This window comes from Mytilus trossulus, chromosome 2, assembly GCF_036588685.1.
Source record: "Mytilus trossulus isolate FHL-02 chromosome 2, PNRI_Mtr1.1.1.hap1, whole genome shotgun sequence".
Lineage (NCBI taxonomy): Eukaryota > Metazoa > Mollusca > Bivalvia > Mytilida > Mytilidae > Mytilus > Mytilus trossulus.
Genome location: NC_086374.1, coordinates 52,870,916 through 53,090,535, shown reverse-complemented (window position 1 = coordinate 53,090,535; position 219,620 = coordinate 52,870,916). Strand labels below are relative to the sequence as shown.

General features: G+C 31.9%; 7 protein-coding genes and 1 long non-coding RNA gene across 17 annotated transcripts; 4 read left to right on the top strand and 4 right to left on the bottom strand.

Annotated features, from left to right (window-relative positions):
- Positions 1–8,270: 8,270 nt before the first annotated feature.
- LOC134707552 (syntaxin-6-like) lies at positions 8,271–22,614 on the top strand. The gene is made up of 8 exons (XM_063567406.1): positions 8,271–8,444; positions 11,248–11,417; positions 11,988–12,082; positions 12,673–12,735; positions 16,471–16,581; positions 17,284–17,390; positions 18,770–18,864; positions 19,354–22,614. Exons 1-8 carry the CDS (start codon positions 8,410–8,412, stop codon positions 19,428–19,430), a joined length of 753 nt encoding a protein of 250 aa, XP_063423476.1. The 5' UTR covers positions 8,271–8,409; the 3' UTR covers positions 19,431–22,614.
- An 855-nt stretch (positions 22,615–23,469) lies between these two features.
- On the bottom strand, positions 23,470–41,749 carry LOC134707551 (protein FAM98A-like). 3 transcript variants are annotated; one of them, XM_063567405.1, is made up of 8 exons: positions 41,587–41,749; positions 32,085–32,260; positions 31,074–31,159; positions 30,068–30,171; positions 29,532–29,600; positions 25,211–25,372; positions 24,414–24,535; positions 23,470–23,694 (listed from the first exon to the last, which is right to left on the bottom strand). In XM_063567405.1, exons 1-8 carry the CDS (start codon positions 41,598–41,600, stop codon positions 23,681–23,683), a joined length of 747 nt encoding a protein of 248 aa, XP_063423475.1. In that variant the 5' UTR covers positions 41,601–41,749; the 3' UTR covers positions 23,470–23,680. The 3 variants fall into 3 exon arrangements, with proteins under 3 accessions (XP_063423475.1, XP_063423472.1, XP_063423474.1); XM_063567402.1 differs by lacking the exons at positions 23,470–23,694; positions 24,414–24,535; positions 25,211–25,372; ... (2 more) ...; positions 31,074–31,159; positions 32,085–32,260 and adding an exon at positions 35,760–38,693 and having other exon boundaries at positions 41,587–41,701; XM_063567404.1 differs by lacking the exons at positions 23,470–23,694; positions 24,414–24,535; positions 25,211–25,372; ... (3 more) ...; positions 32,085–32,260; positions 41,587–41,749 and adding exons at positions 35,760–38,693; positions 39,500–40,492.
- A 643-nt stretch (positions 41,750–42,392) lies between these two features.
- Positions 42,393–73,870, top strand: LOC134707550 (uncharacterized protein C05D11.1-like). The gene is made up of 23 exons (XM_063567401.1): positions 42,393–42,631; positions 49,960–50,042; positions 50,337–50,495; positions 50,893–51,102; positions 51,867–51,989; positions 52,998–53,138; positions 53,697–53,807; positions 56,535–56,626; positions 58,417–58,513; positions 60,472–60,546; positions 61,275–61,385; positions 62,696–62,839; positions 63,818–63,994; positions 64,833–64,935; positions 66,247–66,377; positions 66,780–66,960; positions 67,692–67,777; positions 68,123–68,283; positions 68,534–68,764; positions 69,489–69,582; positions 70,140–70,300; positions 70,981–71,133; positions 73,754–73,870. Exons 1-23 carry the CDS (start codon positions 42,484–42,486, stop codon positions 73,812–73,814), a joined length of 3,033 nt encoding a protein of 1,010 aa, XP_063423471.1. The 5' UTR covers positions 42,393–42,483; the 3' UTR covers positions 73,815–73,870.
- Positions 73,871–81,263: 7,393 nt separating this feature from the next.
- On the bottom strand, positions 81,264–116,909 carry LOC134707549 (uncharacterized). Of its 2 annotated transcripts, none has more exons than XM_063567400.1 (2): positions 116,738–116,909; positions 81,264–84,858 (listed from the first exon to the last, which is right to left on the bottom strand). In XM_063567400.1, the coding sequence occupies exon 2, from the start codon at positions 84,840–84,842 to the stop codon at positions 83,766–83,768; it is 1,077 nt and encodes a 358-aa protein (XP_063423470.1). In that variant the 5' UTR covers positions 84,843–84,858; positions 116,738–116,909; the 3' UTR covers positions 81,264–83,765. The 2 variants fall into 2 exon arrangements, with proteins under 2 accessions (XP_063423470.1, XP_063423469.1); XM_063567399.1 differs by lacking the exon at positions 116,738–116,909 and adding an exon at positions 101,200–101,468.
- Positions 89,036–91,338, top strand: LOC134707547 (uncharacterized). Its single transcript, XR_010105727.1, has 2 exons — positions 89,036–90,760; positions 90,792–91,338. It is a non-coding gene; the product is annotated as an uncharacterized LOC134707547 (long non-coding RNA).
- A 31,824-nt stretch (positions 116,910–148,733) lies between the features above and the next one.
- Positions 148,734–152,337, bottom strand: LOC134707546 (oocyte zinc finger protein XlCOF7.1-like). Its single transcript, XM_063567397.1, has 2 exons — positions 152,205–152,337; positions 148,734–150,065 (listed from the first exon to the last, which is right to left on the bottom strand). Exon 2 carries the CDS (start codon positions 149,989–149,991, stop codon positions 149,050–149,052), a length of 942 nt encoding a protein of 313 aa, XP_063423467.1. The 5' UTR covers positions 149,992–150,065; positions 152,205–152,337; the 3' UTR covers positions 148,734–149,049.
- LOC134707545 (TRAF3-interacting protein 1-like) lies at positions 152,289–174,253 on the top strand. Of its 7 annotated transcripts, XM_063567390.1 has the most exons (17): positions 152,289–152,591; positions 155,309–155,377; positions 155,938–155,986; positions 156,704–156,816; positions 157,087–157,185; positions 157,841–158,104; positions 158,824–159,477; positions 160,844–160,906; positions 162,076–162,139; positions 163,450–163,476; positions 166,257–166,338; positions 166,752–166,838; positions 167,268–167,385; positions 167,901–167,921; positions 170,443–170,559; positions 171,236–171,459; positions 172,256–174,253. In XM_063567390.1, exons 1-17 carry the CDS (start codon positions 152,463–152,465, stop codon positions 172,410–172,412), a joined length of 2,337 nt encoding a protein of 778 aa, XP_063423460.1. In that variant the 5' UTR covers positions 152,289–152,462; the 3' UTR covers positions 172,413–174,253. The 7 variants fall into 7 exon arrangements, with proteins under 7 accessions (XP_063423460.1, XP_063423462.1, XP_063423461.1 ...); XM_063567392.1 differs by lacking the exon at positions 163,450–163,476; XM_063567391.1 differs by lacking the exon at positions 167,901–167,921.
- A 5,574-nt stretch (positions 174,254–179,827) lies between these two features.
- On the bottom strand, positions 179,828–194,706 carry LOC134705235 (hemicentin-2-like). Its single transcript, XM_063563996.1, has 8 exons — positions 194,630–194,706; positions 193,615–193,756; positions 192,320–192,540; positions 190,405–190,713; positions 189,396–189,698; positions 188,153–188,449; positions 185,913–186,203; positions 179,828–180,317 (listed from the first exon to the last, which is right to left on the bottom strand). Exons 1-8 carry the CDS (start codon positions 194,682–194,684, stop codon positions 179,980–179,982), a joined length of 1,956 nt encoding a protein of 651 aa, XP_063420066.1. The 5' UTR covers positions 194,685–194,706; the 3' UTR covers positions 179,828–179,979.
- Between the last annotated feature and the right edge of the window lie 24,914 nt (positions 194,707–219,620).

Sequence of the window (219,620 nt, the reverse complement as noted above, 5' to 3'; positions counted from 1 at the left end):
AGGCTCGTTCATTGTGATGAGTGTTGTTTCTGTACGTTGTAATTGCAAGGAGATTTGAGCACGAGATAATAGAAAATTAACAAGTAAATTAAAGAAAGAAAGAAAGATATTCATTCCTTTGTCGGTATTATTTTTTAAGATAAAATTAAGGTTATTAGTCAAATTTTATTATCAATGGTTTAATAATTTAATTACTCAAAGAAGATGTCTTTTTATTAAAGAATTTCATTAAAAAGTCACAAGAATTACATAATATAATACACAACTTTAAGTTTAACATGAGAATGTTCACTCCTCTGTTTCAAAATAACATGTTTTAAAAAAATCTGTTCAGGATAAAAAATAAAATATTCGTCAGTTACTTTTGGGAATAAAGAATTTTTGTCCATTTTTTGTTTTTTTGTTGGCTTTTACGAAAGGAAATGATTTTATCTTTGTTTTAGCTCTTCATTTTGCTACTTGACGTCTTGTTGCTTGTAAGTAATTTTAAAAACCTATGATTGTGTTGGATAAAAATCGCATTTTCTATACGTGAATATGCAAAATAAAATTCTTAGTAGAGGTGTCTTTTAAAGACATCCCAAACAACATTTTCCAAAAGACCGAATAGCGATAAGGTATATTTTAACAAAACGCATTTGCCTAACAGGTCGAACATTTGATATGCTTTTAAACCCTACTGACTTCCATTGGCGACTACCAAAATAAACGGGCAACCGGATGAGTTTATCCAATTGTAACTAAGTTGTATAGTTTGTTCATTTGTTGTGCTATACCATCTCTGTCCAAGATTAGAGGTGTTGGATGCTCCAAAACATCATTAAAATTTAATATCTAACAGACAGCATAAACTTGCAGACAACATGGTATATCGCAAACAAAAGGTGGAAACAAGTACACCATAATTCCTGTTTTCGACAATTAATGTCTCTTTATGTGTTCATGCAGAACAAATGTCTTTGAAAAGGGGTGTGCATTCAGCACAATATATATAATTTTTAATGCATTTAATTATAAGATTTTTACCTAATTTTATAGTATTTCATATTTCATAGTTAATACATATCTTTTTTAAACTAAGAATTATTTATATTTTAAGCTACTTGTTCCATTTTGATATAACTTTTATGAGATAATCTACAAGTTTAAATAGTTTGGTTTTAAGGATCAGTGTCTCATAAGTCATTTTGTTTTATAGTTGTTTGTATGTACATCATACGAATATTGTGTGAATGCCTTGTTTCAATCAATATGTGACACTATAATAAACAATTTTTATTCTTTATTCTATAAATATCCTTTACGATTAGATTCTTTTTATTTATTCTTGCATACCTTCATTATATACAACGTACATCTTATTTAGATTAAATACTTCAAAGTAAAAGACCCCAAGCTAGCTTTATTTTCTGCATTTTGAGAAAAACCATAATTGGTGTCAAAGCTTGTGTTTTCATAATTATATTAAAACAATGATTTACTCATTGATTAGCGATTTTCCTATAAAAGGCATTTCATTGGTAGTAGGTGTTAAATTAAAAAAAAGAATGGCAAGCGCAACTATTGACTATGAGAGGGAGATGCACCGTATGCAAAGGAAGATGATGCAAATTGACCATGAGTTTAAGAGACTCAACAGAAAGATAGACGACACAATAAACCATCAGGAACGTTCACATCTGTTGGTGGAATTGACGAGAATTGCGTCTGAATCATATGACTTATCGTGTAAGTTCAAAGATTGCAAGGAGGCTCACGAGAAACAAGAATACACGGACTTAGACAACTTACAGGGAGATGGGTCACCAGAGAGAAATTCTTAAAGTATATATTTTTATACTCAACGGCCCTTTTCAGGGCCAACTTAAATATTTCAAAAAGATGTTTGAATGTTGTTAAATCAAAATGAGTTTATTTTTGTCCAACTGATGAACCTTTTTCAACTGAATTTATAATTCGTTCTTATGTTGTACTGTTATACCACTGTCCCATGTTAGGGGGTGTCCCGTTAACATGTTTAACCCCGCCACATTAATTATACGTGCATGTCCCAAGTCAGGAGCCTGTAACTCAGTGGTTGTCGTTTGTTAATGTATTACATATTTGTTTTTCGTTCATTTTTTTTTTTATATTAATAAGACCGTTAGTTTTCTCGTTTGAATTCATATTGGGGCTTTTTATAGCTGACTATGCGATATGGGCTTTGCTCATTGTTGAAGGCCGTACGATGTAAAATGAAAAGTGATTTAAATTTAATCCTGCAAAGGACATAATATGCCTGGCACTATGAAGCAATTTAAGTACCTCAACATTTTGTTTTCGTAGCATTTTTTTGTGTTCATTATTGAAATCAATTTCCATATATGTTATAAAAATCCCTTTGAAATATCATTACTATTATTATTTTCAAAAAGAGGAAAAACAATTCTTGGGAACTTTACGTTTCCTTTATAATGTTTTACCCAGTCTGTGTAAGAGTTTATTCTTCCTTAATTATATTGTTTCGATATGGTTTCATTTTCCAAAAATTTCGTATTTCTATTTGATAGGAAACAGTGTGATCCCCTATATTTTAACCAGTCCAAGTCTCGCCCACCCCTTTCCGGATAGACAAAAAGGTTAAGAAGTTTTTTTTGTTATAGATAGATAAATTTATTTTATTAAAGTGTCACGTATTGATCTTACACAATAGTAAAACATTTACACAAGTACAATCACATAAAAAAAAAGATATCAACACCCAGCCTAAAAAGACTTATGAGACACTGTTATATACATATAAAACAGCTCAATCACACAATGTAAAAAATAAATAAATAATATATAAAATACTTTAAAAAAAAAGGAAATGATAAGAAATCTCATGTATTTATCTTGCAAACCTGATAAATTAAACGGACTAATAAAAAATAGATTTTACAAAATGTAAGAATGTTTTAAAATACACCTAGTTTAAAAATTGCGTCTAACGACTTAAACAAAAATTATATGTAAAACTGCGATAAGAATAAACTAAAACTTTATATTATACTTTAAAATTAATATAAAAGTGATAGAAAAAAAAGAAAAGACAAAATAAATTGAATCAACAGTACATTTAAACCACTTTCAACAAATTTCAAAAGAAATAATATATTTAAAAAAAAAAAGTTCTATCGACATATTACATAAACTATACGATGCATATACTTTCATTTTTCTTTTTTTCTATGTACAAAAACTTATTTCCCTTAATTAATATATATTTTCTTTAAATTATCTTTTTATCCTGATAAAAAAGGCTTTATGTAAAATTATATGTTACAAAAAAAAAAACGTTTTCTTCTGACATAAAATTTGGGAATATAGTAGGACAGTGTTACTTGAATGTCATTACAAGTCATTAAAGCATTGAACTTGAGCTCTGTACTCATGTTTTCAAAATTTTCAATACATTGATGTGCTTTTTGAAACAATTCATATCTAATGTCTTCATACAGAGTGCAAACCATTAAAAAGTGAGTTTCGTGTTCAATATCATTCAATTTACAAAATTTACATAGTCTATTGTTCAATGGAATCTGCGGTCTGGTGTATCTCCCTGTCTCAACAGCTAGAGGTAGCGATCCACTGCGGAATAATGCCATAGTTCGCGTTATGTTTCTTGGTAAAAGCGAGAGAATATACTGTTCTGTTTTAACACTTTGCTTGTATATACGGTAAGTCCATAGCTTATTGCCGTTAGCATTGTTTCTGTCGTCATATAAATCTTTCTCGAAATCAGCCTGGTCAAAGTTCGTTAGTGTTTCATTTATGAGGCGCATCGCCGTTTTAACTGCGATAGTGGCGTTATGGACAATATCAGCAACATGTAAATCGTTTGCTAGTTTGTCTATTTGATAATGCCATCCTTTTCGTCGCCGCGAGGCCCACGCTGCTACTTTTGATATAAGTCTATCGTCGTTAACTCGTATGATTTTACATTTTAGGCGTAGGCATGATAGTTTTTGCTTCGTATAACATGAGGTTAGTCCAAGATCTCCGCGCACTGCTGTGTTGGAGGTTCGCTTCCCAACTGCAAGAAAGTATTTTGCAGCTTTGTTCTGTACATTGTTAATAACTCTGTGGGATTTGTATCCCCAAACAGTACTACCATAGAATAAAACTGGTTCTACCATCGTCGTATAAAGTTTGTGATAGACGTTCCAGGTCATACCACCTGTCGCTATGAATTTTCCAAAAAGGGCTCCCAAAGCTCTACTGGCTGATTTAGAAAGTTCTGTAACTGCCTTTTCTAGTGTTAAGAACTCATCGAACCAAAGTCCCAAATATTTGTATGAGTCAATATATTCTAAGTTGTGAGTTCCACATTCAAAATCAAAGTCTGACCGAGGTATCGAAGGATTGCTAAAATGCACTACTTTGGTTTTCGACCGATTGACTTCAAGTTTCCAGTCATCACACCAAGACGCAACTTCATTAAGCATTCTCTGTAGTTTGTGTTCATCCGGCGCAATAACAGCTATGTCATCGGCATACATAGTAGTATACGTAGTATGCTTAACTCAATATCGTCAATCTTAATACCACAATTTAAGTTGTTTACTCGTTCAGCCAGGTCGTTTATATGCACCGCAAAAAGACTAGGCGACATCAAACATCCTTGTTTAACCCCTGAATCGACGTTGAACCATGGTGTAAGACGGTCGTTAACTTTCACGGAGCATTTAACGTCATCGTACAGAGATTGTATTGCGGTAAGGAACTTTCCACGTATTCCAGCTTTAAACATCTTATACCAAAGAAGATATCTAGGGACGGATTCGAACGCCTTTCGCATATCTATGAAGCACACAAAAGTTGAAAGTTTCGATATCTTTCTATCATTGATGACAGTATGTAGCGTATGAATATGCTCTTCACAGCTTCTCTTCTCACGAAAACCGTTCTGTTCGTCGCATAGAGTTTTATTAGCTTCCATCCACTCATTCAGTCGTGAATTTAATACATGACAGTATATTTTGCTAGGAACGGACACTAATGTAATACCACGATAGTTCATAGGATTCTTCCTATCGTCGGATCCTGTCTTAAAGATCGGATTGATAATCCCTGTTGTCCACTGTTCCGGTACTTTCCCCAACTCAAAGCATCCATTACATATAACGAATAACAGCTGTCGGGTTTTTTTAAAACTTCTGCGGGGATTTCATCGAATCCGGTAGCTTTACGCAGTTTAGCACTTTCGACTGCTTTGATGATTTCTTCTCGTGATATAGGATCATTTAATTTCGTCACATCATACTGAATGTCATTTCTGTATTGTTTGCATTACATTCTATATATTTTGATCTTATTATAAGTGTGGACACAAATGATAAAATCAGTGTGGATAGTATGATGGAGGCCTGATAGTTTTTCTGACATAAAGAGGTCTCTGGTTTTCTCCTTAGTATAGGGTTCCATGTTGAACTGTACATGTGGTGCACAGTGACAGAAAACTGGACCAAACACTTATATAGTTTGATTTTATCATAATGTCTTGCTGGTAATATGCAACTGACTATCACCTGAAAATAATTAGTAGCCTGAAGACAAACAGTTATTTTTGTATAATGGGATGTTGAACAGTCCCATTTTACATTACTTATATATATATATATATATGCTAGCACATAATCAGGTATTCTTGTCTTTGATTAAGAGAAGTTCTGTCTCTGCAACCAAGCCACCAACGTGTTTTAGCATCTCAAGATCGTTTTTGGTCAAATGATTTCCACTTGAAAGAAGTAAAATAACAAAAATACCGAACTTCAAGGAAATTTTCAAACGGAAAGTCCGTTATCAAATGGCACAATCAAATACTCAAACACATCAAACGTATGAAAAAGGCCTATATGAAAAACAGACATTTCTTAGTATTGGAAATGGTTGATTGAACCCTGTTTTATAGCTAGCTAAATCTCACAGCAGCATGGCTTTAGTTTAACAACTCGAAATCTACAAATTTTAACGGTCCCTTGTTTTTCGAATATTTCACAGTTTATACAAGTTCTAATTTATACTTTGACAAACAATGACAATTAAGTAACGTGTTTTTATTAGAACAAGTCGTGTAAATTGTTTATAAGGTGAACGAACTCTTAAACATGTTACTGAAAGGAAGCAACTATTTTCCTGTAATAAGATTATTATACTGGACATAAACATTTTACCGTACTTTCTGTTTAACAAGACGTATACACTGGATATCATCGAATGTTGAACGAGTCCATTATTAAAAGTCTGAGTTAGATATCTGGAAATACAGAAATACCCAGACCTGTCATATATGAATAGAATACAAAATTCATAATGTTGAAACTTTCTTTACATGAATAATATCACTCAATTATATTTTTTTCTCAGGGTAGAATTATTGTTAATCAGGGGGCGCATTGCATTGGCGCCAATTTTTTAAATTTTCAATCTTTCATTTGCGCCACTAGGTTATATTTCATTTGCGCCAAAAAAATAAAAATTTCATTCGCTTCAAAGTCGAAAACGCGAAGTCGAAAAGTCGAAAATGCGAAGCTTACACACGTTTTCGACTTCTCGTTTTCGCGAATTCGCGATTTCTCGTTTTCGAGATTTCGCGTTTTTTGCGATTTCGCCTTTTCGTCTTTTTGCGTTTTCGCCCTTTAAAAAAAAAAGAAAAAAAGGCGAAAACGCGAAATGGCCTTAACCGGCCACCATATATATGAACATTTTCATCAAACTGTAAATACGGAATCAAAACTGTTAAAGGGAAGGTAATGACGTTGCTAACGTAATTTGTTATTTTCGCGACGTCAAACTGTGACATATCGGTCAAAGATGCATTTTTCGACTGATTTTCATCATTCAAACTGATTTAATTTGAAAACGAGTTCATGGACCCCTATTTTTCAAAACGGCATTTTGTTTCATTTTGCAGGCAGAAGTTATGTGACCCAAATTTTATAAAACTGTCAATAGAGGATTTTTTTAATTTTGATAAACATGCAGTAAAAAATGACGTTTTTTCCTCAATTCATGAACATTTGATAAATATGAGTTATTTCTGAATAAAAAATTGCATATTTTTTTAGGATATTTATAAAATACAGAAATTACCGATTATTTAACAAAAAACGATTTGTGTATATCTTTTATAACAAAAAAGTTATGTCTTTCTTTCGAAAAAGAAATTACGGCCACAAATCTGAATTTTGAGCAAATATACAAAATTTCGACCTCATTTTACTCAAAAAGTAGCACATGAAGATATATTTTTTATTACATATGTGATTGAATCAGGTAAAAACTAGCCTACATGCAAATTTTCATGAACTTGTAAATACAGGATCAAAACTGTATCGTATGCCCTTAAACCTCTTTAAAATTTTTAGCAAAGTCGGGCCTTATAGAGTCATTGTGAAACTACTGAAAGGGTGGCGTGAATCGAACGTGAATTACATAAATTCCTCTAATTCCTCTTTCAATATTCTCCACTCCAAGCTTAAAGACAAGTTGGATAATTTGGTCCTACTTTGTTTCATAAAAAAAAATGGCTAACGAAGATAAAGGTATTCTGTCTTTGGGGTCTTGGAGGGACAAATCAAATTTGTAAAAAAGAAATGACTATGATTCAAACAGAAATGTAATCTCTGTATCTGATTTTATCAAGAATTAATTAAGCTTGACTTTACAACAAATTTGTTAATTACGTTTGCTGAACTTATTTTTTAACCAGCAATTGGGATTCCCATGGGACCCAAAAGTGCGCAACTCGTTTCTAATTTTATATGAGGCTGACTCAATACAGGAGCTTCTCAGAAAGCATGCACAGAAGCTAAATGGTCCAGTAAATATTCTTGCTGTCATATAAAAAGTGTGGTTACAATTTACAGTTATCTAACTTCACAAATTAGCAAACATTATATCAAGTTATGAGAGTATTTATGCTAGTTGCAGATACCATATGCAACTTGAAGTGTCCCTAAATGCATAAAAAAAATGATAAAATATCGACTGATATCCCTCCACTGAAATTATTATTCATTAAAATGAATTTATGAATCAGTCTTGGAGATAAAGGGAATTTCTGTTTACAATAAAAATCATAGAAATTAAATTTTGCAAAATGAGTCTTCCGTGTAGTTTTATAATTTCGATTCTGATAATAGAGAAATACAATGGTTTTCGGCACCTGTAAAGATCTCTTTGATACTTAAAAAAAAATCCGTGTTCATGAAACCTGCCATTCCCATACTTGGTTTAATTTTATACACTGGAAGTTTGGTCCAAACAATAACCGAAAATGATCGATACATATTTTCACACATTTCAAAGAAATTGTTAAAGATGATTCCATATTCTTGGTCTCTGTAATCTTTTTTAAAACAAGAGTTATATAAACATTTCACAATTATGTCGCTCGAGGATCCATTCTTTGTTGTCAGAGAGTAAGTAATCTTAGCAGATAAAGACGACTGAAAGTTAAACGAAACAAAAACTCTCAGGCTTGTAGAACTTTGTAAACGACTGTTTCAACCTTACTCTAAAGGTGTTATTAAACTGTCAGAAAGTCTGCGAGATTTTCTCTTACATAATCTTCATTACACATGTAGTGATCATCTTTACCACAAAATTAAAGATTACATTATTAGTTTACTTTTTATCATGTTTATTCTAGATTATTCTTACTATTATTTCCTAATCTTATCTTCTTTCTTTGCCTTGAGTTTAAGTCTTTGGTATTGTCTATTGGGTCCATTTGCTCCCTTAACAGTTTCCAACCTACAGGTTCACACCCTATTTTTATTTTCTCCAGCAGGACACAAAAGTATGGTGTTCTACCATCTGTCTGAGCTCTAGTCTGAGCCTACATGTACATCGGATACATGTCAACTCGTACTTTCGGCAACTCGTACTCAGCCAACTCGTACTTTCGGCAACTCGTACTTCTACCAACTCGTATTTCTACTAAGTCGTTCCCAATATTTTTTTAGCATTATAATATAAGTCATTTTTGTAAGTTGTCAACGTTTATATCCGTAGAAACCCACTAGTTTTGGTTACCCCAAATGTTGCCCTAGCAGAATCCAAAAATAAATCACACATGTTATTAACAATCAGGTTCATTTCATTTTTGTCCATATTTGATTCAACTTTATTAATATCTTCAATTAGAGTGTGAATCTCTTCTACATCTATCCCATTTTGAAAATCCACAATTTTATCATTATCCCATTTTTTAATATTTTCTGGACGATTACATGTATCTGTTCCAGTATTTAAACACTGATTGTTTACAACATCTTGTTTAGTGCTTGCCAAAGTTATCTGTAATGGCGAATGAACATCAGAATATTATAAGGTGCAAAAATCAAGTACATGAAAATTAGTAAAATATTTTAACAACTCAACACTACTAATACAATAATCTACAATACTGCTATTTCTACATGTTAATTTACCATACTGTCTATCATCACCAATTCGACCATTTACAATAAATAAATTGTTTCCTTTACATAAATCTAACAATCGTTTCCCGTATCCATTTTTTACCCTGTCCAAAGATTTTCTTTTCTTTGGAATATTTAATTCGTCAAGCATATACACTTTATTTTCTATAAAATCTGTAATATTATCGATATGTTTATCATCATGTATAATAACAAAATCGTCGTCGTCTGCTGTTTGTCCGTTGAAATCACCAAGTAATGACACATATTTATAATTATCAGAAAAAATAATGTATTCATTTTCTAACTGACTGTAAGCATCTTGAGATGAGTAATTTGTGTATTCCGGAGGAATATATACTATGCCAAAAACTATGTCATCATCAATATCAAGTAAATCTGACGATACTTTGAACCAAAGAACAAACTGACTGTCAGTTGTTAAAATTTTAATTTTATTTGCATGTTCTAATTTGTACCCTAAAGTTATACCACCTGACCTATTTCTTGACACTTTCTTTCTATTTTTCATTCTAAATTCATAACCTGGTAAATCAATAATATCTACATCGTCAGTTTTTGTTTCTACTAAACAAATTATATCATTATTACTCAACAATGATTGAAATTCAGGATAGTTCAATCTTTTTTTAACACCACAACAATTTAAACATAAACTATTTATATCACTTCTTATGTGTACATTTTTAGTAGTATTTAAAGTATTGTTACAGTTAAAAGTTACATCTGATAAATGTTGGTTATGCTCTCCTTGGCATTCCTATAGGTGAGTTGATTCACTACTTGGGCTTGATCCAGATCTTTGTCGTTTATAAGGGCGACCGTTAGTATTAGCTGGGGTCATCATTATGTCTCTGAACCCTCCGTTCGGATGTCCTCTGTGCTGATCATCTATATCAATGTGTTCTGTAATTTCGAATTGTTCGAAAAGTGCACGAGTGAATAATATACAAAATTTATAAAATTCGTGTTTTCATGATCATAGCTAAAAAAAATGTAATTATAAGTATTGAATGCTTCTTTTTGTAACTTTATAGGGTTGTAAAAGCGTTGACAGTGCTTCATACGAAATGTACTTCGGTCAACACTTTTACACCCCAATAAATTTACAAAACGACAAAAAGAAGCATTCAATTCTTAAATAAAACATGGTTACGAGTTGGTAAAAATAGGGAACGAGTTGGTTGAGTACGAGTTGCAGAAAGTACGAGTTGTCGTGTACCCATGTACATCATGTTTAGTATATAGCATTCTCAGATGTATATGTATAAGGATAGGAATGTGCTTTACCATGAGGCGTTTTCTATAACAGTAATTTTTGACTGCAATTAGCATTGAATTCGTCAAAATATCCGTATAATGATTTGCAGTGGTCTCAAATAAATATAGTAACTGTCAATTTTGGAAAATAATTAACGTGATTTGTCAAATCAATCTATGTTTTTATTGTCTTAAAGAAAGTGTACATTTTATCCTCATGCACTAAATATTACTGTTAACATCAATATGGCAAGATTTTTTACTGTTATTCGCCCTTGAATTCGAAAGTGTTACCATTATGACCCTCATGTACAGTTCTTGCCAAATTTTAATGAAACTTATATTATATGCTTATTTCAGCAATGTAGTGGACAAGTTTTGAAAATCAGTGCTAATCAATTATTTGTAATGGAGTTATGCCCCTTGGAAATATTAATTATTTGGAAAATTGCCTGATAAAAGCTCTAATGTGAATAATTCCTGTTAGATTTTTATGAAATCTATCTTGAATTTTCAGTGAAGTACAGAAGGCCTTGCAATCTGCCACAAGTCTATATGAAAGATGGAGTGAGTTAATTAATAACCCTAAGAGTGTATCTAAGGAAGAATATGATTGGACAACTAATGAATTGAGGAACAGTTTGCGGAGTATAGATTGGGACCTGGAAGATCTAGAAGAAACCATTGGTATCCTTACACATTGAATAACTATATTAAAACTGAAGCATATGATCGTATTTACAACTATTCAACGCATTATAATAGAGTCAAAATAATTAGGCTAGATTTAGGAAATATTGTACTCAGCACATTATTGATTTAGGAATTTGTTAAAGTTACTTTTTATTGTTAGAAGAATATGGATTCTTGGAAGTTTTCTTTACTATTGTAAGATGTGTTTTTAACTAATCCTTTTCATTAATCATGTTAATAATCTGTAAGTTCTTTATTTCAGAATTTTTTAATGGTAGTAATATTCAAGTAATGTTAATGAGTTGATGATACTTTATTTTAGTATTATTTTATACAGTACTGATCAGTTTTGTCATTCTAAATGTCCAGGGTTTTTAGCAGGCTGAGAGGAAAAATAATCAAAGTCTTTAAAATTGGAATCATTATTCAATAATTTTGCTTTTAAAAAAACTTGAAAAATGGAGATGTGATGGTTTTACAGCTCAAACGATATAAGGAGACTGGTGGTATTATTTAACATTTAAGTTTGACATTTTCACCAAATGCATTCTTTAACTATCTCAGATATTGTTGAGAAAAATTTGAAAAAGTTTAAAATAGATGAATCAGAACTTGAAGACAGAAGATCGTTTATCAGAAGGACAAGAGTCTCTGTAAAGGTAAGCATAGAGAAGCTAGATATAAATACAATGAGATTTTGAGTATATGTCATTGAGACAGCAATCTAACAAAACTAAAATGCAAAAAACATCTCCACGTCTTCAATATTAGACCGGTGTGTATAAAATAATTGTATATCAAACTCTTAGTTGCTGGGGTAGAAAGAAATGACATTTAACAGGTTTATAATGCAACAGTTATCTAAAGCCCATAATTATAAACAGTCTCTAACAACAGCCAAGTGACCACAGAATTAATAAAAAGACCTAGAGTATCTGTCATAATTTTACATGTTTTAGCCTTTATATGAAAACCAACTTATTGCTTACTATGTGGTATGGGCTTTGCTCATTGTTGAAGGCTTTACGGAGACCTATAGTTATTCCCTTCTACCTAATTTGGTTTCTGGTGGAGAGTTGTACCATTGGCAATCATACTTCTTATTTTTACTATGAAATTCTGCAAAATGATATTACAATGTATTTAAATCAAACTGACATCTGATCTACAAAAAACACTGCATTGATTTTATGTTTTACAAATAAGGATTTATGTTATTTCATTTTATTAATTTAAAATTGTATTGTAGTCAATGAAGGATAATTTATCAAGTAAACAGACCAAGGGGAAAGATGAAACTAATGTGAGACAGGTAATTTATATATATCTGATTAGAGATATTCAATTTGTTTATGCAGCCACACACTCAATACATCAAATTCATGAATTATAGTTTTGTGTAATTTGAACATTTTTATTTCAAGTATAATAAGCTTTTCTTTAGTTGTTAAAGAATTAAAGTTTTATCTTGATAGTTTTATTTGGGCTTAAAAGTGTAGGGTGACGCAAATTTCGTTACTGATTTCTTTGGATTTTATATAATTTAATAAAATGAAATAACTGTAAACATGATTTTTAGGCAGTTAAGCTGCCTTATGCGAGCACCTTGGATTTGTGTGCTACCCAATCAATGCTGAAATACATGTCATTGTTATCATCTAGCTGGCTGCTATATTATTTATAACTTATTGGACAGTTTTTTCATACTTTTCATTCTGGATTACAAAAAATATGACCATAAAAACCTTAAATGATCGTCGATTTTCTCAAAAGTTTTGAAGTTGCACATAGGAAGTAGAGCACATTAGGAATCCTTATGTAGTTTATTATCCCCTGAGCTTTTGGCTAAGATGTCAAAGAACAAATGTATGAAATATTTAATCGCCGAAAATCTCTTAAGACAAGTAGTTAAGATCTCAAATTGCAAAACTCTTAGGAATATTGTTTGTCGTCAATACGTAGTCAACTACGTATATACATGTATACGTCATGATCAGTCGTCTATTAATATAAGTTCAACTGATCATGCTGTTGGCGGCAATTTTGAATTAGAAGACGAATTTTTGTATCTTTTTAATTTGGACGCAGGGGTTCAAATTAGCGGTGGTTCAAGGTCTGTGACCTTCCACTTTTGCAGTCAGACTTTCTACTTAATAACTAGCCACACCCAACGGACATTGAAAGAAAATTAAAAAAAACTTTGCAAACATTTTTACCAAAGTTTCCTAAAAAACGATCTCAAACTTATTTTCATCATTACTATTCATGACAGCGATGTTCAATTTGTTCAACCGCTAGCTTTATACAGAAAATCGCTGTTAATTAATGTGTAAATCCGAGTAAAATCGTTTCTCAATTTCTGTCATAAACAACATTGTAACCAAAATGGCTGCCGCGAGATTACAATATCGGATCCGATTCGGGAAGCGGATAAAGGTAATCCCAGGTTTTGGGGATATCAACTAAAAAAATCCAGACAGGTGACAAAATACATCTATGCATGGTAAATAAATATAAACACAAGAATTGAAAACCAAAATTGTGTAAAAGAAAGAAAAAGCAGAAAATATTTTGTACATCAATTTTAATGTCAAAGGCCAATATTGCAGTGCATTACAACAATGAATACAGCATACAGTTACTAGTAGTTAAATATGTTAAAATAAAGAAGCTAAAATCTCTTTTCTATACACAAGACATTTATATATATAAGAACTAGTCACTCTCAGGACTTTTAAAGAATTACTATTAATACAACTATTAATATTTAGCTGATTTTCACTACAACATGTAGGAAGATGATAGGTCAGTTAAAATAGCTGGAAGTTTCTTATATAAAAAAAAGATGTGGTATGATTGCCAATGAGACAACTATCCACAAGAAACCAAAGTGACCAAAACTTGGTAATGGTCAAGATCCCCACCCCTAAACCATATATATATTCATGAGTCAATTACTCTTTACTACAGAGTTCGACTACGGGAAGAAGAAGATGGGACAATATAACAAATCATATGAAATATAGGTGGAGTTCGTGGAGCCACTCTACCCCTTTCTGTTTGAGAATTTATAACAGTCAAGATCCACAATCTTAAACAATATATATTTATGTATGGGACAATATTACAAATCAAATAAATTATAAGGGGGTCCCTATGGTCACTGTACACCTTCATGTTTGAGAACTTGGAAAAATTTGAGATCATCACCCCTTAACCATATATACTCATGTATAAGACTATATAACAAATCAAATGAAATATAGGGGAAGTCCCTGTGGTCACCCTACCCCTCATGTTTAAGAACTTTGAAACAGTTGGGATCCCCATCTCTAAATTAAATGAAATATAGGGGGAGTCCCTGCAGTCACCTGATTGAGAAATTGGAAACAGTCGAAATCCCCACCTTTGAATTAAACCATATATATTCATGTATGAGGACTAATCAAATGAAATATAGGGACAGTCCTTAGGGTCACCCTACCCACTCCTGTTTGATAACTTAGAAACAGATGAGATCCCCACCCCTCAACCATATATATTCATGTATTGGACAATATAATAAATCAAATGAAATATAGGGGAAGTCACTGAGGTCCCCTACCCTCCTGTTTGAAAACTTGATAATGGTCGAGATCCCCACCCATAAAAAAGGATACAAAAAGAAACCAAAGGCCGAATACCAAATTATGGTCCATATACAAATGTACATGTGTATCATAACATTTAAGAAATCAACTGTTTATCTATTCTAAGCTTTAATTTCAACTCTGATTGAAAATGATGTTTTCAGGAAATATAATACAAATACGCTTACTACTTATAAAAATGTAGTACAGAACTTAACCAAAGACAGACACATTTCTTATTTAAGATCTATTTTATTATTTCAAATCTATTTTCTTATTTAAATATTAAAGCTCTTGAATTATTGACAAGCACATACATCCATTTGTTTCAAACACTAGATATAAAAGTAAATTTAGGTAGGGGATCTGGTTACTCATAATGCAGCTTGAGACAATAGATAGAAATAAGGCAGTTGCTTAACTCTCAAGTATTGTTGATGCATAATTTTTTATCTGTACTACAAAGTGATAACATGCATATTTTCCTCTGAAAAAGGTTAATTTTCATTTAACTATTTTACTAAAGTAATCGAAATGTAATCAAAAAGTAATCGATGATTACATCCAATTTTTTGCTGTAATCGATTAAATTACAATTACATGTAATCCAAAATGTCTTTGATTACAGATTACTGTCGATTACTTGAAAAAATGTAATCAATTACAATCGATTACGATTACAGATTACGATTACCCCATCCCTGGATACCAACGCCTAAACCATATTCATTCCTGTTTTTCATTTCAAAAAGATTGAATGACATACAAGGTCAATCTCATAGGCGACACATATGCATATCACTTTGCTAGACCCTAACACCTGTCATTTTATTTCAAACTAATTAGATATCATGGACTTGGGGTGAAGGTGGGAGTCATTTACATTTACTATGGACAGGTCAGTCAGACCTCACCACTGATCCCTGTAGTAGTAAACATTTGTCTGATTTGTGTCCCATAACTTTTGTACTGTAAAACACAAACTCAGTTTTCTTTCCAGGGAAGCAAGTTTGTTCATACTTTTACAAGCTCGCACTAAAGTCAACTTGAACTACTAACAGTCAACTAATACAAACAATTACTCTCAACTAGAACTGCAATCATTGCAAATTTATACCACTGCTGACTCATGAAAGACTCATGACCATTTGTGGTCATGTGCCTTGCTATTGAAAACCTTGATAAAATATGAATTATTTGTCTTAATGTTTAATTCATTAAATGAACATAAATGCACAATTATACATGAATGTTTAATGTTTGTTCTTTAAATCTTTTAAAAAAAAGTTGAAGCAACATTGCCACAGTTTTCATAATTATGTTTGCCTTGGTTTTTGGTTAACTGCCTACAGTGCTTGCAGCGCTTTGATTTAATTTAAAGCTGTTGAATCAATGTTTTTGTATGTTTTTTCTTGTAGGCATTGCTTAGTAATGGACCAAATAGACCTCATGACAAATACACACGGTTAGACCAGGAAATGGAGAGGTCCAATCAGCGATATATAGAGGACACATCTCAACAACAACAGGTTAGGTGTATAAATGTTTCAGTAACAATTATAAAGACATCTTTACACTTTAAAAGTTAGAATTCACATCAATAAATTATGGAGCCAAGTTGGTAAAATCTAATTCATGACTGGTCCCATTCAGAAATATTGTTAAGAACTATTAAAATTTGGAGCAACCTGAACTGAATCTTTTTAAAATATTAACACAATTTTAGGATCTATTTGAAAAGGTAAAAATAAATAAATTCAAGTTAATGGTTTATCTACACCCACAAAATCCTCATTGACATTCATATGCATGATATAGTGGATGAAAGAAATTGACGATCCTTTTGAGATTAATTTAACTTTTTAAATTTTACTTTTTGAAGCAAATATGAAAATATTTTTATGGAATATCAAAAAACATATGAACTGGTTTATATTCTCTTTATGAGCTCTGTTAGAAGATTTTTTTTGGTGTTTTTATTAAAAAGAAGATGTGGTATGATTGCCAATGAGGAAACTATCCACAAAAGACTAAAATGACACAGACATTAACAACTGTAGGTCACCGTACGGCCTTCAACAATGAGCAAAGCCCATACCACATAGTCAGCTATAAAGGCCCCCCGATAAGACAATGTAAAACAATTCAAACGAGAAAACTAACAACCTTATTAATGTAAAAAAATGAATGAAAAAAAATATGTTAATCTTTATTTAATTGATTTGTTGCAGTTGATCATGAGAACACAAGATGACAACATGGATCTTATCAGCAAAAGTGTTGGATCTTTGAAGAACATGAGTCAACAAATAGGCAGCGAATTAGAGGAGCAAAATGTGTAAGAAATTACATACTTTGCCAAACATTCCCAAATCAAAACTGATTTTCCTTTGATAATCCAGTTTAAATACTCGATAAAGGCTTGAATTAGACAGGTCTAAACATATTACAAAAAACAAGGACAAATAACAAAACATAAGAAATTTTAACCTTAATAAATTTATTGATTTTTTGTATTTAGCACCGCTTACAGCACTTACCATAAATAGAACATGTAGTAATTGGTCAAGAAAGCCAGAGTAAGGAGAGATAACCACCAATATTGGCAGGGATACTGGTAATCCTGGTCAATTAAGATCAGAACCAAACACCCTGTCACAAACAGGATTTTGACTCAGGGCCTCAGTGTTAACAGACCTGTGTTCACTGACTCAGGGCCTCAGTGTTAACAGACCTGTGTTCACTGACTCAGGGCCTCAGTGTTAACAGACCTGTGTTCACTGACCCAGGGCCTCAGTGTTAACAGACCTGTGTTCACTGACTCAGGGCCTCAGTGTTAACAGACCTGTGTTCACTGACCCAGGGCCTCAATGTTAACAGACATGTGTTCACTGACTCAGTCCTCAGTGTTAACAGACCTGTGTTGACTGACTCAGGGCCTCAGTGTTAACAGACCTGTGTTGACTGACTCAGGGCCTCAGTGTTAACAGACCTGTGTTCAATGACTCAGGGCCTCAGTGTTAACAGACATGTGTTCACCGACTCAGTCCTCAGTGTTAACAGACCTGTGTTCACTGACTCAGGGCCTCAGTGTTAACAGACTTGTGTTCACTGACTCAGGGCCTCAGTGTTAACAGACCTGTGTTCACTGACTCAGGGCCTCAGTGTTAACAGACTTGAGTTCACTGACTCAGGGCCTCAGTGTTAACAGACCTGTGTTCACTGACTCAGGGCCTCAGTGTTAACAGACTTGAGTTCACTGACTCAGGGCCTCAGTGTTAACAGACTTGAGTTCACTGACTCAGGGCCTCAGTGTTAACAGACCTGTGTTCACTGACTCAGGGCCTCAGTGTTAACAGACCTTTGTTCACAGACTCAGGGCCTCAGTGTTAACAGACTTGTGTTCACTGACTCAGGGCCTCAGTGTTAACAGACTTGAGTTCACTGACTCAGGGCCTCAGTGTTAACAGACATGTGTTCACTGACTCAGGGCCTCAGTGTTAACAGACCTGTGTTCACAGACTCAGGGCCTCAGTGTTAACAGACTTGTGTTCACTGACTCAGGGCCTCAGTGTTAACAGACCTGTGTTCGCTGAAGATGAACTACAGTACTTATACCACTCAGCCCACCAAGGCATGAGTTATAATATTTTTTGTCACAGTTGCTATATGTTTATGAATGATATGTAAATGATGATTGATTACTTTATGTTGTAGTATGTTAGACGAGTTCCATACAGAAATGGATCATACAGAAAGTAGAATGGACGTCACAATGAAGAAATTGGCTAAAGTTATGCATATGTCAAATGGTAGGTCATATATAAATATCTTTGATTTATAGAGACATGTTAAAAAGATTAAATTGCTCTATCTGGATAAACATGTAAACTAGACCCAAAAGAATCCCCTGGTGTTTCAATCTTTTAAAATTAAGATAGTTGGTGATTTAAAAATGAAATGTTCATTAACTCTAATTTTAATAATCATAAGTTTAAGGTAGTACCCAACACTTTGACTAAAATTAATATGGCTCGTTTAATTTTTGTAAAATTTTGACAAAACATGTACTTTAACCCTTTAAAAAATATATAAAAATTTCCAAAATAATTGAACCAATCACTTTCTAAGAAAAAATGGTTGGATATATAGCAGTTTGACAAACACTGATTTTGATCATAGAGAAGCTTAATATTTCCTTAACAATACAACATAATTAAAACTTTTAGCTGATTTTACAGAGTTATCTCCCTGTAGTGTTAGGTACCACCTTAATGTGACGTTATATTTTTATTTTTCAGATAAAAGACAGTGGTGTGGAATATTTGTGTTGATTGGCATTCTGATTGTGATTATTATATTTTTCTTTGTTTTATGATATCTTAAAGTTGTAATTTTTACAGATATTTATATGTATGAGAAGTCTATTTTAAGATGCAAAAAGGAAACATTGGCTAGAGTAGCTTTAGTTAGAATGTACACTATTAAGCCTTATAATGAATGTTGAGATTACTGACTGATTGATTGCTGGCTTTAGTTAGCCCTGTCAACATACAATGGCTATGTCGTTGTAGTGTAGATACATAGTATATTGTGTGGAAGGGACCATTCACATACAGAAGTGCAATAGCTGTGTTATTTTTATCAAGACCACTTATTCTTGTATATGGTTGTAAAGTTTTATCAGATGCATTGAGTTAAAAAATTGTCATTTGTTAAATAGTGTGTTTTGCTATGATATAGTGAAACTAACAGTAGCATTCAAACTAAATTTTTAAGCAGCCAAAAGAAAGGTTGCTTTTATTATTTTTATTTTATTTGCAAGGGAAAAAATCTAGTCAAAAAGATTTCCTAAACTTGTATTTGGTTTTTCTTGATTATATGAATATAGAAAACCTACAGATGGTGTCGTGTTACACCAGCTCTCTGATGGACCACAATGAGATGGTGTCTTCCTCGAATGCCAACATTTTATATGTTACCTATTCCTTGAATGCCAACAAAAATATTTCAATAAATGTTTATATAATAACAATAGGTGTTTTTATAAGTATTTAACTGTAAAAATAATTAGTGAACTTGATGAAATTAGTACATTTTAAGTAAAAATAACAATTAATAACCAATGAGATTTGGCAGACAAGTCTGGTAAATACAATCATTTTGAAACCCATAGCCAAATGGTTGAAGTAGTTCTCTTGAACCTTTAACTGGTGTCTAACAAAAGTTATTTTTCTCATGAATTCAAAAGTTAAGATTTTGACAGCATTGATAGATATATAATGTAAAATTATGTGAATGAAAAAATACCTTGCCAGCCTTATATAGTACATGTTATTTATAGATTTATACACATAGATTAAGCATTGTCACAAACAACTTTTAGTCAAAGCTATCTGTAAGATACCATTTATATTTCTGTATGTTGTGTTCATTGTTGATTATGATAAGAAGTATATTTTTAGTTTAAGGTTTGATCATGTTATAATTTTCAATACTTCATGATGTTTGTACTGTCAATTAAAAAATCCTAGCAAAGAAGGGTTGGAGTGATGAGAATTATCAAAGAGGCAAAAATTACATATATAAATAATCATAGTAAGTAAATCCATAGTATATCATCAAAATTGAGATAAGTACATATAGATTTTTTTTTTATCCTTTGACAAACTTATAAGTAAATAATAATAATGGTAAATCAAAAACTAACATAGGCAGCATTGATTGGGAAGATATTTTATACCATAAAAGTTTATAACATATTATTAAGCATGAGGAATATTCAATTATTAGCATGTGGATGTATGATTTAAATTTTTCTATTAAAAAGTTAAATTTTAAACAAAATTGTCATTTAATTTTTAAACAAATTTAACCTTCCTCAAGCCTGCTAGATTTGAAATTTTATATATTTTTTTTATTCGCATTAGTGATGTTGTACACTCCAATTTGTATTTTAAATTTAAGTAGTGTTCCCAAATTAAAATTTCTCTGACCAATATAACATTTGCTTTGTTATAATAACTTTTAAGCAATCCATAGAGATCTACACCAACACAACAGGTATGAGTTTTTTAGGTTGGTACATAACACTACAGGGAGATAACTCTAAAAAATTAGCTAACCCTTTTAATTTTTATAATTTTGAAATATGTTGTAGGCTTTGAAGAGTTATAAAATAAAACACCAAAATAAAACATAGGTCACCGTGCTTGTTTTCCAGAAAATTGAGGCTGAAAATTGGGGATTTGTGCAATTTTGTAAAAAAGTTGGGCAATGTAATAAATTTTTTGGAGCAAATATTCTTCGTCGTAAATTATTAAGATCGGGTTCAATCTGAAGCTGTGATAAATGACAATAAGTGAAAAAAACAATCCCAACATGAATGACTATACAATTGTTCAAGCCTTGCTTGACATTGCGGACCAGGTGCTCAAAATGGTATTTTTCTAAACCTAAAAATATGGAAATAAACTGGTTTTGAAAATGAAATTTTTATCATTTTTAACCGGATTTTTGTGACAAAAATGTCAGTTATTGATTTGGGGATGTACAGCAGGCGGGCGGCAATCAAATTTTGTCCGTGCATTAACTCATGAACCGTTCAACCAAAGCTTTTAAAATTTTAATAATGTTGTTACTGATGACAAAATGGAGGTTAAGTTCAATAATGACGATTTTGACTTTTACCGTTCAGGAGTTATGGTTCTTGAAAGATTAAAAAATGGAGTTTCCAGTCGTGTCCGTGCATTTTCTCATGAACCATTCAACCAAAGCTTTTGAAATTTTTATGTTGTTACTGATGACAAAATAGAGGTCAAGTTCAATAATGATGATTTTGACTTTTACCGTTCAGGAGTTTTGGTTCTTGAAAGTTTGTAAAATGGCATTTCCATTCACATTGTTGCATTTACTCATGAACCATTCAATCTAAGCTTTTCAAATTTTAATATGTTGATACTGATGACAAAATAGAGGTCAAATTTGATATTGACAATTTTCACTTTCACCATTCATCATTAATGGTTCTTGTGATATTGCCAGGACACAAATAAATGTTAATAAATCCTGTTTGCTGTCGTTGTGACAGCCTCTTGTTGTTTCCTTGACATGGCATGCATTTTTGTTTCGTCATCTCTCAATCTTTTACTCTTTTCATGACCTGATTTTCATCAAAATTATGAAATGCTCTGTATTTGTTTATTTTAAAATAATGCCTTATTAGCCGTCTGTTAAAATACAACGATTTTACTTCCAATTGTAAAAGTTATTACCCTTTTTAGATGAATTTGAGTATTTAGACTTGGATCACAGGTATACTAGACAATTTTGTTTTTTACTGACTTTTTATTTGTCTCAGCACAAATTATGGTCTTTGTATGATTGTTGCAAAGAAGAGCACAAACCATTAAAGTTTACACTTTCATGTTGTCCGTATGAGGAGAGGAGTGATACAACAAAATGCATTGTATATATTTATTGTACTTCAACATTTTTGATAGTGCTTTTGTTTCATTCAGATATGTTGTGCATAATTTATTACAATAAAATTTAGAATATTTTGTTATTGTTTTTGTTTGTATACCTACTGACAATAGACAAGTTTCCTATTTTAGAACTGAACTTTTCCTTTTGACTTTGGCATAGTTGGATTAAAACGTGTCATAGGAGATTGTGACAAAAAAATAATCCTGATTTTTTTTTCTAGGAGAATGTGGTCACAGTTATTTATTAATAGCATTGCTACCTTCTGAAATCAATTAGGAAGTACCTCAGTTCAAAGTATTTGACTAAATAAATCTTCATACGAAAAAACTTGCAGAAAGTTACAGGTTACAATGGGGCAATAAAATACCACAAGTCTGAAACTGGACAACATGACCAAAGGAAAGTAAACCCATTAATAAAAAAGGACAAAATCAAGTGCCCCCAAATATAAGCTGCTTCTAATCTGTTCATTTCAAGAAAAAGATGCCTTTGATGTCAAAGTTTAGCTATTACAATAATAGCAAAATAGAGAATAGAAATGGGGAATGTGTCAAAGAGACAACAACTTGATCAAGGAGCAGAAAACAACCAATCGCCACAAATGGGTCTTCAATACAGTGAGACAATGCCACATGATGTCATCTGGAGGCAGGCATCAGTCGTTCACTGAATGTTTATTTGTTCAGCAAGATGGATACATCACTAAACAAAAGTGTGACACATTCAAATTAACCAAAATTAAATAAAACACTCAAGACTTAACAAAAGCTAGAGATTCTCAACTTTGCACAGTCTCAAAAATGCATTATAGTGCAGTAACTCCCACACATAGAAGCTGGCTTCAAAAGTATATTTGGAACTTTGAATATGAGAAATTTAAGATGTGAAAGTATTTATGATTCCCATGACAAGACAGGGAAATAACAATGTAAGAAAAAAATCATTTATTCAATGTAAAGATCTCTATATCACAGTTAATAACGCTGATGTACAAATATTTACAAGCTGTCATTTTGTACATATTTAACAAGTAGGTACTTGTAGTTGCTTTGTACATTGTAGTTCCTTCAAAGTCACTTGGGAGTTGATTCATTCAAAATTCTCTGCCTAAACATATATAGTTTAATACATATCTACTTCTCAACCATTTGTCCCTGAAAAAAAACAATAATTTGCATAAATATGTTTTATCCCAATTTTATTACTGAATTACAGAAGACAAATGATACAGTCACATGTCTTAAGGTTATCTAGATGCCTATATGTACCTCATAATAGTTTAGAAAATCATCAATATCAAAACAATTTAAGTACAAATGTTATTTGTCATGTTTCATGTTTCATCAACGGTAATCAGGTTGGTTTTTTTTTAATTTGAAAACATCATTAATGAAATACTATCATATAATCACTATTCAATTTTAGTCTTCAATTTTTCTGATTCAAGTTTTATAAACATATAAACAATAATCATGTGTTTTTTTTGCAAAACAGATAAACGTTCTTTTTTTATTATTACACCTTACAAGGCATTAGTCAAGGACTATTCCAGGAAATTTAAAGTTGCCTTCAACGATGTTAATTTTTTTTTTTATTAGGATACCTATCTGGCTAAATAATTCCATGCAAAACATTGTCTTTAACATTGGAAATACACAGTTCTCTACGTTCTTATCAGTCACATTATTTCTCATAAATCAAGGGGACATAAGTCCATCATTTAAAAAAAAAATGGATAGATGTCATCAGCTATTTCTGTGGTTATAAATCTTGTCTCATTAACATATACCTTACATTTCTTATAATTTCTAAATGTTCCCAACATTGGTATGGTCTTTAGGTAAAAAAGTTTGAAATAAACATAAAATCATACCTTTTTCCATAAGTGTGTACTGGGAACAATCACCAAATTCAACATAAATAATTGGATATTCTACAACAGTGATTCCTTCTAGGTTATCCAAAATTGACTTGTCTTTGTCTAACATGTAGTATCTACAAAATTTACGCATAAAATTAGTCAAATTGTTTTAATCCCAATACTCAAAACTGAAGTGCCTAATTTTGGGAAATTCATCATTTTAATACTTGTGTACTTCCAAGTTTTAGATTTCTTTCCAGTTACTTAAACAAGAGGGGTTCTTTATATTAAATGGGTTAAGGTGGTACCCAACACCTTGACTACAATTAATTTGGCTTGTTTAAATTTCTTAGAATTTTGAAAAAATATTTACTTTGATCCTTTGAAAAAGATATCAAAAAAGTTGATGCAATCACTTTCTGGGGGAAAAAAATCATTGGATATATCATATATAGCAGTTTGACTTACACCTATTTTTATCATTGAGAAGCTTAATATTTCCTTAACAATACAATGTGATTAAAACGTTTGGCTACTTTACAGGGTTATCTCCCTGTAGTGTAAGGTACCACCTTAACTCAATATAATTTTGTTAAAATACATTTCCTACTTTAGAAAATTTTTTATTTACGCAAAATTAATAAGTAGATATGCTGAACAAACAAAAATGCTGAAAAAAAATTCTGAATAAATTTTAAGTTTACAGTAATTGTGATCAGTTAAATTGGTTAAAAAAAAAGATACAATCATTAGTGTTTTTGATTTTCTTAGTTGCAAAGAAGTAACATTTTTCATGATAGTACAATCACCTGAGATCATTTGCTGGATGGCCTTCCACTTTCATATATAGGTTACATTCATCAAGTCCTTTCTTTGTGTATTCTTTTAACTTCTGTCGATAAACTGGATCAGACTCCGTTGGATCAATGTATTTCTTTAATAAAAATCTAAATATTGACTTTTCTGTAACTCTAAAATAAAAAAAATGATGTCATAAGCCAAATCATTAATTGTTAGAACAAGAAAGTATGCATCTATCAATTCAGACATATTTTTCAATATTTTCTCCAGGTTTTGTATCATATCATTATTTCCATGTTTTTCAAGTTAAGATTGAGAACTATCTTCGAAATTAGCATCATCTGTATGTTTCACCTGTCTATTAATGGCACTACCTTATAATAAACAAATTCTCTCATGGTATTCAGATTCATGGGATACTTCAGTCCGGAGGAATATCATGTCCAATGGAAGAAAGTTGCAGCTTTTGTTTCTTACAGAATAAAGAGAATAGATTACATTATCATAGCATTTTTAATAACAAAGTGGAAAGAGAAACTTCTGTATTCAGTTACAGAAATATGTTGACAAGAGCTTTTTCTTCTTTGACCTTAGGAATTATGGAAAAACTTGTAACATTATTGTACAATGGCAGAATTATCTAAATAAGTAATTATAGTCTTTATTACCTTGTAATTATTGTACAATGGCAGAAATATCTAAATAAGTAATTATAGTCTTTATTACTTTGTAATATTGTACAATGGCAGAAATATCTAAATAAGTAATTATAGTCTTTATTACCTTGTAATATTGTACAATGGCAGAAATATCTAAATAAGTAATTATAGTCTTTATTACCTTGTAATATTTTACAATGGCAGAAATATCTAAATAAGTAATTATAGTCTTTATTACCTTGTAATATTTTACAATGGCAGAAATATCTAAATAAGTAATTATAGTCTTTATTACCTTGTAATATTGTACAATGGCAGAAATATCTAAATAAGTAATTATAGTCTTTATTACCTTGTAATATTGTACAATGGCAGAAATATCTAAATAAGTAATTATAGTCTTTATTACCTTGTAATATTGTACAATGGCAGAAATATCTAAATAAGTAATTATAGTCTTTATTACCTTGTAATTATTGTACAATGGCAGAAATATCTAAATAAGTAATTATAGTCTTTATTACTTTGTAATATTGTACAATGGCAGAAATATCTAAATAAGTAATTATAGTCTTTATTACCTTGTAATATTGTACAATGGCAGAAATATCTAAATAAGTAATTATAGTCTTTATTACCTTTTATCATATATTTATTACAAAATACAGCTATTTTGTATATCTAATAAAGGTTCTTTTTTCCAGTCTGTATCACCTACCCTGTATCGCATACCCCGTATCGCATGGCTAAACCTGTATCGCATACCCCGTATCGCATGGCTAAACCCGTATCGCATACCCCGTATCGCATGGTAAAACCCGTATCGCATACCTTTTTTTTTTTTTTTTTTTTTTTTTTTTAACTAAAGTCAGTTTTTTTTAGGATTTTTTGCTTAAGATTTTTTTTTCTAAAAATAGATAATTTTTTGGAATGACGTCATTGTTTGGTATGTAACGTCACGTACATCAAATTTTCATATTGTATGTGACGTCACGAACATCAAGTTTTTACAACATATTTTTTGGCACACTCAATGCAACTATAAAAAATACAAAACACTTAAATATATACAATAATAAACAAAATATTTTCAAAACAACAGATTGTAAGGTAACCTAGGTGCTTCGTATAAATAATTGAGCAGTTATTTTAAAGCTTTGAAACAAGACAAAAGCAGAACTGAAGGTAACCCAGTGCTATGAATCAGAAAACAGTTCATATACTATCATACTCTTCTGTTCAAATATATGATAAAGCGTATAATACATGTCAAAATCCGTATCACATGCCGTATCACCCTCGACCAATATCATCCCTCGGGCCTAAAGGCCCTCGGGCTGATATTGATGTCTCGGGATGATACGACATATGATACGGATTTTGCCATGTATTATTCTCTATGTAATATTTTACAATGGCAGAAATATCTAAATAAGTAATTATAGTCTTTATTACCTTGTAATATTTTACAATGGCAGAAATATCTAAATAAGTAATTATAGTCTTTATTACCTTGTAATATTGTACAATGGCAGAAATATCTAAATAAGTAATTATAGTCTTTATTACCTTGTAATATTGTACAATGGCAGAAATATCTAAATAAGTAATTATAGTCTTTATTACCTTGTAATATTGTACAATGGCAGAAATATCTAAATAAGTAATTATAGTCTTTATTACCTTGTAATATTGTACAATGGCAGAAATATCTAAATAAGTAATTATAGTCTTTATTACCTTGTAATATTGTACAATGGCAGAAATATCTAAATAAGTAATTATAGTCTTTATTACCTTGTAATATTGTACAATGGCAGAAATATCTAAATAAGTAATTATAGTCTTTATTGATACTGTTTATAATGCTTTTTTGTTATTTTTTATTTATATGGATCTTGTCTGTACACCAGCTTTGATTATTTGTAATATCTTCAATTTTTCACTTATTCTTACTCCATTTGTATAAACTTCAAGATTATAATTATTTTTCTAAAATCAGTTTTTTTCTAAAGTGAATTTTGTTTAGTTAAATATTTCTCAGTGATGTCCTGCCATGGTTTTGTTTGAATTTGTTTGTTAGCTTAAATTGTTGGTCATGAATGTTTGTCTCTAATATTTAATTAACTGTGCATTTGTATTCAGATATCGCAGATCAAATTTATTCGTTCATTGTGTAATCATACGTTTTTTGATTGAGTTAAGTCTGCCAATTGATATTTTATCGTGTGTTTTTCTATGTTGTGATGTTATGCTATTGTTTCAGAAAAAGGGAGAAGGTTTGGATCCATTAAAACGTTTAATCTCGCTGCAAATGTTTGCACCTGTCCTAAGTCAGGAATCTGATGTACAGTAGTTGTCGTTTGTTTATGTAATATATACATGTTTCTTGTTTTGTTTATATAGATTAGACCAAGGGTCCGGAAACGGTCATATTTGCCAGTCATGTCCTAAACTGAAACTATATTGTCCTAAACTTTTAATTGGGATTTAGGTCAAATTTTATTTTTCAACAGTAATAATTTCGGTCATTTCGTTGAGATAGACTTTCAAAATCGCCATTTTGAACATATTTTTGTTTTGTTATCTAATGACTTCCTGTAATTAAACTGCCACTCCAATAAAGTGTTATAATCCTGAGGGCCCTCCTAATAACTATATTAATGCCTCTGGGAGCTATTGGCTAATGATTGCTAATCTCTTTACCTGTGTTTTTAATTCACACCTGGCAATTAATCACAAGCTCCAAACTATTATTATAAAGAAATAAAAATTCCATACCAACTGGCTTCATTATTTAATTACCCAACAGGTCAGACAATTGTCAATTATGATTTAAAATTAAATTAAAACTTGGTTTAATTTACGTAGAATTTTTTTTTTTACTTCTAACACACGTGCTTTGTTTACTATGTAATATGCATGCTTGAAATTCTCTTCCACAGATTTAGACAATTAATTGTAAATTTAAAATAATTTCATCCTAAATAAAGCTAGTGCAACTATTTTAATTAATATTCTTGCACTATTAAAGGTAAAATATTAAAAAGCCGATGATTTCCTGTGATTTGGGTAAACAAAACTAATCCCGGAAATGAGTCCGGAATTGTTCGTTTTAGTGTTGTCGCTTTACATCCGGTTTGAATTTTGACTTCAGAATCGAAAGAAACATAACTGATAACTGAGAATATTATCGTTTTGAGTCATTAAAATCATTTTATTTTTAAACTGTTGCCTTCCCTTAATTGCTCTTGATCGATTTTTGGAAAATGGTAGGACATATCATGAAGCAAATGCGATGCAACAGTGAAACAAGTTTGTTGATGCTACGAACACGACGATAGAGTATGAGCATACTCATAATGAGTCTCATGCAGTAATGTGATTTTGACAATCATTTTTTGAAAAGGGGCATCAACTTTTAAGTTGTATGAAAATGACCGAAATTAGATGAAAAAATTTCCGGATCCTTGGATTAGACCGTTGGTTTTCCCGTTTGAATGGTTTTACACTAGTAATTTTGGGGCCCTTTATAGCTTGTTGTTCGGTGTGAGCCAAGGCTCCGTGTTGAAGGCCGTATCTTAACCTATAATGGTTTACTTTTTAAATTGTTACTTGGATGGAGAGTTGTCTCATTGGCACACCACATCTTCCTATATCTATTTATTACCTTGTATCAGTGTAACAACCATCAGACTTGGGAAATATCCATTTTATCTGCCATAAAATAGTTTGAGATCTATAAAACAAAAGTTTAAATATTAATGTATACATCTGCAATTATATGTATCAATAATCGACCATTCTTTTTATTGATTCTATTATTTCCATACAATATACAATCATTTAAACCTGAGACTACTATAACATATGTGTTATACTTATACATGTAGTAATCTCAGGTTTAGACAAATAAGAAAATAAACTAAACTGACCTCTAAAATGTTAAATTATAGTACATCTATCCTTTATTTACTTCCTAATAACCTTTTTATGCAGGTAAAAGATATGCTTTTCACAGCATTATGGTGGAATCCTTTTTGTACTGATCACATTTAAACTTTTTTAACAATGTCCCTGTGTTTTCCAAAGAATAAACACAAGAGTTATAAATTTTAAAGAAGTTTTAAAATATCACTGACCATGCATAACATACAATGAGGACAAGCAAGCTTGCAATCATTCAAATTAAATTCCAATTCTAACCTGAAATTGTATGTGGTTGCATTATTTTTTCTTTTATCCATTGGATATGGCATAATCTGTAGGTCTATTTTTCTTCTCTTTGCTTGTTTGTGAAGTTCCCTTAGCTGTAAAAACAACAACAACAAATAAAATAACCATGTGATACAATGCATGTGTCTGCCAGATCGAAAACAAAAATAGCAGGTGCATATATTCATGTCATGTAGAAGTGCAAGTCTGTTAAAAACAGTTCAAAATATCATTTTATATTCTTATTATTCCATCTCAGCACTATTTAAAACTGCTATTAAACAAGTTAAAAGTATATCAATTGAAAAAAAATACAATTTTCATGTACCGTTAAGTAAAATTAGCAGGGGCAGATCTAGTCATTTTTAAAAAGGGGTTTTTCCAACCCAGGATAAAGGGGGGTCCCATTCATATGTCCCTATTCAAAAGCATTGAAAAGAAAAGGGGTTGCAAACAGCAGAACCATCCCTTGGATTAGTGTTTAAGTTTATGTTACAAAATTCTTGTATTCAGCAGTATTTGAAATGCGTTAGTACAATACAAATATCTGCAGAGTTTAACAAAGGAGGAAAAAAATACAATAAATTTCTAAACTTATTTTCTATTTTAACAAAAAGTAGAATTAACTTTATTTGAATTCTTATATTTCTAGTTTTTATACAACTTAAGTATGACTTTTAAGACAGTAGGGGGTACAAGCCTCACATCTTAAAATTATCAATTCAGTGGATCCTCATAGTCAACAGTTGTTTAATGAAAGGTTTTTATTATCAAGGTGTGTCAGTCTGGCACTAATTATTGGATAAAAGTTTCTAATTGGTTAAACATTTTCAGATATTCAAAATGATGTATGGAATTTAAAAAAATTGATATTTCTTTTGTTATTCTCATATTTCTAGGTATAAAGTGTTTTTTTTGGTCTCCTCAACATCTGCTCATGTCCTTTAATTTGTTTTCAATTTTCTAAATCGTCCAGATACTTTAATACTATACTTACAAAATTTGGTTTCTCTCGCTTCCTCTTTAATTCATCTCTTGTTGTGTTATCTTTCTTCCTTCCAGCATCTTCTAAAAATCTGTAATCTGTTCATCAAATATATCATTTTAGTCAAGATTTACATTTCAAGTTGTCTTCAAACAAAATACATTTTTGTACATATATGTGAGAAATTTTAATTTCATGTAAAAAGGATGAAGTACCTATATTAAAAATATTATGGCCATTTTAACAACAAATAGAAGTGGTGCAATCATGCATTCGTTATTAAATAGAAATTTGACATCACCACAAAATGGCATGCCAATTCAGAGACTAAAAAACCTGAAATTTGAAGAAAACAATCTTATTTACTTTCTATAGTGAAATTATCTCCCCTACATGATGTTAGATCACTATTATTTGCCTTCATATATATATATATTCATCTAGTGTATGACCTTTGTTTTTTTTTAAATCAACTTTCCTGAGATAACTGTGTCATTTGACTGCCTTTTCTAGGACTTGCTGAGGATGTGAGACCACAGCCCCAGCAAGACAACCAAAAATTTGTCTCAAATGTTAGAGCAAGATTAGACTAGAAGTCATCAAACTATTTAGGATTTGCCCATATCAGATACACCTTATCGCTATTTGTCCGTCATTATTGGCCAAATAACGAAGGTTCCCGTAAAATTTTGACATCATAATACAAAACATCTGACGCCAAAAAGGAAAAGTGATTGTTGTTTGACGTCAATAGTTCAAGCCGGACAGATGCTCAGGTCAGCCAGGAATAGCGATAAGGTGTATTCATGGATAGACCGAAAGATAAATTAGTTAATTCAGATGTGCACCCAATCTTTGTTTGCACAGTTTGATAAAACCATTTGAGAGAAAATAATTTCTAAATTATTTCTATGCTTTACAGTTGAATATTCTACCGGACATATAAAGACGATAAGCTTTGTTTTCTTGTTTATTCATCAATAATTTTACTTGTCTTTGTGATCATAACAAATGTGCACTTACCATTCAGCAGATTTCTATCATCAAATTGTTTTATCTCCACAAATGCTGTCTTGTCCCTTAATCCACTGCATTCATTGTCAGTTTTATGTTGTTTAACACATTTTAATGAACAACTTCCCACCAAGCACCTAGGACACTTATACTTTGCAACACACTCCGAGCATACCTCACACTTTCTGCAAAAAAATAATAAAATATATGTAACTTTTGCGATATTTAAGATGACAAAACATTCAATACTTTTTTATTGTCATTAGCTATTTTTAGATCTTTTTTAAAATGTAGGAGCACAAACTGCATCAAGTTTTGGGGTTTTATTTTAAATTTTGCCTGTGACTTGTAATATCTTTTCAACGGTTCTCTTTTTCAATGTTTCTATGCCATTTTGTAAAAAGATAAAATTAAGTTTCCATGTTATTAGTACTAATGAAATCTTACTACAGGTATCATGAATATGCATCATGTATGTTTGACATGATTTTTTTGTAATTCAAGTGAGTGATAAGCAGGTAGAGATAATAAGCATTGTTCATATGTTTCATAACATTTGTTTAAGGCAAACTGTAATTAGAGAACAGAAACCAAAAAAATATCAGCATTTTTTTCCATTTGTCAAGGGGCATAACTCTAGAACATTAAAAGTGATGCCACCAAAATTCAAACTTGATCTATGTTTTGTGGTAATAAGCATTCTGTATTAGTTCCACAGGGGCGGATTTAGGCGGGGGCATGGTGGGCATGCGCCCACCCAGAAATTTACAAAGCATGGGTTGCTTTTAATTTATTTAACTATCAGAAGAGCCCATTTCATTTTTTTTAACATTCAAAGTAAAGAAAACAGTCTGCTAGTGGTTTGTGGCGAACACAGAATGTAAAGTCTAGCACAACCTCCGAAAATCAAAAAAAGTTAAAAAAAATATTACTGATAAGAGGACAATTAAAAATCGATGGGAAAAGTAATTTACTTAGATATTTTCATTTGCAAAATCAAATACTAGTACTGGTAAGGTGCGCTATTGTGATCTGTCTGGTCTCACTTTGCGTCTGTCCGTCAGTCCGCCTGTTCATCTGTCAACTCTATACATCTCTTTATACCATCATCTTAACCAAGTTTGGCAGGGCTGGTGTTATGGAGTGTTAAAGTAGTTCAAATTAACCGGTTTGATTTCACATTATTGAAACCATGCATGTACAATTGGCTTAGACACATTGACGATGTACAAAACAAGGGTTATTTTTTATGTGGTATTCCTGTATTTCTTTATGACACATTTACCAGCACCATGTCTTTTTAAAAGGTTTCGTTAAGATATTACCTGATATTGCTATACAGATAATTTTACAACAAGTGCTGGTGTCTTGATATGATTGTATATTGGTTTGCATAGGAACACTAAATCAAAATAAAATGGTCGCATGATCTTCAGCTTTTTTAGGGGGCTGCATCTTTATAACTGTAGCTTTATAAACTAAAATATGCAATATCATAACTCGAAGGTTCTTTACGGAACAGGGACATATTGTTTTACCTCTGTCCAGCCATCTGTCAGTCAATCACTTGATATTTGGTTCGGAGGATTCAAGTTACGACGCATACAAATCTATTATGTCATTATTGCAATTTTCCCCAGAATATATATTCGATTGACTTTATGAATGCAACCCCAGTTTCCCTGTAATCATTTACATATCATTCCCTAGATCTTTTTATATGAAGGGTCAGCTTGTTTACTCCGGATTGAAGTCAGTTTCTATCCTCATTGTCTTCAGTCGTTTTTTCTGGGAAATAAATGGGGTAGTCTCAATGAGTAGAAGCTGACAGATTGTTGTCAGGGGTCAGGTGTTAGGCGATTTCAGCTAGAAACTTCAATATCTTGCTCGCTATTTTACCACACAAGGTTCAAGATATCTGCATAACACCCCCTTTATAAGAATATTTCAATAATTTTACCTCAAAAAGATTTTCGACTCGCTCTGCTCTGCGATTATAAAAATTTGCGCCCCCCTAAGCTGAAATCCTGGTTCCGCCTCTGCTCCATAACATTTAATTGAGGCAAACTAAAGTTAGAAAAGGGAAACCAGTTTTTGGATGTATGTACAGACAAGGATAAAACATTAATGCCCCCTCCACTACAACGGGACATAATAAAAACATTAATGCCCCTCCACTACAGCAGGACATAATAAAAAAACCACCCAGAAATATGGATACAAAAGGTAATTTTACAATAACGAAATCTATGAGGAATAGACTAACAGTTCGTAGATCTAGTCTAGTCTAGGCTGGTCACTTCTGTGGCTTATCCGTTATAGTTAAGAAAATAGCCACAACTTACTATGGATCTACAATCTGTTCATTCCTGTAACTTCGCATTGCACATATTACAAGGTCATGTTTTTTCTCCGACTGTTTATGGAGTCTTTGATACTAAATCCATTGGATGTGTATTGATTGATAATGTAGTCTTAGATGCATGAATCTTTTAATTAATTATCAACTTTGACCTAGCTGTCAGTAACTGAGTCTTCTCAAATCTGTATTTTTTGTTTTTTCTTGTAGTTGGGATGTACAAGTAACTGGTCACCCTGGGTTTTTGTTGTATGTACAAATGTATTTCTATTTGTATTCATCTGATGAGTTAAGCCTTGATCATGTTGATCAACTGATTTTTATAGTGCAATCTTATGTTATATTGTTACACCACTGTCCCAGGTAAGGGGGGGGGGTTAAGATCCTTCTAACATGTTAACCTCCGCCACATTCTGTCACCTGCATGTTTGTGACTGTCTAAAGTCAGGAGCTTGTTATTCAGTGATTGTCGTTTGTTGCTGTGTTATATTGTTTTACAACATTAATTCAGCTTTTAGTTTTCACGTTTGAATTGTTTTAAATTTGTGATTTTGGGGACTTTTATAGCTGACTGTGCGGTATGGGCTTTGCTCAGTGTTGAAGGCCATTAATTACTGACTATTTGTTCTCTTGTGGGGAATTGTCTCATTCGCAACCATACCACATATGCACCTTTTTAATTTAACTGTTTCTCAAAACAAGAAGAAGTTATTTCCTTTTTGTAATTGTTAAAAAAAAGATTATAATTGTCTTTTGTGGTTTTGTTTTATTATTCTTAAGATGATCTATAGCTTTGCAGATGTCCATTTTCACTGAACTGTTATGTAAAGATGCCAGCTGAAGCCCGCCTCATGATACAGGATTTTCTCAATGTGTTGAAGACCAATTGATAGCTGTTATCTGCTCTTTGGTCGGTTAGTTGTCTCTGACACATTCCCCATTTCAATTCCAATTTCATTGTAAATTTTCACTTTAACATCCTTGAGTGTTTGGTATAGGGATAGTACGAGGGTAGTAATGCCCTTTACCCTCGGCATCACCTTTCCTTTATTTTGTATCATGGTGTCTTCCTCAGATGCTCTCTGTTTAAAACCATTTTATGACCCTATGGTATCTTATTTTTCACACACATATCAAATCTTTTTCTTCTTTTGTTTTCCCTTTACTGTGAAATCATTATTATTCATGGGATATCAATATCTGTGTATTTTGTGGGTATGGGTACATTGTAAACCATGTATTCAAATGTTCAACATAGTTCCCTTTCTCTATAAGCTTGGTTGGTATTGACAAACTCTATATCTAAAATGATTTCACAGCCCATACTAATTCAAATACTTTATTAACAATCAATGATACACTTAATACATGCATCAACAGCATTACACAGGACAAACAATTACATAAATTATTCTATCATGTCTATGGGTAAAATTTCATTAAGAGTTCCCTATTTGTGCCTTTCTAGTTTCAGGATTTCCATATTTAACATATCCCTATTTGTGCTGTTTTAATTTCAGGATTTCCATATCTGTTTTCCAAAAATACTCTTTAATGTATTTCATGTACTTTTTGAATATAAGATGTTAAATTTTTGTTGCTGAGCCATCATATACTGAACACCATGAAATTAGTGACAAAAAAACCCTGCTTCGATACAAAACACAAAAATTCTAATAATCAAAGATTCAATAAACTACAGTTTACATTGTTTACATAACATGATTCATAACAAGTCTAGTCATGCTAGTGGTGATCTTTCAGAATTAAAATCTCCATTTAAGAAACAGGACAAAAAAATCATTTTTTATCAATTACATTTTTAACATAAAAAAATATGTTGTTCTGGACAATATAAAACAACTTTAAAATTTAAATATCAAATAACTTTGGTTTTCTTGTGTTGTTTTCAATTTTAAAAGCCTTTTTGTATTTCTCCTTTCTGCTACATGTATTTACGGCAATCATTCTAATATATAACTTGAAATAACAACTTCTACACTATATCAAAATACTTTGTATTGAACATTTGTAAGTATATTTAAAACAAAGAAAAATTTAAAAATATTTGATTTCTACAATGCATTGTTGCCTCCACATTTGTTGTAGTTGAAAATATAGGACAAATAGTTCAAGGCTGAAAAATCACCATGCAAAATGAACTTCATTACTTGTATCATCCCCACATAATATAGCACAGCTAGAATACAATATAGCACTTTAGAGTTTAAACAGAACACATGTTAAGAAAATACCTTCCATTTAGGCAATCTTATCTAACAATCAATGTTTGGTTCATAATAGATATGGTAGAATTCATTTTCCATATTTTATTATAAAATTGCTACATTCTTATTGTTTTAACCCTTACTGGTAGCAAATACTAGATGCCAGTATTTCTTGTACTATACATAGTAAGATAATATGGCTCCAAAAATCTAATTGTAAACAGAAATGAAACCAGATACAAATGTGAATTAATTATCCTGCCACCAAGATAAATATTAACAGGTTAAATAATAGTGATAAGTTTTTAAATCCAATACCAAAAATTATTTCTTGAATGATTATAGTACATGTAGTACTAAGGTTCATGAATATTCCATTTTGGAATTTCTTGAAGAAAAAAAATTGTAAGCCAAATGGTATGTGGGTAAGCAAAAAAACCCTACTTATATCTTATCATGCTTATCAAATAGCTCTGTAAAAAGTTTGAAAAAAAAATATATAAACATAAAGTTTCATAAAATTCAACAGCTAGGCAATAACATAATTTATCTAGTTCCCCCCTCTTCCTCCTCGTCCACCACCCCTCCCACCTCTGCCTCTTGCACTTCCACTACGTCCTTCTTGATCATAACCACCTCCCCCTCCTCTGTGTCCTCCTCCACCTCTACCTTGATAACCTCCACCACCGCCACCACCTTGATAGCCACCACCTCCACTGCCTTGATAGCCACCACCTCCTTGATATCCTCCTCCTCCTCCTCCTTGACCACCACCTCCTCCCTGATTCCACTGACCACCAAACTGTTGACTTTGATTATCTCCCCAACCACCTTGAACTTTGCCTCCACGCCCACCGCCTCCTCGGTCACCACCACGTCCTCGGTCACCACCACGTCCTCGATCACCACGCCCACTATTGTAACCACTTTGTGGCCTTTGCTGTTGTGGCTGATCTACTCTCTTCACAAATGATGGCATTTCAGGAGGTGGAGGCTCTTGCTCCCATACTCTTCCTCCTCTATCTGGGACCTTTGCAATACGAACTTTATTTATTGCACATCTAGTTTTATCTCTTGCTTCACCACTGCTTGTTTTCTCTAATCGAGTCAAATCATCCCTTGCTGCCAGTATTTGTGCAACACTAATAGAAGTTTTCCCCGTTAGCAACTTTCTGATCGGCTGATACACTGCAGCTATATCATTCTGCTTTTTCTTCGCATTATCAGCCCACATGAATGATTGGATAGTAACGTCTAGTCTTTTAAGTAACATTTCTCGTCTTGTTTGATATTCTAGCGATAAGGAATTGTTTATTTTAAAAATTTGCTCCCACTGCATATCAGAAAGGCGGGCCTTTAATAAAGGTTTACCCACCTGCATAGGATGTTTTGTTAATATTTCTTTAATCTTATTTTCAACCTTGCTAAATAACTGAAAAGATGTTACATTTACAGGTGGTTTAGGAAAGCTTAATCCCATCAACATAAATTTTAAATGCTTAGCGACATCACTTTCTTTCAAATCTTCTGGTTTATTCTGATCTGCTGCTTTGAGAAGACCAGGTTTTTTAACAGCTAATACTCGGATGGTAGCTAGTTCAGAGGTTAAATAATCCAACAGCTGTAGTTTGTTTTCCTTAGAATTCACTCTTTCAGTAACTGGGCCTCCTTCATACAAATGATTGTAAGGACAAATCAATTCTCGGAGAAAGCCACTTAGCTCCATGACAAACTCTGCTGAGTCGTCTGAACTCGTTATTGGATTAACATGTTCTTCTAATCCAGTGAAGGATTTAATTTGATCAGTTAGCCAAGTTACTAATTCAGAAAATTGTTGTTGACACGGCCCATTCTCTACAAAACTGTTAAAAACTCCATCATCTAGGGCTGGTCCACTATACCCTAAATCTTCAAGTGAATCTAAAATGTCGTTTTCCATTGTATCAGCAATAGTAATTGAGTGTGATGATATTTGCTAGTGTCCTGATAAGTTGTCTATCTTTGATACTAGATGCAGTGTGCATTCATACACTGAAAATAAAATTATGCTCATGTTGATCATTTTATTTTTATTGAATATCTTATATGCATTTAGCAAACTAATAACATCTTAAAGAAAAAAATGTGTTTTTTGGAGATATGTAACCATTTTTTTTTTAATAATTTCTATCAAAAGAGTCATAATGTCAACTCCTTTTTTCTCCCTACCTTTTAAATAGATATGGTTATAGGATTAAGGCAGTTTTGTTTATTTTAACTTGATATTTAAAGTCAAATATCCAGGTACAAAACTGTACAGTACATCTGTGTATCATGTGGGAAAAAAATAGGAAAATTTTACTTGTATGTACCATGATAATCTTTCACCAAGTTCATAGAAAACTTTTTACAATTTTAATTTACATTCCATATTCTAATTTCGAATGTATTCTTGTTGCTTTCATATTTCATGTTTTACTTCAGAAAGCAAGATACAATTATAAATCATGATTTATTTCAGATAGTTATGTTTGAACTTAAAGCTTAAATATTTGCTGAATCTACTCTTATGTGAACTGATTCTTGCCTATATATCTAGAAACACATGTATCAAATAATTTGAAAATTTTACTTTAAATTTTGGCATTTGGGTTAGGCACAAGTTTCCATATTTGGTTTTTGAACTTGTCAGATTGCATTCTAAATCATTTCACTTGTTTTAACTTACAAAAAATTTAATTGTATGACAACAGTTTCAAGTTATATATTCTGAAACAACCTGACACACTTTCTGGTAAAACATTTTGTACCCTATTCATTCATACTCCGACATCAATTAATTGAAGGAAAAAGCTTACCTTTGACCTTTTGTTTGTGTTTATCTGCAATTCTGTGTTGCTTCATTATCCATCAGGTCCATTTCCCAATAGTAGTAATAAATATAGACGAAATGTAAAGTCAAATGCTGTACCCATCAGGGAACTTCAAAAGCTCTACCAATATTGTTCATGGTTAAATAGGTTGAAGTATTTCCATTCTTCACTTTATAGGTTATGAGTAGTTTTTTTTTTAAATCGGATTACCCCAGTCTAATATGAAGGTTAATTTTGTTCAAACTTCTTGTTTCGCTGTTGTCATACAATTAAACTAGTGTAAGTTAAAATCATGTAAAATACTATTATAAAAGATGATCATCATAATGTTAAACAACCCTTAAAGTCAACTGTGTCCTTGACAGGGTAACATATTGGGACCAACATCATGAACATGACCAATCCTTGATCCAGACAAATCATGATGAAACATTCCCAGAAATATCCAAAAGAAATGATAAAATAAGATTCCAATTGAGGTGGGCAAATATTTATTTTTTATTAAAAAATGAATGCTTGCTTTAGTAACTTAATTGGGGGTGTAAAAGCATTGACTGAAGTACATTTTGTATGAAGCAAGGTCAATTAATGCTTTTACATCGGACATTCAACCTTTTTAGCTAAGATCATGAAAACATGATTTTATCAACTTTTTATTTTAATTTACCTGTGCACTTTATTGTGGGACCTTGTGTCATCATGAATAATAAATTTTATTGTTTAATGAAGTTGGTTAAGGAATATCACGAGATTGCAGTGTAGCCAATCAGAATAACATATTATAATGAAACATACATCTAATGTAAATATTTCAAAATATTTTCCCAGAATTTCTGAATTATGTCAGTTCAAGATACATGTAGTATGAAATATCCCTTATTTCTGGATAATATAAATCAGGTCCACCAAATGGTTTCTTTTGGTTATTTCTGGAAATATAGTGCATCAATAATCACTAAAAAGGCAAGACTTTGAAACTATGCAATTTTTTTTAGCTAGCAATGAAGATTTAATGCCAAAATTTGGTCTCAAAGTTCTCACCAAAATTCTATCTCAGAGTCCATACGGAAAAATGCCTTCAGCATTTTGAGCTCCTTATGAAGGCATAGCAGAAAAAAAATCAAGATAACCTTTCAAGATATCAATTATTTGGACTCGTGTTGTAGTCAAAAATATAATTTATTATTTAAGACCAGCAAACAGCTATGTTCCATGTACTGTCTCTTGCCCCAAATAAATCATTTGATACTCAGAAATATATTTCTTATGTTTATTCAGAGACATTAAAAGTATCAGGTTCATTCATGATTTGTTTTGTTTGTATGCATGTACATGTATGTGTGTTTTTCTATGTTGTGATGTTATGCTATTGTTTCAGAAAAAGGGAGAAGGTTTGGTACCATTAAAACGTTTAATCAAGCTGAGAATGTTTCCACCTGTCCTAAGTCAGAAATCTGATGTACAGTAGTTGTTGTTTGTTTATGTAATTTATATGTGTTTCTGGGTTTTCGTTTTTTTATATAGATTAGACCGTTGGTTTTCCCATTTGAACTTTGAATGGTTTTACACTAGTTATTTTGGGGCCCTTTTAAAGCTTGCTGTTTGGTGTGAGCCAAGGCTCCGTGTTGAAGGCCCTACATTGACCTATAATGGTTTACTTATTTAAATTGTTATTTGGATGGAGAGTTTTCTCATTGGCAATCACACCACATCTTCCTATATCTATGTGTGTACTAATCTGTACTGGTAAATTCCTCCGATATCTGAAGAACCCCTCGAGAGCTGCGAGGGTACAGTGGAATCCAGGTTCACTCCCTATTGGGGTTAATGGATGTGTCATTAACGTAATTTACAATTTTTATTATTTACAATTTACGATGTTTGTTTGTTTGTGATACATAATTTATATTTTTTAGGCTGAGTTGCTTGGAAACAAAGTAATGAACATTATAATTTCTTGAGGGAAAATAAACGAAAACCATGATGGCATGAATAAAATGCACTCATGATGTCTTTCATTGCAATTTGGAAGAATGACATGTTCAAATTAAACGCTAAATTGATAAAATTACCCCATTTTAGACATGCCACATGCACGTTTTCACAGACAATGAATGGAAAATGCTGGAGATATTCCGAACCTAAGAGTACGAGTTTGCTAAAATATGGCAGTGTTCCTTACTTGACCAAATTACAAATTGACAAATAGCGATAAGGTGTATTTGCTGTTTTTGGTGTTTTATTTCTAAAAACATTATAAATTGTTTTGGTTGGATTTTAAATGGTTATAAAAAGAAACATTGTGGCAGTATTTTTGTCGATAAAAAAGGTCGTTGTGGTGCGGTATTTCTAAAACATAAAAAAAAATGTTTTAGTTGAATGTTTTAGTTGAATTTTTAAATGGTTCTTAAAAGACACAATCTGGCGATTGTTTTGTTTATAAAAACAGTCGTTGTGGTGCGGTATTTCTGAAACATAAAAAATGGTTATAGTTGAATTTTTAAATGGTTCTTTAAAGACACAATCCGGCGAAGGAAGATCGATAAAAAAGGACGTTGTGATGCGTTATTTTTAAAACATTAAAAATGGTTTTTGTTTAATTTTTAAATGGTTTCTGAAAGAAACAATCTGGCGAAAGTTTGTCGATATAAAGGTCGCTGTGGTGCGTCATTTTTAAAACATTCAATAAACGGTTTTAGTTGAATTTTTAAATGATTCTTAAATGAATCAATCTAGCGAAAGTTTTGTCGAATTAAAGATCGTTGTGGTGCTTTATTTTTGAAACATTTAAAATGGTTTTAGTAGGATTTTTAAATGGTTATAAAAGAAACAATCTTGCGAAAGTGTAGTCGATAAAAAAGGTAGTTGTGCGTTATTTCTCAAACATTTTAAATGGTTATATTTGGACTTTCTTTTCGGAATGTCTTTGGTATTTTCTTTGAACATAGCTGCTAACACAATTTCAAAAAATGCCGGAAAAGTCAAGTTTTGATCTGGTATATTCAGTCGAAGCAGACGGAAATATACCAGTGTCAAAATATAGATCTGGTAACACTGGCCTCACCATCTTCATAGCTGATGTTGGAGGTCCTCTTGTCAATGGATACTTTTGCCTTGGTAAGCTACTAAAATTATGCTTACACGTCTAACAGCTGTAGTTTGATACATAATTTATTGATTATATGAGGAAGCTGATGATGAGAATGATATACCTATGAAAACATAAAGGTTGGCAAGAAGATGAAACCTTTCACAAATGACAAAATTTTTCATGCCAAAGTCCAAGTTGTCATCATAGACATAATTTTTTCCTAGTTATCTTATTAGTAGGTCTGATTTATCTACGGGCAGTAGGGGCATAGTTGTCCCTGATTCATGTATTGGTTTACATTTTAAAAGTTTTTATGACCAATTTCTATAAATCTATAATTTTACATGGGGACATATTTATGACAAATTTTTAACGCTGCGCTAATCCATGTAATCAATGGTCACAATAGGTGGCATAATTTTGTTTTTACATGTAATCTGCTTATCTGATTGGTCACAACTGAGACTACTATAACACATGTGTCACAGGTCACAACAATCCTCAAAACTAATTAATTTGTAAACAGAATCAATCATACAGCATTTCAATTTTAATCAATTTATCATACGATCAAAATTTGCAACGTTTATCTTAGTTTCATGACCAAATCGTAATCAACTAAAAGACAAAAATCGTAATGAATTTATTAGCAAAAAGCGGTAATCTTGAAATCCATTAAAATTTATGAAATCAGACGTGTGAGAACTTTTTGTCTACATGGTCTAGTTTGAATCCTTTTTATACAACCTCAAAAATAAAAAAAGTTTTTGGTCGTATGTTGGTATATATCACGACGTCAGCGTCATCCAAAGACGGATAGTTTCTGAATAATAAATTTTGAATAAGTCAAAGTGAAAAGAAATCAATTAAATTTTAACACAATGTATATACATGTAACCACAAAAGGAAGCTAGGGATATTGGGGGTTATGGTCCCAAAGGTTTAGGAATAAGGGGCCCAAAGGGGCCAAAAACAGCATTTATCTAGTTTCAGAACAAAAAGTTGTGTATTAGTATTTCAATTGTTCTGAAATTGTACCACTATGTTTAATACCATAAGTTGAAGGTTGGGATTATTTTAAGGGGCAAATAGTCCAGGAATAAAGGGCCAAAACAAACATTTTTCTAGTTTCAAGACAATAACTTGTGTGTAACTGTATGGATCTCTCTGACATTGTACCACAAGTTTCCATATAACACAGGGAAGGCTGGAATTCATTTTGGGGTTAATTTTCCTGAATATGTAGGAATAAGGGACCTAAAAAAAAGTCAAAAAGAAGCATTTATCTAGTTTACAGTCAAAAACTTGTGTTTAAGTGCATGGATCTCTATAAATTTTAACAAGAAGAAGGTTCAATACCACTAAAGAGAGGTTGTGATTGATTTTGGGGGTTATTGTCCCAACAGTTTAGGAATTAGGGACCAAAAAGGAAGCCCAATATAGTCATATTTGTAGTTTTCAAACAATAACTTTAAAATGTTTAAGTGTATGAATCTCTCTTAAATTAAACCACAAGTTTCCATACCATGAATGGATGGTTAGTATTGACTCTGGGGGGTTATGGCTCAAAATATTTCAGAATTAGGGGGGCAAAAAAGGGGAAAAACTAGGTATTTCTGGTCAATGGACAATTAAGACAATTTAAAAGCAGGATAAGGGAGGTAATTCTAAAACAGTTAACATACAATGTTGGGTATGTTCGGATTTACCTCCCTTTCACTACTTGTATATTATGTATAAAGATATGTCAGGTTTTGGACTAATTGCAACAAAAGGGGGGTGGTAGTTGTTTCCATTTTTTCTTCTTCTAATTTCTCAAATTCCAAATTTTTTAAAAGTTAAGAAGAAATATTTAATTGCACATTATATGGCAATACATTTGTAAGATCTTGACATTTGTTTTGTGACAGAAACTCATATTATGTCAAAAACTTTATCGAAATTCAAATTCAGAGCTATATCAAGCTTGAATGTTGTGTCCATTACTCCATACTTGCCCCAACTGTTCAGGGTTCAACTTCTGTGGTTTTACAAAGTTGTGCTCTGCGGAGCACCTGTTTTTTTATATCTTTTTTTTTATTCTTAAGTTGTTTTGCCAATTAATAAGTACAAGAATCATGCAAAAAAAATAATCAAGGAATATTAGCTCATCATCAGTATACTCAAAGTGAATTTGAGAATTAGCATGATTAGCTCAAAAAGATGAGTTGCAAGCCTTATAAGTTGTCCGTCATGTCTGTGTTAAGAAAGTCAGAAGTTATGAGCATGATGAGTTACAGAAGTTGAGTTGTTCATTTATATAAGTTAAAAAGTTTACTTGTGAGTTGGAAAAGGTTGAATTGCAAGTTACAAAAGTCAATTTACATGTACAATGTATTACAAGTTACAAAAAGTCTGGTTCTGAGTAACAAGTAAAAAAAGGTTGATTTGCCAGATACAAAAGCAGAGTTGTGAGTTGAAAAAAATCTAGTTGTGAGTTACAAAAAATAAAGTTTGGTTACAAAAGCTGATTCAACAGCTAAAGTTGATCTGTGATTAATAAAATATTTTTAATTTCTAGTATCTTTTCGTCCTTTGATAAACATGATAAACAATATATTACAAGGACATCAACAAAGAAAACCTCTGTCACAAGATTGTTGACTTTAAGGTGGTACCTTAGACACTTTAACTAAAATTAATTTGGCTCGTTTAATTTTCTTAAAATTTTAACAAAGTATTAACTTTGACCCTTTGACAAAAATATAAAAATTTCAAAAAAATTTGAACCAACCGTTTAATCAGAAAAAATACACTGGTTATATAGCAGTTTGACAAACACCTTTTTTGATCATTGAGAAGCTTAATATTCCCTTATGAACACAATGTCATTAAAACGTTCTGCTGATTTTACAGAGTTATCTCCCTGTAGTGTTAGGTACCACCTTAAGGGCATACGATACAGTTACAGGGAAGGTAATGACGTTACTAACGTAATTTGTTATTTTCGCGACGTCAAACTGTGACATATCGGGGAAAAAATGCATTTTTCGACTGATTTTTATCATTCAAACTGATTTAATTTGAAAACGAGTTCATGGACCCCTATTTTTCAAAACGGCATTTGGTTTCATTTTGCAGGGAGATTATGTGACCCAAATTTTATAAAACTGTAAATTGAGGATTTTTTTTTAATTGTGATAAACATGCAGTAAAAAATTACGTTTTTTCCTCAATTCATGAACATTTGATAAATATGAGTTACTTCTGAATATTTTTTTTTTTTTTTTTAAAGATATTAATAAAATACAGAAATTACCGATTATTTAACAAAAAACAATTTGTTTTTATCTTTTATAACATACAAGTTATGTCTTTCTTTCGAAAAAGAAATTACGGCCACAAATCTGAATTTCGAGCAAATATACAAAATTTCGACCTCATTTTACTAAAAAAATAGCACATGAAGGTATATTTTTTATTACATATTTGATTTAATCAGGTAGAAAATAGCCTATATGCAAATTTTCATGAACTTGTAAATACAGGATCAAAACTGTATCGTATGCCCTTAAAGGGAAAAATTCGTGATTTTTTACTTATGGTTTAAATATGTTCATTATGACAAAATATATATATTCACAAAGTTTTATCGCTATATGTCCAGTAATAAAAGAGAAATTCAACAATTTATGAAATTTCTTTAACTACTTCCTGTAGGTCGTGACGTTTTCTCCTGGTTTTTGCATGCCAGGATTTAAAATACAATCAGTAAAAGTCTTGGTTTTTAATGATATTTAAACGTAATCGTAAGCGCGCCGATGACTTATGGTTTATCTAATAAACATCCGATAATAAGAAGATAAGACGCACAGACGTGCAATTGTACACATTTATGAGATAAATCTTCTATGTTAAACGTATATATTCGAATTATTTTAGTAGACAACCAAAAAAGTTATAAATTTATTAATTAATGCATTTTCGAACTGATATATGAGGTGAACAAATTAAAGTACAATAATCTGTAAAGACAATATGTTGGTGTACTCTTATTGACCTTTTACTATCTCTGCTATGACTAGATTTATACGATGTGTGTATTCACGGTTCTGTGGCAAATTGAATACTCGTAGATGGCTTGTTATTTGCACTTCGGTATTTAACCACGCCTCTAGGGCACACCTTGCCAGGTGTGACTGTCTATTCGGATCAGTGGATTATAAAACAAGGGAGCATTCAATATACACATCTATAATACTAATTCAAGTTTCAAGTTTGTGACAAATAAAAAAAGATCGCCGTGGAATTATTTAATTATATTTGCTGTATCATTTATTTCAATTCAAATAAATTAACTTACTAAGTAATAAACAATTTTCGGTTAAAGACGGGAAACAACTCTACCGAAGCGGAGTATAATATGTATGAACAAAGAAAAAATACTTTTGTTTTTAAATCTTTGCACATTTATGATTAATTATTGTTAACTATTATTCATTCAATTACTTAATTGGTACCTAAAATATGTCTACCGCTTGGCATTAAAACTCGGTGTAGTAGGAAGGGGTTATTACATATACTAGATTATATTATTTGGATGAGGATTTGAGCTATCCTATAAAACACATTTATTAGTTAACTACATTCGAGACCAAAGGATATTAACTTAAATGATTCAATTAACTTTACTCACATATTACTTATATTTCTATCTTATGATTTTTGCGTGCTTGTTTTTATAGAACAGTTTATATATGGTCCAAAAATTTATCATAAAATCATAACTAAAAATGTCTTGTTCGGAGAATGATAGTACTATAACAGTGGTTCCAGTCAGTCAAAAGAGTCAGATTTTGACGAGTATGGTCATTTTGGGTACGCACTAGAGCCAGAGTATACCGAAGAAGAGCTCCATGAAATGGAAGCTGCAGAAAGTTCCCGAATCAAGATATCCTTAGCAACCATCGCTAGTTTTTAAAACACAGATTGGTGTTCGTGTACTAAATGCATACTTATGCCGTTATTAACGGAATGTCTATGTTGCCACGAATTTACTCTCTTTGATGATCGTAATATTGAATTGGGTGAATGCATTAGTAACAGCATCGATTTCATAACAGTCTGTCTGAACCCGGTTGTTCTTGAAACTAACTATATAAGTTTTTTTTAAGTACAATCGTATTCATATTATACATGTTAAATGAATGAACAAATATTAAACCTATCTGTTTATTGTTTTCCGCCCATGTCTGCTCATCGCCAGAAATAAAGTTTGTCGCACGAAAAAATGGTGTTAATTCTAGAGTCAAAATTTAAAGAACTTATTTTCTATGTTTTCTGGTATTGTTCGAAAGAGAATTGACCTAACAGAAGAATTACTATCTTAGCTGTCAGTAACACATGTAGAGTAGTGGGTCGTTGTTTGACATGCAAATCTTATAAAGTGTATCATCTGTTAAATTTGCAGGTCACTGAAAGGGGAAGTTCCATACGGAAGTAGGTTTTGAGATTGATTTTTTTTATATCCAGTGACACATTTTGCATGCGTATTCTTGAACGTTTGATACATCATTTACTCTCAAATTGCAAAAAACGAAAACTTCCACTTGTATTTATAGTATTTGTTGAAATAGTCCTCGTCTCACAACGTATAATACTCTATCTATTTTACCAACGATGTTCAAAAACAAAAGAAAACGAATTTTATGTCATCTTTCCCTATTTTTGAATGTAACTTATAAGGCTGTTCAACTGGCAAGAATACCGCTAAAGCGGACAAGCAGTTTTTTTTTCTGTAAATTGCTATCATATCACGGCAAGAAAGAAAATAAATCCCGAAATTGATTTGAAACTTTAATACTCAATAGTTTTCCTAGAAAATACTCACACCCCTTTGGGATTATTAGTGTACGTCCAGTTGCATATATTTTACATGAATGTCGGAACAATTGTGATGATGACAAATTTCTTCCTTTATTCGAGAACAATCTAATTGATATATAAAACTGGGATTTTACTATGTTCATAACTTCGATGAACCAAAGCAAGATATATATCGACCTGTATTTAAATCAAACTGGTTCTCTTGTTCTTCTTCTTTTGGTATACACTATAGTCTGATACATGTATATATTTTTAAATTGCACTATAGTTCCGTAACTTTCTATCCAGGCGTATAAGCCAACATCGACAAGTGCGTACATTTTTTAAATCAATATTTTTGGTATGTTCCAGTCTGTCCTTTACTATTGACAAATTACATTTTCCCAAATTAACCCTCGGAAAAAATATGTATATAGATTTTTATTTCTTCAAATCTTTTTTTTTTTGTGGTATTTTTTATATTTTCATAAATAATATTCTTTACACCAGAAATGTTATTTATAAACAAGCGTACTAGTTAAGTTATTGGCATCATATCACTTTCGGACACACAAGACAGAGATGTGTATTATACACCTGATAGTTCAAAATGGAAAGTTATAAGTCTGCCGTGTACACTGATCAATACCTACAGAAGTGAAACGATGCATGAACTTGCAAGCCCGACAGGAAATCGCTTGAATACCTGGACGTGTCACCTGAGTCTTCACACCCCTCACAATACCTTTGGGAGTAATACCTTTAGCCATGCTGGTGATCAGATGAGGAAAGATCCAAATGTATTTGAATAAAGTTTATTACTTTAAAGAATTATGAACGAATTAGATTTTTGAAAACAATTTTCACGGAACACTTATTTATTATTTGAACTTTGACTTTTTAACTAATTCCAATATTAACAGTTTAAAAATAACAGATCATATATAATAATGGTCATTAAAAAAAAATAAGAACATTTTCCGTATCAAGTTTATAGTTAGTCTGATAAAACAATTGTACGATTGACAAGATATCGACACGCAATTACGACTACATCGGTTACTGTAGTTTTGGTCCTTTGTGATTTATAGACATATCGTGATTATAATCGTAGAAGACGACAGAATGGCGGAAAGTAGAAAATTGATACTCAAAATTTAAAATCGATGTTGATCTCTTATCTAGCGGAATAAAACTTTAATCTCTATAAATTTGAGCCTTTTTATACAGAATGGACATAATATCAATTTTTGATTTTATAAACATATGCTATTGTATTTCTAATTTTTTAATCAGCTTGTAAACTTGCAATTGATCATATCACCAGTAAAGGTAGGCTTTCCTCCGTTTGTGAGGAACTTTATGGCAACTTGATAAACTTTTGATTGCAATTAATTTTCCTGAGTTATTATTTGGGCAAAATAAATTTAAACCAGATTTAAAGAAAACTTTAGATTTGTTTATCATAGCATTGTGATGTTTAATGATTTTTGTATACGTTTAATTTCAGCCACAGAAGCTCATGATGACGATGGTTTGCCTCACACATTAGAGCATCTTATCTTTTTAGGAAGTGAAGAATATCCATATAAGGTATAATTATAAAAAAGGGCTTCATGATAGTTTCAAGGTACATGTTCCCACAGAAATTCAGTACTCTGCAAAGTGATATCTTTTGCTTTATTTTGGTTTTGTGTAAAATATAACTGAGACAGGTCCTAAAAAAATTTAGCTGGTTATAATATAATTTAGCAATGAATAAAAATATTAGGTTTAAAAGTTCCCCTAATTATCAAATATTCAGTCCATAAAATTCTGATTGAAAGCTAAACCTACAAGCATTTGAGTCCACTAAAGCTTTATTTTTTTTTCATGTTTTATATACAGGGTGTACTGGACTTACTAGCCAACAGATGTTTAGCTTCAGGAACCAATGCCTGGACAGACACAGACCATACCTGTTATACCATGACCAACGCTGGTAGTGAAGGTTTTCTCAAACTCTTGCCAGTCTATGTGGAACATGTTTTATATCCAACACTTACGGTATGCCATACATTTAGTCATGTAAATAGAAGAAGCTTTTTACATATTTGTTATTTGAGAATTGTTTGTAAATTACGAATGGTTAATTAAAGAGTAGGTTGGACAAGAAACATAATTTAAAAAAATTTGTCCATGATGTCCGATAGGTATAAAATTTATTTGATAAGTGCCATTTTTCATGGTTTATAGAAAAAAATCAATGACTCAAGTTGAGGTAATTATCATGGTCATGTTGTCAAATGTTTGATGTTTTGGCTCTTTCACAAGGAAAGAGTAGTATATTATACCCTTCTTGTCTCATTTATTGATACTGGGGGTTCTCCAGGTAAAGATCTACTGGAACAAAGTACAATACAATGTGCCTTAATGGATAGGCCATTTTATACTTTATTTATAGGAATCTGGCTATATCACTGAGGTACATCATGTATCAGGGGAAGGAGAAAATGCTGGGGTTGTATACTGTGAAATGCAAGGCCGAGAGAACACTGGAGAAAGTCGATGTCACCTTGCCATGCTCAGAGCTTTGTACCCAGGAACATGTGGATACAAATCTGAAACAGGGGGCATAATGAAGAACCTTAGGGAAAGTACATCACATCAGAAGGTAATATTTATGTACCGTAAAAAGTAAAATCACAAAAATACTGAACTCCCAGGAAAATCCCTAATCAAATGGCAAAATCAAAATTTTAAACACATTCTGCATAAAAACTATCATATTCCTGACTTGTTAAAGGCTTTTCTTGTGTAGAAAATGGTGAATTAGACCTAGTTTTAAAGCTAGCTGAACCTCTCACTTTTATGACAGTACTATGCCATTTTAAAATCAAAAAGTACCTGTATTGTCCTGTAGTGGTTGCTGTTTACATGTTACAAGCATTAACAGTTTACCACAGAAAATTCATCATTCTAGCTTAAAATGGCCAAACATAAAGCATATCTCCACTGAACAGTTTGCAACAACATTCTGATGTCTGCCATTGATTAATCTATATAAGCAACATCAATAAGGCACTGTGGTGACAGAAAGTACATTTCTTTTTTTCAATTATGGACAATAGGATTCATTCGTGTTGTAAATAATTTGAAAAAGTCCATAGTTTTCTGTCTGTTGTTTTAATCAAATGATTCATGATTTATGCAGTTTGAAAACTTCAAGAAAAGTATATGTACTTGTTTTATAGTATTGCTAAATGTTTGAAAAACATATGAATACATCTGGATATTTATCTTTTTTTTATTTGTGATACATTTTGTATTTCATTAAACCTTTTTTATGTTGAAAAATTCAAGCACAAGTTTTTCATTTTAATATACATTAGAAAAAACGGTTTTACCACTTTACAGTCAGTTAATTGTGTTTTGTAGGTATGTGATTACCACAGAGATTACTACAGACCAGAAAATTTATGTCTAATAATAACAGGGCACGTAAAACCAGAGGATGTGTTTGAAGCATTGGGACCACTGGAAGAGAAAATTTTACAAAAGGTATTTTAAATTGATATTTACAATTTTGATGATACATTACATACAAAGTCTAATTATGTGGATTCTGTTTTGTAGGAGGCTGATAGAAGGAGAGTATTGCATATTTTTTCATTTTAATCTAACTTATGAGAAGAATAAATGCAAATAGCAATTTTACTCTTCAAATTTTGTTGATGATTTATTATACAATTAGACATTTTCTGAACACTTAGTGATAAGGTACAGGTAGAAAGGCACAATGAATAAAATGTTTTTAATGATTTGGTGCTTTTTATAATCAAGATATTAAAATTAACATAATCATTAAAAATTGTTTTTTTGTTATAACATTGATTAAAACACAACGTGCATTTATATACCCCATCTACTCATCCCTATCTTGAACATAAAATACCATAATTTCTAAAATACCTTTTCTTATATTATATCAGAATTTGTAAAAACATGCTATATATAATATTTTATACCTAACATATATTACAAACAATTCTATTGGGTGAAAGGTTGTCACTTGAATGGAATAATTCAGTTATTTTTCATTTAATCTCAATGAAGGACGATCTGGAAATAATTCTTAAAATTTACACAAGCGGTAAATAACCATATACCCTATTATTCACCGGTGACTAACCTTTTGAGTTCCAATATTTGTACATGAGTTATCTCCCATGAAAATGCCGTCACAGACATAAAAAAATTCTACATTTGAGAAATTCTACAACACAAATGTATTTTCAAACGTCAACATGTGTTTCTTACTAAAGAATATAGTAAGTGTATAAAAAGCTATTCCACTGTTAGTTTAGTATGATCAAACAATTGTGTCCCCTTAGAATTGATGAATACCCAAAATTGTTAACCCCTATTAGTTATTACATTTCAGGCTGCACCCTCAGTGAAATAACCTTCTTGTGTTGACAATTTTGGATATTCACCTTTTCAAAGGTCCATAATTGTATAAGGTTGTTTTTTTTATGAAGCAAATAGTGTAATTGAGACCTGTTTTAGGGGAAATTGCCAGAATTCACTCGACCTTGGCAGAATATAGTTCCTCCACTAGATGCTACTGTTGAGAAATGTTTACCCTACCCTGCAGATGAAGAGGACAGTGGCATAGTTATGATAGCCTTTAGAGGCCCTCAAGCTAAGGTAGAGTCTGCAATTGTTAAATTATAAAATTATTACAATGCATGTTATTTTTAAGCAAAAATGAACTTCAGAATACAAAACATTTAAAAAATATCGTTAGATAGCTTACAAATCTTAAAGAAAACTTAAGTTAAAACAAATCTAGAGTTCAGCAGCTGGACATGTCAAAATTCCTGCATACTGTTTGCACAGCTTGAATTTGTCTTAAAAAAACAAGAGAATAATTTTGTAGAAATGTCTGAATAGACCTTGTTGTTGACACTTTTTATGGTTAGACAGAGACTGAATTAAAATTATATTATTTTTAAGATTTTAGAATTTGATATTGCATGCACAGAGCAATCACATGACAGGTGAAATTTATTCCTATTTGCAAAAATCCAAAACAAACAAAAAACACTGGTATGGGGAATATAGAAAAAACAAAATAAAATGAATATACCATTTTTAGAGTGGATGAATGAATTTAATAATTTCAGTTTTGTTTAAAAGAAACAGTTATCTGTATTTCAATAGCTGGTAAATGAAATAAAACTAACATTAATTCTTCTATTTTAGGACCAGTACCGTTTCCAGTCAATGGCAGTTTTACAGGAATATTTGTCAGACACAGCTATATCACCCCTTCAGAAATTGTTTGTAGAAACAGAAGATCCATATTGTAGTGACGTAAGTACTTTCTCTTCACTTTTTGCACGTTTGATATAAAACCAGGAGTCGGTTTCACAAAAAAAGTTCTGAATAAGATTGATTATAAGTCGTTGACAATTAATATACCTACGATAAATCTTAGTCATTAGGTTTTTAGTGTAATCATCACCATAGTCTTTTAAATCTTACTTCTTAATCTTTTACAAAAATCTTTTCTTCTGAAACTACTGGGCCAAATTAATCCAAACTTGGCCACAATCATCTTTTGGGTATCTAGTTTAAAAAATGGCCGCCACGGCTAAAAATAGAACATAGGGGTAAAATGCAGTTTTTGGCTTATAACTAAAAAAACAAAGCATTTAAATCAAATATGACGTGGTTTAATTGTTTTAGGTCAAGATCTATCTGCCCTGAAATTTGAGATGGATCGGACATCCCGTTGTTAGGTTGCTCCCCCTGAATTGGTATTTCAAAGGAAATTTGCAATTTTTTGTTATTATCTTGAATATTATTAAAGATAGAGATAAATTGTAAACAGCAATAATGTACATTAAAGTAAGACCTTAAAATAAGTCAACATGACCAAAATGGTCAATTGACCCCCTAAGGAGTTATTTTTTTTCCTTTATAGTCTATTTTTAATAATTTTCATAAAGTTTCAGGGCTCGACATTACCATTTGTCCGATTGTCCGGGACAAGTGGAAGTATGTGTCGGGCAAGTAGATTCATCATACTACTTGTCCGATGGGACAAGTAAAAAAATCAATGTCAGATGTTAATAGATCAAATTCAAGACTTATACATTCCTAAAAATATAAATGATTGTTTTATTGATCATATAAAATGAAATAAATATTCATTGATTGAACCAGCGACATATTATACTTGTATAATATGTCTCTGATTGAACGTTTTTGTACATGCTGGCAGCCATTGCATGACCAGGGAAAATAAGTAAGGGGAAGGAAACCAATGGTAATGTTTCTTCTTATTATAAGCCTCCTTAAATTAGGAGCACCTCCATATGCATGATATAGAGTTTTACCTTAACTTTAAAATTTTAAATTAAAGTTTGTATCATTTGATTTTGCTTTTAGGCATAACAATACATAAAAAGACGTTTTATTTAATAAGATTTATATGTTAAATTAATAAGTTAAGGTGTAAAAATTAAATTAAAACTAAAAAGGCAGATATTTTACTGAAATGTTTTATGTACTTCATGATCATATATCAATGTATGTAAAAATCAAAATAAATTTTAAAATCTTGTTTGACACTGGTCATCAATAAATTAAAAAGGTTTATTTATAAACAAGGTGTCAGGCGTATAATATTTGGTTCAAACCATACCACTTTTCAGAATGAATATAGGTCCATGAATAAGAGAACCTAGTGGTATGGGAAGAGATATGATTTAATGATCGACACATGATAGTGAAAATGAGTCAGAGAGCTCAGTCTTGCAAAAAATCCTTCAGTCTGAAATAATAAAATGAATTTTAATGTGGTATTCATATAAGTTAACATAACAAAATACTCCCTTTATTGATCTTTATTAGGTACAATCAAAGTGTAAGTGTTATTATTGCATATAACATGTATAATCAAAATGTAGGATTTTCAATTATAAAGTCGGACAAGTGAGTAAAGAGTTCAGACAAGTCGATTTTCTTGCAACTTGTCCGAATGGACAATTTAGAAAAAATGATAATGTAGAGGCCTGAGTTTGTAAATGTTTACTAACATTTTCCACTGAAACTACTTGGCCAATTTCATTATAGATAGAGGTAATTGTAAGTAGCAAGAATATTCAATAAAGTAAGATGTACAAATGTACAAACACATCACCATCACCAAAACTCAATTTTGTCATCAATCTATCTGCGTCCTTAGTTTAATATTCACATAGACCAAGGTGAGTGACACTGGCTCTTTAGAGCCTCTAGTTTATGTCAATATTACTGCTATTTCTCCTATTAGTTCAACAGAAAAAATTGACATTAACAAAAATGTATGATTCTTTTAAAGGCAGATTTTGAGCGTAAATGAACGGTGACCCCATTTTTTTAATTTTATTTTTCTATTAAGTAAAATATAAAGTTCATTTAATATAGAAAAATGTAGAAAAATCCTATATTAAATAAAAAAAAATTATTTAGACCCACAAGCCCCCTTAAGGTGCAATTGATGCTTAAGTTTACACAGCTTAGTACTAAAAACCTTACTCAAAATTTGAAATATATATGTGAAATGGTGAAAAAAATATTAAGGAATGACTGTAATATTTTTTTCTGTCTATGAAGAAATAACATGAAAAATTTGGTGCACACTGAATAACGCGCGTAGGGGGTTATTTAACAGTGTGCACCAATTTTTTTATGTTATTTTGAATAGACAGAAAAAATATTACAGTTATTTCTTAAAATTTAATTCTAAATTCCTTTTTAAACTGTAGAAAACCATAATAAACGTTGATCACGTCACGTTCACATCACTAAATTATGTCTATGGGCTCGTAACAAAATAACGTCAGCCAATCAGAAGACGGGTTACATCTAAAATTAAATTATAACTAAAGACAGAATTCTTAAGATTTTTGTTGAAATTATTATTAGTTTGCTGAGCATGTACTATAAAATTTTGTTCGCTTGATTAGGAAAATGACATGTACTATACATTTAATTGGTACCATTTGAAATTTGATTTAATCATAACTTAACAGAAAATATTATACATTACAGGTGAGCAGCTCAGTCATTGAGAATTCAGAGTCTTGTTTGTATTTTATGTTTCAAGATGTAAACACAGAAAAGCTCCGTGATATCAAACCTAAGTAAGTTTATATACTGTAAATATTTCCTTAACACATGTTTTGGCAAAGAAGGCTAAGAAATAAATGTAAAGAACAAACAATCTTGCTTAAAATCCTATAAATAGAATAACTTATATTTGATTGATTGATTGGTTATTTAATGTCCAGCATCAAATACTGTAAATTCAGAAATTATTGTGTGCATTTATTATCGCAATTTTCAAAATTGGACAAATATACGAGATTTATTATTGCAATATATCTAGAAAATCTGAATATAGATATATAAATAAATTTTGTGTATTTACTGTCTTCTGATTGGTTGAAATTATTAGTTTTATTTTCAATGTTATCAATTTTGATGGCGACACGCCCACTCTGACGTTGTGTATTCATACGCCAACATGTGTGTACGTTGTTATTGTCAAGATAAATAATATAAAACATTCTTTGAGCCTTAGTTTTGATAGAAATTTATTTATAATGAATGGCAATAATTTATTTTGATTTTATTGAACCATAAAACTAATTTTTGACTCTTCACATTTTACATAATCCGCTTTGCGGATTATTCAATGTGAAGAGTCAAAAATTAGTTTAATGGTTCAATAAATTCAAAATAAATAATAGCCATTCATTAAATGTAACAAAAATCTAAATGATCAAAATGAGAGTTTTTATTATTGAGATAGTCACCCAAGCCGTCTTAAGGTGGTATGGGTTTCTTCGCCATCTTGGATTGTAAAAAACAGAGAATCTAAGGTCCATATTTTCTATCAAATTAGCAAAATTTGATGCAAGAATGCAGATATTTCATGTCTTTTTACATTTAAAAGATCCAATTTATAAGAATATAACTTATAAATATAAATATATGTACAAGTGTAGATTATTTTTGGTTCTTTTTAAATATTTTGAAATTGTCATTTTAAGGGGAGGTAACTCTAAAACAGTGCATTTTCTGTTGGATTGTTCATGGAATTTTCCTACTTTGTATTTTAGCCGGAAAAAACGTACGGTGACCCTATCATTTCTTTTGATATTATCAAATCATTGTTTGAAAGCTATATTTTCCTAATTTATTTTACAATTCTATCATTTCGTTTAGTTTCTATTCACAAAATGGTGTTTTTTCCTGTATAATCCATACAAAATGTGTCTTTTTGTCACGACCCGTAGCTTGAAAAAATGCACCGTGACCTATCATTTTTATAATTTTTTTTAACATGTATCAATAGATACTACATTTTGGCAAAGTATGAACACATTCTATCATTTTTATTTTAGACTCCCATACCACCTTAAGGGGGTAGTAATGGGGGTACCATCATGACGAATAATGGTTAAATTTCTTGCAAAATGCTGTTGACAGTAATTTTTGGTGCATGGCGATAAAATGTACACTGTCTTCATGGTCTTTAGAAGATTAGATAATAATTTTGACGTATCAAGTAAAAAAAAAAATCAAAAAATGATGCTTACAATAATTATTTATTATTGACCTCTGACAAATAGCGACCAGGATATTTTGACTAATCACAATAAATTTTAACCAAGTTGACGCTTACAGTAGCCACATATCCATTTGATACCCGACTGTAAAGGGCATTACTACCCACACTTATAACTCATACCAGTTTTGAGGTCTTTTGTTTGCCCTGGTGAGGGATAAACTTAACGACCTACCACTTGACTGACTTGAGGCATTCATCAGTTTATTCTTTTTAAGACTTGTTTAAAAAAAGGTGTCCAATTCTCACACCCTAGAAAATCCTCTTAAATAATTGCTGTATCTAACTTGTTTATTTCAGATTCCTGGAAGTTATGAAGAAAACAATGACAGATAATTTAGATATGACAAGAATGCAAAATATCATTCATAAAAAAGTTCTAGAAGCTTTGAATAATGTAAGATGTTTTACTTGCTATTTATTTTAATGTAATACATGTAGCTATCAATCTGTTGGATTAATTGGTAATTGGTAGCAGTTTCCTTTTTGGTCTGTACTGGCAAATATTATCTGCAACACAATATTTAAAATTTGGTTATGAAGCTTCCTTGTATGCATGAGTCCATCTTATAATGATCTTTCATTTTCATTGACAAAAATGCCACACACACTTTGTTTCTGCAATTTCACCATGTGTTTTCTGAATGACATTTTGTCACTGTTCAAAATTTTTTTTTACCTGTATATCAGAAATGTCTCATACTGATATTTTATTTTAAGTTTTTATATGACTGCATAAATTTTTTTGGAATCGTAAAATGGTATGATGTTGTCGTCTATGTCTGTGTCCTCGTCTGCATCGTCCGAAGACACATTTGGTTGGTCCCAACCGTTTTGGAATTAGGGGCCAAAAAGGGGCCCAATGCAATCATTTTTCTACTTTCAGGATATCAACTTCTGTATAAGTATTTCAATTGCTCTGAAATTGTACCTCAATGTTTAATGCCACAGGGAGAAGGTTTGGATTGATTTTTAGGGTTATGGTCCCAAGGTTTATAAATTAGGGACCAAAAATGGGGCCCAAATAAGCATTTTTGTAGTTATCAGACAATTTCTTGTGTTTAAGTGAATAAATCTCTCTGAAATTATACCACAAGTTTCCATACTACAAAGGAATGGTTATGGGGGTTATGACTCAAGTCATTTAGCAAATAGGGTCAAAAAAAGGGCATTAACTCATGACCCATTCAACCAAAGCTTTTAAAATTTTAATTTGTTGTTACTGACAACTAACTGAAGGTCAAGTTCAATAATTGCGATTTTGACTTTTACTGTTCAGGAGTTAAGGTTCTTGAAAGATTGAAAAATGGCGTTTCCAGTCGTGTCCGTGCATTTACACATGAACTGTTTTACCAAAGCTTCCCAAATTTTAATATGTTGTTACTGGTGACAAAATGGAGGTCAAGTTCAATAATGACGATTTTGACTTTTACCGTTCAGGAGTTATGGTTCTTGAAAGATCGTAAAATGGTGTTTCCATTCTTGTTGTTGCATTTACTCACGAACCATTCAATCTAAGCTTTTCAAATTTTAATATGTTGATACTGATGACAAAATAGAGGTCAAATTTGATATTGACGATTTTCACTTTCACTAATCATCAGTAATGGTTCTTGTGATATTGCCAGGACACAAATAAATGCTAATAAATCCGGTTTGCTGTTGTTGTGACAGCCTCTTGTATTTTGATATTTTATGATGTAGTTATTATTGCACACTCTTTTTGAGGGGATTAATATTCAACAGCAAAGTTTATTGCTCAAAAGCGAAAAGATCTTTTTTAGGCTCATTAGACCACATTCATTCTTTGTCAGAAACCTATGCTGTGTCAACTATTTAATCACAATCCAAATTCAGAGCTGTATCAGGCTTGAATGTTGTGTTTACACTTGCCCTAAATGTTCAGGGTTCAACCTTTTAGGTCGTATAAAGCTGTGCCCTGTGGAGCACCTGGTTACTAAAATACCATCAGTTCATGCAATTATTTTTATATGCAATAAAAAAAAACTTGAATAAGGGTAAAACAATAGGGATGGTTGAATAATTAAAGAATTTGTTGAAATTCAGCATTTACAGATCTCTTTCCTATAATAACAGAGTTGATATCCATTTGTACATTGTTTAAAACTTATGACATTCATATTAGAAAAAGGACTTTAAAATTCAAATAAATTGTTAACATTTGTCAAAAAGGAACATGTTAATATCCTGCTCCAAGCTCTTACTTGTCTGTCACTGAAAAGAAAGGGATGAAGTTTAAGAATAATAAGAGATAAAAAGGTTGCCTCACAAGTAACATGGTAATAGTTGTACCAGATATAATAAGCTACGTTACCTGTTTTTATCTTATTACAGGTAGAGGAATGTCCACATGATTCTATAGCTTTTATCATTATCGGAGATTTTCTATATGGAGATACAAAAGAGGATGTGAGTATGAAAAAATAGTCTATCAAATAAACCCTTATCATTGGCTAGGTAATCATCTCAAAATCAAAATGGTGTATAAACTAGAAACCCAAAATCAAAGTTCACAAATACATAATGAAAAAATCCTAGAAACTATGCTAAACCCATGGTGTTTATATTAGGAGTAATAGAAACAACTGATTTGCCTTAAATAAGAATAATGTGTCAGGGTAGGGTGACATGTCTACCTGATTTAAGAATTGAATGCTTCTTTTTGTAACTTCATTGGGGTGTAAAAGCGTTGACTGAAGTACATTTTGTATGAAGCACGGAAAACTTCATCCTAAAAATGTGCAGTCAACTCTTTTACAACCCTATGAAGTTACAAAAAGAAGCATTCAATACTATTATAAGTAAGGTACATTTTTTAGCTAGGATCATGAAAACACAATTTTTATTAAGTTTTTATTTAATTCATCTGTGCACTTTATTGTTAAACCTTGCGTCATCATGAATGATAAATTTTATTGTCTAATGCAATTGATTAAGGAATAACGCGAGATGTACAGCCAATCAGAATAACGTATTATAATGAAACATACATCTAATGTAATTATACTGATGCCTTGTGAATAAGCACAAAGTTATACAACAGTTTATCTATTCATTTGCCTGTGTTTGATAAACACTAAGTACACGTAGTACATGTAGTTCGTTTTTCCAACTTTCATTTTTAATATATTTGACAGCTTGAATCAAGAGTGAAGAACATTTCACTGTTCAAGAAGATGAAATCAGAATCAGAAGATTACTGGAAAGATCTAATGAAGTCATATTACAGTGGTAAACCACATGTTGTTGTGAGTAATTTAGAGCCTCTAGATTTAGATACTGTTGACTAATTCTTATTCTTGGGATACCAATTTTCATGAATTTCGTAAGTAAATACAAACCACAATTTTAAATGTTCAATTTAGTACAATTAATTTATGGGCATGTATGCAAATTTTTGGAAGAGGAAAAAAATCCTCAAAAATACAATTTTTACTCTGAAAATGCAGAAAAATTAGTACCCATGAAAATAGTTGTATCCATAGAAGCTGCAGAAAAAGATAAAACAGAAGTAACCAGTTACAAGAAATAATACTTCAATGATCTTGATTGTAAATACCACTACTAAAATGTATTCCTTTTCTTATCTGGGTACTTATTGTTCACTTGATTTCACAATGTTATTTCTAACATTGCCAGAGGAAAACTGTCAGTAAATATAGAACATAGGAGCAGAGTTAGGGAAAACGTTTTTTGACCTGTCGGTTGTGGGACCGACAAAGCAAGATTATTTGTCAGTCCTACAAAATTTTAGTCAGTCCAAAAAAAAAATCTGTCAATTTAATTCTGATATAACCACAATAAAATATTTTATTGAAAAAAATAACTTTATTATTGATTAGTTTTATTTTTCACAGCCACAGACAAATTTACTATAGAGGACTAGTTATGTTTTTCTGATTGTTCTTATTTAAAGTCATCCTCGCTATCCATTTCATCATCTGAATCACTTTCTCAGTATTTGTTATCTCCATCAAAGGTTTCAATTGCCGATTGTTTGCCTTGGATGGCTACAAATTTAGCAGGTCACGTGTAGATCAACAATTTGGTTTCGTTTGTTTATAATAGGAAATAAGTATCAGAAATTAGCAGCAGGTACATCTGATGACCGATGAAAACATGGAATTAGTTGCGGTACAAATTATTACATTTAAAACAGGGACTACAACTGCCGTTTTTACATCGATCATTGGGACCAGCACTAGCTTTCAAAATATTGGTCCTACCCTCATTTTTACCGACAGGACCGATCATTTTCGCGAACTCTGTAGGAGTAAATCTAGATACATGTAATAGGAGTTAAATTTTCAGTTAATATAGGAGTTAAATTTTCAGTTAATATAGGAGTTAAATTTTCAGTGAATATAGGAGTTAAATTGTCAGTACAAATAGATTTTAGGAGTAACATTTTCAGCTTTTATATAGGAGTTAATTTGTCACTATATATAGATTTAAGAGTAAAATTGTCAGTAAATAAAGATTACAGAAGTAGAATTGTCAGTAGGTTAATTTGTTAGTAAATATAGATTATAAATTTTAAATTGTTAGTAAAATATAGATTATAGGAGAACCCAGTCAGAAAGAGATGGTAGAAATGGCAGAAACTGAGAAAAAAAGAGTTGAAAACCAACAAAAAGAACTAAAAGAAGAAGGATTGAAACAAAAAGGAGAGCAACTCCAAAATGCCACCGAACAAAATGAAGTAAGTACATTTATTTTTTAGTAACATGTTATACCTAAAGTTAACAATCAATGTGCTGTATGTTGCCATTCCTGCAAATGTTGTGCATTAGTGAAAATTGATAAAGAATAATCATACATAGTCTCTAAATTTAAATTTTTATTTGGATAAGGCTTGGTAACAGGTAGAAAGCCAAGCTTTGTCTGAATCACATAATTTACAAGAATGAACATATTATCTACGAAGTCATTGTTAAAACTTTGATGCACTGTGAAAAACACCTAATCCTTGTTTTATATTTTAGCTAGAAATAAGCACCATAGATTCAAAAATTTTGTTTATCTAAGCCTCACCACCATATTAGGGCATCATTGATTCTACCTTCCTATTGTTTATAGATATAGGAAGATGTGGTGTGAGTGCCAATGAGACAACTCTCCATCCAAGTAACAATTTAAAAAGTAAACCATAATAGGTTAAAGTACGGCCTTCAACACGGAGCCTTGGCTCACACCGAACAACAAGCTATAAAGGGCCCCAAAATTACTAGTGTAAAACCATTCAAGTGGGAAAAACAACGGTCTAATCTATATAAACAAAACGAGAAACACGTATATATTATATAAACAAACGACAACTACTGTACATCAGATTCCTGACTTAGGACAGGTGCAAACATTTGCAGCGGGATTAAATGTTCTAATGGATCCAAACCTTCTCCCTTTTTCTGAAACAATAGCATAACATCACAACATAGAAAAACACACGATAAAATATCAATTGGCAGACCTAACTCAATAAAAAAACGTATGATTACACAATGAACGAATAAATTTGATCTGCGATATCTGAATACAAATGCACAGTTAATTAAATATTAGAGACAAACATTCATGACCAACAACCTGTTTTGTTTTACTACATGTCTTTTGGTTGTTTTTGTTGTAGTGTTGCTGTAAACCGAATTTCCTTTTATTCATTTAACTTTTATATTTACAGAAAGAAGCACCAGAGTCTATGCTTACAAATGTAGCAGTGCCAGATGTTTCAAAGATCAATTTCCATTCCCTAAAAACCTCCTGTAATTATGCAAAATCTAATAAAATTGACAAATTTCCATTATCAGAGATTCCATGTAAATTTGAACTAGATGACATCAAGACCAATTTTGTTGAGGTATAGTTATCATTTAAGATCATCTAAGGAAATCCTGAGAATTTTTTGTTCTAAGATATGATAGATTAATTATCATAAATGATAAGAAAAGCTCCAGGTCACATATTGGCAGGTTAAGAACAATGGAAGCATAAAGGAAAAAGGACTAAATATTGTACAACTGACAACCAATCATTTTAACAAAACAAAAACAAAACTTCTACACACGCCTCTCTACTATTTACGTTTGTTTTACTGAGATTTCTCTTGACATTCTATCTATTCATGGTTTTTTTTCCTGCTAAAAATGTGTTTGCTTTTTATAAAACTTGCAATCGGTCAGGATTATAGACAATTTTCTTCTTGGTTTGTCAATTTTCAAGCAAATTCAACTCAATGTGTTGATAAGCAAATCTTCAATAATACTGCAATAGTTTATTGTTGACCTGATCTTTTGGTGACAATGTGTTTATTAAAACCTACATAAAGAATGTGTAGAAAATGCCTTTTGAAAGATGCACAATTTGACTTTACAATGAAATATAAAATGTTATGTTATGTTTATATAAAAAAGAAGATGTGGTATGATTGCCAATGAGACAACTATCCACAAAAGACCAAAATGACATTGTTTGTTTATAATTATCAGGGTCACAATTACCTTCAAAGCCGGAAAGTAAAATAGCTGCAATTGTTCTTAATCAAAAACATTCAACAAATGAAAGATATATTATGGATATGTAATAAATGGTTAAACAGTGCATGGAGGACTATGTTTAGAATGTATGCATGCATTGGTTAAAATAATCTTGGAACTTTATAGCCACCAGAAACTAATTTCAAATTACTTCAATTTTAGGTGAATGCTTTATTGGACTCCACTGATTTATCTGAAGAGGATCGATACTATCTACCATTATTTTGTGAAGTGATCTTTGAAAGTCCAATCCTTCGTAATGGAGGTTTGTATTGTATTTTTTATGCCCCATTTGTCCATCTGTCCCGCTTCAGGTTTAAGTTTTTGGTCAAGGTAGTTTTTGATGACGTTAAAGTCTAATCAACTTGAAACTTAGTACACATGTCCCCTATGATATGATCTTTCTAATTTTAATGCCAAATTAGAGATTTAAACTTATTTTCACGGTCCACTGAACATAGAAAATGATAGTGCAGATGGGGCATCACTGTACTAGGGAACACATTCTTGTTTTTAAATCTTATTGCTACAGTCTTTACTTTGATGTACCGGTATTAAGTAAGAAACAAGTTGCATTGAACATTCTGCTATAGTGAAAAAAATACTCGCAGCACTCCCCACATGATTGAAAGCAGTATTTCTGCCTGAGGTAGGATAAGCTTGTGTCATCAAAGATTAAGAGCACATACTGGTCTGAGTTGATATCATTTCAGGCTAGGGTGGCATGTCTTCCTGTAGACTTTTACCTTGTGATCTAGCAAATTAAAAATCTAGCTCAGCATGTTTTTCTGGTACAGAGCAGGATAAATATTCACATTACTGTAAATTCAGTAATTATTGAGTGCATTTATTTTTGCAATTTTGACATTTTAGACCTAAATGCTATTTTAATTTTTATGATTTTGAGAAAAATACTGTTTAAATCATATAAATATTTCAAAATGTGAGTTTAAATTATTGTGTTTACAGCTTTGTTGCATTTTTCACAATAATAAAAACCTTGCAATAATTTCTAAATTTACAGTACTTTTGACAACATCATGAACATGTTCACATCCTTAAGATGATTTATTTTAATATGTTTGTGGATTTTCAGAAACGGCTTTACATCCATACAATTATAACTGTCTTTTAAAGCAAACATTTATACAATGAGGGGGGATAGGAGGGGTCCTGATCCCGAAATCCAGAGGTCCTGAATTTAAATAACTTAAATCCTGACGTCCCGATATTGGAAAAAAATAATTCCCGGATCCTGAATGGGTCAATCCCGAAATCACTATCTTATAAACACCCAATCCCAGAGACAGATAAAGGTCCTATCCCCCCTCTACAATCTTTGAGGTGAGGAGGATTTTAAAAAATAGAAAATTAAATTCTTGAAAGAAGTATCTTTTCTATACACATGTTCTATGATATAAAACAAAACAATCACAGTGCTGTTATACTAAAATTTATATAAGAATAATGTGAGTTCAAAATTTAATACTGATAAATGTGAGAAAAGCCTTTCCAACCTCACTCTAACCCTGTTAAAAACTTCATTTGGCCTTATTTGTAATGACCTATTTTTCAGAACTAATTGACCATGAGGAAGTGATCAAACAATTAGAGGCAGATACTATATCATTTTGTGGACGAGTGGGTGTAGGAGGATCAAAGTTTTTATGCGGTACTTACCCACAAATGGTTCAAGTGGAGTTAAAGGTATTATTTAACAAATTGTACAAAGGGTAGTATCATAAATTACATGAAAGGATACTTGTTGATTGGGTCTTTAATACTGATTCTGTTTTCCATTGCTCATTCTAGCAAATTCAATTTTATCCACATCATATGGCAACCAAAAATTTATATTTGTAAAGAAAAATTTCAATATGGCATTTATATAGAATGAAACTGATAGTTTTGCAAAGCAAAAAGGTTATTTTATTTATTGAGTGTCAATATTTTACTGATATACAATAATACTTATCCCAATTACTGAATTATTTCATGTTTTCATCTTTTGAAACATAAAAAATACTATAACATGTGGTCAAATTTAAATATTCACGCCTTCATTTTAATGAATTAACCTATGAATATGTCATGTGACTTTATTTACAGTTTGAAGAAGACAAGTACTTGAAAGGTATACAGTGGTTGAAAGATATATTGTTCCACACGCAGTTCACTGCAGAAAGACTGAAAATCGTAGCACAAAAAATGGCAAATAGCATAGCATCCTTAAAAAGAAGTGGTTTTAAAGTTGTCCGTACTGTATTTTTAGATCTGACATACACCAAAGGTAGGTTTACTGATGATATTTTTAATGTAAACTTTATAAACAAGTTTGTTTCTTGTCATATCTTTTCACACTATTTCAATTTTGTGTATTATTGTTCATTTGTTTTAAAAGCAATTGAAACTTGTAAGATGTTTCATTGAAATGGATGTGCAAAGTAGCTATAGGAAATAAGATTCTATTTTTGAACATGGGTCAAAGGTCATTTATTGTTGTAAGCTGATTGATGTATGAAGCATTATTCAAAGAAAGTAATGTCAGCTGTGAAAGGGGGTTTTGAATTCCATTCCTACAACACTACCACAGTAATTTGAAAGGAATGGCAGTAGTAACTATAATTTGACCTTGATATTTAGAGAAATAAAGAAGGATGATTTTGACTAAATTGGTAGAGTTCACTTGTCATCAAAAATATTTTTCTTCAGAACACAAAATAAGATATTGAAAAAAATGTTTTTTGCGCAAGGATTGTCCTCTATATTATTTTCTAGCACCTTTGAATCAAGTGTTTATGATCTGTGAAAATTCATGGTTTAATTGAATTTTCTATCTTGTATGTCCATTTATCCATGATGAGCATTTAAATATCAATGCTTTATTTAAACAGACTAATTTTGGCAATTTTTTGTAAATTTTTAGGTCCCAAATCTTTTATTATTTTAAAAAGAGCAGTTAAATTTTGAGGAATGAAAAATTAGATTTTAACTTCAACAACTTTTATTTGCATGTTGTAGGTTGTAACATAACTGCTTCAAGTTTAGTCAGACAGGAAAAGTTTTTGAAAAAATTACAGACTCAGCTTGAAGAAAGTAGTGAAAAGGTAAATATTTGTTAGGCTTTTTACATAACAAAGTTGGAAAGAGAGAGAGGGTGTTTCTTGGTAGGCTTTGAAATTAAAGATTGATAATGTATTAGGGTTTATTTTTACAGTAGAGAGTTTTTGTAATTGTGTTTTGTAAGCCATACTAAATTTTGAGATTTTAATTTTACAAGTGTTATGTAAGTAACAGGAGTTTGATGATTTAAAAAATATATTTCTATTTTAGTGTTAGGACACCTTAAAGTTAAAAAAAAGAAGTTATTACTTTGTAAATGTACACATGAGATTTTTTTCATGAGAAATAAAAATTGCACATTTGAAAAAAGTTTGTGTTTTCTACTCCAGGTACTAAAAATCATGGAGAGGATAAGAGATTCCCTAACATCAGATTTAAGGATTCATTTGTCTCTTCAAGTTGATAGTGTTTCTAAAGTGTCGTCTGCTCTAGAAGAACCATGGAAAGCATTTGTTCCAAAAGAAAAACTTTCCACTACAACTGTTGATAAGTAAGTTTTTAGATCCAGATTTATAGAATAATTTTGGCGTAAAAATAGAATATTCCTACATAGGTAACATTAGATCGTTAGAAATATAGACCTGAAATTTCTCCATGTGATTCCACAGTGTTTTAAATTCCATCATCCTAAAATCAAAAGAAAAAAATATTTTAGTCATTTTTTTTTTAAATTGTCACCACAAATTCAGCAAACTAAAAACAAATGGTTTGAGTTTATAACTGATAATGAATATTTTCAGAGTAAAGGTTAACCCCTCATTAGAGTTTATAACTGCTGAAAAGCCTCACAGACGAATAGTTATTGGTGTTGGATCAGTGGAGTCATCATTTCTTATTCAAGCAGTGCCATGTATATCTGATTTCTATCACAAAGATCTACCAGCTGTTATGGTCTTCATCCAATATATGACCCAGCTTGAGGGTCCAATGTGGAAACAGATTCGTGGACTTGGACTGGCCTATGGTTATAGGTAAGGATATATGGGTCCTTTGGTACAAGTAATTGGCAAAGATGTATTTTGAAATTGATTAAGCTCAAATTTTACCCCATTGTATTGCAGCCGATCCAAAGATGTTTTTAAAAAAAAAATCACTTTTTCAATTGAAATGAAAATTACAGGTAAACTTTATTTTGGGTTCCATACATACAATATAGAAAGTTATAATAACTTTCAATTTCATATAGCATTATATATTTTGTAGCAGAAAGAAGGTGTTACAAAATTGACTGCCACCTATGTTTGTTGTTTTGATTTAGTTATGCAATATTTCTTAATTCACTCAATTGAATTATAAAATTTATATATGTTTTTGTACATAGTTAATGATTGCAGAATTGTTATTTTCTACACACTTAATTGTATTTTAACTCAGAATATGAACATCAAAGTGAAATGTATTATCTCCATAAAAGTGAAACTTCATCTGACCTTTAAACTGTCTTTAAAAGTGTTGAATAAAGCTAGATGTTGAGTATTCTAGAGATGGACAGAAACTTATCTAAATAAAAAGATGCATTTATGTAATTTCATATTTTATATCGTCTGTTTGTTGTTGCCTCAGGATATATATTGGCTGCATTAAATATTCAGTAGAAAATAAAAAACTTTATAAAATTTACATAAACACTAATATTTGGTACAAAAAATTAATAAAGTTGGTGGTGATTTTTTTTCTATTTGTCTTTATTTCCAGTATGTATGTGAAGCCAGAAAAGAACCTGTTGTTTTATGTATTAACAAAATCCTCAAATATTGTGAATGCATATCAGAAAGGCAAAAACATTGTTGTAAGTATACTGTAGGTTTAGATTCCAATAAATATGAAACTACTTATGTGTCAGGCGTTTAAAAATATAATTTGGTTATAAATGAATCATGGTAAACTACATGAATTTAAGATTATGTTTTATTTCTTAATAAGATCCAACATCTACGACCTCTTCTAACAACATGTGCGTCAACTCATTTGCACCTTCAAAACATCACACAAAGTGGCATTTAATTCTTAGATAATATAGATACAATCACAAGTGCCTGTGATCATTGACCAGAAGATAAAATTTTCAATGGTAAATTTAGACATATAAACATATATACATATATATATAAGAAAATTATTAAAAGATAATAACGGTTTCAATGCATCACTTTTTTACTAGTACTTTCACTGCTTACGCAGTTCTTCAGGTAATGTGACTTGTATATAAATAAAACAATTGATTGACGTTAACAATAGTATGACGTTAACAAATACAAGGGAGACTACTAATGGCATTTTAAGACTTTAAAATATATACTTTTTAAATAAACTATTCTAATAGTAGTAGTAAATTTTATTTTGCAGATGGGTTACATCAATGGTGAGAATAGTTTTTCAGAGGTGGAGTTAGAGTCAGCCAGAAGTAGTTTAATATTTGAGATTATTGAAGAGGAGAAAACAGTAACTAAAGTAGCTCAGCAATCACTGTTGTCTTACTTCAGAGGAGTGGATCATAACTATAATAAGTAAGTTACCATAGTAACTGGTACATTTTTAGGGTTCAATCTCAAATTCCAATTGATGAAAAACATGATTTCTGCTTTTGATTTTAAATATTTATGTTTGATCTCTTTCATATATGATTAAAGGAGATATGAGGCATCTAAAAAATTCACAAAAAAGAAAAGAAAAAGTTTAAACAATCCTGAACAGCACAACAGACCACTTCAAACACTAACAATAGTACTGTGAATTCATTTATTTTCGTGGGTACCAATTTTTGTGGACTGAGAAAAACTTACATATATGTGTATATTTAAATTTGTGGTTCTGGCAAAGTGTGCACACATTCCTTTATAAAATTTATAATTCGTTGAACATTTAACTTCGTGGCTCCCCTGTACCCACGAAATCCACGAAAATTAGTATCCAACAAATATTAATAAATCCACAGTATTCTATTGTCCTGAAAAGGGCTTGTAATACTTGTCACTGATTATTAAGCCAACAACAACTATAAAATCTAACTATTCTAGAATCATATATTTACTGTTCAAATAAAGATTTATTTGTAAAAACTGCAGACATCATTGAAATATGTAAAAAATGATTTATCAATTTTAGTTATAATTCCTTTTAATAAATTTTAACACAGACTTCCATACGATAACTTGAATACTTTTTATGTAGTATCCTCTTGTTTTAGAGAAATGCTGATGAAAATAGCAGCAGTTACCATTGAAGATTTGAAGAGAATTGGCTCTACATACATTGCACCACTATTTGATTCAGACAAAGTGAGAACAGCTGTCTGCTGCAATCCATCCAAAGTTAAGGAAACAGCAAATGATTTCAAGCAGTAAGTCTCCAGCCATATTTGTTGAGCCTGTGACTTTTGTCCCAGAAAGCTCAATGTAGAGATAGTGATCTAGCGACAGTGGTGTAAACTAACTTTTTAAAAGCTTTAGATTTTAGAAAATGAAAGACCTTGATGCTTCATACCTTTTATATAGATGTCTTGTGTCATTAAGTTTCAGTCTGTCATATGTCCATTGTCCATGACCTCATTTTCATGGATCTGTGACTACTTAAAAAAAGTTAAGATTTTTTGTAATGTTAATATTATTATGAGTAATAAGATAACATTATTTTGTATGTGCGTACCTTACAAGGTCCTTATGCCTGTCAAACAGTTTTCACTTGAACTTGACCTCATTCCATGGTTCAGTGGTCAAAGTTCAGTTTTTGAGTTTTGGACTTTTTTTCTAATACTATTCTCATAGTTTTTAATTGACCTTGACCTCATTTTCACTGTTCATTGGTCAGTGTTACGGTTTTTTTATTCCTTTTTTCCTAAACTATAAGCAATAGGTCACATTTGTTGTATGGAAGGATTTTAAGTTGTATATGTCTGTCTGACTGATATCATCTGACCTTGACCTCATGTTAGTGGTTCTTTGGTCAATGTTAAGTTCTCAAAGTTCATTTTGTTTCTTAAATTGTAAAAGCAATAGGTCAACAATATATACTGCATAGATTAATTGTAGGTGTACATGTCTGCCTTGACCACATTTTCATGGTTTATTGGTCAATGTTTAGTTTTCTTTGTGAAGTCTGTTTCTTAAAAACTATAAGCAAAAGGTCAACTATATTTAGTTTATTGATTGATTGTAAGGTTTACATGTTTTTAGCTCACCTGGCCTAAAAGGCCATGTGAGCTTTTCTTATCACTTGGCGTCCGTCGTCGTCCTCGTCGTCGTCTGTCGTCGTTAACAATTTTTCAAACATCTTCTCCTCTGAAACTACTGAATGGATTTGAATGAAACTTAGCATGATTGTTCCTTAGAGTATCCTGCACAAAGTGTGCGCTTCGAATTTTGATCCGTCAAAAAACATGGCCGCCGTTACTTAAAATAGAACATAGGGGTCAAATGCAGTTTTTGGCTTATATCTCGAAAACAAAAGCATTTAGAGCAAATCTGACAGGGGTAAAAATGTTCATTAGGTCAAGATCTATCAGCCCTGAAATTTTCAGATGAATCAAACAAACCATGGTTGGGTTGCTGCCACTTAATTGGTAATTTTAAGGAAATTTTGCAGTTTTTGGTCATTATCTTGAATATTATTATAGATAAAGATAAACTGTAAACAGCAAAAATGATCAGCAAAGTAAGATCTACAAATAAGTCAATATGACCAAAATTGTCAATTGACTCCTTAAGGGGTTATTGTCCTTTAATGGCAATTTTTCACAATTTGTTCATCATATTTGCTAACTTTAAAAAATCTTCTCCTCTGAAACTACTGAATGGATTTGGATGAAACTTAGCATGATTGTTCTTTAGATTATCCTGCACAAAGTGTGTGCTTAGATTTTTGATCCGTCAAAAAACATGGCCGCCGTTACTTAAAATAGAACATAGGGGACAAATGCAGTTTTTGGCTTATATCTCAAAAACGAAAGCATTTAGAGCAAATCTGACATGAGGTAAAAATGTTCATTAGGTCAAGATCTATCAGCCCTGAAATTTTCAGATGAATCAAACAAACCATTGTTGGGTTGCTGCCACTTAATTGGTAATTTTAAGGAAATTTTGCAGTTTTTGGTCATTATCTTGAATATTATTATAGATAAAGATAAACTGTAAACAGCAAAAATGATCAGCAAAGTAAGATCTACAAATAAGTTAATATGACCAAAATTGTCAATTGACCTCTTAAGGAGTTATTGCCCTTTAAAAACTTTTTTCACAATTTGTTCATCATGTTGACTTACTTTAAAAAATCTTCTCCTTTGAAACTGCTCTATCAATTTCAGCCAAACTTAGGCTAACAGAGTTTCAGAGTATCTAGTATAAATTTTATATTTCATTTCCTTGTATGTCAAGAAACATAGCTCCTATGGCTAAAATAGAACATAGGAGAAATTGATTTTTTTTTGGCTTTTGAAGAGAATAGGACGATTTAAAGAACATTTAAATAAATTGAAAAGCCAAAATAATCATTGATGAGAGATTAAACCAAAAAAATTCAGGTGAGCGATTCAGGCTCTTGAGAGCCTCTTGTTCTTGTTTTATTTATCTGACCTTGACCTTATTTTCTGGAGAACATTTTAAGCTTACGTGATAATTTAGTAAAGCTTTATATTTGGGACTATCAACATAATATAAATGATGAGTAAAGAAAGCGAGACATTTCACCGTGTGCACCCATGCTAAATTACACTTTTTTACTTTTTATGGAATTACTTTGTAAAATTCATTTGTTACTAAATTGTGGCATGTAAAGATGCATTGTGTATATATTGCTTATTTATGACACTGATTTAACTTTTTTCATGATTATAAATTTTTACATTATACAATTATTAAATTCATGAAAAATTGTTACCAAATTTCACAAAATTTGTATGAATTGACATATTAATACGTTTGTTGTAGAGTGTAGTAAAATCTTTTGATATTTATTTTATTTTACAGATTTGGAGTTAATCTGACTGTTCTGGACTCTTTGGAAGAGGATTTTCTTAGTGGACTTTAAATTCATTCTAATGGAAGTTAATATTTGTTGACAGTTAAAATAAAAGTTCTCTTAAATTCTGATATTTATGTTGCAAACAATACTGTCTACATAATTCCAGCTGATGCGGAACTAAAACATGGATGGAACTCAAATGGTCTTGTGGAAATGTTCTCTAAATATTCTCATGAAACCCCTTTAGAAAAAAGATACAAACCCCAGTTAGTACATGAAATTGTGTAATGAGATGTCATGACATGTTCTACATAAATGTAAGGTTAAATGATTCACTGAAATGCACAGATTTCTTTTCAAGTTATATTCTTTCTGTTTGTTAATCTATATACTGTAAATTCAGAAATTATGCATGTATTTATTATTGTGATTTTGTCATTTGGACTAAATTTGCAATTTTAATTTTTGCAATATTGTGAAAAATCCTGTTTAATTCATATAAAACATTTCTAAATGTGAGTTTGAATTGTGGGGATTATAACACTGTTGCGTATCGCAAAAATTAAAATATTGCAATAATTTATGATTTTACAGTATAGAATTAAATTCAGAGTGGAAATGGGGAATGTTTCAAAGAAACAACAACCCGGCCATAGAACAGACAACAGCAATAGGTCACCAACAGGCCTATGCAGTTAGAAATTCCCTGACTCCTGACTTGGGACAGACGCAAACATGAGGTTAAACATGTTTATGAGATCTCAACCCTCCCTCTATTTCTCTAGCCAATGTAGAGAAATAAACGTATAACAATATGCACATTAAAATTCAGTTCAAGAGAAGTTCAAGTCTGATGTCAGAAGATGTAAAGAAAATAAACAAAATTAAAATAATACATAAATAACAACAGACTCTAAGACTGCATAGGAAGGTAACATACAGCTTATATCATGTTTGTGGGCTTACAATTAAAGTAGGGGCATTATCAATTGAAAGAAACTGGTCAAAGAAGTTGACCATAAAGTTGTGGTTACAAAAAACTAGAAACTTAGTACACATGTTCTTTTTGATGTAAACATTTTAAGTTTCATGTCAAATAAGGATTTAAACATTTGAACATTCAAATATAGTGTGAAAGGGGCATTGTGTCTTATTGAGTCATAAACTAAGAAAATATATATGGTATCCACAAACATACACGTTCTCCTTTATCCATGAAAATTGGTACCCATGAAAATAAATGAATCCACAATTGCCATATTTATCAGAGTTTGTCACAGATTGTACTGTAAATATGATCTGAAAGTAAGCAAACATAACAGATTGCAATAAGTGACAGTTTGAAATAAATGACAGACTGTAATTGTAGTTAATCTGACTGTTCTGGACTCTTTGGAATAATTGTAATAATCTATATCCCCCCTTTGTTGCATTCAGTCATGTTAGTTGATTAAGGGTTGTGTTTTTCTGTTTCTGAGATACATAATAAATCAAAACCAGGTTTTATCTTTGAATTTGAAATCTAATTTTGACACACTCCCTGTCTGATATAAGCTATTAATGCTGTTTAGTTGACTATATTTGGTTTATGAAATAAGTTAAGAATCTAGATAAATGTGCAATCATATATATTGTTTATGAAAACTAACTGGTACACTTGGGCACATAAGTTTCATAGACCTAGAATATTATATAAATGTTCTGAAAACATTCGAAACAAAGAATAGGAAAGCAAAAAACCATGTCTAATTCTAATGCAACTACGTTTGTAACGTTCATTTTGATTGGATAACGTCATTTATTTACATGGCATCAATTGACAATTGATGCCATGGGACATACACGCAAGCGCAGACGGCATAAGTCAAATTTTAAATACATGTTTTAATGTTGTTTTCTGTCAGTTTCATTAGAATGGAGATAACAATATTGTATTTTAAGCTCCGACGGCATCAAATTGGGATTTGATGTTCGCAAATACCCGTTTACTGTCTCAGCTTACGCGTCGCCAGTAAACTTAATTTGCGACCATCAAATCCCCAATTGATGCCGTCGGAGCTTAAAATACAATACAGTTATCTCCTAATTAGTAGGCTGCTCTGTTGATTATACCTCTGGAGACTGATTATCCAACAGCAGAAGTACTAAACGATTGATGACCAGGTGAATTATATCTCTGGATTTATTTCCCAACAGTAGTAGTACCAAAAAAATTGGCTGCTGGGTGAAAGTGAAACCTGAGACTAATTGAGTAGCACTTACTTATTGACTGCTGGTTGGTATTATCTCTAGAGACATATAACTACTATTAAACAGCAGCAATACTGAAACATTAATGTTAAAGTTACTACTGTTGATTGATTAACCAACATCAGCACCAGACTGCTAGGTGATATTATCTCTGGACATGGATGATTTTTATCAAACAGCTGCAATACTAAAACATTTACTGCTGGGTTAGGTACTACTATGGATTGATTACCCAACTATAGCAGGACAAAAAAATTGGCTACCTGTCCAAGGTCGAACTGGAGCAAGTATGTCCAACAGTTACAATACTGAAACATTGGCTGCCGGTTGGCATTACCTCTGAAGACTGATAACCAGTATCAAACAATAGCAGTACTGAAACATTGGCTGCTGGGTGAAGGTAGAATCAGAGACTTATTTTTTAACAGCAGTATTACTGAAACATTGGCTGCTGGAAGACATAGCCTCTTGGGAATCATAAATAATATCCAATAGTAGCAATACTGAAACATTGGTTACTGGTTTAAGGATAATCCGGAAAATAATTGTCCAACATCAGTTATAGTCATGGAATATTGGTATCTAGAGTGACTGCAGCTCCGGAGATTTGGTATCCAATAGCAGCAATACTGAGACGTTTCTAATTTTAATGCCAAATTAGAGTTTTTATCCCATTTTCATGGTCCTCTGAACATATAAAATGATAGTGCGGATGGGGCATCCGTGTACTAGGGCCACATTCTTGTTTTAACAATATTTTCATTATCAACGAATATATTATCGTCTTGAGTTCATATATTTTTCGAAATTAAGTACTTAAAATTTAGAAATTCAACACTTGGTCCACAAAGATGTAGATACATTTATCTTAGAAAATGAAGACACTAGAACATATATTTTGTACGCAAGACGAACATTTCGTCTACAAAAGACTCATCAATAAGGCTGGAATCAAAATGTTGAAAGGGCCATCTAAAGTACGAATGTATAAACCTTGTTGAATCTTGTCGGTTTTGCTGAATAAATAATATTGTTTGTTAGTAAAGTAATCAGTGAGTTGATCAGGTGACATTCACCCTGAAGCCAACGTCTCAGTATTGCTGCTGTTGGATACCAAAATCTCCGGAGCTGCAGTCACTCTAGCTTCCAATATTTCAATGTTTCAGTATTGTAACTGTTGGAATTACTTTCTCCAGTTCGACCTTGGACGGGTAGCCAATTTTCTATGCTGCTGCTGTTGCGTAATCAATCAAAAGTAGTACCTAACCCAGCAGCAAATGTTCTAGTATTGCAGCTGTTTGATAAAAGTTATCCATGTCCAGAGATAATATCACCAAGCAGTCTGGTGCAGATGTTGGTTTATCAATCCACAGTAGTACCTTTAACATTAATGTTTCAGTATTGCTGCTGTTTAATAGTAGTTATATGTCTCTAGAGATAATACCAACCAGCAGTCAATAAGTAAGTGCTACTCATTTAGTCTCAGGTTTCACTTTCACCCAGCAGCAAATTTTTTGGTACTGTTGCTGTCGGGAAATCATATCATAGGGAACATGTGTACTAGTTTCAAGTTGAATGGACTTCAACTTCATCAAAAACTACCTCGACCAAAAACTTTAACACGAAGCGGGACAGACGGACTGGCGAATAGACGGACGAACGAGCGCACAGACAAGAAAGCATAATGCCCATAAATTGGAAATAATTAACACTAGTCTTAACCAAAGTACTATGCTGCTAGGTATTCCTGGTTTAAATTAATCGACGAAGAAGGGAAACGATACGATAAATGACGCATTTCTATCTATTTGTGGGAATTTCTATTACCAAGAAACGAATGGAACATAGCACATTTTTCGAATGCACTGTAAATGGAAATTTGGTGTGTTCGGACAAAAATTTAGAAACTGCTTGATAAATTCTTCTTTTGTCATATATTAGAAGAGGAAAACAATTCAGCGCTATAAAACCAGGTTCAATCCACCATGTTTGGATTCTAGCGTCACTGACGAGTCTTTTGTAGACGAACGCATTTCTGGCGTATATATAAAATTTAGTCCTGGTATCTATGATGAGCTTATTTACATAAGAAAATGCTGTATCAAGTCAGGAATTGGAAAGTTGTTGTCCATTCGTTTGATGTGTTTATGCTTTTGATTTTGCCATTTGATAAGTGATTTTCCGTTTTGAATTTTCCTCGGAGTTCAGTATTTTTGTGATTTGACTTTTTATATTAATTTTAATGCTAATGTTAGTTTGAACAATATACCTATACATAATACAATTCTCGATATGTTGAAGGCGATGCATGCATAGCCAGGTAACGCTGACTCGGATTGGTTCACTCGTTTTGGAGTTCATAAGATTCTCTCTCGGTTTTAATTTTTTACTACCTTGATTTGTCTTCTTATTCGATTTATCAGATTTGACCATCTGTGTTGCCTTATTTGATGAACTTTTTAATATTTAGAAAATAACAATACCATACGATGTGTTTAGATCTGTTCCTAATAGTAGTTTTGACATTAACAATTTTTCAAAACTCCAAAATAAAGTATCAGAACTTAGATAATAAATGGGAATACATCAATCCAGTCGATGAGTATCAAGGTCATTGAATATCACCCCAAAAAAAACCAGCATCACGCTACCTAGTACATTATCAAAAACAGCGATCAAACCGATTTCATTCATGATAGATATGTTTCTAGGTAGAACCAATCGTCTTATACAAGATATTTTACATGCAAAATTTAATGAAAAATAAAAGCAACAATAGTCATTAATCGATTGAGAAAAAAACAATCAGGGTTCCAAACTAAAATCGAGGGAAACTCATCAACTATGATTAGAAAACACAGGAACACTGAAGTGGAACATTAACTAACGCCAACATACATAGAAACGAACTTTTTGATAACAACTGCCATATTCCTAAGTGGTACAGGACAATTTAAGAAAAGCCAGGTCCTAATCGTATATTTTTGATAGAGTATCATTGTATTTCTAAACAAAATATCAGATTTTTCTTCAATTTTGACCTGAAGAAAACACAATAGAATATACCAAAAACAAAGGAATTAAATGCAAGAATCACTGTAATTTAATGATTTAATTCACCACATTTAGTTTTGGGAATTTTATATTTGCTTGGCAGGAAAATGTATTTTTATTCATACAAAAAATAGGAAAAATGTGCACTTGAAATGAACTATTTTTCCAATTTATCAACAAATAGTTTTAATTATTGGTACATTCTGAAAAAAGGTAAAAAGTAAAAGAACGAAACTAAAGATTTATTAGAATAAATCTCATTGAATATCTTTAACTTTATTTAACTTATTTTTTTTTAAATTTTAATAAAATACACTGTTCTGAAACTTAATATAAAAAATATCCAATTTATTCTAACAACTAGAATATAAATGCAACTGTTCAATAGCCAAGCTATAAATATAACACAATTTACACAGTAATCTGCATCCAAGCTAGCATTTTCTTTAAAAAAAAAATAACAACAATAAAATATTTTTCGATTAATAATCATGATTGCTAACAACAGTTAGAACTTCAACCAAAAAGGCTATTTACTGAATATGAAACAGCAACCAACAACGCAGCACGAACAGTGTGGCCAGGGTTAATGAAAAAGGCTGCTGCTTCCACTTCACCCAGTGTATTTGGCAATAGTCACAGAAATATGGAATACAGTCCTATTATAAAGAAAATGAAGAAATAACTCAACTGCAACGAGGAGCCGCAGTACTACCTCTTGTTCCATCCCACCTTGTTGGGGAAGTTTGGCTAAACACTAAAGATGACATTTGAGAAACTGAAAAAATACTGGCTACAACTTCATTTACAGAATACATGACAGAGTTCAGGATTGAAAGCTACCGTTTTCTATGGAATCACTATTACATAGAAGGACCCCCACCACGAATCACTTGGAAGGATGGCACAACAAACTTCAAAAGAGACTCAAACATGCCCACGCAAACATCTACGAGATCATTGAGCTACTGAAAAAGACACAGGCACTAACATATAAAAGTTTGTATTTATCCTCATTTTACATATTTCCTTATGCAATGCATTTATAAAATTGATTAATTTATTAAATTATGTTTGCAATAAAAGAGATCTTATTAATGTATTTTTATCATGAAAATCATTCAGAAACTAATGAAAAATATAGACACTTTTGTAACTGAATATCTTTTTTTGTTATGTGTTTTGTACATGTATGCTTGTTGAATGAATTTATATTAAAATAATGAGAAAAAATATTTGATTTTTTTTATATTTTTTTCTATACAAAAAAACCAACCCGAATATGCAGAAAACACTTACTAACTATATACCTGACCATACCTAAGTTGGAACAGACTATACAATTGTATGCTCATTAAACCTTTTGTCTTTTTTGTTTTCTTTACTAATAGATAATTGGTAGAATTAAAAGTGGGCAAACCAGGAGTAAACTATTACAGGTAGATACCAAGATCCAGTCCTTAAGAGGATCCCATAATCCCTAATGTTATTTTAGTCTAATTACCAAATGTTGGAGAAACGTGACCACACCCTTCACAGATATGTATTTTGATTAGCATGTAATGTTTTTCGTTAATTACGTAAATAACAAATGTTTTCATAGATGTCCTGTTTAAGTTTTTCATCATCCAAACCACCAATGAGATATATTTAACGAAGTCAAATCGTGATCAAATTGTGTGTAGAAATTGTATATTATTTTTAATAACACCAAAAGCAACATTTTCTGATGGTCTTCAGAAACGATGGTACTCCGTCGAATGTGGACGATAAATGGCTATCCGTGTTAAGAAAGAGTCATATGTTTTGTACTTAAAAGACACTGGTGTAGATATGAGCAGGCTAATGCCAATACAAGGCAGCACTTGCACCCGCGAAGTGGAAAAGGAATTAATATAACTTGCTCCCCAACCAACTATAAATAAATATGTTTAATAAAGGCAACAGTAGTATACCGCTGTTCGAAACTCATAAATCAATTGAGACAAAAACAAATCCGGGTTACAAACTTGTTTTATAGTTAGCTAAACCTCTTACTTGTATGGCAGTCGCATCAAATTCCATTATATTGACAACGATGCTTGAATAAATCAAACAGACACAAAAGGTAAAAATGGCAAAAATAGGGGTACAGCAGTCAACATTGTGTAATTATCTAAATCACTATAAAACAAAAAATGTAACTAAGAAGCACAAAAAACATACATCAAATTTAACAACTTCATTTTGATTTTTTTATTATACAATTTTATTTATACATGTAAAATCCACCCATTGGCATAAAAGATTGACACATTTGAAGTACTGGGGCCGTGGTTTGATGGAATAACATGGCTTTATTGTCGTCCTATTCGAAGTAATTTATGGCAAACAAAATACAAGATTTCTCACAAATAAATCGCTAGATATCACGGGACTGTTATTCTCACAATTGCCCGGTTTCTTCATAATGGTCATGTATGCATGCCCTGCTAGCCTCCTGTAATTGACTAGTGTTGCGTTTATTGATAAGAGACAGTTTCATGTACAGTGCAATAGACTAGTAAATACATTTAAGTACTAAGAATATTTTCTTAATTATGTTTTTTTTTATTGAAACAAGACCAGGATACGGTATCGATATTTCTCGTATATTATACAGTATGATACACACGCCAGGAAATATTTGCCTAAAAAGATATTTATAGGTGTCGAGCGTTGACATCCAGTTGTATACTTTTAAATAAATATAAGCAATCATTAATAGAATGGAAAAATAATTTCTTTTCACGTACCATCGAAATCTGAAATACCGTACCTACCGAATTATACTAATTACTGGGTTTGTAATAACACGAGCAACACAAAGGTTGCCACATGTGGAGCAGAATCTGCTTCCCCTTCCGGAGCACCTAAGATTACCCCCAGTTTTTATTTGGGTTCGTGTTGCTTAGTCTTCAGTTTTCTATGTTGTGTATTGTGTACTATTACTTGTCTGTTTGTCTTTTAATTTTTTAGCCATGACGTTGTCAGTTTTTTTCTATCTGTGAGTTTGAATGTCCCTCTGGTATCTTTCGTCTGTCTCTCTTTAACCAATAAGACTATTAAATATAGAAGATGCACATGCATTCATGAACAGCCTCACATCTTATTCAACAGAGTAGTCACGCAAAAAACACTAAACTTTAATTTCACATGTTAAATATAGTTTTAATGAGCACACAATTGAATAACTTAATTACTGCTTGCCAGATGGGTCTTAGACCCTTTGCCCTTCGACGTTGTGAATGTAGATGACAACGAAGACCACATTTTTCTTGTCAATAAATATATGCGATGAATCAAATTATGTTTTAAACGTGTTAAATTTGCTGAAATTAACAAATATTAGGAAAATGATTTTGCCGAGATAATGTTGCATATAAGTTTAATAACAACTTAAGTTATATTGAATCTTTTGATATATAAAATGTGTTCATTTTGCCCCTTTTTGTATTTTGATTGGCAACATACTTGGTAAACTGGCTATGGTTTACTGAAATTAAACCCCTATAGTTTGATAGAAATAGATAAAATAGTATATTAGTATATTAAAAAAAAACATCCATGAAGGCTTCTGCTCCCTGGGGCGACGTTCCCCAAAGATCTATTTGACTATTTTATGTGTCCCATTTTGATCAAATAGCAACTTAAGTATGTACCAAAATAAATACAATTGGATTTTAAACTTTTTATTATTTTGATGACACATTTATTACATTTGTTCCTCATTTGTTGGGCAACATACTAATTTAATCCTGTGCTATACAGAATAATTTTTAATTCTTAACAGACCAGCATATATCCTAAATCCACGTCCCCACTCAAAATATCAATTGGTCGTCCTTTAAGTACATTTTGGTGAACTATGGTTATTGAAGGTCTATTGAATTATGGTTCAGATACTCATAAACATTGGTGTAAACTAGGATACATATGAATTTTGAAAATAATTATCCCCATATGTGTTCCGAAGCGAACAGATGCTGTGTAATGTCGATATTTAACCGAACTTAATATAGATATTAATCTGACAAAACAGTCAAAATGATAGTGTACTTAATACACGATATGAGTAAATTATTCAGTTAGTTTAAAAGAAGAAGTTATACTGGTATTTCATTGGAAACAAAACTTGAGTTAGTTGATACTATTTTCATTTTCAAGTTAAATTATGGCAAATTGGTTTAAAAAAGTAATACTTGTACATAGCTAATATGACTTTTTGTCTGACATTTTATATTAAACAAACAGCTTTATTTTCATTAGATACTTATTGATAACTACACTTCACACTTTCCCATTTCATAGCAGCGGCTCGTTAATAAAGACTGGTTTTATCCATAAAGGCCCAACATAATGCCATGTTGGCAATTAAAAGTACCATTTTGATTCTGATAATAACTGGGAATTTAAGCAACAATATACTTCATTAGTTTATACATTTTTATATTCATAAACAGATTGGAAATATTTGTTACTTCATCTAATCTCTGTCGTTTTTTCTTCATTCCCTCCCCTTTTTTCAGCATAGTTCAGTAACATTTATGTTGTTTATATCATATAGTTCCTGACCACGTTCAATTTGTATTGTTATATATATTTTATTGTGGAGAAACTTTATAAGTATGGTTTACTTGTGTCTGATCTTTTTTGCTTTGAGCAAATACAATATGTTAAAACTAATTTGTTTTTTCATCCATTTGAACGCTTTGGATGTGTGGTATATAAACAAATTTTATGGAGTTTTTGCCTCCTTTGTAATACAGTTACGTTAGTTTTTCGTCGTGTTTCAAATCTCAAACAACTTGTAGTACCTGCATAATAATTTACATCTCGAAAATTGTTTTTTATGAGGATTTTATTGTAATTTCGTTCGTTTTTTATTGTTTTCCATTTTTCTTCCATATGGCCTTTATCTACGATTTGATGAATAGCACTAACAGTTTTGGAAAAGTCGATGGTACTAAAATTTAACATCCTTGCATGCAGCAATATAAAGTTATCATATGCAACCCGTCCTATCACTAGATCCGGTAAAACGTCCCATGGATAAGATCTGTCAGTGAAAAAATAGTCCTCAGCATCTGAACGGAAGAGAATCCCTCGCTTTCTCGAAACTTGGATTAAGGATTTGAAAGATCCTGCTTCTTCTGTGCTTACATTCGCAACATTTGTCCTTCTACCTGTAGCCATGGTATGTGTATTGTTTAACATTGAGTTGTTCTTAAGAAGTTCAAGGTTTTCCGTTAAACCATTTGTAAATAAAATATCAGAATTTGCATATCCTATGAACGTAGCGTTATAGCGTTTAGAAATTGCCATGTACATAAACTTAAGGATGGGTGTTCCTGATTTGGAAACGTGTTCTACAGGCAAAACATCCCAACACGCTATTTTAAATTCTTCTGCTAACTGAGGACTGTTTGTGAATAAAACTGCTTTCACGTTTATACCAAGGGAAGGCCAGTTTCGTTTTGTATTGTTATGAACAACAAACCTTTTTGTTGATGCTACAAATGACGTAAAAATGACGTAATCATATACAACGGATTGTTCAAACGCATCTGAGTGTAGATCCCATAATAGGTGACGATACCTGTTGCATACCATATCTTTTGAAAGAATTGTGTCCTTTTGAATAATACTGACTAAATATTCCAGGGATCTGCTGAGGTTTAACATAGGCACACGGATTACTATTCCATTTAAAATTATACAAAACACAAATAATGAAATAGTTATCTTCTGAAATGTATTTTTCCATGCCATTAGTCTGCATCTGAAACTATAAAGAAATTCACTGATTAACACAACATATTTTACAACCTAAATATAAACGAATGGAACAAAGAAGGTGTTTAAAATGCACTGTTAACCCTCTTGCTGCCGGAGGGACATATCTGTCCACATCGACTGTACCAGAGGAACACATATGTCCATGCTTTAATTTATACAAGCTTCTCCTCAGTACTGTATCTTTTTCAACACTGCGGTGTTGACATGAATATCAATAATGTGGTAGTTTTTATAAATTTCCTGTTTTACAAAACTTTGAATTTTTCGAAAAACTAAGGATTTTTTTTTATCCCATGTATAGATTACCTTAGCCGTATTTGGCACAACTTTTTGGAATTTTGGGTCCTCATTGCTCTTCAACATTGTACTTGTTTTGGCTTTATGAATATTTTGATATGAGCGTCAGTGATTAGTCTTGTGTAGACGAAACGCGCGTCTAGTGTACTAAATTATAATCCAGGTACCTTTGAAAACTTATTTCAAAAGAAAGAATAAAGTTCAAACATGGTTATATATATTCATCAATGGGTCCCAAATAGAACGGCCAATATGACATGACGTGGCGTTATTTTTGGATAACTAACGTCACAGATGTCGAGGATGTATTTTCTGGCACACGAAATGCAACATTGGAAAACAACTAATAGCAAGACTTAGAGGTTTAATGTAATTTTCGTGTTTTGGGGCAAGACTTTAGATACGGCGTGGTAGATTCTTCCTATATAATTTTGAAAAGATATTCATATATCAGAAGAGGAAAACAATTATAAGAATTTTAGCTTCGTATATAGTTTAGTATAAGTAACATACATCTAGATAATGCAACTCCCTATATTTTTTGCCGTGAAGGAAACGTAATGTCCAACAAGTATGCGTCTAAACTCATTTTAAAAAAGAGTTTTAAATCACGGGATGTTTGTGAAAGAATCTTTTTTTTGAAATTGCATCTTTATATTTAATGTAATTGAAACAACAAATAAAAATAAATACATCACCATCTTAAAATGGAAAATTAACAACAGCTAGGGAACGAAAAATCGTCTCTTTTTTCGTAAATTTTAGTGTGTAGTTTCCCGTCTAAAACCGAAATATCTAAATCCAGGAAAGGACAGTTATTACCGAATACATTTGATTTGTTTAAAGTAAGGTCCTTGGGGTAAATTTCAGCAGTATATTGAGAAAATTCTTGATTATTTAACGAAAAAATATCATCAAGATAACGGTAAGTGTTGTTGAATTTATCAATTAAATGCAATTTCGACGGGTCTTTACTGAGTTTAGTCATAAACTGTGATTCGTAATAGTACAAAAAAAAGTCTGCTATTAAAGGAGCACAATTAGTGCCCATGGGGATACCTACAACCTGTCGATAAACTTTGTTGTGTTGAGATAGTGTGATAATTACTGCTATTTTTTTGCATTTAAGCAGTATAACAAATATTTTATTGTTGTCCGTATTTGTATTTTGATTGACAACATACTTCTAATCATATGACTCCTCAAGTACTTCTAATACTATATTATGTAAAATTGGCTTTCAAACTTACCATAATATATACAATTGGCGTGCTTTATTTGATTGCTTTGCAGACAAATATTTTTTATATTTTTTTCCTTCATTTGTTAGGCAAATTCTCATTTCATACTGTTTTGGCCAAGGATTTCGGTGCACTCACTCGACAAAAACCTTCATATTATGTCTCGCAGCTGATATTTAACGATATCAATATGCAGACAACCTGATAATCGGTACTTATAAAGAAAGGCAACAGTAGTATACCGTTGTTCAAACCTACTATATATAGCTAGTTCAGAAATACACCATATTGTATAAATCAACCTCAAAGTATATACACACATGCAGCTGTCGCACGATTGTTTTGAAAATAAAAATATGAAATGCCTTTTTTAAAGTGTCCGATTGTGGAATATACGCAGGGAAAATTGCCACTTCCTCTGTATTTAAAGTTGGATGTACAATAAAGCTAAAGCTTTATTTTACAAAGACAAACATATATCAAAGAAACCGTCATTGTAATTTCTAATGCAAATACTCTTGAAAATCAAAAATGAGTGAAGATTATGAATATGGGCTCAGAAACGAACAAAAAGTCACTCTCTCTTCAGATTTGAAGTACGGGCAATATAAAGGCCTAAAATAATCGAGTCGATTATAAACCAAATTGTAATGATCAGTTTTAAGCTTACAGATTTTGACATGGTCCGGTAAAACGATAATGCGAAAATACTCATAGTTCACATCCAGAAGACTATTGTTTCCGTAGATCATCAAACGATGTCACTATAATACTAGTATGTGATAAAATCATTTACACTGCACTCGTTCTATTTGAGCAGTCAAAATGCGTTGAACGTATATTTCTATGTCATATACAGTTACTGACCCGATATCCCTGTTCCTCATAAATATGTTTTAACAAATTGCCGAAGATATAGTTAATTAATATTTTGGTTTGTAAACTATAACTCATTGTGTTTTATGCTTATTGTTGATATTTTAGTCCATTCTCAAATAAATTCCTTCAACATCGATTGCGGGTTTCAACAGGTAATGTACATTTCATTGTGTTGTATATTTTTCTGCCTGCATGATATGAGGCCTTTTCATAGATTGCAGTATAAAGACAATAATATTGCATTGACTTGACATATCAACGATATAAGGAATCGGCCCGAAACGGGGAAAAGCTAGGCAGAGCCTCGCATTTCCCCGTTTTTACGCCTCATCCTTATATAGTTGATATACCAAGTCAATGTATTACTATTGTCTATATACTTTATATTATTGTGAAAAAAATGTCATACATCAAAAAGTAAGATTATTCCAGTCGTAATTTTACCAAACAGATTGTTTGTCATTGATTTGATTTTCGATTTTAAGAATCCGACAGTCGCTGAGCATAAGACGCCTTTCTTCATAATTTGACTTGTTTCTGGGGATTTATGTTAATCGATTTCGCCTTTCCTTCTTAGAATTTTAAATTGATACATAATAAGATTAAATCCCAATCTTAGATATTAAAACTACGAATTGTTCTTATGGAAATGTTGATGGATATATTCATAAAGAAATACTTAACTTTAAAAACTTAAAATTGATTATTAAACACCAAAGCCGGAACCAACACAACATTAACTGTAGCAATAAATCATATAAAACACGAATTGTATTTTTGAAACTATATATAAGTAGAAGCTTTTATACAGCATACTTTTAATTTTTTCACAGCATCTCAATATCATTCATTTCCCAATTTATTCGGTATTCAAGAGCTTGCAGCAACTACTAAGACTTTGTAAAACGTCACCAGTGTCTGAGCAAAATGTTGATGAACCAGGGGTGTATCAAAGAACGTCCGGTCCCTGTTCTAAAAAGTTCCTCGGAAGGTCCCAAGACATTATTGATATATATATTCCGTATAAACTTCACAAATATTACACAATATTCTTGAAGTATAGCTTCTGGGCACTGACGTTGTTTATCATCTTATTTGTGTTAAAGTATTCTTCTATTTGTTTTTATAAAAAATCCTTTTTGACTGTCTAGTCTGTTTTTGGTGGTATCCATTTGACGTGGCTCTGTACTTATTCATCCCGTCATCGTGTTATTGTTCTTTGATAATTTCTGTATTCTTGTTTATAATTTTTCTAATATGCTTTGTTTCCTATATGCCTTACTGTGTTTCTTTGTTACCTATGACGTGGTTTTGTACTTATACATTCCATTATTGTGCCATGGTAAATGTTTGTTAATATATTTGTATGTTTTTATAGTGATTAAGACGTTGACTGCAGTACCCCTATTTTTGACATTTTTACATACTAGTATTATGTGTTTGTTTTGTTCACACATTGTTATTATATATAGACGGTTCTTAAAAGTTATTCATGTATGCATTGACCCAGAGTTAAATTTTCGAAAATGAGGCTAAGCTAGGCACCGGTATTATCAATAATGGCTTCTCCAGCAGCATCAACAAGTAAACAAAGAGATGAATACTGTTGTGTGCCATTTTGTAATGGCAATGCCAGAACTAATAAAGAGTTGAGTTTTCATCATATACCATCAGAAAAGAAAATGCTAACAAGAAAACAGTGGATTGTTGCAATCCGTAGAGATGAAGGTGAATTTGTATATTGCACTACATCTGCTGGATCGCCACAGGTTATTTTATTTATGTGTTTGTACTACGCCTGCTGGATCGCCACAGGTTATTTTATTTATATATATTGTACTACGCCTGCTGGATGGCCACAGGTAATTTTATTTATGTATACATGTATTGTACTACATCTGCTGGATCGCCACAGGTTATTTTATTTATGTATATTGTACTACGCCTGCTGGATCGCCACAGGTTATTTTATTTATGTGTATTGTACTACGCCTGCTGGATCGCCACAGGTTATTTTATTTATGTGTATTGTACTACGCCTGCTGGATCGCCACAGGTCGTACTACCCCTGCTGGATCGCCACAGGTCATTCATTATTTCAGTATAGTAATGCATACATGTAGGTATTTATTTTATATGTATTATATTTCAGCACATAGTTCATGTAGCACACAGTATTTATCATGTTAATATCTTTAGTCTAGATTGCTCCACACATGCAGGGATCTCTCCAGGTGTACATTTCATACAGTACAGTTATATATATTATATTTCAGGTCAAACCTGCTGGATCGCTACAGGTCTTTCATTCTTTTTATGTACATTGTACTACACCTGCTGGATCGCCACAGGTCGTATTGTACTTGCTGCATCGCCACAGATCATTCATTATCTTAATGTATACTGTACTATGCTTGCTTGATCGCTACAGGTTAATTTAATTATGTGTATTGTACTACGCCTGCTGGATCGCCACAGGTCATATTATCTTTTATTATGTATTAATGTGTTATATTTAACTCAGCGAGTATTTCCACTTAGACTCTCTTGTTTAAGGATTACTAAGACTTCCCAGGTTGTTTCTTTTATTTTATTTTACAGGAAAATACAGATACAGATATTAAAACCTTCGTTTTTTCGGATGAAGACTTCAGAACTTTATAGCACCGTTATATATAAGAAAACAATACCCTGATGCCTGCCTTCATATATAGTATAATGTGTTAGACAACAGTTCAACTTTGTTTATTTTAACCTATCGTTTTCGGATGCAGAATTCAGAACTATTAAGCACTAGATATGAGGATAGCTATATCTTGATGCAGACTTCAGAACTATATAGCACCGGAATATATAAGGAGGACGATACCTTGATTCATGCATTCATAGTTAATGTGTCAGAACTACTCACACTTCTTTAAGCATTAAACGCAAGAATTTTAACTATGTAAGACAGAGTTATTTTATCCGTCTGGGTTAGAGAGAAGTGATTACTGTGATCACTCTTTCAGAACTGGTAGAGGGTTCTTTTTAAAGCACAACAGAAATGTGTTGTTTTTGAAATTATTGTATTGTTAATGTAAAAAATTTTATTTTTTTTTACATTTGTTTTTGCAAGCATTATTATTTCTTGGGGGCTTTCATTCTTTCATTTTATGAACTCATTTCATTTGGCTTTTAATTCCAGGGGAATCATACTCCCCCAATTCAATAATACATCAGATAGGTAATTCCTGTCGAGGAACAAATTGTATTTTAAGTAGTATTTTTACTACGCTGGGATCGCCCAGGAGCAATTAGGTTCATTCCTGGGGATCGCCCCAGGAATTAGGTTCATTCCTGTCGAGGAACAAATAGGTTCATTCCTGGGGATCGCCCCAGGAACTAGGTTCATTCCTGGGGGTCGCCTCAGGAATTAGGTCCATTCCTGTCGAGGAAAATAGGTTCATTCCTGGGGATCGCCCCAGGAACTAGGTTCATTTCTAGGGATCACCCCAGGAAATAGGTTCATTCCTGCCGAGGAACAAATAGGTTCATTCCTGGGGATCGCCACAGGAACATTTTTTACTAATCGCTTATTTTTATTTTTCTCATATTTTGATAAGTTTTGAATTTATTTTCTCATATTTTGAATAGTTTGAAATGTTTATTTCAATTCTCTTAAGTGAATGAGTAGCCCCCAGAAAGCCAATAATGTATTATATAGTTTGTCATACAATGTGGAAAGATATGTACTGTTATGATACAGTTTATTTAGTTGTAGTTTTAGTATGTTTTGATATTTTATTAATAAACATAAATCTTAAATTGTGTTGTGTATAAAAGGAAATTTGATTTATTAAATTATAGTTTATACACAATACAATGTATCTGTTATCAATGATTTCAGCAGGCAGGTATCTAGTCTATTCTTAGGAAATTACATAACATCTATTTTTAGCTTAGTAGGAATAGTGCCCTAGAGGGGGGTTAGAGTATTGTTGATGAATTGAGAGGAAGCATCGTTGTATTTGATGCAATTACAATCAGTTATCCCACCCACCAGCCCCAACTACACCTGTGCATTAACTGGGTATTTAGCTTACGTGATAGGTATGATATGGATGTATTAAAATATGTTAAAATTTAAAGGTGTTACTCTTAAGTTACAGTCAGACCAATATTGTGTAATTCTGACTGCAAGTTCTTGGTATTTCTGTTATTTCTGTTTAGAATATTCATATAGTTGTTTAGTTTGTTATATTTTCATTCAAGCTAAAGTGTTTTCATGCAATGCATTCCTGCGAAGTCTAAAATATATCATCTATACAAATTGAAGTTATAGAAAGAGTGATTTGAAATTGCTATATGACATGTTATATTTTCTTTTATATATCTTGTTTGTTAGTTTAAATATATATATATATTTGTTCATCTCTTGTTTAGGGGCTACTCTTATGGAAATGATATGTGCCTTTGCTTTTAATTCCAGGGGAATCATACTCCCCCAATTCAATAATACATCAGATAGGTAATTCCTGTCGAGGAACAAATTGTATTTTAAGTAGTATTTTCACTACGCTGGGATCGCCCAGGAGCAATTAGGTTCATTCCTGGGGATCGCCCCAGGAATTAGGTTCATTCCTGTCGAGGAACAAATAGGTTCATTCCTGGGGATCGCCCCAGGAACTAGGTTCATTCCTGGGGGTCGCCTCAGGAATTAGGTCCATTCCTGTCGAGGAAAATAGGTTCATTCCTGGGGATCGCCCCAGGAACTAGGTTCATTCCTAGGGATCACCCCAGGAAATAGGTTCATTCCTGCCGAGGAACAAATAGGTTCATTCCTGGGGATCGCCACAGGAACATTTTTTACTAATCGCTTATTTTTATTTTTCTCATATTTTGATAAGTTTTGAATTTATTTTCTCATATTTTGAATAGTTTGAAATGTTTATTTCAATTCTCTTAAGTGAGTGAGTAGCCCCCAGAAAGCCTATTTAAATAAATATACAACTTATTGAGTCGACCACTGATGAAGCCGGACTCAGGGATCTTTTCCCCAAACACGGCAGAAACACCGGGCCTAGCATTCATGCTCATGGGTGAGCTCGGATGGGCTATTTAAATACATTATAGTGTTGTGAAAGGTTGAGCAAACTATACCCACTAATGCTTTGATAATAGTTCTTGTAAATTTGTATGTCTTTTATAAGCTATAATAGGCTGGCGATTAAATATGTTCAAACAATTAGGGTTAAATGAAATAAGGTTCCAGTGTTTTGTAATTATATTTTTCAGTTTCTGTATAGATGGGTTGAATTTTGTTAACATAACTAGTGGTTGTTCCCGTTTCGTTTGGCGTTGTATAAGCAGGTTTTTCCTTTCTATATTTTGTGTTTGATTAAAAATTTCGTTGATTTCAGATATTTTATATCCTCGTTTGAGGAGATACGGGGCGCCGAATGGGACTCTTGTGGTTTTGTACAAAATTCAATTCTGTCATAACAAAATCATGTTTGTCTTACAAAACTATATGCTACAGACTTGTTTTGTGAGAACTTCAATTTTGTGATGACAAAATTCATTTGTGTAGACAAAATTCATTTTTGTCATGACAAAATTCATTTTTGTAGACAAAATTCATATTTGTCATGACAAAAGTCAATTTTGTCTTAAAGGTATGCAAATATAAACATATTTGCATACAAAATTGACTTTTGTTACCTGATATGGAAATTAAATCACAAAAGTCAATTGTGTACGGTAAGATTTAATTTTGTGAGAAAAAATTGACTTTTGTGAAACAAAATTAACTTTTGTGAGACAAAATTGACTTTTGTGAGACAAAATTGACTTTTGTGAGACAAAATTGACTTTTGTGAGACAAAATTGACTTTTGTAAGACAAAATTCAATTTTGTCATTTTTGTTGAGACAAAATTCAATTTTGTCATTTTTGTTGAGACAAAATTCAATTTTGTCATTTTTGTTGAGACAAAAGTCAATTTTGTCATTTTGTTAAGACAAAAGTCAATTTTGTTATTTTTGTTGAGACAAAAGTCAATTTTGTCAATTTTGTTGTGACAAAAGTCAATTTTGTCAATTTTGTTGAGACAAAAGTCAATTTTGTGAAAATTCATTTTTGTGATAACAAAATTCAATTTTGTAACAACAAAATTGACTTTTATGAGACAAAATTGACTTTCGTGAGACAAAATTGACTTTCGTGAGACAAAAATCAATTTTGTTGAGACAAAATTCAATTTTGTTAATTTTGTTGAGACAAAATTCAATTTTGTTAATTTTGTTGAGACAAAATTCAATTTTGTCAATTTTGTTGAGACAAAATTCAATTTTGTCAATTTTGTTTAGACAAAATTCAATTTTGTTAATTTTGTTGAGACAAAATTCAATTTTGTCAATTTTGTTGAAACAAAATTCAATTTTGTCAATTTTGTTGAGACAAAATTCAATTTTGTGAAAATTCATTTTTGTGATAACAAAATTCAATTTTGTAACAACAAAATTGACTTTTATGAGACAAAATTGACTTTCGTGAGACAAAATTGACTTTCGTGAGACAAAAATCAATTTTGTTGAGACAAAATTCAATTTTGTTAATTTTGTTGAGACAAAATTCAATTTTGTTAATTTTGTTGAGACAAAATTCAATTTTGTCAATTTTGTTGAGACAAAATTCAATTTTGTCAATTTTGTTTAGACAAAATTCAATTTTGTTAATTTTGTTGAGACAAAATTCAATTTTGTCAATTTTGTTGAAACAAAATTCAATTTTGTCAATTTTGTTGAGACAAAATTCAATTTTGTCAATTTTGTTGAGACAAAAGTCAATTTTGTCAATTTTGTGTAACAAAAGTCAATTTTGTGTAACAAAAGTCAATTTTGTGTAACAAAAGTAATTTTTGTGTAACAAAAGTCAATTTTGTGTAACAAAAGTCAATTTTGTGTAACAAAAGTCAATTTTGTGTAACAAAAGTCAATTTTGTGTAACAAAAGTCGATTTTGTATGCAAATTAGTTCACAGAAAACAAATTAAACTAATTTGAATACAAAATTGACTTTTGTCGCTCAATTTTCAAATTAGGTAACAAAAGTCAAGTCTGTGTAACAAAAATGAATTTTGTCATGACAAAAGTGACTTTTGTCCGCTGATAGATAATTTTGTATGACAAAATTTCAAATTTGTAGTATGATACAAATTTTGTTAAACTGAACTCATTTTTGTTGAACAAAAGTCACTTTTGTCCGTACAAAATTGAATTTTGAGTACAAAACCACAAGAGTCCCATTCGGCGCCCCGTAGGAGACGTGTTTTAAAAGCTTCTAACTGTTTTTTAAGTTCAGTTTTGCTACTGGTGTTTCTGATGTATCTCAATACTTCACCTTTGATAAATCCTTTGAAAACACTTTTCGGGTGTGAGCTGTATTTAAATAGCCCATCCGAGCTCACCCATGAGCATGAATGCTAGGCCCGGTGTTTCTGCCGTGTTTGGGGAAAAGATCCCTGAGTCCGGCTTCATCAGTGGTCGACTCAATAAGTTGTATATTTGCGTATTATTTATGTTTTTTGTTTTATTTCGTATATTATATTGGACCATACACCGGTTGTCTTTGAATAACATATTAGTTAATTATGATTTATTTTTTGTGAGATCAGTATCATATTGTGTTGTGAAAGGTTAAGCAAACTATACCCACTAATGCTTTGATAATAGTTCTTGTAAATTTGTATGTCTTTTATAAGCTATAATAGGCTGGCGATTAAATAAGTTCAAACAATTAGGGTTTAATGAAATAAGGTTCCAGTGTTTTGTAATTATATTTTTCAGTTTCTGTATAGATGGGTTGAATTTTAGATCTGCCAATTCAGCAGAGGACTTCGACGAATTCTCAAGAAAACTTAGATGCCGATATCTCTATAATGATGGTAGAATTTACAAGAGACACCCTTTTACATAAATTCGGGATATAAACCGCTGGATTCTTGTCCAGCAATTGAAAATTACATATTCTCAACAAAAATAGAACTTAGTAGAATGAAAATAAACAAACACACCCGAAATATATCCGCCGAGGAATTGTCAGCTATTCGGAATCTAAGAAAAAATAATAACATTATAATACGTAAGGCAGACAAAAACTCAACACTATGTATTCTTGACAAAGACAACTATTTACGTGAAGGGTTAAGACAATTACATAATATACATTACGAAGAAATTGTTGAATCCAACGTCAAGGAGGTAGCTGAAACGGCATTTAGTATAATCAGAGACCTACATAATGATAATTATATTGATAATATAACATTCAAATATTTGAAAGAAAACATCAATACAACTAAAGTAGGAAAATTCTATCTGTTGCCTAAAATACATAAACTATCCCAAAATATACTATCAGAAATGGAGAGAAATGTAACAGCTAGGCGAGAAAATTTAATTCCAGGCAGACCAATTGTATCACTGTGTGGTACGCCCCTACACAATATTGGGCACTATATCGATTATTTTCTTGTTCCACTTGTTAAAAAACAATATACATATATAAAAGATACGTCAAGTTTTATTAATTCGATTGAAAATATAAAACCACAAAGAGACTGCTATCTAGTAACATTCGATGCAAAAAACATGTACACTTGCTTTACATTTAATGAAATACTAGAAGCCACTAACGCGGCACTGACCAATATTGATCCAAGTGAGTATGAAATCAAAGTTCCACCAAAGGACAGTATACTTCGACTATTAAGGCTTATTCTAGAAAACAATGAATTTATTTTTAACAATAAACTTTACCGTGAAACCTTGGGAGTGCCGATGGGCGGATCGGCGTCTGCTGAATTGGCAGATCTTACAATGTTCGTCATTCTTGAAAACGTTTTACAACGCTTTCAGCACAGAAACAAAATGATTGATAATGACTTCCAGATTTAGGGATGATGGCTGGATTATATATTCCGGACCTATAGAAGAAATACACGAACTATTTACAATAGCTAATACTGCACACCCGCACTTGAAGTTCACCTACGAATTTTCCCGTAATGAAACAATATTCTTGGACACTGTCATATATAAAGGAGAAAGATTCTTTAACGAAGGCATACTAGACATTAAAACCTATTTCAAACCAACTGAAACATTTCAATATCTACACAGATACAGCTCACACCCGAAAAGTGTTTTCAAAGGATTTATCAAAGGTGAAGTATTGAGATACATCAGAAACACTAGTAGCAAAACTGAACTTAAAAAACAGTTAGAAGCTTTTAAAACACGTCTCCTCAAACGAGGATATAAAATATCTGAAATCAACGAAATTTTTAATCAAACACAAAATATAGAAAGGAAAAACCTGCTTATACAACGCCAAACGAAACGGGAACAACCACTAGTTATGTTAACAAAATTCAACCCATCTATACAGAAACTGAAAAATATAATTACAAAACACTGGAACCTTATTTCATTAAACCCTAATTGTTTGAACATATTTAATCGCCAGCCTATTATAGCTTATAAAAGACATACAAATTTACAAGAACTATTATCAAAGCATTAGTGGGTATAGTTTGCTCAACCTTTCACAACACAATATGATACTGATCTCACAAAAAATAAATCATAATTAACTAATATGTTATTCAAAGACAACCGGTGTATGGTCCAATATAATATACGAAATAAAACAAAAAACATAAATAATACGCAAATATACAACTTATTGAGTCGACCACTGATGAAGCCGGACTCAGGGATCTTTTCCCCAAACACGGCAGAAACACCGGGCCTAGCATTCATGCTCATGGGTGAGCTCGGATGGGCTATTTAAATACAAAATAAAATAAGTCTTTACTATATATCGGTCTTAAAACTATCGCATCGATACTTATAATTGTGGCTGAACAAATAGCTTTCATCAGTCGGAGTGGGACTATCAAATATAATACAATACTTAGTTGTTAATGTTTTAAAATATCTACGTAAGTAAGAAAACTATGTATTATATGTTATTAAGTGCTTAGAGTATTAGATAAGATCTGGTTCTTTAGTACCTTCCCAACCGGTGATGGAACCATTACTTTCCCTCTAACTTCTTTGGGTTTCCTTAACTTATATTGCTTCACTACCTATTATTGCATAACCCCTTGATTGTCTCCTCTTACTTTGGCTGATTTATATATGCGTTATTATTTATATATATGATAGTTTCAGGTTATTTTGGTTTACCAACCAAAGTTTAATTCCATGTCTTTACAATAGTTAAGCCCTTCATACGAAAAGTGCTTACAAGAATTCACATCTGATTTATGGTAAGTTTATATTTGAAGTGAGAGCAAAGACCTCTGGTGACGAATGTGAATAGATTTAGCAGTTACAGTATTAAAGTCTTCTTCTGTAATATTAATTCAGTCACAGGAACGTTATATTTGATGTCGACCTTTTTAAAAAAATCATATTTAACATGCACACCTTCCAAGTAAAGAGTAAAGATGACTGACCCCTGTTTCAATAAAAATAATGAAAATAACCAAGAGGAAAATCACGACCGGAATTAATCAACAGTTTGAATAACTGTAACAAAAATAAAATTGACAATTAAGTTCAGTCTTATTTCATGGGATTATGTATTTATGAATTTGTGTGGCATGACAAACACCTGGTGAGAATGAAAGACTGTGGGAAGAAGTAATTTAAACGAATACCATCGTTTCATGACGTCACGAGTAAATAATTGTTTGAAGCAAATACGTAAAGCCTGTCGTTTTGGGGCCTTTTATAAATAGCTTACTGTTCGTTGTGAACCACCGCCCAATGTGGAAGGCCGTACGTTAACATTTCATACATTTTGACTATGATGGAGAGTATATATATATATAATTACATTAGATGTAAGTTTCATTATAATACGTTATTCTGATTGGCTAACATGTTATTCCGTAAACAATTGCATCAGACAATAACATTTATCATGCATACATGACACGAGGTCCCACAAAAAAGTGCACAGGTGAATTAAATAAACTGGATAAAAATCGTGTTTTCATGATTTTAGCTAAAAAAAATGTAATTATAAGTATTGAATACTTCTTTTTGAAACTTTATAGGGTTGTAAAAGCGTTGACCGTGCGTACATCTTTAGAATGAAGCGCTTCCGCGCTTCATACAAAATGTACTTCGGTCAACGCTTTTACCACCCAATAAATTTACAAAAAGAAGCATTCAATTCTTAAATGATGTCTCATTGGCTTAAATACCACAATTTCTTTTATAGAACCAAATGAAAATGAATATTTTGTTGAAAATCCTCAAGAAAATCAAACGATCGTACCACTACTAAATACTGCTCATGCAACAATATCCCTTTTTCTACTAGAAAAAGAATACTAAAAATTCACTAATAAAACATAACATAAATCCATCAAAATTACATTAATACCGATTTATAGTCATTTTCAAATTTCCTTTTGAGAATATGATCCACTTGTTCTTATTCATACTAGAAACCGCGCTACTGTGCCCCTTTTCTTAAAACTCTGTCCGCCCTTATATCTTGGCTAGAATACTGCTTGTCAGACTTGTCAAAAAACTTTGTAAGAACAACTTTTCCTACATCGCTTGATAATTCAAGTGTAGCACTTGAAAACGTACATTTAGAATGACATATCAGGAAATGAATTACTGGCTATCATATTACTCATGAGCAACACTACATAAAATTTAGAATGGAAATGGGGAATGTGTTAAAGAAACAATAAACCGACCAAAGAGCAGATAAACATCTTTCATTGATAATGACAAAATATAACAGAATCCGTCTGTTCAGAGGAAGGAAGTTTAACGCTATTGTTCTGATTATCTCTTTCCTTAATTTTTGTTTTTATATATATGAAATTGATGGAAAGCAACTGTTAAAAATTGTTCTCATTTTGGTAACACTCCATACGGAAATCACATGAGGCAAACTCAAAAAAATCTAAGTTTAGCATAACATATATTTAAAGCAATGTGAAATCTTGTCCTTCCATTTATTCATGTTTCACAACTCTCCGATATTAAAATAAAGTAGTTCAACAATGTTATGGTAGTGTGTAAATTAAATCTTTGTTTTTTTTCGAAAAAACTCATACATTTCTATAATTACCCATAGTATGAACCTCGTTTGGAACAGGTTTTTCTTTTGTTGTTGCTTGAACAAATAATTATATGTTCGTAAACCATACTCAGAAACATTGACTCTCATGTGAAGATTTTTTACAGATTACAGAACACATATTATCATTTCGATTTCTTTTGCAAATCTTTTTTTAAACTTTTGACAAAACTAAGAAAATATGATCATGGACAAAAACATTATTAAAGAAAATATAAATAAAGACTCCTCATCCAAAAAAATATACAGCTTTTAAATTAACTTAAAAGAAAAATCCTTTAACATTTCTGAATCATACGAATTTTAAGTTCATCTTTACTAACCATCTAAACTTTACATTCAATTCTTAATTCAGAGAAATTGATTGTTTATTTTGAACGGAAGGAACGATATACTGTCATTTGTATTTCCGGCCTTTGCTCTCTCATGGTTACATTAGAAACTTTCTGTAGCCTACAGGATTTGTCTTATATTAATAAAATAATTTTTAAAATAGTATAAGCCCTATTTTTATATCATCGCTTACTTCAATTTTAAGACGATGATTTTGTAAATGTTGCATAAACTAACTTCAAAAACCAAAATAACCTTATTTGAACGGAAATAGTACCGATAACATTATAATTTTTGTTTTAGTTTCAAATGTTCTTATATTCATTTTTTTTTTTAAATTTTTATACTAAAACTCGCAACAACAAAAAAAATAATTTAAACTTTTCTGAATCATACGAATTTTAAGTGCATCTTAATATCTATCTAAACTTTTACACTCAATTCTTAATACAGAGAAATTGATTGTTTATTTTGAACAGAAGGAACGAGTGACTGTTAATTGCCAGTGGTTTCTCATGGAAAAATCTATCGAACATGCCATAAAATGTTTTTTTTTAGTTTTTTTTTTAAAGTTTTTTTTGTCGAAAATGAAAGTGGCCGCATCCGTGTTCACTCTCATCCTTTATATATGCTATATATTATTATCAAATACAACTTACATTCAAAAATCAAAAAATGGAAACAAATGCGGCCAATTCAATTTAACTTGAGACAGAAACCGTCTAATTTAAAAACCTACCTCAAATGCTAAAAGATTACAGTCATTTAGCCCAACTAAAAATGATGCCTGTACCCGATAAATGTTCAATATAATTGTAAAAAACAGTCCATACTTATGTAGCAGAGGTATTCTACTTTCCAAAAAAATAGCTTAAAGTTTACATTTTAACAATTTTGTAAAACTGCTTCATTTTGGGGCCAAAAAGGGGTGTTACTGGACCTACTCCTTCAATGCTCTCAATGTTTACTAACGCTTCATCATTGAGTTAAACCAACAGTGTCAACATGAAACATAAAAGTCTTGAGTAAGGTTGACGAAAATAAAGGTCTGAACATTCAAACTATTGAAAAAGCATAGTACAAGAATCATTCATATAAAAATAAAAGTTTAATATTCAATAATGTATTTCATTAAAATAATAACAAGAATGTGTCCCCAGTACACGGATGCCCCATCCGCATTATCATTTTCTATGTTCAGTGTATCGTGAAAATGGAGTAAAATCTCTAATTTGGCATTAAAATGAGAAAGATCTTATCATAGGAAACAAGTGTACTATGGTTCAAGTTGATTAGACTTCAACTTCATCAAAAACTACATCGACCAAAATGTTTATTCTGAAGCAGGACAGACGGACGGACGAACGGGCGCACAAACCAGAAAACATAATGTCCAAAAAGAATAAAAATGTATCAAATTACCTGACAGTTGTAGAATATCAAGATTTTCCTTAAAAATAGCAACAAAGGTAATCCGAAACAAAAATGTATGAGTCTAACACTACTTCATTTTAGAATGTTAACTCATAATATAAAATACACATTATAGTGCATCCTTCCGCATTCAGATTTTGTTTTTGTATTTGTAATTTTAACATGGTTGTATTGATGATACAATCTTGAAGATGCAGAACTCTTTTCCGGAAATGTCAAATACTTGTATAATGTACTTCACGAACTGTTATTAGTCAATACTTATGGAACGCCGGAACTGTCTTATAGTGTAAATATTCAATGTGTTCTGTCGCTTTGCCGTTACGTCCTGTCATTTCTTTTTTATGTTATGTGCAGATGCCTTTATATCCTGACACGGCATCTCTGTGTTATGTCAAATTAGTAATTCGTTTGGTCAAACAATTGTATGATATGTCATTGCTAAACTTTGTTGTGTAAAATATGCATTACATTATGCTTTAACTACTATATATTCTGTGAATACTTCGGAACTTTATGATCAACCACCTTTACATTCTCTCATATTTTATCTATGTTGTGTCTATTCTTCTTTTACGTAAGTCAGTTAATAATTGCGTCCTGTCTCAAGTGTTATTGTTATGTCAAATGGTCTAAACGTTTTGTTTTTATTCACCTTTGTTCTATGTAAATCTCATGATATTATAGTCTTTTGGCGTTATGTTGCGTTTATAGATATGTATATCCAGTGAAAAACATAATACATAATGGTATAATTCATATGCGTTTTGCCGTACAGTTGATACTCTCTGTGAGCATTCATTACGTCATGTGGAAATGCCTCTTACAGTATGTGCAAACAACTAATATGTTTTGGGCAAACCTCGTTTTCCTTATGTGCAAACATCGTCCACCCTATGTGCAAACATCGTTTCCTCATGTGCAAGCACCTATAACTTTATGTGCAAATACCTATTAAGTTATGTATAAAAACTACATCGTTATGTGCAAACACTATTACGTTATGCGCAAATACCGTTTACATTATGTGCAAACACCGATTACGCTATGTGCAAATGCCTATTACATTATGTCCAAACATCTATTACGTTAGGTGCAAACACCTATTACGTTATGTCCAAACACCAATTACGTTATGTGCAAAAACCTATTACGTTATGGTAAACGCTTTTTTGACACAGATTAATACAAAACGCATCAGTGATATACACTTTGAAAATTAAGACAATTGTAAGTTTTAGCTTTCTAAAAAGCTCTGAACTACTTCGCTGTATTCTCTTTCAAGCTAATATCCATTGGATGCTGAAAGTGAACTAAAGGTTATATGTGAGCATAGGGTTGTTGATTTAGTATTGGAAATGTAGTGTTTTTATATATTAATTGATATAAAAATGTTTTATAAATATTTAGATTTTTGTTCTACTTAAAGAGTGTGCGTTATACATCCCGGCATTCTTTTTATATTTTGTTCACTTTACTTGTTGAAAATTTAAATATTTACAAATATTTAGACACGATTCTCGAGATGTGTCTCTCTGGAGGTGTGCCTAAATTGACAAAAGTCATGAAATACATTTAATGCATTTTTGAAAACATTGTACAGGAACATTTTAAGCAAACAAATCGTACGACGTTACGCGCGATGTTCGTACCGTTTACGTTTTTGTATGTTTAGTGAATAAAAATGCGCTGCAGGTGCAAAAATAACGTATTTTAAGTAAAACAAAGATATCATTGTGCTGGATATAAATATCCTTTTTCAATTATGTCCATTAAAACATGATAAAGCGCATTTCTTCGTGTTGTTGTGCATTTGATTCTGGATTTTGGAAAAATAATGGGCTGTCCCGGGTAATATTTGATGACGAAAAATGAAGAATAAGCCTTCTTTTCAACTTTTTTCGCCGATTTTTATTATTTCGTTTGTTGCCGCGAATTGCCATGAAATGACAACCCACTATGATATATTTTTTTTACGGCTAATGGCGTCTTATTCTGTTACGCCATGCAAATCTGCAAAATTTCCTAGTGTGCCATCTCCATTAATTTTCGAAACTACTTTAACGAAAACAGTTGAAAAATACGGATAAATGATGTCATCAGGTGAGAAAATGGTATAGCTAGTTTAATGCTATTTTTTGGTAATTAATTAATTTCAAAGGCAAAATCGATCAAACACAAAAACAAAAAAGATCCTACATTTTTTAATTTGGTGAATAAAATGTCACGCGTTTATTTTTTACAAAAACGTTGCGTCCAGTCGAAATAAACGAAAATAATGATTAGTTTTGCACTTTATAGTCGACAATCAAAGTCTTATATAGACATGTTATTTTCTAATATTTTCAAAATATCTATATTGATCACCATAGCTTAGAACTGTCCGAGAAAATAATGTTTGAAAATTGGTGACTAGATGTCGCACGCATTAAATTTCTTACGGCGGCAACCTGACGTCGTTTTGAATAGCCAAAGCAACAAAAAAACGCAGTGCCATAAAAACACAGAGAACAAGCGCACAACTTAGTCGATTGTCGGTGCATATATTGTTCTACATATATATAGAGATACTTTTTAAACCACGATTTGAGTTATCTATATGTTACTGATTTTTCTGATTATTTTTATCATTCTATGATATTGATAAGTGTTGCCCTCAACCCGGAACAGATTGAATGTTTTATTTTATCTCGCAAATTTTATATGTAGTGCAGCACTTGCAAGTTTAAACGAGTAAAACTTGGGTGCGTAATTGTACGAGCATTTTTTCCCCCGTTTCTATCTTATAGCACTAAAGAGTCTTCTTTAAAATGTACGGACGAAGAATGTTTCGGATGATGCTCCCAATGTTTCTTTGAAAGGATACGAATATATATTTCTGTAAAAACTAAGAAAAAACTTACACTTGTCAGAAAATACACTAAACCCGGCAACATGTTGAATTACTTTAGAGAACTTTAAGACAAATTCGCTGGACATCAGACGGAGTAGAAAGTTTGCCTGATATTTCATGCATTATCACTTTATATTATCGGTTCAGTATAAGTCACGAAATTGTTTTTGAATGTTACTAAACCGACATTAGTTTCCAACACGAATATGAAATTTTTATCCGAAATTATTCTTCGAAACTTCGTGAAAGGAACATTAGGACGCAGCCGGGGGCTTTTTCAAGTAGACATTATCTTTTATTGCGGGAACGAAATAATACAATCTGCGGTAGATTTTTTTAAAATATTGCGGAAAACATTTGAACGACACTAAGTTACTGTATTGTAAGCGCCGAATCGGGAGTATAGATCGTGACACAATATCTTTTAAATCGTTCCTAATATTTAAAATCTTTATCAAGTCTTTTTTCTTCTTTGAATGATGCTTATTTGACAGTTACGTATCTGTCATGTTATTCTTGTGAAAACTATTTGTTTGGTACTTACAAAGACTGCATAAATAATTCCATTTGAAGTATAAAGCCCCCATACCGACAATTGTCGAGAAAAACTGAAGCCGTAATTTGGGGTCCCGCAGAAGAGGTGGTATGATTACCAATGAGACAATTAACTCTCCACAAGAGACCAAAATAACACAGACATTAATAATTATAGGTCACCGTACGGACTTCAACAATGAGTAAAGTCCATGCTGCATAGTCAGCTATAAAAGGCCCCGCAATTACAATGTAAAACAATTAAGGTGGTATGGGAGTCTAAAATAAAAATGATAGAATTTGTTCATACTTTGCCAAAATGTAGTATCTATTGATACATGTTAAAAAATATTATAAAAATGATAGGTCACCGTGCATTTTTTCAAGCTACGGGTCGTGACAAAATGACACATTTTGTATGGATTATACAGGAAAAAACACCATTTTGTGAATAGAAACTAAACGAAATGATAGAATTGTAAAATAAATTAGGAAAATATAGCTTTCAAACAATGCTTTGATAATATCAAAATAAAACATAGGGTCACCGTGCGTTTTTTCCGGCTTAAATACAAAGTAGGAAAATTCCATGAACAATCCAACAGAAAATGCACTGTTTTAGAGTTACCTCCCCTTAAAATGACAATTTCGAAATATTTAAAAACAACCAAAAAAAATCTACACTTGTACATAGATTTATATTTATAAGTTATATTCTTATAAATTGGATCTTTTAAATGTAAAAACACATGAAATATCTGCATTCTTGCATCAAATTGTGCTAATTTGATAGAAAATATGGACCTTAGATATTCTGTTTTTTACAATCCAAGATGGCGAAAGACACCCATACCACCTTAAAACGGGAAAACTAAGAGCCGTATTTTATTTAAAAGGAACGAAATACAAATATGTAACACATAAACAACCGACAACCACTGAATTACGGACTCCTGTCTACATGTACAAGGGACAGGCACATACATACATAGTGTGGCGGGGTTAAACATGTTAGCGGGATCCCAACCACCCCTTAACTAGACAGATACATTAACTTTATTTATTCTAGAAGTATTTTTGTAGCGTCTAAAACATGAAAAACGTTAGATTTTAGCGATAACGTATGTTACGCTTATAGGCACGAGCATCACTCGTAACGTCTACATATTGCAGATTAGCAATGCAAGTAAAAACGTATTAATGATTGATATTGTATTTTTTAAATTTCAGTGAGTATTTTATGCATAATAAAACGACCATGAATTAATAACATTTGATCTGAAATGTAATACACACAGTTAATTTTCCGGCATTTGATGTCCTCAGAAGAGAACAGTCTGTAAATATTTATTACATTTAAGCCAATAGTTGTTGCTGAATTTCAGCCACATCATGAAGCAACCAAACATAGTTTATATGTGAAAAGTAATTATTTCAAGATGGCGTGTATATCGACGGAAACTAAAAGCTATGCCCTGTTATTCAAAGCAAAAAAAGCTACATGTAAAAAACAAAATGCAATCTCATTTCTTTACGGAAAATGTGAACGGAAAATAAGTTGATATAAAAAAAGAAGACGTGGTATGACTGCCAATGAGACTACTTTCCACAAGAGACAAAAATGACACAGGAATTTACAATTTTAGGTCACCGTACGGCCTTAAACATTGAGCAAAGTCCATCCAACATAGTCAACAATAAAAGGCCCCGAAAAGAATATGTAAAACAAATCAAACGAGAGCACTAACGGCCTTATATATGTAATGTTCTTTTCCATCTGCACCAAGCGGGTCATTTCATAGGTCGCCATATCTTGCATACATAATTATAACATATGGGTTTGAAAGGCGCCAAATTACATTTATGAATTAAAGACTTTTGACAAGGTCAACACATTATATATGCGTCTATTTAGATTATATTGACTGAGGACGAAGATATTTTCTCGCCACCTCTTATCTTGTATTTTTTTTAATTAGCAGGGAGTTTTGGCAAAACTTAGTCCCGGGCCCCCTCTTAATCAAACTGTTTATAGAACCAACTAACTCAGCTCCATCATTTTCAAACATTCTGGTTCTGGTTATTGATTGACAAATCAAAAAGAGAAAAAAATAGGTTTTTTTTTAACATAAATTAATAATATGAAAATTTCGTTTAATTCGTTAGAAACATAAAAAAAGTAAAAACATCTTTAATATTTTGACACACGTACAGAAAAGTGTGTTACCGCATGCGGAGGAATATCTCAAAAACGTTTGCGATATCCCATGCAGAGTTATCTGTCTTTGTTCATTCTCTGCGTGGGACAGTGAATGTTTTGCTGAAAAATATGAATCCCCACTCAAATGCAATCTATTAGAAAAATCGAAATATTACAGAAGAGTGTCCACCATGCACTTGCACAGCACTATAATTAATATAGTGGAATAGAATGATATACAAATGGATGAAAATTATATATACATGTAACTGTAATTTATAAGTATCAAAATATTGTATAACAAAAAAACAGAGTTTACTAATTTGTATCACTTCTACGATGAGGGTGAATTTACCATCCACGCACAGAAAAAAAAAATGTCTGTACTTTAACGTCACTTTCAGGTAACGAGATGTGATTTTGTTTTCTGAGACAAGTGCTTGTGACCGTCCACAAGAACTTGCGGTCATCCGATGTTCAGTATTTTAGTACTTTGATTCATATCTTATAGCGAATTACTTAACTGTAACAATTTTTTTTAAACTGGGGAAAAAACTAAATGGGTTAATTTGTTTTTTAGATTAGCTGATACTGCTATATGGGTTTTTGTTAAAGGCCATAAGGGGATCTATTGTTATTTATTTCTTTGTCAGTTTGGTCGTTCATGGAGAATTTTCTCATTGGCATGCATACCACATCTTTTTTTTATAGATATTCAGTATTTTCTGAAATTCAAAGGGAAAATTATGCTATGATGAACATGTTAGCAACGAAATTATTTATTCATTCTTATAGACAACAAAAGAAACTATATACACATCACTTATAAAACAAAGAATAGAAGAAAACAATAACAATTTACTAGATAATGTGTTTTTTTGTATCGTTCTTGATGATACGATTCAAAAAGTTACTAGACCAAATACGGATAAATGAAAGTCATTATCTGGAGTTTCAAGTTGCGGGATTTAATTTCGAGTATGGCCGGTGAAGGTGAAAAAGGCTGATAACCCTTTAATCCAGAATAATATATGTATGCGTCATTTTTGTGGATTATAGGATAAGGCAGTTTTTAATATGAAAAAAATAGGGTTTTTTTTAGAGAAAATGCAGCTTTTTGTTAAACCCGTCTACCTGCCTGATCAAAAAATCGGATCAAATTTTTCCAACATCCCTGTGAGTTTAAAAAAAAAAATTGTCAGAAAACAGGGCCGGGTCACCTGACCATCCCTTTACAGTACATCCACCTTTTCAACACGCCTTGTCAGGGACGGAGGAAATAATAAGTCTTAGGAAGGTTAATCAGAATAATATTCACAACTGTTATAAAGGAAATGAACGAAAATAAAATCTTAAACATTTTGTAGGATTCCTTTGCTGCTACGTGAATCGTGGGAGACGTCATTACATTTGTAGCATTAATCTAGTTCATATGAAAACCATACTGGGAGGGTAATAACAAATCATCCTGGTCTCTTTTGTAGAGTTGTCACATTGTCATTCGTACCACATCTTCTATTTTATATCGTTGTGTTCCTTTCAGTTGCATCTCTTGGAAACTTAGAGTCGTGTCTGTATATTTGTTAAAATTTTCCACAAGTAAAGTGAACAAATTTTCAAATAAAATTAAGTATCGAAATGGGGAATGTGACAAAGAGAAAACAACCCGACCATAGAAAAAACAACAGCATGGATGCATAATGCACACTTTTAAAGTGGAGCAAAATAATTTCCCATAAAACTAGATACATTGTATGTATATAGCAGTTTTACATCAATCAATATAATTATAAAAATCCACAGTTTGTATTAAGAAAGGTAAATATTTTAATTTTCTTCATTTTCAAAATGCATGTCACTGATGCGTTTTGTTTTTAAATCTGTGTCAAAAAAAACGTTTACCAGAACGTAATAGGTGTTTGCACATAACGTAATTGGTGTTTGGACATAACGTAATAGGTGTTTGCACATAACGTAATGGATGTTTGGACATAATGTAATGGGCATTTGCACATAACTTCCATGGTGTTTGCACATAATGTGAGCGGTATTTGCACATAAAGTAATAGTGTTTGCACATAATGATGTAGTTTTTATACATAACTTAATAGGTATTTGCACATAACTTAATAGGTATTTGCACATAACGTAATAGGTGTTTGCACATAGGGTGAACGATGTTTGCACATAAGGAAAACGAGGTTTGCCCAAAACATATTAGTTGTTTGCACATACTGTAAGAGGCATTTCCACATGACGTAATGAATGCTCACAGAGAGTATCAACTGTACGGCAAAACGCATATGAATTATACCATTATGTATTATGTTTTTCACTGGATATACATATCTATAAACGCAACATAACGCCAAAAGACTATAATATCATGAGATTTACATAGAACAAAGGTGAATAAAAACAAAACGTTTAGACCATTTGACATAACAATAACACTTGAGACAGGACGCAATTATTAACTGACTTACGTAAAAGAAGAATAGACACAACATAGATAAAATATGAGAGAATGTAAAGGTGGTTGATCATAAAGTTCCGAAGTATTCACAGAATATATAGTAGTTAAAGCATAATGTAATGCATATTTTACACAACAAAGTTTAGCAATGACATATCATACAATTGTTTGACCAAACGAATTACTAATTTGACATAACACAGAGATGCCGTGTCAGGATATAAAGGCATCTGCACATAACATAAAAATGAAATGACAGGACGTAACGGCAAAGCGACAGAACACATTAAATATTTACACTATAAGACAGTTCCGGCGTTCCATAAATACTTGATGTTTATTTGCTTCTCTGATGTATTATGTCATGTTGTGTTATAGAAATGTATTTGTATTTATTGCACTGATATTAAGCATAATATGCTTAAAGTATTAATAAAGAACTGAATTGAATTGAATTAAAAGCACTTTCAAAATTACAGGTTTTTAGTGGTTTTCTATATTTAAAAACCATCCTTACCACTTGAAATTGTTGCTATGGATATTTTAATTATGTTAATTGTTTGTAACTTTTCAGTTGACCGACTCAATTATATCGATTATAATTCTCCATGTATATAAATGAAACTTTTTAGCAAATTTTATTTTTCATAAAAATGAGAAATCGTTAAATAAAGAGAAATCCTTTTCTTGTGTTAATGAGATGTATCGTAATTAAAGGAGATAAAGTGGTTTATGTATATATAATAATACATATGAAGCTAGATATAAATCTATTTATCTTTGTGCTTTTGTATTTAACTTTTAACATCAATTTAACAGTAACTATACGACACTAATAACCAAGAAAGACATCTTTAACAGCATTTTCACATCTAGTTGCTTTAGATAGCATAATAAAAGATATGTCCAATCAACCTTGAATTTATTTTACATTAGGGACTTCAAAAGAAATCTATAAATCTTTAGATTTTATAGACAAAATAACCAATTAATAAACACCTTAAGAAAGTCCAAAATCACAATTTCGACAGATTTTGTAAAAATCGTGGAAATGTGTCCCTATTAGCTAAATTTTATCTTCATGGGAGTCCTCTATAAGGACATTCTATATGAAACTAAAATTAGATTGAAAAAAAAATCATGTTTTTCGATGCATAACTTTACAAAAAACATGTAACAATAAGGATTGTGTGTCAAAATGCCGCCAACATTAGCATGTAACTGTTCCGGACCATACGCGATTGGTCATGACGACCATACGAGTATACTCGTATGGTTATTAACAGGCCGGACCATATGAGTATTTTGACCATATAAGTATTTTTTTCAAATATGCATTACAAACGTTTCAATAATACAATAAACTTTTTTCCAAAAAAAACAAACATTGATGGTTACATGACAATGTATTAATTTAAAGGCTTCGTTAAATTAAATATTGATGCCAAAGTTAATTTTCATCAATTATTACATTTGTATGTAGGCTTATGCTGACATGGTTGTGTACGATCCTTTTCAGTAACACTTTTTGTTTGCAAGTGAAAAGATAGCATTCTTTGTAGCTGCGTCCAATGATGTCGAGGTTTTGGGTTATTCCGATGTGTCTACAATGTTTATGAAGCTTTAGATTTCAAATATCGTAATATGGCTACAGTACACCATATTCACAAAACAATTTAAATAAAATTTGTTCCTTGCAAGTCACTTTTTGTGTAACAGTTAATTGAGAAACTTTTGGAAGTCATCTTTTCAAGTCGACATATTGCTATTCACTCGTAATCGGCGATGGACATCGGTATAATCTTTTTTTTTTTTTTAATTTTGACTAGGTAGTAAAATTAACTATGAGGAACTTCTTATTTTATTCAGTTTATCTCTTTATTATATTGATAATAAAATGACCTATATGATAGCGGGTTTTTAAGAAACGGTCATACCATATGAAGAATTTAGAAGTATTCAAACTAAACTGTAACAGAGTGTTAATTACCCCGACCATACGCGTACGGTCGGACCATATGAATATATATCCATATGATCATGACCATACGCGTATGGTCCAAAGACTCATATGGTCCGGAACATAACCATAGTAACGTTGACTGACATTTTGATTTTATGAAAAAATGAAAGATAGTTAAAAATAATATGATATTTATAAATTAAAAATATTATATAGACTTTTTTCATATTCAAATTCTAGTAGGATTTGAAAAAATTACGACTTACGATACAACTACATAGGAAAAACACATGCAATTGGCCCTGAATTTTCACTACATTCAATCTAATGACATCAATCATGACATAAGCCTTTCGGAAATCTACATAATTTACCACTATGTAATGCAGGCTACAAATTTGACATTTACTAAAAGGTTTTGTTACATAAAATTATAAGAATGCACTCAAGACCTCTGATCGGGATTAAACAGTTTTATGCCATTGATATAAATCATGTTTTATTTATTCTGACAGAAGACGTGTTTAATCGTCACCTTTTACTATACTAGTAAAACAGATTTCATTTTAAATGTTACATTCAAAGTTCATATTAAAACTGTGTGTCAAAGTGTTTCTTTTGTAGGATGTTTTGCAAATATTATACTAACATGAGCAACATGATGGGTGTAACATGTGAGGTAGGCCATGATCTACTGATCCTTTGGGAGAACCTGAGATCGCCTCAAATTTTCAATGAGGTATCGTGTTGCTTAGTCTATCAGGTTCTATGTTGTTTTGCGTACTTTTGTTTGTCTGTTAATTGTCTTTTTCTCTTTTAGTCACGGCGCTGTCAGTTTATGTTCGACCTTTGAGTTTGAATATCCGGCTTTCATATCTTACGCCTCTCACTATAGGTTCTGTGTATTTTTTTTTTTTTTTTATCCTATGAAAATGTTACGGTCTCTAGAAATTTGGCCATGATACAGAAAGTAAAGTAATTGTGTTGTCTAAATGCTATCCTGATTCCCGGTACTGCGTTCAATGTATTTGCTAGTAGCCATACTCTCTCGCGGTATATGTTTAACATACTGAATATTGCGATCGGAAATCAGTCTATCGAAATGATTAAAAGCCAATTACTGAGTAGAAATAACAAGTTGGCAAACAGTCTTATGAACAATATATTAACAATTTCGGAAGGTTTTTAAAAAGCAAGCGAATGTTAATTCAGGTTTCTCGAACTATTGCAAAATCAAATTATCAAATTTATTAACTACAAAAAGGGGAACATCAAACGATACTGTTAAATTGTACAACGTCCAGCAAAAAAAACACTTATTGTACTTTTGTAATAATTGAAAGAGGAACGCATTTACTAAAAGAAACCAAGTGCAAAACCACGGAAAAAAAACCCAACTGAATGGACACAACATTTTTTATCCAATATTTGACCACCTAATTGTGCATTTAATGATGATATTTGCGATGAACTGTTTTTGAACTTACCAATGCTGGTAGATCATAATTACAGACTTTTTGAGACAGAATTTTCTTATAATTTGCCAAATTTTCAAGCTATGGTCGTCGAAAATTGGCAAAATTTGGTTAGACTGTTCCTGAAAAAAACACATTTGTGCGAGGAAATATTTTTTCTATGAGATAGAATTTTGAAACAAATTGTGAGAAGATAGGTTATATTATATGTTTAATTTTTTTTTTAAAAAGGTTGTCACCAAACTTGTTTTCTTGCTACAAGTTAAATTTAAAAAAATCCCTATTGTCACGTATATTTGTTTACCAAAAGAGTTATCTCCCCTAAAATGGCTCATTCGAAAAAAAATTATAAAAATATTATGGATAATACAATAAATTACCAAGTTGTCTTCATATAAATAAATCTAACCTGTAAATTGCAAATCTGTCTCCAAATTTGCAGATTTGTGCAAATAACTAGACCGATTTGGTACTGTGATTGTACAATCCAAGATGGCAGTATAGCATGAATCTATCTTTAATAATAGTATGACAATATGTATATTTACATATTATACCGATATTATTGAACGTGTCTAAAACTATTTGTAAGTTACTATACACTTGTGTGCATTTTGCAGATGTAGGGTTTTTATGTTGTTGTATTGTTTAAACACAGTCCTGTCTATGAATATATTAACTATGTATGTGTATTGATAAAGTCTATATAAAATAAAGAGATGTGGCATGATTGCTAATGAGAAAATTATCCATCTAAGTTTAAATGAAGTGAATGTAAGCAATTATAGGCTACCGGAAGCCCTCCAAGAAAGAGATATCTTATACCGTATGGTCGGCTATAACATGCCCCGACATCATGTGAAACGACGAAACAATTCAATTGAGCAAACTAAGGGTCAAATTCTGACAAAACAGTTTACGAAAAACAAATATAACCAGGCCCGTGGCCAGGAATTTCAGGGTGGGGGGGGGGGGGGGGGGGGGGTGGGGGTGTTGGACTCACAAACTCGACTTTAACAGTCACAATTCGAACAGAACATTGACTTTAACAGTGCTTATTTGTTTTCAAGGGGGTGGGGGTCGTCCGAACCCCCCTGACTACGGGTATGATGACAAACATGAACCAACGGCAACAACTGAACTACGGGCTCCTGACTCAGGACAGGCTCATACAGAATGTGGCGAGGATAAATATGTTTGTGAGCGCTCATTCCTCTCCTAACCTGGGACAGTGGTGTATCATTACAATACATGAACAAACTATAAAAACCAGTTGAAAATTGATAGATACAAATAGAAAGACATCTAACAAAACCCAAGTGAGGTGTGGCTGTGAACTTATACATACCAAATATTTTTTTCAATGTTCGTGTGCACACTTTAAATTATGACATCTCTTTAAGTTGGTCAGAAAGTAATGACTACACGAGAAGTGTCTTAATATGGTCATAGGATATTTATAAGTTTATTTATGTAATTACACCAGAGACATATAATACATTATATGTCTCTGATTATACTAATGTTCTACTCTAATTTTACAAATTATCGCTTATTATATATCTATTTTCTTTCTGGTAAAATCAATAACATGTTGATTGAGACCTTCAATGTCAAGTTAGTATAACGATATTATATATCATTCAATTTTTCTTTTATAACGAAATTACGATAAAAACTCCGATTTCGATCTTATAATTATAAAAAACCTGTAAAGTTTGTCCTATTTGCGTACTTTGAATAACATAAATCTTAAATATGTAAGCCTTTAGAAATACAAGATTATGTATCCTTATACATATATAAAATTTTGAAACATGTCATTTACTAAATATATTTGACATTGAAAATTACAAAAACGAGATTTTTGGTCTTGATGTAACTTTATGCAAGCGAAAAAGAATATGTTAAGACCATACCTTTTATTTCACAAATTAAACTAAACTGTTCTTTAGATTTATAAGTATAATCGTCTGATATGTAATTTTACCGATTGTTTTCTTTTCCCAATTCGCATGACGGGTGAAGCATGCATAGCAGGATCTGCGTTTCTAAGAAAACAAAGAGAATAAAGGAACAAGTCGGAAAGCATGCAGGGAGCACAGTTGGTCCCATATGAATACCTATCGTTTTTCGAAAAAAAACACCATGGAAACATAAAAAAATACCTCCTAATTTCGATGATGCAAGTTAAGGTAAAACAAAAATACGGAAGATCTAGCAATATAACGTTGTTTGTTCAAAATGTTATGTATTTTGGGTATCCAGTAGAATGGAATCTATCACCTTTGACAGATTGAAATTCAAAATGAACTTAAAACCGATCTATGCATGCTTGTTAGAAATTAGTTTTTTTTATTAGTGCCGTGGAAGAATACGCTGTGTTTCAAATTCGGAGTATTTTCAAAACTTACTTCCTGTAACAAGCACTTAATATAATTGATAAATTCAAAATCATAAAAAATAAGGTTCCAACTCCTTCGGGTAAAATTATCCTAAGACAAATTTGGATATTACTTTGAGGTCCCTTTGTCTCATAGCTTTTCATTAATGTGGATCGGTGTTTATTCATACCCCAGGTTCCTAGTGAAGATAAATTTAGAAAAAAGTAAAATCGCAAAAATAACTGAACTCAGAGGAAAATCAACTCGGAAAGTCCATAATCACATGGCAAAATCAAATAACAAAACACATAAAAGACGAATGGCCAAGAACTGTCTTGGTACAGGCATTTTCAAATGTAGAAAACGATTCAGATTCATAAAACTGATAATCTACTACTATTTTCACTTTACATTCACAGACTTTTAAAATGGTTGGGGATTTCGTCTACGCGGATAATAAAATACTTGTCCTGGAGGGAGGACCATTGTTTTTAATGAACTTTATAGCCAGACCCATTAAGATATTTAAATCTCACAACCTTAACTCACTCGGAAAAGTATAATTGTCTTCCTTGTGAAAGGTAAATAATAGCGTAAAATTATCTGATGACAAAACTGTATCAGTTAACAGTTTATTAAGAATGTTGAAATGGATTTCAGGCCCCATTTCAGGCGCCACTTAATAATAAATGTCGATTAATGACAAATTTTCTATAGGTTTGTATTTTAACCTCGTGAAAACCACGAAATTTAATATTCAAGAATCTACAAGTTTTCCTCTACCCACGAAAATTGGTACCCACGAAAATAAATGAATCCACAATATCTTGCTTCAAATATTAATTTCACCACAGATGTTTATAATGATAAATATGAAATAGCATTCACCTGTTATCTATATGAAAACGTGCAATTGAAAGAGAAAAAATCGGCGCAGATGAAATGCAGCCAGATCGGCGTAAAAATGTAGAACGCAAAAAAGATAAATAAAAAATCAACATACTAACTCATCTTTTATAAGTGTCAATGTTTTCCATCTACTATAAGGGTCGAATAATCAGCACTCACCAAAAATTATAACTAACATATTATCATTATCATAATATTAATGAGGGTTGGTCCTTCTAATCTATTTTTCTAAGATTTTTTGATGAATTCTTATGGGCTTTATAAACCCTATATTAAACATCATGAATCATACCAATTCTATAAACAAATGCAATACACAATGAAATAGAACACAGATCATCTCCGCATATTGATTTCTAGGTCTTCAGCATTAGGAATACAGACAAATGACGAGATTATTTGTAAGAATACAGTCAATATAAGTAGAAATTATCTAAATATATGGTATATAATGCATACAATGATGTATAATGTAGTTAATAAGGTTTTTTAATCAATAATATCTCATATTATGCTGTTTGTCTAGCTGAATGTTTACCAATTTATTAAAAAATAACCTTTTCATCACATAATTTGAATAGCATCACCAATCTAATTTCAATAATCACTGTAGGCGTATTTTTAAAATCATGATGATAATAAAAAATAAAGCAAGAACGAAAAAAATGATAAATAAGTAAATATATACTTACACTTATTGATCTGAAATCTAGACAGTGTTTATGTACTTCGTGTCCAGCTCAACTCAAGCGTTTATGATCCCATATAAAAGGTTAAGTAATAGGATTCAGTTATCATCGGTCGTGCTCATACCACCGTGTCCCCCTGTAGGAACATTTTTAATGACGACGTGGTCGTAGCAGGATGCCATTTGTCTGCGTCTTCTAATGGTGATCTTCACACAATAGGATATATAAATACATGTGCTTAAGTATTATACTAGGCAGGTCATTAATATTTATAGACGTATTTCAACAGCAACTTTACAATTCGGGTTTTGTTGATTTACAGCATAATTTGATTTTCGAATGAAAATTTACGGTCATATGAAACTTCAAATAGAAAAAAGGATGCATATGATTTTTACAAGTTTTCATTATAAAACTTATGTATCTTTACTTTTTTCTAACAAAATTTCTTTAATTTGTCCAAATTTAGAAGAAATTTACCTAAGTTTCGAAATTTTTGCTTCCCAGACAATAATTTGCCGACATATGTGACCTTAGTGTAAAAGAGAGGCGAAAAATAATCTTTCTTGTAAAAGTGATAACATCGTTCGCAGGAGAATAAGTTTATGATATACATGCATTGGTTCAAGAATTGGATAAACAATATAGTTCACCGTTTCATAAGACTTTAATATTATTTCATAACTTGAAGTATATTACCACTGAATTGGCATATTCAGACGCACACATCGTTTTAAAATGGGAAAAAAACACTGTACGACTGACATGTTTTACAGTAAATCTTTTTTGATCCATCTTAAATTGCCCGTTTAAAAGTTTACATTTTTTGATAAATTTAGATTTCATCTCCTTAAGGCAAAGTGACCAAGAATTTTATGGCTATTATATGTCCTTTTTGGTGATAAAGGTCTTCAACTGTTTCGATTCTTCAGCATCATTGGCTTTCAAATATTCGGGTTTAATCGTTTATGTTAAAGATAAATCTAGAAAAGCGCTTCGGGTGCATGCAATAAACATAAAAATAACATGGGTTTAGTTTGAACATATTTTATTGTCTAAATATACAATAGGATTGGTTTGAAGTTATAACAACTTAAAATAATCCACTCCAAATAAGTACAATACACAAAATTTCAAGATGACAGCAATTATATAATCAGTACAATATGAAAAATATATACAATAGATTGGTTTTTGTTGCTTAACGTCCAGTGGCAACTATTTCATGCATGTTCAGGACGACCATATACTGTAACAGTTGGATACGAGTACACTTTAGGATACAGCAATATTAATCAAAAAATCTTGTTAGTGGGTTAGTGGACAAAGTATATAGATCTTTATTAATTGAAGGGACTCCCTCTCTCTACCCCACCCCAACATCCCCTCCCCCCAAAAAAAAATCAAACCATAAATACGATATACGAATATAGAAAAAGCTAATCTAAGACCTATGATCAAAATTTAAGAATTTTCAGCTTAAGTGATCTTTAACGATATTGATCATAAATTATTTCATATCACATGACAAGTGTAAAATCAAACGTTTCAACATTTAAATTGCTGATACGAACCGCCAAGGAGGCTGTATTTATAGGTACACTTGTCAAATAGAGTATTGATACAATAATAAACTTAGCCGATTGTGTCCTGGTTATTTAGCTATTATATGTTTTCTTAAATTTGATTTAAAATTTATATATGATATTAGTTTTCAACTGATATAATTCAACTTCGTATAGAAATTAGGAAATGTGGTATGACTGCATGCCGATAAGACCACTATCGTCAACATGTCATATCAAGTGGTTGTAAGCAATTATAGGTATTGTAAGGGATTCGAGAAAGAGAAAACCCCATACTATATACTAGTAGTCGTCTTTAAAAGGCGTTGACATAAAAAAAAAAAAGGTAAAAATGTATTGTTCAACTTTTTACCTTGTTCGATTTGAGATTCACTGATGAGTCTTTTGTAGAAAAAACGTGCGTTTGGCTTTCTAAATTATGATAACATTGAGAATAAAAATGGGGAATATGTCAAAGAGACAGCAACCCGACCAAAGAGCAGACACTGAACCGCTGAATGCCACCAATGGGTCTTCAATGCAGCGAGAAACTCCCTCACCCGGAGTTGTGCTTCAGCATTCCCCTAAACAAAATGTGAACTAGTATGTGTGATTATGGACGTCAGACTAAACCCCGAAATATACACAAGAAACTAAAATTAAAAATCATACAAGAGTAACAAAGGCCAGAGGCTCCTGACTTGGGACCGGCGCAAAATTACGGCGGGGTTAAACATTTTTTTGAGATCTCAACCCTCCCACTATACCTCTAGCCAATGTAGAAAAATAACAACACGCACAGTAAACTCGGTTCAAAAGAAGTCCTAGACCGATGTCAGAAAAGAAAACAAAGGAAATTAAACAAAATGACAATGATACATTAATTAACAGAGGACTACTAACAGTTGCTAACGTGCCAGCTCTAGACCTAAATTGGACTATTTGAAAATTTTAAATTCTTATAATAATTAATATAAATGTTGTGACCAAAAAAATCTATATAGCATATTTGTTACGTATGGAGAACGTGTTTTTCAACAGACTGTCGGAATTCCAGTAGGAGCCGATTGTTCCCCGTTTTGAGGACGTGTTTTTCAACAGACTGTCGGAATTCCAAAAGGAACCAATTGTGTCCCTCTTCTTGCTGACTTGTTTCTTTATTATTTATTTTGAGGCATACAGGAACTTCTTAGAAAGAAAGTAAGAAGTTAGCAGTATTCTTTATAACTTTACATTCCGCTATATAGATGATGTCTCTCACTATAAAATAACACAAATTTGGTGATGTTGAATACATCAATCCCATCGAACTAGAGATAAAGGATACTACAGATTAAGTCGGCATCATATCTTGACATACATCTAGAAATTGACAATGAGGGTCGGTTGAAAACAAAACTTTACGCTAAAAGAGATGAGTTCAGCTTCCCAATTGTGAACTTTCCATTTCTATGAAGCAACATTCAAGCAGCGCCTGCATACGGAGTATGTATCTCCCAATTGCTACCATATTCCCAGGCTTGGATTTCCTATCATGATTTTTAATAGAGGATTGCTGCTCACAAGGAAACTATTAAACCAAGAGTTACAAATGGTGAAGTTGAAATTTTCCCTTCGTAAATTTTACGGACGCTCGCCGAGTTGGTTGACCGTTATGGAAAGATCGTTTCACAGATGATATCAAATATGTTCCTAATGTCCTAACTACAATACCCTTCCCTTATATCTAATGTGACTACCCAAAGTAGACTATTTACCGGATTTGTAATAATATAAGCAACACGACGGGTGTCACATGTGGAGCAGGATTTGCTTACCCTTCCGGAGCACCTAATCACTCCCAGTTTTTGGTGGGGTTCGTGTTGCTTAGTCTTTAGTTTTTTTATGTTGTGTCTTCTGTACCATACATTGTTTGTCTGTTTGTCTTTTTATTTTTAGCCATGGCGTTGTCAGTTTATTTTCAATCTATGAGTTTAACTCTCCCTCTAGTATCTTTCGTCCCTCTTTTCAAATAAGTCCAGCAATCATTTAACATTAAAATAGAGAAGGAGTTAAATTTTGTTGTCTGAGTCCGATTTTGTTTTTTGCGCGAACATTTTGCGTCGTTCCCTAAACGAAAGGTAGAAATCACAAGAAGTACTTCATTTTAACAGAAATCAATATCAATATTACAACGCATAGTTGGGTATTTTTCATTAATATCAAATTGAAGTAACAAGATCAAACACCATATTTTTCATCACAAGAAAAACACAAATTAATTATTTATGAAAAGAACACCAATGAGTTATGAATCAAATTAACATCACAAGTAGGTCAACATTTATTATATAACTTTGGATATAATAAACCATCTGTTCTTATAGTGCACAGGATTTTGGTGGGTCGTTAATTCAAAGTAAACAAAATGCATTTAAGTATCCATACATTATTAACTATACTAATGTGGAATTTAATTGATTTTACATCTGGAGGTATAAATGGTTTTTTTTATCAGATCTTACCCTTATTTATGGTTGAGATCGTGTTGCTCTATTTTGTGCTTTGTATGCTGTTGTTTGTGTGGTCGTTTTTCATTTGTTTGCGATGGCATTGTCAACTTGCGTCCAGGCTCCAACTTATGATCATGAATATCCTTTTGTTATATTCAGTCTTCCTGAAATTGTAGTTTGAAATTATATGTTGTTCATTTCTTGTAATTAGTATACTTGTGTTTAAAAATACAAATTTTCATTAAAATGGAGGAAATAAAGAAAATCAACCAACCAATACTGTATAAATAGTTCTATGATTTAAATATTGCCTTAAACGCATTGAGTGTTTTTCTATTTTAAGAGTCATTCAGGAGCCTCTTAAAGTTTTGGTAAACACGGCATAATTGGTGACATGACAAATTTTAGTCACATTTTTGTTTGTTCAGGCTCAATATAATAATAAAATGTATACGATACATCGATAGATTAACAACCATACTGAAATTCAATGCATTATAAACAAACATTATAAATGTCAGTTTAAATACTTGAAGTGATAAGTGCAGGATGATATGATACATCATCGGGAAATTATGATACATAAATAAACCTTAACATCTTAACCGCGCCACATTCTGTATGTGCCTGTCCAAAGTTGGGAGCCTGTCTTTCAGTGGTTGTGGTTTGATTATGTGTTACATATTTGTTTTTCGTTCATTTTTTGGTACATAAATTAGGCCGTTAGTATTCTCGTTTGAATTGTTAACAAACTCATCATAGATATCAGGATTAAATTTAGTATACGCCAGATGCGCGTTTCGTCTACAAAAGACTCATCAGTGACGCTCGAATCCAAAAAAGTTAAAAATGCCAAATAAAGTACGAAGTTGAAGGGCATTGAGGACCAAAATTCCTAAAAGTTTTGCCAAATACAGCTAAAGCATTGTCATTTTGGGACCTTTTATAGCTGACTATACGGATTGGGCTTTGGTCATTGTTGAAGGCCGTACGGTGACGTACAGTTGAACATTTTTGTGTCGTTTGGTCTCTTGTAGAGAGTTGTCTCATTGGCAATCATACCATATCTTCTTTTTTTATATTATATTAATGATCACATGTAGTGGTTATTTAATTATTAATATCAAAGAACCGAAATGAACCGAATAAAAATAAAGGATCACTGGATAGCTTTGTTTTACCCAGTATTTCATGGCTTAGATCATCAGAACTGTATTCAAGTATGAAACGGGTCAAGGTCAATCATCTGCTGATACGGCATCTGCTTTTTTTTGCACCATTAACCTGCCAATTTTATCCATTTGTATCTAAAGTTGCTTCCCTTTGTACATTGACCGATTTTGAATTTAAAATTACATATCTGGTTATTTCTGAACATCATTCCAAAATTAAAGTAAACAGGCGGTGCCAGGAGATCTTTAACTCAATGTACACTTAACTTGTTTTACGACATAAATTTACAAGATGTATGGAAAAGCCTCTTGGAATGCCAGATTTCTGTCACATATGGAGCTAGATCTTCTTTTCAAAAGAAAAGGGACGGAGAAACAAACGGGAGAATAGAAAATTATAACTCAAAGCGATATCGACAAAATCATGAAGAACTTTACAAGATGTATGAAATAGCCTCTTGGAATGCCAGATTTCTAAGATACACAACAGTTACTGTCTAATATAGACCCCAATCTTCTACACAAAAAAGGACAGAGAAACAGAACGAAAGAACAAAAAAATATACACAAAGAGAGATCAACAAAAACATGGCAAACACGTAGAGAAAATATATCATTTTGTAGCTGTACAGGTGACACTCGTCTAGTTAAGTTGTAAACCTTTTCTATTTGTTTCGATAATTGGTTTCTTCTTTATTTTTTTATAAGCACACTCCATGCTTTTCAACTTCGTATCTTATTTGGCCTTTTTAACACGAAGTGTCACTGATGAGTCTTCTGTAGACGACACGCGCGTCTAGTGCAAATACAAAATTTAAATTGATAAGTTTATGTAACCGGGCTGAAGTACGTCCATTATTCATAGTTCATTATTCATTATTCAATAATGAATAATGAAATAGTTCATTATTCACTATTCAATATTGAAAAAAGAATAATGAATAATGAAATGGTTTATGTTTCATTATTCAAATTGAACCGGTGAATAGTGAAAAAAATATAAAAAAAATTGACCGTGACACTATAGCTATATTTTGATTCGCAATGACCATAAAAGGGTTTACGGACGACCTAAATGCAACAATATGCATAAAAATGAGGAAATATAAAAAAAGAAGATGTGGTATTATTATCAATGAGACAAACATCCACAAAAGACCAAAATGACACAGACATCAACAACTATAGCTCACCGTACAGCCTACAACAATGAGCAAAGCCCATACCGCAAAGTCAGCTATAAAAGGCCCCAATAACACAATGAAAAATAATTTAAACAAGACAACTAACGGCCTTATTTATTTTAAAAAAATGAACGAAAAAAAAATATGTAACACATAGACAAATGACAACCACTAAATTACAGACTCCTGAATTGGGACAGACACATACATAAATAATTCAACGGGGTTAAACATGTTAGCCAATTTTGAATTATGAAATGAATATTTTTAATAATGAAATGAACTGCTGCGACCCTTTATCCCCTAATTATAGATAAACCTTATATCTCAATCGAAAGCTAATTACGAGAGGAACACAATGTATATAGTCAACATGTTCCGCAACGCATATCAGAGGACTAAAATGACGAAATACGCGTGAAAATTACGAAATAGCCAATTTTGAATAATGAAATGGATATTTTGAATAATGGAATGGACTGCTGCGACCCTATAGCCCCTAATTACAGATAAACCTTATACCTCGTTTGAAAGCTAATTTCGGGAGGAACACAATGTATATAGTCAACATGTTCCGCAACGCATATTAGAGGACTTAAATGTCGAAATACTCGTGAAAGTTAAGAAATAGCCAATTTTGAATAATGAAATGGATATTTTGAATAATGGAATGGACTGCTGCGACCCTTTAGCCCCTAATTATAGATAAACTTTATACCTCATTCGAAAGCTCATAACGAGAGCAACAAAATGTATATAGTCAACATGTTCCGCAACGCATATTAGAGGACTTAAATGTCGAAATACGCGTGAAAGTTAAGAAAAGCCAATTTTGAATAATGAAATGGATATTTTGAATAATGGAATGGACTGCTGCGACCCTTTAGCCCCTAATTATAGATAAACTTCTTTATACCTCATTCGAAAGCTTATAATGAACGTAACAACATGTATATAGTCAACATGTTCCGCAACGCATATTAGAGGACTTAAATGTCGAAATACGCGTGAAAGTTAAGAAATAGCCAACTTTGAATAATGAAATGGATATTTTGAATAATGGAATGGACTGCTGCGACCTTTTTGCCCCTAATTATAGATAAACCTTATATCTCAATCGAAAGCTAATTACGAGAGGAACACAATGTATATAGTCAACATGTTCCGCAACGCATATTACAGGACTTAAATGTCGAAATACGCGTGAAAGTTAAGAAATAGCCAATTTTGAATAATGAAAAGTAATATTTTGAATAATGGAATGGACTGCTGCGACCCTTAAACCCCAAAATATAGATAAACCTTATACCTCATTCGAAAGCTTATAACGAGAGGAACAAAATGTGTATATTCAACATGTTCCGCAACGCATATTAGAGGACTTAAATGTCGAAATACGCGTGAAAGTTAAGAAATAGCCAATTTTGAATAATGAAATGGATATTTTGAATAATGGAATGGACTGATACGACCCTTTAGCCCCTAATTATAGATAAACTTTATACCTCATTCGAAAGCTTATAACGAGAGGAACAAAATGTATATAGTCAACATGTTCCGCAACGCATATTACAGGACTTAAATGTCGAAATAAGCGTGAAAGTTAAGAAATAGCCAATTTTGAATAATGAAAAGTAATATTTTGAATAATGGAATGGACTGCTGCGACCCTTTAACCCCAAAATATAGATAAACCTTATACCTCATTCGAAAGCTTATAACGAGAGGAACAAAATGTGTATATTCAACATGTTCCGCAACGCATATTAGAGGACTTAAATGTCGAAATACGCGTGAAAGTTAAGAAATAGCCAATTTTGAATAATGAAATGGATATTTTGAATAATAGAATGGACTGCTGCGACCTTTAAGCCCCTAATTATAGATAAACCTTATACCTCATTCGTAAGCTTATTACGAGAGGAACACAATGTATATAGTCAACATGTTCCGCAACGCATATTAGAGGACTTAAATGTCGAAATACGCGTGAAAGTTCAGAAATAGCCAATTTTGAATAATGAAATGGATATTTTGAATAATGGAATGGACTGCTGCGACCCTTTAGCCCCTAATTATAGATAAACTTTATACCTCATTCGAAAGCTTTTAACGAGAGGAACAAAATATATATAGTTAACATGTTCCGCAACGCATACTAGAGGACTTAAATGTCGAAATACGCGTGAAAGTTAAGAAATAGCCAATTTTGAATATTAAAATGGATATTTTGAATAATGGAATGGACTGCTGCGACCTTTTTGCCCCTAATTATAGATAAACCTTATATCTCAATCGAAAGCTAATTACGAGAGGAACACAATGGATATAGTCAACATGTTCCGCAACGCATATCAGAGGACTAAAATGGCGAAATACGCGTGAAAATTACGAAATAGCCAATTTTGAATAATGAAATGGATATTTTGAATAATGGAATGGACTGCTGCGACCCTATAGCCCCTAATTATAGATAAACTTTATACTTCGTTTGAAAGCTAATTTCGAGAGGAACACAATGTATATAGTCAACATGTCCCACAACGCATATTAGAGGACTCAAATGTCGAAATACGCGTGAATGTTAAGAAATAGCCAATTTTGAATAATGAAATGGATATTTTGAATAATGGAATGGACTGCTGCGACCTTTTAGCCCCTAATTATAGATAAACCTTATACCTCATTCGAAAGCTTATTACGAGAGGAACACAATGTATATAGTCAACATGTTCCGCAACGCATATTAGAGGACTTAAATGTCGAAATACGCGTGAAAGTTAAGAAATAGCCAATTTTGAATAATGAAATGGATATTTTGAATAATGGAATGGACTGCTGCGACCCTTTAGCCCCTAATTATAGATAAACTTTATATCTCAATCGAAAGCTAATTACGAGAGGAACACAATGTATATAGTCAACATGTTCCGCAACGCATATCAGAGGACTAAAATGACGAAATACGCGTGAAAATTACGAAATAGCCAATTTTGAATAATGAAATGGATATTTTGAATAATGGAATGGACTGCTGCGACCCTATAACCCCTAATTATAGATAAACCTTATACTTCGTTTGAAAGCTAATTTCGAGAGGAACACAATGTATATAGTCAACATGTTCCACAACGCATATTAGAGGACTTAAATGTCGAAATACGCGTGAATGTTAAGAAATAGCCAATTTTGAATAATGAAATGGATATTTTGAATAATGAAATGGACTGCTGCGACCTTTTAGCCCCTAATTATAGATAAACCTTCTACCTCATTCGAAAGCTTATTACGAGAGGAACACAATGTATATAGTCAACATGTTCCGCAACGCATATTAGAGGACTTAAATGTCGAAATACGCGTGAAAGTTAAGAAATAGCCAATTTTGAATAATGAAATGGATATTTTGAATAATGGAATGGACTGCTGCGACCCTTTAGCCCCTAATTATAGATAAACTTTATACCTCATTCGAAAGCTTATAACGAGAGGAACAAAATGTATATAGTCAACATGTTCCGCAACGCATATTAGAGGACTTAAATGTCGAAATACGCGTGAAAGTTAAGAAATAGCCAATTTTGAATATTAAAATGGATATTTTGAATAATGGAATGGACTGCTGCGACCTTTTTGCCCCTAATTATAGATAAACCTTATATCTCAATCGAAAGCTAATTACGAGAGGAACACAATGTATATAGTCAACATGTTCCGCAACGCATATCAGAGGACTAAAATGACGAAATACGCGTGAAAATTACGAAATAGCCAATTTTGAATAATGAAATGGATATTTTGAATAATGGAATGGACTGCTGCGACCCTATAGCCCCTATTTATAGATAAACCTTATACTTCGTTTGAAAGCTAATTTCGAGAGGAACACAATGTATATAGTCAACATGTCCCACAACGCATATTAGAGGACTTAAATGTCGAAATACGCGTGAATGTTAAGAAATAGCCAATTTTGAATAATGAAATGGATATTTTGAATAATGGAATGGACTGCTGCGACCTTTTAGCCCCTAATTATAGATAAACCTTCTACCTCATTCGAAAGCTTATTACGAGAGGAACACAATGTATATAGTCAACATGTTCCGCAACGCATATTAGAGGACATAGATGTCGAAATACGCGTGAAAATTAAGAAATAGCCAATTTCGAATAATAAAATGGATATTTTGAATAATGGAATGGACTGCTGCGACCCTTTGGCCTCTAATTAAAGATAAACTTTATACCGCATTCGAAAGCTTATAACGAGAGGAACAAAATGTATATAGTCAACATGTTCTGCAACGCATATTAGAGGACTTAAATGTCGAAATACGCGTGAATGTTAAGAAATAGCCAATTTTGAATATTAAAATGGATATTTTGAATAATGGAATGGACTGGTGCGACCTTTTTGCCCCTAATTATAGATAAACCTTATATCTAAATCGAAAGCTAATTACGAGAGGAATACAATGTATATAGTCAACATTTTCCGCAACGCATATTAGAGGACTTAAATGTCGAAATACTCGTGAAAGTTAAGAAATAGCCAATTTTGAATAATGAAATGGATATTTTGAATAATGGAATGGACTGCTGCGACCCTTTGGCCTCTAATTAAAGATAAACTTTATACCGCATTCGAAAGCTTATAACGAGAGGAACAAAATGTATATAGTCAACATGTTCTGCAACGCATATTAGAGGACTTAAATGTCGAAATACGCGTGAATGTTAAGAAATAGCCAATTTTGAATATTAAAATGGATATTTTGAATAATGGAATGGACTGGTGCGACCTTTTTGCCCCTAATTATAGATAAACCTTATATCTAAATCGAAAGCTAATTACGAGAGGAATACAATGTATATAGTCAACATTTTCCGCAACGCATATTAGAGGACTTAAATGTCGAAATACTCGTGAAAGTTAAGAAATAGCCAATTTTGAATAATGAAATGGATATTTTGAATAATGGAATGGACTGCTGTGACCCTTTAGCCCCTAATTATAGATAAACTTTATACCTCATTCAAAAGCTTATAATGAGCGAAACAACATGTATATAGTCAACATGTTCCGCAACGCATATTAGAGGACCTAAATGTCGAAATACGCGTGAAAGTTAAGAAATAGCCAATTTTGAATAATGAAATGGAAATTTTGAATAATGGAATGGACTGATACGACCCTTTAGCCCCTAATTATAGATAAACTTTATACCTCATTCGAAAGCTTATAATGAGCGTAACAACATGTATATAGTCAACATGTTCCGCAACGCATATTAGAGGACTTAAATGTCGAAATACGCGTGAAAGTTAAGAAATAGCCAATTTTGAATAATGAAATGGATATTTTGAATAATGGAATGGACTGATACGACCCTTTAGCCCCTAATTATAGATAAACTTTATACCTAATTCGAAGCTTATAACGAGAGGAACAAAATGTATATAGTCAACATGTTCCACAACGCATATTAGAGGACTTAAACGTCGAAATACGTGTGAAAGTTAAGAAATAGCCAATTTTGAATAATGAAATGGATATTTTAAATAATGGAATGGACTGCCGCGACCTTCTAGCCCCTAATTATAGATAAACCTTATACCTAATTCGAAAGCTTATAACAAGAGGAACAAAATGTATTAGTCAACATGTTCCACAACGCATATTACAGGACTAAAATGTCGAAATACGCGTGAAAGTTAAGAAATAGCCAATTTTGAATAATGAAATGGATATTTTGAATAATGGAATGGACTGCTGCGACCTTTTAGCCCCTAATTATAGATAAACTTTATACCTCATTCGAAAACTAATTACAAGAGGAACACAATGTATATAGTCAACATGTTCCGCAACGCATATTAGAGGACTTAAATGTCACAATACGCGTGAAAATTAAGAAACAGCCAATTTTGATTAATGAAATGGATATTTTGAATAATGGTATGGACTGCTGCAACCCTTTAGCCTCTAATTATAGATAGACTTTGTACCTCATTCGAAAGCATATTTCGAGAGGAACAAAATGTTTATAGTCAACAAGTTCCGCAACGCATATTAGAGAAGTAACGAACGACCTAAATATCGAAATACGCTTGAACATTAAAAAATAGCTTATTTTGGTTAATGGAATGGACTACTACAGCCCTTTAGTCCCTAACAAAGGCAAATTCTATTCACCAAATTAAAGCGTATTGATAGAAGAATAACTTGAGTATAAATGATATGTGCCGCAATGACCATTAGAGGGGTTACGGAGGACCTAAATGCCAAAATATGCATGAAAATAAAAAAATAGCCAATTTTGAATAATGAAATGCATATTTTGAATTACAGAACACTTGTCTTACAGAATGGACTGTTGTGAGCCGTTGACCCCAGGCCCTTATTACCTTATACATCAATTGAAGGCTTATTAAGAGATGAACAGTAGCTTGATTATGAGAGTTCTGCCACACACCCATTTTTATGTTGGAGTCGAGGGAAACGTTTTCTTTGTGGATGAAATAAACACACACACACAAAAATAGAAATTCACAGATATAATAAACACAATGGACTTTAAGATTACAAATATGTCTGGTCAGAGATAGTATACGGCACAAGAGGTAGAAATTCTGAAAAAAAACTGGCCGCTGTAAAGGCCAATCGAGAACAGCGCTGCAATGATGAGGAAATTATCAAATTGCGAACAGTAGGGCAGGACTCAACCTTGATTGTCAAAGACATTAAATACTTCGACACGAAGTAAAGGCCTGCAAAATTATAACCTTGTGCTGGAAAGCGGAAACTATTCGCACATGGGGATATGAGAGATTAAATAAAGCAACTGACTACCGTCTTGGCAAAGAGAGAACCGATGGAGCTGTGCAAATTGTGAGCTATGGGATGAAAAATCATGACGCACCGCGTACGTTTCTCGACTTTCTTATTTTTTATAAGGATTGTAGGATCGAAAGTGTTGGAATATATATGTTTTGTAGGCCCGAAAACTGGGTCTAAAAACAGTAAATTGGGAATGGTGGTTTTGGGGTGACCTAAATTGATTTTTTTGTTATGATGAAGAAATTGATCCAATTGAACATGGAGTTAGTAGTTGAAAACGTCAAATATAGCCAAAATGAACCACCTTCGAGGGTAATCCCGGTTGAGAAAATATCAGTTGGTTGAGAGTTGATAGAAACGAAGACAAATCTTAAAACTCATCGTCGTCCCAAACCCTACACGAGGAGGTTGTCACCCAGGCAAAACAACTTGGGTTGAAAGGGGTTAGCAGGCTGATCGACTGCTAAAGAAGGTACAGGAACAGATTTAAGAAGATAGGAAAGCCATTGCGGATAAAATTGAGGTACATTCGCCGAAAAAAAACGTTTAAAGATTTATTTACTACCTGGAATATGACCCCGCTTATTGGCATGGACGTGCATACCACCCTTGGGGTCTCTCTGATGTCACGGATGTAAGTTAAAGGCGATTGGGCGTTTTAAGGGGCAAAACAATGTAATCATGCACTGTATGTACCTTTGTAAATATTAATCCAACAGGTAATGCGGATGATGAGAACGGGGGATACTTTCACTCGGGAAACTAGATTTTCACCGCGGCCACGGACTTTGTTGAAACCCTTGAGGAGATGGATAAAAATATCGTAGGAGGCCGATTGGACATATTACAAAACTAGGGAAATGGTGAATACTTCCTCGGTCCAGCGTGGTATGTATCCCTTCTCGAAAGTACCTTTCTGTTTCGGAAATTCGCGGTGTTTGAATGGGAGGGAAAGGTTCCAATACAAATTGTTTTTCATGCTCCTTATGACTTACGACAACAGGGGCCATCTTGATAGCGGTGTTTGTTGGTATTGTACTGGCGAACAAGATCGTCCAGGACATCGATATAGGTGCGTGTGGAGTTGGCTGAAAACTTTCGAACGTTTGACAATACTCGAATTGTCTTCGTTCCCGCTGGAGTAGATATCGATACCTTGCTTTTGAAGCAGCTGATTTACGTGTTTGTTGTAAAAATTTTGCCTTTGTCTGTCGACAGCTTCTTGGGCACACCGCTTGAAATGCATTCCGCAATGTCACCCTTCTTTTTCTTGAGTGGTATAATCCAGCCATATTTGGAAAATACATCGATAATGCTCAGGATAAATTCATTTCCCTTGTCCCTGGAAAAGTCACTCATATCAAAAAGGTCGCCCGCCTAGGTCTCATCCACACCACCCACCGCTACACAGCGTTTATGAAACTAGCGTCGAACTGGTTTGTGAACCCCTCAGCTAGCTCATCGGTCCATCAAACATTTTTTTTAACACCTAGAACGAATCCAACTTTGGTACTGATGATGGGTCCGACGATGCTGCAGTCCAAGTGTTAAGCGAGGCTACATTGTAGCATAGCTTCGTGAACGATGGAGTTGTGTGCGGATGAATCATTGTACTGGGCATAACAAAGATCGTGGTGATATGCTGCCTCGTCAACTTGATTAATGGGTTTTGACCAAGCCTTCAGGGTGTCGTCGGGAAGTTGTCGCTTTCTAAGTTAAGTCCCTGCAGGCCTGGTGAAGTTGTGTCCGGGTAGATGCATTTCCATGGGTAATCGGTTGATTAGATTGTTCATGAACCATGTACCAGTTGTAGAAACAAACTTAGACATCTTGGCATCGCACACCTTGTAGTTGCCAACCTTTCAACGTCGCCCGTTGCTGGTCATTACCTCGCTGGTATTACCTGTGTCCATCTTCCTACGACTTTCACACAGAAAATCATCGCTATTTTATTTTAACAAATGAACATTAAGGACATTTCATAGAGTGCTAACGCCCACACGAGGAGTAATCACTACCTCCTACTTCAATGATCGATAAGACGGTCGATCATTGGGACTGTGGTAAGACGACGCAGCTAAACAACCTATTCCTGTGCGATGGATGGCTCCGATTACAACCAATTGTTCGTCTTCGGATAATCCATTCACCAACCTATCTACCAGCTGTTGGAGCAAGCGCTGGAATAAAGCTTCCCCAAAGAAGATATCCGAGACCTCCTACAGTGCAGGGCAAGTCACCCTTCTCGTTGATCGATGTGGTCAACACCTTACTACCACCACAACACCCGAGTATCGACACTTTTTTCTTCGAGCAAGGAAGTGATGTACTAGACCCCCGAGTACTTGATCACAGCCGCAAGAACCTCATGGTGAACCTCATGGTGTTCTACGATGTTGAGAAAACAGAACACGTGTGAAGACAATGACGACTGTTTCTACCTGTGCCAGAACTACTTCACACTGCCCATCTAGTCGATCCCGGAGAATGCCTACTTCTCCTGCATCTCCCAGCAGAACGCTGAGAAAATCGACCACATCCGACGCAATCACTGCAACGATCAAGAAAAAGTTTGACGTTCTGTGTAAGTATTGCTGGTCCAAGGCAAATGGAAAATATCGATGCAAACTAAATGAGTGCTATGCGGTATAAGATAAAGAATGGATCAGCTCGAATATTTCTTTAGGTATAAAGAATATCTGGACACAGTTTGAATGGCCCTGCAAATACAATTTTGAGTGGATTCCAGTCGATATGAGGAGCATATGTTGAAAATGCGGTTGCGTGATTTTCACCCGATCTAAATCGGTGGAGGAGATATCAACGCAAGGACTCCCACCCTTATGGTAAGGTGGAGCAATTTTCTTAATCCCAATGCCCTGCCAAGACGATTTGAGGCCATTAGTTCACATACCTATGACACGTGAATCTATCGAAGAAAAGGGATCCGTATCAGCTGTGTAATACCTTCATGTGCAACTCATAAATTAGGGCGTTCACACAAACGCTTAGGGTCGTGCAACAGCATTCGATCTATTAGATAAATGACGTAAGTTGCAAGACACCAAACGGAAGATTCAAGCCAGTTATATGCAGCATCGTCTCGACAAGTCTGAACTTAGCTGGGACCTTTAAAAGGTGATTACGCCTGTGGTTGTGGCTCAGCGAGAGGCAGCTTCACAGATCATTGAAAATATGGCAGACTTTCCTGCAACAGTGCCAGCCAGCCATCCCTTCACCACCGCCATAGTTTGCCGACCCACTACTCATTACACAACATACAGACACCGTCCTCTGAGCTCGAGAACAGCAGCATTTGCAGCTCAGTAGGCCGACGTTGGTATCTTCATCGGAAGCTCACTAGTTACTTTTGACGGCGATAATGTTTTTATGGACAGAGTGAAGTAAAAAGGAACCCTTGGCTTCTGGGAAGTCATGGTAAAAAAGAAACCATAATCGTTCGAGCTCGACGACCCTGACGACTATGCAGAGATCCTTTGAAGTTCCGGTACTATGTACAAAGGAAATTCCATCCTTGCAAGAACCCCGAAGGCGAATAAGAAGTACATGTGGAAGGGAATCGTGTCCCACATCTACCAGAAGTATTAGTTTGGCATTGAGCTGCAAACCATGCTTTTTTTCCACTTCAAGCAACTTCTCGATCGCTTGGAACTGTGAGCTGCAGCTTACCGAGCAGGAAATAATGGTGTGCGCAACGAAATTGTATCGATTTTCCATGCTATGAAAAAAGGTAGACATATCATGAAGAATATATGGCGCTTCATCATAGCATCCTATAAGTAAAGGTTGCAAATCAAGAAAGGTTACGCCTGAAAGTACGCATACGGTGGTAGAGGTCTGTTTGAAACAATCGCCAGTTTGGCTGCACACATGTTTACTTCATCTGCCACCAAAACCACAGGAAGTAAGGTCGTGAGCGCAAACACAAATGCAGCATTTAAAGGTGTTGCAAAGGGGGCCCCAAAGCCGTCGACTACGTGGTTGATAAAGTTACCCGCCCCCGAAACCGCAGAATGTCCACTCAACAGTCCAGTGTTCAACGCAGCAAACTGCAGCAAACCGCAGCAAACCAAGTTGAACAACCTGATCTCCGGTTCTGGCATTGGTACCATCCACGACTTCGTTCAGCGCTTTAAATAAATACATAATGTCCAACATCCTTATAACCACCGAAGGGTTGGTCTTCGACGAAAGTCTCCAAGAATATCAGGTTCACGAATACGAATCTCAAGCTGGTGCCAACCTGAATAATCCAGTTGAGATCCGAATCAACATCGAAACCCAAGACTTGTTCCTCCATCCCGCTGAAAATTATCTCTTGGTAGAGGGGTGACTGTACAATAACGACGGTAATGCATCTGCTTATGCAGATCTAGTGCCTCTCATTCTTAATGGGATCTTGTATCTCTTTAAGACCATCAGTTACAATAAATACAAGCTCTCAAGCTGGCTGATCGAACATCCCAGTCGTTGCCATCATCAAGCTGGTAATGTTGATTTATCCCAACAATTTCTCCAAATTCCAAGGATTCAACTAGCTGTGGTACAAAGAACCATCTACCGAAGCCGAGGCCGAAAACATAGGGTTTGCAGCAGGACATGGGTATATTATCAACAAGCCCGCAAACAAAGGATCGTTTTCATTCACCATACATCCGAGACACATTTTCGGCTTTGCAGACGATTACAACAAGATTGTGCATGGATCAAGCACGAATTGTCACTCGTACGCGACTCGGACGACAATGCTATCCTGCTACTGCCGTCAACGACGTGGCGAAAATCAACCTGTGTACGTGGCGAAATTCAACCTGAGTCAGATCTCTTGGTTTGTTCTCATGTCCTTCCTTCCTTCCGATGAAAACAAAACTGCGGTTGTACAAGACCATCCAGAGAAAGAGTAAGATCGATTGTGGTTACCGAATACGACAGTGTGATTCTACAAGTATTACCCCAAACTTACAGTTCCACTGGTGTTTGTCTGCCAAGAGCGGTCGGGAAAAACCGAGATACATCATCGTAGTACGATCAGACTCAAAATGCAATCGTGTTCGACCACTGCCAGTTGCGAACTATCTACGTCACTCTCATCGCAGAACGCTACCCGGCGCTAGACTTCAATGCGAGTTTCACCCTAAGAGCAACGATGACTCTCGCCAGACTCTATCAACGTTGTCAATAGCATCAACACATCTTGGGATTCAAAGGGCAGATTTACACGTTCGGTTTGATCACAAACGGCTATACAAGACGGGGAGCTCATTGTAAATATCATCAGAATCAACAGCATTCTTGGGAATAGTGATATTAGTGCGGCGGCTACACATATATTTGAGACGATTTGTACACATCCTGCTACAATCATGACATTTGGCATAGACCTTCCTCAACTATTACTCTTTCATTTCAGAAACAGAGACATCTGCAAAAAATGTCTCACTTCCGGTAAAATTAAAAATTCGGGTTATCATACTTAAATCCGCCCTTTATCGAAGGCTAATATGTGAAAATGTATTATTATCATGCTACTAACATAATATTAGGTACCAATCTTTGTTATCTACTACCTTTGGCTATATGATAGAGATTAATTATCTTCAAAAACCCTACTTCTGGTATAGTCCAACATGGCGCACATACTAATAGAATAAGCTTTTTTTTAGGGAGGGTAAAAAAATGTGTTTTAATGTATTGCTACTATCATTACATTGTGCAGCAAACCTTTTTTTTTGTGTCTCTCGTGGATACAATGTATAAGACATATCTCTTTAAAAACATTACTTCCGGTAATATCCAAAATTGCGGACATAGAAATATCTATTTTCTATTTCAACATTCTACTTTTTTCAAAATAAAAAGAAAACGCTCTTGTTGTGGGTTTTGTTGCTTGTCATTAAACTTTGTTTTCTAGTTTTCCACTAAATTATTCTGATCTAAATGTTTAAATAACACTTCCGGTAAAAAAAAAACATATGGCGTAGATTTAAGAAATGAGTCCCCAAACCACATCTTTGATTTAAAGTTTTAGATAGATTGATTAAAACTTAAATTACTATAACACTATCAAATTACTACTTTTTGGCTAAAAAAAACATATTCATTCATTGTCACCACCACATGAAAACAAAGCAGTGCAGGGGAGACCCGATTTTTCACATTAACAACGACCGCGATATCCTCTGTATTTGTATCAGTATATAAAATTGAGAATTGAAATGGAGAATGTGTCAAAGAGACAACAAACCGACCGAAAAAACAACAACAGAAGGTCACCAACAAGTCTCCAATGTAGCGAGAAATTCCCGCACCCGGAGGCGTCCTTCAGCTGGCCCCTAAACTAGTACTAGTTCAGTGATCATTAACGCCATACTCATTTCCAAATTGTACACAAGAAACTAAAATTAAAATAATACAAGCCTAACAAAGGCCAGAGGCTCCTGCCTTGGGACAAGCGCAAAAATGCGGCTGGGTTAAATATGTTTGTGAGATCCCAACCCTCCACCTATACATCGAGCTAATGTAGAAAAGTAAACGCATAACAATACGCACATTTAAATTCAGTTCAAGAGAAATTCGAGTCTGATATCAGAAGATGTAACCAAAGAAAATGAACAAAATGACAATAATACATAAATAACAACAGACTACTAGCAGTTAACTGACATGCCAGCTCCAGACTTCAATTAAACTGACTGAAAGATTATGATTTCATAGTATGAACATCAGGCACAATCCTTCCCGTTAGGGTTTTAGTATCATACCATCATAACATAAATGAGAAGAACATAACCCGTGTCATGCCAACAACTGTTTTTTGATAAATGTGTTTATTTCCGATGCAAAGACCCTATAAGTGAATCAATATTAACACCAAAATATGCAATCTTTAATGACCTGACAACAGTATCGTAACTATATCCCTTCTTAATAAGTCTATTCAAGGGTTTTGTTTGTTTTGAGGTAATTTCTGACACCTTTGTGCTTTCTGGATTTAATATAACGGTTTGAGAGAGCGCGCAGATATATTGACGAGCATTAAGAGCAGATTTGACGCTCTCTACGCTTGATGCAAACACTTAGTCTACAGTGTTGTGTAGCTGATTCGACGCGATCACTGTCTTTTCAAAGAGTGAGTTTGAGTATTGTGGTGTTTTGCTTAGTGGAATGTCAAAACACTTAGAGTGATTCTAACTTGTTTTCCACAATATTTGTTGCGTGGTTATCTTCGAACTTATTGGCAGTTATGTTTCTCTTAGGACGTGCTTTTGTATAAATTCGTCTGGTTTAATAACGGGAATCAGCCCCTGAACCACTTTGAACATAAACATCAACTTCTAACTTGTTCGTCTTGCAATTGTTAAGAGGTCTTGTAGTTCCAGTTTGGCAATCATATTGGAGACACAACCGTCCTCTCTTGACTTGTAATAGATGGTGATGAATCTTGCCGCTTGCCGTTGTATCTTTTCTAGCTTATTTGTGTTTGTTACCGTGTATGGGTCCCATACTATGGCTCCATATTCCATCGTTGATCTGACGAGCGAAATGTTTAGTTTGTGGGTGGTCCATTTGAGGTCTTCCGAAATATTTAGGACTAGGAACGGGTCATGCTTGACTTGTTGAAGTATGTGTCCACTTAAACTGTAGATTGCTTTTGTTTCTGATGCTTAGGATGTAGAATCTTTTGCATTGAACCGCATTCCCCAGTACATCCACAATGTACAAGCTTCTGCCAAAATGATAAGGCATTATAAAGAGTTATTAATAAGTGATCATATTTGTCCCTTCGCCATCCATTAGCGCCTGAACTGGGTAGCATAATAGCCAATTCCAAGCTGCTCGTCCCCTCTAAACACCTGCCTTAGTATATTGCACGTTTTACATGCTGGAAAAGTCTAGACCAAGTTGAGGGAATACCCTCAATTAGTCTTCCCTATTGCGTAAATAGTTAGTTTCTTGAATCGTTAACCATGTTTGTGTGATCTTACAGTTAAACCTCGATGATTTATACTGATCAATCATCATTCTTTACCTTAAATTCACAAATTCAAATCTTACTTTGTAGCCGATCCATCATCCAAGATGGCCGCCAGTGGGGGAATTAGTTTAACATAGGACCCTATGTGAAATGCATACACAAGTCTTCTTCTAGAGAACCACCGAATTGAATGAATCAAATATAGCCTGAATGTTCCTTTCCTTATGAGGTTGTGTTGTTAGTTTTAGCCAAATTTTATATTTGTTTATATGATTTCAAAAACCCAGTAGAATCAGGTGAGCGATACAGGCTCTTGAGAGCCTCTAGTTTTTCATCTCATAGCTCACGATTTGCACAGCTCCATCGGTGTCTCTCTTTGTCCAGACGGTGTTCAGCTGCTTGTTAAGTCTTTCACATCCCCAAGTGCGGATATTTTTCTCTTTCCAGCACAATGTTATAACTTTTGCGAACCAACACTTCATGTCAATATTTTAAATGTCTTTGACAGTCCAGGGTGAGTCCTTACCTACTTCTCGTCATTTGAGGGTTTCCTCATCAGTATTTTCCAAAATTTCTACTCTTTGCGCCATTAACTCTCTGATCAGACATATTTGTAATCTTACAATCCATTGTGTTCATCCTATCTGTGGATTTGTTTTGGTGTATTTTCTTTTTTCCACAAAATTACATTTTCCCACAACCCCAACACCCACTTTTCCCCTTCAAGCCCAACCAACAACGTTTTGCCCTCTTAACCTCGTCAACGAGCGTGCAAGATTTTCGGATTTTTAGGTGCAGTCCAAGCAGAAATTCCCCTCAAAATGTTCAAGCGTATTTCGATTTTTAGTCCCTTGTTACTGCGCGGAATAAATTGACTATATACCATTTGTTCCTCTTTTTATAAGCTTCCGAATTAGGTAAAAGGTAGGTCTGTAATTAAGGGCTGAAGGGTCCCAGCAGTGCATTCCATTATTAAAAATATCCATTTCATTATTCAAAATAGACTGTTTCTTATTTTTCACGCGTATTTTGGCATTTACGTCCCCAATAACCCCTCTAATGGTCATTGCAGAACATATCGTTTATACTCAGTCTATTTCTCTATAAATAAGCTTTTATTTGGTGTATCAATTTTGCCTTTATTAGGGACTGTACGGTTGCAGAAGTCCATCCTATTATTCAACATAAGCTATTTCTTATTGTTCAAGCGTATTTCGATATTTAGGTCGTTCGTTACTTCTCTCAAATGCGTTGCGGAACTTGTTGACTATATACATTTTGTTTCTCTCGAAATAAGCTTTAGAATGAGGTATAATGTTTATCTATAATTAGAGGCTTAAGGGTCGCAGCAGTCCATTCCATTATTCAAAATATCCATTTCATTATTCAAAATTGGCTATTTCTTAATTTTCACGCGTATTTCGACATTTAAGTCCTGTAATATGCGTTGCGGAACATGTTGACTAAAAACATTTTGTTCCACTCGTTATAAGCTTTCGAATGAGGTATAAGGTTTATCTATAATTCGGGGCTAAAGGGTCGCAGCAGTCCATTCCATTATTCAAAATATCCATTTCATTATTCAAAATTGGCTATTTCTTAACTTTCACGCGAATTTCGACATTTAAGTCCTCTAATATGCGTTGCGGAACATGTTGACTAAAAACATTTTGTTCCACTCGTTATAAGCTTTCGAATGAGGTATAAGGTTTATCTATAATTCGGGGCTAAAGGGTCGCAGCAGTCCATTCCATTATTCAAAATATCCATTTCATTATTCAAAATTGGCTATTTCTTAACTTTCACGCGAATTTCGACATTTAAGTCCTCTAATATGCGTTGCGGAATATGTTGACTATAAACATTTTGTTCCTCTCGTTATAAGCTTTCGAATTAGGTATAAATTTTATCTATAATTAGGGGCTTAAGGTTCGCAGCAGTCCATTCCATTATTCAAAATATCCATTTCATTATTCAAAATTGACTATTTCTTAATTTTCATGCGTATTTCGACATTTAAGTCCTCTAATATGCAATGCAGAATATGTTGACTATATACATTTTGTTCCTCTCGTTATAAGCTTTCGAATAAGGTATAAATTTTATCTATCACTAGGGGCTTAAGGGTCGCAGCAGTCCATTCCATTATTCAAAATATCCATTTCATTATTCAAAATTTGCCATTTCTTAATGTTCAAACGTATTTCGATATTTAGGTCGTTCAATACTTCTCTAATATGCGTTGCGGAACTTGTTGACCATACACATTTTGTTCCTCTCGAAATTAGCTTTCGAATGAGGTACAAGGTTTATCTAAAATTAGAGGCTAAAGGGTCGCAGCAGTCCATTCCATTATTCAAAATATCTATTTCATTATTCAAAATTGGCTACTTCTTAATTTCACGCGTATTTCGACATTTAAGTCCTCTAATATGCATTGCGGAACATGTTGTATATATACATTTTGTTCCTCTCGTAATAAGCTTTCGAATGAGGTATAAGGTTTTTCTATAATTAAGGATTAAATGGTCGCAGCAGTCCATTCCATTATTCAAAATATCCATTTCATTATTCAAAATTGGCTATTTCTTAACTTTCACGCGTATTTCGACATTTAAGTCCTCTAATATGCGTTGCGGAACATGTTGACTATATACATTTTGTTCCTCTCGTAATAAGCTTTCGAATGAGGTATAAAGTTTATCTATAATTAGGGGCTAAAGGGTCGCAGCAGTCCATTCCATTATTCAAAATATCCATTTCATTATTCAAAATTGGCTATTTCTTAACTTTCAAGCGTATTTCGACATTTAAGTCCTCTAATATGCGTTGCAGAACATGTTGACTATATACATTTTGTTCCTCTCGTTAAAAGCTTTCGAATGAGGTATAAAGTTTATCTATAACTAGGGGCTAAAAGGTCGCAGCAGTTCATTCCATTATTCAAAATATCCATTTCATTATTCAAAATTGACTATTTCTTAATTTTCATGCGTATTTCGACATTTATGTCCTCTAATATGCGTTGCAGAACATGTTGACTATATACATTTTGTTCCTCTCGTTATAAGCTTTCGAATGAGGTATGAAGTTTATCTATAATTAGGGCTAAAGGATCGCAGCAGTCCATTCCATTATTCAAAATATCCATTTCATTATTCAAAATTAGCTATTTCTTAACTTTCACGCGTATTTCGACATTTAATCCTGTAATATGCGTTGCGGAATATGTTTACTATATACATTTTGTTCCTCTCGTTATAAGCTTTCGAATGAGATATAAAGTTTATCTATAATTAGGGGCTAAAGGGTCGCAGCAGTCCATTCCATTATTCAAAATATCCATTTCATTATTCAAAATTGGTTATTTCTTAACTTTCATGCGTATTTCGACATTTAAGTCCTCTAATATGCGTTGCGGAACATGTTGACTATATACATTTTGTTCCTCTCTTCATAAGCTTTCGAATTAGGTATAAATTTTATCTATAATTAGGGGCTTAAGGGTCGCAGCAGTCCATTCCATTATTCAAAATATCCATTTCATTATTCAAAATTGGCTATTTCTTAACTTTCAAGCGTATTTCGACATTTAAGTCCTCTAATATGCGTTGCGGAATATGTTGACTATATACATTTTGTTCCTCTCGTTATAAGCTTTCGAATAAGGTATGAAGTTTATATATTATTAGGGGCTAAAGGATCGCAGCAGTCCATTCCATTATTCAAAATATCCATTTCATTATTCAAAATTGGCGATTTCCTAATTTTCACGCGTATTTCGACATTTAAGTCCTGTAATATGCGTTGCGGAACATGTTGACTATATACATTATGATCCTCTCGTTATAAGCTTTCGAATTGGGTATAAGGTTTATCTATAATTAGGGGCTAAAAGGTCGCGGCAGTCCATTCCATTATTCAAAATATCCATTTCATTATTCAAAATTGGCTATTTCTTAACTTTCACGCGTATTTCGACATTTAAGTCCTCTAATATGCGTTGCGGAATATGTTGACTATATACATTTTGTTCCTCTCGTTATAAGCTTTCGAAGTAGGTATAAATTTTATCTATAATTAGGAGCTTAAGAGTCGCAGCAGTCCATTCCATTATTCAAAATATCCATTTCATTATTCAAAATTGGCTATTTCCTAATTTTCACGCGTATTTCGACATTTAAGTCCTCTAATATGCGTTGCGGAATATGTTGACTATATACATTTTGTTCCTCTCGTTATAAGCTTTCGAATAAGGTATGAAGTTTATATATTATTAGGGGCTAAAGGATCGCAGCAGTCCATTCCATTATTCAAAATATCCATTTCATTATTCAAAATTGGCGATTTCCTAATTTTCACGCGTATTTCGACATTTAAGTCCTCTAATATGCGTGGCGGAACATGTTGACTATATACATTTTGTTCCTCTCGTTATAAGCTTTCGAATTAGGTGTAAATTTTATCTATAATTAGGGGCTTAAGCGTCGCAGCAGTCCATTCCATTATTCAAAATATCCATTTCATTATTCAAAATTGGCTATTTCTTAACTTTCACGCGTATTTCGACATTTAATCCTGTAATATGCGTTGCGGAACATGTTTACTATATACATTTTGTTCCTCTCGTTATAAGCTTTCGAATGAGGTATAAAGTTTATCTATACCTAGGGGCTAAAGGGTCGCAGCAGTCCATTCCATTATTCAAAATATCCATTTCATTATTCAAAATTGGCTATTTCTTAACTTTCACGCGTATTTCGACATTTAAGTCCTCTAATATGCGTTGCGGAACATGTTGACTATATACATTTTGTTTCTCTCGTTATAAGCTTTCGAATGAGGTATAAAGTTTATCTATAACTAGAGGCTAAAAGGTCGCAGCAGTCCATTCCATTATTCAAAATATCCATTTCATTATTCAAAATTGACTATTTCTTAATTTTCATGCGTATTTCGACATTTAAGTCCTCTAATATGCGTGGCGGAACATGTTGACTATATACATTTTGTTCCTCTCGTTATAAGCTTTCGAATGAGGTATAAATTTTATCTATAATTAGGGGCGTAAGCGTCGCAGCAGTCCATCCCATTATTCAAAATATCCATTTCATTATTCAAAATTGGCTATTTCTTAACTTTCACGCGTATTTCGACATTTAATCCTGTAATATGCGTTGCGGAACATGTTTACTATATACATTTTGTTCCTCTCGTTATAAGCTTTCGAATGAGGTATAAAGTTTATCTATACCTAGGGGCTAAAGGGTCGCAGCAGTCCATTCCATTATTCAAAATATCCATTTCATTATTCAAAATTGGCTATTTCTTAACTTTCACGCGTATTTCGACATTTAAGTCCTCTAATATGCGTTGCGGAACATGTTGACTATATACATTTTGTTTCTCTCGTTATAAGCTTTCGAATGAGGTATAAAGTTTATCTATAACTAGAGGCTAAAAGGTCGCAGCAGTCCATTCCATTATTCAAAATATCCATTTCATTATTCAAAATTGACTATTTCTTAATTTTCATGCGTATTTCGACATTTAAGTCCTCTAATATGCGTTGCGGAATATGTTGACTATATACATTTTGTTCCTCTCTTTATAAGCTTTCGAATTAGGTATAAATTTTATCTATATTTAGGGGCTTAAGGGTCGCAGCAGTCCATTCCATTATTCAAAATATCCATTTCATTATTCAAAATTGGCTATTTCTTAACTTTCACGCGTATTTCGACATTTAAGTCCTCTAATATGCGTTGCGGAACATGTTGACTATATACATTTTGTTCCTCTCGTTATAAGCTTTCGAATGAGGTATAAGGTTTATCTATAATTAGGGGTTAAAGGGTTTCAGCAGTCCATTCCATTATTCAAAATATCCATTTCATTATTCAAAATTGGCTAACATGTTTAACCCCGCTTAATTATTTATGTATGTGTCTGTCCCAATTCAGGAGTCTGTAATTTAGTGGTTGTCATTTGTCTATGTGTTACATATTAGTTTTTCGTTCATTTTGTAAAATAGATAAGGCCGTTAGTTGTTTACATTGTCTTATTGGGGCCTTTTATAGCTGACTATGCGGTATGGGCTTTGCTCATTGTTGTAGGCTGTACGGTGAGCTATAATTGTTGGTGTCTGTGTCATTTTGGTCTTTTGTGGATGTTTGTGTCATTGACAATAATACCACATCTTCTTTTTTATATTTCCTCATTTGTATGCATATTGTTGCATTTAGGTGGTCCGTAAACCCTCTTATGGTCATTGCAAATCAAAATGTAGCTATAGTGTCACGGTCAAATTTTTTTATATTTTTTTCACTATTCACCGGTTCAATTTGAATAATGAAACATAAACCATTTCATTATTCATTATTCATTTTTCAATATTGAATAGTGAATAATGAACTATTTCATTATTCATTATTGAATAATGAATAACGAACTATGAATAATGGACGTACTTCAGCCCGGTAGATAAGTGGATTTTGACAGTGGAAATTCGTGGTTTTGGGAGAACCGAATTGATAGAGAAAATGTAGTTGGTAGCATTTGAACTTTTCGGTAATAAAGTTTTGATTAATATGTTGTTCGTTGTATTCCAGAAAATGACCAAACTGTCCTTGTAATCTTGGTACCAGTATCTCTTACAGTGCTGAAAAGATGATGTTCATGGTATGTCCTTAAAAAGTAAAATCACAAAAAAACTAAGCTCCGAGGAAAATTCAAAACGGAACGGCCCTGATCAAATGGCAAAATCAAAAGCTCAAACATATCAAAACGAATGGATAACAACTGTCACATTCCTGACTTGGTACAGGCATTTGATTTTGGTTTTATAGTTAGCTAAACCTCTCATTGTATGTCAGTTGCATCAAATTCCATTGTATTGACAACTATGCGTGAACAAAACAAACACACATAATATGGAAAAATTGTCAATAATATACAGTAGTCAGCATTGTGCTATAATCCTAAACACTAAGAAAAACCAAACAAACAGGTAACATAGAAGCACAAAATGGCATTCATACCAAGTATATTAGCAAAAATTTAAAACAAAAATATACAAATTCACCATAGTCTAATAACACAAGTACACAGCCACGTAATATATGTAACGAAGAAACATCAAAAGGTATATAGACAAAGCGCGATTAAAAGGACAAAATGGTCCTTATAATCTTGGTATCTCTAACTGTGCTGACCGGGGAGCTCTGACAGTCGAATCAACAAGTTTGATAAAGTCAACCAAAGCAATGATTTTACTCTGACAAATAGCAGATTAAAAAAATGCAACTTTAAGACGACATTTTAAGTGTCTTAAAAAATATAATAATGCAATATAAAGGGGATGACCATTCGATATTTGGGAGGATCTTCATCGAATCAAGAAAATAATATAAAGGTAAATTTGTCATGTAGTAATTTAGGGTCATGAATTAAAATCATATCGCTTCTTTTCCACACAAACCTCCCGATTTTCTCTCGAGACCATATTTTGTAAAAACAAAAAAAAAACACTTCAAAAAGCAGGACATATGATACCGACAAGATTACAACTAGCATGAACATTAGAATGAAATAAAAGGCACATGGTTTGGATGTGTTCGGTGATATCATTAATTATGCAAGGAATATTATACTTGGTTTTTGAAAAGAAACGTTTAATTCAAATAACCCAATGGTTAAATAATTAAAATTATCTTATAAACTTAATGTTTTTGATATAAAAGGAGTACACGTGTCATTTAATGACAAATATCATATTAGTATAAGTGAAAGCAAGGATTTGTATAGTCTCACTATACACATCCTTGGTGAAAGGAAGATAAAAAGATAAACATTTAAGTTTTACATTATAAATCATTTAATATTTGACAATTTACTATTTTGTCATATAGTTTAGTAAATGAATAGTAATACGGGATCTTATAATTTTATGGGGTATGCAGTTGTAGACACGAAGATGCTACAATGTATCTCGTTGCTTAATCTTTTTTGTCAATTTTGGGTAGGTCAATTATTCGGTACATTTATTTAGTACTCTTGTTCGTATGAAAGTATAGAATAAACTTATCATGGCAACTTTCAACTGAGATACAACTACTGTTGAATTATTTCATTGGGAACTGCACATTTAAGTTCTTCAAAAATAATGACAAATCTTTCAATCTAATTAGAATTAAATCTGTCACTCGCTCATTTTTTAATGCTTGGTCGCTACGCATCGACCAAGCATTAAAAAATGAGCGAGTGAGAGATTTAATTTTAATTAGATTGAAAATCTTTATAACAAAAGTAGCGAAGCTTTTGCAACATTCCATTTATTCTCTGGAATGGAAAATGTGTTCTGGTTCCAAACCAGTAGCCTTTAATTCAGTGATAAACCATTCTTGTTGGTAGTATTCTATATTGATTTTGTTTTTCGTTTATAGTTTTGTAATAAACCATTCTGTTGTTTCGTTTGAATTGTTTCACATTTCATCATGCCTGGGCCTTTTATAGCCGAATATACGGAAAAAGGGGGGGGGATACTGTGAATCCTGTGTTTGTTACTTTGAATTGTCTTTTACAAGATTTGAAAATTGTTTACCTATCATAGAAAATAATTTACCCTTAAATCTTAGAAATCAATTTACCCTTTAAGTAATTTCTTGATTTCGTGAAGAACCAAGGCACCAAAATAAAAGTTTTTATATGATAATCATATAGCAACAGACTGCCATAACAACAGAAGTTTCTTTTTATTTTAGTGTCTAACGAAAGAAATGTTCGGGAATATTATTTCCACTAAACAAAATATTGCATTACGTGTTCCTGACGGGAAAAAATGGCATAGCATAAATTTTTTCCAACAAAAACATGTATTATACTATATACTGTTTATAACAAATGTTCCTGTTAACCTTTGTTGAGAGGAAAACATGTACGTTGACAAGATTTCATATATCCATATCTTCAAAAACTAAATAACGAGTGTGCACACGACTCATCAGAAACAGATCAGAACAGTACCAACAAGAGAAAAAAACCCACAAACAACAACGAACAACACAGCTAGGATGCAGATAGCCTTTCTTGATATAGGCACAACATGTGATTGACTTTAAATAATTTGTTGTAATCCCGGATGCACAGCTATAGAGTAATCTTATTTTAACAAAGAAGTCTGCACAAACCAGCCATATTGAATTTGCAGTGAGGCGGGAGTTTCTGTCTCCTTTTTGGATGGCATCACATTTGGGAGGAAGAAGGGCAATAAAAGGCGCAGTTCCTGGTTAAAACTTCGTGTGTGTGTAAGGATTTTGTGTCATGGATAGATGATATCTAGCTTTTCTTTTGCTGAACGTGCACACGTATTTCCCCTTTTACAATTGAGATCATGTTTCGTAAATTAAAAGCCTTTGCAGTCATATTTCCAACAAGATGACCACTAACTTAAATAATTGAGGTATTGCAGATGCCTCGTGTAGAAGAGTCAATTGCATAAACAGTACTAATTTTTTTTTCTGCAAATGAAGCGCATTTCTACAATGAATATAAAAAAAGAACATGTGGTATGATTGCAAATGAGACAACTCTCCACAAAAGACCAAAATGACACACAAATTAACAGCTAGAGGTCACCGTCCGGGTTTCAACAATGAGCAATGCCCATACCGCATAGTCAGCTATAAAAAGTCCCGAAATGACAATGTAAAACAATTCAAACGAGAATGTCTTTTCAGTGATGTTCAAGGCCAAAATATGTGGCGCCATGTTTATATGATCTCAACGTCTTTTATGTATGAATTTCTTTCTCACAAGGATTTCGGTGAGAAAAGTTATTCAGAAGCAATGAGCTGATATGATCAATCTTGAATTTCTTACTGATAGTGATAGATAAGACCAATATCTTATGTATCACGAGTTTTCATTTCTGTTTAGGTTTGGATTTTTTTTTTTTTAACTGAAAGTGAACAAAAACTATCAAGGGCAGTTTTTAAATTGCATTAAAGTATTTAAAATATTTGATTTTATGCATGCAACTAAACGTTATGAAATGAATATATAATGCTTATTACCCCTTAACTCAGTTTAAGTTCAAATTTTGGCAGCTTCACTTCTACAATTCTTGAGTTATGTCCCTTTATAACTTTATATGATAGTGGCCGGGGCACCATCATGGCATTCCCCATTTTATTTTATGATGTCATAAAATACATTTATGAACACACGGTTATATGTTGGGAATTCGGCATTGAGACAGCAACAAAACGACAAAATCTTGAAAAAAAGACACATCGAGAAACAACAAACTAAAATTCAACAATATCATATGGACCCTACACATAAGTAGTGAATAATTAAGCAGAGGCATATACATTTTGTAATGCATAGTCAGAAATATATTTGTTTTAAGAAACAGATTGATGCATTACGCGATAACTTGAGAGTTAACAAGGTTAACAAGGGAACAATCAAATGAATATCTATTTTGGGAATGGAGAAATGATGCAATATATATATATATACTTTTTCACTTTTTTGGTCTTTTGGAAAATGTTGTTTGTGCTGTTTTTAGACCCTTCTACAACGAAATTTGTTTGACATGCACACGTATAAAAATTGCGGTTTTTATCCAACGCAATCATAGGTTTGAACGTAGTTTTCAATTTAGACTCGTTTATATATATGTCCCAAACTAAATTTTTTATTTAAAAAGGAATGAAAATTGTTTTCGTTAACCACATATCGTTGACAATTCCCAAAGTTCTTTTATTAAGATACATGTAAAACGGAAATTGTTTATCATAAAATCGACTTCTTCCATCTACATGCATGTATGTAGTACATTGTATAGAGTTCATAAAATCCACATGTAATTATATTGTTTTTAAATCAATAAGTTCAAATAGTTGGGATATTTGTACATGCATATCTTTTTCGTTATGCATCATAGCTAACAATCAGAACCTACATTAATGACATATGTCAATAAATCACAACTGGAAAGTTGAACATTTTCAATTTGGTATGTTAAATGTTTGGACATACACGAGCATTTCTTCCGTCAATGGTTAAGGGTGAGATGCCGTGACAATGATGCTCTCCACTTATAAGTCTTATCACATTCAGGACATGCAAATATTTTCTCCAGATGACAAGTTTGTATATGGTCATACAACATACTATCGTTACCGAATTCTCTTTCACATTTTGGACATTTGCCAAAATCCCCAATACAAATCTGAACATGTCGATTAAACATGTATCTAGAGGAGAACTCTTTGCTACATTTACCGCAACAAAATGGCTTCTTTTTCCGGTGCTTATTGATATGATATTCAAAACATGTAAATCGGTCATGAGAGTAAGAACAATTGGTGAACGGGCACTTAAACAATCTGTCTTTACGATCTCTATGTGAATCTACGTGCCGTTTTAATTCAAATTTATTCGCGTAAGCTCCTCCGCAAACATCGCAATAAAAACGTGAATGGAAATTAAGGACATGCTGGTTATACTCTTTCTCTGTATTAAATATCTGCATACACTTCAGACAACAGTTTTGTGTACCATGTTTTCCCATTACATGTTTTATTAGGTAGGCTCTCCGAACGTAGCACATGTTGCATTGGATACATTTGAATTTCTTACTCTGAGCTCGAGCTTGAGTAGGCGTTATTTTAGCCAAAGGTACTGGTGCCGGTGTAGAATTTACTGCCATTGTTGTAGCAGTCTTTGAGCTATGTGACTGTTCGTTAATAATTGGTGCTTTACGTTGAGCTGGAACTTTCTGTGACGTAGATCTAAAGATGTCATCTAGCGGAGTATCCTTTGATGCATTCGAAATTTCTTGTACCTTGATTGTGTTACTTTTAAGAACATCGCTGGAAACAAGCGGAGTTTGAGGATCGTTTGTCGGTTTTCTTAATTTTGGTAGAAACAATTGCGGCGTTATTGTTGATGGACGGGATTCATCTTCACCTTCTTTGATCGGTGTCAGTGACATTTTAATATGAGCATCTTCATCATGTACATTTATTTTCAAGAAAATATATAGGGACTGTGACTGGTAGGTTTTCTCTGAATATAGAAAGAAAAAAAGAATGTATAAATTGATCGTTGTTGGGTGCTGTCTGTGATCATTATTTCATTTCATTTTTATAGTTTAAATCAGACCGTTGGTTCTCTATTTTCTTTGAATTCTTAAACATTTTAAATTCCCCGGGGCTTTAAAGCTATATATATGGTATCATAAAAAAAAAACATATGTCATGGGGTAAACATCCATATGAAAAATCAGTACAGCACAGCAAAGCACCTATAAAAAGCAAAGCAACAGAGTTTTCTGTTGGTCGGGTTGTTGTCTCTTTGACACATTCCCCATTTCGATTCTCAAATTTATGTTGTCTGTATTGAAGTCCTCATTGAGACTTTTAGATGACTAGCCTGAACATAAAATTGATAATGGAAATGGGAATTTGTGTCAAAGAGACAACAAACTGACCAACAGAAAACAGCCGAAAGTCACAAAAAAACTCTCACTTAGTATTGTTAATTATTGAAAGTCAAAGGATATACATGTAGTATGGTTGTCTCGTCGGTGATTATATAACATCTTCCTATTTTCAATTTTGTTTATTTAAGTCCAAAAGAAAACGCCGAATATCTTTCTATGCTTTTTAAAGATTGTATCTGAATAACGTCAGGCAACGTTATCTTTAAATAAAATAATGACTTAATTGGATATCTATACGTAATAGATATGTATATTATTTCTTCCAATCATGCATGGGCTTCTTCTGTTTGGCAGTAAAATCCTTTCTAGATCTGCGTATCCTCCGTAGCACGTGGAATAACACCAGGTTTTTTATGTTTACGTTGCTCGCTCTTTTCTATTCTGCTGTATGTTGTATTGGTGAATTGTTGTTTATATTTTTGTTGTTTGTTGCCATGGCATTGTCAACTTGTTTTCCACTTATGTGTTTGTGTATCCCTTTTGTTTCTTTCTCTTCTCTTTTGTAGAAATCCAGAAAGAAAGACACGCATGCCGATAACCTCTATCTCGTAGAACTACATATTGAATTAATATTTCCTGAATATGCATGAAATATTTGCCTTAGGATATTAAGCAATCAAAAATAAGTCTGAATTTTCCTTTCCATTTAATTTAGTGCCAATAGGCAATTTTGCTTTTTATTTTTATAATGATAGTAATGCATCACACCATATGTATAATTTCATAAAATCTTCAGAAAAGTACTTAAATCAAGTTTGCCGCTCGTCCTTCGAAGCTTCGTTTCCTATTTGACCAATGTGTGACCGCACAAAAGGGTCGGGGGAGCTATGTTGGTGGGTAAAAAAGCCGGAACAAGAATATGTTGTGTTTTTAATTCTGTTGTTTTAGTAGCCTAAACATCGTGCTACGTGCATGTAACACAGAGGCAGAGGAACAAGTAAAAATGACAGTTAAGACAAACATATGTACAACCTGAAATCACAAAATCTGAGGTTTAAAACGAGTTACACCAATACTGAATCTGATATTTGATGATTTTTGTTAAAAGTTAAGCTTTACAAGTGGAATAACTCAACCTTTCAATATTACAAAAGATTGTCGGTACAGTGTGGCATTGTCAATTTTATATTATAGCAAGTTCAAAACTATACTGATATTTCTATATGAAGATTATATTATGTTTAACATCAAAAGCAACCTATGCTTAGCTTGAAAACTTGTTTCATTGAAGAAAAAAATCATCTGAAAAGTTATATTAAGGAGGCTCGCGGGTATAAATTTTTAGAAAAACATCATTCCAAAAAAATCAATTCGTGCTGGCCTCATGTGACTTTTAAAATTAGATTTAATGGAAAAAGTTCCAAATTATCTTCCTTTGGTGCAAAAATGCCTTTTTTTGGGGCATTAAAACTAAAATATCTTTTTCAACTCATCGGTGACCTATATTTTATATTGTTGTTTTTTCGATAAGCTGTACATAAACTAAATAATTGTTAAATTTAAGCGATTTCTGTCATTTAGTTCTCTATTTAGTTTCTCCTATTAGTTCAACAGAAAAAAAGGACATTAACAAAAAGGTATGCTTCTTTGGAAGGCAGATTGTGAGCGTAAATGAACGGTGACCCCATTTTTTTTTATCTTATTTTTTTATTTAGTATGAGATACATTTCATTTTTGTGAGAGTGCAATCGTTTTATACATACCTATCAATTTTCTAAAACACCCGCTGGTGCCTCTTAGGAATGGTCGTCATTAGTTACAAGTCAACGAGTTCAACGGAAGTTGATAAAATTCCACATCCGGAAAATTGCATTGTGGGATAGAATTCCGTACGCTAGAGCTCTGAAAATCACCAACATTCTGAAGAATAGTTTGTTTTTGAGATATTTCGATTACAGATGGAATAAGGAAGTCGTTCATCACTATTTTAGCAAAGTCATCCCTGCAAACCAACCGACAAAATGTCGTTAGACCCCAAAATCGTGAAAAAGACCCAAGATTCGTTGGGGAAAATAATCAAGAAACCACCGCTTACAGACAAACTATTAGGAAAACCCCCATTTAGATTTCTGCATGATATAATGACGTCGGTAAGAAATAAATGCTTAAATGAACAGATTTGATAAAGGTTGTAATTGAATATTTGTGGTAGGAAATAAACATGTACATGAGTGTCTATCATACTTGTCATCTTGTATAGTTGTACTGCAGGTCTTCTTCTTCTTTCAATGATTTGCATACTACCTCAGGTGTATTATCGCAAATGACTATTTAAACCTGCCCAAAGGAAACATCTTTACAACATACAAAGTACACAAATCTGGATAAAAGCCATTGTGCTGTGGTTTATATACAAGTAAAACTCAAATATCTAACATGAAGCTGTTGAAGCAGGTGTCTCAGTCTGGAAGCTGTCTTTGAATCCTTCCAAAGTGGAAACTGTGACGACAGCAGATGAAAAAAGTAATTGCTGTTTTTTTTGGAATTCTCCAGCAGGGTAGACATGGTAGTAGGAATCTGGTGTCATGTTCTCTTGTTGTTAATGCTACACCCATGGGTATACACCTGATCGCTAATCCCAGGGCTTGAATTTTTGATGCATACAACATGTACTTTTCCATTGTGGCGTCAGATATTTTGTTTTATGACGTCAAAATTTTACTGGAACCTGTCATTTGCCTGTGTGATATCAAGTAACGGCGGACAAATAGCAATAAGCATGATAAGGTGTATTAAGTATTGCAACAAGATAGTGTATCATGCTGTAGAGCATGAAGGTCTTTACTCTCTTTCCACGTTCTTGTAATTTGAATCATTGCAGGGTTATAAGCATCTGGGTTACACTACTTGAAACACTTTTAAGAGATTGTAAGACAATTTAAAAAAGCATCATTGAATATTGTCAATAAAAACCAAAGCAACACTTTTTTTCCTTCTGCAACAAAAAAAAAAGAATTATGAAGGAGGGTAAAAATAGACCTGTTGTTCAGGGTGAGGGGGAAACCAACAAACATTTTCACATGGTTTCATTGAAAAATCAATTCTTTCTAGTAATCTGTGAATAATAAGATAAGCATCATGAGCTTTGTGACATCAGAAATATATAGTCTAGTTTAACTGGTGAAAATGCAGGGATGTAAATGTCTTTTAATAAATCATGTATATTTAGTGTTTCCTACAGGTGGTTTTGGCGTGTAATGGCACCCTGCCGCGATTTCTCGACGCCCTGCCCAATTTGGCGCCCTGCCCTAATTTTGTCGAAATTCCTGACGCCATGCCTTCATCGTCGTAATTAACATACTGAAATACATATTTTATGAATACCGCTCGAGTTATTTCACTTCAAAGGTAAACAAAAGCTCACTAAGACGCCATTTTGTAATCGATTTCGTAATCAGCTGATTAGCAAACTGAAATAGATTTAATAGTGAATACAGATACTAATCACGCGTCCTGATTGTATCCCCCAAGTCCCAGAAACATTGTTTTTCCTTGAAGATTAATGATATGACATTGTTTTGACAAGAAACTAAACCGGAAGACGATTTCAAAACATCGATGTGATGCTTAGATCATTTTTTTTGACAGCTGATAGATTTCTAATTTACATTAATTTACATTGTTTGCATGGTTGAACAAGCCAATGAACAGGGATCATGAGACATTAGTAAAAATTCTTTGCAAGCTATTTTTTTAAATACAAATGCTTGACTGTACCTTAAATGAAATGAATAAAAATCCAAACTAAATTATTAAAAGCAGAATAATCCAGAAAATAAATGAATTCCTTGATCAAATGTTTTCTTTTGTTTACAAACTTGTCACATGATCATTTTAGGCGGGGAAAAATACTTGGGAAAACACCTAAGTAACAGACAACTATGTCTGGCTATTTATAGACATTTAAAATAAACAGCTGATATGGTAGTGCCATGAAAGTAGTAAAACTTGGTGTATCTATATTAATTTAATTTGGAAAAGGGTGTAGAGGGGAAGGGGTTAATTTGTAAAGTTATTTTTTTTTGTAATTTAATAAATTTTTGTTTTACACTTTGTTAAACACTTTGTTTTAATGATTGATTACAGATATGTATGTCCTTTTTATAGCATTAAACTAGGATGTTGTAAATGAATCCATTTTTATAGAAATTGCCTGTTTATGTTAAGTAAGTGCCCTAAATTTTTTGTTCATCGCGCTTAATGTGCCCTCTGAGCTAACAATTACCCTGCCCTTTTTAAAAGCTGCAGGAAACACTAATATTATCAGTGAAAGCAAGGGAGATATTCTCCAACATTGTTCTCTGTAAGACTATATATGTGTAGCTATCGATCTTACATGTAGCCTATAACTCATGAACACATGTAGATAATCACCGTCACTACATACTCATGATGGATTTGGATTTTGGAACAATATTTCAAAAATAAGATACATATATACCAGTACTTTCCTAAATGTCAATGTCATTTATAAGAACTGTCATGACTGTACATGTTCTGATGTCCAAGTTTTACTAAAAAATATTTGTATGGCCAAAACAAGCTTAATTTTTTTGTGTTTCAGTGTTTGCTTTAACCTGCTATCACTGACATTTCACTGCAGAGCACTAAAAAATCATGGTTGTTTCCCACTATAGATTAAGACAGGACATTTAAATACAAATTTGTATTTTTAGTTGTATGATTGTTATTTTGTATTCACAGTTACCTGAAGCATTTAAGACTAATGAAATGGTATAACATGGACATGCATTGACCATGGTGACATAATAAATTAGTTTTCATAAAGTTATTTGCTATGTTACAGGTTATCAAAACAACAGGCTTCATGAAAGGACTGTTCACAGAGGCTGAGATGAACTCTGAGAATGTAAAGGTAAATAATGAACCTTGATAAACTAAGATTGATTATGTGAACTATGAGGATAAATTTTCGAGGGGGGATTTTAATTACGTGGTTATATTCTTTCCACGAAATAAACGAAATTGAATCCTCCATGAAAATTTCTGCTTTTACAGTTCATGTATATCATTTTCATTAAACTTGTCACAAGTACAAAAATACCTGAATATCAGATTCAGTTTTTTTTTAATTAGAAACTGATTATAACTATTTTCATACATGTTTGGATTGTAATATAATGAAAGTTGTAAAAATACCACATAAGTATTGCAAATTCAAATTTCTTCATATGTGACACAAACTATAAAGTGCTCCCTTTAATGTTTATATTATTAGTAAAAACCAGATTTAAATAAATATTTCCAAACTAAATTCTGTGAACAAATTTCAAAGAAATACCAATTGAAGGTAAAAATGCATTTCTATTACAGACAAACATGTGTATTTCACTTTTTTTTTTAGATATATATATATATGTACATCATGTAAATATTGTATTTGTACATATGTCATAATCTTTCAAACTTTTGCAGGACAGAGATAGTAAAGTTGCATTTCTACAGAAGGCTGTAGATATGGTCGGTATGTATATATTTATTTTCTCTGTGATATATGTTTAATATACTGGAATTATTAAAAAAAGGCATTGGTCTTTCATTTACAAAAAAAACAACATTTAAAATATATGAATGGCTGTTATCATAAACTGAAGAAAATTTGTTCGTTGATTTAACAATTAATAAAAAACAAGTATCGCAGACAGGAATCAACAACAACCAGAGAATTACAAAGTGCAACCTCCTAGTTTGGGACAGGCAGAATGTGTTGAGGTCAAAAATTGTAGTGACCACACAACCTTCCCTTACTGTGGTGAAGCAGCACAACAAACACTTGAAAAATCACTTGAAAAATGCTTGACTCATCACATCTGTACAACACACAAAAGGACCCTGAACGAAAAAATGTGACACAGTTGAAATGAGAAAATCCAAGTAAACTTTAGTGCCATTTAAGTGCCAAGTATAAACATTTAGTGGGAAAATACAGCATTTTCTCAAAATGATTATATGAAAATGTTTTGGGCAACATAAAATTTTCTTACATACATTGTGTACATCATGTACATGTTAGCACATAAATTGGGTTTATGAAGAGACTTTTAACTAGAAATTCCAGCTAGTTCATGCATGAAACAGACCCTTCAGCAGTACTTTGCCCTCTAAAAAATAATTATTATACCCAAAGCATTCGTTGGAAAATAACGTTTTCTGTTCTATATACTTTTGTTTTTATATACAGCTATAGCCACTAAAAAGTCTATGTCAGTAAAACCAGCTAAGATCGTAGCAGGGCATGAACCAGAGAAGACAAATGAATTTCTACAACTTTTAGCAACAGCTATAAATGCAAACGTAAGTGTTGTGGAATTATTTTAATGTCCCCTCCACTGCATTAAGTGTTACTCTTATCAGTATGTATGTCTCAAAATAAGTTTCCATTCTCTGAATTTAGTAAGTCTCAACCAAATGTTATGAAACTAATACCAATACATGAAATACGTATGTTTATAATAATTGTGCGGTTTCCTCATGAATTGTTTAATAAAATGAAATACAATATGAATCATTTAGAATTAATTGAGTGAAGAGAGTGTAACGTAAAAGTTTTGTACTTTTTGATAGGCTGATAATGGAGCAGTTGTTGACAAAGTATTAAACAAAGCAGGAGATACTGCTGAAGAACCTAAGAAAGAAAAACCAAAAGAAGAAAAAAAGAGAGAGGTTAGTTTATTGTGCGTTGTAGATGTGCAGTGGTGTAACAAATTATACTTTTTAGTAATTTTACTGGTTGTAAACACTTTTAATGCCCCCACCACATCAGAGAGGGCATTAAGTGATACTTTTGTCCATTTGTGTTCCCTTTCTCTCACCAAATTTTGTTATGAATTTTATACACAATGCTTATAACCACAAAATACAGATTAAATTTGAATTTGGTGGTATCTCTTTTACCTTTTTATAGTCTGTACCTTTATAAATGGAATCATTTACCGTCCTTGACCATAGTCAAAATGTTCCTTTATCATGTTTATATCTTACTACGTTTTTAGAGGCAAGTAAGGGCACATTCTCTGATTATTTTGTTTTGTTTTATGATAGTAGTAAGTTCTTCATTTGTCTAATATACATGTAACTTAGAGTTCCTTCATCCTGGAGATAGTCTAGATCTACATATTATGTAATAAGCTATAGAGAACACAGGGTATACTGAACTTGTAATATTTAAATTATTTTTAAATCAGAATGTTCTATCTGATTTTCATGTCTTGCATGTCTACATACAAATGATGATGCGAAATTGTATTTTTCAAGATTATTATTTACCAAGTAAATTGTACCTCTAATCTGTATCTTTTTGCTTTTTAAAAAAATTAAGAGCAGGGATAAAGATGAAAAAAGAAGCAAAGATGACAGAAAAGAAAAAGATGAAAAAAGAGAAAAGGATGAGAGAAAAGATAAAGACAGACGAGACAGAGATAGATCAAGAGACAAAGATGACAAGAGAGAGAAAAGTAGGGACAGAGATAGGGAAGAAAGACGCAGAGACAGGGAAGATAGACACAAAGACAAGGATGACAAACATAGAGACAGAGAGAAAAGACACAGGGATAAAGATGAAGAAAAGGAAAGAAGACGAAAGGTAAATTATAATTTTTCAATAGGAATGAATTTACTTGAAAATAAAAGGGAACATGTACCTGCTTTAAAATGTTATGTGCAGTAAAATCTGAATATATTGAACCTCTAAAAGACAGATTTTTGATTATAGTGCAACTAGTTGTGTTTATTTTTTCTTAAAGGTTGAACATAAGTTTGAAATTAGTTTAACAATTTAAAAAGCTATGAATTTAAATTGAAGTTTAAAAACAATATGAGGTCATTATCAGAAAAAATATAAACTTTTTTGTATTTGGCACAAAACTGAGGAGCTGCCCAGTAGAACCTGGTCCCCAGTTTCTCAGCCACATACAAAAAAGTTAATATTTTTCTGACATTGATCTTATATTGTATATTTATTGAGACAGTTGTTATTTTTACAGAAGCTTGATATTTATGAATATATTCTCACACAACAGTTCAGTTTACACAGAGTAGAATTTACACATATTTCATTATATGCATTATTTTTGATTTAACTGTGTTTTGCAGAATTGTGTGTTATTTATATATTCTCTTAAAGCTAAATTAAAAAAAAAAACAGACAGGGTGTGTGTATTTCAATAATTTATGAACTAGGCTGACAGTTAAGCTCTTTTTATTTGTATTTGACAAGTTAGAATGTGAAAGTTTTTGATTTACCTATAAGTGTCTTCATCTTTTACTTACCATCATCATGTACATGTAAATATTCCTAAATAGCGAGCTCCTGTTAAAAAAGAGGACACATTTGCTGAGTTCTTGACCGCTGATGATGATGGAAATACATCCTGTTCTAGTACTGATCTTATAGCAGGTTTTGCTGAAGACATCAACAAGAAATCAGATACTTCAGGTCCAGGGGAGAGTAACAGTGGGGATAAAGTTGATAGTCAAAAGTCCTCCCGTGCCAATCGTCCTAGAGGTGCTAAACCCAGAGCGAAAGGAAAGTCAGATTTAGATAAGGAAAACTCTGAAAAAAAGTCAGAATCTGTTGTTTTATCTGAAAAAAATTCTGAATCTGCTGAAAATGAGGTTGCTTCAGCTTCAAAGGTTCCTAAAAAGAAACGGAAATCAGGGACAAAAAGCAGAATGGCTATGAGGGATCAGGAATCAGAACCAAATCCAACTACTACTAGTCCCCAAAAAAAGCCTTCAAAAATCCCTGTGAAATTAGACAAAGAAGGTAATAGAAGTCCACCAAAATCAAGACTTGGGAGACGCAGAAGTAGCAGTGATAAATTGGCTCAACAGCATTACCCAAGCTCACCTGTTAAAGGGAAACTCTCAAGAAGGAAATCAAAAGAATTGCATATGGATGAATCCTGGGCTAAGGCTGAAAATAATGAAAGTGGTACAAGTCATAATCAAACTGTAGTGAGTTCAGAAAAGTTCTGTTCTCAAGTTAATTTGTTCATGTTCAGTTGTTAAGTTGATTGTTTTTATGCCCCACCTACAATAGAAGAGGGGCATTATGTTTTCTGGTCTACGTCTCCTTTTGTCCATTCGTCTGTGCATTTGTTCGTCCAGCTTCAGGTTACAGTTCTTGGTCAGGGTAGTTTTTGATGAAGTTGAAGTCCAATCAACTTAAAACGTATTACACATCTTCCCCATGATATGATCTTTCTAATTTCTAAGTTTTGACCCCAATTTCATGGTTTACTGAACATGTAAAATGATAGTGCAAGTGGGGCATCCATGTACTATGGACACATTCTTGTTCGTTTTTGAATTTGTGTTAAACATATTCTTAGACCTTGATTGAGGTACCAATATTTGAAAAATGCATTATGATGGAAATAGTCCAATATTTAATTCAAGGCACTTTTTATTTGACCCCAACATGCATACATTTTGAATTGGATATTTCATTTAAATGTTCAAGCAATCTTGCAAATTCTCAAATAACCACCACCCATCAAATTTTAATAAAATTGCCTTCCTCCCCCTCCTCCCACCTCTAAGGGACAATTTGATAATTGTATAATATTTTTTTTAAATTACAATAAATCGTATATTTTGCTGGATATATATAGTATTTTAATTTGTAAAAAAAATTCCAGTAGATTTTGTTTGCATTTAAAAGTATTTATTTTCCTTCAGATAGTGAAAATAAAATAGTAGAACCTATATTACAGATGGGGATCCCACATTTTTAGGCTATGAAGGTCACTGTTAATTCAATGATATTTCATTCAGATTCACCAGTATTAACCATGTTTTTACATGCAACATAATTTATATTTACATTTTTATTGCTGTTGATTTTCGTTTACATATTTTGTTAGTATGTTTATATTTTAATGTTATTTTATGTTATCATGGTTGATTTTTCATATTGTCTGCATGCTTTGTATTTTTTTTTGAATGTTATGTCTTGAGAAAATAAATCATATGTAAATAATCTAAAAAAAATGGTAGTTGACAGCTGTTATTATCTTCATGTGCCTTTCTCAAGAAACATATGTTTTCTTTTACCTTTATATACATTGTATTTTCATGTCAGATTTGTAGTTTTTTTAAAACAATGTTTTCAAGTATACATTATAATCACCACAGTTAGTTTTATTCCCTAAAGTTTACTATTGTACATAAATAGAACTACAAAAATGGTAGTCAATTTAAAAAACTTTTTGCTTATTCTTGTGTAATGAATATATTGATAGTGTACAATGTATATTTAAATTTTTTGTTAAGGTACCTGGTAATTTTTTTTTTAAATATGATGCCTTTTCTATTATAGGAGAAAGAAGAGGAAGCAGGAAAAGAGAATGAACCAGCTTTAATGAATGGAGGAGAGGCTGAGGTAACATATTAATTATACTTAAAAATAAAGCTTATCGTAAAGCTCCATAGAGCTGTTTTATAAAACATACATTGGACCTAGATAAGAATTTATTTGCACTGAAGTGTAGGTGTTTTTTTTTAAAATATATTGTTAAAATTTGAAATATAAGCAGGTTAATTATCAATTGGTGTAACAGAGGGTGTTTTTTTTATTGTTTTCAAAGTATTTTTCTGGGTACCAAGTATAGTTTGATGGAACAGCGCTCCAGAACTATGAATTTGTTGAAATTTATTTCGCATCACTTTTGCTGGTATACAGATAGAATTATTTTTTTAATATTTTCAAACTGCTTGATTTTTGTTTTTACTGTGAGTGGGGTCACAAAAAGAAGGATTAGTATTGTATTCACATTCAATGGAATTAAACCATTCTTCTGCTATCACTCCTTTAACAAATTAGTTTTGTGCATCTCGGATAGCAGATCATAATGGCTTTTGCAGGACTCCCTTCTGTGAATGCATGGCCTATCAACCATGTTTCTATCCTATACCTGCTTGAGCGTTGTATTTTTGACACGCAGAACAGTTATGTCCTTCTGTGATCATTAGCTACTTGAAGTCCTGTTTATATTTATCAGGATGGGAACCACCCCTCAAATAAGTTGTGCAACCTCTCAATGTTATGACTGTCCCTTTTATGAGCAGTACATTTTAAGAGATACAAATGAGCACATATATTTATTTCATTTAAAAAAACTTTTCCTGAAGAACTATACATCTATTTGGTATTACATGTATATGGCCAAAACATGTCCAAGAATTAGATAATTTTCCTGGACTTATATCTTCTTTGTCATTATTGACATTAAAAATAATGGAACACAAAAGTTTTTCTTCAACAGTAAAATGACCCCTTTTGCCTGAGTGACAGGCAAGGGGTTTCCCTCATTTGGGGGATTGTTCCCAACCTGTTTATTTTTCGTGATCATGATTGCCAATTGGAAAACAATGCTTATGCAAGTCAAAACGTGAACATAAAACAAACTTGGATCTATTTATGAATGAATACCTCAACAAAATCACAAAAACAAGTTATAAGCTTAAAGCACAAGAACAAAACAATTGCCAAAACGCTCATCGATATATATCAAGTCTATGTCTTATTTAAAGTTATATTTCTATTTCCAGTCAGAACAGCCACAGAGAGTTGCCCGACCAACATCAGCTAAAGGTTCTAGGAGAAGACATGGAGGTATTTAGTGATTTTGACATTGTTAGCTTGTTTTATGTTTGCTGTGTTTTGATTTATTTCTTCATGATCTCATGTTTACTCACAACATTGAGTGGTAGCATATTGATTTTATTATTTTACTTTATTAAGTATTGATTAAATTTAGATATTTATAAAAAGTCACAAGTAACTTTCACTATTTAGTATAATATGCCCTTAAAATTGAAGTCAGTTATGTCAATACAGGGGGAAACAATATTTAGTACAATATTTAGTAAAAAAAAAACGGATATTAACATTCTTAAAAGATAAATATGCTCAAATTAAAAAAAAATAATTATATACTGTTTTTCAACTCAATATAAAACATCTTCTCACCATAAGAAAACAAAAGCTTGGTATTTTTATTAAGTAGAAAGGGTGAGATATGTAAGAAGAACATTTTAAAAGATTATTTTTACTCTTTGGTTATAATTATCAAATTATAATAGATTTAAACATAAAAAGAGAAATTACAAGATTTTTTTTCAAGTGGGTTATATTTATCAATTATAAATTTATTAAGTTAAGCATGTTAAGGAGGTTTGCATATCGAGAAAAAATGATTTAAATTTTAATAAGCAATAATTTCATTGAAACTAAAAATAATTTCTTTTTGCATGGAGGAATTCTTTCCTTTTAATTCTTAAATCTGTCCAATATGTATTTACTAGGAAAATGGTATTTGTACAATATATATATTGACTAGGAAAATAGTATCTGATTTCTCAATGCATGAAATATTAACACTTCACAAAGTTTCAAGATGTTTAAGTATATGTAGTATGACATCTTAAAAAAAATCTTCATGGCAGTTCTTGTTTTTAGTTTGTATTGATCACATATTGCACATGCCTGTACATAAGAATCATACTATTTGTTAGCAGCTCTACTCAACTTTTCTCTGTGTTTAAGAAAAAAGTTTAATGGAAAAAAAACCTTTAGAATTTTTATTTGGAGTTTTATTACAAAATTAATTATTTGAATGACAAAAATATGATTATGCAACTGATGTATTTTCAAGTTTTGTATGCAGCTTTTCATTCTGAAACTACTTCGATTAATTTAATTAAAGAATCCGTAATAATTAAATAAATAAAAAGTTTATTACAATCATGAGAATAAAAAAATAAAAATAAAGATGAGGGTTCAACTTACCCGAAAAATTGTAACACACTGTGCTTTAATCCTCTCTTATTGAACCCCAATTTCACTAGCCGAGTAGCTGCTTTTCACATTTTAGCGTTTTTATTTGCTAATTATTGGCATATTTATTTTTGCCCCATTAACAGGACGACATGTTGCTTCAAGTGATGAAGGTATGTTTATTATTAGGTCACAATTAATGTCGTAGATAGATGTAGAAAGTCCATCAGAACTGAGCTTTAAAACTCAATTTATTGTATTTTTCAAGCAGAGCATTTACATTTTTGATTACAGAAATTTTGCATAATTTTTGTCTTCTTTTTAATATTCGCAAATTATTATTTTTTTTTTATATAAATTTGTACACTTGAATATGAATAAAAATAAAACTATCAGATAATGAATATCAGTTTGTAGTGTATTAAAAGAATTCTGAGATTGAAGGAATCAGATATTTATTCACTTTATCCTATTAGGATGTATATTGATAATAAAATTTCTTTCATTGGAGGAAAAATATAAGTTATTGAAGATTTAAAACTATCATTTTAAACAAACAAAAATATTGTGTTTGAAACATGCTCATTAAATATAAGTATTCTATTTTTTGTGACATTACAACAGATTACAGTTTTAAAGCTCAGTGTTATTGTACTTTTTAACTTTGTTGACAATCATGAAATGAAAGCTCCTTTTTAGAAATTTTCGTATGAACATTTGATTTAGATTTCAGTATTTATAAGGGTTTTGATCAACCCATCTGTTGGTATCAACAACTGTATTATTACTTCTACAATTTATTTGAACATAAAACATATATGGGGATCACAATGACCTAATTTTATTGTTTGGCTGGGCTTATACAATTGCCTTTTAAAAAACCCACTTCATTTGATCTTTGGATGATAGTAGTCTCAATGAATATGTCAATCATATCACATCTTTAAATCGTTATGACATAAGTTTTACTTTTAGTAGTTTTCATAAATTGCTTTTTAAACTAAGCATTCCAAGATATATTAAGGATAATCAATTATTCAGAAATAGAATAAAAAATAATAGAATGGATAAGATAACATGCTTATTAATGGTTGTCAACAAGCAAAATGTCTTATATTTCTTGAGTAGAATAGAGATTTCTCCTTCATTTTACATGTACATGTAGTTTAGAATTTCTAGAATATATATATTGCTTATCAATAAACGCTGAATATGTTTATTTTTTATTCCTATGTACAGCTTTGTTTGTCATATCCAGGCCACATTAGTTAAGAGTCGATGTTTTGTTTGGACAGTTATATCAATTTTATTATCAATTACTTCTACCAGGATTTTTATATTGAGATCCAGGCTTTGAATTTTGTATTTTGATTGTTTGAAGAAATATGACTGTAATATTTTAATATGAAAAGTCTGAAAATGAAATGTTTAATTCCAAATAAAAAAAGATACTGCAGATCAAGATATAGTGACGTACTTACACATGTCGTTTTGTCCATTGGTAATACCATAATTCATTTCTGACAAAGTAACATCAACATGATCCGTTCTGTCTTTTATTTCAAGTTGTGGAAACTAAACTAGTACTGTAGGTTGGCTGGTGGGTGATGGGTTTGGCTCAGAACTTTTTTTTCTCTAGCCTTATAATTTATGGTAGAAGGTGTAGCTCAAAATCAGTCTGCCCCTGTCTGAAACGATTTTTATTATAGCTGTTTCATTTAGAATACATTTCAGTCCCAAAATTATACCCCGCTGTAAAAAAAGTGGGGGTATAGAGTGGGGCGCTCATATTCGCCGTGGACACAATTTCGCCGTTTTAGATTTTGAGGTGTAAAAACTTCAAAGGATGGTTGAAATGGAAGAAATGTGCCGTTAAATTATAATTTGATAACAAACATGATTATTTTTGAAAATGAGACTTAATTTCGGCACTTACGGCAAAGGACTGAAAAATGGACAACGATTTTCAGCCAATTTCCTGAATGACAAAAACGATTTCAAAGAAGCATCCCTTAGTAATTCTTTGACTTATTGCCCTAAATTTTAATGTTTTACACCTTTCAAATGTCTGCTATTCGTCTAGAATGAAATTTATTTGATAAATATTGTTTAAAGCTGCAGTTATTTGGTTTTAAATAGATATGTAAAAACAGCAAATATGTGTCCCCTGTTGACAAAAAATTAGGAAATTTCAAACACCCTTTAATCCAACTTTTCAGATGATTTTTCTCAAAACAAACACGTTTTCAAGCTAAGAATATTTTGCATTTGAAGTTATCTTCATATAGAAGAAATATCAGTATACTTCAAAAACATAAAGACCTGAACATAAACTGAAGAAAACATGGAAAGATATGGCGAAAATGAGCACCCCACTCTACTGTTTTACCTCTGTCTGTCCCACTAAATACTATACAAGGATTTCTGAAATTTTGTTTCAGGGTTTATATAAGTTAGCTATATCGTATGATGCGTTTTCAGATTCATCTGACACTCAAAAACTTTCTGTTTACTGAAATATTTCAGCAGGGGTATTGTAAGTGAGCAGTAGCTTGCAGTTTACTTGTTGTGACTGTAATAAGTCTTGCATGCAACACGTTTTGTTTTAAAACAAGTTTATCAGATGTTGTATATAAGTATGTATATTTATATCTTGTTTTTCTCAATTTATCAGCACTTTTTGGATACTTTTTTTCTATGTTTTTTTTTTCCAAATAAGTTTTAGAAGGTTGTGGAAAAATTTTCTTTTTATGAAAATTTAAACTTTCAATTTGTTTCGATTTTATAATTTCTACTGGATTTTGTCCACAATACATTTTCTAAGTCTGCACGATAAAACTATGAGGTTATGTTATATTTAAAACTTTGTTATATATTATATTTTTGTATCTTTAAATATCCAGATAAAGTTTATCTGATTTCTAATTTTTTTTATTTTTCTTTCTGCTTGTAGAAGATGAACCTAAAAGACAAATTCAGGCCTCAACAGAACCTTCCATGGGTGAAGCAGATCTACCTCCTCAAGTAGTGGCTTCGTAAGTACAGAGATAAATATATCCCAGAAGCCAGGGGGGTTCTTTTTTTTTTTGGCAATGGGGAGGAGGGGGGGGTGGTATTCATAAGTGAAGTAGTATGCATATTTATTGAAGTAGAGATTCATATTAAAGTTTGACTATAAATGTCTGAGTTTCATGACCTCATATACCCCACTCCTTTTTCAGAGACATCCAGCTTACTAGCAGGAGTCATAGAAGGGATTAAAAGATTTTTAAACATCAAATACTTTCTCAAACCTTCATAGAATATTATGACCATTAAACAAGCTTGTCATGATTAAGAAATAGCTTCTAAAAGGATGAACATCCTTTACAAATTTAGATTTTTGAAGTTTCTCTTTACATAATGAAATAATAAAAGGTTTTATTCATAATTAAATATTTTTGTTCAGACGGAAAGCTGGACGACCAAGCAGTGCTAGACCAGCGCCTCCTAGGAGGAAAGAACAAACCATGGTGGAAAATGAACCAGCAATGAGGTAAACTAAAGAATATGTAATAGTATAGTGCTACTGGGCATGTAGACCCAGTTATTCCATAGTGCATTTTATTTTAAGAAAAACACAAATTAAAAAAGAATAGCAACTGTTCTATCCATAAAGATGTATTGTAAGTTGTTATAACTTAAGAGACAAATTATATCAAAACTATGGAAAATTTATGAACTCTATATCAAAATATGGGGAGCTTTGTTTGACTTCTCATTTTAGCTGACAGGGATTGCTTGTTTTCCTGCCAAAGGTTTATCCTCTTGCTTTCTTTGCCAATATAAATACGCCACAATATAGCCAGGGCCTTAACAATGACAGCAACACACTAACATACAGCAGACAAGATAATTATCTCTTAATTGTTGATGTAAAACAGTTTTTTGGTTCAAATAATTTTATGACTATATCCATTACTAGACTGGGAAGTGGACAACCTACCAATGTTATTGTGGACGATGGTCAGAATTCTGATGATGAAGAGGATGAAACTTTTGTTGTTGAGGAAACTGCCCCACCCCCACCAGATAGTGATCAGGTTTGTACAGTTTTGAATGTTGAATATATGTCAGAATACAAAGATATCTATTAAAGGCTAAAGGTTGCTTAGACAGACAAGCTTAATCATATAACACGAAAAATCATAATTTTGCTGTGACATAGATTGTTTAATGTCATCTTTTAATAATTGTAGGCTATATATATTTATTGATTTAGGAACATCCATTGATTGAAAAGACTTCTTGAATTACTTTACAACATATTTTAAAACTAGGTAAAAACTTTCTCTATGGAGTATCAAAGTTTGATTTAAGGTGATGACATGTACGATAAGAATAAAAATGTCAGTTTCAGAGATGTAAAGAAAGTTCAAATTTCTTTTTAAATAATCATTATTTAACAAGAAGAAGCCATTTTTAAATCATGCCATCTGATCTATTTGGCAGTCCCATTTATGGCATTTATCAAAATATTGCCGGGATTTCTGTAAAGTTTTGATATTTACGCTGAATTATTTGATTAAAATTTGCATTGCCACTTTACATTGATTAGGAAGAGACTGCACCTGATGGGGTAAATAATTTCAATTAATGTTGTACTTTTACTCTTTTTTTTAAAATTTCTATCTCAATTCTTATTTTTTACATGTAGATAGACATCAACATTTTATTTATTCATTACTAACTGTATTTAGTAGTTTTCTTGTTGACTTTAGTAAAATTAAAATGTTTAAAAAATGCATCAACTCGAACTGTCTCAAAGTTCCCCTTCATTTGGTAATCCTTTAACCAGATATAGATGGGTAGAGTTATTGCAGATGAAAATCATTATCCAAAACTTTGAATTGTGGCTATTATGGAATTAAGGGTGAAATATTGTCTGAACAAGCTGTGATATTATAGTTTTTATAACAGCAAATTGAAATTTTAATCTTTTACCTCACTTACCCTGTATTATATTTTAATTCACAATCCCTAATTACCCTGGACAAATTTGACCTCCCAACCTCTTTATATTGTCATGCATATATGCTTCTTCCCTGGAAAAAAATAGTTTATAGATTCCATAGTGTATATTTCGACTAATATTTATAAATTTTGTAAAATTCAAGTAAAAATAAAGCAATAGTTTTATTATGGCCCCACAAATAGGTTGTCGGTGCCACATAGTTTTACCCTTTTCCGAAATTCCGTCATTCTGCAACAAACCATTATACAGAGTTTTTTTCTAAACCCCTTCAGATATTGGGCTGATTTTTGGTATGTGTGCTAACCATGATGAGTTACAGGTCAAGTTTAAGTTTTGTTCCGCTCTGCTAATTTTAGCCGAAGTTACAGGCTTTGGACTTTGATAAATTGTTGAAATTCACTGTTATAATAACTTTTTTTCTAAACACTTTCAGAAATTGGGCTGAGTTATTCATGATGAGTTACAGATCAAGTTTAAGTTTTGTTCCGCTCGGATAATTTTTGCTGTAATTAAGGGCTTTTGACTTTGAGAATTTTTTGAAAATCACAGTTATACGGACCCTTTTTCTAAATGCTTTCAGATATTTGGCTGAAATTTGTTATGTGAGCTAACCATGATGAGTTGCAGATCAAGTTTAATTTTCATTCCACTCCACTTATTATTTCCAAAATTAAGGGTTTACAATTTTGAAAATTGTTGAAAATCAGTTATACAGACTTTTAGGCGTTTAGCCTCCAGATTATGAGCTGATTTTTTATATGTGAGACTACCATCATGTTTGTGTTCACATGTGTTATTGAAATTGCACATTTTTCAACATTTTGAGATGGGGCCATTCAAGTCGCTTTGACACATCTAGTTTGTTCCTGTAGGAATCTAAGCATTAACAGAAAAGAAAATATAGTAACAGTACTGAACAACTAATTAGGTTAAAACTTAAATGCTACCAATATTTAAAAAAAAGATAGTATCCTGTTATAAAAAAGGAATATTCATAGGAAATGAGGTAGTTGAGTTGAGGTGCATAATAACCTTTTGCTATAAATCCTTTGTTTTTCTCCTTTTGTTGCTGTTTGTTAATGCTTTTCCTTATGCATTGACATTTTATGTTTTATATACAATTACTTAATCACTTCTTATTTAGATAGATTTTATTATAATCACCAAATTTCAGCACATAAATCATAATTTTAAAACATGATAGGCATTGATTTTTCATTTTATGCAGAAGCCTTCAAATGCAAGAAAATTGAATAAAAACTTAAAATATGTCCATATTTAAGATTTTTTTCACTTAAAAATTTTAACTATCTTAAGTCAAGATGGAATTTTTAGAGCTTAAGAAAAGAACACAAAGAGCCTCATTAGAGAGGTTATATATGTGGATTGTTTGTGTCCTATTGCTGTGGGATGTTCTTGGGATACCAGTTTTAATGGTTATACAAATGTAGGTTTACCATGAATTAAACTTTAAACTAAGTACAATATTAAAGACTTTTATGCAGATTTGGGCAAAGCCAAGAAATCAAATATCCTCTAAAATACTGTAAACCAACTTACATGTATTTTCGTGGATACTTTATTTCGCGTTTTATCCTTCTTAGAATACTTCACAACTATTTAATTTCACGATTTTCTGACTTACTTTGATGAAATTAAATAAGGAATGATCCAAGTTTTAAATATTTGCCACGAATTATATTCCCGATATTTTTTTACTCATGAAAGTCGCGAAATTAATCTCTCGAGAAAATAAGTTGGTTTACAGTAACAATTTTTTTTATCAATCAGTGATAATATGTACCCAGGAATCCACTGTACCAGGATAAGAAATTCAGTAGCTTCCAGATGTCTGAGATAATATTCTTATTTCTAAGATACTCTGAAATCCTTTCTATAGATTAATACATGTAAGACTTCTTAAATAACTTTTCAGCCTATTTTATAAATTGGTAAAAACTTTCTTCATGGAGTATCAAAGTTTGATATAAGAAAATGATAAGTATTTGGAAAGAGGCTTTGGGGTATGATCTGAATTATTCAGAACAATCAGAACAATGTTGAAAATCAGAAAATAAAGTTAACTCATCTATGATATTTTAAAAATATGATCATCCATTTTCAGGCCTTATCTCGACCGCTAGAAGACGGAGATGATGAAGACCACGGTGGATTAGTTAAAAAAATATTGGAGACAAAGAAAGAACTAGAGGGTCCCCAACAAACAAAGAAAACAGAAATTGTAAGTAGAAGCTTCAGTGTTGACACTATTTTTGTGCCCCAACTTGCAAAATTTTGAAAAAATTCTTAATAAACATAATGAATTGAGATTAGAAAAGAATTGACATATTTTTTTTGGTAAAACTTTAATTGATTCTTAAGTCTTGATCAGGCAGTGGTATAAGTAGCTCATCTACTTTATCTCTAGCCCATCAAAACTGAGGTGGTAAGTTGGAACTCTACATGTGAAAGGTGTATTTCAATCCAATCTTAATTGATACAGATGACCAGTTTTCTGCTGAGGTCAGTGATTTTATCCAGGCATTCTGGCTTCCTCTACCTATTGAAATTGAATGCCACACAAGAGCCAACAGTGCTGACAGTTGTGTTTATAGTTTAAACATATTTTAATAGTTCAAGTACAAATTGGATAAGACACAAGTCATTGTTTGTCATGGTAATGAGTGGTACCCAAATTTGGTTTGGTTTGTAAATATAAACATTAACAGAAGACCTTGTACTTTCAGAAAATTTATAAAGCTTATGTTTTGAAAATTTTGTACTCCTTCATAATCAAGACATTTTTCTCAAATATGGAGTTTCTCTTTGATTTCAATTTTTTTTTTATTACACAAAATTAAATGGCTGATAATATTGTGAGCTTTTGTATAATAAACTGGTTAATTCTCTCATTACAGGAAAGAAGTGGAATGTCCGATGCACAGCGCAGAAAACAGCGTGAACAAGTTCAAAAGGAAGTGGATAAATTACGAGGCTCCATACAAACTTTAACACGTAGTGCTAATCCACTTGGTAAAATTATGGACTATGTTCAAGAAGATTTAGATTCGATGCAAAAAGAATTAGAAAGATGGAAAACAGAAAACAAAGAACATCAGATGGAATTGAAAAGGGAAAAAGGGTTAGTTTGTCTAATAAAAAAAACCCACAGAACTGAAATCTTTTTTTATTTATTATATTCAATTCAAAATATTTAACTATTGAAATAACTTTGAAATCTAATCATGTTGGGTCCACAATAAAAGTATTTTAATTAGAATTAATCACAAGGCATGAAATGGGTCAATAAGATTAGCTGGATGTGTCAAAAGATATTTTACTCTCCTTCAACATAAAAAATAAACAAACTAAAAAAGTATATAGTACGTAAATTGCACTACAAATAAAACAAGTGACAAATTTGAACTAATTTCCACAAAAAAAAGATATATATATGCTTTGGGGGCCTGTTAATTCAAGGTATCAATCTGACAGTTGTATGTTTAGAAAATATATGATGTATTTGTTTAAAACTTATGGGCATATGCAATTGAAGGAAAAGTGCTATTATAGCAGTTCTTCATCTGAAAGTCACATTGACAATCGGTGTGTAGCAAAATTAACTTTGGAAATTTTTTACTGGATGCTTTGATTCACACAGGAGAAAGCATTTTCAAAATAAATAGTATTTTTGTTAGTAAACAATGATGAGTAATTGATGGAATATTTTAAAAGATTTAATTTGAGGTTGTTTACCTAGGTTAAAGGGCATGTTTTAACAATTAAAAAAAAAATGTAATCAAGGTTTTTTAGTGTTATTTTTATTCCAATTCTGTGTCATGTGAACCATTGACAACATTGATTACAAAAACACTAACTATTTAAAGTTTATCAATGAAAACCCTTCTTTAATATGTTTTTTTTCTGTTCTTTTTTAGAGTGACAGACAAAGCAGTAGAACCACTTAAAGCACAACTATCAGAAGTTGACCAAGCTATAAAGGATCAACTAGATCTGATCGCAGCCACCAAGTCGAACATCGCTAGAAATGACCAAAAAATAGATAAACTTTTACAGAGTGTAACAAGATCTTGAGAATTTAAATATTTTTATTATTTCTATAGAAAATTAAGATATAAATTGAGCAAAAAAAAGAACTGATATTAGATGCCAGTCAAACGTTCTAAGCAATTAAATTACCCAAAGATGCAAAATTCAATGGTCTCCAATAAATGATGGAGTCAATAATTTTTCTTGACATTTTTTTACTTTTTAAAAGAACTAATAAGATTTATATTTAATATCAGTAAATGATTAATAGGATGGTGCATTCTATGTGAAATTCCTGTAAGCATTGTATTGTTAAAAAGTATTTATAATCTACTGTACTGTGACTTCTTTCATCATTGTTAAAGTTAAATCTTTCTGAGAAAACAATTTCAAATCATCCTAAAAGAAATAAAAAATGCCTCATGTACGATAATTATGCATTTATATATAAATGCAAATGCATAGTGGACTGGCAGAAATACATGGAAGTTTTTATTATGTGTCATGCATTTTATTAGGCTGTAGAATATAGTCAAGTAATATTTTTTTATAAAGATCTGATTCTTTGACAGTTGAGTGAATGTATGATGATGTGTCTGGTTTGAAAGTATGAAAGTTTATTTGTGACAGAAAAGTGATACTTTTCATACCAAGAATGTTATCCCCCTTTTCATTGGATTTTTTTTGTGGCTGTTTAATGTTATTCATGCATATCACTCAATTTTTTCAGATGGAAAATGAATCATTAAATTGAATCTCAAATTTTTATATAAATTCTTGCTTGTCTTAATATTCAGTTTTTTATGCCCTACCTACGAAAGTAAAGGGACATAATGTTTCGTGGTCTGTACGCCTGTTCGTCTGTCTGTTCATCTGTTTGTTCATTTGTCCGTACGTCCTTCGTCCTGTTTCAGGTCAAGGTTTTTGGTCAAGGTAGTTTTTGATTAAGTTGAAATCCAATCAACTTGAAACTCAGTACACATGTTCCTTATGATATGATCTTTCTAGTTTTAATGCCAAATAAGAGTTTTGACCACAATTTCACGGTCCACTGAAAATAAAAAAGTGGGTTGTGATGGTTTGGAAAATGGAAAAGTCTGAAAAACACAGATTATATTTTGAACTTGTTCCCAATATTTTTAATAAAGTTTTAATGAATTTATTAATAATTGACCTTTGAGTCGGTTGACGAAAGCTTTATTTTTTTTTACTGGAACACACGTTTCGTAACAAGTTTCTCTAATAAAAATAGGTGCATACAGAAAAAGATGAGCTGTGTTGGAAGGGGAGATAACAAATGAGGCATAAGTGATTGGATAAATGAATTTATGTCTGTTTAGGTTTTTTCGTTGTAGATTTGCAGAAAAACCTTAGTATTGTTGTCTTTGCATTTTTGTTTGAAAAATTTGTTTTCGATAGTTGATGTAATGAAATGACATGCAATCATATTTGGCAAGATTATAAACTTATTTCTTTGGCTATCTCTAGCTTTTCTCCTAAATTACCCCAAAAAATTATATTGAAATATGTCTTTATGGCTTTTAATGAGAAATGAAACAAAAAATCAAGAAGCTTGAGAATAATTTATATGATATATTTACAGAATATTAGAAAACTATTGACAGATGTAAATAAAATAGTTGTTACTGTTATAAATTTACATATCAAAATGGCAGTATACAGTCCTAAGCGTTATTTATTGTAGAACTGAAAGTTACATCTTATTTTAGTAATATTTATTGTTTTTTATTTTGTTTCATAAGCTTCAAGAATTCAGAAACCATCATTTTCATCGCAGCAAAAAGTGTTCATGGAAGTTATTGAAGCTATTTTTGTTGTTGTTTTAGTGTTTCTTTTACATGTAGAACTGCTATCTGTCTATCAAAGTTGTTGTTTTGATGAACCAAGCAAGTCATTTTAATAAACATTCCATTTTATTTGCTTATTAAAAAAAGAAAATTTCAGCTGAAAAGTTAAAATATATTAAAACATTCCAGGTCATTAGATATCCAGCATAAACTACATATATATATATTTTTAAATAAGGTATTCTATGTTGTTAAATATCTTAAGTTAAGAGTTTGTTGTATAAAATGGTAATAGTATTCTTATGAGGATAGAATGTATTAAAAGTTATTTATGAAAATATTTATTAAAGTACTTAAGACAAAATTATATGTAAATGGCAGTGAAAAGTGTGAAAAATGAAAACTGATAGTCCATATGTATTGTTGGTAAAACTGATATGCTTCTTGAGCAAAATAGTACTATATACTGTAAACCAACATATATTGGTGAATACTTTTTGCAGCAATTAATTTATTTTGTGATTTTCTCATTTTGTTTTGATATTTAGAAAGATCGTATTTTTACATATTCACAACAATTTAATTTTTGTTTAATTTTTGTTTACTTGTAAATCATTTGGTTAAACAGTTTATCAAATTATATTTCCAAACAATCAGACCAATATTTTGGAGTCTTAACAGGCAGTTATTCTTAAATTTTATTAAAAAAAATCCTTTTCTTTCCAGATATTCTATCAGATTGTTTTCCATTTACAGATTTCACATTCATGCTTCCATTATTTATCTAGAAATTTAGTACAAATACTGTTACCCAAAGAAAGCAGTCTGGTGGTATTGTTGATATTGTGAGGTTGTGTTGTGATAGTTAGAAAAGAGAGATCTGATGTGCTCATTTATGTCACATACATGTCTTTTTAAGCCATCAAGTTTCTGAATTTATAATGATTCATTTCATTAGAGTTACTCAGCAACACCACCTAAATAAACCTGGGGTTATACTCCACTTCATTAATTAATAAAAGAAAGGGTAAAAAAATAATTTCTGACTATATTGGTCTTTTTTCAATTTTGTTGGAGGTAATCTGCATGCCAATCAAGCTCAGAATATGTTTATTTGTAAATCAATTTGTTGATTAATTTACAAGCATCTAAATTTAACAAACGCCTGAAAAAGTTGTGAACATTCCAACTCCTTTAACAAGGCATTGAATTTTATTGGAACATGAATGTTTTAATTATTCTGAATGAGTTGTTAAAGGACACATCATATGATTCTTTTTGAAACATATTATACTTTTAGAAACTTGATAAAGAAATGTTGTTAAGTCTCAGGATTTGTAAATCCGTCCATGTCAGTATGACATTTGTATATTTTTTTCAATAAACTATTGTTGAAATCTGCTGAATGTTCTTATTTATATTCAAACAATGATTAACATTGGTTTAAGAGCCTCTGTTAAAGCAGCAATCATAAACCAAGAAAAACTTAAAAGGAAACACAAGCTCTTTGAATATCACAATATAAACAATCTTAATCGTTGTCATGCAGGGCCGTTATATTACGGCCATACCCAGACCACCATTATTTGGCACCAATGGCACTCCATACATTTGGAGGTCATCATAATGCCATTTAATTTGAAGTGTATGCAGGTTTCCTCAATCTGACACTTATTGATTGTCATGTTTCTCACTTTTGATATTCATTTTGAGCTCAAATAATAACTTCAAAAATTGAAATCAGACTAAATTGTTTTTTTATGGAGGGTCCTTACCTTCGAGGTCTGAAACACGGAGTTATGAGGCTGAAACCTTGACAAATACTGTTAACTGAAGCCATGTAACAACTGGTCGTGTTTATTATAAAAAAAAAACCGTAAAGGAAACGACTACTTCCGGTTGCAAGTCCAGTTAAAGTTCAAAATCGGAAAAAGATAGAAAATTATTTTTTTTGGGTACAAATGACCTTCTTTACACTGATGAACCCAGATCAATTTTACTCCGATCTAACACCTGTTGTGATAAATGTGTTCAATGGGGTCCACACTACATGTTAACTACAGTTAGATGCATCCCTCAGACTTCCAGGTCAAAAAAGAAAACGAAAACGCATCAAAATTGAATCTTTTTGCACATGAGGACCAACTTTGGGACAAAATCCCACACACCTTTTCCCGTTTCCTCACCCCAACCACCCTATTCCGTGATCCCATATCTTAGATTTAATGCAATCAGTATGCATCAGCATCAGGGTACAGCTCATTTGCATATTTTTTTGCAAATACTCATAACAATTCAGCATGCCAAGGGTTAATATTGTGAGAATATGAGACAAACAATAATTGTCAAGCAAAAGTTTAAATAATTATTGGTGTATACTAGTTAACTCATGTTTTTTGTGTCATAAATAGAATTTTATACAATATAAATAAGATGGGTTATGATTGCCGATGCACCAACTCTTTCTGAAGAGACCAAATGGCACAGAAATGATCAATTATAGGTCACCGTACAACCTTGAACACTAACCTAAGCTCATGCTGCATAGTCATCTATAAAAGGCACAGAAATAACTTCTGTAAAACAATTAAAAACGAAAACTAAGTCTAATTTATGTACCAAACAATGAACAAAAACAAATATGTAACACAGCAACAAATGACAACCACTAAATTACAGGTTCTTGACATGGGACAGTCACATAGAAAATGTGACAGGGTTAAACTAGTATGAAGGCGCCAACCCGTCATCTAACCTGGGACAATTGTGTGGCAGTACAACATAATACCAAACTATAATTATTAGTTGAAAAAGGCTTACCTCATCAGATGGATACACATAGAAAAACATCCTAAGAAGAGTGGATGTGGCCATGCACATCCCAACAATAAAAAAGACACTAAGTACAGATCTGAGATTAATCACAGTTACTGACAGCCAGTTTGAAGGCATACACAACAAGATAACAACGAATAAAAAAGTTTCATCTCAGACTTGATACATATTAGAAAGAAGATGTATGCTTGCCAAATATTTAACACAAATGACAATGACTGAATTACAGACTCCTGGCGAAAGGTACACCCTAACAACAAAAAGTCACTTAGTACAAAGCTCTCAGTTTCTGACAGCTGGGTCAATATCTTTAATTGTTTTTACATATGCGGTAATGGTAACGTATTTTCCTGTAGCTCAGTCCATATCGTAAACTTGGATTGTGTGATAGCTCGTTTCGAAGCTGTGACATTTTCACATATGTGGTTAAATGATCGGGGTACGAAGTGAGATTACCTTTTTCGTAAATTATCATACCCCGAGCATCCTTTCGCGAGGGGCCTCCTCGTTGTGAAAATTCCCTTTTTTTACACAATAAGTTCTTTGAAAATTGAATACTTTGAACACATTTAATAGCTCCATAATTTTTACACATTTATTCTATGTTCCTCTACTTTCCTAATCAACACAAATGGTTAAACTCAGTCCTTTGTAAAAAATAGAAACATGTCCAATATCACTAGACAGAGATTTTTTATTTACACACAACTTTTGAGTTCCTCATTTCGAGGCGCACTAGGGATTTTGACTCAGCTAGTCAAAGACAATAACAACTAAACAAAAACAGCATGCATCTAAGACTAAATTATCAAGCAATGCACTTGTAGCATCATATGGATTTAGTGTAAAGACGTCACAAACAGTCAGAGAAAAACATGACCTTGTGCAATGCCAAATTACAGGTGTCGACATATTATAGATCCACGAAAGTGCATTTGTATATAACAATACTAGTAAGTGTGCTTTTTATTTACTGAAAACCAAACCAATATCAGTAATAGTTATGCCAATAAAAACACTATTCATAGATGAATTTGTGACAAATCTTTAATATCCTCTGTTAAACTAATTAGGATGATTGAAATATTAGGCCGTGTTCACATAGACCTAAACTCGGTGTTGTGTTAGTTTAACTCACATATAAACAAAACACAATTACGTTCCCATTGATAAAACTCAATGTTTACATGTAGTTTAAATCATGTTTTGTCTACATGCAGTCGATAGTCGATGTAGGCCTTGTGTATGTTTAGTGTACACAAAACTAGGCATCCAGAACTTTAATTTTCCCATGTATATTTAAAAATGAAACAATTTTTATATAAAATTGATTTTTATAGCACTTATTAAAAAAGTTCTTCACAGAAATATTTGTCTAAACTTGATATATTTATTTGTTATAAAACACTTCACGTAACCTTATTAACCCCTAATCAAGACTTAAATTCATCAATATTGCCGAACACATAATTTATTTGAAAAGGTCTTCCCGAATCGATTGGACGTACACACTGATAGAAATATTTGCTACTGGTCTTTGTATTCAGACAACGATTCACTCATAAATGCATTACTAAAAAAGGGTGAGGTTAATTGTTTGTTTGTGTAGTATCTCTGGTCCGTTAAAATACAATTAGAAATAATTAAAAAAAAAAAGATAACTCCCTCCCTTTGTCAAATACTTCTTGTAGAAAAAAAATACCATTTTAAACGACCAGAAAAGATAGAAATATAGTGATCCTTAGCATCGCAATTCTCTTTTTTTTTTCGTCTGTAAGCACGCTGATGGCGATCCTACGTTTTTAATGCGTAATCGACACATCTTTAAACTACTGCAAATCATCCAAAATGACTTTCTTAAAGGAGCATCCACTTCACTTTCAAAATAATGGGTGAGGGGGGTCTGAGTCAGATTTTTTTTGCGCTAGAGTTTATAATTATTTTTATTTCGATGGTACCAATTCAATATTTAACACTGTTATGTATGGGGAAACTTTGGATTCAGAATATTTTTTCCTTCTAATCATCTGAATAACCCGATTTTTTTTTACTCAATTAGTGGAAAAATCATCTCTCCTTTTTTAAAAGTCAATTGGTCGTTCCCGAACTGCTAGAAAAGTTGATCAATAATTTGAATTCGGTTCTACGTAATGAACATTTAAATGACATATAGTTTACAAGTGTGAACAAATCTTATGTACAGGTAGCTAAGGCCACAACAATTTAATTTCTTGTTCTACGGATTTTTGGACTCCAAAAATTGGGGCGAGCGAGCGATTTGAAAATTTTAATAAAAAAATATTTAATTTGCAAATTTTTGAGGCGAAGCTTAAAATGTAGAGGCGAGCGATTATAATTTTTTTTTGTAAACATTAAATAGTAGGTTTTGACTATATTAAAACTTGATTTATCACTTGTACCTTGACATTTCTTTAATTTATGGAAGTATTTTTTCCTGTTCAACAAGAAATATTAACAAGGTGTATAGATGTGAACAAATTTTATGTGAAACTAGTGCAGATTACATTAAACAAAATGTAAACATGTTTACTGTACACGGCGTTTGGTGTGAACACGACCTTAGACACATATAAGTCAATTATTTAATAGAAAAACAAAGTAAATCACACAAAATCAGTTCATCCACAGCAGAAAAGAAAAACGCAATAAGTTAAGGAACAACATTTTTATTGCTGTTTTTCATCTCAAAGTCACAGTAAGCCTTCAACGCGGATTATAGAAAAAAAACCACTCTTAACTTACTGCAGGTTTAAGACCATATGTTGATCTCAAATTTTAATGCATTTTGTCGAGTTTTGGGGATAATATAACTTTAAACAGTTCGGATAGTATTTTTATTTTCCATATTCTAGAAGTATAAAAGGTAACCCATAATATGACAAATCTTAAGTAAGAGTATATATCAATACAGATTTTGAGCAAATCTTACTGCTGCTATCTTTTGATAGTCAAAATTTAAAAGGTTTGGAAGCTGATTGAATAGTCTCTACATGACGTTTGATTGATACTATGTCAATCAAAACTAGTCCACCAAAAACAACTGTCATAACAGCTATTCCCAAGGCACCAATTTGATACACAGAAGACCGGTTATCTTCCGCACAAATATACTTCAGTTTTGTTTTTGTCAATGTTGATTTATCAACTGTAAGATTACGTTTTATTTCATCTAAAACAGGAGATAGTATGACACGTAGTTCAGCCATAGTATAATTTGTTGCATTTTGAGATGCCCAATAGTCTAATTTTCCTTTAAACTCACAGGAACACGGGCACATTGGCTCATCTGAAACAGAGATTAAGATTAAGTATAGTTTGTTAAATTTTGAAATGCCAAATGAAAGCTCGAGATTTTAATAAGTATATCATATTTCGAATTCGGCAATAGAAGTTTAATATTTCCTTAACAATACAATGTGATTAAAACGTTTAGCTGATTTTACAGAGTTATCTTCCTCTAGTGTTCGGTACCACCGTGAAACTTATTTGTTTCTTATCATCCATCATATTTAAAATAATGCTGCTGTTTAATTGTAAATTTGAGTGATTGATCGAAGCTAGACCATTTTCATGTCCCCGATGTAGCCCTAATAATATCTCTGCTAGATGGCATCGTTTTAGTGATATATTTTTACTCAAAATAGACTTATATATGTGACTCCTCGAAGTGAAACGGAATTAATAGCATGAACTGGTTCAAAGACTTAAAAGTTCACATGAGCTGATTTTTTTTTTATCTGTATTCATCATTAGCATCTGTCTTATACACATGTTAATTATCTTAACAAACCAATTACATTGGTATAAAGATATATACAAACATATGTTACATGATTATACATATGTACCGTCATACAAAAGTTATTCAAGACATGTTTTATAGAATTGACTGCTTCTTTTTGTAAATTTATTATAGTGTAAAATCGGTAACTGAAGTCAATTTTGTCAGAAGCGTTGAAGTTCTTTATTCTAAAAATGTTCGCACGGTCAACGCTTTTACAACCCTATAAAACTACTAAAAGAAGCATTCAATACTTTTAATTACAAGTATATTATTTTGGTTGCATAATGAAAACACGATTTTTATCAAGTTTTTCTTTTATTTACCTGTGCATTTATTGCGGAAGATCGTGTCATCATGAATGTTACATTTCATTTTGAAATTAAGATTAATTTCAGAATGACGCGAGAATGCTGGTAGCCAATCAAAATAACGTATCATAATGCAACACTCATGTAATGTAATTATATTGAAATAACCACAGAAGTTACCATAAAAAGGTAATATGTATTAAATAATATACGCAGGTGGGCATGGAGGCACATTTAATTTACACTATAGATTTTCACAAGTCGTTTAGATCAAAAGGGATTTTACTTTCAAATTTCAATAAACTTGGTCGGTTCCCAGTTGTGCTTTGCAATTACATATCACAATGTATCACGAATTAAATACTGTGAAGACAGATCAAAATAGTTTATAGCCAAACAAGTAAAAAGTTGAAGAGAACTGAGGACTTATAATTCCAAAAGGTTGTGTCAAATAATATAATCTATGCTTGGGTAAAGAAATTTTTTAAACAAAGTACCTTTTGTTAGCTTTTAATCGTTTAATTCTCTGTCTTATATTTTCTCACATTTATTTGTATGGTTGTCCTGTCATGTAATGTTGTCATTTAAAAGTTATAATTAACATTGCCATTAAAGAAGGAGATTTGGCATGCCACAAAACCAGGTTCAACCCACCATTTTTATCTTCAAATACCCTGTACCAAGTCAGGGAAATGGTCATTGTTATATTATAGTTCGTTTCTGTGTGTGTTACATTTTAATGTTGTGTTTCTCTTGTGTTGTAGTTCTCTTATATTTGATTCGTTTCCCTCAGTTTTAGTTTGGAACTCGGATTTGTTTTGTCTCTATCGATTTAGGAATTTCGAACAGCGGTATACTATATATAGCTACTGTGGCCTTTACTTAGTATTTGAAACAAAATGATACTTTTGTAAACAGGAAATTTATATAATTCATTAATAAAATAAAACACCGAAGTTCTGACTACTGAGCTGGTTATATTTTCGTTGACGAAACAAGTACCAGCAATGGCATCAACCCAGTGGCGTTAATAGTTATCAAAGGTACTAAACACTCTATACCTCACAGAATCAGAATAAAACGGTTGTAACAATCTTTTTATACAATTGAATTTCAATTGAAAACAGTCCTTTTTGACTATTAACGCCTTACATAGCACACATACTGCATAATCGGTTAATGCTGTAATTAGTCCTTGACAAGTGTCAAGTTCAATAGAACAAGACAATCAAATATGTCATTAACAATTTCTTTGTATATAACCTTGAAAAGGAAGTTGAATAAGTTTATTACTGTAAATATGTCATTAACAGGTAAAAGGATAATTAGCAAGGGGAATTGGACAACATTTTCTGATTGAATATCTGAAATGCATTAATATAATCATCAGAACAAAATTGAAATTCAACAATAACCAATAACTGTGAATATATTTACAATATACCATTATCGGATATCCCTATTTTAATACACATCTTCTACTTAATCTTTTATTTAAGCGACAAACAAAATTCATAGGTCAATTTGCCTTCAATGCATATAGGTAGGAACATTCCCTTGAAGATATTCCGGTTTTGGACAAACAAATTCATCCAGGGTTATTTAATTTACTACCACTCGGTTGACGCGCTGCTGATAAATTACATGTGCTCAATGGTATCATCAGCCCAGTAGTCAGTGCATTGGGACTAACATGATTTATAGCATATATTTAAATATACCATTGATAAAGAGAGAATTTATGAAAAAATAAGGATTCAAGTTCCTCAGATAAACTAGACCTGCGATGATTTAGCACTCAGTTTATGTCCCTTTTTGTCATTTGGCTCCAAATATTTTTGCGTATTTATGCATCTTTTGATTTAATTTTTTTATTTGAGCGTTTCTGATAAATACACAAAATGACAGAAATGTATCAAGTTTTATTCATTTAAAGAAGACTTTCTAGAAAAGTAACACCATTTCGCCGATTCGCTTGAGATGCATACTATTGATTATTTGTTTAAGGTTTCCAAATTATCTCAATATATTTTAAAATAGTGTCAAAAAACTTTGTAGGTTAATGCAGAATGTCAAAAATAGTTGAAGATCATTAGCGTTGCATACAAGACACGGCTTTTAAATGTAAGACCGCTGAGTCAATAATAGAATTATACTCATACTTTGATATCGACTACAATCACGGTGGTGATTTAATAATATAACGACTTTAAAACATTAGCTAAGATTTTCGACACTTATTTAGAATAGCATATAATATCATTTGTAACCATATAACATGTTTAATACCTTAGCCGTATTTGGCAAAATATTTTGGAATTTTGGATCCTCAATGCTCTTCAACTTTGTACCTGTTTGGCTTTATAAATATGTTGATATGAGCTTCACTGATGAGTCTTATGTAGACGAAACGCGCATCTGGAGTACTAAATTATAATTCTGGTACCTTTGATAACTATTTATACCACTGGGTCGATGCCACTGCTGGTGGCATTTCGTCCCCGAGGGTATCACCAGCCCAGTAGTCAACACTTCGTTGTTGACATGAATATCAATAATATGGTAAGTTTCCTGTTTACAAAACTTTGAATTTTTCAAAAAACTAAGGACTTTCTTATCCCAGGCATAGATTATCATAGCCGTAGTTTGTACCGAACTGAACAAAGAAATAACAGGACGGGTGCTGTGTACGGTGCAAGAAATTCTTACCCTTCCGGAGCACCTGTTTTCAATCCCGATTTTTAGTGGAGTTCATTTTGTTTCGTAATCATTATTACTGTTTTTGTTTTTGTGAGTCTTTCTTTACTCCTTGGTTTTGATTGTTTTTGTCTTAGTTCAACTTTTTGGAATTTTGGATCCCTAATACTCTTCAACTTTGTACCTGTTTGGCTTTATAAATATTTTGATATGAGCATCACTGGTGAGTCTAAGGTAGACGAAACGCGCGTCTGGCGTACTAAATTATAATCCTGGTACCTTTGATAACTATTTAATGTCTAAAACTATAATAGTATATGTAAATTTATTTGTGCCAGTCTCTGAACCATTGTATTTAGAATGATGAAATTATATAATATAAGCATTTTGATCGATTTTTTGGGTCTTCTTTACTTCGTAATTTCTTTGACCTTTTTAAATGTTCTGTTTCGAGCGTTACTGATGCGTCGTTTGTAGACGTTGTCTGACGTATAGCATTATAATCCTGGTATTGATGATGAGTATATTAAATTCAGCAACATATTCTTGTGCCTGTCCCAAATTAGGAACCTCTTCACATATTGTCTTAAGTCATTTCTTCTCTTTTTTTTTGTTATTTCAAAGAAGTGTGAATTAATTACTGATCTTTGATAGGTTAAACATGCATATAACTTAGTGTTGTCAATTGCACACTTTTGGTCTAACCGGTTACTCGTATAATCGTTCGACCGATTAACCGGTTAACCAATAGTTTAAGCTAATGTGTGAAGGCCTTATCAATAGTACCCTACACATCGATATAAGAAGATGTTGTATGAGTGTCAATGTGACTACATTCTATCCAAGTCATACATTAACGTTTATAAAAACGATGAAATAAAGTTTGGGCTTTGGGGTTATAAGGCTTGTCTGTGAAGATTCCTGTCGAAGTTTTACTCTTAATTCTCAAATTCACGGTATCAACTATGGCGTGTGTACTAACTTCAAATTGAAAAATAGAAAAAAACGTCTTGATCTCGTAGAATTAAATATGTCTGAAACCGATGATTCTTCCATTTTGTCTTGTTGTCTCCGAAATTAACGTAAGGTGCTTCAATAAAAATTGATTAATCCTGATATTCGTACCATCAAGTATACATTGAATTATAATCACGTTGGTTTCTTTTTTTTTTTTTTTTTTTTTTTTTTTTAGAGTTTTTGGCATTTAGTTTAAAGTATGACAAACTAAGACTTGCACGACGGAGATTGCACATTTAGATGTAGGTATACATAATATTAAATCAAACATGAAATAATGAAGTTAATCGTAAAATTTAATCGTATTACTGTATAAAAATAACCGTTAAAAAAACATGAAACTAATAATGTTTACTTAAGATCTTGAAACAAGTTCTAATTAATTTTCTATTTTTGGATTAACATTACCAATCAATATACTGGACAATTGACCGTCAAATTAATCACCACGACGACAATTTAAAAAAAAAAACACAAATATTTAATGACTTTAATACAAATTTATATCAAATCAATTAAAATTGAAAAAAAAGTCCGGTTAACCGGTAAGCGTTTTTGGTATTCTGTATTCGGTCGTTTGAACGGTTACCCGGTTAACCATTGACTACACTAATATAAATACATTGGAAGTATGTTGCATTATAATACGTTACTTTGATTGGCTAACAGGAATCTCACAGCATTTTAAAGTTAATTATCATTTCATAATGTAATGTAGGAGATGACACAAGGTTCCACAGTTATGTGCACAGTAACATAAAAAAAAAAAGCTTGATAGAAATCGTGTGTTCATTATACTTGCAAAACAATTTAATTATAAGTATTGAATAATTTGAGAAGAATTGAGTAAAATTGAGTTGTAAAAGCGTTGATCGTGTGCACATTTTTAGAAGGAAGCACTCCAATTTATTTACAAAAAGAATCATTCAATTCTCCATTATTACTTCAGTAATTTTGATTTAATATAGTAATGAAAGACCAATCTTTGTTATAAATACAATTCATTCATTAACTTCATTACACTTTACACCTAATTATAGACCACAATGAAATAAATAAAGACATTGGTACTTACTTTTAATAACATCTAACAAAACAGGCGAACTTGACGTGTTTCCTAATAAATTTGTTGCAGTACAAATATATTCACCAATATCACCTAATGTTGTCGATGAAAATGTCAATGATGGCGAATTTATATCCCCGCCTTGTAGATTACCAGTAAAACTGAGGAAAACGCCATTTTGATTTTTCTTCCATTCAACAGAAATTACACTTGGTAAACCACTGGCTTCACAGAAAAGCGTAATATGTTCGGATGCATTCACCCGAACTTCAGTTTGATTTATCATTATATTTGGTAATCCTTCAATTGAAAACAGCAATGTTAATTATATGGCCATATTGTGACTCTAACTTTCGCCCACTTACTTTAAACACATCATTTGAATTCTAAACTTTTGTCTATCTGATGAGTTAAGCCTTTTTCAACTGATTTTTATAGACTGTTATACCACTGTCCCAGGTTAGGGGGAAGGTTGGGATCCCGCTAACATGTTTCACCCCGCCACATTATATATGTATGTGCGAGTCCCAAGTCAGAAACCTGTAATTCAGTGGTTGTCGTTTGTTTATGTGTTACATATTTGTTTTTCGTTCATTTTTTTTATATAAATAAGGCCGTTAGTTTTCTCGTTTGAATTGTTTTACATTGTCTTATCGGGGCCTTTTATAGCTGACTATGCGGTATGGGCTTTGTTCATTGTTGAAGGCCGTACGGTGATCTATAGTTGTTAATTTCTGTGTTATTTTGGTCTCTTTTGGACAGTTGTCACATTGGCAATCATACCACATCTTTTTTTATAAATCTATTTGAAGTGATGATGCAATGGCAGAATTTACCTTGGTGATATCGAAATAGACAAAAAATATCATTACTTAAAAGAAACATTCATTCAAACAATTCAATCCAATACAGCTCCAAATTACAATAAATAGTCTAATCATACCACATCTTCTTTTTTATATTACACAATTTGTAATGTTTCTTTGATGGTCTTATTATTTTCAATATGTACAACCCTTTGATGAATATTTAGTTTGATGATATATTTTCACTTCTGTTCTCTTACTATGAACAACAGGTTTATTCATTTTGTAAGAAACATTTCTATTCTGCAAAAACAACAAAACTATGACCAGTATATTTAAATCTACCTGCGTACGTTATTTTCTTTATTGCCATTTTTTACAGTGTATAGTTGTCTTTTGACATCTTTCAATGCCCATTTTTTTTTTAAATGTATGTTGTTTTTATATTGTATATTGTCCTGAGTCAGGAGCCTGTTATTCAGTTGTTGTGGTTTGTTTATCTGGTTCAGAAGTGTTTCTCGTATTTATCAAGAATATACCGTTGGTTTTCCTGTTTCAACTATTTTATACTAGTCATTGTAGGGCCTTCTTCAACTTGCTGTTCGGTGTGAGCCAATGCTCCGTGTGGAAGGCCATACTTCCAACTATTTAATTTTTTACACATTATGACTTTGATGGAGAGTTGTGTTATTGATATACATACCACAACCCCTTACATTGTATTTCTATTATATCCTTATACAATGCTTACCAAGTTAGAGTCGATACATTTCATTTCGATATAAGTTTGAATTAGCGCATTGAAATTACCGAGGACTTATGAAAGAGAGATTCAACCTTGATATACTCGTACGTATATTTTAGTTGCTAAGCGCAACATGTATTCATAGTCGTCATGGATGGCTTCACATTGTAAGAATTAAAGTTGTTATGTAATGCTTCAACAGAGGAATCAGGAAACATTTCTGCGCTTATCAGAGACATGTTTTCGCAGTCTAAGATCTTTCGGATTATAATTGAAGTGAATATTAACCCAATGACGACAATTTGGGTTAATAGTAATTGATTCATATGACAGATAATGCATTCAGAGCACACGAGAAACTTACCTTAATTTGCATCAGCTAAATGTAATTATGACATTTGAACATCGATAAACTACTATTGCCTCTAATTTACCTCCCCTGTTTCATGGAAAAAAACATTATATGGTACAATATGTTTATTGAGTAATTATCTGGGAATTAAAAGCTGTAATCACCCAGTTTCGTGGTATTGAAGCTATTGAATCGACGTTACTTTATAAAAGTAAGCATGGAAAGTGAAACCGCCAAAGCTTAACAACCATGAGGTAAATACAACACGCCATTAATGCTATAAATGCGTAAGCTTTAAATACAAGGTGAATGATAGACCAAGATCAAACTTATGAATGCAACATACCTCCTATAACGTCTAAAACAGTTTCTGAACTCCTACCAGACAGTTCTGTGGTTTCTCCTTGACAATAATATTTGCCAGCGTCGGAAAAACCCGCATTTAATAACAATAGTGAATGCCAGGTTTTGTTTGATCCAAGGTATTTTGAAGTGTTTCCCAAGTCAACACAGACAACTGTCCCATTTATTTCTCTTTCCCATGAAACATTTTTCAAATCAGGCTTTGACCATATAGTACATTCTAAAGTCACCTGTTCGCCATAAACGACGGTATAAGTAGGACTTGAAATTTCTGCTTGAACTGTAAAAGAATAATGATGTTTCTTTTTGTTATTAAATTTCGCATTTCTGAAATATAACTGTCACTTGAGAATTAAGTTATATATTTATTCTTTTGACATAAACTGATTAACTATCAGACATTATACTTCTGCAAGAAATTTGTTCCAGAATATCAATAGGAAACAAACTTTTAATCAAATAGGCTTAATGATGCGTTGCATAACACTTAGCAGAGACAGTGACGAAGCAGATTGTAACCCCACGAAAAAAAGAAATTTAGTTAACCTTGACTTTGCCTCAGTTGGCAATGTTTTCTCGGGTTTTGCAATCGTCATTATCACTCACCCAGCTATATGCTATTCACATGATAATATTTTTTTCTCTAATGATAATTTGTCGAGATATCAATAATATTCTTTACAATGTTTACCAAAAGATGGCAAACAATAAAAAGATAAATGAAATAAGGTATTATCATACATAGATGCGCATTACTGTTAAATGACTACGATTGAATGGTTGCATATACTGGATAACTGCAAGTCCCAATTTCAACCTTATCTCAGTAGTAAAAGCAGAATATACTTTGTCAAACCCATTTAGGGCAAAGTAAAAACTAATTAGACAGTTATTTTGTGATAGAATCAGTGACTTGACATCAAAGAAAGAAGAAAGATACAAGAGGGGCAGTCAAACTCATTGATCGAAAGTAAACTGACAACGCTATGGCTAAAAGATAAATAAAAAGACAAACAGACAAATTGTACACTAGACACAACATTGAAAACTGAAGACTTAGCAACTCGAACCCCGTCAAAAACTGGGGATGATCTCAAGTGCTCCGAAAGGTTAAGGAGATCCGGCTGCATATCTGTGACACCCGTCTTGTTGTTTATGTTATTTCAAACTAGGTTAATAGTCCAAATCGGTAGGTCATAGTTTATAGGTTTTTTTTTATAACATACCGCCTACGACATCAACTGTTATCATATCTCCCACTGTTGTACCCACGTGATTTGTTGCTTCACATGTAAAATTGCCTACATCCTGAAAGTTAACGCTGTGAATAGACAGATTTGGTGTCGTCATAGTAGCAGCACTGTAATGTGTCGATGATGCGTCGTTGTATGGAAAGATTCCTTTGCTATTTTTCATTTTCCACTGGATTGACGTCACCTCTGGTAGTCCACGAAACGAACAATTCAAAACAAGCAAGTCACTATACTTAGTAATATACAAGAGCTGTGGTGCACTAACAATTGGAAAATCTGAAATACAAAATAGCATCTTATAAATACTGGTAATCACTAAAAAAAAAAAGAAGCTACACTATGTGACCTCTTTGCAGCCATTTAATACTTACAGGTAATCATTTTCAGAGCGATAAGACAATTACTAGGTTGCCATTATCAATTTGTCTCTCTCTACATTAAGGATTTTGAATAAATATGCAAATTCATTAAAGATACAAGGCTTACCAAAAACTTAAGTATAGACCCTAATCAATTAAATGGTCATCTCTATTAAGAAAATGGAGTAGCCTGAAAAACAAATATTCAAAAACGTTCTGTTTAATCTGGCTATAACATCCTAAGCCTAAACAAAAAAAAAAATAAATAATGATAAAATGACCCAATCATTAATTTGCCATGTCCTGGAATGCAGTGGTAAACTTCATTACCTTTTATTATTTTCTTTATATGCTTATGGGGATTGCATTGAAAACTTAAACCTTATTTTCATAGAAGTGAGAAGTTAAGCTAGCTATAAAACCAGCTTTTTTTAGCTTTGATTTTGTCATAATTGACCTGTTTGCAGTTATTTTTTACAGCTTGTCATGTTGTGTAGGCACTTGCTTATTGTTGAATACTATATGTTAATCTTGTATATTGGGTTTTATATTAAGTTGTGCTTTCTTTAATCTGTTTTCACTCTCTTCTTTCTTCACATCTGCCTGAAAATCTATATACCTACCAGAAATGGTAAAACTGATCGAGGACCCCATTCCTACTCCTTTTAAGTTGGTAACATGGCATGAGTAAGAACCCATATCTGATTCACCTACATTGGCTATTTCTAAAGAGGTTGAAGATGTTGTCGATCCTGTATATTTATTGGCATTAGTTGAGCTATCAATGACTTTGACAAATGTACCATTGTTAAATTCCCAATTGACATTTAAAATTGGTAAGGTTGAGCAATATGGGCATTCAAGTGTAACTGAAGCGTGGTACGGCGATGCCAATTCGGAAAAATTTCTATACACATATGGCTTTGATGCATCTACAATAAAAAAAAAGTCACTTAACTTTAAGTATTTAAACATCTTAAACAAAATAAAATATGCTCTTATATTTGTACGATTGATATACTTGTCGATGAGGGTAGACACAAAATAAGATTTCTCATTTATTTAGATAAACAATATTTTACATTTTTCATATTTTTGACCTGGATTACCTCAAATATGACTATTTGCCTCAGTTTAATGTGCATTTTTTTGGACAATTGTGCGACAACAGGAAATTTTGTATGCAAACTAGTTTAATTTGGATTCTGAGAACTACTAGTAATTTGCATACAAAATTGACTTCTGTGACATAATATTTACTTTTGAGACAAAAATGCATTTTGTGTTAAGAATAACTGTTATTTTGTTATGACAGAATTGCATTTCGTGTACACATACATGATTTTGATAACAAAAAGTTAAAGTACCATTCGGCGCCGGTAGCTACAGTTGCCTTTATTTAACAACGGGACAAAGCATCAATGCATCGAAAAGTTGTTAAACTTACAATAAAAATAAGGAAACTACACCAACAAATTTAATTGAATATTTGCTTTTGTCGGCAAATACAAAGTAAATACATATAAAAGAATGTATCAATGTTTCAGTAGGTTGCGTAAACACGTTATAACGACTTGTGGAATTCATTTACTTTGGTTACGAAATTGACTTTACTGGTAAGCGATAATTATCTTAATATTAGGAGGCTATATATCTTTTTAATCTAAATAATTGCCACATTATGTGTGAGAAATGTAAACTTCCTTGTAGAGCTAAGTGTGTTTTTCTACACAAGAGATGATTGAAAGCAGAAAACAGCTGCAAAAGATATTATAAAATTTTCTGTCGAAAACTACAAAAATTGAAAAAAAATTATGTATAATTCTTGAACTCATTGGGAACTTGATGAATAAAAAATATTGTTAAAGGTAACATTTTTCTAAATTAATAACTTTTTGAAATATACAGATTTTGTAGTGATTAATTCTTTTAAATTCTAAAATTGAAAAAATAACAAACTCCGAGGAAAATTCAAATCGGAAAGTCCCTTATCAAAACATTCCATAAATACCATCCATATTTGGTTGACCTTTATGAGTTTTCTTGGTTAGATGTTCATAAATGCATGAGGAACTTAAGTTCCTTTTCAATAGATGACAGTGTTTGCCCAACTACAGTGCGTACTGCTATATTTGTTTTTTTTTCATTCTCATAAATTTTGCATATATTATACGGGAACATAATAAATCTATAAACATAAATATTTATTGTACATACTCTGGAACCGAAGATAATACATGTAGATGACCACCAATATGCATATTTTGAATTCTTTTTCATCAGTTATCTGTGATTTAAGGCTTTTGTTAGTTTTCAATAGAATTCCTTCAAGTATACATTTCAAATTATATCTTTCATCATAAAAATCAGTTAATAATCGGTTTTCAATTGGCTTCATTATAACAGTATTTTTTTTCTTTCTGTGTTTTGATATATCTCTGATTGTCAAAAGTTCTGTTAAGTGTACTATTTTTAATTCTCATCTGATACCCTTCGAAGTATACCCATTTGATCAATTTGGTATCAAATATGTCATACCTGAACACAGATAGTCATACTGCCAATTACATCCAATTGTGCGTAGTGTGTAGCCTGTCCTCTGCAGTCTTATACATTGGTCTGTTTGTTGATTATTTGGTTCGCCTGGATACCATGTCGTAAATGTAGGTATATCACAGCTTATCCAGCGATAAACATACGGGGTGGAAGTCATATCGTACCTCATGCCTACCCAGATGTCATTGGCAATATTATTGCCCCTTAGAAAGTAAACATATTAAAAAAAATGATCTCCATTGGGCATATATGCATTACATGTACAAGAAAAAAATAACAAAATTCCGTACTCAAAACGTCAAGTCCGTTAACAAACCAAAAGCTCAAATACACCAAATGAATAAATAACGACTGTCATTTTCCTAACTTGGTACATACATGTTCTTATGTATAAAATAGTGGATTAGACGTGGTTTTATAGCTAGCTTAACATCTAGCTTGTATGACTGACAGTAATTCTATAAAAGCGAGAACAAGGTGTGAGCAAAAGAAACAGAAATAATAGGTAAAAATTAAATAAATAAATGGGGTACATCAGTCACCACTATGTTTTTATCCTAATCTCTATAAAACAAACAAGTATGTCAGCAAAGTTGAACATAGATCGCATACCGACAAAGTTAGCTCCAAATTTTTTTACATGCGTATAGAAATGAATATACGCTTATCTCAGTTTGATATTTTTTTTTTACAGTTGTTGTATTTTCTTATTACAAATTGTATGTCCTGTACAGTGTTCAAATAAATTTTTTAATTGAAAATGACATATTTTTTGTAAAATTGCAAAAAGAGGAGAAACGCATAAAGGCAAACAATAATGCCTGATGGGATAGATGTGTTTATTAATATAAAGTGTTATAGAAAACTAGCAAAGTTAACTTTTATATTGAAATTAAACTGATTAAAATATAGTTTATATGTATTTAATTTAATAGTTATCTTAGTCAGAAACACAGACTTCTGTCAACCCCATCCCCAACCCCACGCTCACGCCCGCTGCAAAATGTATTCAATTTTGACCAAAAGAAACAATTCGTGTGAATCCTATGAGTATTTGACATATTATTTAAGAAATCACAAATATGTATTGGCAACGGGAATAGTAATAAAAGTATTGCTCTGCAATTTTTGAAAGTCATTAATTAACCGAAGGAAATTTCTAATTTTTGTAACAATCTTACTTCACCTTGTTCGAAAAGAACGATAGCTTATTCTTATTGGACAATTCTTAAATGCTTTATTGTCTTTATCATTTTGTTATACGTTTGTATTCTTACGTTTCACTGTTCATGTAGGCGACAGCATCATCAAGGTCTGATTGTGAATCTAACTTTGCAAGTTGCATACCTCGTGCCTCGCAGTCTTGTTTGGCTTGAAGCCAAGTAAATGTAGGTACTCCGTTACTGTAGTAATATTCACCTGATAATAAAGCAACTTTCAACGTGTAAGAAACATCATAGTCATTATTGCATTAAAAATTTGAAAAAGTGTTAATTTGATAGGATTTCAAACGAAAATAGTTAATAAGAAACCATTAGTTCTATAACATTATTCAAGAACACTAAGGATGTTTTCAGTAACTGATATTCTACGATCTGTTTTCATTATGCTGTGCGATGTCAGTGTGTTTTCAGGTCATTGCATCTACTCGTAATTCGTCATCCATTAGTTAAGCCGATCTCAAAATAGTTGACAAATGATTTGTAAAATTTAAAAATTCAATTACAGTTTAAACCTCAAGCAAAGTTGACTTCAGATAAATTTGGCTATTATGTTGTTAGGTAATTTTGTTATATAGCTCTTCTACGGTTTCGGTACTTATACATTGTTGAATTTCAATTGTTTGGCATTGAGCGTTCCTGATAAAGATAAATCCAGAAAAGCCATTCGGATGCATGGAATTATGAAGCGTGTTGCTCTCAATTTTTTTAAATCTGGATTTTTCAATTAAAAGTACAGGAAGTATAATGGTTCGCGTGGTGTTGATATGGAAAGTAGAAACTATGAAGTTGTTTAATGTATTCAAATTATCAAATGTTCAACGAAAAACGTATTGTGTGGAAAAAGGCATTTGTACCACGAAAAGCTGCATCACGAAAGGATTTTCGGGGTATCCTAGTTACGAAAAAAATAATCTTACTTCGTACCCCCAAAAATTAAATTACATATGTGACAATTTCTCAGCTTCGAAATAAGCGTTTCCAAGTTTATTAAATGGACTGAGCTCCATATGAAACTTTTACCATTACTGTCTATGGAAAATCAACAACTCATATTGACCCATATACCTACCTATTGAAAGAGGAAGTATGATGATCAGTATCAGAATACATAATAGTAGATTCATTACAACTCATTAAACTGATTATCTGAAATAACAAGTGATAGTATTTGAAATAGTGACAACAACTTTCATGCTAATATAGCCAATTTGAACTGACTGATACATCTGGCCATGTAGCACAAGATTCACACAATCAACAAATCCTTTCCTAGAAAAGAAACTTTCCTTCGGTATCTTAAATCTCATATTTCCCAGGTGTATGTATATAAAGACTTTTAAAAAGACCATCTATGATGCATCAGGGTGCAAAAACTTAGTGTTTCGAGTGATTGAAACATTTTAAAAGCAGCAAATGTACAAACAAATGACGATTTATCAATCCAACACAGTAGAGCTGGCTATTAAGGTTGGTGATTCAGCCGGGAACGAAACGTCCAACCGCAGTGGCTTCATTATAACGATATAATGTTTTGTTTTTTTAATCTAGTGCTGAAGATATTTGGTTTTATTCTAAATAAGAAAATAAGACTGGTTATTTGCGCTGGAAGATAAGAGTTTGAAACAGCTATAATATTTAAGTTTTTTTTATAAGCAAAGAAGGCCGTATATTAAGGACATTATCCTGTTATGGATGCTCCTATTGGTCGCATATCTCTTCCCTTTTTTTTTTATGTCGTATACATCTTTTGCTTTCGCTTTTTTGGGAATAAGCGTTCTTTAAAGGGATAATTCAGAACGATCATTCGGACGATAACCTTCTCACGTGCTATTTTCAATTTTTGTTACCTTTGGTTTTTCACATTTAGAATAAACAATTGTAGACATTATATGGCGAAAAACATTTTATTTTAAATTTGAAATTACGAAAGCTATAAAATAAAGTTTACTTTTTTTGGTTTAATCATTTCTGGTTTTTTTATTGAGCTATATTTTGAAACATGATACTTAAAATTCGAGTGAACATATTATACAGTTTTTTGATAAAATATACATTAAAGAATGACAATCTAAGTTTTCAAGTATACAAAGTATGCATCGAGTGACACAAAATCGCTATATGGATGTACTTGGGTGAAATTAAAAAAATCTCTAATCTAAAATTAATATTATAAGTCAGGAGATTACTAGATAAAGAACAAAATAAGAAATAATATATTGATAGATCATGGAATTATTTTTTTGTGAATTATCACGTTGTTTGGTGATGAGTTGAATATGTTGCAATATTGTATAATAGGATTACATACTCTTGTTGTTATATTGACACTGTAATTCATTCGATTAATCGATTGTTTGGTATCAAATGCCACTTTAAGCTCTATTGTGCTATCTCATTTCAGTTTTCTTGCTGAAGGAACCCGGAGTGCCCGGAGAAAATTACCAAACTTCGGTACTCAAACTATTAATTCTCGTCAATTAATAATAGATTGGTGATGGGATAAATATTGGTTAATCTCTAAGTAGTTAGACACGGTATTAATTAGTCAGTTTGACATTTGAACGCTTGGCTAATGCATAATAGGATAATTAATACAGATGAAATTTTATCGAGCACCTTGCTTCAGTAGACTGATTATATGATTTGAAAATTCATGATGTAACATGAGCCAAATTGAAACTTATATTTTATTGCTTCAAATTACATTAGAAAATTCATAATTTTACACACTGAAGTGAAACCGATTTCGATGTTTTATAACTTCAAAATAGACAACGAAACCATACATAATTTGCATACAAGTAAAGGTTTAGCTACCTATAAAACCAGGTATAATGCTCTTCAACTTTGTATTTGTTTGGCTTTATAACTATTTTGATCTGAGCGTTACTGACGTGTCTTATGTAAACGAAACATGCGTCTGGCGTATTAAATAATAATTCTAGTACCTTTGATAACTATTAACCCACTTTTTCTTTGATAAATGCCAGATAAGAAAAGTCAGGAATATGAGAGTTGTTTAATTGAAAACGTTTTATTTTGTCGTTTTTTGAATCTCCCACCTCTTTGTTAAAATTTATAAGGTTGAAAGTAAATTCATAAAATTACCAAACTCCGAGGGAAATTATAAACGGAAATTCCGTTAGAAAATTGCAAGATCAAATTTCAAACACATCAAACGAATGGATAACATATGTCATATTCCTGACTTGGTAGAGGCATTTTCTGTATTTGTACTTTAGAGATCATTTCGTTCTATTGAATATAAATAATGATAATTCATATAATCTTACAGGTATATAAGTTGGATGAGTGTATATAATTTTTCAATGAAATTTAATAAGAATATTAACATTGACTGGCATCATCAATTAGCATACTCTAAACTCAATTGAGTGCGAATGGAAAAAAAACACAATCCATTTACTCAAAAAACATTTTATATTGACTATCAAGATATATCATGTGTTGAAAAAATAAAATCGAATACTATTTATTAATTGAATTAAATTCGTAAATTGAATACGCCAAGAAAAACACCAACACATATATCTAAAGACATACAATAATATTATTATAATAAAAGAAAAGATCAATCAATCTTAGTTTAGCTTCCGAGTTATTATTAGATTAACATGTGGACTATGATTTTTTTTTAAATATGTTAGAAAATTCTGAAAGATTATAATACTGTATTACATCATAAATTTTTCTTCCTTTGAAGTCTTATGCATTCATCAAATTTTTTCGAAAGATCTAACAGTGTAGTGATGTTTATAATGTTGCTGATTTTAATCAGATGATCATGATATAAAGTGTACATAAATTATTAAAAACTTCTATATTAGTAAACTCTGTAACTTTAATAAGCATGATATATTTATCATTGGTTTTGATTGAAAGTCATTTTTCAAAGCAGTCATATCTTTCTAAATCATTTTATGTTCATTTTGTATTTCCCAAAGCGCTTGTTTTTTTTAAATTCACTAGTTAATCATTTTATGCCAAATGAACATTTAGAAAAGATAACTATTGAATTGCATGATCAATATAATTTAGTTTTAATATACTAGGAAAAGCATCATATAAAAATCTCTTACTGAAGGTGCAGGGGAATCAAATGGCAAAATTTTCACTTCCTTACAGTTTGATTGAAACGAGCTCCAACTACCCACTTGCGTTAGTAAAAGTACACACGCAAGTGAATAATCGGGATAGTTTAAATCATACTGACTTCTATATAGACATCATTTCAGGATTATATAAGGTATACGAATTCAATTATTTACTGGTGCCATGATCGTTTGTGGATAATAATTAAAAATACACTGCACATACTTTTAAATGTTTGCTTCATGTCATTTTTCAATAAAAAAATGGTCTTTGACTTCACAATTCCGAAAGAAAATAATGAGAGAATGACCATACATTCCAATATGTTGACCTCGAGCATCACCATAAAGACATCAAATGTCGAAATGAGCATTTGTTGCAAAACGTTGTACTGTTGCTATTAATAGAAAGTGTCCCTTTATTGACACAAAATGTTTTAAATGGAACATATTAACTTTTCAACAAAATGTTCGATTTGTGATTCCAGATAGATCATTTTCTCTTGCAAATAGTATATACTTTCAATCATTTTTAATTTTTGAACAAATTACTTGATGATTAGAACTGCATCGTTACACATAGATAACTTAAATGTATTCATACAAACAAAGTAATTAAGGACCCTTGTACTAAGTTAGTTATTATATATTCAAGCAAAACAAAGATTTTGTGTCTCTAAAAATATATTTTATATTAGAATTCATCATGTAAAAGTTATAATAATGTCATATTTGAAAAATTTAGTATGAAGTTTTTGAATCGCAATACCATAACATTTGAGTAAGATAAAGTAAGTTTTGAAGAAAATTTTATTCATTAGCACGGAAAAATTTCTTTTTATATCGTTTTTAATAGAAAATAACCTTTTAGATAAAAAAAACTATTTTTCAGGAACATAGAATACTTCACGACAAACAATAGTGGTTTAGAAACTAGTCCATATTGGATACATATCATGTTTTTTTAAATTGTGTATTGTTCCTCTGTATTTTAAATTTAATAGCTCAATCAATTAATCATTGGTTGAGATACTCCAACGTGACATTGCACAATGCTTCATATTCCCTTTGAGTATCATAATCCAAATATTATATGAAAATAAAAAAAATAAATATCACATTGACAGAGTTATTGTGACAACAAACCATGACAAAATTGACACGTTGTAATATTTCTTGATTTTCTTTGTTTTTCATCAAATTTCAAGTATGATTTAAATTGGAAAAGTATGTGTGCACCAATGAAACAACTTTATATTCAGGGAGATTGTTTCAATGGTTTTAGAGAAGCCTTTCTTATTATAGTTGTATAAAGAGACACACACCACTGCCCCTGAAATTAAATACATAGCTTTCTCTATTTTCATCAATCGAATACACAGAGCACTTTAAGAATCACAAAACGAATTATCAATTATTACCAATCGAAAAACTTGTTGTACAAATGATGTTAGTTTTTCATTTTTCATGATAATACATCTATACTATTAAACGAGAAGACCTCATTTTGGGTGTCGCTTCTCTTCCTTCCACAGTAAATCAATCATCATGCCTCTATGTCATATGGGTAACATGCATAGTCGCATTTGTCATCCATTCTTATAATTATTCAGATTGAGTTATTTTGGGAGAAAAACGACAAAAAAAGGAGTCCGGATATGATTCCGTCATCAGAATGACTTTTAGTCATAGACAAGACTTCCGGTTTGAAACACAACCAATCGTATGATAGATAACAAAAATGAAAAGATAAATAAGCCAATCAGAGCGTTCTCCATATCATGGTGTTTAGATCGCAAGAACCCCAACTATTATACCTCCTTATAGAGGATAATATTTTTTCGCGTCTATCTACATGTAAACTACGAGTGTACTACTTTAATATATAGAGACTCTCTGTATTCTCTCTTCTGTTTTCTATGAATGTTTATTATTAAGGGGTCATACCAGTTGCATATATATATATATATATTAAAATAAGTAAAACATGTGACACAAGTACAACCAATCGTATGATGGATAAAAGCAATTAAGAGCGTTATCATGGTGTTTTACCACTTGCATATATATTTTGAAATAGGTAAAAAATGCTCAACTTTATCCAAAACTTCCTCAACCAAAAACTTTAACGCGGGACAGACGGACGGACGGACGACCGAACGGACGAACGCACGGAATATTAGACTAGAAAACATAATGCCCTTAAATGGGGCATACAAATTTATTATTGAAAGGGGAAAATAGTGATTTGGCAAAAATGAAAGTAAGGTAGAGATGAGAGGCAGGTATGACCTTTTTCGAGGCGTCGGGATAGGGTGTTTTTAAGCTCGGGATTTGGGGATTGATCCTTACAGGATCCGGGAAAATATTTTTCGATTTCGGGATCAGAACCCCTCAAACCACCCCTCAAATTAGCTTTAGTCGGTCTTAGTCATTTATTCATAATTCATATCCTACCATTGGCATGTTAATAAGGCTCTCAAAAGAAAAAGCACTGATAGAATTGTACTAGAAGCATATTTTATCAGACTAATAATGGTCTATATATCAGCAGTTATATTTAATTCATGTTTGAAACGGTGCAATTATTTATTTGAATTGACTTTTACCAAAAGAAGCATTGTAGGAAAGGAGAAGAATAATTGTGGTCTGAGGCCAGACACACAATAATAATTGAATTTAACAAAAAGGAAACAAATATCGGACTTGGGAAAAAGGGAGAGAGCTTTTGATACCTTTTATGAAATTCTCCATACATAATATCTTTTACAAAAGATCCACCTACAACAGTTCACAAGCTGTATATGCCCGCGATTTCGCGGGTGTGTTCTAGTTTCATTTAATCAAACGTACTAATCATTAAATTGAAAACATAGCTTTAGTATCTTTTGTCATATTTGTTTAAGCTCTACATAAATGAATTTAGAATTGTCTCAATACTTGTTATTGCTTCAATAAAGTTGAAATGTAAAATTTTCCTCATGTGCTAATATCTAAAATCGACCAGATTGAAAAATTGATATTCCCTTTTATCTGTTGAACTTTTGGCCTTAATAAAACATTCAAAAGTCTGAATTATTAATAGTTCATATATACTTTAAATTAACAGATAAATATAGTTTTTAAGAGAAAAAAAAAAATCAGATGATAAATAACTATGTTTGACGACTTTTTCAAATTGCAAAATTTGTTTGTAATAACAATGTCACTTCTTTCCAAACCGTGTTACAAAAAAGGACTTTTTTTATTTAACTGCTGCCCACAGGATACGCTTTTTAACATATAACAATCAGGTATTATGGGTAGGTAAATACATATCAAACGAACATTCAAGTAGCTATAGATCTAACATCGCAAAAACATCTCAACCATGCATGGCAGTGACAGTTAAACTAAAGTGGTGTCCATTTCAAAAAAAATATTTGCGCACCAAAGAAACAACTTTATATTTAGGAAGATTGTTTTAACGGTTTTAATAAGGCTTCTGTTGAATTTTATAGTTATTTTTTGGCTGGGAACAATGTTTTCTCAATGGAAATAATGATGAAAAACTTAATAAATTCTGAACATTGTATTTTTTTTGGACGAAACCGGGCCGTGCTGTCCATATCTTCTTTTTTATATTACAGTTGTATAAAGAGATATACCATTGGCCCTAAATAAGATACATATTAAATCTTACATTGATACAAGTGGATTTATCCAATCGAGATGGTTAAACTATCAATTTTAAAGTTCGAGCCTCGGCGAGGACTTTAAAATTTATAATTTAACTATCGAGATTGGATAACTCCGATAATCCACGAGTAACTATGTAAGAATCTGTTTCTCTAATGGTTTAACAATAAAGGAGTAGGTCCGGTAAGGACCGATTTTGGCCTCAAATTTCAGTTTCATCTGACGAAAGATTATGACCACTTTTTAAACACTTAAGTGTCTATTTCATATGATTCAATTAATTTATGTGCAAGATTTTAACTTATTAAGTCATTAAAAACGATCCGATTCAAGCTCAAATATGGAAAATCTACCAAATATCCGAAATAATGTCAGTTTTCAGATGTTTTTTGTCAAAAACGGAAGTGGCTGCATCTGTGTTCATCCTCAATCTTTACATATGTTATGTATTATCATCAAATACAACTTCCATTTCAATATTTTGGATGAACACGAATGCGGCCACTTTCGTTTTACCCGGAAGCCGTCTAAAATTTAACTAAAATGATGGAATTGTGAAGATTTCAGTAATTTAGCACGACTTCATGGTGCCAGTACCCAATATATGTCAATTGTAGTGTCAAAAACAGCCCATATTTATGTAGCAGAACCATTTTGCTATCCAATAACTAAGTAAAAGTTTACATTTTAACAATTTTGTAAAACCGCTATATTTTGGGGCCAAAAAGAGGTCTTACCGGACCGACTCCTTTTCTCTTTTTGTGAAAAACAAATTTCCTTCGAATGCCTTTCACATTCCAGGAAGTTGTCAATTTTTTTTAACACCTGTTAGCATATTTTGATTCATCCTGTTAGTTAAAAAGGTTATGACCCCTAACATTATCCAATGATCTTTTGAGATCACCGGCAATCACACAATTATTGTTTTTTTTTTTTATATACAATGGGTTCGGAAAGATATAAATTTTCTCTATTTTTATCAAACAACTACACAGAGCACTATAAGGCTCACAAGACGAATTATCAATGTTTTCAAATCAAACGTTTTGTTGTACAAATGATGTTAGTTTTTCATTTTTCATGATAATACATTTCATTTAATCAAACGTACTAATCATTAAATTGAAAGCATAGCTTTAATATCTTTTGTCATATTTGTTTAAGCTTTACATAAATGAATTTAGAATTGATTTTGTCTAAAAAAAAAAAGGTAATCTTTTTCTTAATTCTCGTTATTGCTTCATTAAAGGTGAAACAAAATTTCATCACCGTTGTAAATTTGAATTCACAGATAACCATTTTTTTCAAAAGAAAAAAAAAAACCCACCAGATGATGAATAATTATGTTTGTCGACCTTTTCAAATTGCAAACTTTGCTTGTATTAATAATATCACTTCTTTCCAAACCGTGTTACAAAACAAAGATTTCATTATTTAACTGCTTCCAACGTGATACGCTTTTCAACATATAACAATTAGGTATAATGGGTAAGTAAATATATATCAAACGAACATTCAAGTAGCTTTAGATCTTAGATCAAAAAAACATCTCAACCATGCATGACAGTTAATCTAAAGGGGTGTCCATTTCAGTCTTTCATAAAGTAGCAATGCACAGTTAGGATTGTGGTTTCGCATTTTTGTCATATCGGTTTTTTTCAAAGATGAAAGTTATTGTGCAATAAAATCCATTTTTAGACAGCTTATGGGTTTTTTAACATTGAAAGTGGGTTTATAGTATTACCAAGATTATTTTTTCATATTTTCTGAGCTACTTTATGTATAATTGTCCGTTTTTGTCATACCTTGACCGGCCATGGGTCCAGAAATTATTGTTTTAATTACACACTTGTTTTTCAAACGAACTTGTTCACGCAGTTTTACAAAAAAACTGAGACGAAAGACATGATTTTCATTTTATCTTTTGATAGATATTCGTAATCAGTTTAAAAAAAGATATAATTTCAAGGTATTGAAATTCTAATTTCATACACATTTTGCAATATTTTGATAAATAAATACACATTTTTGATATGGATACAACTGAAAGGTATATTCCACAATTTTAACTACTCGAAATAAAACCACTTGAAGATAATGATTACACACATATGTACACATATGTAAAAAAAACAGTAGTCTATAGTAGGTCCGGTAAGACCCCTTTTTGGCCCCAAAATATAACAGTTTTACAAAATTGTTAAAATGTAAACTTTTAGTTATTTATTGGACACTTGAATGCTTCTGCTACACAAATATGGGCTGTTTTTTGACAATACAATGCACATATATCGGGTTGTAGCACCATTAAGTCTTGCTAAATTACTGAAATCTTCAAAATTCTATCATTTTAGTTTAATTTTAGACGGTTTCCGTGTGAAACGAAAGTGGCCGCATTCGTGTTCATCCTTAATATTGAAATGTAAGTTGTATTTTATGATAATACATAACATATATAAAGGTTGTAGATGAACACGGATGCGGCCACTTTCATTTTTGACAAAAACCATCTGAAAAGTGTCGTTTTTTTGGCCGATTTGAGAGATTTTTCATATTTCAGCTTGAATCGGATCGTTTTTAATGACAAAATCAATTAAAATCTTTCACAAAATCTAATTGAATCAAGTGAAATAGACACTTAAGTGCTTAAAAAGTGGTCAAAATATTTCGTCAGATGAAACTGAAATTTGAGGCCAAAATGAGTCCTTACCGGACCTACTCCGAAAGCAAGGAAAAAAAGATTGTAAAATTTACGAGGGTATTTTTTTCTATTTACCCCTAACTGTATATTGCTTACTCACTTATAACTCTGTTTTAACATGTTTGCTGTATAAGTAGGATATCCGTGTACATGATATTATAGTACAGTGTGACATGCAGAAGCAAAACATATTCATTGAGACATACAAACGCCATACTTTGAACAAATTATATATTTCTTATAAGAAATAAGAAGTTGACAATTGGAAGGTTACAATCGACTCTAGTGTTTCCATATTTGCCACCAGCCTGTAACAAACGGGTGTCAGAAGTGGGATGTCACAGTCCAAAGTGGCATTCAGGATGCGAACTTCACATTTATTTTTAAATTCAACTATCTACTAGTATAGCAATACAATATGTCAACGCCTACGATAAAGTTGACAATTAGTATGTTGCAATCGACTCTAGTGTTTCCATATTTTTCAGCAGCAAGGAAAATGTTAAGTAATGAACTAGACCTTCTACTTTCGGCAGTACCTTCAATCTTAAGTTCGTTTCGAAAAAAAAGCGCAATAAAGTTAAAAGAAGTAAAAAACTTATTAAGCTCACATACAAAAATTCCACGGATCTCATAAACTTTTTAATAATTCTTTCTCTATTGCAATTTATAATACACGTAATAATACACGTAATTCAATTATGAAAATATTATTTTTGTATAGATTCCTTACGTCGTAACTACAATCCCCTTCCCTTTCATGAATTTGACCTACCGAATTAGACTATTTACCGGATTTGTAATCTCATAAGCAACACGATGGGTGTGGAGCACATGTGGAGCAGGATCTGCCTACCCTTCCGGAGCACCTGAGATCACCCCTAGTTTTTGATGGGGTTCGTATTGTTTATTCTTTAGTTTTCTATGTTGTGTCATGTGTACTATTGTTTTTCTGTTTGTCTTTTTCATTTTTAGCCATGGCGTTGTCAGTTTGTTTTAGATTTATGAGTTTGACTGTCCCTTTGGTATCTTTCGTCCCTCTTTTATTAGAGATTCAATGATCATTTGAAATAGTAAAAAAAATGAAAATCAAATTTGAAGTTAAAAATGATGATTTTGAGCTTTCGTAATTCTTTTGAAACTCACCAGCCTTCTCGATGTTTTAGACCTAGCAATGCTCTTCAACTTTGTACTTGTTTGGCTTTATACATATTTTGATTTGAGCGTCACTGATGAGTCTTATGTAGACGAAACGCGCGTATGGCGTACTAAATTACAATCCTGGTACCTTTAATAACTATTATGAATGTAGATTACATGAATGAATGCGGTGCATTCAAATAGTACACATGTAGTTTAAAACCTAAACTAGTTATTCATATATTTTATTAAAATTTATTCATAGATCACTGAAAATATATCAAGTGTCGAACAGTGTATCTCATGTATTAGCATTGGTATGGTTAATTTGATTCAATCCAGTTGGTCGATGCCTATACTAGTATAGGCATCGACCAACTGGATTGAATCAAAAAAATTCAACGCACAATGTCAATAACTTATACATTTTAGAGGATGAATATCTTGTAATTGGCAATAAGTAAAAGGAATTAGCACATAGTAATCCCTGGTCCTGTACAAAAAAGGCTGTTTTATCATTTGTAATTCTGATGGAAGTTATGGTGGATGCATAAACTTAAATAGATGAATAAAAAATAAATGGAATAATACTTTTGTTGCTGCTATTCTTTTAAACTTGGGTTTTAATATTCAATATACTTCTTTGTGTTATGATAGCTTCCAAAGATAAGACAATATAATATTGCGATGAAGAACTTTACTTTGAGAATTATCAACGAGTCGTGATTATTATTATTACTTTTTTAAATGTCATTACAACTGATGTATGACAAAACAATTCTTATCTCATATATTTCCATCAGATCATGAAATTCCAACTGTTATTGATTCCGTTTGAAATAATTCATCATACATACTAGGCTTAAAAACCTGTATGAAAGAATCATAATAATGCGCGATTAATAAAAAAGTAAAAAAGGCAAATTATATATACGATTTTGCAAAGCAAATACAATTGATATAAAACCTTAAAATCATTTATTTTTAGATTAAGAAAAAAAGTAAAATCACAAAAATTCTGAACTCTCAGGAAAAGTCAAAAAGAAAAATCCTTAATCAAATGGCAAAATCAAAAGCTCAAAGTCATCAATCAAATGGATAAGAGCTGTCGTATTCCCGACTTGGTACATGCATTTTTTTTTAATGAAGACAATAGTGGAATAAACTTGGTTTTAAAGCTGGCCAACCCCTTTATTTGTATGACAGTCGCGTCAAGTTCCATTATATTGACAACGATGTGTGAGCAAAACAAACAGAAATAATAGGCAAAAATGTCAAACATTGTGTTATCATCTTGATCACTTTAAAACAAACAAATATAACATAGAAGCACAAAAATCATACATCAAATTTAACAACCTATTCATTTTTGTTTTATTATGCAACTTTATTTATCTATGTAAAATACTCCCATAAAGGAATGAAAGATTTTATGTACTGACACATAATCATTACCCTGACAGACACATGGTTAGATTGACGTTAACTCTGACGAATCGTTGGGGGAACGAATCCCTAGGTTCTATTTCATTTGGGTATTTAATATAGAGATTGATCAGTGTGTGATTTCTACATATTTAGCATTTTACGAAACAGAAAAACTCTTCTATCTCTAAAAATGCATTCCATAGTACATATATTTGTAAAAGATGTTTTTAGGGAAGGATGCTTAATAAATTTAAGTATTTTCAAATTCGAAAATAGTGTCGTAACCCTTTACATGTCCTGTCACTCATAATCAAATAACAGATATTTTGATAGTGAATAGTACTTCACAGCGTACATGGATCAATGGGTTCTGTTTAATGTTCAAAAGATGCAATGGTAAATAAGAGGACGCAGCCTTAATCCACCAGTTTTCATACCTTGACAACCATTTCTAGACAACCACAATCATTTCAGTCTATGACGCGACTTGTCTTAACTTTAATACTTCAACGCATCGGAGACCATTTTAAATTAATTCTCCAAAACTAATATAATTTGTCTTAAAATGTCAAGTACCTCAATAAAGTCGAAAATAATTTTATGCCGTGGATTTATGATTTTCAGTTCTATTCTAAATAAATGATATTATTTAATTGATAGCATGCTTGATTACCGACTATGGATAAAGCTGAAATAACATTTGTCATTACGTATAGTGCATGTCATGATGAGATAATGCAGTAGCAATGAAACATAGCTTTCTTTACAATTTACACATATATAAAAAAAATATAAGAGATTAACGATTAACACCAAAGGACAATAACCCTTACAACACATTAATAATAAAGACAAACACTCTTCAAAAGGTCATAGATCATCAACGATACCAGTCTTATTACTTTGTACGCAAAAACGAGCATTTCGTCTACATTAAATCACTTTCACGCTCGAATCATGCCAGTTTGGAGGTTAAATTAAATCCGAAGTTGAAAAACATTGAACACCAAAATGCCGGAGTAGTTATGTATAATATTGCCAAGACAACCTTTACCCTGAGATAGAAAAACCTCAGCAGCATCTGTGAACAATAGTCAAATTTGACTACACTTAGCATTCAATATAGAAATAACACAAAAAAGAAGATGATTATAATCCATGAGTGCAATGCTTTAAAAAAAATTATACTGAGAAACTTTGTAAAGTACTCTTTTCGTCATTTACATAACGTATTGGATGATTCGGGGAAAATTAGACTGGATAACATGGGATTAAATGATGCAGTTACAATGTAATAGCTCTAAGCATAATGCTGTAATATGTATATTTTAGGTTTTCAAATACAAACGTCAATTATCCGGAAGATATGATTTGAACTACCATTCAAGTACTAGCTTATGCTAACAGCTAAAAAAACATTCATTAGTACAAAATATTAGATAAATAGAGGTAAAAGTGGTATACCGCTGTAAGAAAGTCATAAATCGACTGAGAGAAAACAAATCCGGGTTACAAACTAAAACTGAGGTAAACTCATCAATGATAAGAGGAAACTAACCAAAACAAAAAATAAATAAAAATTAAATAAAACACACAATAAATAGAAGATCTTTATTTTGAAGATAAACGTTTGAAGTTCGAAAGGTCTACAGCAGCATGTGTGTTTTTTTTAATACACCATTGCTGCAGGTTGTATATTAGATGTTCTATTTTACTGAGTTTTCAGCCTAGACACATATTTAGAAAATTTGGAATCCGTCAAGTTTTGCATACTTTTTTATAATTATGAAATGCTAAAATGTCCGTTTCTATTTACTGAACAGGAACCGCAGTAAGATTTCATGAATACAATAAACATTACTACTTGTAATTTTCAAATAAAAAAGACAAACAAGTTTAATAGCTTGATAATGCAAATATTTATCGAGTTTTGCTAAATACGAGAAAAAGTGCAATATAACGTCAATACAATCAGCAATTTGCATCTTAATTACCATTCAGAAACAAAATAAAACATTTGATTAATACAGAAATAATTCTGCCTCAGTTGACTCTCCCTCTTGTATCTTCCGTCCCTCTTTTACTCAAAACAAGTATTTGTTGTTGTTCTTATGTTTGATTTCTGGTTGTTGTAGTTGTTTGTTGTGTTTTCAAATCTACACGAAACCTTGGCAATAAGCTAAATCAGTACACACACACAAATGAATTGTGAAAAAATATATTAGAATTGTTACTGAAACCTGTGCATTTCAAGCTGACCAAAAATGGAAAAAAAAACCCCAACAAATCAGAAAAACAAACAATTACAGAAGATTAAAACTTGAGAAATAAGAAACCTGCAATTATAACCAGGATCATGGTGATAATTCAGTAATCAAGAAAAACAATTTCCATTGTGACAATTGTCCCCCTTCTTATTACTCAATTGACATGTGAATTCATATCTGTGTTTGCTTGAAAAGCGTCACTTGATAAACACTATTTATTGATTAAAACACAGTAGTTAAGCGTTGCCCAAATACTTCAAATTCTTACAGTTTTTCAAGTTTTAATTCTTCAAGCCTTGAAACAGATATAATTTTTAAGAGAGACAAGACCATTTCCAAATGGTATAACACAAACGCATAACAAAAGTACCAAACTCCGATGTAAATTTAAAAAGGGGAAAACGTTTTGTATTTTAACTTTCTACATATATAACATATCATACGCTACATAATTATAAAAAAAATATACATACATTGTGTTCGCAAATCCCTAAAACTCCCCAGCATTATACTTTGACATTTAAAATGACTATTTAAGTTGCATACTACAAAGTATCACTGTCATAACCAATCATTGACGTAGAATTATTCGTTGATTTAAAATAAACTATTTGAAAAGATAATTATCTACCAATATATATTTGAGATAGGATCTGGAAACATATATAGATGAAATAACAGTCTGACTATACCTGCACAGCGTGACCCAAGAATTCCTGTCTATAATTTAAAGTTAACAAATGATATTGTTAAGCTGAATCTATGATCAATGGCGATCAATTCCAAATTCCTTGTTGACTCTATGAGCTTTTAATTTGCATGGATTTTGTTTAATTGGTCTTAATGTACAATTTTACTTTCATTTCATTTTAACAATTATATATAAAAGTCGAATTGCGAAAACAGAAAAGAGTAAAGGTAAAATACATTTTGGCTTTGGTTTTTTTATTTCTTCTCTGGTTTTTCATTTGAACCACGTATATCAAACTAATATTTTGCCATAATATTGAACAATGGATTTGCATTTGGCTTAAATAGTTATGAAAGTCGCCAGGATTATAATTTTATAAGCCAGACGCGCATTTAGTCTGCATTAGACTCTTCATTGACGCTCAGATCAAAAAAGTTATATAGCCAAAGAAGTACAAAGTTTAGAAGCATTAAAAACCCAAAATTCCAAAAAATTGTGCCAAATACGGCTAAGGGTACTCTTCCTGGGGTAAGAAAATCCTTATTTAAAAAAAAATCAAAGTTTTGTCAACAGCAAATTTTAAAATATGAAAATATAATTGATATTAATTAAAGCCCATGGACACCTTTCGTTTAGTTTTTCCCCCGTAGCGATGTGACTATTAATATCGGTACAGAATCTCCTTAAAACCCATTGAAGTAGTAAATCATTACCTTATGCACAAGTTTTGTAAGGTATTTTATTAGATCTTAAAGTAATATTATTTTACCAAATAAATAGTAAAATAATTATTATTACTGTTTACATACCTATATTGAGTTATTTCCTTTCAGAACGAAATGGAGGCATCAGTAGTATACCGGTTTTGAAAAAGTCATAAATCGATTTAGAGAAATCAATTCTTAGTTACTAAATTAAATCGAGAGAAACATATAAACTATAACAGGAAAACAAAGGAACAACAGAAATGTTTAAATGCAACAACAACAAACGCCAACCCAAAAAGAAACGAAAAAGTGGATAAAAACTGCCATATTTCCGACTTGGTAAAGGACATGTCTTACCTGAACGATACATAGTTCTATTTGAATAAAGTCGGCCTCAATAAAGTACACTAATAATGCATGGCCCCATTGCTTTCTATGTTACATTCATCCATTCCAAGCAGGCACACCTCTTTTGTTTTTAGTAAAAATAAAGCGACAATCATTGCATGTCAAAGCAACACTTCATATGTCTTGTACTGAAATATTCAACACACTAAGGATGGCATATCAGAAGAACTGGTTCCCGGAACTTCGGATGTACCAAAACAATTACGTCAGATCTGACAAACAGACAAAATGTACTTTTTAAAATTTGATGCATTTCTTTTTAATATTCAAAATTATGAGTCAAGAAGTATTCTACAATGATAATCAGTCCTTCAGTTTTCATTTGATACCAAAAATCCTTAAATATATTACATATTTTGAAAGTTGCACTCATGCGAATGAATTATTTTGTGTTAAATATAAACTACTTTCTGATATGTGCTTTCTGACCAGGCCCGAATTAGTGGTGTTACACCTCACGGCATAAACAAAAATTGCGACAGGTCATTGTTTTGCCCGATTAAAATCTACAAACTACGGAGAACTAAACATTCGATTTGTGTGTAAATGACAAAATTATACTATTTTCTATAGGGTAACAGTCACGTGTTTTATAAAAAAGGAGCTATGATAGTTTATCCTTTTTCTCAATTCGTTGAAATAAAATATTACATGGCCAGACTAAAGAGAGAAAATAATTATTCTGAATAGTTTATTATTGTTGATAACAAAAACGTGGTTTTTGCGATAAATGTCATAAAACAAGAAATATAAACATTGGATGGAGAGTTGTCTCATTGGCACTCACACCACATCTTCCTATATCTATATCACCGCCTAGATATTGAAGTACTTTTATAGTGACTTGTATTTTTGCATATATCTTAACAACTCCTTTGATTCTTGCTTCATTCAATTGCGTTTATATTGTAACTGGACAATAATATCTATCTTTGCAAAAATGTTCACGATATATAAATCAAATAATGCATATATAGAGGTTTTTCTTGTAGTATAACACACCTTGTGCTGTTATGATTCTCTATACAGTCGATCTTTCATTTAAACAGTTAGACCTATCGTTGTGTCTTACGACAAAAAAAATCCTTATCTAAAATTTAAAGTAGCAACATCGCTAAATATGCCGTAAGCAACCTATCCTATTGTATGGGAAGGTTCTTTCTGTGCCTGAATTGTTAACTTACTTTGGAAATCATATTAGTCATAAATCTTAGAATTAGTTTTATCTTCAGCATATTTTGTAAATATTTAGAAAAACTTAACCATAAGGTAGATTCAACAAAAGGGGTTTGATAAACTTCACTGGCTATGCAAATTTCGAGAGAAGTAGCCTATGCAATTCATGTGTAAGAATTTTCAATTCAATTTAGAAAATGACATGTTTTATAATATAAATGATCGTATTTTACCAAAAAACAAAATACTTCTTTTGATTCAATTTTTTCGAACTTTGCCACATAAGGGGAGGCAACTCAAATGTAAGGACAGATTATTCAGATAAAGTTATTTTTATAATATACTTTTATTCTCTTTTAATTAGCCTTCAATTGTGTCAATGATCAGGACAATTTTTGAGTAGGTTGTGAATCCATCAATATTATTTTCTGGAGAAGGTTTTTTGAGAACATATCGCTTGCAAAATGTCAATTGAAAGTACTATTTTTGGTGTAAATTGTAATTACATGTTTTAACCAATTATATGGAGTCATAACAATCATTGAGTACATTTGTTGTGTAACGTGGATATCAATTCAAACCAATCTCGTTTTGAACATTTTAATCAATCTTGAAGAATTCGAGTAGTAAATCCCTCTTTTACTTATCACAATATTAAATCATTTTCTAAATTATATCAAAGACGTTAGTTAAAATCGACTTTTGGGATACTTTAAAAATCGAAGAATGTGTAGATGAAAAAACAAAATAATTAATGTTTTCTCTCAATTATAAAAATCTATGATACAATGATATTGAAAGAAATTCATCCTGAAAAGCATTGACAATTGAGATAGCGATTGCAAAGTGACAATCGAAATACAAGTAGGTAAAATAAATATCATCTATTTCCATAATTACCTATACAATGTCTTCCTAAATTATCGAAATTACGTATTACCGTATTTTTTGGCGTCACTTAATGTATTTCTTACTTCTATCTGAAACAGAAGTTTCTGTTAATATATAATTTCTTCCTTCATGGGGATGTAATTATCTACACAAATGAAGGATATCATTTATGTTGTTTAATTATATTATTTTTGTCTAGTGCTAGTCGAATACATTATTACATGTTCAAAAATTTAACTTGCCAGTAGGAGTAGACTCTGAGTTTCTAAAACATTTCTTTTTATATCAACGTGATGTTAAAAAATGTCACAGGTACATACTTAAAACGAAATTTAATACCTAATTTGAGCACAAAACTCGTTCCAAGAGAATTTTCGTATAACTTAATTTTATAAAAACAATGGCGAGTCTAAAGAAGAATGAACAGTATGAGATACATTTGGTTGTTTGTTTAACCTTTCGTTGACATAAATAATTACCACTTATTTAAATGCTTTCGTATTGGTTAAAGAGTTAGTTAAAACAATTGTTTTAAATACCTATCATCATATTGCAGTCAACATGTTTCTGATAAATTACAACAAAGCTCTCTTTTATTTGAAATCCTAGCAAAAGAAAAAACAACGTTTATTTTTAAAAGAAAGAAAGTTGTTCTTTAACAGTCACAACTGTGCTTTAATAAGACTTATTACCATGAGTTAAAAGAGAGACCCTGCTTGCACCATTTTACCATACAATTTATTTACAAATTTTCTTTGTTTACATAATCCAAAACAATGAACTGGTCTAAGAGCAAATCAACTACTGAATCATTTAGACAAAATTATCTTCTTTTTGTTAATCTGACCATTAATTGTTTTCCAAAATGTCGCGTGTCACGAGGCTGAAAACAGGACCTGAAAGAAGACATGTTTTCCATCAAAATTATTTGTTAAATGTAAAATAAAAAAAAAGTGGTGGTGGAAAAAAAGAGTACAAAGCTTATAGTACTGTCAGTCACACTCGTAGTCAACTACATCCATAAATCGTTGTCGAATGATTACTATGCCCCTTTTTTTTACTTGAGCCGATTTCAACCTATCAATGTGATCGTCTCGTGATAATTCTTGTACACATCTATTGTTTTCGGTTGAGACTTGAGTGTCACATTAGTATAATTGTTCCTATTTTATTCGAAAAAAATATTTTCGAAGTTCTAAAAATATCATAATTGTATAATTATGTCTCGCAAAAAATAAATGTATGTACTGTATATTCCTGTCATATAATGGTCTCATTTTAGTGTGATATTTAACATTGTCACAATTGTGTGAGGCTAAGGTATCTACACAGCCACTCTCAACCCACATTTGTTTCTTGAAATATCCTGTACTAAGTCAGCAAAATGGCAGTTGTTATCTGATAGTTATTTTATGTGTGTGTTGCATTGTCGATTGTTTTTGGTTCACTTCAGTGTTTCTGTTGTTTCGTTGTTTTCCTGTTATATTTGATGTGTGTTCCCACGGTTTTAGCTTGTTTTCAGGATATGTTTTGTCTATATAACACACTGCAAAAAGGACCCCAATTCGTAATTCAACTTCTCATCATAGCATTAGCTCCATCATCACTAGTCAATGTGTATAAAAAAAGATGTGATATGATTGCCAATGAGACAACTATCCAAAATGACACAGACATTAACAACTATAGGTCACCGTACGGCCTTCAACAATGAGCAAAGCCCATACCGCATAGTCAGCTATAAAAGGCCCCGATAAGACAATGTAAAACAATTCAAACGAGAAAACTAACGGCCTTATTTATGTAAACAAATGAAAGAAAAAAACAAATATGTAACACATAAACAAATGACAACCACTGAATTACAGGCTCCTGACTTAGAACGGTCAGGCACATACATTAATAATGTGGCGGGGTTAAACATTTTAGCGGGATCCCAACCCTTCCCCTAACCTGGGACAGTGGTATAACTGTACTACATAAGAACGAACTATAAAAATCCTGTGTACAGGATGATATTAAATTGGTCTCAATCAAGTATTGGACGGTATAATGTCGGAATCCCTGCATGGTCAATACTAGGAATGATGATTCTATCTATTATCTCCCTTCCCCGGTTTACGCCAACTAACCGTGGAAAATACGTAAACAACCCTTTTGAAAATTGTAAATACCAAAATGATTGAAACCGCAGTGAATTCCTAGTTTCTAATTGTTTTTTGTTCAATTCTCCACCTTAAGACCCTAATAACATAGCCGACTAAAAGGACTTATATTCTATGTAACAGTAAAAAGTAAAATCACAAAAATACTACACTCCGATTTAACCTAGATGTATTAACAATTATAAAACATTTTGCTTGCAAAATTTATGTTGGTCGACTTATTCAAGCAATGCGTACATACGTTAAAGTGTTGAATACAAACACAATCCTATTTTGATCCTTCGTAAAGTCATGAAATTTGCATTAAGTATTAATAACAGTGTATTGTCATTGATTTTCATTAAACAATGTACTTTAAATTGAAATTTTATTTCATTTGCAAAAACGATTTTATTATTTTCGTAGAAATTCTCAGGTCTAACACATCTTCACGATCAAAAATAATTGGTAATTGCTTATCAAATTAATCACATTTACAATTTTTATTCATTTTGCATTCAAAGATTGGCTTCATATTTAAATAAGCATGTTTTTATTACACCGATAGCATGTCAAATATATCATAAGGAATCCAATATTAATTTTGAAATAAGGTCTCTTTGATAAACTCAATGTTAAGACATATTATCAAAGTTACCGCACTTATAATCTGCTACACAAGACGAGCGTTTTATTCAAATATCGACCACCAGTGGTGCTCTTATCAAAACAGTGCAATGGCTGAATATAATAACGATTCTAAAAAAAAATCCGAAATAAAACATTTCCAAAATGTTATATGTAATCTGGCAAAGTCCACATTTACCATAATTAAGAAAGAGGGATATCCAGTGGGATCTTTCGCCTCTCGTTTGATAAATGGAAATTACATGCAGAGTTGAATTTCAAAAGGCACTTAATATATCTAATCGTTCAAATACGCATTGTCAATTTTTATTTTATGGATCATTCAACTAACCTAATTTTAAATTTATTTCAAAAGATGAAGTAACCAAAGAATTACTCAGTTACTATTTTCAAGGTTAATTAAAAACAACATCTCATCAAAGTTGCAGTCATGAGGCTTATAATTTGTTATGCAAGCTTCATGTCTCGTGTAGTTAATACTCATCAATGGCGATAAAATCAAATCATTTGAAAGGTAAAATCAAAAACGATGATAAAAAACATCGAGAATCGAGAGTTCAAAAAGTTCATGAAAGTCAAATTCATCAATAATTCCTAGAGTTTTAAATTATTCAATTTATTTGATAAACGGATAATTTACAGAAAATAAACATATAAATGATACCTCATGTCAACACAATTGGCTGACCACTGAGCTGCTGATACTGTCGGAGACAAATCGTTAAATGGAATGTTGTTGTATGCAGGCATGTGGTAATGCTTTGTAATTGAAATGCCCTGTGATGCACGGTATGTGTAATGCCCAAATTTTGGCATCACATATTATTCTTATATAATGCATTACATTGGCAAAAATGAGTGTAATGTATGCAAACATGACATTACATAGCAGTTCTTCTTATTATACTATACATTGCTACGAATTTCAGGGAAAATAAGTACCTACAGTATTGTTCTTCCATTTAAAAAAAATAGGAAAAATAAAACACAAATCAATGTCTCGTTAAATGATTACCAAAAAGTGTTAATTTGATTTGTAATAAACTAATGGTGTTCGTCATCTTACCTTTATACTTAAACATTTATATTAATAATCAAAAATCGTTTCTATAAAACATACAAAAACAAAAATGTGTCCCTAGTACACGGATGCCCCACTTGCACTATCATTTTCTATGTTCAGTGGACCATGAAATTGGGATCAGAACTCTAATTTGACATTAAAATTAGAAAGATAATATCATAAGGAATATATATATACTATGTTTCGGGTTGATTGGACTTCAACTTCATCAAAAACTACAAACTGAAACTGAACCGAAAGAATAGACGGACGAACGGACGGACGGACGGACGGATGGATAAACAGACGCACGGACCCACAGGCCACTCGACTATCGTAGGTGGGGCATAATTATATTGTTTTTAAGTTGCAACCATTTAAAATACCATTATTACAGTAATTGAAAACCCCATACATAGAGATGAAAGTAATTAGTGGTATGATTGATAATTGACAATTGACACTTGTCAAGAACTAATTATTAGTTTGTAAAGCAATCAATTCCCTTTTTTTGACAAGTGAATTTATGATTTCAGAGTAATTAAATAACATTGAGATTAAGTTAACAATATTATAAAAGAAACTTAATGGTAGGTCAAATTTCTCATGACATTTCTATTATTTCATTTTTGAGAAAACACACAGATGTTTACCTCAAATTATCAATATATACATATACAAGTCTAAATTGAAAACTACGTTCAAACCTATATATATATAATTAGACAGGAGTGACTAGGCAAACAATGGAAAGTATCTCAAAATAATAACATAGAAGTGAAATGTATTAGAAAAGTCGACGAAGGAACACAATATGTATGGCGAAATACTAAGACTTTTTATGCTCTTCAACTTCGTACTTTACTATGCCTTTTTAACGTTTTTGGATTCGAGCGTCTGGCGTATATACTAGATTTATTCCTGGTATCTATGATGAGTTTATTCAAAAAGTAAAACAATGCCTACAACTTCTCAACGACAAACCGTTTTAAAAAAAAGTATGTATTTTTTCAGAGATAGGCTCATGTAACCAAGAACCCTTCGTGCTTAGAAATACGATATTTGAACATGTGAAAATATAATAAGGAAAACGGAAGGTGAATTCGTCAGTATTGTTGAAAGAGTAATTCTAAGATTATAAGGGAATGGGTTTCTTCTTATCTTAATGAACGAATCCTTGTCAACTTTACATCTACTGGTATCCCTTTCTTTTTCAATTTCAACTACCTTCATTTTTGTATTTACAACAAATACATATCGACCAAACAGCTAGGTATGGAGTTAAAACACTGTATCTAACTGACTTGTTTACATTTTAAAGTTTTAAAACCAATGTCGATATCAATGGCTCATGAAACTACGTCGATTTTCTGCACGCATCAATTTATATTTAGGTATCATTAGATGAAATTCAATTGATGGAATAACATAAGAAAGATGTATTAAATGCAAACTGTCAATGAACATATATTTTTGTCAATTACAGCTTATATATGATTATTATTCTTTAACCCTAAAAATGTGAATTTCTCTATAGAACCATATAGAACAATATCTCCAGAGATCTCGATTTAAAAAAATAATGAATAGATATAAAAAAGACGATGTGGTTTGATTGCCAATGAAACAACTATCCACAAGACAACACCAGAGCAAGGCTTAACGCTGGGTTTAATTTATCTTAAGGCAAGCCTGAATATATAAAGGTAATTAGTTTAGTCTTTTAATATTTGCAATTTAATTGTGTTCGTCAGTACTTGTTAATTACACACGATCAATTATAATGCCTCTCACTATTTCCGCAGATGATAATATAATGTAGTATAAAACCTTTATTCAAACTGATTGTATGCTTATTGTAAACTTAGTATAGCAAGATAAGACATGGTGACTGTTTTTTGCATCTGTTAATGGTTTCTTTATGCAAACGAGGGAGACGTAAGAATCTCTCGGTTATCGTAAAATGCAACAATTACCCGTTTCATAAAAAAGGATTAAAAAAATGATTAAATACTATTAAAATTAAGTTACAAAACGAAACAAATAATTTAAGATCTGATTCGTATTTCTTTTTTTCAATTACCATAAAGTGCTGCGTTAATAATCGATCTACGAATTCCATCAGGATATGTTTTATTTTACAATGAACATAGATACATGTATTAAAGACAAAACCATGTTGAAGCCAATGACAAAACTATGTTGAAGCCAATGACAAAACTATGTCCAAGCCAATGACGAATCTATGTTGAATCAATGACAAAACTATGTTGAAGCCGATGACAAAACTATGTTGAAGCCAATGACATAACTATGTTGAAGCCAATGACAAAACTATGTTGAAGCCAATGACAAAACTATGTTGAGGCCAATGACAAAACCATGTTGAAGCCTATGACAAAACTATGTTGAAGCCAATGACAAAACTATGTTGAAGCCAATGACAAAACTATGTTGAAGCCAATGACCAAACCATGTTGAAGCCAATGACAAAACTATGTCCAAGCCATTGACAAAACTTTGTTGAAGCCAATGACAAAACCATATTGAAGCCAATGACAAAACTATGTTGAAGCCAATGACAAAACTATGTCCAAGCCAATGACAAAACCATGTTCCATCAAACAGACAAAAAGGAAATCTTCAGAACACTGCACAAAACAAATTATTTGGACTAAACTAACCCAACTTTAAATCAAATCAGGTGAATTCGGAGGAGTCAACAGTTTATGCTGTAATAGGAATATCTTTTCCGTTATGTTTCTCTTGCAAAAATCTGACAAATAAACTCATCAAAGACACCAGGACTAAATTTTGTATATACGCCAGACGCGCGTTTCGTCTACAAAAGACTTATCAGTGACGCTCCAATTAAAAAAAGTTAAAAAGGCCAAATGAAGTACGAAGTTGTATTGCATTGAGAAACAAAATTTCTAAAAATTTTGCCAAATACAGCTAAGATAATCTATGCCTGACGTAGAAAAGCCTTAGTATTACAAAAATTCA

Excerpts from the sequence above, each read along its gene's own strand:
- LOC134707552 (XM_063567406.1), top strand. The coding sequence starts at position 8,410 with ATGTCGCTCGAGGATCCATTCTTTGTTGTCAGAGA. Across the intron at positions 16,582-17,283 it reads ACACATCTCAACAACAACAG|TTGATCATGAGAACACAAGA; the intron begins GTTAGGTGTATA and ends GATTTGTTGCAG. Across the intron at positions 17,391-18,769 it reads GAATTAGAGGAGCAAAATGT|TATGTTAGACGAGTTCCATA; the intron begins GTAAGAAATTAC and ends TTTATGTTGTAG.
- LOC134707551 (XM_063567402.1), bottom strand. The coding sequence starts at position 38,601 with ATGGAAAACGACATTTTAGATTCACTTGAAGATTTAGGGTATAGTGGA.
- LOC134707550 (XM_063567401.1), top strand. The coding sequence starts at position 42,484 with ATGCCGGAAAAGTCAAGTTTTGATCTGGTATATTCAGTCGAAGCAGAC. Across the intron at positions 66,378-66,779 it reads TGGTTCAAGTGGAGTTAAAG|TTTGAAGAAGACAAGTACTT; the intron begins GTATTATTTAAC and ends CTTTATTTACAG. Across the intron at positions 69,583-70,139 it reads AGAAAGGCAAAAACATTGTT|ATGGGTTACATCAATGGTGA; the intron begins GTAAGTATACTG and ends TTTATTTTGCAG.
- LOC134707549 (XM_063567400.1), bottom strand. The coding sequence starts at position 84,842 with ATGGCATGGAAAAATACATTTCAGAAGATAACTATTTCATTATTTGTG.
- LOC134707546 (XM_063567397.1), bottom strand. The coding sequence starts at position 149,991 with ATGTCACTGACACCGATCAAAGAAGGTGAAGATGAATCCCGTCCATCA.
- LOC134707545 (XM_063567390.1), top strand. The coding sequence starts at position 152,463 with ATGTCGTTAGACCCCAAAATCGTGAAAAAGACCCAAGATTCGTTGGGG. Across the intron at positions 159,478-160,843 it reads CAAGTCATAATCAAACTGTA|GAGAAAGAAGAGGAAGCAGG; the intron begins GTGAGTTCAGAA and ends TTTCTATTATAG. Across the intron at positions 167,386-167,900 it reads CCCCACCAGATAGTGATCAG|GAAGAGACTGCACCTGATGG; the intron begins GTTTGTACAGTT and ends TACATTGATTAG.
- LOC134705235 (XM_063563996.1), bottom strand. The coding sequence starts at position 194,684 with ATGAATCTACTATTATGTATTCTGATACTGATCATCATACTTCCTCTT. Across the intron at positions 193,757-194,629 it reads CATACTTCCTCTTTCAATAG|GTGAATATTACTACAGTAAC; the intron begins GTAGGTATATGG and ends CTTTATTATCAG. Across the intron at positions 180,318-185,912 it reads TTTGTTAGATGTTATTAAAA|ATGAGCCAATGTGCCCGTGT; the intron begins GTAAGTACCAAT and ends TCTCTGTTTCAG.